This window comes from Scyliorhinus canicula, chromosome 1, assembly GCF_902713615.1.
Source record: "Scyliorhinus canicula chromosome 1, sScyCan1.1, whole genome shotgun sequence".
Classification (NCBI taxonomy): Eukaryota; Metazoa; Chordata; class Chondrichthyes; order Carcharhiniformes; family Scyliorhinidae; genus Scyliorhinus; species Scyliorhinus canicula.
In genome coordinates, this window is record NC_052146.1 from 14,117,139 (window position 1) to 14,359,859 (window position 242,721).

General features: G+C 48.3%; 2 protein-coding genes across 5 annotated transcripts; one reads left to right on the forward strand and one right to left on the reverse strand.

The window, feature by feature from the left end:
• Positions 1-420: 420 nt before the first annotated feature.
• On the forward strand, positions 421-56,028 carry LOC119973429 (ubiquitin-conjugating enzyme E2 L3). The gene is made up of 4 exons (XM_038811579.1): positions 421-544; positions 14,372-14,467; positions 36,419-36,605; positions 53,777-56,028. The coding sequence occupies exons 1-4, from the start codon at positions 518-520 to the stop codon at positions 53,929-53,931; spliced, it is 465 nt and encodes a 154-aa protein (XP_038667507.1). The 5' UTR covers positions 421-517; the 3' UTR covers positions 53,932-56,028.
• A 4,234-nt stretch (positions 56,029-60,262) lies between these two features.
• On the reverse strand, positions 60,263-191,918 carry ydjc (YdjC chitooligosaccharide deacetylase homolog). 4 transcript variants are annotated; one of them, XM_038811794.1, is made up of 6 exons: positions 191,616-191,918; positions 135,316-135,494; positions 125,243-125,402; positions 89,696-89,795; positions 83,010-83,187; positions 60,263-61,618 (listed from the first exon to the last, which is right to left on the reverse strand). In XM_038811794.1, exons 2-6 carry the CDS (start codon positions 135,477-135,479, stop codon positions 61,270-61,272), a joined length of 951 nt encoding a protein of 316 aa, XP_038667722.1. In that variant the 5' UTR covers positions 135,480-135,494; positions 191,616-191,918; the 3' UTR covers positions 60,263-61,269. The 4 variants fall into 4 exon arrangements, with proteins under 4 accessions (XP_038667722.1, XP_038667640.1, XP_038667899.1 ...); XM_038811712.1 differs by lacking the exon at positions 191,616-191,918 and adding an exon at positions 150,284-150,591; XM_038811971.1 differs by lacking the exon at positions 191,616-191,918 and adding an exon at positions 150,474-150,587.
• Positions 191,919-242,721: the final 50,803 nt, after the last annotated feature.

Sequence of the window (242,721 nt, forward strand, 5' to 3'; positions counted from 1 at the left end):
CCTCACTCCCCTCAGACCCTCCCCCTCCTCACTCCCTCAGACCCTCCCCCTCCTCACTCCCTCAGACCCTCCCCCTCCTCACTCCCTCAGACCCTCCCCCTCCTCACTCCCTCAGACCCTCCCCCTCCTCACTCCCTCAGACCCTCCCCCTCCTCACTCCCTCAGACCCTCCCCCTCCTCACTCCCTCAGACCCTCCCCCTCCTCACTCCCTCAGACCCTCCCCCTCCCTCAGACCCTCCCCCTCCTCACTCCCTCAGACCCTCCCCCTCCTCACTCCCTCAGACCCTCCCCCTCCTCACTCCCTCAGACCCTCCCCCTCCTCACTCCCTCAGACCCTCCCCCTCCTCACTCCCTCAGACCCTCCCCTCCTCACTCCTCAGACCCTCCCCCTCCTCAGACCCTCCCCTCCTCACCCCTCCCCCTCCTCACTCCCTCCCGCCCCTGATTGGGGCGCGCGCTGACAGGAAGCGCGGTGGCTGCCGGTGCCGGAGGGGGGGGGAAGTGCGGAGAATCAAGATGGCGGGCAGCAAGCGGCTGATAAAGGTAGAGGCAGGAGAGGCCCGGCGCCCTGCACCCGGCCCGGGAGGAGAGGCGGGAGCAGGGGGAGACGGGGGAAAACAAATCCCTCCTCACCGAGAACGTGGGTGGTGGGGGGAATAACGGTGCGGGGGAGGGTTGGAGCCGCCGAGGGAAGGCCGCGGCCGGGCGCCGCGGGTGGGGTAGTCCAGTGGAGAAGGCCGCGGCGGGAGAAGGCCGGGGAAGACCGAGGCCGGAGATTAAATACAAACAGCCGCGTTAGACAATAAAAACCGCGGCTAAAACTACCGAATACCGCCGAGGGCCCGGGGAGGAGGAGGGGGCCGCCTCTCGCCCCTCCCCCCGCCAACTGAAGCCGCCGCCTGCTTATATTCAACCGGACCCCCGGTGTGAGGAGGGGGGGGCATCTGAAGAGTTTTATTTTCTCCCTTTACCCCCACCCCCTTTTTTTTTACAGGGCTGCGGGAGAGGCGGGCTGGGCCCCGGGCCTGTTCCGCCGCCTCACTTCCTCCCCCAGGGCTGGATTTATCTCCCACTCCACTTGGATATGGTCCCCCCCCCCCCCCCCCCCCCGTTATACACAGGCTCAAATTGGGGGGAAATCTCCCCCCCCCCCCCCCCCCCAGCGCACGCTGCGGCTCGGTACTTGGTGGAGGGGGTGGTGGGGGGCAAGGAGAGAGACTTGAAACGTGCTCTGCTTTGACTCAGCAGTTTCCTGTCTCGCTGCATCCAGGGGACAAGATGTCTCTTTTTCTTCTTCTTTGAAACACCTACCTCCTTGTCTCTCTCTCTCGTTTCCCCACCCCCCCCACAAAGTTACAAATTTGGATTTTGAGTCGAATTTTTGCAGTAGAAGGCGGGGTGGGGGAAGACCATGAGGCCAACGCATTGATCTGCAAACGTTAATAGCAGTTTCCATCAAGGGCACGGTGCACCCACCCCCACACACAGTTCAAAATGGAACTCCTTCACATTTTTTCCCTCCATCCAATCTTTTGCTGTTCATTTACGCTTTCTGTGCCTGATTTCACATTGAACCCACTACTCTAACTTGACACTACCTGGTTGCGCTGCGCATTTTGTCTCACGTTTTCTGTCTGGTTTAGGAGATTCATGAACTGACCCCCCCCCCCCGCGTCATGGAATCATAGAATTTACAGTGCAGAAGGAGACCATTCAGCCCATCGAGTCTGCAACGGCCCTTGGAAAGGACACCCTACTCAAGCCCACACCTCCACCCTAACACTAACCCCTCCTAACTTTTGGACTTTAGGTAATTGAGCATGGTCAATTCACCGAACCTGCACTTCTTCGGACTGTGGGAGGAAACCGGAGCACACGAGGAAACCCACGCAGACAGACACTGGGAGAAAGTGCAAACTCCACACAGACAGTCGCCCAAGGCCGGAATTTAACCCGGGTCCCTGGTACTCTGTAGATAGTGCTGCACATTTTGCACAGTGGTTTTCCGCAACTTGCAGTGCAATGCGCTGTGTGAAAAAGTAATATTCTCCATTCTTGCATGCGGGAACTGTTAAAATTACGGGGGGGGGGGGGGGGAGGAGTTGCGAAATGTTGGATCCTTAAAAACTAATCCAAAACGAAAACTGCCTTTCTGTCATGTGAAACCTGTCTATTCATTCTGAAGATGTGTGTCGCAGACAGGGGAGGGCCATATGTTTTTATTGTCTATCTCCAGTTCCCTGAAGAGGCTGTCGTCTTGGACACTGCTGTTTTGGATGAGTTTTGATGTAACTCGCGTGTTAGGCCATTTCAGATGGCAAGGAGTTGAAAATCAGTTATTGCTTAAAACACTCGACGGGTCATGCAGCATCACGTCAGAGTGCAGCTTTATTTCCCAAAATCATGTTAGTCAACCATTTGCGTTTTTGAGACTTGAGGTGTCATGGCCACTGTTGCTGACACAAGCATTTTATCTCCAGATTTAAAAAAACAGAATTCTGAATCTCATTTGCCATGGTCTAAAATTTTAAAAACTCCAATTATGGGGTGATTTGGCATAGCCAATCCACCTACCCGGCGCATCTTTGGGGTTGTGGGGTGGGACATGGGGAGCATGTATAAACTCCACATGGACATTGACCCGGGGTTGGGACAAACCTGGGTCCATGGTGCCGTGAGGCAATAGTGCTAACCACTGCACCACCAAGCCCCCCCCCCCCCCCCCCAAACTCATCATAATACTTTGTCACTCCAGTATTATTTGATGATTTTCTCATGCTCTGTATATTTAAACAATATATACGCCAGCTCTGTTTGCAAATTAAAATAAATAATAATTTGCGGGATGTGGGCGTCGCCAGCATTTATTGCCCATCTCTAGTTGCCCTTCAGAAGGTGGTGGCGAGTTGCCTTGAACCACTGCAGACCTTGAGGTGCTGGTACACCCACTGTGGTGTTAGGGAGTTCCAGGATGTTCATGTTTCTATCTATAATAAACATGCTTCTTATATCCTACATGCATGTATGCCTGAAGAGATTTGTATTCACACGCACATGCATTGTCACGTAAGTAAAATGGTGCTGCAACATTTTAATCTGTTTTGAATCCTATTGTCATATCCTGTTTGTAACAAAATGGGGAATATGTTATAGTGGGGGGGCGTTAAAATGTAATCTGTCACCTAAGCATTAATTTCAAACAGTTTTTTATCTTTCATTTGTTAAACTGAACTCGGTACGTTTTGTTCAGCTTTCAAATCTTGAGTCATTTCATCGTCAAGGTGACACGACATGTTGCTCAGTTTACCCCTCCTAATGTCATAATTGTTTGACTCAGTGTCTCATGATTAGGCTGACTTTTTGGACTATGACACTACAATAACAATTAAATATTTCTCAGAAAAGTGGAACACAGAGATACATGAATGATTATAGATTAGAAATATTCTAAAGTTTGTGGGCAGGTTTTAATCTCCATCTTGCTGTTTTTTTTAAATGGTCTACTCCACATATTTCTATAAGAAAACATTTCTAATAAGTCAAACTTTTTTTAACCTACAAGTTTAAGAACTGTAGTTGCAGATTAGCTTGCTTTTCTTTTCGTGATGTAGATTACTATTGATAACATTCTCAAAATGGATGTCATTACGAGAGCACACTGCTATCGGTTTAATATCAATTTAGTAAATTCTACCAAAGCATTGTGTGGACTTGGATTAAATTAGTTTCTATGCATGTGCTATTTTAACTACTCTTTGAATGAAATGCAGAACATTGTAGGGAATTAAATCTATTGATACTAAAATATTTAATATTAAAAATGGGTATTCTAATCAACTATCTGAATTCTCCCTTTTTACCCGAGCAGGGTACCCGAAATGGGTATTCTAATCAACTATCTGAATTCTCCCTTTTTACCCGAACAGGGGCCGGAATATGGCGACTAGGGGCTTTTCACAGTAACTTCATTGCAGTGTTAATATAAGCCGACCTGTGACAATAAAGATTATTATTATTTAGCTAAGTGTTTTGAATCAATTTAAGAATGTTGGATAAATTTGGAAATGGGGCCTTAAAAAAACACTTCACAACTGGAATTTAAAAAGTTACAATCTGTTTGGCATTGTAATAAATTCCAGATCTGCCGTAATTTCAAACGTTTACTTTTACATAAAGCAGTTTTTCACTGTGACTGGCCTCCTCGTGAAATTATCGAATGATTATCGTATGGTTTCAAAAACGCTGAATATTTGTTTTTGCAGAGAGCCAGCACAAACACTACAGGTCAATTGGCCTCCTTCTGTGCAGTGACTGTTTATGTTCTCTGGAATTGTGTCTTTGTGGCCATTCTACACATAAACTCAAATAGGGAATATTGTCAAGGTTGACGGTATGGCGGGGGGGAATGAATCACAGATGAGTCCTATTTTTGTTTGATGTCTACATCAAACGGGGGCACGGTAGCACAGTGGTTAGCACAGTTGCTTACAGCTCCAAGGTCCCACGTTTGATTCCTTGCTTGGGTCACTGTCTGTGTGGAGTCTGTACTTTCTCCCTATGTCTCCGTGGGTTTCCTCCGGGTGCTCCGGTTTCCTCCCACAGTCCAAAAATGTACAGGTTAAGTGGGTTGGCCATGCTAAATTGCCCGTAGTGTTCAAAAAATGTTAGTGGGTTACGGGGATAGGGTGGGGGTGTGGGCTTAGTAGGGTGCTCTTAAAAGGACCGGTGCAGACTTGACGAGCTGAATGGCCTCCTGCACTGTAAATTCTGAGATTCTACGTGTCCTTACTCTTGAGGATCTGAAGCAACAACCCAAGTGCATTTTTTAAAAGTATTTTTATTAAGGTTTTTCAGAATTTTTCGTAATAAAACAGTAGTAGCCATAATAACAAAACAAACTAGAGTGAACATTAACATAGTGCAAAAAGAGAATATACAATAACAATTAAATAGACATTACCCCACGCGACCCAGTCTTCCCACACCATCCCAATGAAGCACTCGCCCCCCCCCCCCCAACGGATTGCTGCTGCTGCTGACAATTTTATTTCCCCCGAGAAAGTTGACGCCACCTCCGAGAGAACCCTAGCGTAGACCCTCTTAAGGCAAACTTTATTTTCTCGAGGCTGAGAAACCCAGCTATGTCGGTAACCCAAGTCTCTACACTCGGGGGTTTCGAGTCCCTCCACATTGATAAAATCTGTCTCCAGGCTACTAGGGAGGCAAAGGCCAAGATGTCGGCCTCTTTCGCCCCCTGAACTCCCGGGTCTTCTGACACTCCAAAGATCGCTATCTCTGGACATGGCACCACCCGTGTGTTAAGCACCTTGGACATTGCCCTCGCGAACCCTTGCCAGAACACTCTGAGCTCCGGGCGTGCCCAAAACATGTTGACGTGGTTTGCAGGGCTGTCCTTGCACCTCAGACAACTGTCTTCTACCCCAAAAAACATGCTCATTCTCGCTGCCGTCACGTGTGCCCGGTGGACCACCTTAAATTGAATTAGACTGAGCCTGGCACATGATGAGGGGGAATTAACCCTGCCCAGGACCTCTGCCCACAGACTCGCTTCCAACTCCTCACCTAGCTCCTCCTCCCACTTGCCCTTGAGCTCCTCCACCGGGGTTTCCTCCGCCTCCTGTAGTTCCTGGTAGATATCCCGCACCCTCCCCTCCCCCACCCAGGTGCCGGAGACCATCCTGTCCTGTATCCTCAGTGGCGGCAGCGTCAGAAAGGCCACTACCTGTTTTTTCAGGAAGGCTCGGACTTGCAGATATTTAAAGGCGTTTCCTGGCGGCAGATTAAATTTCTCCTCTCGCACCTTCAAACTGGGAAAGCTTCCGTCTATGAACAGATCTCCCATCCTTCTGATGCCTGCCCTTTGCCAGCTCTGGAACCCACCATCCATCCTACCCGGGACAAACCTGTGATTGTTGCATATCGGGGTCCAGACCGACGCTCCCTCCACCCTCTTGAACCCAAGTGCATTGTGATCAATTATTTTTTGTTTTTGTTTTATAAATTTAGATTAGCCAATTATTTTTTCCAATTAAGGGGCAATTTAGCGTGGCCAATCCACCTATTCTGCACATTTTTGGGTTGTGGGGGCGAAACCCACGCAGACACGGGGAGAATGTGCAAACTCCACACGGACAGTGACCCAGAGCCGGGATCGAACCTGGGACCTCAGCGCCGTGAGGCGGTTGTGCTAACCACTAGGCCACCGTGCTGCCCCGCATTGTGATCAATTATAGTGCCCATTCTGGCACAGCAACTGAATCCATCTAAATCAACATAGACTGGGAATCAAAGCAGGAACCTGCTGGTGTGGGGTATCCTCACTGACGTTATCAATGGAGCTGAGAAATATGGAATTGACAAAGATTTAATACTCTGTGTTTAGAGAAATCACCTTAATTAAACCATGCCAGAATATATAACATTTTTACAGTGGCTCTCGTAGTGATGATTGCACTTTGTGCAAAGCATAGATGACAAATGTTGTGAATTACTACAGAAGCTGAGTAAGTCATTAAAGGTCACACAATTTTGTCACCGTGATCAGATATGTGCTAACGGTGCTGTAACTTCTTTCCAATTTTAATTATATAAAGTTCTGAGTGAAGTGAAAAATGCATGGATTACTGGGGTAGATATCTTCACAAAACCGACAATCCATGAGAACTGCTTAGTCAACCACTCCGCTACCAAGGACCAACTAAAAATACAATCGCCAAGAGTAATGAGGATAAGATAGTTGAAATGCCTGTCAGATGGTTATCGGAATGAAATGTACTAAGCGGAATAGCTTTTGAGAAAGTATTGGACCAATTTACCCAAACATTTTAATCATAACTTGTCAAAAATAATTTTTTTCCATTTATTGAATGTCAAAGTTACTTTGTAATGAAGAAAGGACAGATCAGCATTTGCACGGTGCAGTTTGTGAACTCTTGCACGCACAATCTTGTGTTAAAAATACAGGGTTAGAATTCAGTGAACAGGAAGTTTGCAGCAGGTTGTTTTGTGCTATTTCTTGGTGCTACACCCTTTCCTCTTGTTCATCTCCATGGCATAGACATCACGTCATTTCTGTCTGTCTGAATGAAGTGGTGCATAGCCCCCAATGAATGCTCTTCCCACTCTTACATCATTACCTCTGTCGACTCCCAGTCTCTTGTTACTGATATGCAGGCTATATTCACTTCTGATATATTTCCAATCTTTGCTTGTCTGGCATCAGATCCTGAATGCTGAGAAGATCAAAGCCAGTATCTTTAGTCTTCACTACAAGCACCACTCCTTTGATACTGTCATTTTCTCTGGCCACCTTTCATAGAACAGCACAGAACAGGCCCTTCGGCCCTCGATGTTGTGCCGAGCTTTGTCCGAAACCAAGATCAAGCTATCCCACTCCCTGTCATTGTGGTGTACTCCATGTGCCTATCCAATAACCGCTTGAAAGTTCCTAAAGTGTCCGACTCCACTATCGCAGCAGGCAGTCCATTCCACACCCTAACCACTCTGAGTAAAGAACCTACCTCGGACATCCTTCCTATATCTCCCACCCTAAACCTTTATAGTTATAGTTATGCCCCCTTGTAACAGCTAAATGGCATCTTATGGCTTACTTTTGATCTTGAACTGAACTTTAAATCCCCCATCCTGTCTGTCACCAAGATCATTATTTCTACTGCCAAAAATCTTGTTCATTCTTTGTCACTTCCAGAACTGACTGTTCCAATGCCTTCCTTGCTGATCACCCAACCTCCTCATTAAAGCACATAATAATCTTTATTAGTTTCACAAGTAGGCTTACATTAACACTGCAATGAAGTTACTGTGAGAATCTCCTCGTCGCTATACTCTGGCGCCTGTGCGGGTACACTGAGGGAGAATTCAGAATGTCCAATTCACGTAAAAAGCACGTCTTTCGGGACTTGGATTGCAGGTAGTGTCTTGAGATGGATAGAAAGCTGGTTAGCAAACAGGAAGCAAAAAGTTGGAATAAATGTTTTTATTTTATCTGATTGGCAGGCAATGACTAGTGGGGTACCACAGGGATCTGTGCTAGGACCCAAACTGTTCACATTATATATTATTGATTCGGACGAAAGAACTAAATGCGTCACCTCCAAATTTGCAGATGTTACAAAGTTGAATGGGAGGGTGAGCTGTGAGGAGGATGCAGAGATGCTTCAGTGGGATTTGGATAGATTGAGTGATTGGGCACATAACAGCAGATGCAATGTGGATAAATGTGAGTTTATCTGCTTCGGTAGCAAAAATAGGAAGGTAGATTATTATTATTTTAAAAATAAATTTAGAGTACCCAATTCTTTTTTTCTAATTAAGGGGCAACCAATCCACCCAGACTGCATATCTTTTTGGGTTGTGGGGGCGAAACCCACGCAAACACAGGGAGAATATGCAAATTCCACACGGACAGTGACCCAGAGCCGGATTGAACCTGGGACCTCGGCGGCGTGAGGCAGCGGGGCTAACCCACTGCGCCACCGTGCTGCCCAGGTAGATTATTACTTGAATGGGTGTAAATTAAGAGAGGTGGATACTCAGCGAGACCTTGGTGTACTCGAGCATCAGTCGCTAATAGCGCACAGGTACAGCAGGCAGTAAAGAAGGCAAATGGTATATTTACCTTTATAGTGAGAGGATTTGAGTATAGGAATAGAGATATTTTACTGCAGTTGTAGAAGGCATTGGTGAGGCCACACCTAGAGTATTGTGTGCAGTTTTGGTGTCTATCTGAGGAAGGATGTTCTTGCTTTGGAGGAAGTGCAATGAAGGTTTGCTAGGCTGATTCCTGGGATGGCGGGACTGCCATATGAGGAGAGACATGGCGGCTAGGATTATATTCATTGGAGTTTAAAAGAGTGAGGGGGGATCTCATAGAAACTTAAAAGATTCTAACAGGCCAGGCGGCAGAGTAGCGCAGTGGTTAGCACTGTTGCTTCACAGCTCCAGGGTCCTAGGTTCGAGTCCTGGCTTGGGCCACTCTGTGCGGAGTCTGCACGTTCTCCCCGTGTCTGCGTGGGTTTCCTCTGTGTGCTCCGTTTACCTCCCACAGTCCAAAGATGTGCAGGTTAGGTGGATTGGCCATGCTAAATTGCCTTTAGTGTCCAAAAAGGTTAGATGGGGTTACTAGGTTTGCAGGGATGGGATGGGGGTGAGAGCTTAAGTAAGGTGCTCTTTTCTAGAGCTTGTGTGGACTCGATGGACTGAATAGCCAACTTTGCACACTGTAAATTCTAAGATTCAATGACAGGGTAGATTCAGAAAGAATTTTCCCGAGCGTGGGGGCGCCCAGAACTCGGGGTCATAGTTTGAGGATAAGGGGTAAACATTTTAGGATTGAGGTGAGGAGAAACTTCTTCACCGAGAGTGGTGAATCTGTGGAATTCACTACTACAGAAAGTAATTAAGGCCAGAACGTGTTTAATTTCAAAAGGAGTTACATTTAGCTCTGGTGGCTAAAGGGAACAAGGGATGTGGTGGGAAGGTGGGATCAGGGTATTGAACATGCTGATCAGCCATGAACATAATGAATGGCGGAGCAGACTTGAAGGGCTGAATGGCCTCCCATTTTCTATTTATTTTTCTATGCATTTCACAAACTCGTACTGTGTCCCTGTCCTGCAGAAAGTTTTGTTTGTCCATCATTCCTCACTCATTGATGCCCTATTCCTTAATGCACCAAACTTTAAATAACTGGTGTTGCTCCACCACCCACGTTCTGCAGTTCCCCCTCTATTTTAAACCTCCATGAAGGCTCCACTCTTCTAGTTTAGGCCTTCTATTAATCGTCTCGGGTCCTTTAATTCTATCGTTTGTACGTAAGAAATCACATAAATCCTTGCGTTTAATGACTCTGTGGAAGTGTCTTGGAATGTCAATGGCCAGATGGAGATTTGATCCTGGACTTAAATGTTTTTTGTGCATTCACAGTGCTAGCAAAATTAAAAATTCAGATTTTAGTGCACAGGTCTAATTTGCATAGCACGGTGTGTCATCTGTTTAAAGTAAGCTCTATATTTGACAGTTAACATTGAAAAAGATGCCATTTAAACTTATTGTGACATTTGCAGACTGTCTGCAATTTGTATGCCTATTTAGATCTCATTTGCTTATGAAGTTTACTTTCCCAAAGTGTTGTAAGCAAAATACACAGCTGTAGAACCTGAATTGAAACTCATGGTGACCATTGAGCACTTTTCTTTTCTTTAAAAAAAAAGAAATTAGTGTACCCAATTAATTTTTTCCAATTAGGGGGCAATTTAGTGTGGCCAATCCACCTCGGCTGCACATCTTTGGGTTGTGGGGGCGAAGCCCACGCAAACACGGGGAGAATGTGCAAACTCCACACGGGTAGTGACCCAGAGCCGGGATCGAACCTGGGACCTCGGCGCCATGAGGCAGCAGTGCTAACCACTGTGCCGCCATGCTGCCCATTGTACAGTTGTGACATCACTTAGATGTTTGATTAGAAATATGGTCCCATAGACAATCTGTCATTTTATATGTCTGGCCTGACTGTTTAAACAATTCTGTCAAATTCCAGATGTGATTTTTAAATTATTATTACTTTGATGGATGTGGGCATTGCTGGCTAGGCCAGTATTCATTGCCCATCCCTAATTGCCGTTAAGGCAATGGCTAGCTGCCTTTTTGAACTGCTGCAGACCATGTGGTGTAGGTACACCCACAGTACTGCTAGGGAGGCAGTTCTAGGATTTTGACCCAGCAACATTGCAGAAATTTATATTGGGTTGTGTTCTTGCACATGAGCATTTGGATGAAGTTTGCTCGGAAATTTCAATGGGTATCCAATCATAGAGACATTACACTGCAAAAGATCGATCAATTCCATACCAGCCTCCTGCAGAACAATCATTTTGGCCCCATTCTCCTGCTGTATCCCATAGCCCTGCAAGTTTACATTCATAGAATCATAGTATTTACAGTGCAGGAGGAGGCCATTTGGCCCATTGAGTCTGCACCGGCTCTGGGAAAGAGCATCCTACTTAAGCCCACGCCTCCACCCTAACCCAGTAGCCCAACCTAACCTCTTGGATGCTAAGGGGCAATTTAGCATGACCAATTCACCTAACCTGCACATCTTTGGACTGTGGGAGGAAACCGTAGCACCCGGAGGAAACCCACGCAGGCACTGGGAAGAAGTGCAAACTCCACACATACAGTAAGAAGTCTGACAACATCAAGTTAAAGTCCAACAGGTTTGTTTCAAATCATTAGCTTTCGGAGTACAGCTCCTTCATCAGGCGAGTCCTGATGAAGGAGCTGTGTTCCGCAAGCTAGTGATTTGAAATAAACCTGTTGGAATTGAACCTGATGTTGTCAGACTTCTTACTGTGCCCACCCCAGTCCAATGCCGGCATCTCCATATCACGGCTACCATCCACACATATAGCCACCTGAGGCCAGAATTGAACCTGTGACCCTGGAGCTGTGAGGCAGCAGTGCTAACCTCTGCGGCATTCCACTGTTCCTCAGTTTACTTTTGAAATTGCTCCATCTCCTTTGATTCCACAACCCTTATGGGCAGAGAGTTTCAGGTCATTCCTAGGTAAAAAGAAAAAAAAGTTCTTCACATACCACCTGCATCTCTTGCCCGAAGCCTTAAATATGTCTTTCCTAGAACTTGTATTATTGGCTGATAGAAACGGCTTTTCTTTATCTATCTTAGCTAAAGATGTCATAGTCTTGTACACCTCTATCATCACCACTCAATCTCCTTTGCTCCAAGGAGAACAACCTCAACTACTCCAACCTAACCTTGTAGCTAAACTCCTTCCTCCTTGAAACCATTTTGGCAAATGTCCTCTGCACCCTCTTGAGGATTGTCGCTGTTCTTCTGTACCTGCTTGAGGATACTCGCATCCTTTTTCGAAAAGGGCTTAAATCTATTTTCCTCAGCAGCCCCCCCCCCCCCCCCCCCACACACACACACACACACCCTCCCCACCCCCCTTGATCAACTTTCCTCATAGTCCGTCACACCTGTTCATAGCACAGTCCTGCCAATGGATGGAATACCTCTTTTATGATTTCTCAAAGCTTTATCTAGCATTGGGTTGGTAGTGGAAATCAGGTAGTGAAGGACTGATCTACTTATAAAGTAGAAAGTGTTTCCCTCGCTTCAACATCTCAGTGCCGGACTTGTTGTTTATTTACATATTTGATGAGGTTCAAAGTTCTTGCATTTGGCACACCCAAGTAAACTGTTCACTCGACATTAAGTCAACCTCCCAGAGAACAATTAAGTTGTGATGGGAGAAATTGTTTAAGCGCTATGCATATCCAAATAGCAGATTTTAACGTTGTTCCTTCACAGCAACTTCAGAGCCATTGTTGAGGAACATTGATAACAAAATCACTAAGAAATTCAGAAAAGATGGATAATGGCAAAAGTTCATGAAGGATTTTAATGGATAAAAGCACCACGCTCAAGACAAAAATAAACAATGGTTTGACTGTTGGTCTGTTGGGAATAGAGAGGAAAATGAATAACACTAATATTCTTATGGATGGTGGGCAGGGGTCAAGGCTAGACTCGGCAGTGATGCATGTGAAGTTACATTGGCTGCAAACAAGTGTTTTCAAGCTCCCATAAAGAATGGATATGTGAAAAAGTAATGCAGTTCTGTTCCATCCTTATATAGTACTGCAAGCTGACCATCATTAATCCACCACTTTAGTAAAAATAAGGTTAAAAGAACAAGATTTTTAACACTTATTTTATATAGAAAAAAAAGTTTTTCTTGTCACAAATTTAAGTTACAAACTCATGCTTCTGAAGAAACCTATTGCATGCAATCCACCTAGCTTCTAGCTGCCATTTGAACAATTTCAGTTTTTACCTCTATTACCATACGGTATCTCGTGATCATTCTGGTTATTAATCTGCATAAAGAATTTTTTCTGGTATCAGTCTTCACCTTGTGTTTAAATAGTCTCTTTTGTTTTGCTCCGTCGTTTAACTTGAAATAATATCATGGATTTACCTTTTGTATCCCATTTTGTAACTTTTCCAACTCCTGTGAGGTAGTCTTTCAAGAGTCTGAATTTTTTTAACCTTGTAACTGAAAGCTCTGATTCTATAGATCAGCTTTATCTTTCTCTGCACTGTTTCCTGGATGTGGACATATTTTTTGTGCCTTAGAACTGAACACTGTTCATGATGCAGCCTGGGAGCAGAATGCGACCTAATCATAAAAGCAAATTACTGCGGATGCTGGAATCTGAAACCAACAAGAGAAAATGCTGGGAAATCTCAGCAGGTCTGGCACCATCTGTAGGGAGAGAAAATAGCTAACGTTTTGAGTCCAGGTGACCTGGTGTCAAAGTTGGCATCTAATCATGGCTTCTTTGGGGTGGCGCAGTGGTTAGCACAGCTGCCTACGGTGCTGAGACCCCGGGTTTGATCCCAGACCTGGGTCACTGTGGAGTTTGCACATTCTCCCCGTGTCTATGTGGGTTGAAAAAAAAATTGGGTACTTTAAATTTACTAAAAAAAATTTTAAAAAGTGTTTGTCTTTTTCCATTATTTTAATTTACTTTATGTTCATGTACAATTGTAGAGAAATTAGATGTAAGAAGTTGCAAAAAAAGCCTGTGTTAATCACTGTCTTAATTCACGTACTTGTGGAATTCAAGTATTATTTTTGTAGTTCTAATGGGAATATGAAAATATTCCTTTTGGTAACATTAGCAATGAATGATTATTGTTGATTTTGAATACTTGTGGTATTCAATTAAACAAAGTTATTTTTGTAACAACTCTGCTCGGTAAGATGGCTCCTGAAATATTTCTGAACATTTTTTATTCGTTCATGGGATGTGGGCGTCGCTGGCTGGGCCAGCAATTGTTGCCCATCCCTGAGGGCATTTAAGAGTCAACCACATTGCTGTGGGTCTGGAGTCACATGTAGGCCAGACCAGGTAAGGACAACAGATTTCCTCCCTTAAAGGTCATTAGTGAACCAGATGTTTTTTTTACGACAATCGACAATAGCTTCATGGTCATCATTCGACCTCCAAGATAATTCCAGATTTTTAAAATTGCATTCAAATTTCACCATCTGCCATGATGAGCTTCGAACCCATGTCCCCAGAGCATTACCATGGGTCTCTGCGTTATTAGATCAGTGACAATACCACTGCCTCCCCCACTACGTTGTGATTGTCAGAGGGTATAGGCGCAGGCTGGTAGGGCCGAAGTGCCTGTTCCTGTGCTGTAATTTTCTTTGTTCTTTTTGACAAGGGACTAACAATATTCAGATTTTGCTGTAGCACTGTTCTCAGTATTTCTACCTGTTTTGTTTTACGCAGGAACTTGGCGAAATCCGCTCATCTGGAATGAAGAATTTCCGTAACATCCTCGTGGATGACACAAATGTATTCTATTGGCAAGGACTTATTGTTCCTGTAAGTAGGCTGTTCATTGTACAATAATACCGTTTAATAATTGAACATTATTTGGTTTGTTCTTTGCTTTTGAATCTTATCCACAGTTAATTTGAAAACAGTGTTGTAATGCAAAGAGCGATTTGTTAGCATCCAGAAATTGAACACCCACTAGTAACTGGTCAATGTTGCCATTTTTTTCCTAAAAAGTGGGTTTGCTGGAATTTAAAAGAAAATCTTTTTGCTAATTTGTTTACTGCATTTGAGCGGAATAATGGGATCATTATATGACTGCCAGTATATCAAGGCAGTATAATGCCAAGAGGTGTGAACTGGCCCTGTGTTGCATTTCACAGTTACTAGTCTGAAACCTACCCAAGAAGAGCAGCTAGTTCTATTTCAGAACCACAAAGTGACTGCAGTGGACCAGCTTAGTCCCACTATTTGTTGCACACGGATTATGCATTCCAATGTTCTGTAATGTTTCAGTGATGGAATGCTCCAACCTCAATAATCCACATGATATAGTTTGAAAGGTATTTAGATTGGCAGATACACAGTTGAGGCCGAGGCCTCAAATAGCCATGGGCTTGTGATTTAAAGGAAACCATGGTTATAATTTGTTCAGTTAAGGTGGGCTGAAAATTAGCTGCATTTGAAAAATCTATATAAATGATTTGCCATCCGTGGAATTGTTGTATAGAGTAGTGACTTTCAGTAGTTCTAAGTATTTATTAATCATATGTCGTTTGGTTTCATAAAGTGTGAACGGTATTATTTATCATTGGGAAAAATATGTTGGGTATTCTATTTTGGTATGCCATCTAACCATTGCAATGTGCCAAGAATTGCTTAGGTTTATATACCTATCCACTTTCAAGTTTTCCCATTTTTTTTCTTAATTTCTCTCCTAATTGTGATAGTTTGTATGATGTGATTTTTATGGTATTAACGGTTAAACCCGTGTACGGTTAAACTCGTGATCCCGCTTACTGTTTGAATATTGGCAGTCTGTTCAACTCTAGACCTGTTCTTGTCATCCAGCACTTATCATCCTGCATTATTATTGAGTAGGAATCACTGGGGTTCCTGGCTACTTTAAGTTAGAATCTTGGTGATGGCCAGGACTAACTTTGAATAATGCCATAGGATTACTAATCTAAGCGACCGAGGCTGGTCCCAGTCAAAGGGAGTGCGGTCACGTTAGTGTACAAAGTCAGGTTTTGCTTTGTTCAAAAGCAGAACCGTCGACCTCAATGCAAGAGTGCAAGCGGGTAATATTTTCCCTTTCCCTCTTTCTCTTCCCCTCCACTCACCTCACCTTTGGGGAACATCACATTAACAAATTGGAGCAGGAGGAGCATTTGGCTCCTCGGACCATTTCAACGATTCATTAAGATCATGCCTGATATTTTATTTCAACTTTTCTACCCTGTCACTATAATGCTTGATTGGTGTCCAGAAAATCTCTGTCTCAGTCTTGAATATGTTCAGCGCTGTGAGACCAATGTAGCTGACTTTTAATTACCCTCGGATGAGCAAGCCACTCAGTCCTAGGGCAAACGGAGATGGGCAATAAATGCTGGCTCCGCCTATGACCGAATAAAATTATTGAAACTTAACTATAATTGTCCAATGTTTTCCACCAAAAATCCATTTCTCCTGCGATAACTATTCCATAACAATTATGTTAATACTTCAACGTATTGTAATTTTTGGTTGTATAAATATCTGAAATATTCACAATGCAAACAGTGAATCAAAGCCTTTAAGGATGGTATTTGTCAAATTAAAAGCTGCATGCAAACTTGCCCAAATTATTTTTTGAGTGAATGTGCAAGTACTTAATTTTTTGTTCAAGGACTGAAATCTAAATGAGACCAAATACAATAATGTTGGTTGACTCCGATAGGAAGCACTATTCTCTGAATTATCTTCTCTTAGTTTTCAATTTCATTAAAACTTGCCAGGACTATTCTATTCCTGGGAGTGTTTGCAGTTTGCTTTAGTGCATTTAATACTTGCGAAACAATGCAGGTAAAATGCTGCAAAGTTGGGTTACTCCACTCTCATCCACATAACTGGAATTTTCCACCTTGTGCCAATTGAAGCCTTGAAAAGAAAATTGGATAGTTACCTGGAGAGAAGATTTGCAGGGCCACGGGAATAGTGTGGGGAGGTGGACTGGTGCACTGTGCTTGCAGAAAGTAACATGGACATGTAAAATATTTAAAAAATTCATTTACGGGATGTGGGCGTCGCTGGTTAGGCCAGCATTTATTGCAATTTGAGGGGCAATTTAGCGTGGCCAATCCACCTACCCCGCACATCTTTGGGTTGTGCGGGCAAGACCCACGCAGACACGGGGAGAATGTGCAAGCGCCACACGGAGAGTGACCCAGTGCCGGGATCCAACCTGGGTCCTTGGTGCTGTGAGTCAGCAGTGCTAACCACTGTGCCATTGTGCTGCCCTAGTCTGTTTAAGATTTTTGGTACTTGGAATGGTAACTGCCATGGTGAGTTTTATCCCTGCCACAGGTCTCACTAAATCTTTGAAGTATCATTAACAATAGTTCTTGGCAGTCCTGTTCTCCAGTGCATTATGATTTGTGAAGCCTGAGGTAAGTATTATTAGTTATTGGGCACTTTTGCCAATTAATTAGACATTGGTAAACTGTTATAGACATAGAGCTCTTGGGTTTTACTGTTGAGGTGTTGAGGTCCTCTTCATTAGAAAGTACTGTATTTTACCCGCCTGCCTTGCTGTACGCCACTGCATCCCACTAAAGCTTTAGTGGTAGCCCTTCCATTTGCAGCATCGACCATATGTATGCAAAGTGATGAATAGTGACAGAAAATGCTCAGTTCTACAAAACCAGCAGAATAAGCTGACTCGGAGTAAAATAACATGCTAACATGACCAGTATGCTGAACAGGACTGTGCATGGCTTCAATTCGTTACCTGCTTCCGGCAGTTCCAGCTAGTCTGAACTGCTTCAGGAATCTGCAGTAATGCTGCCTTTATTGCAGCTGACTTTGTTGTCCAGGACATGTTAATGCCCCCTGCCTCCATGAAGCAGAAACATAAGAGAATATGAAGTAGAAGCAGGAGAATGCTCTTGCTCCCCTCAAGCCTGTTCTACCATTTGGTTAAATCATGGTTGATCTGATTGCGGACTTGATTTTACTTTTTGTCTAGTTGGTATAACCTCGGATTCCCTTGAATCAAGAATTTATCTAGCTCAACCTTAAAACTGTTTAATGACCCTGTCTCCACTGCTCTCTGGGAAAGGGAAATCGACAGACTAATGCCCCATAGAAATAAATTCTCCAATCTCCATCTTAAAGGGAGACCCCTCACTTTTAAACTCACCCCTTGTTCTGGTGCTTTCCATAAGAGGAAATATCCTCTCAGCATCCACCCTGTCAAGCCACCCCGGGATCTTAAATGTTTGAATCAGATCACCACTCATTCTTCTAATCTTCATTGGTACAGGCTCGACCTGTCCGATCTTTCTTCATAAGATAACCCCATCATCCCAGAAATCAGTAATGCCAACCTTCTCTGAACTGCGAATGCAATTGTATCCTTCATTAATGTGGAGATTCTGGCGTTGGACTGGGTGGACACTAAGAAGTCTTACAACACCAGGTTAAAGTCAAACCGGTTTATTTGGAATCACTAGCTTTCGGAGCGCGGCTCCTTCATCAGGTGAGTGACTCGCCTGATGCAGGTGCTGTGCTCCAAAAGCTAGTGATTCCAAGTAAACCTGTTGGAGTTTAACCTGGTGTTGTAAGAATCCTTCATTAAGTAAGGTGACTAGGGGGCGGCATGTGGTGCAGTGGTTAGCACTGGGACTACAGCGCTGAGGACCCTGGTTTGAATCTCGTCCCTGGGTCACTGTCCGTGTGGAGTTTGCACATTCTCTCCGTGTCTGTGTGGGTTTCACCCCCAATACCCAAAGATGTGCAGGTTAGGTGGATTGGCCACACCAAATTGCCCCTTAATTGGAAAAAAAATAATTGAGTACTCTAATTTATTTTTAAAAATGTAAGGTGACCAAAACTGTATACAGTATACCAAGTGTGGTCTTTAGCAATGTCCTGTAGAGCGTCCCTATTTTTATGTTCTATTCCCCTTACAATAAACAAAAACATTCCATTTGCCTTCCTAATCACTTGTTATACCTGCATACAAACCTTTTGTGATTCATGTACCAGATCACCCAGATCCTTCTGTTTCGCTGAGTTCTGTGATCTCTCCATGTAAATAATATGCTGTTTTTCTATTTTTCCTGCCAAAGTGGACAAGTTTTGCATTTTCCCACATTATACTCCAAGCCAATTTTTTCCCTACTTGCTTAACCTATTTCTATTCCTCTGCAGAATCCTTGTGTCACAACTTATCTTCCTATCTATCTTTGTGTCATTCATCCAAGTCATTGATATAGATTATAAATAGTTGAGGCCCCAGCACTGATCCCTTTGGCACTCCACAAGTTATAGCTGGCTAACATGAAAATGACAGATTTATCCCTACTCCCTCCTGGTAGCTAACCAATTTTATTTCCATGCTAATCTTACCCCCGACATCATGAACTCTTATTTTGTGTGGTAACCTTTGATGTGGCACCTTGTCGGATGAAATTGGAAATCGAAGTAAACCACATCTACAGGTTTCCCTTTATCCACATTAATTATTTTCCCAAAAAACTGTAAAGTCAAACACGATTTCTCTTTCACAAAACCATCTTTACTCTGCTTGATTGCATTAAGATTTTGCCCTTTTAAAAAGAATTGTAGCACTTTCCCTGTGACAGATGGTTTGGCTAATTGGCCTGTAGTTTCCTGCTTTCTGGCTCTATCCTTTGTTAAATAGTCACATTTGCTATTTTCCAATCTGAAGGGACTTTGCCAGAATCAAAGTAGTTTTGGAAAATTACAATCAATGCATCTTCTTTCTGAACAGCCACTTCTTTAAGACCTAGCATGCAGGCCAGCAGATCCTGAGGATTTGTCAGCCTTCAGTTCTGATAGTTTTCGCAGTACCCCGCTCCCTGGTAATTCTGATTGTAAGTTCTCCTCTCCCTTTCACTTCTTGATTTCAAAGTATTTCTGGGACGTTATTTGTGACTTCAGTGAAGGCACACGCAAAAAAACTATCAGATTGGAAACTTTTACACCACACTGTTCTTCCGCTTTTCCTAGGCTACTCGGAGCCTTGAGCCTGCTGCACCATTCGAAAGGATCTCGGCTGATCTCATTGTGGCCTTGAGTTGCTAGTGTCTCCCATAACACTTGACTCCCATGTCAATCAAAAACTATCTAACTCGGCCTTGAATATATTCAATGCCCCAGCCTCCACTGCTCACTGGGGAAGAGAATTCTGCAGACTAAAGAAATTCCTCCTCATCCCCATCTTAAAGAACATCCTCAAAGACCTTCAATAAACGTCCCTTGCACAAAACCCTGTTGACTCTGCCGGATGGCATAATAATTTTCTAAATGTCCTGTTCCGATTCAGGAGTGGAGTCTAGCATTTTCTCAAATACATATGCTAGACTAACGGTCTACTTTTTATTTCCCTCCTTGAACAGTGGCATAACACTTGCAGTTTTCTGATCTGCAAGGACCTTTCCAAAATCTAGGGAATTTTGGAAGATTACAACCAATGCATCCATTGTTTCTGCAGCCATTTTAAGACGCTACCATGCAGCCCATCAACGGCAGGCCAACTTGGTATCCTTTAGTCTCATTAGAGAAGCTAATGATCACGATTGTTTTAAGTTTTAAGGGGCAGCACGGTAGCATGGTGGTTAGCATAAATGCTTCACAGCTCCAGGGTCCCAGGTTCGATTCCAGGCTGGGTCACTGTCTGTGCGGAGTCTGCACGTCCTCCCCGTGTGTGTGTGGGTTTCCTCCGGGTGCTCCGGTTTCCTCCCACAGTCCAAAGATGTGCGGGTTAGGTGGATTGGCCATGCTAAATTGCCCGTAGTGTCCTAAAAAGTAAGGTTAAGGGGGGGTTTGTTGGGTTACGGGTATAGGGTGGATACGTGGGTTTGAGTAGGGTGATCATGGCTCGGCACAACATCGAGGGCCGAAGGGCCTGTTCTGTGCTGTACTGTTCTATGTTCCTGTCTATCCATTTTGCCCTCTGCCTTTCCATTATTGCAACTTCTACTGTCAAGACAAATACTAAACATTGTTCGAAGTTTCTGTTGTTTCCTTTGATCCCATATTAATTCCCCAGTGTCATCCTTCAAGGAGCCAGCATTCACTGTGTCTACTCTTTTCCTCTTTATATGTATGTATGTATGTTGAAGGTTTTATTGTCATCTTTATATTTGTTAGTTTTGTTTCTCATTCCAATTTCTCTTTTAGTCTTTACTGGTTTCTAAAGGTTTCCCCAATCTTCTGGCCTACCAATAATCTTTGCAGCATTGTACGTTTTTTTTCTTTCATTGATACTATTAGAACATAGAACATAGAACAGTACAGCACAGAACAGGCCCTTCGGCCCTCAATGTTGTGCCGAGCAATGATCACCCTACTCAAACCCACGTATCCACCCTATACCCGTAACCCAACAACCCCCCCCCCCCGCCCCCCCCCCCCCCCCCCCCTTAACCTTACTTTTAAGGACACTACGGGCAATTTAGAATGGCCAATCCACCTAACCCGCACATCTTTGGACTGTGGGAGGAAACCGGAGCACCCGGAGGAAACCCACGCACACACGGGGAGGACGTGCAGACTCCGTACAGACAGTGACCCAGCCGGGAATCGAACCTGGGACCCTGGAGCTGTGAAGCATTTATGCTAACCACCATGCTACCGTGCTGCCCCATTCTTATGGTTAATCCTTTTCCTAGGTTCTTTATTTCTTTAATAAGTATAAATAATGTTTTACGAACACTATAAAAGCTAAATAGCGTTTGCGCTTAGGCATTTTTGTTGCGATTAACCCCAGATGATTCTCTTTCCCCCCCCCCAACTCTACTGAGATATTTACACTCCTATAAACCACACTCAAAGTCAGGTCCTTCAACTTTTCACGAAGAGACTCTCACTTAGAAATGGCTGCCTGATAATTCTGCCTGGGTTTGAGGGAGCTCATGAAGTTTTTGTAGCAAGTGTAATTTAATGATGTGGAGCTTTTGGCGCTTTCAAGTTGAAACTTGCAATGATGCGATGTATGCTTTTCATATGATTGACAGCCTTGCGTCTTACCTTGGTTATCTGCTAGATCAATGATGTGCCTCCCAATAAATGTGGGCATTCAAGATGAATGATGCAGGCAGAAAGTCGCATTGAGATGCAAAAGTGTGTTTCAAGCTTGCATGTTGCTGTTTCATGCACTTTGGTTAGCTGATCAATTATTTTATGGACACAAACTAAAATGTGTGCAGTATAAAATATTTTACTGTGATTGGAAGTATTAACTGCATTTGTCTGAATGGGAGAAACCCATCACAGATTTTGAAATTTCAAGGCTAGAAATTTACTGGCTCGGCAAATACTTGGAGAGTTTGCAGGTCAATAGTGATTTCTTTAATGTTACAGACTATCATGTCCCAAGTGTGAGATTTTTTTTTGGAGGCTTAGTATGGACCAACTACAAGACCAGCTGTTTCAGTAACCGATCAGTCTTTAATACTGTTTGCAATCACCGATCCCTTTTCAAATTTAAAACAGGGCTGATAAGTAGTGTTGGCTGTAGGACTAGCTAGTTACTGCACCAGTAGCAAATTTCTTTCACTATGAAGTGGATGAAGCAAAACTGATTAAAATTGTACCAAACTCGGTTTGTTTCTCACTGGACCGACGGAGATTGAGGGGCGACCTGATAGAAGTCTACAAGATTATGAGGGGCATGGGCAGAGTGGATAGTCGGAAGCTTTTTCCCAAGGTGGAAGAGTCAATTACTAGGAAACAGGTTTAAGGTGCGAGGGGCAAAGTTAAGAGGAGATGTGTGAGGGTAGTGGCTGCCTGGAACTCGCTGCGGGATATTGTGATGAAACCAGGTACGATAGTGATGTTTAAGAGGCGTCTTGACATATACATAAATAGGTTGGGAATGGAGAGATACGGATCCCAGAACTGTGGACGGTTTTAGGTTATACGGGCAGCATGGTCGGCGCAGGCTTGGAGGGCCAAAGGGCCTGTTCCTGTGCTGTACTTCTCTTTGTTCTTTGTTGTTCTATTAAAGGGGAGGCTGGGTGGGACTTGTATATTTTGGAAGGAAAGCGGCCCTGTGACTTTTCACCATATCCTGTCATACTCCCTTGCATAGCATCCACACCCCGACACACACACTAAAACTAAGGTTGTGTTTCAAGTCCCACTCCAGAGACTTGAGCACAAATATCTCGGTGGACACTTCATTGCTATACTCGGAGAGCTACACTGTTGGACGTGCTGTATTTGAAATGAGATGTTAATCTGAGGCTCCATTTCTCTCAAAGGGACACAAGATTTGTGGTGCTGTTTCAAAGAGGAGCATAAGAATTTATTCCGAGTCTTGCCAACATTTATCTCTTGATCATCATTATCACGAAACTTACTGTGCACAAATTGGCTCCTGTGCTTGTTGCAAATGACTGTACTCCGAAAGTACAATGGCTTAAATGTTTGGGCCATCTTGATGATGTGAAAGGTGCCATATCACTTCAAGTCTGTCTTGCCCCATTGTAACAGGGATGATTACCTTATGAAAAATGCCAGTTTCCTAGCCACGCGATTAAACCAATAAGGAACCGCGTGCTTCAAAACACACGTCTGTAATCTTTCAGTTATGCAGTTATGATTGTGGGAAATACCCTTTGCATTTCAGTTCGTGGAACTTGTTCAGAACAAATGTTAAATCACAAGAACCAGTCTGAGTACTTGTAGCTGTAACTGGAAAATTCCTAGGTTTGAAAGAGGCAAGTCCAAAGGGAATGCTTTCAATCATGTTTGCTTTTATGTGACTAAATTTAGGTCGATTTATTCTTATTGGCTTAATCAGTGAACTCTAATCAGTGAACTCTAAACCTGCAATAATTATGCTTTTTAGATTTTGATGTTTAATTAGTCATATTTGGGGTGATAATTTTCCATTTTGTTTGAACTTTCAAGTTCACTTAAAGGGAAAAATGTATCCCAGCCCTTCGCTTTGATCTTTTGGTGACGATCCTAACTTCATGCTTTCAACTGACTTGCTTGAAATAGATTTTCCCAATTTACTTGACCACCATAACATCACATAGAAATTGCAATATGGGACATGGAAACATAGACCGTTATGTGTTTTATAAATGCAAGTCTGTCGGACTGCCGTTATTGTCTACATGGCACTACTTTTAGCCCCATGTGTCCATTCTGTTCTTGTATCCTATTATCCTCCAATTCCTTCACCTTGCCTGTTCTTTAATTGCTTACTTGGCTTTACATCAGACACTAGCTCTGGTACTGCGCTCCACAGCCCCACCATCCTCTGAGTGTTGCTCCTGCTCTTTTCCATTAATTCTCTTGGCTTTAATAATATGTGCCCTTATTTACACACTTGAAACCAATGGAAACTGTTTCTCTATCTGTTCCGCCTCTTAACGTTTTTCAACATTTATGTCAAATAATTCTTTTTATCTCCGATAATATAGAGCGCTGCTCTCACAGCTCTTAACCTTCTATTCTATTGAATGAATTCCAGTTTCTTAAATGTTGGCTCAAAATTAGTCTCTCATTCCTGGTTTCATCCGGTAGCACAGTGTTTAGCACTGTTGCCTCACAGTGCCAGGGACTCGGGTTCGATTCCCAGCTTGGGTCACTATCTCTGCGAAGTCTGCAAGTTCTCACTGTGTCTGTGTGGGTTTCCTCCGGGTGCTCCGGTTTCTTCCTCCAAGTCCCGAAAGACATGCTTGTTAGGTGAATTGAACATTCTGAATTGCCCCTCCGTGTACCCGAACAGGCGCCGAGAGTGGCGACTTAGGGATTTTCACTGCAATGTTATTATTATTAATAATCTTGGTCAATGTTTTCTGCAAGCTCTCAAGAACATTCACATCCTTCCTAAAATAGATCACCCAACGTTGAATGCGTTGTTCTGTGACCGAAGCAATGAGTTGTGTAGATTTAGATATCAATACCATTTTTTGAACTCTATCCCACAATCTATAAATTCTTGAATCCTACTTTTTTCAACTTCTCTCTCCTTTTATAGGTTAGGTTAATGTATCTGGTCACTTAAGTGTCTTTTTTCCCATAAGTTTTACCGTTCAGTTTATTCGGGTGTTTCTGAAATGTATCAGCTCATGTTTCCATGCTGCTGTGCCAAACTATTGATCTGTCTGTTTTCCATAAGTCATGGTTTCCATAGAAAAGTTAACCACCGTCTCTTACTTGCTGTGTGCAGACTTTGACATACGGCACAGGCAGCCTTAAGTTCTGAAATTCCCTTCTGAAACCCCTCTGCCTCTCTCCTTTTCAGATCTCCCTGAAACAGGATTTTGGTCACTCGTGTAAATATCTTTTGTGACATGCTTTCCAAGCTGATAAGTCTGTAGTTTCTTGGGTTATCCGTTGCCCATTTCTTGAACAACGGCATCACGTTTGTACTTCCTCCAGTCCCCCAGTGCTAATCCTGTGTGCCGAAAGACCTGGAAAATTTCTGTCAACGGCTTCGCTATATGTTTCCTTGCCTTTCTCAGCAATCTAGGATGCATCACATCTGGGTCTAGCGCTTTTTCTACCTGGAGTGCTGACAGTCTTTTTGACACCTCTTCTTCATCTATCACTATATGGTTCAGTTGCTCAACACCCACATATGAATAGTGTGGGTTTTTTTTCAAGAATAGTTTCCATAAACTTGTCTTGTCTGAGTAATTCTCCACAACCTGACAAGTAAATAGTAAGATACGTAACCAAATTGGCTATGTGTATCCCCTCTAAATTCTTAAAAAATAATATCCTGTTGCAGTCAACTGAGGAGCGAATAGGGAAGTAATTTCACCCCTTCTCACCTGTGGTAACAGTATTGTTGCCGTTTTGAAAGTTTTCCAATGCTTTACCACTGTTTTCTTTCAGAGTTGCAAGAACTAGTTCCCCTTTTAGCATTTTTAAATAGTCCTGTGCGATGTAACGCTTTTAGCTTTTCTGAAGTTATCAACAGATCTAACAACATGCAGAATTGGCACTTATAATCTGGCCACTGAGACAAAAAAGAACTGTTATTTTTATGCAATTTAAGTGACTTAAAAACAAAGGTTCTTTTTACCAAATACAAAATGGTGGACATTGCATCTCTGAGAAACGAGGTGTGTTGCTTAGTTTGCAATTAGTCATGATTCCCTTTGGGGAGGCTGAGAGTTGAATTGTTAATATATGAAGCCACAGATGTGTGGCTTCCAGCTGTGGTCCTATGTCAACTCAATGTGGTTGGAATGCAGGTTAATTCAACTGTTAAAATTATTATTCCATTATCAAAGTGTGAAGGTTGTTTACATTTTGTTTGCCTGACTTTGAATGAGTGACCTTGCTTCAAAGGTCAGAGGGACGAACCCTCATTCTGGCTGTTAGTTTACTTTTCTGGCCCTTTTTAATAATGACATGGTAAATATGGGCTTTAATTGTTGAACAGCACTGACCAGGTACTATTTTGAAACTTAGTGCAGCATCTATTACTCGTGCATTATTGTTTGCTGCTAAATGTCCATCGGGTTCAATTTTTCCATACAAGGAAGGATTGGGCATCTAACATAGCTAACTGGAAGCCTGCATAGAATCATGGAATGGTTACAGCACAGATTTGTGTTTGTGCTGGCTCTCTGCAAGAGCAGCTCAGCTATTCCCACGCTCCTGCCCTTCCCGTTGCCCTATAATGTTTTTTTTCCATGGGTGCTTGGGTGCAACTGCTCGGTTCAAGACCACAAGAAACTTCAGGGAGTCGTGAACACAGCCCAGTCCATCACACAAACCTACCTCCCATCCATGGACTCCATCTACACCTCCCACTACCTGGGGAAAGCGGGCAGCATAATCAAAGACCCCTTCCACCCGGCTTACTCCCTCTTCCAACTTCTTCCATCGGGTAGGAGATACAGAAGTCTGAGAACACACACGAACAGACTCAAAAACAACTTCTTCCCCGCTGTTACCAGACTCCTAAACGACACTTATGGACTGACCTCATTAACACTACACCCCTGTATGCTTCACCCGATGCCGTTGTTATCTAGTTACATTGTGTACCCTGTGTTGCCCTATTTTATTTTGTTTTTAAAAAATAAATTTAGAGTACCCAATTATTTTTTTTTCAAATTAAGGGGCAATTTAGTGTGGCCAATCCACCTACCCTGCACATTTTTGGGTTGTGGGGGCAAAACCCATGCAGACACGGGGAGAATGTGCAAACTCCACACGGACAGTGACCCAGAGCCGGAATCGAACTGGGACCTCGACGCCATGAGGCAGCAGGACTAACCCACTGCGTGCCGTGCTGCCCCTGTGTCGCCCTATTATGTATTTTCTTTTATGTCCTTTTCTTTTCATGTACTTAGATCCATTGAGTTGCTTGCAGAAAAATGCTTTCCACTGTCAAGTATGGTAGACGTGACAATAAACAAATCCAATCCAATTACCTAATACCCTTCTGAAAGCCCCAATTGAATTTGCCTTCACCACACACTCAGGCAATGCATTCAACACCCTAACCACTCGCTGTGTGAAAGAGCGTTACCGTACGTTATTGTTGGATTTTACAATTCATCCTAACTCGGTGTTCTCTGGAGCTTGATCAGTTTCTCTATACCTAATCTAACTAAACTAATCATGAATTTAAACACATTGCTGAAAGATATGAAGGGGTGCTGTTTGCCAGTGCAGGAATTCTTTGCGTATAACTGCCTCATAATTGTCAAACTTGCACTGTTGGGGTGAATGCAACAATTTGCATTTATATAAGCACTTTTATGTAAGGCATTGATCACAATGGGCTTCGAGGAACTGTCTATCCGGTATGCTACCGAAAAGTGATATTCAGATGTTATATTTTTGACCTGCACCGATGCTGGGTCACGCCACAACAGATTCGGGCATAATTCTCTTGCAGCTGTTTAATCTGAAATCAAGGCAAGTCAATTGCTCAAGTAGTGAAACCAAAGAGAAAATGCTGGAGAAACTCAGCAGGTCTGGCAGCATCTGTAGGGAGAGAAAAGAGCTAACGTTTAGAGTCCAGATGACCCTTTTGTCAAAGCTAAAAGACATAGAAAGTTGGAAATATTTAAACTGCGGCATGAGAGAATGAAAGATGAGTCCTAGCCGCAGAAACCAAGGGGACGGAGTGCTAATGGCCACAGAGACCAAGGGGAAAGAGTGTTAATGGCAGTCCCCAGAGCGAACAAAAGGTGTGAAAGGCCAAACAGCAGAGAAACTAACATCAGACGGTAAACTATGAGAGATGTAGATGTGAGGGGAGGGGAAAGGGAAGCAAAGCGGAGAAAAGGTAAGGAAAGGGGGATAAGATAAGAAAGAAATAGTAAAAGACAGTTAAAATGAGATGAAAACAAAGGGGTCAAGGTGGTATATACCCCATTCCTTACCTTCTCTCCCCTTTCCTTCCCCTCTCCCCACATCTACACCTGTCACCGTTTACCCTCTGATAGTTTCTCAGCACCTTTCTTTCACTGATCCAGTGGGACTGCGCATTCGCTGCTACCTATCCCAACACCCAACTGACTAGTACCATGCTACTCCAAACATTGAGTGTGTCTGAAGACATTTTTAGGGAAAAAGTCAAATGATATTGATTGGTCAAGTTCTGTTTTGTTTTATTGGTTAGTGACAGAGTTGCTCAATACCTCAATACAAAGTTGAGTGAACGGAAAAAGGCCTTTGAAATGAGAAGTATGAGACAAACCAGCTGTCCTGCCAGTTTTATGACATTTCCATTGCACCTACCTGGTGGTGTTTCAGTGAGTTGACACAATAAGACTGTAATACCAAGTGACACATATGTACTATCAGGACCAATGATTTATGCTGACCAACCGAGTCAAGTTATGTCTTTCGACATGTTGCTGATGGGAAAATTCCACTGTGAAAATTAAATGATGAGGGAGAGAAAATAAAAATGTGTTGGAAAGCTATACAAACTGGAGTTCAGCAGATTCTGGTCTACTGTCAGGTGCTGTAGAGTACAGCTAAATATGTTGCGATGTTCTGCATCAGAAGTAGCACCAGATTGTTACAGTTCATGCATGACCAGCAGTAGAGAGCAACGTAACATGGCAGGAGGAAATAATTAGTGTTCTGAACAGGTAGAGGCTGCATGGTTAATCTTTTTAACCCATTACGGTTTACAAGTTACGTTGCTCAGTGTTGCTTTCAAGCAAACTTGAAAGGTAGTTGCTATTCTCTCTCTTCACCTGCCCCCTTTCTCTCCCTGCCTCTGTCACCCACTTCTACCTCTGTCTCTACTTTGCTGCAAACGTGTGCTTTTCTGTCCTTTTTTTTACCTTTGTTAAACAGATGGAGGGGAAGTAAGCCAGCAATGACTCTTGCTACATTTGCCTTTGCGGGGCTCCGACCATATTGGGGATCAGACAGACACCTGGGGGGAGGGGGGCAAAAACCCAGCTTGAGCTTCAGGCATGCTTCGAGGGCCAGATCGGCAGCAGGTACGAGGGAGGAGTCCACCCAAGACCACAAGCAATTTCATGTTGTGGGGGGCGGATCTGAGCAGAGTTGCAGCCATTGTAAGCATGGGGTTGGTGGGGGGGGGGGGGGGGGGGGGGGGGGGGGGATTATGCGTTGTCAGGATCTGACCAGGGCAACAATAGAAAGCAATGAAAGGGGGTCAGGACCGCAACCGCCATGCCAGAAATCTTAACAGTGGACTCTTGATGGCCACTTCTAGATTTCTGCGTTAAACCACATGTGCATGGTTAAACCAGAAGATGCTGTCCATTTCACAGTAATGGCTATGAATGCTGCTGGTTTTTCTTTTAAAACTAAATCTCCGTCAGTGATTAAATATATAAGTAAATAGATGGTCTAAATGCATCCATGCTGTAATTTTGTTTATTCATTTCTGAAATATGCGAGAAAGGACAGTCTCTGTTCTGTCAACTTAGCATTCATTGTGACATTAAAGGAGGATGTACGGCATATAATGCTGGGCCTAGGTGATGGCACCATCACGTTTGCCTTGCTTGGAATCATGCGCTAAAAATACTTTTTGGCTGACTTCCAGTTCCTTCCAGTTGCTTCTAATGCCAGTTGGAGTAAATATTCACATGCGATTGATAACCGTAAAGCAGATGTGGCTGTGACAGACTGAAGGCTCGTCTGGTTTCATTCTGCAGAGATTTTCGCACTGGTTCACTGTGACAGCTGACAGAATTTACCTTCTGTGGCTATGGGGAAATTGGATGGCTTGTAAGTGTGGCCAATCACTGCTGAAGATGGGCATCCAAATCTGTGTAAATCATAGAACATAGAGCATTACAGCGCAGTACGGGCCCTTCGGCCCTCGATGTTGCGCCGACCTGTGAAACCATCTGAAGCCTATCTGACCTACACTATTCCATTTTCATCCATATGTCTATCCAGTGACCACTTAAATGCCCTTAAAGTTGGCAAGTCTACTACTGTTGCAGGCAGGGCGTTCCACACCCCTACTACTCTGAGTAAAGAAACTGCCTCTGACATCTGTCCTATATCTACCACCCCTCAATTTAAAGCTATGTCACCTCGTGTTGGTCATCACCATCAGAGGAAAAAGACTCTCACTGTCCACCCTATCTAACCCTCTGACTATCTTATATGTCTCTATTAAGTCACCACTCAGCCTTCTCCTCTCTAACGAAAACAACCTCAAGTCCCTGAGCCTTTCCTCGTAAGACCTTCCCTCCATACCAGGCAACATCCTAGTAAATCTCCTCTGAACCCTTTCCAAAGCTTCCACATCCTTCCTATAATGTGGTGACCAGAACTGCACGCAGTACTCCAGGTCTGGCCGCACCAGAGTTTTGTACAGCTGCAGCATGACCTCGTGGCTCCGAAACTCAGTCCCCCTACTGATAAAGGCTAGCACACCATATGCCTTCTTAACAGCCCTATTAACCTGGGTGGCAACTTTCAGGGATTTATGTACCTGGATGCCGAGATCTCTCTTCATCTACACTACCAAGAATCTTGCCAATAGCCCAGTACTCTGCATTCCTGTTACTCCTTCCAAAGTGAACCACCTAACACTTGTCTGCATTAAACTCCATCTGCCACCTCTCAGCCCAGCTCTGCAGCTTATCCATGTCCCTCTAACCTATAACATCCTTCAGCACTATCCACAACTTCACCGACCTTCGTGTCATCTGCAAATTTACTAACCCATCCTTCTACACCCTCTTCCAGGTCATTTATAAAAATGACAAACAGCAGTGGCCCCAAAACAGATCCTTGCGGTATACCACTAGCAACTGAACTCCATGATGAACATTTGCCATCAACCACCACCCTCTGTCTTCTTTCAGCTAGCCAATTACTGATCCAAACCGCTAAATCACCTTCAATCCCATACTTCCGTATTTTCTGCAATAGCCTACCGTGGGGAACCTTATCAAACGCCTTACTGAAATCCATATACACCACATGAACCGCTTTACCCTCATCCACCTGTTTGGTCGTCTTCTCAAAAAACTCAATAAGGTTTGTGAGGCATGACCTACCCTTCACAAAACCGTGTTGACTATCGCTAATCAACTTGTTCTTTTCAAGATGATTATAAACCCTATCTCTTATAACCGTTTCCAACATTTTACCCACATCAACCCCACTTGGGTAGGAACCTCCTTAATTATGCAGCATAGATGCAAATAATGGTCCTTAATAGGCCTGTCTGTTTTCTTGATGTTCAATTTTAAGTTACTTCCAACAGAACTTCCATCAATGAAAAGCAGACATTTAAAGAAGCAATTTAAAATCCCAGTTTAAGAGAAGCAATGCATTTTTTTGAAAAAGACTTGCATTTGCATAGCTCTTTGCATGACCACAGGGCTTCACAAAGCATTTATGACACCAATTAAGTACTTTTGAGTCAACACAGCGGCCAATTTGTGCACTGCAAGCTTCCACAAACTGCAATGAGATAATGGGCAGATAATCTGTTCTAGTGGTGTTAATTGAGGGATAAATACTTCAAAACGGGATTGGATCTTTTACATCCATCTAAGAAACCAAATGATGCCTTAGTTTAGCAGTTTGAGTGTCCACCTAGGTTTTGTGCACATTGGAGTAGGAGTTTGTGTGTGTATAATAACTTTTATTCTGTATGAATAATGTGGTTTTATTCATTTACGGGATGTGGGAGTGCTGGCTATCACAGAATTTATTGCCTATCCCTAATTGCCCTTGAACTGAGTGGCTAGCTCGGCCATTTCAGAGGCTGTTTTAAGAGTCAGTCACATTGCTGTGGGTACGGAGTCTGTTGGGAGGTCAGACCGGGTGAGGACAATATTGAACCAGATGGGTTTTTACGACAATCGGCAATGCTCAGTCACAATTAGACTTTTAATTCCAGATTTTTGTTGAATTGGGATTTTACCATCTGCTATGGTGGGATTCAAACCCAGGTCTCCAGTTCTTTCCCTGGGCCTCTGGATTATGAGTCCAATGACTGCCACTATACGACTACCTCCCCATGTAAAATGAATTGTATGATTTGAAGTGCATTCCTTTACTGTTTGCATTTTTGTTGGAAATGTAATGTGCAGAAGTTTATCTTTTTTTGCCACTTAAATGTCTTTTTGAAATATAAACAGAAAATGCTGACTTGATAGGTCATCAAACTGAAACATAGCGTCTCCCTGAAACATACCATCTCCCTCTCCACAGATGCTGCCTCACCTGAGTTTTTGCAGCATGTTCAGTTTTATTTCCAATATCTGGAGTGTTCTGCATTTCGGTTCATGTATTTTTGTGTTGTTTCTTGACAATCAATGGGATTGATTGTACACTGATCCTGACCATGCACAAACTATTTGTAAGATTCTTGATCAGCATGAACATGTAAGTGGGGGTCTGCCACGTGCCTCCCACAATGCTAAATATGTTTTGCTCTGTACCATTGTGCTGAACAGTGTGCTAAACCAGCCCCTGTAGATAGTAGTAGTCGTGGGCTTGGAAGGTGCTGCCTAAGGAACCTTGCTGAGGTCCTGCAGTGCATCTTTTAGATGGTACACATGTCTGCCACTGTCGTCAGCTGTGAAGGGTTTGAATATTTGTGGATGGAGGAGCAATCAAGTGGGCTGGTTTGTCCTGGTTGGTATCAAGCTTCTTGAGAGTTGTTGGAGCTGCACTCAAATAGGTTAAGTGGAGAGTATTCCATTACACTCCTGATTTGTGCCTTGTAGATGGTGGACAGACTTTTGGGGTGGGGGGGGGGGGGTTTAGTGCCCTAGGATTCCTACCCTTTGATCTGCCCTGGTAGCCACAGTATTAATGTGGCTAGCCCAGATTAGTTTCTGATCAATGGTAACACCAGGATGTTGATTGTGGGGGACTCAGCGATGGTAATGCCATTGAATGTCATGGGGTGATAGTTAGATCCTCTTCTGTAGGTGAAGGTCTTTGCCTGGCACTTGCGTGGCGTGAATGTAACTTGCCACTTGTCAGCCAAAGCTTGGACATTGTCCAGGTCTTGCTGCATTTGGACATGGACTGCTTCATTATCTGAGGAGTCGTGAATGGTGCTGAAATATTGTGCAGTCATCCGCAAACATCATGACTTCTGACCTTATGATGGAAGGGAGGTCATTGATGAAGCAACTGAAGATGGTTGTGCTGAGGACACGACCTTGAGGAACTCCTGCAGTGATGTCCTGGGACTGAGAGGATTGACCTCCAACCACCACAACCAGCTTCCTTTGTGCCAGCTATGACACTAACCAGCGGAGAGTTTTCCCCTGATTCCCATTGACTCTAGTTTAGCTAGGGTTCCCATACCGGCCTCCCCAAACAGGCGGCGGAATGTGGCGACTAGGGGCTTTTCACAGTAACTTAAATGAAGCCTACCTGTGACAATAAGCAATTGTTATTATTGATGCCGTACTCAGTCAAATGCTGCCTGATGTCAATGGCAGTCACTCTCACCTTGCCTCTGGCATTCAGCTTTTAAAAAAAATATTTTTTATTCTCCTTTCAGAGTAGGTGGATTGGCCACACTAAATTGCCCCTTAATTGGAAAAAATAATTGGGTAATCTAAATTTATAAAACAAAACTCTACAAACCCCTTTTGACAGCACCTTCCAACCTGATGAAGGGCAAGAGTAGCAGATGCATGGAAACACCACCACTTGCAAGCAATATCAATCTTGAATTGAAACTACACTGTTTCTTCACTGTGTAGTTAAAATCCTGGCACACTCTAACAGCACTTTAATTGTATCTAAACCATATGGCCTACGGCAATTCAAGGCTGTGACTCACCACCACCATTTCAAGGACATTAGGGACAGACAATAAATGCTGGCCTGGTTAGTATGCTTGCATGAATGAATTAATAAAAAATAACAACAGCACTGGACTGGTGTAACAAATTGAATTATTGCAGGTGGGGTGAGGACGCAGGTGAAGGGTGGAGACACAAGTGCATTCTTCCAGGGCTTGCTTCGTATAAAACTGATGAGCAATCTTTGCGGCACGGTAGCACAGTGGTTAACACTGCTGTTTCACGGTGCCAGGGTTTGATTTGACCCTGGACCGTGCCCAGGTTTGATTCCTGGCTTGGGTCACTGTCTGTGCGGAGTCTGCATGTTCTTCCCGTGTCTACATGGTTTTCCTCTGGGTGCTCCGGTTTCCTCCCACAAGTCTCGAAAGACGTGCTGTTAGGTGAATTGGACATTCTGAATTCTCCCTCTGTGTACCCAAACAGGCGCCGGAATGTGGCGACTAGGGGCTTTTCACAGTAACTTCATTGCAGTGTTGGTGTAAGCCTACTTGTGACAATAAAGATCATTATTATTATTGGCTGACCAGATGAGGTGTCCAGCCTGTTGCTTTTGTCTTGTAGGCCTTTCCCCTCCGGCTGTTTCTCTGCACTCAATATCAATTTCAACCAAACAACTTGTGTTGCTATCGTGTACCTACAATGGTCCTGGGCCATTTTAACTATTTAATTTTTCAAGCATTTGAGCGTGCATGATGTGCCACACCCTTACGAGTGTTAATACAGTCCCCAACCCTGAGTGATATGCCCCAGGGCGCTGAGCTTCCTCCTTATTTACTCAGAAGCCCTGACGCCCGCTAGTGCAGACCACTGCCTAGTTGCATGAAGAATAAAAAAGCTTCTCTTTTATGTTTTGGTATTTCTTTGAGAATTTCTTTGCCATATTGTAGCCAGTTTAAATTCTTTATTGCTTGTTGATGGGGATTAATTGCTGTCCATGTGTCTCCGCATGTATCGTATGTTCTTCTGTTTGCAGGACAATTACTGCTAAACATATACAGTTAACAGCTGGTAAATCTACCCAGATGGAAGACATTCGGTTGGGGTGGATTATCTGGGCTTTAATTGTTTACATATGCTTGTGGCCTCTGATCATCCTCCCTGGGGATGCATGTAAGCAAGACTTTGACGCCCTAGTTTATGTTCTGAAGCGATGTGGCGTGTTCAACCGGGTGTTCCCTTGAAATCTGTGATCCACTGTTTGTGCAGTTGTGAAGCCTTTTTAGGCCTGGCTTTGTTTCAGTGAAGACTTCAAAATGAAGTAGGTGTATATCTGCGGCGGGTAACTGACTCTTTAGTATATTTCTCTCCCATAAGGTAGTGAATCAGGTGTTCGATCATTCTGTGGGAACCTCAACTTGCATTAAACCTCTTCATTAAATTTGATCTTGGAATCAAGACCAGTTTGCGTAAAGTTTGTTAACTGGTCCATCTCTTTTTCCTTAATTTGTTTCAGGCTGAGATATTCTCAGATGACTTGAAGGTAGATGTTGAGAGGATGTTTCCGTTGGCTGGAGTATCTGGCAGTAGAGCCCATGGTCTCAGAATGAGGGGTTGACCATTTAGTACAGATGAGAAATGTCTTCATTCTATGTAATTCTCTACTCCAGAGGATTGTGGATTTTTAGTTGATATGTATATTCAAGATAGATTAGATTTTTGGACACCCTTTCCAAGTGAATTGTGCGAGTATCTGGTTGGCCTGAGAAAGTTCAGGTGGATGATATCAGCTATGATCTTATTGAAGGGTGGAGTAGGCTTGAGCCTACACCACCTGTTGCTTATGTTCTTGTCCAGTTTGATAAATGTTTCCATCATTTGGAGAGATTGATACTTCGCTGGTTAAAGGGGGTTAACTCTTTGCTCTGCAGTTGTATCTCGGGATTACTTTCTACATTAAGTAATGTTTAATTTCTTAGAGGTTGGGTTCCCTTAGTTTTCCCATGGGGTACACAGGACATAATTACCTGGAGCATGTTCAGATTGGAACAATCTGTTGGCTTGAACACTGCTGTATTAAAGATGATGGAAGTGGTGAATTGGTACGCATGCTTATCTCCATTCTAATTTCTTCATCTGAAGAATTTCCTCATCCTCTGCACGGTACGTATTTTGTAACAGAGGGTGAGAATTAATTTATCCACACAATCATCGGGTCCCATGAGAGGGGAAAAAAAAAAGCTAAATGGGTTTGAGTTCTACGGTAGTGATAGAACAAAAAAAAGTTTCGGCAACTCATAGTTTTCATATTTTAACCATGCAAATAAGATTATTAGAAATTGTTTTACCTGGAATAAATCATTATCATGCTGGCAACAAGAAAGACCATAGACATTTGTAGAACAAAATCTTGCTTTGTACAGTACACCTAGATTGGGTCTTCACTTCAGATCTGCTGTTTGTAAAGGCGAGATATGTATTGTGGATATTACGTCTAAGTGCCATTTTTCAATGATTTTGCTAAGCATATTAAAATCTTTTTCTCCTGTTTTAGGATAACCCTCCATATGACAAAGGGGCTTTCAGGATTGAAATAAGCTTTCCATCAGAATATCCTTTCAAACCACCTAAAATTACTTTCAAGACAAAGATCTATCATCCCAACATTGATGAAAAAGGACAAGTTTGTCTCCCGGTCATTAGTGCTGAAAACTGGAAACCAGCAACCAAAACTGACCAAGGTGAGTGGGGGATTAGCAGGGGAAATTGAAATCTGTTTTAGAACCGCACAACTTCCTTCTTATCTTTGTGTAATTCCAGTTATAAATGCCGTATGTTTGCCGGTGCTGTGGAGTATGCTAGCAACTTAGTTTCTTAGTTACATTTGACAAAGTTGTACACAACAGTGTACACACCCACACTGCTCTATTTACAGTTAAATGGATTATATGTCGAATGGTGTTTGGGCTAGTTGATGAGATTCAAACTGCGATTCATGGACCCTCCACCGATTTACCAGTTTTATGTCCACAAATCTGAAAACTGACCTTGGTCTGCAATATTTCGGCAACATCATTTTGCCCCTCTCAAGTGCCTTACCCATTTATGTACAGATTCATCGAAGCATTGCTGGTGCCAGTTCTGCTCTAGTTTGTCCACTTAGAGGTGTTGAATTGTCTTTTAATTTCACCTGTCCATCTTGCAAAGAAACATTTCTCTCGAGTTATATTAAACTGGTGGCATTTGTGAAATGCCACCGGTTTACATGTTTTCCTGTACTTGGTTCTTCAGAGAACTGAATTTGCTTTCCCAAAGGCAGATTGAGAAAAAAATGTTATATATTAATGTTTATTTGTTGACATTGTTCTGATGAAACGGCAGCATTGAAAAGTGGTAATAAGCTTCACTTTATTCTTTTAAAACTAGCTGAGGTAAATCTTAAACTTCCCTTCCAACATAAGTGTGTTGAAGAAGGGGCAGCACGGTAGCATAGTGGTTAGCACAATTGCTTCACAGCTTCAGAGTCCCAGGTTCAATTCCCGGCTTCGATCACTGTCTGTGCGGAGTCTGCACGTTCTCCCCGTGTCTGCGTGGGTTTCCTCCGGGTGCTCTGGTTTCCTTCCACAATCCAAAGATGTGCAGGTTAGGTGGATTAGCCATGCTAAATTGCCCTTTGTGTCCAAAATTGCCCTTAGTGTTGGGTGGGGTAAAAGGGTTATGGGGATGGGGTGGAGGTGTGGGCTTGGGTGGGGTGCTCTTCCCAAGAGCCGGTGCAGATTCGATGGGCCAAATGGCCCCCTTCTGAACTGTAAATTCTATGTTTGAAGTGGAATGGGGACATTGTTTGAAACAGCTGTAGGAGTGTTAGAAACAAGAAGCCATTTACAACATGTACTGGATATTTAAACCTATATTGCTCTAATTTGGTACGTTCAAAATTCGAGTGATAGCAAGAAGAAAATGCCAAGCTTACAAGAACTTCCCAGATTCTGTTACTTTTGTTAAAAAAGAAAATTTTAAATATTGAAGACAAATCTAATGTAGCAAATGTAGATAAAGTACCTTGTATCAAATATTTAGTAATTCGCTCCCTTGATAGAGACCTTAGAAGATCGAACATTACAGCGCAGTACAGGCCCTTCGGCCCTCGATGTTGCGCCAACCTGTGAAACCCCTCCAAAGCCCATCTACACTATTCCCTTATTGTCCATATACCTATCCAATGACCATTTGAATGTGTTTAGTGTTGGCGAGTCCACTACTGTTGCAGGCAGGGCATTCCACGCCCTTACTACTCTCTGAGTAAAGAACCTACCTCTGACATCTGTCCTATATCTATCTCCCCTCAATTTAAAGCTATGTCCCCTCATGCTGGACATCACCATCCGAGGAAAAAGGCACTCAATGTCCACCCTGTCTAATCCTCTGATCATCTTGTATGCCTCAATTAAGTCACCTCTTAACCTTCTTCTCTCTAACGAAAACAGCCTCAAGTCCCTCATCCTTTCCTCGTAAGATCTTCACTCCATACCAGGCAACATCCTTGTAAATCTCCTCTGTACCCTTTCCAATGCTTCCACATCCTTCCTATAATGCGGCGACCAGAACTGCACGCAATATTCCAAATGCGGCCGCACCAGAGTTTTGTACAGCTGCAACATGACCTCATGGCTCCAAAACTCAATCCCTCTACCAATAAAAGCTAACACACCGTACGCCTTCTTAACAACCCTCTCAACCTGGGTGGCAACTTTCAGGGATCTATGGACATGGACACCGAGATCTCTCTGCTCATCCACACTACCAAGAATCTTACCATTAGCCCAGTACTCAGTCTTCCTGTTATTCCTTCCAAAATGAATCACCTCACACTTTTTTCTGCATTAAACTCCATTTGCCACCTCTCAGCCCACCTCTGCAGCTTATCTATGTCCCTCTGTAACTTGTAACATCCTTCTGCAGTGTCCACAACTCCACCGACTTTAGTGTCATCTGCAAATTTACTCACCCATCCTTCTATGCCCTCCTCCAGGTCATTTATAAAAATGACAAACAGCAGCGGCCCCAAAACAGATCCTTGTGGTACACCACTAGTAACTGGCCACCAGTCTGAACATTTCCCATCAACCACCACCCTTTGTCTTCTTCCAGCTAGCCAATTTCTGATCCAAACTGCTAAATCACCCTGAATCCCATGCCTCCGTATTTTCTGCAATAGCCTACCGTGGGGAACCTTATCAAACACTTTACTGAAAGTAAACACCACATCAGCTGCTTTACCTTCATCTACCTGTTTGGTCACCTTCTCAAAAAACTCTAAGGTTTGTGAGGCGCGACCTACCCGTCACAAAACTATGTTGACTATCTCTAATCAAATTATTCCTTTCCAGATGTTTATACATCCTATCTCTTATAAACCTTTCCAAGACTTTGCCCACAACAGAAGTAAGGCTCACTGGTCTATAGTTACCGGGGTTATCTCTGCTCCCCTTCTTGAACAAGGGGACAATATTTGCTATCCTCCAGTCTTCTGGCACTATTCCTGAAGACAAAGATGCCTTAAAGATCAAAGCCAACGGTTCAGCAATCTCCTCCCTAGCTTCCCAGAGAATCCTAGGATAAATCCCATCCAGCCCAGGGGACTTATCTATTTTAACACTTTCCAGAATCGCTAACACCTCCTCCTTATGTACCTCAAGCCCTTCTAGTCTAGTAGCCTTAATCTCAGTATTCTAGATAACATTGTCTTTTTCCTGTGTGAATACGGACGAAAAATACTAATTTAGCACCCCTCCTATCTCCTCGGACTCCACGCACAACTTCCCACTACTATCCTTAACTGGCCCTACTCTTACCCTAGTCATTCTTTTATTCCTGACATATCTATAGAAAGCTTTAGGATTATCCTTGATCCTACCTGCCAAAGACTTCTCATGTCCCCTCCTGGCTCTTCTTGGCTCTCTCTTTAGAGCCTTCCTAGCTAACTTGTAACTCTCAAGCGCCCTAACTGAACCATCACGTCTTATCATGACATACACCACCTCCTTCCTCTTGACAAGTGTTTCAACTGCTTTAGTAAACCATGGTTCCCTCGCTCGACCACTTCCTCCCTGCCTAACAGGTACATACTTATCAAGGACACCGTTGCAACACTAACATTATGATTAATTGTTGGGAGCTAATTCTTGGTGTTTCTAGCCTGGACCCTTGCTCATTGGGCAACAGTGAGCTCACCTTCTGTTTCCATCTGTTAAAGTTTAAAAAAAAAAAAAAAATTTTGCGTACCCAATTCATTTTTTCCAATTAAGGGACATCTTAGTGCGGCCAATCCACCTACCCTGCACATCTTTTGGGTTGTGGGGTGAATCCCTATGCAAACACTGGGAGAATGTGCAAACTCCACACGGACAGTGACCCAGAACCGGGATCGAAGCTGGGACCTCTGCGCCGTGAGGTAGCAGTGCTAACCACTGTGCCACCGTGCTGCCCTCCATCTGTTAAAGTTGATTACTCCATTATAGCCAGCTTGTCCACCATTTTCTGCTATGTACCTAGATGGGCCAGGCTCCAACAGGGAGGCTATTTCCTTTAGTCGTTAATGTTTATCTTTATCTTGTTCCCCCCCCCCCCCCCCCCGATGAACAATTCCTCAAACCTGGTCATGAACAGTCCTGACCGTGTCCCAAAGCCCTCTGCTGATTCCCTCAATTCAAACTTAATCTTCAGCAGGAGAAAGTCATACAGGTCCCCCAGCCAGGCCGCCACCTCCACCACCTGGATCCTCCTCTGCCAGTGTCAGGTGTAACGTATCTGATCTCCTAAAGTTCTCCCTTACCACCACCTCCAACTTTTAAAACAAAAAAAAATTTTTTTTTTATTCTCCTCCTTTGTCACATTTTCTGCCAAATTTGCAGCCACCAACAATAAACAATAAGCAGTAACGAATATAATGTCAATCCCCATTTCAATAACAACAATCCCATCCTCCCACCAATCCCCCAAACAACTGCCCGCATGTTAACATAAACAAATAACAAAAAGGAATCAGGAATCACCCAGTCACCATTAACACACACCGCCCCCCTCCCCCAAACATTCCCACATCCCCCTCCCCAACTAATGTTTGATGTTATCCAATTCTTGAAAGTGCATAATGAATAACACCCATGAATTGTAGAACCCCTCCATCCTTCCCCTCAGTTCACACTTAACCTTCTCAAGCGTCAAGAATTCCAGCAGGCCCCCCCGCCATACCAGAGCACAGGGTGGAGAGGTTGCTCCATCCTAACAGGATCCGCCTTCGGGCGATCAATGAGGTGAAGGCTACAACATCTGCCTCCGCACCCGTTTCCAACCCCGGTTGGTCCGACACCCCGAATATGGCCTCCCGAGTTCCCAGGTCCAGTTTCAACATCCTCCACCAACTTTGTTATGTTTCATTTGTACATCATCGCTTACTCCCCCGTCACCTGAACCCCTAAATGCCTAAACCTGTCCCATGCAATCCTAAATGACAACACCCCAAATTGGATCCCCAACCCGCCTCGTTCACCGAAAACACCTCACTCTTTCCGACATTCAGCTTATAGCTAGAGAAGGTCCCGAACCTCTCTAGTATGCCCATAATTCTCCCCATATTCTCCAGTGGGTCTGATACGAACAACAGCAGGTTGTCTGCGTACAGCGACACCGGGTGTTCCCTTCTCCCCCCATACAATCTCATGCCACTCTACTGACTCCCTAAGGGCCATCGCAAAAAGCTCTATCACCAGTGCAAACAACAGTGGACACTCCCTGCCTCGTTTCCATGTACAGCTCGAAACTCCGTGAACTCATCTAGTTTGTCCATAAGCTCACCACTGGGGCCACGTACAGCAGAGGTGCACAAATCTTCCCAGAACTTTGAAGAATGTTCTGCTGACAAGGGAGGGACTTGGGTCAAGGGACAGAGAGGAGGTTGGGGACGGAGGCTGTCTGGGGGCGGGCCAGTGGAGGCATGGAGCATGGGCGGGGAGGAGAAGAATGTTCTGCTGACAAGGGAGGGACTTGGGTCAAGGGACAGAGAGGAGGTTGGGGACGGAGGCTGTCTGGGGGCGGGCCAGTGGAGGCATGGAGCATGGGCGGGGAGGAGAAGAATGTTCTGCTGACAAGGGAGGGACTTGGGTCAAGGGACAGAGAGGAGGTTGGGGACGGAGGCTGTCTGGGGGCGGGCCAGTGGAGGCATGGAGCATGGGCGGGGAGGAGAAGAATGTTCTGCTGACAAGGGAGGGACTTGGGTCAAGGGACAGAGAGGAGGTTGGGGACGGAGGCTGTCTGGGGGCGGGCCAGTGGAGGCATGGAGCATGGGCGGGGAGGAGAAGAATGTTCTGCTGACAAGGGAGGGACTTGGGTCAAGGGACAGAGAGGAGGTTGGGGGCGGAGGCTGCCTGGGGGCGGGCCAGTGGAGGCATGGAGCATGGGCTGGAGGTGGGCCCAAAAGAGGGGATGGCTGATCGGCGAAGGGGCGGGGGCAATGAGCCCCCCCAACTAAGCTGATCACCTAGAATGTTCGAGGGTTAAATGGGCCAGTCAAGTGGGCACGTGTGTTCGTGCATCTCAGGGGACTGAAAGCGGATGGGGTAATGTTGTAGGAGGCGCACCTTAGAGTAGCTGACCAGATTAGATTGAGGAAAGGTTGGGTGAGTCAGGTCTTTCACTCGGGACTGGATTCAAAGACTAAAGGGGTCGCGATCCTGATCAAGAAGCTGGTGGTGTTTGAGGCGGGTAGAACAGTCTCGGATGTGGGAGGTTGGCACATTATGGTCAGTGGGAAACTGAAGGGGATGCAGGTGGTATTAGTAAATGTATATGCGCCAAATTGGGATGTTGTGGAGTTTATAAAGAGGAATCTGGGGAAGATACCGGATCTGGACTCGCACAGGTTGGTCATGGGAGGGGACTTCAACACAGTTATTGTCTCTGGTTTGGACCGGTCAAGCTCAAAAACGGACAGGGTGCCAGCAATGGCAAAAGAACTAAAAGGGTTCATGGAAGCAGATGAGGAGGGGGAGGGGGGGGGGGGGGGGGGGGGGGGGGGGATGGATCCATGGAGATTTGGGCAGCCGAGGGTGAAGGAGTTCTACTCACATGCATAAAGTGTACTCCCGGATTGATTTCTTCATTTTGAGCAGGGCCTTACTGGCGGGTGGTGGACACGGGCTACTTGGCGATCACAATCTCAGACCATGCACCGCACTAGGTTGACCTACAGCTTAGTAAAGACTAATCAGCGCCCGCACTGGAGGTTAGATGTGGGACTTTTGGCTAATGAAGGGATGTGCGAGCGGCTGAGGAACTGTATTCAGAACTACCTGCAGGTCAACGACACGGGGGAAATTTCAGCACCGATGGTCTGGGAAGCACTGAAGGCAGTGGTCAGAGGGGAGCTGATCTCGATACGGGCCCATAGGGAGATAGTGGACAGGGCAGAAACGGACTGACTGGTTAAAGGGATACTAAAGATCGATAGGAGGTATGCGGAGACCCCAGTGGCAGGGCTTTTAAGGAAACGGCAGAGGCTACAGGCGGAGTTCGGCTTGTTAACAGGGAGGGCGGTAGAGCAGCTGAGAAAGGAGAGGGGGACGATCTAGTAGTATGGAGAGAAGGCCAGCAGAATGCTTGCACAGCAACTTAGAAAGAGGGTGGCAGCCTGGGAGATAGGGAAAGTAAATGACGGAGATGGGAACCTGGTTGGAGATTCAGCAGGGATGAATAAGGCATTTAGGGATTTCTACAGTAGGCTGTATAGGTCGGAACCCCCTACGGGGCTGGATGGGATGAGGCACTTCTTGGGGAAGCTGAATTTCCCAAAGGTGGAAGGGGAGCTGGTAGAAGGGCTGGGGTCCCCGATCGGTTTGGAAGAGATAGTGGAGGGTCTGAAGGCCATGCAGGCGGATAAAGCCCTGGGGTCGGACGGGTACCCAGTGGAGTGTTATAAAAGGTTCTCTGGAATATGGGGGCCGGTGTTGATGAGGATGTTCAATGAGGCAAGGGAAAGAGGGGTGCTGCCCCTGACGATGTCACAGGCCACGATTTCGCTGATTTTGAAGCGGGACAAAAACCCGGAGCTGTGTCGGTCCCACAGGCCGATATCCCTGTTGAATGTGGACGCCAAACTGCTGGCCAAAATGTTGTCCTCCAGGATTGAGGATTGTGTTCGGTACATTATTGGGGAGGACCAGACAATGTTTGTTAAAGGTAGGCAGTTGGTGATCAACGTGTTTCACTGTCTCCCCATCTTTATTCCGAGGTCCTTTTTTAAATGGGTCAACAAAGTGATCTCTGGCTTTGTTTGGGCGGGCAAGACCCCGCGGGTAAGGAAGGTAATGCTTGAGCGGAGTCAGGGAGAGGGCGGGCTGGCACTGCCAAACTTTAGTAACTATTACTGGGCGGCGAATATAGCCATGATCAGGAAGTGGGTGGTGGGGAGGGGTCAGCATGGGAGCGTATGGAGGCGGCTTCATGCAAGGACACCAGTTTTGGGGCGTTGGTAACTGCGCCTCTGCCGTTCCCACGGGCACGGTACTCCACCAGGCCTGTGGTCGTGGCAGCCCTGAGAGTCTGGGGCAATGGAGGAGATATGTGGGAGCAGAGGGAGCATCGGTCTGGTCTCCAATCTGAAATAATCACCGGTTTGCCCGGGGAAATGTGGATGGGGGGGTTCTCGATATGGCGGAGAGCAGGGATTGAGAGGATGGGGGATATGTTTCTAGAAGGGAACTTTCCGAGTAGGAGGGTGCTGGTGGAGAAGTTTGGGTTGGCAAGGGGAAACAAATTTGGGTATCTGCAAGTGCGGGACTTCCTACGTAAACAGGTGTCAACCTTCCCGCTCCTACTGCTGAGGGGAATTCAGGACAGGGTAGTTTCCAGAGGGTGGGCAGGAGAAGGGAGCATCTCGGACATTTTCAAGAACCTATGGGGTCAGAGGAGATGCAGACTGAGGAGCTGAAGCGCAAGTGGGAGGAGGAGCTGGTAGGAGAGATAGCAGATGGTCTATGAGCAGACGCGTTGAGTAGAGTCAATGTGTCCACAACATGTGCCAGGCTCAGCCTGATACAATTTAAGGTAGTTCACCGGGCTCACATGACAGTGGCCCGGATGAGCAGATTCTTTTAAAAAAAAAATTAGAGTACCCAATTTATTTTTTTCGTTTAAGGGGCAATTTAGCGTGGCCAATCCACTGAGCTTGCACATCTTTAGGTTGTGGGAGTGAAACCCACGCAAACACGGGGAGAATGTGCAAACTCCACGGACAGTGACCCAGAGCCGGGATCGAACCTGGGACCTCGGCGCCCTGAGGTGGCGATTTTCGGAGTGTCCGAAGACCTGGGAATCCAGGAGGAGAAAGGGGCAGACGTTCTGGCCTTTGCTTCCCTGGTAGCCCGGAGTCGGATTCTATTAGCTTGGTGGGACGCAAAGCCTCCGAAGGCTATCGGACATGGCTAGCTTTCTCTGTTTGGAGAAAATCAAGTTCGCCTTGAGAGGGTCAATGTTAGGGTCTGCCCGGAGATGGCAACCGTTCGTCAACTTCTTTGTGGAAAATTAATCGTCAGCACACGGGGGGGGGGGGGGGGGGGGGGGGGGGGGGGGGGGGGGGGGGGGGCTGTAGTTTAGCTTGGAGTAGGGGGTAATAAAGGTGGGACCTGTAAGGGAGGGAGACGGCTTTTGCACTATGTTTATAGTTTCATGTACATCGTTTATTGTGTTGTCGTTATAATACCAAAAAAAAAAACCCTTAATAAAATGTTTATTTAAAAAAAAGTTAATTCTGGAGTAGACCTTGTACGTGAGCGGGTGGGGTGGTTAGTACCCTGACCCCCCCCCCCCCCCCCCCCCCCCCCCCCCCCCCCCCCCCGGCTCCCAAATCATTTTCTTAATCTAACCTGATCCTTCACCTGGAGGTGCGTCTCTCGCAGAAAGACTACCCTTGCCTTCAAGCTCCTCAAATGCGCGAAGACCCGGGACCTCTTCACCGGCCCGTTCAGCCCCTGTACATTCCATGTTACGAAACGTAGCTGAGGCATGCACCTCCATCCTCCTCTGCTGACTGCCATCCTCCCCTTCCAATTCTGCCCCCTTTAATTTCACCCTAGTGGGCAGCACGGTAGCACAGTGGGTGGGCAGCATGGTCGTTTCACAGCTCCATGGTCCCAGGTTTGATTCCCTGCTGGGTCACTGTCTGTGCAGAGTCTGCATGTTCTCCCCGCGTCTGCGTGGGTTTCCTCCCGGGTGCTCCAGTTTCCTCCCACAGTACAAAGATGTGTAGGTTAGGTGGATTGGCCATGCTAAATTGCCTTTAGTGCTAAAAAGGTTAGGTGGGGGTTACAGGGATAGGGTGGAGGCGTGGTCTTCGGTAGGGCGCTCTTTCCAAGGGCCAGTGCAGACTCGATGGGCGGAGTGGCCTCCTTCTGCACTGTAAATAGCACAGTGGGCTAAACAGCTGGCTTATAATGCAGAATAAGGCCAGCAGCGTGGGTTCAATTCCTGTACCGGCCTCCCCGAACAGGTGCCGGAATGTGACGACTAGGGGCTTTTCACAGTAACTTCATTGAAGCCTGTTTGTGACAATAAGTGATTATTCTTATTATTAAATTCTATGATTCTAAACGGGGCTGATCCTCCTACTACAGCACTGCCATGTCGTCCCTTACCTGCCAGAGTGGCAGCCTCTTGCCAAAGGCCCCTCCTATCTACCCCCGCCCAAATCTTCTCCTTGGTGTATACAAATGGCTCCCTGTTGACCCCATCCTCTCCCCACGCAAAGACACATCCAAAACCACAGGTCACCTCCAAAAAAGAATAACTAACCCAGGTTTGGGGGGGCGGGAGGCAGTTGCACACTTACAGACTTATTGCCCCTCAACAAACAGTCACAGCAACAAAGCAACCCTAACTGAGAAGAACCCCACCCCCACCCTCCGGCCCCCACACTACCCACACCTTGCAAACTCTGTTGTTCCAGCTCCTCTGTCTCCCATCAATGTTCAGTTCTCCCCCAGTTTATGGTCTCTAATAAAGTCTCTTTTAAAGTCATTGGCCTCCTCTGGGGTTTCAAAATAGTACTCTCAGCCTTCAGAAGTCACCCACAGTTTGGTCGGCTGCAGCACCCCAAATCTGATCTGCCTTCAGTATAGAACTGCTTTGGCTTTGTTGCTCCACTCCAGTGTCCTGATAGATTCGGACCATGTTCCCCTCCCATTTGAAGTTCCGCTTCTCCTTTGCCCAACACAGGATCTTCTCCACAAACCTATTGAGCCTCAAATCACCACCAGTGGTTGCTCGTTTGGGATCTGTGCATCCTGTCCAGCACCCCATTTGCCAGCTTCCTTGAGACGTATCTCGTGGCACTCGTGCCTGCCACACCTCGGGCAGGCCAACGATACGCAGGTTCTTCCTTCTGGATCTATTCTCCTGCTCCTCGATCTTTTCCCTTGGTGTCTTGCAAAACTCCCCCAGGACCTTCACCTCTGCCTCCATTTTACCACCCGATCACTGTGGTCGGACATCACGGTCTCCCCCTCCCAGATCTGCGAGCCATGTGCCGCCAGGCACTTCTTGGCTCTCTACATCGATCCTTTCAAGGATGCTACCGCTTGCTTGATGGCCTTCAACAGGCCTTCCTACATCTCCTTTTGCTGCTGGCAGAACTCCTCTCTGATGAATGCCATCTGCTGCTCCATCTGGGGGTTTTCCAACTTGCGACGATCCTTTCCCGCTGCGCCACAGGTCTCCTCCAATTCCTTGGCCAGTCTATAATCTTCTGCCGGGCCTGATAACCAACTGACATGCGACTCCAAGGGGGATCTTCTCCACACCTTCAGCTGCACTTTCCTGTCAGAAATCCCCCACTTTCAGGTAAAAAGAGCTCAAATCAACGCCTTCGAGCTGGAGCTTCTCTGTGTGCAACCACTCACTCCATAGCCACCACCGCAAGTCCAAATGTAGCCATTTCCGTAGACAAGTTCATAAATTTTAAATATTGCATAGAGTTGATGACACAAGAGAAACTATTCAGCCCAACTGTCTGTGCTGGCATTTGTGCTCCACATGAGCCTCTTACCACACTCGCATTGAAACCCCATCAGAATATCCTCTTCTATTCTCCCTCTTGCCTTTATCAAGCTTCTCCTTAAATGGATTTGTGCTATTTGCCTCATCTGTGCCACCTGCTTGCAAACTCCATATTCTCACTGCTCAGGGTAAATGAATACATCCTGAATCTTTTATTGGATTTATTACTAACTACCTTGTGTTTTTAGTTCCTGGTTTTAGACTCCCCTGAAATGAAAACACCCCGATGTTTACTGGTCAAACCCCATCATACTTTCCAATTAAGGGGTAATTTAGCGAGGCTAATCTACCTACCCTGCACATCTTTGGGTTGTGGGGGTGAAACCCACACCAACACGGGGAGAATGTGCAAACTCCACACAGACAGTGACCCAGAGGCGGGATCGAACCTGGGACCTCAGCGCCGTGAGGCTGCAGTGTTAACCACTGTGCAACTGTACTGCCCCAAACCCTTCATAATCAAAGACCTCAATCAGATTACCCTCCTGCCTTTTAGGTAGTTAGAACTTATTGGTTCTGATATATCTGAAAATCTTATTGTACCTTCTCGAGTGTGTCTCTATTTTTTTTTAATATGGAGACCAGAACATTTTAAGGCTATTTTCAAGTTCAGAGTACCTTTCTCATTGTATCCGATTCCCATTCTATTCTTTAAAGAAATTTACTTCATTTGTATTTTTATCACCATATTAAGTTTCATTGCTATTTTTAATGTTTTGCCAATGTGTGCTCATTAATCCTGTATCCCATTTAGGCACATTTTCCAAAGAGTATGTGGTCACCTCTTAAAATGCACAGACTGTCACTAATAATGAAATTCACCTCTGAGAGCTTGCTCTGGATGGACGTTACGTGTTTTTATTTTCAGCAGGCAGTTCAAATGTTTCCTGTCCCTTCAGAAGATTGTTAATACTCCCCGTGGCAGACTCATTGAAACAAACTAAAAAGTTAAACAGTTAGAAGCAACTGTAAAAGCTGGAAATTGAATCCATTCAATTGCAGTAGTAGGGAGAAAGTTTGCAAACGCGATAAACCAGTCAAACTGGATCCTTTTGAAATTTTCTCAACAGAACTTGGGGTGAAATAAATACTTGTCAGAGAGGTTTGTTTCTTGGAGAGCAAATGGCATAGAACCCTTTTCAGGACTTGTATTGGCAAAAGTTTTGTTTCCAACTCTCTCTATCTTGTCAACCTAATGTTATGATCACTGATCCATAAATGTTCCACTTTCAAGTTGTTTGCCTGTCCCAATCATTACCCAATATCAACTTCTATATGACGGCGAAATGGTAGCTGAGCACTGGGAGACAGTTTAAGTTAGACATTTATGTTTTAGATTGGCAGAGGGATTAGTGATTTAAGATGTTGGTGTTGGGTTCCTACTTCAACGTGTCAAGTGGTCTGGTTACCTGGGCGTAATTACTGCTTTGAGAGGAACAGAAGCAAGCAATCAAGCTGACTAGCTATCTGTGATCTCATGTTGCAAACAAAGTTTGTGCGAGTTGGTATTGTTGTCTTTGGCAAAGAAACATTGCTGTGACCTAGTTGGAAGTTTTCAATGTGATGAAGGGGACTAACGCAACTTTATCTGGACAAATTGTTCATTGTGGTCAAGTTCAAATACCAGGCAGCACAATTTAGAAATTGGCCTTTAAGAATAAGGAAGTCGTCGTGTGGATCATCTTTTACATAGTGAACAAGTCCATTGAAGCAAAGAGTAAATGGGTTCCAGGTGCAACCAGTGTATTTCTGGAGAGAGAAAGGACTGAGGTAGTATAAGGGAGGTTGTGCTTAGTTGTGCTGCAATACTAGGGTAGCACTTCTTGCAAGTGTTCAGTGTTAAGTGTCAGCTGACTGAATTAAAATGAACAAGTTGGCTTGAAACAGACTAACAAAATTCAAATGACCCAGTTTTAGGTCTCTGCAGTCTTGGTAATAATGAATAAAACATTTTTAATAAAATGTTTAAGAAAAAAGTCACGACCTCATTTAGGATTCAAAATGTTGACTGAAGAGTCCCATTACCCACCAATTGAACTACCTGGACTGGGTCAGAACTCCCTGCACATTGCCGTCAACACACTAGCACTCAAAAATCTTACATCCGTTTATTTTGTTTATTTTCCTGGTCTTTTGAGTTATTCTGCGTTATCGTGGTGTTCTGTGTGGTGGAGTTGACCCCTCTGGATTCAAGCCTCAATGTGTTTTTAGCTGCAGAGCTGAATGGATGTGCGTCATGAAGTGTTGGTTCACGCTCAGTTCCTCATTAAACGGTCTCAAATCGAGATGACAGGGGCGAGGCAAATATTTCATCTCGTCGCCAACTGGTAAGGCATCAGGAATGGCTACACCAGCGCTGGCTGCCACAGTGTGGTTCAAGAGTGCACGCGCAGCTGCTCCTGACACCTTGCTGGTTGGGGGTCAGGAGTTAATGTACATAGAACAGTACAGCACAGAACAGGCCCTTCGGCCCTCGATGTTGTGCCAAGCAATGATCACCCTACTCAAACCCACGTATCCACCCTATACCCGTAACCCAACAACCCCCCTTAACCTTTTTAGGACACTACAGGCAATTTAGCATGGCCAATCCACCTAACCCGCACATCTTTGGACTGTGGGAGGAAACCGGAGCACCCGGAGGAAACCCACGCACACACGGGGAGGACATGCAGACTCCGCACAGACAGTGACCCAGCCGGGAATCGAACCTGGGACCCTGGAGCTGTGAAGCATTTATGCTAACCACCATGCTACCGTGCTGCCCCATGTAGAAAGAGCTTGTTGGACCCCTCCCCTTGTGTTGGTGTCAGACTGCCTGTTCAATATTTTTCTAATTAGATATTAAAAAGATCAAAATCATCACACGCCACAAGCACTTTGTGACTGATTCCATCTCCCCCCCCCCCCCCCAAAAAGCCCGGTTGAATTAGACTGTTGGAAGCTTCAACATTCTACTTGACTTGGAGCTGCGCTTCCCACTGTAAACCCACAAGCACTTTCTACTTCCACTTCTGTAACACCATCCAACTTTGTTCCACCTTCACTCAGCCCATGTGCTGAGATTCTCTTCCATGTCTTCTAGCTCCCGAACTCAACCGCTCATCCACAACTCTGCCCACACCCCATTGAACATCAGGTGATCCTCTCCCCTCTTGTGCATTTATCTACATAATCACCCAATCCTTCATGCCTCATTGAAAATGCCTATTCCCTGGTTTGCATTTGTCCATTGTGTTTATAATCTACATCTCTGCAACTCTTGAGAATTCTACAACTTTGGCCTCTTGTGTAACCTCACCCCATTTCCCCCCTATAATGTTTGTGTCCTGACAGCTATGCTGTGGAAGACAGTCTCAACTTTTCCATTGTCCTTTTTAAAAAAAAAAAATACTCATTACCCCTCCTAATCTTGACTGTCAGTTTCTGTCTGATTACTGTTCAATGATCCGCCTTGGAACATCTTTTCCTGTTAAAGGCACCATGTGCACCATTAGCAATTTGCATTTATTTAGCACCTTCAACATGGGATGGTATTCTAAGACACTTCACTGGAGTATTAGCAAACAGAACTTGGTGTCAAAGCACAAGGACATATTAAGACATGTGGAACTTCATAAAGGAGGAGAAATCATTGAATCCCCACGGTGCAGAAGGAGGCCATTCGGCCCATTGAAAGGCACTCTACCGAGGCCCCCACCCTATCCCACCTAACCTGCACATATTTGGACTGTGGGAGGAAACCTGTGCGCCCGGAGGAAACTCTCACAGACACGGAAATATGCAAATTCCACACAGACAGTCACCCAAGGCCAGAATTAGAATTGTAGAATCTCAACAGCGCAGAAGGAGGCCATTTGGCCTATCGAGTTTGCATCAACCATTTGAAAGACCACCCGATACAGGCCCAATCCCCACTCTATCCCTGCAACCCCACCTAACTGTTGGACACTAATGGGCAATTTATCATGGCCAATCCACATAACCTGCACATCTTTGGACTGTGGGAGGAAACCGGAGCACCCAGAGGAAATCCACACATGCACGGAGAAAATGTGCAAACTCCACACAGACAGTCAGCTGAGATTGAAATCGAATCCGTGTCTCTGGCACTGTGAGAAAGAGAAGAGGCTTTGGGAAGGAATTAGAGCCCAGGGCCTAGATAGTTGAAGGCATGGTTTATTCTTTCTTGGGATGTGGACGTCACTGGCAAGACTAGCATTCACTGCCCACCCCTAATTTCCCCTTGAATTAAGTGTCTCAAACAAGAACAAAGTAAAATACAGCACAGGAACAGGCCCTATGGCTCTCCAAGCCTGCGCCGATCACGTGTCCTATCTAGACCAATCGCCTGTATCCTTCTATACACCGTCTGTTCATGTACCTATCCAGATAGATCGCTAACATATCTGCCTCAACCACCTCACTTGGCAGTGCATTCCAGGCCACCATCACCCTCTGTATAAAAATACTTCCCCCACACAGCTCCACTGAACCTTTTCCCCTCACCTTGAACTTGTGCCCACTTGTAATTGTCATTTCCGCCCTGGGAAAAAGCCTCCAACTGTTCACCCTATCTGTACCCCTGATAATTTTATAAACTTCTATCAGGTCACCCCTCGGCCTCCATCTCTCTAGGGAGAACAATCCCTCTTAACTTGACCATTTCAGAGGACAGATAAGAGTCAACCACTTTGCTGTGTGCCTGGAGTCACATGTAGACCAGACCAGAGAAGAATGGCAGATTTCCTTCCCCAAAGGGACATTGGTGAACCAGATGGATTTTTACAAAAATTTGGGCATTAGATGTTTTAATTCCAGATTTTTATTGAATTCAAATTCCACCATCTGTGTTGGAATAGTGAATAAAAATCTGGGATGCTCAAGAGGCCAGAGTTGGAGGAATGCAGAGATCTCAAGAGGGTTGTGAGGCAGGAGAAGGTTGAAGAGATGGCGAGCGGTGAAATGATGGGCAATTTGAAAACAAGATTGAGAATTCTCTGTTGTTAGAATCAGGCATGTTTGAGGTAAAACTAGGTCTTTTCCTGTCACCCAAAATTGTTTTGTACATCTATAAACCGGCGGTTTTACATTTCAGAAATAAGCCTCATAAATAACAGATGTTGTTGAATTGGTAGAGCCTTCCAACAGCTGTAATCTCAGCCAGCACTGGGATACAGCCCAGAGAATTCTGTTCCTGGACTTAACATGGGCCAATTGAGCTCAAATTTTAATTCTACCCTCCGAATCGTGTGGCTTTTATTTTTGACGCTCGACCAGGGCTGCTTGCATTGTAGCTCATAGAACATAATTGGGCTGAGGCTATTGTTTGCATAATTCTGTTGGTCCCTAAAGTTTGGAAGACAGGTAAGTGTGTCTGTATTTATTCTACCTCTGTGAAAAAGCTGCACATGTTGCAGCCTGAGAGTAAGCACCCTTTAAGTCTGGAGTTGTGGTGAATATTGACAGAACAAACTGGGAAGCTGATTTTTTTTTTGGTAGATGTAACAACTTGTTTCTGGACTTCCCAGGCAAAGGTGTTTTTTTTCTATTCGATCATGGGATATGAGCGTAATTGGCAAGGCAATATTTATTGCCAATCCCTAACTGCCTTTGAGAAGGTAGTGATGAGCCACTGGTCATGAATACGAGGACCTGGATCTTGATTAGTGATGTGTCTCAATAGTCTTTTCCCCCCCCATTCGCTCGCCTGCAATTTATAGCACCATCATTGTTTTCAATTTCACAATGTTTTATAATTGGTCTTGATGCTAAACTCGATTTTGTTTTGCTTTGTTTTCAGTTATCCAGTCACTCATTGCACTTGTGAATGACCCACAGCCCGAGCATCCTCTAAGAGCTGACCTAGCTGAAGAATACTCTAAGGACCGTAAAAAATTCTTTAAGAATGCTGAAGAGTTTACAAAGAAATATGCGGAAAAGCGACCAGTGGACTAAGACTTCTGTCACGCTGCCTTTCTGATTCCAGATTCTGGGCAGTACATTTGAAACACACCATCCAGCAGGACTCTGATGAACACGTACAAGTGTCACCTTTGGTGTTTACTTGTGGCTGTCACTAACTTTCTACAGTTTTCATATAATCAGAAATGGTTTAGATAATGACTGTTCAGATGGGATTAAAACTTTAAATAAGACAGTCTAGTTCTGCTTTCTAGTTTAAAAACACAATCACTGCTTTAGCAAACAACTTTTCTCTCACAATTCCATGAGTTCTATTAACAGATGGTATTCTACCCTCGAGCTCAACAAGTAGGTTGCATTTCTTTTTCAGCCCCACCCCCCCCAAAACCCCTTGAGCTCAACAAGTAGGTTGCATTTTTTTTCAACCCCCCCCCCCCATGTCTCTTTATTTTCTCATTTTTACAGTTACCTTTCCAAACTTGTGTCGTAGTGGAAAATGACAAAATCCTGAAGGAGATCGGTGAATGTTGAAGTAATTTGTTTTGCTCTTCTCTTGATGTTGCACAGTTTTGTGGGAAACCTGGCTGCAAGCAGACCTGGCCTACAATGTGCTTACAGCATTGGAAGGGGAAAGATGCTAATGTTGCTGGGGGAGGAAAAAACAGCAGCTTGTTCCCATGTAATTTAGCTTGTGTTGCGATACGGTGATGTTGACAAAATAGGAAGCCCATGGTTTTGCATGTGATTAAATGTTACCAGCGGATTGATTTTTTTTTATAAAAGTTTTTTTTCTTGTATTCCCTTTCCTTAGTTACCTCTGAATGAACTGATTTGTAGAAGAGACATACCGATTGCATTGTTTGTCCGGCTGTGACCCTAAGCGCTCTTGTTATTTTCACAGGCCCCCAGTCCCATGCAAACAAGTTCAAGGTAGTTCAAGGAAATTCAAAAATGGGAATTGATGGTCGCATTTTAAACCAGTATCAAGTTTGTTTGGAGCTGTTTATGGGTTAGATGGTCTGTTCTAATCGTACAGGAATTCAAATTAGCAATAGGAATTTAAGATTAATGAAGTGATTGCATGAGCAGATCGATCCACCTATATTCTCCTTCTGGCTACTGTTCAAAGCTTTGTGCAGTGACTCTGACCTTCTTTCTCCCTTTCCCTTATGATTTATTTTACTAATTTAATTTAATGAGATTAAGGAACTTCTTGCGCTCCTGTGGAATAGATCCTGCGCATTCTGCTTCAGTAGTTTAGATACGATGGTTACCTCACAGTAGCATTTGTAGAAATGGTTGGATTTTCTTTAACTTGCATCCAGCTTGGCTATTTTTCAAAGGTTTTGAGCCAAACCAACATGCTGCTTTTATGCAAATTTACATTGGCTAATTCAGCTTCTGGAAAGTGTTCACGTTTAGCTCATTCAATAGACAGCCAAAAGAAAAAGTAACTGACATCAGAGCTTTGTTATACGAGTAAAGATCCGGGATGTTTAATTTCAGGGCATTGTCACACTTGAGCGTAGTCAATCACCATTAAATTAAGGAACGGGATGAGTTGGAAATGTCTGTCTGTCCAGTCTTCGACAACCTGACTATTGGCGAAGCTACTGCTGGTACAATGTCTAATTAGAGCAGTGTTGCCCAAAGAAAGTGTTCACATGCTAATTATCCTGGATGTTTTTTTTTCTTATCCATATTTCCATGTTTTAATATAGGAAAGAATAGAAAATAGAATGGAATTTGAGCATTAAGATAAAGGTATTTGGAAGAGTATTTACACTGCTGAAATGTCAGTTGATTGAGGTTAGTCAAAATACATATTTTGGGCTATATTTTAACCATTTAAGTGGATTATTTATTAGCTCTGAAATTGTATCCTATTTTGACTCGTGTACATTTTACCACTGTTAATCTACAGTACTGTCTGTAAAACGGGAACAACTACCCTTTCTTTAAATTTAAGTACCCAAAATCATTTTTTTAAGCAGTCAACATTAAAATTAGTCTGGATAAAGCTTAATTGTCTCAATTGGGTTTGTAAAGAAAATTGTGAATGATGCTGGATTTGACAAACTTCCAGGCACTTTGGGATTCAAATAAAACTTCATGCAGTGTATTACTGGACATCTGAGCACTCTTTCTCTCATTTCTCACTTTCCCATGCCCAACCATGCAGTTTTTTTTCATCCTTTTTTGTTTATAGGTCTACATTCTTACAAAGAAGCAAAGCCATTCAGGTAATCCTATTTGGATCATGTTAAAGCTGACCTGGTTCAAGATAAAACAAGTGATGCTATGTGCTTAGGACTGTTATGAAGTATCAGAATGTGCAAAAACCTGTATACTTCTGAACCAGGTCAGCCTGTCACCTCCTGCAAAACCTTTTATGATACAGATAATGTGCCCTGTCGTCAAGCCATCTGAAGTAAACAAGTGGCAAAAGAGCATAGAAACAATTTCTTTTGGTGTGGGAGCATATTAGAATAGTGTTTGGGCGGCATGGTGGCTCAGTGGTTAGCACTGCTGCCTCACAGCGCAAGGCACCTGGGTTGGGGTGACTGTCCGTGTGGAGTTTGCACGTTCTCCCCATGTCTGTGGGTTTCCACGGAGTGCTCCGGTTTCCTCCTACAGTCCAAAGATGTGCAGGTTAGGTGGATCGCCTATGCTTGAAAAAAAAAAGTGCCCTTGGTGTCCAAAGATGTGTAGGTTAACGGGGGTTATGGGGATAGAGTGGGGGAGTGGGCCTCGGTGGAGTGCTCTTTTGGAGGGCTGGTACAGACTCGATGGCTGATGAATAATCATCATCTGCACTGTGGTGATTCTATGGAAAAGGGATAGGATTTTAAGTCTGATGTTAACGTTTTTTGTTTTATTCTAGATAAAATGAAAATGCATACATTTTGGATTATTCTTTTAGGACTATTGTAGTAACTATATAGAAAAATTAGATTTATGCCAATTGCAAATAACTGGTGTGGCTTTAACTGGTAACATTTTCACTTTGCACTAACTCTCATTACTTGTAGTGAATCTAGTGTTCAGCATCCACAGGATAGGAGCAATTTCTTTTGGTGTCTCCATGGGCAGCAGAGTTGCAGCCAGGCAGGAACCTAATCATAGGGTAATTCCCTGGCTGGAAATTGATCTGCAGGTGCCAGTCTCCGGTCAATAGCTTGGGTGTAAATACATTCCTTGACTACTAGTATCGGTGGATACATGAATAGGGAGGAAATGGAAGGGTGTGGACCGTGTATGGTCAGAAAGTTTTTTTTAAAAAAAAGGTTAGGGTGTTGCTCGTTATGCTTTCCCTTAATTTGCTCTGTTTTAATTACCTTTGCTCAAGAGTCGGCAGGTATCTTTCTGATACCACCACAGGGTTCAAAGCCAAGTACTGATCAATGACTCAATACACCAGTTAGTAAGTTTGAAATCAATACACATTTATTATACACAGTCAATTATTACTCATGCATAAACTCTACTCACTAAACTACAACTTCTACTAAAAGCCTATACTTAGCTTCGAGTGGCCCACCCAGCCAGAGGAACAATGGCCGTTGTCCGGTTCTGATACTGCTGACTTCGAACTGGTACGGAATAGTAGCTAGGAGCGTCAATCTCATAGCGTGTGTTGACCTTAGACTTACTTGGCTGGTGCTTGGCGGGCCTCTCGGTGCTGAGAGCCAAAACCAAGGTGAGAGTTCTTCCAAGAGCTTCCAAGAGAGCAAACTGAACTTGGGGACTCTGTTTTATACCCCAAGGGGTTTCGTGCCCATTTGGGAGGACCCCGGACTTGGTCCCAATTAATTGGACCATGTCCCAATCGTTCCTATTGATTTTCTCCAATACAGGAGTTCCTTGATCATTGGGCAGGCCCTATATTGTCGTTGGCCTGCCTTTGTTTTAGCTCCCACTGGTGCCGGGGAGTCTGTCCAGGTCTCGATTGTTTCAATGTTTCTTTTTGTCCCTGGAGATAGCTCATTAATATGTTAATGGCTATTGGTTTCAGTTCTGTCTGGGTTCTGCAAGTCCTAATACACAGGAAACCTTGCACCTGCATGTTTTCTCTAGTGCTGTCCATTTTTCCCTGCACTCCTTGCGAGTGTCCATTTTGAATCGGGACGTGGCCACCCCAGGTGGCTACAAGGGCACCACGATCAGTACAGGCTTGGAGGGTTGAAGCGCCTGTTCCTGTGTTGCACTTTCCTTCTTTCAATTTAATTAATTTCCAGCATACTGCATTTTAATAAATGTTTTAAAAAGTTGCCTCGTTTTGCTTTTCAAATAGACTAGATTTTCTTTCTCACTTGACAGCCTCTCATCATTGACTTACTGTTCCCGTCTATAAATGATGCTATCTATGTTTACTGGATTTGACTTCATTCTTAGTGAAGCACTGAGTCATACAGACCCAGGTCAATTTCTGTTCTGCTTGGGTTATCACTGGTGGTTAGCACTGTTGCCTCACAGCAATAGAGACACTGGTACAATTCCGACCTCCAGTGACTGGAGTCTGCACATTCTCCTCATGTCTGCGTGGGTTTCCTCCTACAGTCCAAAGATGTGCAGGGGTTAGGTGGATTGGCCATGCTAAATTGCCCTAAGTATTTATTTAAGACCTAAGTAGAGTGCTCTTTTGGAAAATCGGTGGTGCAGTGGTTAGCACTGCTGTCTCACGGCGTTGAGGACCTGGGTTTGATCCCAGCCCCAAGTCACTGTCTATGTGGAGTTTGCACATTCTCCCCGTGTCCGCATGGGCCTCACCCCCACAACCCTAAAAGATGTGCAGTGTAGGTGAATTGGCCATGCTAAATTACCCCTTAATTGGGGGGGAAAAAATTGGTACTCTTAAATTTAAAAAAAAGAATGGCCCCTTTCTGCACTATAGGGATTCTGTGGGTTGACATGACCTCGGGCAGACAACTCTGATGTTGAAACTGGTCTTCGTGTCCCTTGGCTAAAGAGGAGAGTTGTGTACCTGGCTTCCGGGCCCAGTTTCTAGCAGCGATGCTGCCTTAAAAAGCTGCAATTTATGTAAATGTTGGGTGAGAATCCAGAGTTTGGCTGTGATGTCTTTCACCATAAAAATTATCTGGTGAAACATTTCGGTGTTTTCACACGGTGAAGCACCAGGGAGCGGTTGGTGATTGTGGACTTGCAGGTCCAGTAAATTAAAGGGGAGGAAACCCCATAATACAAACCCAACTTTGCCTGTCTTGATATTCTGGGGAAGTTCTTTTCAGTGTGACTTCACTGTTTTGGAGCTGGCCGTCACGGTAATGATTCTGTGGCTAGAATATTTACCAGTAATTGTTGCTGATTGTTACTTTAGATATTGTGCAACTTTTCATGTAGCCTTCACTTTTATGAGCACCATCTTACAGCACCACTCGATAAACCCTTTTCAGTAAACTTGATAATCAAGCAAATTCGCATATCAAAGGAAAATCTGGAGATCTAAACTAAAACCAGAGCACAGCATAACAGCAAAGGCATTGTATGCTTCAGGGGTGCATTCTTCATTAAAGATAACTACATTTGAAATGTAATTTAACATGCAAATTTGCAGCATTAGTAAGATTTTAATCTGGGAAGAATGATTCTGCTTTTTTACCTCGGCACTTACCAGTACAATGCACCTTGTTTGGTACTTTCATTGAATTAAGCTTTGTTATATTGAAGTTATAGTTGTGAAAATGTTATTATTTGTGCAACCTGATGTGCACTGAGGTTTTTTTTTAAAAGGAGACGACAGCTATGCAAAAGCGAAATAATATGGTGCTGGAAATCTGAAAGTTAAACAGAGTATGTTGGAAATACGCAGCAGGTGTGGCAGAGTGAAAGGAGAGTTAACGTTTCAAGTCCATTGTGACTCTTCAGGACTTGAGTCAAATTGGACTCAAAACTTTAACTCCCGTTTCTCTATCCACAGATGCTGTTGGGGTTTTAAATCCGCTGTCTGGGAGGGTGGTGGAGATGGATTCCATGAGAGGTTTCAACAGAGCTGGATATATATTTGTAGTGATGAATTTAGAGATGATGCGGAGATGCTGGTGTTGGACTGGGGTGAGCACAGTAAGAAGCCTTACAACGTCAGGTTAAAGTCCAACATGTTTGTTTTGAATCACAAGCTTGCGGAGCGCAGCTCCTTCAACAGGTGAGTGATGAATTTAGAGGGCTGGGGTGGCAAAACTGTTCCTGGAGGCAATTCACCTGTAGGCAGAAATGGGTAGCAAATACATATCGGAAGACATTAAACCAGAAGAACCTGGGTAATGCTGCTCATAGTACAAACCTACTCATCTTCCTTCTGTACTTCCTCGTTTCCAGGTGTTAATACCATAGATTCGTTGCAACATTTAATATGAACCAAATTATTTTATTTGCCAATTCCATGAAATTTCATTTGAAATTTTTATAACGTACAACAGCACCCAGTCTCGTTTCAGTCAAAACGCGTACATAAAGCAGTTTTAAAAAAAAACAATATGCTGGAGTGCAACCATTTTTAAAAAAGTAATTAAGCAGCCTTGTAGACCCAAGATACTCAGCAGTCCACTTCATAGTTGTGAAATAACCTCATGGTCAGCATTAAGTGTAGTGTTTCAGGAGGTCATTGCCATTGGGAGCCTCCCACCCAAGAATGACTTCTAAGATGGGATAATACAGTAGTTTGCATCAAGAGACTTGCTCTAGTTAATGCAGGTGCATACTGTAAACAAATATTCAATTGAATAATTTCAGACACCAGTTTTTTTATTTCTAACCTAACGCTTATAGACCACTTATTTTAATCATTGAGCAATGATTTTTTTAACCATGTCTTCATATTGAGTTTCAAGTTATTGCACAATTGTTTCCTAATTTTCTATGTACAGTACCTGTTTTAAATAAGTGTAGATATTTAGTGCTTTCTAAATACAAGCTTCTGAGGTCTCATCAACTTTGGTTCCCTTTTGATTCTGTGGATGGAATGCTTTGAAATATTCGGAACACCGCCTCACCTAATTTCTATTTCCAAGGAAGATTAACATCGAATAAATAATTCCATTGAAGACCGTATAAAGTGTTTAAGAACTGGCACTGACATCTGCTCTGATTGGGACTCGAGGTAATCAAAGGGGTTTTGTCAGTGGTTACATTTCAATTCCATTAAAGATTATGCATTTTTCTGCATGATCAGTGAAATATTGGATTATTTCCAATTCCATTTCTCTAATGACCGTGTATTTTTGTGTGATGCCATGTTAATTAATTTGCAAGGATTTCTGGCAGACACTGTCTCACCATATACTCTGATAATTTCAACGCTATATTCTTCTTTCCCCTCCCTCTGAAGCATCGCTTTGCTACCCATTCTTTCCATTATAAGTCTTTAAAAGAACACAGTTGTATATTTTTATCCTCATAATATTTTAGTAGCTTTGACTCCTTGAGGGTTTGCAGTTCATGAAATCTGTCTGCAGACATTGAAAACTCATCGGGTCCTTCACCACATCCTCCCTCCTCGGGAAAGCTGCAATAACCAGGGTGCACCATTAGTTCCATTGTCAATATTGCATCACCTTGCAGTGATCGGAACTTTTTCCCACAGGAGATGTCCAAATGTTGCTTTACTTTCTTCGTGGCGATGGCATTCTCGATAACTCTCTGGATGTTTGAAACGGACATGTTTTCCCCCATTGTCGTTAGACCGATGTAGATATCTGTCCACCTGAGTAATAAGATTTAAAGCAGTCATCAGTGCGATGAAATGTAAAACTTGTCATGTTTGCAAATGGAATAGCGCCCATTGATAGCAGTGAAGATGAGATGGGGGAAGACTTGCAGCCAAGCAAGTGTTTCGCAAAATGGTCCCTCAGTTGGTCACCCCAGAAACTGACACGCAATTAGATTTACAGCAGACATGCAGATCGTTTAGACAATGTGCCCCAGTCCTAGCAGCAGAAATAGTTTTTAACTCTGTTATCTAAATATCTTAACCTTCAACCAAATCATCCCAGGGAACAGAATCCTAGTGTATTTAACCTTGCCATGAAGCTTCACCCTTGAAGTCCAGATAGTATTCTATTACATCCCACGCTGCACTCCCTGTAAGGCCAATATATTCTTCCTGAGGTGTGATGCTAGAACTGCTCTCAGTTCGTCAGGTGTGGTCTAACCAGGACTTTGTATAGTTGTATAGAATACTTCCAGACCCTTGTATTCTAGTCCTGGAGATATAAAGGCCTGCATTCCAATAGCCACCTTCTATATTCTCACCACATCCTTCTGTTCATTTCTCCTGCCTGTGTTACTTCTGAATTTCCTGTTAGTGATTATCTGGTGGATAAAGTCTAAACTAGGAGCCTTACAAGTGGGAACATATTTTCCACATGTGCCCTATTTAAACCTCCTCATGAAATAATTCTATCAAGTCATTCTTTGGGATTCCCCTTTCTAGAGAAGAGCCCTAAGGTTGTTCAAATTTTCCCGAAGGGTGTAAACCTCTGTGCACTGTATAAGTCTAGTTAATTGTCTATTTGCACTTTCTCTATTGAGTCCATGAGACCAAAACTGTGCAGCTCCCAAGTGTGTTTGGCGCAAGATTCTATAGCTGCTTAATATGTTCCTCTCCGTTCCATTATTCCAAAAATGCATTCACGTCAGTGCCTTGTTTGCTTTTATGGTTTCATTTATTTACGTCACCTGTCAAGTTAGTATTTGGGGTTTCGCCTCTCGGATTGCAACGGATAAGCTGAAAAGAAGCTGCTGCATCAGTCATTTCCAAGCTTGTCCTTCACTATAACAGTGATTCCTGTAAGGCGTTAAATATGCCAGGCAGCTTGTACAGTCAACAACCCGGCCCTGTTTGGAAGGAGGATTTGTAGCTAACGAGTTAATAAAGCCTTTACTCTCAAATGAGGTGGCTTAAATCTCTGTGCCCATTCTAGTTGACTAATGAATTAATCTAAAAAGGAAACTTGCAAAGCAATTGAAAATACAGACCGCACCAGACCAGCTGGCCTATTGAGCTTGTCCCAAACATGTAGCATGGAACTGGAACATTGTGACTGATGTGAGCACTGCCGAAATCATGGGTTAGAAAGGGAGTGTTTTTCTCAGAATATGAATGGGCTATGAATGATATTGCTTTAATGGGCAGTTTGCAGAGATTATGTAACTTCAGTTTCCCAGTGTGTATAGTTTATCATCCAGCCAGAATTTGAACTGTGGTGTTTTGCTCATTCCCATACTATTCTGAATATGTACATAATGAATCAGACTTGAGTTACACAAAGGCAGCAAGTGTCAAACGTAACGCCCATGTGCTCTGAAGAGGTGGAACATTTGGAGTAAACTGGGTTAGAAGGTTCTAAAGATGACTGCTAACAAAAATTAATGCAGAAACCAAATACAGCAGCTGCTGGAAATCTGAAATGGAAACAAAATCCTGAGTGCACTCAACAGATCTGGCACAGGCAGCACGGTGGCAGGGGTTAGCACTGCTGCCTCATGGCGCCAAGGACCTGGGTTCGATACCGGCTCTGGGTCACTGTCCGTGTGGAATTTGCACATTCTTCCCGTGGGTGTCGCCCCCACAACCCAAAGATGTGCAGGCTAGGTGGATTGGCACCGCAAAATTGCCCCTTAATTGGTAAAAATGAAATGGGTACTCTAAATTTATATTTAAAAAAAAACAGACCAGGGTAGCAGAAGTGGATAGCACTGTGGCTTCACAGCGCCAGGGTCCGAGGTTCAATTCCCCACTGGGTCACTGTGCGGAGTCTGCATGTTCTCCCTGTGTGTGCGTGGGTTTCCTCCAGGTGCTCCGGTTTCCTTCCACAGTCCAAAGACGTGCGGTTAGGTGGATTGGCCATGATAAATTGCCTTTAGTGACTTAAAAAGGTTAGGAGAGGTTATTGGGTTACGGGCATAGGGTGGAAGTGAGGGCTTAAGTGAGTCGGTGCAGACTCGATGGGCCGAATGGCGGCCTCCTGCGCTGTTTGTTCTATGATCTGGCAAAGCCCAGGGCGAGAGGAACAGAGTTAAAGTTTCAGGTCGATAACCTTTCTGACGCTGCCAGATCTGTTGATTACAAAAGGTTAAGTGGTGCACTTTACTGACTTGGAACTATATCTCCATTCCTTCATTGTTGTGGGATCAAAGTCCTGGAACTCCCTTTCTAACAACACTGGGAGTGCCTACACTAGATGGGCAGCAATGGTTCCAGAGGCAGCTTGCTGCCACCTTCCCAGGTCATTGAGGAGATGAGCAATAAACCACATCCATGAAAGAAAATACCGTGCCAAAAGAAATGTTAAGTAACTTGATCTTGAAGTCTGCTTTGAAAGCAACAATCTTTGGATAATTGATCCAAATGACAGCAGTTTGTAAAGGTGTGGCATGATCCCAAGATGAGTTAGGTTTGAACCCGGGATATGCGCAAAGGATCAGGTCTAAAACTTGGCAAATAAATGGAGGTTAGGTGTTATATAAATAGTGAAAATACAAGGACTTGGATAATGTTTTCCCTCAAAATTTCATTGTGCGTGTCCAGTTTTTCTAAGGCTTGGGATCTTTAAATTTATGTTGCGCCTGTACAAACATTTGACAGAATAAGGCTTGTGTAGTATCATCCAGGCTGCGTGCTCAGCTAAACATTGGTTTGGAAACTATTGCACATTAGATCTGAGCTACTGAGCAGGGCAGCACGGTAGCATTGTGGATAGCACTATGGCTTCACAGCTCCAGGGTCCCAGGTTCGATTCCGGCTTGGGTCACTGTCTGTGCGGAGTCTGCACATCCTCCCTGTGTGTGCGTAGGTTTTCTCCGGGTCCTCCGGTTTCCTCCCACAGTCCAAAGGTGTGTAGGTTAGGTGGATTGGCCATGATAAATTGCCCTTAGTGTACAAAATTGCCCTTAGTGTTGGGTGGGGTTACTGGGATAGGGGGAGGTGTTGACCTTGGGTAGTGTGCTCTTTCCAAGAGCCGGTGCAGACTCGATGGGCCAAATGGCCTCCTTCTGCACTGTAAATTCTATGAATACTTGCAGTGAACCAGCGTGTTCCACACCAGAGACTTCAGCACAAACATTTTTAGGTTAACGGTGTCTAGCAGTACTGAAATGCCGGCTTTCAAAATTGAGGTGCCATCTGTCCTTAAGTGGACACAAAAAGATTTCATTATACTATTTTAAAGAGCAGGGGAATTATACCTGTTGTCCTGATCAATATTTATCCTCAGTCAGCCTCACCAAACTGGTCATTACAATGAGGCCTCACTTTGTGACTTCACAATATGGTTTCATTTTAAAGGTCTGTGTTCCCAATGTGTGTTGCCATTTTCATGTTGATTGTGTGCATCATCAGTGGAGTTGCATGTGTCATCACTGTTAACAGAGCAATGGAAAGTTTGTCTGCAATTTCGGGAGTGGAGTTGGTTTGGGAGATTCCCAGATCAGCATAGAGTAAGTGAATGGAAATCTGCAACACAAATCTCTGGAGATTTGGTCAAGCACTGGAAACCCATTCAAAGGTTATAAGAACTAGGAACAGGAGTAGGCCATCTGGCCCCTCGAGCCTGCTCTGCCATTCAATGAGATCATGGCTGATCTTTTTATGGGTTGAACAGAACAAGATGGGACCACCTGGCACTGACCTGGGCACCGGAAGTCATAACAGCACAGCCCTGTCGACCCTGCATCTTTACTGCTCTTGGCGTTCGTGTCAAAATTGCAAGAGCTGTCGCACAGACTAGTCAAGTAATGTTCTAACTCATAATATACACCAGTATATAATGGTGCAGACACATACTGATGGACATACACAGGGACCAATCAACATGCACAAACACTGCAGCCAATCACCAGTTAGAATATACACACTATAAAGGCAGAGGGCATCACGGTTCCCTCATTCTGGATGCTGCCTCTCAGAAGCACAAGAGCTCATCAAGTTTAGTACAGACTCGCACCACGTGCTGAGAGATTCAACTGGTTCGGAGAGGCACAGGTCTCTAGTTAAACTAGCATCGTTTAAACCCACAGTACTCATATGTCGATTATTTTATAGTTAATAAAATAGAGTTGAACCTTCAGTGTTGGTGGCATATGTTAACTTTGCACGTCTACATTGTCCAACACTTCATGGTACCAGTAGTTGAGGGATGTTAGTACTTCTGAGACCTACCTACCAGGGATCAGCCTTCCGCCAGTCTCACGCCATCCTGCAGAATGGACACGTTCGCCTGCCGCTGCCCCTCCGCATTGCCGGGAACCTGGGCTCCAATTGGAAGATTTTTAAACAGCGCTTCCAGCTGTACCTCGAGGCCACGGACCTGGACGCTGCCTTGGACGCACGGAAGATTGCTCTCTTCCTCTCCACAGCCGGGGACCATGCCCTCCACATCTTCAACTCACTCACCTTCGCTGATGGGGAGGATAAATCGAAGTTCAAGACAGTCCTCTTAGCTGATGGGGAGGATAAATCGAAGTTCAAGACAGTCCTCTTAAAGTCGACAGCCACTGCGAGGTCGAGGTAAACGAGAGCTTCGAGCGATACATATTTCAACAGCGCCTACAGGGTAAGGATGAACCTTTCCAGTCCTTTATCACCCACCTCCGTGTCCTTGCGCAGTCCTGCAACTACAGGTCCACCTCTGACTCCATGATCCGTGACCAGATCGTTTTTGGTGTGCAGTCTGAGCCCCTGCGCCAGCAGCTAGCTACTTAAAGTAAAACAGCTCACCCTGTCCACGGCCATCGAGACCTGCATGCTCCATGAACACGCATCCACGCGATACTCCCGCATCCAGGCCGCTGAAACGGCGCGGCAAGCTCCCCACGAGGCAGAACGGGTCCAAATTATAAAGTCTCTCCTGGGTCTGGGCGATGGTGGCCATTTTGCGGACTCCTGCGCTGGCATGCAACGAACGTGGTGATGTCGAGGACCGTTCTGATCAGGCGCGCACCTCGCAATGAACGTGCTGCGCAACTGCGTGTGGCAACTGTGGCTCCGCCCACTTAAAGCGGCAATGTCCCGCGAGGATCCGACGCTGTCTGCAGTGTGGCAAACCTGGCCACTACGCTGCGCTACGCAGGTCCGCCCTGCCTGCTACTTTTAGGAGGTCCACCCAGCCCCGCAGAGGTGTCAGGGCCATTCAGCCCACTATCAACGAACCTGTTCCAGACCTCTCTCCCAACTTTGCCTGCGATGACCCACAGGCCCCATTCCAAGTTGGTATCATAACCACGAACAGGATGTCTCCTATGCGCAGCACCAAACCCATCCAAATTCACAGCATCGATCCGGATGATGAGTGGTGTGCCACCCTTACGGTCAACCGGTCCCCTGTCAGGTTCCGCCTGGACACTGGCGCCTCCGCCAATCTCATTGCGTCATCTGACCGTCGCATCCTCTGTGTCCAGCCTGCCATCTGCATTCCAACTACTTGACTACAGTGGGAATGCCATCGCTGCCAGTGGATCCTGCCAACCCGAGGTGACACACCGTGCTTGCACAACGGTTCTCTCTTTTGAAATCGTTGCCGCCTCAAAAGCCACCTTGCTTGGTGTGCAGGCATGTAAGCTGTTCCGTTTAGTGCAGAGGGTTCACTCTCTCTCCCAGCGACGTGTCTGCATCTTCTGACACAGACGTCAGGGCGCAACTTGACTCCATCATCCAGCACTATCACGACATCTTCGAGGGCATGGGCACGCTCCCGTATACATACAAGATTCTACTCAAGCCCAATGCCACGCCTGTGGTACACGCCCCTCGCAGAGTCCCAGCGCCCCTTAAGGACCGCCTCAAGCAACAGCTCCAGGACCAAGGGGTTATATCCAGAGTCACGGAACCGACTGACTGGGTAAGCTCCATGGTCTGCGTGAAGAAACCGTCCGGCGAGCTAAGGATCTGCATAGATCTTAAGGATCTTAATCGGAACATCATGCGGGAGCACGACCCGATTCCAAAACGTGAGGAACTCACATGCGAAATGGCCCACGCCAAACACTTCACAAAACCCGACGCCTCAAAGGGCTTCTGGCAAATTCAGCTGGATGAGTCGAGCAGAAAGCTGTGCACATTCAACACGTCCTTTGGCAGATACTGCTACAACCGAATGCCATTCAGCATCATCTCAGCGTCCGAAGTTTTCCATCGAATAATGGAACAGATGATGGAGGGAATCGACGGCGTCCGGGTATACGTCGACGACATTATAATCTGGTCCACCACCCTGCAGGAACACTTCAGCCGACTCAAGCGCGTCAAGATTAGTACAAATTCGCACCACGTGTTGAGAAATTCAACTGGTTCGGACAGGCGCAGGTCTCTAGTTAAACTAGCATCGTTTAAACCAGGGGTGGGCAAACTTTTCCGTGCAAGGGCCACATTCAGAAATTCACAATTTTAAAGAGCCGCATAGTATATTAAGTAAAATAATTACTTCACCCGGTCATGATTCTGGGCGCCTCATATAGAGCATAGAAAAGTACAGCACAGAACAGGCCCTTCGGCCCTCGATGTTGTGCCGAGCAATGATCACCCTACTCAAGTCAACGTATCCACCCTATACCAGTAAGTAACCCAACAGCCCCCCCCCCATTTTTTTTTTAATGACTTGGTGGGCCGCATGAAGACCTTTGGCGGGCCGCATGCGGCCCGCGGGCCGTAGTTTGCCCACCCCTGGTTTAAACCCACAGTTCTCGTATGTTGATTAGCTTATAGTTACTTAATAAAATAGAGTTGAACCTTCTTCAGTGTTGGTGGCATATGTTAACTTCACAAGTCTGCATTGTCCAATACTTCACTAACATAGTCACCATTCGTGGAAACATACAATGTCCCTAAACACCACAATCACCATAATAAAAACAGAAAATATTGGAACAAAGCAGCATCTGTAGATAGAAGAACAGAGTTAACGTTTTGAGTCCATATGATTTCCTCAAGAGTTGAAGAGGGAGAAACATGATTGATTTTATACTGAGTGGATGGAGAAAAAAGATCTGGAAGTGGTGTGAACTAGGAGCGATTGGAAAAAGAGTAGAGTACAAAATAAAACAACTTCATGGCAGTGTTAAAGACTGACTGCTGATCGTAGCGTGGAGATAAATATAGTAGAATGTGTTAATAGAACAAAGGAAGAACAAGTGACTGGCCCAGCGGGGGAACAAAATAATCTGCATTAAAAAACACAGGACCATCACCATCTTTGGGTATGTCCCTTCCCACCAAACAGATCTATCAGATTGGAAATACAAGGATAGACGGTCAGGAGAGGGGTGCCCTGGTAGTTCTCAACATTGACTCAGGACCCCATGAAGTCTCATGGTATCAGTACAAACATGGACAAGGAAACGTCCTGCTGATTTCTATGTACCGACCCCTACCCCCCCCCCCCCCCCCCCCCCATGGTTGATGAATCAGTACTCCATGTTTAACACCACTGAGGAAGCACTGAGAGTAGTAGGGTGAAGAATGTACCGAGGGTGGGAGACTTCACCCCCCCATCGCCATGAGTGGCTTAATAGCATCGCTTCAGACCAAGCTCTAAAAGACAAATGGAGCAAGAGGCGAGGCAACTAACAAGTGGGGGAAAAAAACCAACCTGACCTCAACTTCACCAGTCTATCTGTCACAGGTACATCTAACAATGACGCTATTGGTAGGAGTGACCACCGCACAATCCTTGAGGAGATAAAGTCCCAAATTTCCTCCTTTATGTGTGGCGCTACCATTGTGCTATATGGGATAACAGATCTTGCGACTCAAGACGGGTCCATGAGGTGAGGGCTATCAGCAGAACTGTATATAACCCTAATCTGTGACCTCATGGCCTGGCATATTTCCTACCATCAAGCTGGGGGATCAACCCTGGTTCAATGAAGAGTAAGATGATTTACAACACCAGGTTGAAGTCCAACAGGTTTATTTGGAATCACTTTCAGAGCGTCGCTTCCTCATCAGGTGAGACTCACCCGATGAAGGAGCTATGCTCCGAAAGCTAGTGATTCCAAATAACCCTGTTGGACTTCAACCTGGTATTGTAAAACTTCTTACTGAGTCCACCCCAGTCCAACGCCGGCATCTCCACATCATGGCTATCAATGAAGAAGGCAAGCCAGGAACAGCATCAGACATGCCTAAAAATGAGGTGTCAACCTGGAGTAGCTACAATCAGGATTACTTGTGTGCTAAACAGCATAAGCAGGAGATAAGAGCTAAGCGATTCCACAACCATCAGACCCAAGCTCTGCAATCCTGCCACATCCAGCCGTAAATGGTGGTGAACAATTAAAAATCTCACTGGAGGTGGCGGCTCCCCCAATATCCCCATCCTGCCCAGGCATGTCCTGTACACAAACCCCAACCTTGAAAATGACTGTGCAATCAATCTACTCTCGATCATCAGTAAAGTGATGGGAGGAGTCACTGACACTGCTATCAAGCAGCACTTACTCAGAAATCACCTGAGTTTGAGTTCCACCACAGCTCCTGACCTCATTACAGTCTTAGTCCATACGTGGACAAAGGAACTGAACCGCAGAGGTGAAGGGAGGTGAGAATAACACTTCTTGACATCAGGGCCTCAGTCGACAAAAGTCCGGCATCAAGGAGCCCTAGCAAAACTGGAATCAATGGGAATCAGGGAAAAGTGTTCCACCGGTTAGCACAAAGGATGGTGGTTGTTGGAGGCCATTCACCTCAGTCCCAGGATATCACTGCAGGAGTCAGCTTCAATGACATTCCCTTTATCATAAGGTCAGAAATGGGGGTGTTCACTGATGATTGCCTAATGTTCATCACCATTCATGACTCCTCAGATACTGAAGTAATCTGTGCCGATATGCAAAACCTGGACAACATTCATGCTGGGGCTGACAAGTGGCAAGTAACATTAACACTGGAGAAGTGGCAATCATGGCCATCTCAAATAACAAAGTTATCTCCCCATGACATTCAATAGCATTACTATCGCTGAACCCCCCACTATCGACATCCTGGGGGTTAGCACTGATCAGAATCAGAACTGGAACAGCCATGCACATACTGTGACTACAAGAGCAGGTCACAGTGAGTAACCTGCCTCCTGCCTCTCCACAGCCGTCTATCACCTGCAAGGCACAAGTCAGGAGTGTGATGGAACACTCTCCACTTGCCTGGATGAGTGCAGCTCCAACAACACTCAAGAAGCTCAACATCATCCAGGACAAAACAGCTCACTTGATTGCTCCTCCTTTCACAAACTCACTCCAGCACTGACGAACAGTGGAAGCCGTGTGTACCATCTACAAGATGCACCGCAGGAATTCATCAAGGCTCCTTGGGCAGCACCTTCCAAACCTACGATCACTACCATCTGTAAGGACAAGGGCATCAGATACATGGGAACACCGCCACCTGGAAGTTCCCGTCCAAGTCACTGATCATCCTGGCTGGGACCTATATCATCATTCTTTCACTGACACTGAATCCAAATCCTGGAATTCCCTCCCAAACAGCACTGTGGGTTCAAGGGGGCGGCTCATCACCACCTTCTCGGGGCAATTGGGGATTTGCTTGCCAGCGACACCCACGTCCCGTGAAAGAATAAAAGAGAAAGTGCTTGGGTAGCAGCGGCGTGCAGAGGTCTGGTGATGCCCGGGGCAAATCTTGATTATATGCCCCCAAAGACTCAAGTATAAGGCCTAATATACTGAGAAATATTATGAGAAAGGAAAACATTTTGAATATATAAACACAGATGAAACATGAAATAAACGCTTTAAACATAGAACAGTACAGCACAGAACAGGCCCTTCGGCCCTCAATGTTGTGCTGAGCCATGATCACCCTACTCAAACCCACGTATCCACCCTATACCCGTAACCCAACAACCCCCCCCCTTAACCTTACTTTTATTAGGACACTACGGGCAATTTAGCATGGCCAATCCACCTAACCCGCACATCTTTGGACTGTGGGAGGAAACCGGAGCACCCGGAGGAAACCCACGCACACAGGGGGAGGACGTGCAGACTCCACACAGACAGTGACCCAGCCGGGAATCGAACCTGGGACCCTGGAGCTGTGAAGCATTTATGCTAACCACCATGCTACCCTGATTTATTCGATTTTAATATTAATCAATCAAATTTATTAAGTTCTTTTCCCCAAATGATACCTCCTGTCACAAAACACCTGAACTACTTCATTTTTTACATCAGCTGTGAGAAATTCTTTTTCAATGCTTATTAAAGCCAGGTTGGTCAGTCGCTCCTGTGACATAGAAGACCTCAGATATGTTTTTATTAATTTCAGTTTTGAAAATGACCTTTCACAGCTTGCGACTGAAAATGCAATTGTAAGCAGTAATCTGTATGAAACACACAGCGTCGGAAAGACATCCCTCCCATACTGCAGTAAAGACTCCAGAGCATCTTTAGGATCAGGGGGAACTCTAGTCCCTCCAGCTCGAAGGAGCATCACAAAATCAATAATTTCGTCATATAACTGAATTGCAACCACATCATTGTCATAATAATTTGCAAAGTCTGAACATTCCTTTTTTAATTTCTCTCTTTCTTGTTCATCTCCACTGATAATTTTGTGCAATTTATATCATAGACTTGCAAATTAGTGGTATCTGTATTCAAATATTAGCATGTTAAGGAATAAATGTCTCCTATTCCGAGATTAAATGCCATAGCAGTCCTCTGATCATCCAGGCTTCACTCTTACTACATCCCACGTAAATATTTCATTAAATATCACCAAAAAACCTATAAAAAACGTAGTTGCACCCGTTCTAGAGCTATTCACTGACCTCTTTATCTTTGCCATCTCTAAGGTATAGGACGGCTGCCTGAGGTTAAATTGCGCTGTAAGTTAGTCAATTTCCCCTTAGCGCTGGAATTCTAGGGATATTGTTCTCTTCTTCAGTCATTTTGCTTTGCAACACGGTAGCATAGTGGTTAGCATCAATGCTTCACAGCTCCAGGGTCCCAGGTTTGGTTCCCAGCTGGGTCACTGTCTGTGCGGAGTCTGCACGTCCTCCTCGTGTGTGCGTGGGTTTCCTCCGGGTGCTCCGGTTTCCTCCCACAGTCCAAAGATGTGCGGGTTAGGTGGATTGGCCATACTAAATTGCCCGTAGTGTCCTAAAAAGTAAGGTTAAGGGGGAGTTGTTGGGTTACGAGTATAGGGTGTATACGTGAGTTTGAGTAGGGTGATCATTGCTCGGCACAACATCGAGGGCCGAAGGGCCTGCTCTGTGCTGTACTGTTCTAAATCTAAATCAATGGGTGAGATGTTATGTCTCAAAAGTTGCGCCTCCCTCCTCTGCAACCCCCATGGAGAAGGATATGAGCAGAACGTCATGGAAATACTGTTATGACCCTTGTGGAAACAACTACAAACAACCCAACTAAGACCAATATACAAGACTTCACTTTTATATTAGCAATCACACCAAAATCAACGTAAATTAAACATGAATTAACAGGAAAATTGCAATAATATGACCGATAAATTACACATAGCAGATACAAAGACATATCTCACACATTTCGGTCAGCTCATTCAGCACGTATCGCTTTCATTTCAGCCACAATATCCTTCAAAACGTTGAACTTCTTCAAATCAAATTCCATCTTCATTTCTCTAAAGCTTTAGCACCAAGTCTCATCAAACTACTTCACCCAATTTCCACAAATATAATTTTCACAGTCAACACATTTCCAGATCCCTTCTTCTTCACAAAACCCTGGTCATGTGGGGCCTGTTTGTGCACTATGCCAGTGCATAAAGGGTCCCCAAATCCAGATATAAAAGCTCTGTTCAAGATCCGAGCTCCAGCAGCTTGCAGTCAAGTCTCTGAGAATCTCCCCTGCACCCTGCTGACCCTGGGCTTTAAGTATAAAGGGTAAGAGGGCAAAAGTTAAGAGGCCATGATGAATTTTTATAAAATACTGGTTCTGTCCCAAATGGGTGCCCCTGGCCCAAATGTCAAATTCTGGGCACGACAGTTTAAAAGTTGACAGCTACAGAGAGGGTGCAGAGAAGAGTTTTAAAATAGATCAAATAAATAAAATAAATAAATGAATAAATAAAACTCACCCATGGTGGCAATGCCGTCCATTCTGGAAAATTCGCGCCCTTTCTGCTCCCTCTCCAGCCTCTGCAGTGCGCAGGCGCGCTCGGGCCGACCGTGGTGCGCAGGCGCGCTCGGGCCGACCGCGGTGCGCAGGCGCGCTCGGGCCGACCGCGGACCGCGGTGCGCAGGCGCGCTCGGGCCGACCGCGGTGCGCAGGCGCGCTCGGGCCGACCGCGGCGACCGCGGTGCGCAGGCGCGCTCGGGCCGACCGCGGTGCGCAGGCGTGCTCGGGCCGACCGCGGTGCTGCCCCCATCCAGTCGCTGCCCGGGGCCAGCGCCCCGTCGGCCCCCCCCTCTGCACGCCGCTGTTGGGTAGCCATCTCTGACAAAGAACTCAATGTTCTCGTCAAGAAATACTGGGGAAGGAAATCATTGGCGCAAGCAAAAACAGTGTGCAGAGATAACAGGAGATGTGAAAGTGTAACACAGTGGTCCAGAATTGAAAGGTTACTAAGAGTTTAAAAAAAAAATGCATTTCACTGTAGGAATGGAAGAGCCCCAGAAGAAAGCACTTGGGGGGCATAAGGTTCTGAACCTTGCAGAGGAAAATATGGCAGAGACTTTCTGTGGAGTTCCGAGAAAGGGTCAGAGGGCCAGACTGGGGGATCTCTCCTCAGTTTCTAATCATAGAATAATTAAGCTAGAGCATGGAGATAAGACATTCGGTCAACCATTTCCTGTGTTTGCTCTTTGAAATAGCTATCCAACCACAGACTGTCCCAATCCCCTGTCCTTTCCCCATTATCCTACAATGTTTTCCCTTCAATTTGTACTGTATTTCTTTCATACTTAAGGATTTATTTTATTTTGCGAGTTACATCAGCTTGAAACGCACAGGCTGCAGACTTCTGTCAGCGGCCATGGAGTGAGTGGTTGCACACAGGGGAGCTCTGGCTCGAAGGCGTTGGTTTGGGCACTTTATACCCATTAGAGGAGAGGTTCCGGCAAAAAGGTGGTGCGGAAGGTGTAGAAGGAGAGGTTCTCCCCAAGACTGGCATGTCTTACTGGCTACCAAGCCCGACAGAAAACAGTTAAAGACCAGGCTAAGGAATTGGATGGGAACTGTGGTGCAGCAATAATTGCGTGAATGGCGCAGGGGAGAAAAAGGGTCGCCGTTGACACAGGCGTCGATTACGCTAATCCTGAAGCAAGGGAAAGGATCTGCTGGAGTGTGGGTTGAACAGATTCATTTTGTTGTTGATTGCGGACGTGAAAGTACTGGCTAAATTGTTGGCGGGGAGGATGGCAGACTCCTATTTATTGACTACAGCTCAGCCTTCAACACCATCATTCCTACGAAACTCATCTCCAAACTCCGTGGCCTTGTCCTCAGCTCCTTCCTCTGCGACTGGATCCTGAACTTTCTAACCCACAGGCCACAATCAGTAAAGATAGGCAACAACACCTCCTCCACGATCATCCTCAACACCGGTGCCCCACATGGCTGTGTCCTCAGCCCTCTACTATACTCCTTATACACCTATGACTGTGTGGCCAAATTCCCCATCAACTCGATTTTCAAATTTGCTGATGACACCACCATAGTGGGTCGGATTTCAAACAATGACGAGACAGAGTATAGGAATGAGATAGAGAATCTGGTGAACTTGTGCAATGACAATAATCTCTCCCTCAATGTCAACAAAACGAAGGAGATTGTTATCGACTTCAGAAAGCATAGTGGAGAACATGCCCCTGTCTCCATCAATGGGAACGAAGTAGAAAGGGTCGAGAGCTTCAAGTTTTTAGGTGTACAGATTACCAACAGCCTGTCGTGGTCCCCCATGCCGACACTATAGTTAAGAAAGCCCACCAACGACTACTTTTTCAGAAAGAAATTTGGCATGTCAGCTATGACCTCACCAACTTCTACAGATGCACCATAGAAAGCATTCTTTCTGGTTGTATCACAGCTTGGTGTGGAGCCTGCTCTGCCCAAGACCGCAGGAAACTACAAAAGGCCGTGAATGTAGCCCAGTCCATCACGCAAACCAGCCTCCCATCCATTGACTCTTATCTATAATTCCCACTGCCTCAGAAAGGCAGCCAGCATAATTAAGGACCACGCACCCCGGACATACTCTCTTCCACCTTCTTCAGTCAGGAAAAAGATACCAAAGTTTGAGGTCACATATCACCCGACTCAAGAACAGCTTCTTCCCTACTGCCATCAGACTTTTGAATGGACCTACCTCGTATTAAGTTGATCTTTTCTCTACACCTTGCTATAACTAACATTATATTCTGCAGTCTCTCCTTCCTTCCCTATGTTCGGTATGCATTGTTTCTACAGCATGCAAGAAACAATACTTTTCACTGTATACTAATACATGTGAGAATAATAAATCAAATCAAATGGAGGGATGTGTGCCAGGGGTTGTCGCTGAGGATCAAACGGGTTCTGCTAAGGACCGACAGCTCTCTAGCAATATCAGGTGGCTATTAAATGTGGTTATAACTCCGTCAGGGGGTTGCGTGCTGGAGGTATGGATGCAGAGAAGGCCTTCGATTGGGTGGAGTGGATGTGCTTATTATACGTGGATGACCTGTTGCGGTCTGTATCGGACCCGCTGGAGAATATGGGCAGGACCATGGGACTATTGGAGAAGTTAGGGGCCCTCTCTGGGTATAGGCCGAATGTCGGAAAGAACGAGGTGTTTCTGGTGAATGCGGCGGGGTGGGAGGGGCCAACTTGAAGGAGTTGCCGTTCAAGGTAGCGAGGGAAAGGTTAGGTATTTGGGAGATTCAGGTGAAGAGGGAATGGGCTGCGATGCACAGGTGGAATTTGACAACGTTAGCGGGGGTCAGGATCAAGAAATGGGAGGAGGAGGTTGGGTGGGTGGGTGGGGGGGGGGTGAAATAGGCTGGGGACTGAGGCTTATGGACGAATTGTTCGTCATGGGGGAAGGAGGGGATCAAATGGGGAAAATTGCCCAAACTGGACTGATTTTGTCGAGTGTGTATTATATTTGTTGCTGTTTTATACATCTTTGGCACAAAGTACATTTTTTAAAAATGCACAGGCTGCACATAAGGTTCAGTATTTCAACTTGTACATATTTTTCCAGGCAAAATATGTCCGACAGAACCCAACTCCAGTTTTAAAATGGATTCCGATGGGAACACATTGTTCACGTTGTTTCACTTAAGTTTGCAATTTTCAGGAATGTAATTATAATAATCATTGTCTCAGGTAGGCTGACGTTAACACTGCAATGAAGTTTCTGTGAAAATCCCCTAGTCGCCACGTTCTGATGCCTGTTCGGGTACACTGAGGGAGAATTCACCTAACAGCACGTCTTTCGGGACTTCTCCGGGAGGAAACCGGAGCAGCCGGAGGCAACCCACGCAGACACGGGGAGAACGTGCAGACTCCGTACAGGCAGTGACCCAAGCTGGAAATCGAACCCGGGAACCTGGTGCTATGAAGCAACTGTGCTACCCTGCCACCCCCTTTAATTAAAACTTCAAGAGAGGACTTAGTGCATCACATTGCTGTTTGCAAGGCCTTGCTGTACACAATTTGGTTGATGTGTTTTTCCTAACATTACAAAAGGTGCTGCGCACTGTATGCAGTTTTGGTCTCCTTATCCAAGAAAGGATATACTTGGCAGAGAGGGAGTGCAGTGAAGGTTCACTGGACTGATTCCTGGGATGGCAGGGTTATGGTATGAGGAGAGATTGGGTCAAGTGGGTCTGTATTCACTGGAATTTAGAAGAGTGCGAGGTGGTCTTATTGAAACTTACGACAGGGCTGGACAGATTGGATGCAGATATGTTGTTTCCTCTCGAACAAGGAGCCCCAGCCTCAGGATATGGGGTCGGCCACTTAGGACTGAGATGAGAAATTTCCTCACTCAGAGTGGTAAACCGGTGGAATTCTCTACCACGGACGCTGTGCAGGCCAAGCCACTGAATATATTTAAGAAAGACGGTCACCTCAGCACTTCGCTTTACCGCAAGCCCACGGATAGCCTCATGATGCTCCACTTCTTCAGCTTCCACCCTAAACACATTAAAGAAGCCATCCCCAATGGACAAGCCCTCCGTATACACAGGATCTGATCAGACGTAGAGGAGCGTAACAGACATCTCCAGACGCTGAAAGATGCCCTCGTACGAACGGGATATGGCGCTCGACTCATTGATCGACAGTTCCAACGCGCCACAGCAAAAAACCGCACCGACCTCCTCAGAAGACAAACACGGGAGAAACTACGACATCTTCTTCGCAGCCTTCAACACGTCATCAGTGAAGACGAACATCTTGCCACAGTCATCCCCACACCTTGCCTTCAAACAACCGCGCAACCTCAAACAAACCATTGTTTGCAGCAAACTACCCAGCCTTCAGAACAGCGACCACGACACCACACAACCCTGCCAGAGCAACCTCTGCAAAACGGGCCAGATGATCGACATGGGTACCACTATTACACGTGAGAACACCACCCACCAGGTACGTGGTACATACTCGTTCGTCTCGGCCAACGTTGTCTACCTCATACGCTGCAGGAAAGGATGTCCCAAAGCTTGGTACATTGGCGAGACTATGCAGACGCCGCAACAACGAATGAACAGACATCGCGCTACAATCGCCAGTCAGGAATGTTCTCGTCCAGTCAGGGAACACTTCAGCAGTCAAGGGCATTCAGCATCTGTTCTTCGGGTAAGCGTTCTCCAAGGCGGCCTTCAGGACACACGACAATGCAGAATCGCAGAGCAGAAACTTATAGCCAAGTTCCGCACACATGATTATGGCCTCAACCGGGACCTTGGATTCATGTCGCATTGCATTCATCCCCCACCATCTGGCCTGGGCTTGCAAGATCCTACCAACTGTCCTGGCTTGAGACAATTCCCACCTCTTTAACCTGGGGTTACCACTCTCTCTGGCTTTGTAAAGACTTATTTACCTGCAAATGCTCGCATTCAAAGTATCGTCTTGCATCTTTGACTTTGTCTATATAAATGTTTCTGGAACCTACCTCTCGATTCACCTGAGGAAGGAGCAGCGCTCCTAAAGTTAGTGATTTGAAACAAACCTGTTGGACTTTAACCTGGTGTTGTAAGACTTCTTACTATATTTAAGAAGGAAATAGATTTCCGAACTTTAAAGCTGTCAAGGGATATGGGGTGAGCGTGAGAGTATGCCGCTGAGATAGAGGATTAGCCATGAACATATTGAGTGGCTGAGGAGGTTCAAAGGGCCGAGTGGCCTACTCCTGCTCCTATTTCTACATTTCTACGTTACACTTCAAAAGTACCTCATTGGCTATAAAGCAGTTGTGAAAGGTTCTCGATAAATGCAAGTTTAAAATTTTTTTATAAATCTGTTATTATTGTTGAGTGTCCTTATACTTCACACATTTTGCATTGGATGATGAGATCCAATCTCACCAATTAAAGACTGCAGTGTTCTCTGAACACACACAGAACTCAATGGCATAGAAAGCAAAAAGAGACTTTCTTCACGGCAAATATAAACAGAAAATGTTCGAAATACTCAGCAGGTCAGGCAGCTATTGTGGAGAGAAGAAAAACGTGTTAATTAGAGTTAATGTTTGAGGACTCGACATTGACTTCAACAACTTTAGACTTCATCAAGCGCTTTTAAAAAAAAGATCCCACACACTTATTTTCCCAATGCGATAACCCTCCCTTCCCCCTCCCCGCCCCCCCCCCCCACCACACCTGGCCGTCTGCTGTTTGTTCTGAAGGTTGTTACATCCTGTTGCAATCTCTCCCAGCCACACTTTAATATCCAACACATTCTTCCTCTCTTTAGTTCTGATGAAGAGCCAAAGGACTCAAAATGTTAACTCGGTTTCTCTGCCGATAAATGCTGCCAGACTGGCTGAGTTTTTCCAGCACTCTTCTTGAGCCAAAAGGTAATGTTGCAATTCCAGTATTAATGGCCATCTTGAGGCAGAGGACATAACATAGAACATACAGTGCAGAAGGAGGCCATTCAGCCCATCAAGTCAGCACCAGGCCACTTAAGCCCTCACTTCCACCCTATCTCCGCAACCCAATAACCCTTCCTAACCTTTTTGGTCACTGAGGGCAATTTATCATAGCCAATCCACCTAACCTGCACGTCTTTGGACTGTGGGAGGAAACCGGAGCACCCGGAGAAAACCCACGTAGACACAGGGACTCCACACAGACAGTGACCCAGCGGGGAATCGAACCCGGGACCCTGGCGCTGTGAAGCCACAGTGCTATCCACTTGTTCTACTGTGCTGCCCAACAGAGGCTTGTGCTGGACATGGCAAAGCAATGAGATACCCAATTCTTTGTAACTTCTGCAACTGGTTTATCTTTCCAAGATAAACGATTTGTGCGGGACAGACGGGGTGTGTACATTATCCTTCTTGTAATTAATGCAGGCTTCCATTGACTCATTAGTACAAGAGGGGGCTGGTTTAGCTCAGTGAGCTGGACGACCGGTTGGTGATGCTGAGCGAGGCCAGCAGCGCGGGTTCAATTACCGTACCGGCTGAGGTTATTCATGAAGGCCCCGCCTTCTCAGCCTTGCCCCTTGCTTCAGGTGTGGGGCTCAGAAGAGGAAAGCCGTCTACGGTCATCTGGGTGACTACTTTGGTTCAACAGGGTGCGAGGAATCATTGGAAATGTTTCATGGTATGAAACATTTTCTAGCCCATTTCTGCAGCTCAAAGCACAGACTTATTTGCACTCGTCCAAATGTTCCTTTCTGATGAATTATCATAGAATTTACAGTGCAGTAGGAGACCATTCAGCCCATCAAGTCTGCACCGGCTCTTGGAAAGAGCACCCTACCCAAGGTCAACACCTCCACCCTATCCCCATAACCCAGCAACCCACCCAACACTAAGGGCAATTTTGGACACTAAGGGCAATTTAGCATGGCCAATCCACCTAACCTGCACATCTTTGGACTGTGGGAGGAAACCGGAGCATCCGGAAGAAATCCACGCACACACGCGGGGAGAATGTGCAGACTCCGCACAGACAGTGACCCGGCGGGGAATCGAACCTGGATGCCCTGGAGCTGTGAAGCAATTGTGCTATCCGTAATGCTACCATGCTGCCCGAATGTCATGACAATTATAATTATTAAATCTTCCAAAAGGCATCAACAACTGTCATGCAGATAATGTGATGTTTGACAGTTTGAAATCACATGATATCGGAGATTCCTTTGATAGTTAAAGGTTTTTGTTCTTTCAGCACTAGGAAGTGCTGAGGGCTTTCGCCAAGGGTGGTATCCTGACCGGTGCAGGCTTGGAGGGCCGAAGGGCCTGTTCCTGTGCTGTATTTTGTTCTTTGTTCTAGGCTGTCAGAAAGAGTGACGTGCCAAATGGCCCCTACTTCACGGCAAGCTCTTGAAATACTCTCAGAGACTCAGGGACAGATCAGTCACTTTATGATGAGGTGTCTCTGCTTAAGATGCAGAATTAAAGTTTTATCATTGGCTTGAGTGTTCTTGCACTAAATACCTCCAGTGTCCATGCATAGGGTTCACATGATTGAGTTCTGGTGCTGGTTTGCATCAGAATATGTGAAGATTTTAAAGAAGAAATGTTGGAGTGAATGCACACATCTCTGCCAAGACTATCTCTTGTGTCAACTGAACATTTTAACATTTGGATTTTTGTTGGGGCAATGGGATTACAGGTTACCAACCAAGGCAGGTAGACGGAGCTAAGGTACTGAGCAGCTTTGATTGAAGTGAAAGCTGGAACCGACTCATAGGCCTGAGCGGCCCGACTGCTGTTTCTACGTTCACTTGAATGGTCCCTGGATGAGAGGGTTCGCTGAGGCTGGGTTAACTGGGTCTGTGTTCCCTGGCATTTAGACAATTCTGAGAGGTGGAAACTAGAGGGGTTATTTTCCCTGGCTGTGAAATCTCGAACACGGAGGGGCATGGTCTAAGGATAGGGGGCCAACGACCGAACGGAGGGGAAATTTCTTCAATCTAAGGTTTGTGAATCTTTGCAATTTTCTACCCGGTGGATTGTGGATTGCCACCCATTGAATATTCAAACTGAGATAAACGTTTGGTGCTGCCATTAACGGGCACGCCAGAATGATTCCCACTGGCTCTCGGAACGCCAGGCAAGGCCGCTTAGAAATTCCTTTTGCCAAGATCAGGGTTTTTGTGCAATTCCAGTGGCACATAGAACATTAAAAAAAAAGAGGATCGGGGTTTGCGCCGGACCCCAGAGGGGCGGGGCCTAATCTCTCGGACAGGTCCCGCACCACAGATGGGGGGTGCCCTATTTAAAGGGCGCCCTGATGTCAGAATGTTTCCCTTCACTGTAGGGTGGGTACTAACTCCTTTGCCACCCCTCAGAGTGCACGCCACCAGGCAGGCCCTGATCTGCAGGACTTGCACCAATTCACGCCAGCGGGACCCCTGGCCGCTGGAAGGGGGGGGGGGGGGGGGGGGGGCTACTGGAACATCCCTGGAGGGTGGTGAACAGGGGACCTGTTTGTAAATGAGATTCAAATGAGGGATAATGACCTATTTGCACATTCCTGCCTGGAACCTAATGGGCCAAATGGTCTACTCCTAGCATGTACCCAAGGCAAAGCCAAACTAACGCAGGAGCTTCATCAGTTGAAAACTGGCCCCTGATGGCGCAGGAAACAGACAACAGGAGGATTAAAACAAAACTTGCTGTACCAATCAATTTTCATGTGATTTCTGGAAAATGTTAGAATTGTTTCCCCTTCCGTTTGTATCAGATAATCTATGTAGAGGACGAAACAAAAACAGGGATAATTCTGCATTAGCCGGGGGTTGAGAGGTGGTGAATGAGCCATATCTGTCTGCGGACTGAAAAGGTGGGTGAAAGATGTACTCGGGGAGGGAAAGTGGTGAAGGTGGCGGTGAAATGGGCCTAAAACAATTTTAATTTGAGAATGACGAAAGTTGTAATGTCTTACACCTGCTTCCAGTGTAGGTTTGCTATCTGAATAAGCTGCCTTGCCATTTACCTGATTCCATGTCTTCGAAACACATCTATTGAATTGAATGCATCTTTTTCCACCTGTAGGTAAAAGTCCATTAGCTGCTGTCCTATCCAATCACAGTCATGCAGACCTGGTTCCATGGGAACGCGAGTGTACTTGATCCCAAAATCTGACAGCACTTGTGCAAATATATCTCGAATACCTGCATACCAGAAAATAAAAAGCACACAAATAGTTCCTTTAATTTTCATCCAGCATCTTATCAAGGGTCTCCACAACATTCCTAATTAGATATTGTCATTTGGGATCTCTAATTTTAAGTTCAAAGTTCAATCCTGCTAAGTACCTTCATTAAAAAAGATATTTAACATCACAGTTATTCCAATTTTATGAAAGTTTGTATTGGCGATATGATTCCTGAGCACAATCAACCAAGACCTGCTTTAAAAGGTGGGTCTTGCACATCTACGTGTGAAACAGGTTGTGCCATGCCACCACTCTACTGGGGCAACATGAGTGGTATTCGCCACAAACGGGATGTTGGGGTCAAACCAAAAAGAGGTTCTGCCTGTCCCACAATGTGATATATGAACTGCTGTGCCAGTGTGACGTGCATGTAGGCCGCCGTAAGTCTCAAAACATGGTGGATCGCATCAAACAGCGCGTCCCAGCCACTGATCGCAATGGGAAAGGGACAGACTGCTCCCAACAGCTCATGCTTGCAAAACTCAAAACACAGTGTCCAAGAATAGATGTGATTCTGCAATTGGACAATGTTTGCTAAATAATCCTCAGTGTGTCAAGAATTATGCTGACAAACCAATTTAAGATCGTCAGTCAGGCTCGCAGTGTGGTGCATCCGCATCTACAGGAAGCCACATATATTAACGCAGTAAGAAGTCTTAAAACACCAGGTTAAAGTCCAACAGGTTTGTTTCAAACACTAGCTTTCGGAGCACTGCTCCTTCCTCTGGTGAATGAAGAGGTATGTTCCAGAAACATATATATAGACAAAGTCAGAGATGCCAGACAATGCTTAGAATGCGAGCATTTGCAGGTAATTAAATCTTTACAGATCCAGAGATAGGGGTAACCCCAGGTTAAAGAGGTGTGAATTGTCTCAAGCCAGGACAGTTGGTAGGATTTCGGAAGTCCAGGCCAGATGGTGGGGGATGAATGTATAGCGACATGAATCCCAGGTCCCGATTGAGGCCGCACTCATGTGTGCGGAACTTGGCTATAAGTTTCTGCTCAGTGATTCTGCGTTGTCGCTCGTCCTGAAGAACGCTTATCCTCGGAGAACGCTTACCCGGAGATCAGAGGCTGAATGCTGAAGTGTTCCCCGACTGGAAGGGAATATTCCTGCCTGGTGATTGTCGCACGATGTCCGTTCATTCGTTGTTGCAGCGTCTGCATGGTCTCGTCAATGTACCACGCTTCGGGACATCCTTTCCTGCAGCGTATGAGGTAGACAACATTGGCCGAGTTGCACGAGTATGTACCGCGTACCTGCTGGGTGATGTTCTCACGTGTAATGGTGGTATCCATGCCGATGATCTGGCACTTCTTGCAGAGATTGCCATGGCAGGGTTGTGTGGTGTTGTGGTCTCCGTTCTGAAGGCTGGGTAATTTGCTGCAAACAATGGTTTGTTTGAGGTTGCGCACACATGAGTGCAGCCTCAACCGGGACCTGGAATTCATGTCGCATTACATTCATCCCCCACCATCTGGCCTGGGCTTGCACAATTCTACCAACTGTCCTGGCTTGAGACAATTCACACCTCTTTAACCTGGGGTTACCCCTATCTCTGGATCTGTAAAGATTTAATTACCTGCAAATGCTCACATTCTAAGCATTGTCTATATAAATGTTTCTGGAACATACCTCTTCATTCACCTGAGGAAGGAGCAGCACTCCGAAAGCTAGTGTTTGAAACAAACCTGTTGGGCTTTAACCTGGTGTTGTAAGACTTCTTACTGTGCTCACCCCAGTCCAACACCGGCATCTCCACATCATATATTAATGTACAGGGACTTGTTCTTTGTAGACAGAAAGAACCCGTACACACATTGCACCTGTTCAGCTAAACAAAATACGTGACAACTATTCGCTGACTCAGTCCTCAAGGCAATGCTTTGACTAATCATAAGACCATAAGACAAAGGAGCAAAATTAGGTCATTCGGCCCATCGAGTCTGCTCCGCACTTCAATCATGGCTGATATTTTTCTCATCCCCATTCTCCTGCCTTTTCCCCATATCCCCCGATCTCCTTATTAATCAAAAACCTATCTATCTCACCCTCTGGCTGAAGAAATTCCTCCTCATCTCTGTTTGAAAGAATTGTCCCTCTAGTCTGAGATGGTGTCGTCTGGTTCTAGTTTTTCCTACAAGTGGAAATATCCTCTCCACGTCCACTCTATCCAGGCCTCGCAGTGTCCTGCAAGTTTCAATAACATCCCCCCTCATCCTTCTAAACTCCAATGAGTACAGACCCAGAGTCCTCAACCGTTCTTCATACGACAAGCTGTTCATTCCAGGGATCATTCTTGTGAACCTGTTCTGGACCCTTTCTAAGGCCAGCACATCCTTCCTTTGATACAGGGCCCAAAAGATCAGGGTCAAGCTGTCTGGTTTAAGTTTCAAGCAAAGCTTGACAATTAACTGTCAGTTACCATTAACTGTTGCATTTTCCATGGCAACACCTATCACAGTCTCCTTGCCAACTACTTACCACTCTCTTCTCATACAGTGGGCGTGATTCAGTGATCCCATTACATTCAGTGCAGATCTGGGCACAACAGGTGAATTACGCGAGAGCCCCAATTTGGGCTCCGCGCCAGGGGAGGAAGAATTCAGAATGTCCAGTTCATCTAACAGGCACGTCTTTCGGGACTTGTGGGAGGAAACCAGAGCACCGGGAGGAAACCCACAGACATGGGGAGAACGTGCAGACTCTGCACAGACAGTGACCCAAGCAGGTCACTAGGACCTTGGCGCTGTGAAGCAACAGTGCCAACCCTGCACATCTTTGTTTTGCGGGGGTGAGACCCACGCAGACATGTGAAGAACGTGCAAACTCCACACAGTGACCCAGGGCCGGGATTGAACCCGGGTGCACGGTGCATGAGGCAGCAGTGCTACCCCACTGTGGCACCATTCCGCCCGGCCTTCGAGTCTGTTTAATGCAGGAGAGCTGCTGCATCGTCCCATCGTTTTAACATATATATTGAACAAAACTTCAGCTGCTCGAGAAGTGGAGCTCCTTGCACATCCAAGCGTGCCGGGCAATGCATGGTACAGTTCCCATTACGACATTTCTGGAAAAGGTATCATTCTGAACCCAGAAGCTATCACTCAATCCTAAATTTGGATTTGAACCATTATTTGAGGGGTTGAGAAACATTTTCCCACATCCGGTTTTCCAACAGCCTTGAAATGAAAAATGAAAATCGCTTATTGTCACGAGTAGGCTTCAATGAAGTTACTGTGAAAAGCCCCTAGTCGCCACATTCCGGCGCCTGTTCGGGGAGGCTGGTACGGGAATCGAACCGTGCTGCTGGCCTGCTTTAAAAGCCAGCGATTTTAAATCGCCACCGAGTGAGCTAAACCAGCCCCTTAGAACATAGAACAGTACAGCACAGAACAGGCCCTTCGGCCCTCAATGTTGTGCCGAGCCATGATCACCCTACTCAAACCCACGAATCCACCTTATATCCGTAACCCAACAACCCCCCCTTATCCTTACTTTTATTAGGACACTACGGGCAATTTAGCATGGCCAATCCACCTAACCCGCACATCTTTGGACTGTGGGAGGAAACCGGAGCACCCGGAGGAAACCCACGCACACAGGGGGAGGACGTGCAGACTCCACACAGACAGTGACCCAGCCGGGAATCAAACCTGGGACCCTGGAGCTGTGAAGCATTTATGCTAACCACCATGCTACCCTGCTGCCCCTTCAACACACAATGGGAATTTGAGGCATTTCCTCACACGGTACCCTCTTGCACTCCACAGAGGAGAATCAGTACCTTCCTACTGATGGACAACCATCGCTTAACAGGATGTACGTAACTACCTTCCTACACTACTGTGAAATCGAGACTAGTTGTACCCCCTTTTTCTAATGAAAATAAGGTAAAAGTGGTTCAGTTTAGCGGGGGGGGGGCAATCTTCTGGTTTAGCTCACTGTGCTAAATCGCTGGCTTTTAAAGCAGGCCAGCAGCATGGTTCGATTCCCGTACCAGCCTCCCCGGACTGGCGCCGGAATGTGGCGACTAGGGGCTTTTCACAGTAACTTCATTGAAGCCTACTCGTGACAATAAGCGATTTTCATTTCATTTCTGTGCTGGACTGTCTAGGACAAAAACGGAATCAGCTCTGCTCTGTCCAGGGTTACCAGGTCTGCACGTAGTCTACATGTGGCCGTACCAAGTGCTCGTAAAGGAACCGCTAAAGATAGTCAAGAAAAAAGTGACGTTTAAAAAAAAAAGTAGTCATCACGTGGAGCTGGAAACATCAGGGTCCGATCTACTGCTTGTAACCCCCACAATCCTACTGTACTCACCTTAGTTCCCTGGTTAGTCACTCACTTCCATAGATTCCCTACAGTGCAGAAGGAGGCCATTCGGCCCATGGAGTCTGCAACGGCCCCGTGACAGAGCACCCCACCTAGGCCCACTCACCTGCCCTATTCCTGTAACAATAATAATCGTTGTCACAAGTAGGCTTACATTAACACTGCAACAAAGTTACTGTGAAAATCCCCAGCCGCCACATTCCGGCGCCTGTTCGGGTACACAGAGGGAGAATTCAGAATGTTCAAATTACCTAACAGCACGTCTTTCGGGACTTGTGGGAGGAAACCGGAGCACCCGGAGGAAAACCTAACCTGCTCATCTTTGGACACTAAGGGCAATTTAGCCTGGCCAATCCACCTAACCACATCTTTAGACTGTGGGAGGAAACCGGAGAATCTGGAGGAAGCCCACGCAGAGAGAAAGTGAAAACTCCGCACAGACAGTCACCCGAGGCAGGAATTGAACCGGGATTGCTGGCGCTGTGAGGGAGCAGCGCTAACCACTGTGCCAGCGTGCCGTCTGCCTAAATGATGCCCCGTAACTGGCAGGTACAGTACCGGTACTGTCTCAACATGGCTGGCAGATCATGGTTCTGTCACTGATATATTGGGTGCGTACAGCACGTTCTGCGTGGGATTGCACTGCAACTAGGACACAGCTGAATTTAGGGCAGTGTTTATTTTTATGAATATTATCTCCATTGCTCTCTCTTCTGTCATATCTATGAACTGCTTTACCATTACTGATATCAACGCCAATTTGCTACATGTCATTACCTAGAACTATATAGCTTCCTGAAAAATATGCTTCAGGTTGATCAGTGTGTTATTGAAGGAAATTGATTGCTGTCCATTACATTCAGAGAGTCATGGCAAGCGGCTAATCAGGACCTGCCTTGCACATCGACCTGACAGGAGGAACAGATTTTATAAACGCATGGATGTACAATTGCGGGCTCTTGTCGCTGTGATTTTCTGTCCGTTTTAATGGATGAAAATCATTGTGGGAGTGAGCACTTTTTACTTTCATAAAGTACCCAGTTATTTTTTTTCCAAGGGGCAATTTAGCGTGGCCAATCCACCTACCCTGCACATCTTTGGGTTGTAGGGGTGAGACCCACGCAGACACGGGGAGGATGTACAAACGCCACACGGACAGTGACCCAGGGCCGGGATCGAACCCGGTCCTCGGTGCCGTGAGGCAGCAGTGCTAACCATTGGGCCGCCGTGCCGTCCCTGTGGGAGTGAGCATTTGCTGAGGTGCGTTCCCACTGATGCCGCAGTTTTGTTACGTTAGCTCTATGGTGCCACATGTCCTTTCTAGCTCAGCAGTGTCCGCATTTTGCTCGTTGGGGACATCATGGGATCAGTGCCAGTAATTCATTTTGCTCAGACACCTTTGGCATTTACCAAATATTTCAGAGCTTGGATTGAGATGTTTAAGGGTCGACGTTAAACCGGTGTTGGCAAGCACTTGGAAAAGGGAACTGAAACTAATCCATGGGCCCATAGCAGTCTTCGTCTCTGCTGATCAGAAATTCCTGATGTAAAGTATTTTTAAGGCAAATGCCTCCTGGACACGAGCCTTAATGCCTTAGTTGAAGGTGATTAATTATATCCTTACTTTTAAGACCATAAGACATTGGAGAAGAATTAGGCCACTCGGCCCATCGAGTCTGCTGCGCCATTCAATCATGCCTGATATTTTCTCATCCCCATTCTCCTGCCTTCTCCCAAAAAACCATTATCCCCTTATTGATCAAGAACCTATCTAACTCTGTCTTAAAGACACTCAATGATTTGGCCTCCACAGCCTTCTGCGGTAAAGTGTTCCACAGATTCACCACCCTCTGGCTGAAGAAATTCCTCCTCATCTCAGTTTTAAAGGATCGTCCCTTTAGTCTGTGGTTGTGTCCTCTGGTTTTAGTTTTTCCTACAAATCTTCTCCACATCCACTCTATCCAGGCCTCGCAGTATCCTGCAAGTTTCAATAAGATCCCCCCTCGTCCTTCTAAACTCCAACGAGTACAGACCCAGAGTCCTCAACCGTTCCTCATACGACAAGTTCTTCATTCCATTTTTTTGTTAACCCGTGTTTAAAAAAAACCTTTCCATTCGTTCTTACCTGGTAGGACATGAACATGCTGATGTCCATCCATATGATGAGGTAAATGTCCTGTCAATTCACAAAACAGATCTACTTGTCCTCTCAGCTCCTGATCTACCTGGCAAGTAGAATTGTAAGAAAGCAGTTAGGAATAAACCTGATTACTCTGGTACAACATTCATTAGATTGAATTCTAATGGAAAACACAGGGCACATGATACAGAAACTTGGGATATGCAAGTAGACTACTCAAAGAACAAAGAAAATTACAGCACAGGAACAGGCCCTTCGGCCCTCCCAGCCTGCGCCGATCCAGATCCTTTATCTAAACCTGGTGCCTATTTTCCAAGGTCTACTTCCCTCTGTTCCCGCCCATTCATATACCTGTCTAGATGCTTCTTAAATGATGCTATCGTGCCCGCCTCTACCACCTCCGCTGGTAAAGCATTCCAGGCACCCACCACCCTCTGCGTTAAAAACTTTCCACGCACATCTCCCTTAAACTTTCCCCCTCTCACCTTGAAATCGTGACCCCTTGTAACTGACACCCCCACTCTTGGGAAAAGCCTGTTGCTGTCCACCTTGTCCATACCTCTCATAATTTTGTGGACCTCAATCAGGTCCCCCCTCAACCTCCGTCTTTCCGACGAAAACAATCCTAATCTACTCAACCTTTCTTCATAGCTAGCACCCTCCATACCAGGCAACATCCTGGCGAACCTCCTCTGCAGCCTCTCCAAGGCATCCACATCCTTCTGGTAATGTGGCGACCAGAACTGCACGCAGTATTCCAAATGTGGCCGAACCAAAGTCCGATACAACTGTAACATGGCCTGCCAAATCTTGTACTCAATACCCCGTCCGATGAAGGCAAGCATGCTGTATGCCTTCTTGACCACTCTATCAACCTGCGTTGCCATCTTCAGGGTACAATGGACCTGAACTCCCAGATCTCTCTGCACATCAATTTTCCCCAAGACCCTTCCATTGACCATATAGTCTGCTCTTGAATTTGATCTTCCAAAATGCATCACCTCGCATTTGCCTGGATTGAACTCCATCTGCCATTTCTCTGCCCAACTCTCCAATCTATCTATATTTTTTATGTATTCTCTGACAGTCCTCCTCGCTATCTGCAACTCCACCAATCTTAGTATCATCTGCAAACTTGCTAATCAGACCACCTATACCTTCCTCCAGGTCATTTATGTAGATCACAAACAACAGTGGTCCGAGCATGGATCCCTGTGGAACACCACTAGTCACCCTTCTCCATTTTGAGACACTCCCTTCCACCACTACTCTCTGTCTCCTGTTGCTCAGCCAGTTCTTTATCCATCTAGCTAGTACACCCTGAACCCCATACGACTTCACTTTTTCCATCAACCTACCATGGGAAACCTTATCAAACGCCTTACTAAAGTCCATGTATACAACATCTACAGCCCTTCCCTCATCAATTAACTTTGTCACTTCCTCAAAGAATTCTATTAGGTTTGTAAGACATGACCTTCCCTGCACAAAACCATGCTGCCTATCACTGATAAGTCTATTTTCTTCCAGATGTGAATAGATCCTATCGCTCAGTATCTTCTCCAACAGTTTGCCTACCACTGACGTCAAGCTCACAGGTCTATAATTCCCTGGATTATCCCTGCTACCCTTCTTAAACAAAGGGACAACATTAGCAATTCTCCAGTCCTCCGGACCTCACCCGTGCTCAAGGATGCTACAAAGATATCTGTTAAGGCCCCAGCTATTTCGACCCTCGCTTCCCTCAGTAACCTGGGATAGATCCCATCCGGTCCTGGGGACTTGTCCACATTAATGTCTTTTAGAATACCCAAAACTTCCCCCTTCCGTATGACAACTTGACCGAGAGTATTTAAACATCTATCCCTAGCCTCAACATCCGTCTTGTCCCTCTCCTTTGTGAATACCGATGCAAAGTACTCATTAAGAATCTCACCCATTTCCTCTGAATCCACGCATAAATTCCCTCTTTTGTCTTTAAGTGGGCCAATCCTTTCTCTAGTTACCTTCTTGCTCCTTACATACGAATAAAATGCTTTGGGATTTTCCTTAACTCTGTTAGCCAAAGATATTTCATGACCCCTTTTAGCCCTCTTTATTGCGCGTTTGAGAATCGTCCTACTTTCCCGATATTCCTCCAAAGCTTCATCAGTTTTGAGTTGCCTCGATCCTATGTATGCTTCCTTTTTCATTTTAGCTAGTCTCACAATTTCACCCGTCATCCATGGTTCCCTAACCTTGTCATTTCTACCTTTCATTTTCACAGGAACATGTCTGTCCTGCACTCTAATCAACCTTTCCTTAAAAGACTTCCACATTTCAAATGTGGATTTACCCTTAAACAGCTGCTCCCAATCCACATTCCCTAGCTCCTGCCGAATTTTGTTATACTCTGCCTTTCCCCAATTTAGTACTCTTCCTTTCGGACCCCTCTTGTCCTTGTCCATGAGTATTCTAAAACTTACGGAATTGTGATCGCTATTCCCAAAGTAATCACCGACTGAAACATCAACCACCTGACCGGGATCATTCCCCAATACCAGGTCCAGTATGGCCCCTTCCCGAGTTGGACTATTTACATACTGCTCTAAAAAACTCTCCTGAATGCTCCTTACAAATTCTGCTCCATCTACGCCTCCAACACTACACAAATCCCATTCTCTGTTGGGGAAGTTAAAATCTCCCATCACAAACACCCTATTGCTACTACATTTTTCTATAATCTGACTGCATATTTGTACCTCTACTTCATGCTCGCTTTTGGGAGGCCTGTAGTAAAGTCCGAACAATGTTACTGCACCCTTCCTATTTCTCAGCTCCACCCATATTGCCTCAGTGCTCGAATCCTCCATCATGCCTTCCTTAATCACGATGTGGAGATGCCGGCGTTGGACTGGGGTGAGCACAGTAAGAAGTCTTACAACACCAGGTTAAAGTCCAACAGGTTTGTTTCAAACACGAGCTTTCGGAGCACGGCTCCTTCTTCAGGTGAATGGAAAGGCTTGTTCCAGCTGGTGTTGTAAGACTTCTTACTGTGCCCTTCCTTAATCACAGCTGTGATATCATCTCTGATGAGTAATGCAACTCCTCCACCCCTTCTTCCTCCCTCTCTATCCCTCCTGAAGCATCTATACCCTGGGATATTCAGTTGCCAGTCCTGCCCTTCCCTCAACCAAGTCTCAGTAATACCAATAGCATCATATTCCCAGGTACTGATCCAAGCTCTAAGTTCATCTGCCTTACCTGCTACACTTCTCGCATTAAAACAAATGCACCTCAGACCACCTTTGCGTTCATCATCTCTTCCCTGTCTACTCTTCCCCTTAGTCACATTGAGTTTATTGTCTTGTACCTTACTGGCTTTAGTTGCTGCTTCTTTACTGCCATCCCCTGCCACATTAGTTTAAAACCTCCCCAACAGTGTTAGAAAAAGCACCCCCTGGGACATTGGTTCCAGTCCTGCCCAGGTGCAGACCATCCGGTTTGTAATGGTCCCACCACCCCCAGAACCGGTTCCAATGTCCCAAAAATATGAACCCCTCCCTCCTGCCTATATGCACCACGACAACTGGCTGTTCACCCGCCCCCTTCAGTATGTCCTGCAGCCGATCGAAGACATCCCTGACCCGAGCACCCGGGAGGCAACATACCATTCGGGAGTCTCGTTTTCGACTACAGAAACGCCTGTCTACTCCCCTTACAATTGAATCCCCTATGACTATAGCCCTGCCAGTCTTTTTCCCGCCCTTCTGTGCAGCAGAGCTAGCCACGGTGCCATGAGCCTGGCTACTACTGCCTTCCCCTGGTGAGCCATCTCCCCCAACAGTATCCAAAACGGTATACCTGTTTTGGAGGGAGATGACCGCAGGGGACACCTGCACTGCCTTCCTGCTCTTTCTCTGCCTTTTGATCAGCCATTCCCTGTCTCCGTCACCAATCCTAATCTGCGGTGTGACCAACTCACTGAACGTGCTATCCACGACCTCCTCAGCATCGCGGATGCTCCAAAGTGAGTCCATCCGCATCTCCAGAGCCGTCATGCGGTCTAACAGGAGCTGCAGCTGGACACACTTCCCGCACATGAAGGAGACAGGGGCATCGACCGCGTTCCTGAACTCCCACATTGCGCACGAGGAGCATAACACTCTGATAACACTTTTTTTCAAAAGTTTTTTTTCCAATTAAGGGGCAATGTAACGTGGCCAATTCACCTACCCTGCACACGCTTGGGTTGTGGGGGTCAGACCCATGCAGACACAGGGAGAATGCAAATTCCACCCGGCAGTGACCCAGGGCCAGGATTGAACCCAGGCACTCGGCGCCGTGAGGCAGCAGTGCTAACCACTACGCCACCCTCTTCGATAACATTTTCAAGGGAAAAGCCCTGCCTAGTGGTTTCGGTGGATGTTAAAGATCCTTCTCCACTACAATGAACAGCAAGGCATTCTCCAGGTTGACATTCTTCCGGTTCTCTCCACACGACCTACAAGAAAAGCATGCTTGAGCAGTAACCCACCCTGACCACCCCCCCCCCCCCCCCCCCCAGCTTAAATATTAACTTTTTCCACTAGTGGCAGCAGTGTGTAACATCCACAAGGTGCACTGCTGCAATTCAGCAAGGCTTCTCCCAATAGCAACCCTCAAATCTAAGGCTTCCATCATTTATATGGAAGCGCGCATGGGAACACTGCCACTTGTTAGTTCCCCTCCAATGTCACCATTCCTTCATTGCAACTGGGTTAAGATTGTGGAACTCCGTACCCCACAGCGCTATGCGAGTCTCGTCGCTGTTTGGGTTGCAGGGGTTGAAGAACGGGGCTCACAACAACCTCAAGGGCGAGAAATGCCGGCCTGGCCAAAGATGTCCAAGTTCTTTGAACACGCAAAAATCAACATTTGGCCAACTAACAGTCACTAACAACTTCAAAGTAACGGCTGGTAAAGCACTTTTGAGATGCTTCAGAGAGACAATGGTGCAGATCGAGCAGTTGTAATGAGAGTAAATGCATCAGCATTCACCACCATTTACAACCGTGAAATGTGACAGCAACCTCTGGCATCCGCACTTGTGCATTTAAACACGGAAATCGAGACATGCCATCAGTGATTCCTTGCTCCTCCTCAGGATGTCATGTTGAAGTCCTGACAGATGGGAAACAATTGGAAATCACTGAATTGATGTGAAGTTGCACTTTTGAAATGCTTTACTCTCGCTGTTTGAAACCCTTGAAAAAGTGGAGCCTTCTTGAATGGGTTTATTAGTGGACTATTAAATCACCATCTCTGCTACAGAACCCCTCCGACCCTGAAAAATTAATTTTGTATTTGGAGGGTGTCAAATTTGTCCATTCCTTGATGCAAATTCCATGGTTTTTTAAAAAAAAGTGTGTTTATGATATTTTAGCTTCTATCGTCATCTTATGTGCCTGTCCCAGTCTCTATTTTTATTCCTGTGCAAATATAAAAAGTGAACGATTAGACATGCCCATTACTTTGTGTCTTGCTGCCTGGCAGAATTCTTTCATGTGATTGGCCGCTTAGCCTGCTTGATGACGGAGAAGCCCGAAAGGCATCTCCAGAATTAAGTTAACGCCAGGAAATGAGAAATCCACATTACGGAGCTTGCCGAGCCTTTGTGGGCAACTTTCCTAGACATCAGTGAATGCGGACACTACACCACAGACCATGATATAAACGCTCGTCTAGTTTTATCCGACAGGAACTTTCAAGTGAATTAACGTTCGCACCAAGTCGGATGCAGATCATATTCCACAGCTCCTATATTTCTGTCATTCATTGGGGAGAGTTTAGCTGTTCATTTCAATGGTTTGTCACGTTCACGTGTCACAGAATCCCATTTGTCTATTCCATAGATTTTGTCAGCAGTTTAAAAGAAACAAAATGAAAGCAGGCATTTCGTACCTGAAGTTTACAAAAGCAAAATTCTGCAGATGCTGGAAATCTGAAGTAAACACAGAAAACGCTGGACATACTCAGCAGGCCAGGCAGCCTTTGTAAAGACACTGTATAAGGCAATGTCCCTCATCCAGCAATAATTAACCTTATTCTCTGTTTATTTAATAGCATCTCGACTTTATGATCATAAGAACAGTGGGCATGATCTAACCAAATGGGAAGAGAGTCCCGTAACGAGCGCGTTTAGCCCGGGTGTTTCCCGGCCCTTGCAGCGCCGAGAAAGACCACGCAACCCACCGGGATTCTGGTTCTATTTGGGGCATCAGTGTAGAATGCCCCACTGAGACCGCACTTCGTACCGTTCGCTGCACTGAGGAGCTCCACTCGCTGCAACTCCTCAATGCAGGAGGAGATCGGGACACCATTTCTAAATGGTGTCCTGATCTCTCGCCAACCTGAGGTGACCCCTGAACCCTGCCAAAGCCCCAATTCACCTGTAAGGGGGTCCTCGGGGGCCGGTCCGCACTCCACCTGTTTTGGGCCAGGGTTTAGAGAACCCCAAAGTGTATCATGGAGTTCACCTAACCCCCAACTTTTAATAGATCATAGGTCATAGAATTTACAGTGCAGAAGGAGGCCATTCGGCTCATCGAGTCTGCACCGGCTCTTGGAAAGAGCAGCCTACCCAAGGTCAACACCTCCACCCTATCCCCATAACCCAGTAACCCCACCCAACACTAAGGGCAATTTTGGACACTAAGGGCAATTTATCATGGCCAATCCACCTAACCTGCACATCTTTGGACTGTGGGAGGAAACCGGAGCATCCAGTGGAAACCCACGCACACACGGGGAGGATGTGCAGACTCTACACAGACAGTGACCCAAGCCGGAATCGAACCTGGGACCCTGGAGCTGTGAAGCGATTGTGCTATCAAAGCACATGGCCCACTCTACAGGTGTGGTAAAGCAGAAATGGAAAAGTATTTTTTTAAAGCAGAACAATGTTTACTCTACGAACTCAGTTAACCTTTTTAAAACATACAGTGAACATCTTAGCAACCATTAATTCAAATACAACCCCCAAAGAATACGACACTAAGTAATCCTTGAAGGTTTAGCTCACAGGGCTAATCGCTGGCTTTTAAAGCAGGCCAGCAGCACAGTTCGATTCCCGTACCAGCCTCCCTGGACAGGCGCCAGAATGTGGTGACTAAGGGCTTTTCACAGTAACTTCATTGAAGCCTACTCGTGACAATAAGCGATTTTCATTTCATTTTTCATTTTCATAAGACTTGAAACAACTTTTACCAGAAGCACATCAGGTTAAAGTCACTACTGTTATTAGTTTTAAATCACCAGGATCGATTTACAGTCTTTAGGTTACAGAGAGGGATTCATACACCTTCTGGCTGTGACTGCAGCTATCCAGCACTGAAAACAAAACTAAAGCCCACCCTGCAGCAAACAGCCTAAACCGAAAGTAAAAAGCTGACAGAAAGCCCAGCTCCACCCACTTTCTGACATCACTGCAGTAATAAACACCAATTTCTTAAAGGTACTCTCACTACAGATATTTATATACATACCCATTTATACATACCCATTTCTTAAAGGTACTCTCAATACAGATATTTACATACAAACCCATTTGTAAGCGCCAAATTCTTAAAGGTACTCTCACATGCCACACTCCACCTGCACAGGGCATCCCTGGGCCCCATCGCAGGGAAAATGCCAACTTGGCACAGCCAGCTTGGGTACCTTGGCACTGCCAGGATGGCACCCAGGTGGCACTGTCGGGGTGCTAGTACCAAGGTGGCACCAGCAGTGCCAGGTTGCTACCCTGGCCAGAGGGCAAGCACCTGGGGGGCCTCCGATCCCCTGCGAGACCTCCCATCAGTGCCGTTCCGTCTGGTCCCTGCTTGTGAAGACCAGCACTGAATGACGCTCGCCCGAGATCTCCGAGGCAAAGGGGTTAGATCCCAAATTCGCGGGTAGATCGGAAGAGTGCATATTAGAGCGTGACTAGCTGTCTCCCTCTTATATGCAGATTTGCAAAATAGTGATCGAATTGCGAGGCGTGGCAAGCTGGGTAGACCTCGGAAGAGGAGTCTCCCGGCATCTATCAGCCGCGCTGCCTTGCGGGCGCATCGCAGTGGGTAGAATGTACCTTCCTGATCACTCTTTTTGCAGAACCCTACATGTTATATAAGGGCTCTTATGAAACCACGTAGCACATCAGAAGTATGAAGAAACCAGGGCAATTATTTGAAATGTACAGACAAAAACTCTCCAGCAACAGAAATACCAGAGGCATAGAGTCTGCAACTTATTAACAAACTATATAGGAGCATGGTGTGGTTTTAGAGGAACTTGGTTTCACCTTACTGATGGAATAATATAATCTTTTGTTTTACTGTCCTGCTCCCCTCCTTATAAAGTAGGGCATCGTTTAAAATGACTGTAAAAGCACGGTTCCCGTCTAGCTTGCACGATTGACAATCCAGACTTCCCACTTCATCATTATAAAATCATACGGAGCCAGCTCAGCTCATTGTACCTGGGCCAGCTTTTTTGAAAGAGCTACTCAATTAGTTCCACTCCCCTGCTTTCTCTCCAACCTCTCGTAAGTATTTCCTTTCCAAGGATATGTTTAATTCCCTTTTGGAAGTTACCATTGTACCTGCTGCCAATGCCTGAAAACTACTCACTCGGTTTAAATAAAAGAACCTCATACCCCTTTGGATTTTTTTATTTGTCAACTTCAAATTCATCTCCTCTTGTTCCTGACCCTCCTTCCAGTGGAAACACATCTGAGTTATGTATTCCAAAGCCTTTCCAAAGCAGTTTTAAAAGAATTGTAGGTTGGTAGGTATTGCAAGGTGAATTCCTCTTGATCTTGAGCCTGGGAATTTGAAGCCACTTCCCATTAATTAATCCCAGGAATTTGAAACAGATCCAATCAGGTGAAATCTCATCCGTTCTCAAAAGCTCTGATTACATTATTCTCGTGTTCGGTTAATTTTGCCGCTAATTAAGGGCTTAAAGCACTAACTCTGCATCTGGCCTTCAAAAGAAACAAAATTATTCTATTTATTTTTTCCCCAAGTTCATTGGCTGCAGTTAACTACAACTCTATGATACTCACTTCAATTTCTTCCTCGCTACTGAGAGATTCAAGTTGGAGGAACAAGCCAGGACATAATAATCTTCATTATTGTCACAAGTAGGCTTACATTAACACTGCAGTGAAGTTACTGTGAAAAGCCCCTAGTCGCCACATTCCGGCGCCTGTTCGCGTACACTGAGGGAGAAATCAGAATGTCCAGTTCACCTAACAGCACGTCTTTCGGGGCTTGCGGGAGGAAACCGGAAGGGAACCCACGCAGACACGGGGAGAACGTGCAGACTCCGCACAGTGACCCAAGCCGGGGATCGAACCTGGGACTCTGGCGCTGTGACGCAGTGATAACCACTGTGCTACCGTGCCGTGGAGAAACCTCTTCATGCAACTGCTCTTGAATATTGAGAAAATGTATGCTTTGAAATGACTCGATAACCGGAGTTCTAAATTATTCATGTAAACTTTTCAGCTTTTAAAAAATTCATTCTTCGGGCTGTGGGTGTTGCCCATCCCTAATTGCCCTCAAACTGAGTGGCTTGCGAGGCTATTTCAGAGGGGCAGCAAACAGTGAACCACCATTGTTGTGGGTCTGGAGTCACATCTCGACCAGACAGGGATGGCAGATTTCCTTCCCGAAAGGAAGTTAGCTCTGTAGAATAGATCAGACAGAAGTTAAACTTCATCCGGGTTCTTAACACACTCTTTAAAATATTGATTCATAGGAGGCGGACGTTGCTGACACGGCCACGATTTATTGCCCATCCCAAACTGCCCTCAAGAAGGTGGTGGTGGTGGTGATGGAGTTATTACGTGTAAATAAAACATTGTGGACTGCATTTAAAAAAAAGTGTGTGGGAAGGATCACACCTGGCCACGTGGGAAAATGGAGAACATAAATTATTGAAAGGCAGATGAAGCACGTATTCGGTTTCCAAACATGACAACTATTTATTGACTGCAGTACTTCATATTTGAACAATTTTAATGATACCTGGACAGAGGATAAGCCCTTTCTCACAAATGTGATAAAATGCAAGTGATTTCCAGTGCTGGGTCGGCACGGTAGCACAGTGGTTAGAACTGTTGCTTCACAGCTCCAGGGTCCCGGGTTAGATTCCCGGCTTGGGTCACTGTCGGTGTGGAGTCTGCACGTTCTCCCCGTGTGTGTGTGGGTTTCCTCCGGGCGCTCCAGTTTCCTCCCACAGTCCAAAGATGTGCAGGTTAGGTGGATTGGGCGTGCTGTGTCTAAAAAGGTTAGGTGGGGTTACTGGGTTACAGGGATAGGGTGTAGGTGAAAATGGAATTAAATGAAAATCACTTATTGTCACGAGTAGGCTTCAATGAAGTTACTGTGAAAAGCCCCTAGTCGCCACATTCCGGTGCCTGTTCGGGGAGCTGTTACGGGAATCGAACCGTGCTGCTGGCCTGCTTTCAAAGCCAGCAATTTAGCCCTGTGCTAAACAGTGGGCTTAAGTAAGAGTGCTCTTTCCAAAGACCGGTGCAGACTCAATGGGCCGACTGGCTTCCTTCTGCACTGTAAATTCTGTGATAATAATCTTTATTAGTGTCACAAGTAGGCTTACATTAACACTACAAGTAAGTTACTGTGAAAAGCCCCTAGTCGCCACATTCCGGCTCCTGTTCAGGTACACTGAGAGAGAATTCAGAATGTCCAATTCACCCAACAGCACGTCTTTCAAGATTTATGGGAGGAAACCGGAGCACCCGGAGGAAACCCACGCAGACACGGGGAGAACGTGCAGACTCCGCACAGACAGTGACCGAGTGGGGAATCAAACCTGGGATCCTGGAGCTGTGAAGCAACAGTGCTAACCAATGTGCTACCGTGCCGCTCAGTGGTGGGCAACCTACTGCCCGGGGGGGGGCACGTGCAGCCCATCTACGTTCCGAGTGTGGCACGCAAGATATTTTGTTGGCCGTTGCATAGGGTTGCCACATTCTGCTGATTTCTGTTAGTATCGTTTTTTTCCCCCTACCGGTGTGACTGAAATGATTTGAACGTAAAGTGAGGGCGAGTGAAATGACGTGTGTGCTGATCGCTCACAACACTGACTGTGAGAGCCGTGCACTCTCTCTCTGTCCAAACTGTAAATATTTAATTTTGTTTTTAACCATTTGAAGTTGATGACAGTTCTATGAATATATAAATGATTAAATGTTTTCTATGACGTATTAAATATTAGGCATGTATTAAATGTATTTAATCTGATCCATGGGGTCATGGTTAGTGAACAAGCCTGATTTCAATCTTGCAGCCCACGGAGCTGAAGGAGGGGCACTCACTCGCCCGGGTTGCCCATCACTGCTCTTTTGGTTTTGATTTCTGAATCTAGTCCACTAGGTGGCAGAGAGCTGCACACAGTGACGGGCTGGTTGTACAGTGTATGTGCAATAGTCTCTGTCGGCCACTGGAGCACAAAGAGAGACACAAAGGTTTTAATGGTTTAATGCAGGAGGTTCTTTTCCCCCCAATCTCCTTCTGGAGCTTCAGGTCCAACGCTTGCTGCATCTTTCCGAGACCAAAAAAAAGGCACATTTTTACAATTAATACTTCTGTGAAAACGAGGACCACATATTGCAAATATGCACCCATCCCTGCACTCCCCCACCCGCCCCCCCCACCCACCGCACCCCCCCAACCCGCCCCCCCCACCCCACCCACCGCACCCCCCCAACCCGGCCCCACCCACCGCACCCCCCCAACCCGGCCCCACCCCCCCAACCCGGCCCCACCCCCCCAACCCGGCCCCACCCCCCCACCCACCGCACCCCCCCAACCCGGCCCCACCCCCCCACCCAACCTCCCCAGGCATTTTAGCTAGTCAATTAAAGGAATTAAATCAAATTCACTGTACGTCACCTCTATGCAGTGAGAAAAGCCTATGTTTGGAAGTTTTTATCTCGCTGGATAAAATGTGACATTGACAGCCGGACCAATTAGAATGGAGTTGGGGACTGAACGGATTCAGGGACAACAGGGAATAGAATATCGGGCAATAAACAACCTCCAGCAGCTGATACTGGCTTTTCAAATAAAAACACTGCGCGGGATTCTCCGCGAACCGGCGGGGCCGGCCACTCCGGTGCCAAGGAGTGGCGTGACCCACTCTGGCGTCGGGCCGCCCCGAAGGTACAGAATCCTCCGCACCTTTAGGGGCTAGGCAGGGCCGGCCCAAGGTACCGGCAACTCGGGCAGTTGCCCAGGGCGCCATGTGCTAGGGGGCACCAGAGACTCAGGTCCCGCGTATGCGCAGTTGGGCCGGTGCCAACCAGCGCATGCGCGGTGGCCGCCCTCCCCAGGGCGGCCCCCTCCAACCCCCCCCCTCCGTCCCCCCCTACCCGTCCCCCCCCCTCCGTCCTCCCCTACCCCCCCCCCTCCGTCCGCCCCCCCCCCCCCCCCGCCCGAAGGGCGCCGAAGTTCAGCTTGCCCGGGGCGCCAGCAACCCTAGGGCCGGCGCTGGGGCTAGGCCGGAGTGTTTGGCGGCACGCCAGCGGCACTGATGGGCTTGGCGCCACGCCAACTGGCGCCAGAGGGCCTCCGCCGGCCAGTGCGAGTTGGCGCATGTGTGGGAGCACTGGCATGTGCTGGTAACATTCCAGCGCATGCGCAGGGGGGGTTCATCTCCGTACCGGCCATGACAGAGGTTGACAGCGGCTGGTGTGGAAGGATAGAGTGCCCCCATGGCACAGGCACGCCCGCGGATCGGTGGGCCCTGATCGTGGGCCAGGCCTCTGTGGGAGCACCCCCCGGGTCCAGATCCCCCAGCTCCACCCTGAGGACTCTGCATGCCGCCAGTGGAGCTAGGCCCCGCCGGTAAGGACCTGTTGTGATTTACGCTGGCGGGACCCGCCGAAAGCGGGCGGCTGCTCGGCCCATCGCGGGCTGGAGAATCGCCGGGGGGGGGGGGGGGGGGGTGATGCCAGCAGCCGCCGATCGGCGCGGTGCGATTCCTGCCCCCGCCAAAACCCCGGCGCTGGAGAATTCGGCAGCTGGCGGGGGCGGGATTCACGCTGTTCTCCGGCGATTCTCTAAACCTGCGGGGGGGGTCGGAGAATCCCGCCCACTATTCCCATCTATCTGGCAACAAAAAGATGCCACACGTTTTAAAAACCTGACACAACGGCCCGTTCCTATGTGGCACCTTTAGTTCTCAAGACTCTTGAACAGAGTCACGTTAAGGAGGAATTAGGTCAGATGACAAAGGAGGAAAGAGAGGTGAAGAGTTGGAGACATTTAGGACTTCCAGCGCTGAGGGCCACAGCCGCTGAAGGAATGGTTACCAATGGGAAAGCAATTTATGTCAGGGATGCTCGATAGGCTGGGATTAGAAGAGGGCGCCCCAGAGGATCCTAGGGTCAGAGGAGAATACCGAGATAGTGAAGGGTGAGACCAAGGGTTTTGGCGGGAGAGAAAAAGAGGAATTTGGGAACAGAGGGTAGGGGTTTAAATTGGAGCGCTGCTTAAAAAAGGGAAGATAAGCCAGCGAACACAGTGATGATGTCTGAATTGGGACTTGGTGTGAGTTGTAATAATTATTTTTATTGTCACAAGTAGCCTAACATTAACACTGCAACGAAGTTACTGTGAAAAGCCCCTAGTCGCTGCATTCCGGCGCCTGTTCGGGTACACGGAGGGAGAATTCAGAATGTCCAATTCACCCAAGAGCATGTCTTTTGGGACTTGTGGGAGGAAACTGGAGCACCCGGAGGAAACCAACGCCGACACGGGGAGAATGTGCAGACTCACCACAGACAGTGACTCAAGCTGGGAATTGAACCGGGGACCCTGGCGCTGTGAAGCAACAGTGCTAACCACTGTGCTGCTGTGTTAGGTCATGGACAGCAGAGTTTTGGTTGACTTCAAGTTTACAGTGGGTCGCATGCGGGCAGTGGGCCAGGAGTGCATTAGAATAGTCAAGTCAGGGCAGCACGGTAGCCTAGTGGTTAGCACAACCGCCTCACGGCGCCGAGGTCCCAGGTTCGATCCCGGCTCTGGGTCACTGTCCGTGTGGAGTTTGCACATTCTCCCCGTGTCTGCGTGGGTTTCGCCCCCACAACCCAAAAATGTGCAGAGTAGGTGGATTGGCCGCGCTAAATTGCCCCTTAATAGAAAAAAATAATTGGGTAATCTAAATTAAAAAAAAAAAAAAGAATAGTCAAGTCTAGAGGTCATTAAGACGAAGTTGAGAGCTTCAGGAGTGAAGAGCAGACTGATGGCTCGGGGCAATTTTACCCAGGTGGAAATAGGTAGCCTCAGTAACAAGGCAGACATATGGTTGAAAGCTGATCTGAGTGTCAAATATGGCACAGGGATTATGAACAGAGTCTGGTTCCGACTCACAGTTGCCATGGATGGAGTCGGTAGCGAAGGAGCGGTGATTGTGGCAGGGGCGAAAGGCAATGACTCTATCTTCCCAATATTTAACTGGAGGACATTTCTGCTCACACGTATTCGGGATAAGCTTTCTGATAATTTAAAGATGTTGAGGGGACAGAGAGCTGGTGGTGTGCTGAAGCTGTATATAAATTAAACTTTCTAGAATCATAGTTTTAAAGTAGTTATATGCCCTGTAGCAACAAGCTTGATTGAAATGGCAATGCTAATGCATCCGGATATTTCAGAAACCACCATCTTTCTTGTATGTGGACATAATATTCATGAGGCACATTAATGGTACATCCTGTGGGACAGACTACTTTCAGCAAACGTACAGCATTCTACATATTGTAAACACACTGAATACAGGTGTTGGATTTCACGGTCACGTTTATTCCCTAATTCTTAGTCTCCAGAATTAAGTTACATTCAACAGCTAAGGTGTGGTCATAAAGTCATTGCTGTACAGAAGGAGCCCACTTGAACCCTCAAAATGGTCTTCGAACAAATGAACCTTGACAATAATAGCAACTGTAAAGTTCGGACTCTCTGGGTCCCTACAATATAAAATCAGACATTCGCTGTAGTATTCTGCACATTATTGCTCCACTCTCCTCTCGTGTTGTTGCTCTTTTTCCTGTATTTCCCGCTGAGGCAACAGCAAAACAGAGTTCACCGGCTCCGACTCCTCCAACACCATGTGCTCCCACGTGATCCTTCTCAAATCTATGAGCCAACTTGTCCTCTTCAATACCTCCCCTCCCCCACTTCACCAATAACCTCATCATGTTTCTCCTCCTCTAATTTGAGTACCCCTAGCTCAATACAAACAAAGCTGACCTGACTGAGGAGTGCCAATTGGAATATGCTGCTGGTTTCAGCCCCTTCTGACAGCAAGGTTTCCCACATCATTGCAAAACGTGAATAGACCTTCCAAGAGTGATCAACAAATATCTGCCAAAAGGAAATAGGAAGAGTAGGCCATTTGGCCCCTCAAGTCTGCTATGCCACTCAACCAGCTCATGGCTGATCTACCGCGATGCCATTTTCCCACGCTATCCCCATATTCCACGAGGTCTTTAATATCTAGAAATTGATCTCTGGAACATGCTCAATGACGGAGCCTCCACAGCTACTGGGGATAGAGAATTCCAAAGATTTACCACCTTTGAGTGAAGAAATCCCTTCATCCTTTCCTGGTCTGGCCGACATGCGACTCCAGACCCACAGCAACACGGTTGACTCTTAAATGTCTAGCAAGCCACTGGTATGAAGAAAACGAAAGGAATGAACGGTTGAGGATTCTGGGTCTGTATTTGTTGGAGTTTAGAAGGATGAGGGGGGATCTTATTGGAACTTGCAGGATACTGCGAGGACTGGATAGAGTGGACGTGGAGAGGATGTTTCCACTTATAGGAAAAACTAGAGGACACCATCTCAGATTAAAGGGACGATCCTTTAAAACAGAGATGAGGAATTTCTTCAGCCAGAGGGTGGTGAATCGGTGGAACTATTTGCCGCAGAAGGCTGTGGAGGCCAAATCACTGAGTGTCTTTAAGACAGAGATAGATAGGTTCTTGATCAATAAGGGGATCAGGGGTTATGGGGAGAAGGCAGGAGAATGGGGAATGAGAAAAATATCAGCCGTGATTGAATGGCGGAGCAGGCTCGATGGGCCGAGCGGCCTAATTCTGCTCCTATGTCTTATGGTCTAAATCGGACTGACCACCCACGTCAAACTAGGCACTGGAAACAACAATGACGAACCCAGTCCTGTGGACCCTGCAAAGTCCTCCTTACTAACATCTGGGTGCTTGTGCCAAAATTGGGAGGGCTGTCTTATAGATTGGTCAAGCAACAGCCTAACATAGTCATACTCACAGAATCCATCACCAATCCTGAGTAAGTATATACAAGGCCAAATGGTACAAACACTCATTTTGTGTTAGAGAAACAGGGTACCCTCCCCTCAGTACCAATGTACGGCGGGGGGGGGGGGGGGGGATACTCTGATTATTAAAACACTTCACAACACATTTCTACAAAAAACAAATGGTACAAGCACTAAACTTTGCGCTGGAGAGACCAAATACCCTTGCCTCTGTACCAACAGAAGGGAAAGGCTGGGGGGGGGGGGGGGGGGGGGAGAGGGGAAAGGAGGGTGGTAGGGAGGGAGTCGGGGTGTTGGTGGGGGGGGGGGGCAATAAAGCACTGCCTAAACTATCTAAGGAGGCAGAAAAATAAAAGAACATTCAATTATGATGTGGCAGATTTCGGGAGGCCCCCCAGAGGGGGATAAGGGGCGACACAGTGTCACGCTAAATTGCCCCTTAATTGGAAAAGAAATTGGACACTTTAAATTAAAAAACAATTTTAAAAATCTTTAAATAAATAATAATTCCCAGCCTCAGCTGAGCAGCTGGACGCTCGGATTGACCTCAGGGCTCCTGGACTTGGGAGGAAAGGAAGCGTTGGTAAGAATTCCCACTCCTGATTGGAATCCTGAACATTGAACAAGAACAAAATTAGGTTCTGTGGTGATGCCCCAGCGTGCCAACAGCATTCAGGGTGAGGGAACAGAGGGATTCCGCCACCCAAACATGGAGAGGGAGAGAGCAGGAAACTCTCCATTCATGCAAACCCGTAGCTGCAATTTAATCTCAGCAACTCCCACACATTCATATGATTCGTCCTCTAAACCTTGCACCTGGCCTGGTTTCCATGGGCGGCGATCACACTCTGGCACTTTGCCATGTGCGCATACTGAAGGCAAAAGCAGAGCCAGTGTGTTTTGGTAGGTAAAGCAGCGGTTGGCATCGAAAGCTGTAACTGATTTGCATGCCACAGCTTTAAGCTGGCTTTATCGACAAGAGATCGGGCAAGTTCTTCCCGGTACAGACACAGTGTGAGTGAGAGTGAGTTTGTTAACCATGTGCAAGACTGGGGGAAGCACTGCCCCCAACCTTGTCATCATAGGGCAGGCAGTTCAGCTCACCCAAGCAGTCAGGATCTTCATCTAATGTTCTGAATAGAGGATTAAATCGCGGAGCAGGATTGTACAGAACTGTTAGCTGGTCCATTCACCATAAAACAAAAAGATGCACTTCAAATGGAGCGAACTAATCCAATCATCTGGGCGGCATGGTAGCACAGTGGTTAGCACTGTTGCTTCACAGCGCCAGGAACACGGGTTCGCTTCCCGGCTTGGGTCACTGTCTGTCTGTGCGGAGTCTGCACTTTTCTCCCCGTGTCTGCGTGGGTTTCCTCCCACAAGCCCTGAAAGACGTGAATTGGACATTCTGAATTCTCCCTCTGTGTACCCGAACAGGTCCTGGCTTGTTCCTTTGAAACTCTCCGTAGAGAGGGAGAAATTGAAGTGAGTATCGTAGAGTTGTAGTTAACTGCAGCCCAATGAACTTGGGGAAAAATAAATAGCAGAATTACATTTCTTCAAAGGCGATATGTAGATTTAGTGCTTTACACCCTCCGCAACAAATTAGTGGCAAGATTAATAGAACACGCGAATAGGAGGAGTGCTTTTTAGGTAAATTAGACAGTCTGAATTCTCCCCTTTGTGTACCCAAACAGGCACCGGAATGTGGCGACTAGGGGCTTTTCACAGTAACTTCATTGCAGTGTTCATGTAAGCCTACTTGTGACAATAATAACGATTATACAATTTTAAAATTTCTCAATTTCTTTTGAAAGTCGGAAGCATCCTCAAGCTATTCAAAACAACAAGCAAACAATCAGGTCGGAATGAAGAAATACTTTATGCAACAGTAGCTTGCATTTATGTAGCAAATAAATCATCCCAAAGTGCTTCATAGCAGAATAAATGCCTGAACCAGTGAAACAAATATGATGGGGGGAAGGGTGCATTGGACAGTGTTGTGTAGGGGGGGATAGTGTATAGTGTTGTATAGGAGGGGATAGTGTATAGTGTTGTATAGGAGGGGATAGTGTATAGTGTTGTATAGGAGGGGATAGTGTATAGTGTTGTATAGGAGGGGATAGTGTATAGTGTTGTATAGGAGGGGATAGTGTATAGTGTTGTATAGGAGGGGATAGTGTATAGTGTTGTATAGGAGGGGATAGTGTATAGTGTTGTATAGGAGGGGATAGTGTATAGTGTTGTATAGGAGGGGATAGTGTATAGTGTTGTATAGGAGGGGATGTTGTATAGGAGGGGATAGTGTATAGTGTTGTATAGGAGGGGATAGTGTATAGTGTTGTATAGGAGGGGATAGTGTATAGTGTTGTATAGGAGGGGATAGTGTATAGTGTTGTATAGGAGGGGATAGTGTATAGTGTTGTATAGGAGGGGATAGTGTATAGTGTTGTATAGGAGGGGATAGTGTATAGTGTTGTATAGGAGGGGATAGTGTATAGTGTTGTATAGGAGGGGATAGTGTATAGTGTTGTATAGGAGGGGATAGTGTATAGTGTTGTATAGGAGGGGATTATATCGGCAGGGACCAGCAAGGCCATGAGCGGTTATAAACATGCACAGAAATTTCACAGGGTACGTTTCATCATATGATCCAGACTATTTACTCAATGGTAGCCGAGGTAAATGAAAGGATTAATATTCCCACACTGACGTCTCAGATGCTTACAAGACAGACAATGAAAAGCTAGGAATATTTGACCGGCGAAGCATCAGGGAGGACCGATGCAAACAGGAGATGCGCACGGTGATTTCAGTCACAGAATCCCTACAGTGTAGAATGAGGCCATTCGGCCCATCGAGTCTGCATCGACTCTCCGAAAGAGTACCCCGCCTAGGCCCAAGTCCCCACTCTATCCCCGTAACCCAGAAACCCCACTTAACCTTTTGGACACTAAGGGTCACTTTAGCGCGGCCAATCCACCGAACCTGCGCATCTTTTGGACTGGAGGAGGAAACGGGAGCACCCAGAGGAAACCCACGCAGACATGGGGAGAACGTGCAGACTCCGCACAGACCCTGACCGAGGCCGCATAAAAATTGCGTCTCACTTGGATGTGGGACAAAAGATTGGGCCAAGGACAGCGTTATGGGAAACTGCAGAAGTAAATACAGGTGGCGTTTCGGAAAATTTAAAATCAACCCCTCTGGTGTTATGGGAAAAATGTCATACTATTTAGAAACGTTATTGGGAAATCCAAACACAGCCTCATGGTGCAACTGTGCTGTGGCCAGTAGAAACCGGATTAGATATTGATAATCCACTGCAGAGGAGCCGCAAATCTTAAACGATGGATCAAGTGAGGGAAAGTAGATGCGCCTATTTTATGGGATGGTAACTGGAGTACAGGCTGGCGCTTGGCTGCTTTGTGCGTGTCAAGCTTTGCGAGAGAAAAAAAGTTAAAGGGAGGGAGCTTGTGAGAATTTTGAGATGTTTTCTCAACATTTCTATTGCAGCCAGCTGGTCACAACTAGACTAGAGAAGATCAGTCTGTGAGATAGAGGTCATTAGGTAAGGCTTCTACTGTTCTGAATAAAATGGTTCCACCTGTAGTATTTGGCACTGGACTATTAAGAATCTGAACACCAAAATACAAGAACACATATACGGCACAACAAAAAACAAGAAATGGGACAATGAAAAAATAATTTTACCCAAAGACAGGAAATACAATAGATGCCAAAAACAACGTGAGCCTACCGGTTAAAATAAAGTCATAAATGTTGGGGCTGATACAACTGAAGCATATAGAGCACACCTCACAAGGGCGAGGATGAGCCGGCTCTTTGAGGGGGTTGAAGATGTGTACGGCCATATTAGGGGTGTCGGACCAGCCGGGGTTGGAAACGGGCGCGGAGGCAGATGTTGTAGCCTTCGCCTCGCTGATCGCCCGAAGGCGGATCTTGTGAGGTAGATCAACCTCTCCACCCTGTGCCCTGGCGTGGCGGGGGGACCTGCTGGAATTCTTGACGCCATATACCCCTTCCCCCATATACCCCATCCCCCATATACCCCCTTCCCCCATCTCCCCCTGCCCGTTCCCCCCTATCCCCCCTATGCCCCCCTTCCCCCATCCAGGGCCGGCTCAAGGCACCGGCAACTCGGGCAGTCGCCCGGGGCGCCATGTGCTAGGGGGCGCCAGAGACTCGGGTCCCGCGCATGCGCAGTTGGGCCGGTGCCAACCAGCGCATGCGTGGTGGCCGCCCTCCCCCGCGGTGGCCGCCCTCCCCCGCGGGTCCGCCCCCCTCTCGGGTCCCCCCGCCCCCCCCGCGGGTCCGCCCCCCCCTCTCGGGTTTGTCCCCCCCTCTTGGGTCCGCCCCCCCTCGGGTCCGCCCCCCCTCGGGTCCGCCACCCCCGCACCCCCCTCGGGGCCGCCCCCCCCCCCCCCCCCCCCCCCCCCCCCAAGGGCGCCGAAGTTCAGCTTGCCCGGGGCGCCAGCAACCCTAGGGCCGGCGCTGCATGGGGCCTCACGGTAGCATGGTGGTTAGCATCAATGCTTCACAGCTCCAGGGTCCCAGGTTCGATTCCCGGCTGGGTCACTGTCTGTGTGGAGTCTGCACGTCCTCCCCGTGTGTGCGTGGGTTTCCTCCGGGTGCTCCGGTTTCCTCCCACAGTCCAAAGATGTGCGGGTTAGGTGGATTGGCCATGCTAAATTGCCCGTAGTGTAAAGGTTAATGGGGGGATTGTTGGGTTAGGGGTATGTGGGTTTAAGTGGGGTGATCATTGCTCGGCACAACATCGAGGGCCGAAGGGTCTGTTCTGTGCTGTACTGTTCTATGTTCTATGTTCTATATACCCCTACCCCCATAGAACATAACAGCGCAGTACAGGCCCTTCGGCCCTCGATGTTGCGCTGACCTGTGAAACCACTCTATAGCCTATCTACACTATTCCCTTATCATCCATATGTTTATCCAATGACCATTTGAATGCGTTTAGTGTTGGCGAGTCCACTACTGTTGCAGGCAGGGCATTCCACGCCCTTACTACTCTCGAAGTAAAGAACCTACCTCTGACATCTGTCCTATATCTATCTCCCCTCAATTTAAAACTATGTCCCCTCGTGCTAGACATCACCATCCGAGGAAAAAGGCTCTCACTGTCCACCCTATCTAATCCTCTGATCATCTTGTATGCCTCAATTAAGTCACCTCTTAACCTTCTTCTCTCTAATGAAAACAGTCTCAAGTCCCTCAGCCTTCCCTCAGGGGCTGATTTAGCTCATTGGGCTAAATCGCTGGCTTTTAAAGCAGGCCAGCAGCACGGTTCGATTCCCGTATCAGCCTCCCCGGACAGGCGCCGGAATGTGGCGACTAGGGGCTTTTCACTGTAACTTCATTGAAGCCTACTCGTGAAAATAAGCGATTTTCATTTTTTCATTTCATTTCATAAGATCTTTCCTCCATACCAGACAACATCCTGGCAAATCTCCTCTGCACCCTTTCCAATGCTTCCACATCCTTCCTATAATGCGGCGACCAGAATTGCACGTAATACTCCAAATGCGGCCGCACCAGGGTTTTGTACAGCTGCAATATGACCTCATGGCTCCAAAACTCAACCCCTCTACCAATAAAAGCTAACACACTGTACGCCTTCTTAACAACCCTCTCAACCTGGGTGGCAACTTTCAGGGATCTATGGACATGGACACCGAGATCTCTCTGCTCATCCACACTACCAAGAATCTTACCATTAGCCCAGTACTCTGTCTTCCTGTTATTCCTTCCAAAATGAATCACCTCACACTTTTCTGCATTAAACTCCATTTGCCACGTCTGCAGCTTATCTATGTCCCTCTGTACCATCCTTCCGCACTGCCCACAACTCCATCGACTTTAGTGTCATCTGCAAATTTACTCACCCATCCTTCTATGCCCTCCTCCAGGTCATTTATAAAAATGACAAGCAGCAGTGCCCCCAAAACAGATCCTTGTGGTACACCACTAGTAACTGGACTCCAGGCTGAACATTTCCCATCAACCACCACCCTTTGTCTTCTTCCAGCTAGCCAATTTCTGATCCAAACTGCTAAATCACCCCAAATCCCATGCCTCCGTATTTTCTGCAATAGCCTACCGTGGGAACCTTATCAAACGCTTTACTGAAATCCATATACACCATATCAACTGCTTTACCCTCATCCACCTGTTTGGTCACCTTCTCAAAGAACTCAATAAGGTTTGTGAGGCACGACCTACCCTTCACAAAACCGTGTTGACTATCTCTAATCAAATTATTCCTTTCCAGATGATTATACATCCTACCTCTTATAAACCTTTCCAAGACTTTGCCCACAACAGAAGTAAGGCTCACTGGTCTATAGTTACCGGGGTTGTCTCTACTCCCCTTCTTGAACAAGGGGACAACATTTTCTATCCTCCAGTCTTCTGGCACTATTCCTGTTGACAATGATGACATAAAGATCAAAGCCAAAGGCTGAGCAATCTCCTCCCTTGCTTCCCAGAGAATCCTAGGATAAATCCCATCCGGCCCAGTGAACTTATCTATTTTCATACTTTCCAGAACTGCTAACACCACCTCCTTATGAACCTCAAGCCCTTCTAGTCTGGTAGCCGGTATCTCAGTATTCTCCTCGACAACTTTGTCTTTTTCCTGTGTGAATACTGACGAAAAATATTCATTTAGTACCTCTCCTATCTCCTCGGACTCCACGTATTACTTCACACTACTGTCCTTGACTGGCCCTACTCTTACCCTAGTCATTCTTTTATTCCTGACATATCTATAGAAAGCTTGAGGGTTATCCTTGATCCTAACTGCCAAAGACTTCTCATGTCCCCTCCTGGCTCTTCTTAGCTCTCTCTTAGGTCCTTCCTAGCTAACTTGTAACTCTCGAGCGCCCTAACCGTGGGCAGCACGGTAGCATAGTGGTTAGCATAAATGCTTCACAGCTCCAGGGTCCCAGGTTCAGTTCCCGGCTGGGTCACTGTCTGTGCGGAGTCTGCACGTCCTCCCCGTGTGTGCGTGGGTTTCCTCCGGGTGCTCCGGTTTCCTCCCACAGTCCAAAGATGTGCGGGTTAGGTGGATTGGCCATGCTAAATTGCCCGTAGTGTCCTAAAAAGTAAGGTTACGGGGGGTGGGCGTTGTTGGGTTACGGGTATAGGGTGGATAAGTGGGTTTGAGTAGGGTGATCATTGCTCGGCACAACATCGAGGGCCGAAGGGCCTGTTCTGTGCTGTACTGTTCTATGTTCTAACTGAACCTTCACGTCTCATCTTAACATAAGCCTCCTTCTTCCTCTTGACAAGTGTTTCAACTACTTTTGTAAACCATGGTTCCCTCGCCCGACTACTTTCTCCCTGCCTGACAGGTACATACTTATCAAGGACACGCAGTAGCTGTTCCTTGAACAAGCACCACATTTCAATTATGGGGCTGGGGCCCGTTCCAGATTCCCCTGTAGGGGAGGTGCCGGAACACTGTGACTCCTCGGACTCCCCCCACTTCCGTCTCAGTTGCATCTGGTGGGCAACGGGCAGGACAGGCTGGCAGCTCGCCATCCCAGTTGCCCGAGCCGCAGCCTGGCCCATCTAGGCCAGGCCGCCCCAAAAAACGGCCGCCATAGGGGTCCTTAATCACAGGGCAGGAATCACAGGAGTCCACCTCCAGTTCTGCTGTACCGTCTGGGGACCCACCTAGACATAGTCGAAGGGACCATAAGGCCAAAGAAATTAGACACCGAGTGAGTTGGCATGTGTGCAGGGCACAGATTAGTTCTGGGTCTAGGGCACAGATTAGTTCTGGGTCTAGGGCACATGTGCGAACTGTTTGCTATTAAAAGCATTTTCAGAACTTCCGGTTGCAGCTACGCGGAGCTAAGCCGCACGTTCGGCGGCTCCCGCTATCATCGGACTTTTGGTCTCTTTTTAGGGCCCGTAACAGCGCTTGACGGACTTTTCCCAGTGTGGGAAGGCAACAGCAACAATTCCCTACTGGTGGATGGACTGGACCAGGAGCGGGGCGATAAAAAGAATCGACACTGGAGCAGAGAAAGATGCGAGGGAGGAAGAACAAGATGGCGGCGGGCGGGGAACCGGCAGCGCGGACGCAGGAGCTGCTCCACCGCTGATTTAGAGAGCTCAAGGCTGAGCTGCTGGAACCGCTAATGACCTCATTTGACAAGCTCCTGGCGACCCAGACGGCCCACGGGGCGGAGATCCGTGAGATCCGGCAAAAGGCCTCGGAGAACGAGGGTAAAATCCTAGGCCTGGCGGTGAAGGTGGAGGCGCACGCGGCGCTCCACAAGAAATGGCAGGCGAGGTTCGAGGAAATGGAGATCCGCTCGCGGAGGAAGAATCTGCGGATCCTGGGCCTCCCGGAGGGGCTGGAAGGATCAGACCTGGCGGCCTATGTGGTCACGATGCTGAACTCGCTGATGGGAGCGGGGTCCTTCCAAGGGCCCTTGGAGCTGGAGGGGGCCCATCGGGTGCTGGTGAGGAAGCCCGAGCCCAGCGAGCCGGTTCGTCGATCGAGAATGTGTGCTCAGGTGGGCCAAGAAGGAGCGGAGCAGCAGGTGGGAGAATGCGGAGGTCCGAATCTACCAGGACGGGAGTGCGGAGGTGGCGAAGGAAAGGCCGGTTATAACCGGTCGAAAGCAGTGCTGCCCAGGAGAGGGGTAAAGTTTGAACTGTTACAGCCGGCGCGCCTTTGGGTCACCCATAAAGACCGTGATTATTATTTTGACTCCCCGGAGGAGGCCTGGGCCTTTGTTCAGGCCGAAAAGCTGGACTCAGACTGAGGGTCGGGGATTGTTGGTTTTGTGTTAGTGTTTTGTGTTTTTTCTTCCTTGTTCCTTTGTTTCTTGGGGAGTTTGTGGGATGTTTTGTAGGCCCGTCGGACGGGCTCGGGGAAGGTGGGGTGGTGGTGTTGGTGTTGGGTTGGGAGGGGCTGAAGGCCGGTGAAGGTGGACAGGGCCTTGGGGGAGGGTAGGGTGGCCTGGGGAGTTTGGGTCTGGGAAGGGAGCTGCGCCAGAGGGGGCGGGGCCGGCCGAGCGGGTGGCGCGGGCTTTTTTCCCCCGTGCAATGGGCTGAGGGCCGGGGCTAAAGTTGGATGTGCGGGTTTCTTCCCGCGCTGGGGCCGGAGAGGGAGGGGACTGTGACCGTGGGTGGGCAGGGAGGGGAGGAGCAGTGTTACACTGGGGGGTCGTTGGCGTGGCGGGAGCAGCCCAGTTCAGCAGGAGTCAGCTGACTTACGGGAGTACAATGAGAGGAGCAACGCAGCTGGGGGGCGGGGGTACCGGGTTGCTGCTGGAAGGGCCGAAGGGGAACTGAGGCCTTTAGGAGGGGTTGGGACGAGGATTTGCCACTGTGGGGAATGGGTCGTGCGGGAGACGTGGGCACGTGGCTGACCTAGGAAGAGCTATGGCTGATCGGGGGGGGGGGGGGGGGGGGGGGGAAATAGCCCCCCGATTCGGCTGGTCACCTGGAATGTAAGGGGTCTGAATGGACCGGTCAAGCGGGCCCGGGTGGTCGCACATCTGAAGGGGCTGAGGGCGGATGTGGCCATGCTCCAGGAGACACACCTTAGGGTGATGGATCAGGCAAGGTTGAGAAAGGGGTGGGTTGGGCAAGTGTTCCATTCGGGGTTAGATGCGAAGAACCGGGGTCGGCGATTTTGGTGGGGAAGAGAGTGTCGTTTGTGGCATCGGGTGTGGTGGCATTTAGCTGTGGCATATATGTGATGGTAAGCGGTAAGCTCCAGGGGGAGCAGGTGGTGCTGGTCAATGTGTACGCCCCGAACTGTGACGATGCGGGCTTTATGCGGCGTATGCTGGGCTGGATTCCTGACCTTGAGACAGGGGGTTTAATAATGGGAGGGGATTTTAACACAGTGCTAGACCCAGCACTCGACCGCTCTAGGTCCAGGACGGGTAGGAGTCCAGCGGCGGCCGGTGCTGAGGGGATTCATGGACCAGATGGGAGGGGTGGATCCTTGGAGATTCATAAGGTTTTAGGGAATTCTCGTTCTTCTCCCATGTCCACAAGGCTTACTCCTGGATTGACTTTTTTGTTTTGAGCAGGGCGTTGATTTAGAGGGTGGAAGGTGCAGAATATCGGCGATAGCCATTTCAGACCACGCTCTGCATTGGGTAGACCTTGAGTTGGGGGAGCAGGGGGACCAACGGCCGATGTGGCGGTTAGAGGTGGGGCTGCTGTCGGACGAGGAGGTGTGCGGGCGGGTCCGGAGGTGTATAGAAGGGTACCTAGAAATTAACAATAACGGGGAGGTGCAGGTGGGGGTGGTCTGGGAGGCGCTGAAGGCGGTGGTTAGGGGGGAGCTGATCTCCATCAGGGCACATAGGGAGAGGGGGGAGAAGAGAGAGAGGGAGAGGCTGGTGGAAGAGATGGTGAGGGTGGACATGAGATACGCGGAGGTCCCGGAGGAAGGGCTGCTGAGGAAGCGTCGTAGCCTCCAAGCAGAGTTCGATCTATGGACCACCCGGAAGGCAGAGGCGCAGTGGAGGAGGGCGCAGGGGGCGGTATATGAGTATCGGGAAAAGGCGAGTTGGATGCTGGCGCACCAGCTCCGGAAGCGGGAGGCGGCTAGGGAGATAGGGGGAGTTAGGGATGGAGGAGGGAGTCTGGTACAAAGTGCGAGGGGTAGGACTTTTTATGAGGAACTATACCGGTCAGCGCCCCCAGTGGAGGAGGGAGGGATAGATCACTTTCTGGGCAAGCTAAGGTTTCCGAGAGTGGAGGAGGAGCAGGTGGGGGGCTTGGGGGCACCAGTTGGACTGGAGGAGCTGGTTAACGCGATGGGGAGCATGCAGACAGGGAAGGCGCCGGGGCCTGATGGGTTCCCGGGTGAATTCTATAAGAAGTTTTCGCTGCTAGTGAGGATCTTTAATGAGGCAAGGGAGGGGGGGGGGGGGGGGGGCTTTGCCCCCGACGATGTCTGGGGTGCTGATCTCACTGATCCTGAAGCGGGATAAGGATCCCCTTCAGTGGGTCATATAGACCGATTTCGCTCCTCAACTTGGATGCGAAATGCTGGCCAAGATATTGGCCAGGAGCGTGGAGGAATTTGTGCCGCAGGTCATACACAAGGATCAAACGGGTTTGTAAAGGGGAGGCAGTTGAATGTTAACGTACGGAGGCTTCTGAATGCCATAATGATGCCGGCAGTGGATGGAGAGGCAGAGATAATGGCAGCAATGGATGCGGAGAAGGCCTTTGATAGGGTGGAGTGGGGATACCTTTGGGAGGTGTTGTAGAGGTTCGGGTTTGGACAGGGATTTATTAAGTGGGTGAGGCTGCTGTAAGAAGCCCCGGTGACGAGTGTGGTTACGAATGGGAGGAGGTCGGAGAATTTTCGACTGTACCGGGGGACGAGGCAGGAGTGCCCCGTCTCCACTGCTGTTTGCGCTGGCGATCGAACCCCTGGCCATGGCGCTGAGGGAGTCGAGGAACTGGATGAGCATAGTGGGCGGGGGGGGGGGGGGGGGGGGGAGAGAGCATCGGCTGTCGTTATACGCGGATGATCTATTGTTGTACGTGGCAGACCTGGTGGGGGGGATGCCGGAGGTGATGAGGATTCTTGGGGAGTTCGGGGACTTCTCCGGGTATAAGCTCAACGTGAGGGATGAGTGAGCTGTTCGTAGTACATCCGGGGGATCAGGAGAGAGGGATTGGGGAGCTCCCGCTGAAAAAGGCGGAGAGGAGTTTCAGGTACCTGGGGGTCCAGATAGCCAGGAGCTGGGGGGCCCTGCACAGGCTCAACTTTACGAAGCTGGTGGAGCAGATGGAGGAGGAGTTTAGGAGGTGGGATGTGTTGTCACTCTCCCTAGCGGGCAGGGTCCAGTCTGTCAAAATGACGGTCCTCCCGAGGTTTTTGTTCCTCTTCCAGTGCCTCCCTATCATGATTCCCAAGGCTTTCTTCAGGCGGGTCAATAGGAGTATTATGGGGTTTGTGTGAGCACAGAAGACCCCAAGGGTGAGGAGGGTGTTCCTGGAGCGGGGTAGGGATGTAGGGGGGGGTTGGCGTTGCCCAACCTATGTGGGTACTACTGGGCCGCCAACATGGCAATGATACGTAGGTGGGTGATGGAGGGTTTTTGAGCTGCACAGGGCAGATATTAGGCGGTTGGGGGACCTCTTCCTCAACGGGAAGTTTGCGAGCCTGGGTGCGCTGGAGGGGAGGTTCGGCACCCCCCCGGGGAACACCTTCAGATACATGCAGGTAAGGGCGTTTGTTAGGCGGCAGGTGGCGGAGTTTCCACTGTTGCCGCCGCGGGGGGGTTCAGGACAGGGTGCTCTCGGGGACGTGGGTCAGTTGGGGGAGGATCTCAGCAATCTACCAAGTGATGCAGGAGGGGGAGGAGGCCTCGGTGGAGGAGCTGAAAGAGAAGTGGGAGGAGGAGCTGGGAGAGGAGATCGATGCGGGGACGTGGGCGGATGCCCTGGGGAGGGTGAATTCCTCCTCCTCCTGCGCGAGGCTTAGCTTAATTCAATTAAAGGTGCTGCATAGGGCGCACATGACTGGGACCAGGCTGAACCGATTCTTTGGGGGAGAGGACAGGTGTGGCAGATGTTCTGGGAGCCCAGCAAATCACACCCACATGTTCTGGGCGTGTCCTGCGTTGGAGGGCTTTTGGATGGGCGTCGCGGAGACGCTGTCAAGGGTGGTTGGTTCCAGGGTTGAGCTGGGCTGGGACCTCGCAATATTTGGGGTGGCAGCGGAGCCGGGAGTGCAGGAGGCGAAAGAGGCCGGTATTCTGGCCTTTGCATCCCTGGTAGCCCGGCGCAGGATTCTTTTGCAGTGGAAGGATGCGAGGCCCCCGGGCGTGGAATCCTGGATCAACGACATGGCTGGGTTTATCAAACTGGAGAGGGTCAAGTTTGCCTTAAGGGGTACGGTGCAAGGGTTCTTCCGGCGGTGGCAGCCGTTTCTAGACCTTCTGGCGGAGCATTAGGGGGTGGTCAACTTCAGCAGCAACCCGGGTTTGGGGGGGGGGGGGGGTTGTTTTTTCCTTTATTGGGTATGTGTATTTGTTCTCATGTTAATTATTTTTGTTAATTTATTGCTTCTGTATTGGGGCGGGGGGGGGGGTACTGTTATTTCTCTTTTTCTTCTGTTGTTGAAAATTTGAATAAATATTATTTTTTTAAAAAGCATTTTCACACCTACAGAAGCTGCCTTTGTGCTCTGTCCGATGCGTACGGAAGTGTGGTGTGAGGTGAGCACCAGTGTGTGTGTGTGAGAGAGGTGATAGAACCTCCGCCTCAGGTGAGTGTGCCCCCCCCACCCCCCCCGGACAGACGACGGGACCGTGGATGGTCCGGGTGGAGGGTGGTACTGTGGCCATGAGTCAGGCATTGTCCAACGATGTAGAGCCCAGAGCTCATCGCAGAGCGGGTTGTCACCACCCTCCATGGCCTCCAATAGACACGCTTCCATCGGCGACCGTGTGAGCCCAGCCCGTTGTGCCACAGGTGGATGTGCAATGGAGGGGTGGTGTGCATGCGGGTGGGGTGAGGGTGGTTGGTGTTGGTGGGTGGGTGAGCGTGGGGTGAGGGTGGTTGGTGTTGGGTGGGTAGGGTGGTTGGGCGAGGGTGGTTGGTGTTGGGCGGGCGGGGTGAGGGTGGGCGGGGCGAGGGTGGTTGGTGTTGGGCGGGCAGGGTGGTTAGTGTTGGGTGGGCGGGGTGAGGGTGGTTGGTGTTGAGTGGCGGAGTGAGGGTGGTTGGTGTTGGGTGGGCGGGGTGAGGGTGGGCAGTGTTGGGTGGGCGGGGTGAGCGTGGTTGGTGTTGGGTGGGCGGGGTGAGGGTGGTTGGTGTTGGGTGGGCGGGGTGAGGGTGGGTGGGGCGAGGGTGGTTGGTGTTGGGCGGGCAGGGTGGTTGGTGTTGGGCGGGCAGGGTGGTTAGTGTTGGGTGGGCGGGGTGAGGGTGGTTGGTGTTGAGTGGCGGGGTGAGGGTGGTTGGTGTTGAGTGGCGGGGTGAGGGTGGTTGGTGTTGGGTGGGCGGGGTGAGGGTGGTTGGTGTTGAGTGGCGGGGTGAGGGTGGTTGGTGTTGGGTGGGCGGGGTGAGGGTGGTTGGTGTTGAGTGGCGGGGTGAGGGTGGTTGGTGTTGGGTGGGCGGGGTGAGGGTGGGCAGTGTTGGGTGGGCGGGGTGAGGGTGGGCGGGGCGAGGGTGGTTGGTGTTGGGCGGGCAGGGTGGTTAGTGTTGGGTGGGCGGGGTGAGGGTGGTTGGTGTTGAGTGGCGGGGTGAGGGTGGTTGGTGTTGGGTGGGCGGGGTGAGGGTGGGCAGTGTTGGGTGGGCGGGGTGAGCGTGGTTGGTGTTGGGTGGGCGGGGTGAGGGTGGTTGGGTGGGCAGGGTGAGGGTGGGTGGGGCGAGGGTGGTTGGTGTTGGGCGGGCAGGGTGGTTAGTGTTGGGTGGGCGGGGCGAGGGTGGTTAGTGTTGGGCAGGCAGGGTGAGGGTGGTTGGTGTTGGGTGGGCGGGGTGAGGGTGGTTAGTGTTGGGTGGTTGGTGTTGAGTGGGTGGGGTGAGGGTGGTTGGTGTTGAGTGGGCGGGGTGAGGGTGGTTGGTGTTGAGTGGGCGGGGTGAGGGTGGTTGGTGTTGGGTGGGCGGGGGGGTGAGGGTGGTTAGTGTTGGGTGGTTGGTGTTGAGTGGGCGGGGTGAGGGTGGTTGGTGTTGGGCAGGCAAGGTGAGGGTGGTTGGTGTTGGGTGGGTGGGGGTGAGGGTGGTTGGTGTTGGGCGGGCAGGGTGAGGGTGGTTAGTGTTGGGTGGGCGGGGCGAGGGTGGTTGGTGTTGGGCAGGCAAGGTGAGGGTGGTTGGTGTTGAGTGGGTGGGGTGAGGTTGGTGTTGGGTGGTTGGTGTTGGGTGGGCGGGGTGAGGGTGGTTGGTGTTGGGTGGGTGGGGGTGAGGGTGGTTGGTGTTGGGTGGGCGGGGCGAGGGTGGTTGGTGTTGGGCAGGCAAGGTGAGGGTGGTTGGTGTTGAGTGGGTGGGGTGAGGTTGGTGTTGGGTGGTTGGTGTTGGGTGGGCGGGGTGAGGGTGGTTGGTGTTGGGTGGGCGGGGTGAGGGTGGTTAGTGTTGGGTGGGCGGGGCGAGGGTGGTTGGTGTTGGGCAGGCAGGGTGAGGGTGGTTGGTGTTGGGTGGTTGGTGTTGAGTGGGCGGGGTGAGGGTGGTTGGTGTTGGGTGGGCGGGGGGGTGAGGGTGGTTAGTGTTGGGTGGTTGGTGTTGAGTGGGCGGGGTGAAGGTGGTTGGTGTTGGGTGGGCGGGGCGAGGGTGGTTAGTGTTGGGTGGGCGGGGTGAGGGTGGTTGGTGTTGAGCGGGCAGGGTGAGGGTGGTTGGTGTTGAGTGGGTGGGGTGAGGGTGGTTGGTGTTGGGTGGGTGGGGTGAGGGTGGTTTGTGTTGGGTGGGCAGGATTTACGCCGCCCCCCTGGGGATTCTCCGACCCGCCGGGGGGGGTCGGAGAATCCCGCCCCTTGATCGAGATCACAGTTTTTAACCAGCCCTTTCTCATTTGATATTTACAATATTTACACTTTCACATGGAGCATGCTTCTTCTGGACCAGCCTAATGTCATTGCCATAGGATCATCGGGGTCGGTTCTCTATTGCCTGACGCCGGTATCGGGTTTCCTCATTGGGAGTAGAATGGAGTGTCGGGCGAGAAAGGGGTTGGCGCCGGGCACCAAACGGGTTCCGATGCTCCGATCTCCTGCTGGAGGCAGCAGCGGGCAGACTCACGCCGGTGGGAAGGTGTAAATCAGAGATTGCATCTCCGGCTGGTTAACAGGCTGTAAGTACAAGGGGGTCAGTGCAGTCTATTGGGAAGCCTCCCCCCACTCCCCTCCCCCTACACCATGGCTCACCCCTCCACAGCACGCACCCGCAAGGGTGGCCTTCCTCCTTTTCACAGCAGAAAGCAATTAGCTGCTTTTGATGTGGTGAGGAGAAGTCAATTATAGCAAGGGTTTTTTTTTAATAAATGTTTTTTATTGGGTTTTAGAACAAAGTATATTTACCGTTATGTACACAGAATAAAATATAGATTATATATAAATATATATAGCAGAGAAGGGAACACGCACAAAAAACAAACAAAAAAATTAGAATAAAATAACTGGTAGTGACTTATACGCTCGCTCAACAACAGCAACTCTGTACAATTGGCAATATTATTTTTAACACATAAGTAGGCATCTGTTTGTGGGGGGGGGGTAGTTTGTGGGGCAGTACATATACATTTGGGTGCCGGAGAAAAAATTACAGAACAATTACAGAGGGCAATACGTGAATGGGTCTGGTGTTGGTGTTGTCACTTGCTTCTCTCGGACAGTTTTCACTGCCGTTGTCGTCTCGCGAGCAAGGGTATTTATAAGCATTGCGGTTAGCATCAAAGCAGGGTAGTCGAGATGCATTCAAGCGTGAAGGGAAAGACAGATCAACAATCCATCAAGCACCTGCCTCTGGAGTAATTAAACTGTCAATCATTGGCGAGCGCAGTGCATTGCTGTTTGAATTTAAACAGAAGATTAGAATTTCATAGGCTGTCAAGTGATTTTAAACCCTTTGAAGTGTACTTGGCTTTTCAGGAAGCTTTTGACACTTGTATCAGCTGCTGTTTTAAAAACGTTTGGCTGAAGCAGCAGATGTTAGGGAAAGGTAAGTGAAAATGCAGTGATTTTTGCACACAGCTCCCTGGACTGCTCTTCAGCTTTCAGGTGGGTGGGGGAAGGCGGCCTGCTGGGAGGTGGAGGTTGGGCGTGCGTTCGCAGGATTTATGTTGTGGAGGAGAGGGGGCCCACTGCCAGAACTTGGTACCAGGCCGCTCGCTCAAAATGGCGGCCTGAAAGCAGGATTCCAATGGAATCTGTCGAGTTCCTCATGCATACATTAGCATGGTAAAGGAGAGCAAATGCAACTGGGCGGCGCTACCTGCGCTAGTAGAGATGCGTACTGATTCTCCGCTGGCGGGATCACAGTGTGCAGAATGGAGAATCCAGCCCAGATTTCTACTGCACAGAAAGGCCCTTTGGCCCATCGTATCTCTGTCGCAAATAAAAACCCAAACCGTTCTAATCCAAAGTTCCAGCACTTGGTCCGTAGCCTTGGATGCTGTGGCGTTTCAAACCCTTATCTAAAAGCTTCTTAAATGCTGTGAGGGTTCTGCCTAAACCATCCTTTCAGGCAGCGAGTTCCAGATTCCCACCACCCTCTGGGTGAAAACGTTTTCCTCAAATCCCCTCTAAATCTCCGGTCTCTCACCCTAAATTGCCCCCTGGTTATTGACACTACACTAAGGGAAAAGCTTCTTCCTTCCTATGCTATCTATATCCCTCATACGTTTGCATTTCACAATGATCGGCGCTGTGGCTCAGATGGTTAAAGCGCCTGTCTTGTAAACAGCAGATGCCGAGTTCGAATCCCAGCACTGCCCTATCATACCTTTCACTCAAAGCAACTTGCTGGAGAAAAATTCTCCCATCTATGGGCAGCACGGTAGCACAGTGGTTAGCACGGTCGCTTCACAGCTCCACGGTCCCAGGTTCGATTCCCGGCTTGGGTTAATGTCTGTGCGGAGTTTGCATGTTCTCCCTGTGTCTGCGTGGGTTTCCTCCAGGTGCTCCGGTTTCCTCCCACAAGTCCCAAAAGACGTGCAGGTTAGGTGGTTTCGACATACTAAATTGCCCTTAGTGTCCAAAAAAGGTTAGGTGGCGGGTTACTGGGTTATGGGGATAAAGTGGAGGTGTGGGCTTAAATGGGGTTAAGGACTGGTGCAGACTCGATGGGCTGAATGGCCTCCTTCTACACTGTAAATTCTATGACACTATGAATCAGGTTCCCCCTCAGCCTTCTCTGCTCTAAGGCATACAGCCCCAGCCTAACCAGTCTCTCTTCTTGGCTGAGACGTGTCACATTCTTCCTATAGTGTGGTGAACTGCACACGGTAATATAGCTGTGGGCTAACCAGCGTTTTATACACCTCCCTGCTCTTATAGTCTATGCCTCGGCTAATAAGGGAAAGTATCTCACCTCATTAGGGGCTGGTTTAGCTCACCAGGCTAAATAGCTGGCTTTGAAAGCAGACCAAGCAGGCCAGCAGCACGGTTCGATTCCCGTACCAGCCTCCCCGGACAGGCGCCGGAATGTGGCGACTAGGGGCTTTTCACAGTAACTTCATTGAAGCCTACTCGTGACAATAAGCGATTTTCATTTAATTTTCATTTCATTTCATTTTTTCATTTTCATCAATCTGTCCAGCTGCCTTCAGAGATCTATGGACATGAATCCCAAGGTCCCTTCGGTCCTCTGCACGTTCTAACGTCCTATCATTCATTGTGTATTCCCTTGCCTCGTTAGTCGTCCCAAAATGCATTTCCTCACACTTTTCAGTGTTAAATTCCAGTTCCCACTGTTCTGCCCATCGAACCAATCCATCTACATTGTCCTGTGATCGGAAGCTTTCCTCTTTGCTATTGACCACACCACCAATTTTCACATCATTGCGAATTTACTGGGGTGGGGTAAGGATGGCAGGATTTTTCTTTTTAAAAGGACATAAGTGAACTAGACGGGTTTTTATGACAATCGTCAATGGTCAACATGGCGGCACGGCAGTACAGTGGTTAACACTGTCGCTTCACAGCGTCAGGGACCCGGATTCAATTCTGGCCTGAGGTGACTGTGTGCGGAGTCTGCATGTTCTCCCTGTGTCTGCGTGGGTTTCGTCCGTCGCTCCAGTTTCCTCCCACAGTCCAAAAATGTGCAGGTTAGGTGGATTGGCCAATGCTAGAATTGCCCTTAAGTGTCCAAACAAAAAAGGTTGGGTGGGGTTACCGGGTTATGGGGATAGGGTGGAGGTGTGGGCTTAAGTGGGGTGCTCTTTCCAAGGGCCGCTGCAGACCTGACGGGCCGAATGGCCTCCTTCTGCACTGTAAATTCTATGATTCTATTAGACTTTGAATTTAATTCCAGACTTTTATCGGATTCAAATTTCAACATCTCCCATGGGAATCGTGGGATTCAAATCCAGGTCCCCAGAGCAATATGCTGGATCTCTGGATCACTAGTCCAGTAATAATACCACTACACCTCACCGTGGATGCAGAGAGCGAAAACACGCACATATTTGAAATTGGTCCCATGCGCCAACAGGTTTCCATTATCAAGGTGTACCTCAGACATGTTGATATGGCCACTCTTCAGTGCTTCCCTAATTCCCATCTTTCCATGGAAAAAGCCATCCTTGTTGACAAGGGAAGAACTCATTCGGAGTTGCTCACAGACAGGCAAACCCTCAGAAAGGTTCGCATGAAGACCAAGAGGAACTTTGTTTCTGTTTGAGAAAGAGAGAGAGAACTTTATTTGATTAGATGCCATTAATTGGCCACTTAAGGGTCTCAACTAGCCCAGGGGCAGGTGAGAAGTCTGACACCTATCCCACCATCGGTAAAATTCCAGCGAATGCAGGTGGGCAACAAGCACGACACCCCCACCCCACCATGCCAGCCGATTTTAGGACTGCCCCTCCCCCTTCCATCCGGGCGTAATATTACGGCCATTCCCTCTCAAGTAATAAAAACGCCTTCATAAGACATAGGACCAGAGGTAGGCCGTTGGTCCATTGAGTCTGCTCCACCATTCAATGAGATCATGGCTGATCTGATCTGATAATCCGCAATTTCACTTTCCTGCCTTATCTCCATTATCCCGAATTCCCTTACCAATTAAAAATCTGTCTATCTCAGCCTTGACGTATTTAATAACTAGCCTCTCTGCAGGACAGAATTCCACAGGTTCACTATTCTCCGAGAGAAGAAATTCCTCCTGATCTCCATCTTAAATGGGCGACCCCTTACTCTTAGATTACACCCTCTGATCCTCGACTCTCCCACAAGTGGAAACATCTTCTCAGCATCTACCCTGTCGAGCCCCTGAGAGTTCTCAATGTTTCAATGAGTACAAGCCCAACCTATTCAACTTCTCCTCATACGAAAATCCTACCATACTGGGTATCAACCGAATGAAGCTTCTCTTGACTGTCTCTGATGCCTCAGGCAAGGGGAACAAAACTGTGCACACAACACAACGTTCATTAATGTTCATTTTAGTTTATTGTACTAACCAACATGAGGGACTTTATTCCAATTTCAAAAATCATGCCAAATTTTATCATAGATTTGTCTTTGTGTCTTCTTGTCATGTCGGTATGTAATCCACACCATTGCTGCATCAAATAGCTACAGGTCAGTCCTGTAAGTCCCAGCTTCAGGATATTCTGGTTGCACTTTCTAGCGAGTCATGTGTGCATCATTTAAAATGCCATCGTTCCCATTACAAACATTCAGCCCCTCGAACCTGTCCCGCCAATTTAATGAGATCGTGGCTGATTAATCTTGACAATGCACAAGCTTTTGTTTAAATTTAATATTGTCAGGACCTACAACCTGAACCATATCCAGTGTCCTTGGCCATTTCTTGATATGACGTGGAGTGAATTAATTGGCTGCACACCAGCTGTGATGGCGGAGGCTTCAGCAGGAAGCGGGGATGGGTCATCCACCTGATACTCCATGTGCACACTTCAGCCGTGTGTTTGGCACTCAAGATGCTGGGTTCCACCATCATCGAGAATAGCGACCTTCATGGAGCCCCCATTTCCATTTCTTGCTTAATTCTCCACCACTGCGTATGACCGCAGAGCTTTGATCTGATCTATTGATCGTAGGCATGTTTAGCTCTGCTATCGTACGCTGCCTCTGTTGTTTGTATCATGCATGTCACTCTGCGTGTGGTATTACCAGATTGGCACCTTATTTTTAAATATGCCAGGTGCTACTCCAGGTATGGCCTCCTACAAGTCACCTAATAAGCACATCTTTTGCGACTGCTCAGTGTGAAGACAAAACTTTGTTTCCACAAGGACTGGGTATTAGTCACTCCTACCAATACTGCCCTGGATAGATGCATCTACAACAAGTAAATTAGTGAGGAGAAGGACGAGTAGGTTTTCCCTGGCACTGGTTCTCAAGAGCACCTGTTGTAAGTTGTCTTTACTTTTGAGAAATAGCAATTTGACCATGAATGTTATTCTACTAAGCAAATAAAGGGACTAGCTGAATAAACTTGTTTGCACTATAATAACTCAAATATCACGAAGGCGCTGCTGCCTCATAGTGCCAGAGACCTGGGTTTGATTCTGACCTTGCATGACTGCCTGAGTGGAGTTTGCACGTTCTTCCCGTGTCTACGTGGGTTTCCTTCAGGTGATTATGAGGGACATGGACAGGATGGATAGGGAACAGCTATTCCCCTTAGTTGAAGGGTCATTTGTGAGGGGAAGTTCAAGGTGAGAGGCGAGAGGTTCATGGGGGGGGAGGGGGGGGGGGGGGGGGAGGATTTGAGGAAAAACTTTACTCAGAGGGTGGTGATGGTCTGGAACACACTGCCTGGGAGGGTGGTAGAGGCGGGATGCCTCACATCATTTAAAAAGTACCTGGATGAGCACTTGGCACGTCTCAACATTCAAGGCAACAGGCCAAGTGCTGGCAAATGGGATTAGGATTGGCAGATCAGGTGCCTTTCGTGCGGCGGTGCAGATTCTTTCTGCCCTGTATTTTTCCGTGATTCTGATCCTGTGCTCCGGTTTCCTCCCACAGTCCAAAGCTGCGCAGGTTAGATGGATTAGCCATGATAAAAAAATTGCCCCTTACAGCCCAGTGACGTGCAGGTTAGGTGGATCGGCCGTGCTAAATTGCCACTTAGTTACCAGGGGTGTGCAGCCGAGGTGGGGTTACAGGGATAGGGTGGGGAGTGGGCCTAGGTAGGGTGCTCTTTCAGAGGGTCGGTGCAGACTCGATGGGCCAAATGACCTCTTTCTACATTGTAGGGATTCTACGGACTCAGTGAACCGACAACTTTTATTTAAAATCAATTTGATCAGCAAGGCTATTTTTCTGTACAACAAACAACACAAAAATTAAATCAATTTTGGTTAACATTCATCATTGACAAACTAAACTTTATAAGTCAAATGCCCTGCATCCATATTAACCTCGTTTCGAATTCACACTCAACTAAAAGTAACTAATCCCCTCATTGTAACGTTGTTTGGTCACAAGTTTATACACAGGACTGATTATAGAGTCGAACAAAAACCGTTTCTAATTTGATCATTGTTGAAATTAAAAACGGACATCTTACATAGTAACTGGCTGAGGAAAGTCAATCCGCTCATCTCAATTCAAGTCATCCGTACCACATACACCTCAGGCTGAACCTTGGGTGCGGATAGGAAATTGGCCGGTGGGCAGGGACCGATACGTACTTATTACAATTGTTATGTCAGAGCGAGGGGAAGTTGAGTGAAGTGTCCCAGGCCACAATGTCAGGGCCACTCTTGGATTCAGAATAACAAGACAAAGCGATCAGATTTGTTAGTAACACCAAAGTGGGAGCATGACCAGAAGGAGCTCGGAAATGGCAAAATATTCAGGACCCCAGAACAATAGTCGATGATAGTCAAGGCAGAGAAGCGTAGCTTGTTGAACAGGAAAGAAAATGGATGAAGCTGAAGCCTTTTGGTGGCAAAAGGTGTGACTTGTATTGAACTGCATTTTTTTCTGTTTGAAACTAACTAGTGGGACTCATCTTAGTTTAGCTGAGGGTGGTGAATCTGTGGAACTCTTTGCCGCAGAAAGGCTGTGGAGGCCAAATCACTGAGTGTCTTTAAGACAGCGATAGATAGGTTCTTGATTAATAAGGGGATCAGGGGTTATAGGGAGAAGGCAGGAGAATGGGGGTGAGAGAATATCAGCCAGGATTGAATGGCTGAGCAGACTCGATGTGCTGAGTGGCCTAATTCCGTTCCTATGTCTTACGGTCTTATGGGTGTCGTTCCTGGCGCCAGTCCGGAATTTACTTCTTACGACCATGAACATGTGCCGACAACTGACCCTTGCGGCTCTGCACTGTCTCTAGAATCATAGAATTTACAGTGCAGGAGGAGGCCATTCGACCCATCGAGTCTGCACCGGCTCTTGGAAAGAGCACCTTACTCAAGCCCATGCCTCCACTCCGTAACCCAGTAACTCCACTTAATCTTTTTGAACACTAAGGGCAATTTATCATGGCCAATCCACCTAACCTGCACATCTTTGGACTAGGAGGAAACCGGAGCACCCGGAGGAAACCCACGCAGACACAGAGAGCGCGTGCAGACTCCGCACAGACAGTGACCCAAGCTGGGAATTGAACCTGGAGCTGTGAAGTAACTGTGCTAACCACTGTGCTACTATGCTGTCGTAGTGCAAGAATGCCCCTATGCAATCAAACTGGCTGCAGTCTGGACAGATGGACTGAGATGAGTACATTGGCCTTCCTTGTCCATAGTTGTCCTGTGGTTTTACCTAGATGTCCATTTTCAATTGCAGAGCTGACCAGCTCAGAAGCAATGCTGTGTTGAAGCCTAGAGTATATAAGGCGGCATGGAAGCATAGTGGTTAGCACTGCTGCTTCACAGCACCTGGGTCCCAGGTTCGATTCCCGGCTTGGGTCACTGTCTTGTGCAGAGTCATAGAATTTACAGTCCAGAAGGAAGCCATTCGGCCCATCGAGTCTGCACCGGACCGTACAAAGATCACCCTACTGAAGCCCACGTATCGCCCTGTCCCCATAACCCAGTAACCCCCACGTAACATTTTTTGGACACTAAGGGCAATTTAGCATGGCCAAGCCACCTGACCTGCACATCTTTGGACTGTGGGAGGAAACCGGAGCACCCGGAGGAAACCCACGCAGACACGGAGAGAACGTGCAGACATGACCCAAGCCGGGAATCAAACCTGGGACCCTGGAGCTGTGAAGCAACTGTGCTAACCACCGGGCTACCGTGCATCCCACGGAGTCTGCACGTTCCCCCCGTGTCTGCGTGGGTTTCCTCCGGGTGCTCCGGTTTCTTCCCACAAGTCCCGAAAGACATACTGTTAGGTGAATTGGACATTCTGAATTCGCCCTCTGTGTACCCGAACAGGCGCCGGAATGTGCTGACTAGAAGATTTTCACAGTAACTTCATTGCAGCGTTAATGCAAGTCTACTTGCGACAATAATAAAGATTATTATGATCAGCCCTTTTGCACCCTGTGATTAAATGACATTACAATGTAAGGATTACCACCTCTTTAGACGAGAGCAAATCCTGAGCTCAAGGTGGGGGCAGGGCAGAGAGCGAAATCACCCATTCAGTTTCAAAGTTTCACTTATCAATGATGAATGTCAACTTAGATATTAATAACTCAAGTTGAACACAGCACGCAAAAATAGAAATCAGGAAAAAAAAATCTTGCTAATCAAAATGGTATAAAAGCAAAATAGGGCAGCTGCTGGAAATTTGAGACAAGGACATCGGACACTGGGAAACACTCAGCAGGTCTGACAGCGCCTGTGGAGAGAAAGGGAGTTCATGGTTCAGGTGAATTGACTGATGCAAGATCATCGCCCCAAAATATTCACTTTGCTAGTTTGCTGCTGCTGCCGGACCTGCTGAGCAGTTCCAGCAATTTCTGGTTTTATTTACGATCAAATTAGTACTGCCTTGGTTGTATTTGTCGATTTGCATTTGCTGACTATTAAGTGAAATGAAATGAAATGAAAATCACTTATTGTCACGAGTAGGCTTCAATGAAGTTACTGTGAAAAGCCCCTAGTCGCCACATTCCGGCGCCTGTCCGGGGAGGCTGGTACGGGAATCGAACCGTGCTGCTGGCCTGCTTGGTCTGCTTTATAAGCCAGCGATTTAGCCTTGTCAGCTAAACCAGCCCCTTCTGAAGACGACTAGATTTCTTATTGTTCCACCCACAGTATTTCTGCATCATTCATGAACTGTGTGGACCGGGTTTTCCGCCGAGTTGGACCCCCTCTTTAAAATGATGGGAGAAACCACCATTCCCAAGAGTGATTCCATTTCTTCCGGATGTGATTTGATTCGATTTATTATTGTCACATGTATTGGTATACAGTGAAAAGCATTGTTTCTTGCATGCTGTACAAATAATGCATACCGCACACAGGGAAGGAAGGAGAGACTGCAGAATATAATGTTACAGTTATAGCTAGGGTGTAGAGAAAAGATCAACTTAATATGAGGTTGGTCCATTCAAAAGTTTGATGGCAGTGGGGAAGAAGCTGTTCTCGAGTCGGTTGGTACGTGACCTCAAACTTTGGTATCTTTTTCCTGACGGAAGAAGGTGGAAGAGAGTACGTCCGGGATGCGTGGGGAGGGAAGAGGTGGAGGCACGAGTCACACAGGCGGGAAACCCAGATTCAGCAGCGTCATTCAAAATTAATGCTGAACTCGAACAGACCTCACTTTCTTTTTCCAAGCATCTTAAACCACAATGTCAGAGTCACAAATTCAGGCAGGAGGAGAAAACATTCTTGAAAAGGCAGATAAGGACAATTAAGTGTCTTAGTCTCAAGGTATTTAAATACCCAGCTGTTTAATGATGAAGAAAACTAGGCTGCAGCTGTTAGAGTAACTGCTGGGACGCATTGATTGGCAGATCACCTGCCACTTCTGAGCTACTTCTGATTACGCGCTCTCTCTCCTGGTTTGAGGGTCATCTGCAAATCTGATCACGCGGCAGTGAGTTTCTGAATCGAAAAGTGACACCGAGACATGGGGGCACTCCATTCAACTTCCCATCACTCTGACAAAGCAGTTTGAATAAAAACTCACTGCTCCCTGTCCATCAACCAATCTCTTATCCATACCCAGGATTTGCCGTGGATCTCTACAACTTTGGATTTGACGGTGTGAAACCTTTGACAAGTCAAAAGTAAACCATGTCATAAAAGAGCTTTGGATATCACTTCCTCAAAGAGGTTTCAGGCGTTGGTCTGATACGGTGATGATCTGAATCCACTGATTTGCGTGGGAAATGTAAATAAAAACCACAACATGTCATCACATCTTATGGGATGGCTTCCAACACTTCACATACAAATGAAGCATTTGGAAAGGCAGTGGCTATTAGCAAAGGCGAGACCAGATGCCACAAACAACAATCAGATGGATTTTCAGGTCATCTGAGTGGTGCCTTGGTACCTTTTCAGTCCTCATTTAAGTGTCCTATTCATTCTGCAAAAAAGTTCTACTAGATTGTGAAGTCAAAACATTGCATAAAATCTAAAATGGCAGGAGTTAGAGGCTGATTTTGAGTCAGAGATTGCGCATTCTATAATTCCAAACTTCAAAGCTGTGAAAGAGCACTAGCCAATTTGGTTGTATATCACTTCTGGGGAACAAAAATGATCAGGCATAGTGTGCGTACATTTTTGTTTTACTGCGGATATATATTTACTGAACAATACACATGGTGTGCAGTCGGTGTACAGACATGGTGTACAGTATAAACTGGATGGGTTACACCTGGGTAGAACTGGGACTGATGTCCTGGGGGAGTATTTGCTCGTGGCTGGGGAGGGTTTAAACTAAAGAAGGTAGGGGGATGGGAACCTTTGCAAGGAGACAGAGGAGGGGCAAACAAGGACAAAAACAAAAGACAGAAAGGGGAATAAGAAATGTGATGAGGCAGAGAAACCAAGGGCCAGATTGAAACGGGGCATAGCAAAAAATATTGGGAGCGGGTTAACTAACGTTAAAAGGACAAGATTAAAGGCTTTGTGCCTTCACATATGGAGCATTCGCAATAAAACGGAGACATGGCTGCAAGGTGACCAGGAATGTTCAGAACTTGGTACGGCCGCACTTGGAATATTGCGCACAATTCTTGTCACCACACGACCAGAAGGATGTGGAGGCTTTGGAGACGGTGCAGAGGAGGTTTACCAGGATGTTGCCTGGTCTGGAGGGTGTTAGCTATGTGGAGAGGCTGAATAGATTCAGACTGTTTTTATTAGAAATGTGGAGGTTGAGGGGTGAACCGATAGAGGTCTACATGATTATGAGGGGCATGGATAGAGTGGATGGGCAGGCACTCTTTCCCAGGATGGAGGGGTGAGTCACCAGGGGGCATAGGTTTAAGGTCCGTGGGGCAAGGCTTAGAGGAGATGTGCGAGACAGGTTTTTTTACACGGAGGGTGGTGAGTACCTGGAACGTGTTTCCAGGGGAGGTGTGGAAGCAGATACATTAACCGTGTTCAGAAGGCATCTTGACAAATACATGGATAGGATGGGGATAGAGGGATCCCCATAGAGGATAGAGGGCACAAGGTAGTGCTGAAAGTTTTGGCAAAGTTGGTATCATGACTGGTACAGCCTTGGAGGGCCGAAGGGCCTGTTCCTGTGCTGTATTCTTTGAATGGGAACTGAACATCCAGGAGTATTCAGTATTTAGAATCATATAGAATCAAATCATAGAATTTACAGTGTAAAAGGAGGCCATTCAGCCCATCAAGTCTGCACTGGCTCTTGGAAAGAACACCCTACCCAAGTCCACACCTCCACCCTAAATTAAATGAAAATCGCTTATTGTCACGAGTAGGCTTCAATGAAGTTACTGTGAAAAGCCCCTAGTCGCCACATTCCAGCGCCTGTCCGGGGAGGCTGGTACGGGAATCGAACCGTGCTGCTGGCCTGCTTGGTCTGCTTTAAAAGCCAGCGATTTAGCCTGGTGAGCTAAACCAGCCCCTGGTGAGCTAAACCATCCTATCCCCATAACCCAGTAACCCCACCCAACGCTACGGGCAATTTTGGACACTAAGGGCAATTTATCATGGCAAATCCACCTCACCTGCATATCTTTGGGCTGTGGGAGGAAACTGGAGCACCCGGGAGGAAACCCACGCAGACACGGGGAGGATGTGCAGACTCCACACAGACAGTGACCCAAGCCGGGAATCGAACCTGGGATCCTGGAGCTGTGAAGCAATTGTGCTTACCACTATGCTACCGTGCTGCCCACTTTAGGAAGGACAGACAAAACAGGAAAAGGCGGTGGAGTTGCATTGCTGGCTACAGAGGAAATTATCGCAATAGTATTAGCTCCGACCGTGTGGAATCTGTATGGATAGAGCTGAGAAACAACAAGGGCAGAAACCATTTGTGGATGTTGTATACAGACCATTGGGAATGGCATTAAACAAGAAATTAGAGACACATGTGAACATAGAACATACAGTGCAGAAGGAGGCCATTCGGCCCATCGAGTCTGCACCGACCCACTTAATCCCTCACTTCCACCCTATCCCCGTAATTCAATAACCCCTCCTAACCTTTCCGGTCACAAAGGGCAATATATTATGGCCAATCCACCTAACCTGAACGTCTTTGGACTGTGGGAGGAATCCGGAGCACCCGGAGGAAACCCACACAGACGGGGAGAACGTGCAGACTCCGCACAGACAGTGACCCAGCAGGGAATTGAACCTAGGACCAAGCCACAGTGCTATCCACTTGTGCCACCGTGCTGCCCTGCATCAACAGAAGGTGCATAGCTTAGCTCTAATACTGGATCCACTCTCCTTGATTCAGTGTGGGGGAGCACTCTTGCCGCTGAGCCAGAAGGTTGAGAGTTCCAGTCCCACCCCAGAGTTTTAAGTACATAATCTAGGCTGCCACTTCGGCCGCAAGGGAGCGCGGAGTTGCTGGAGATGCCGGGCGGGATTCTCTCACCCCGACACCGGCGGGCAACGTAGTGGGCGGGGCAGGGAAATTCGGAGAACTGTTGGAAGTCAGCGGCTCTCCAAATGTTCCAGCCCCGCCCATGGCGATGGCCGCTGGTGGCAGGTCTAGCAGATCCCGGCCTCGTCTATTCAGATGAAGCATTAAATGGAGGCTCTGTTTGTTCTCTTGTGAAAGATCTCAAGATATTAGTCGAAGACAACCTGGGGGGGGGGTGGGGGGGGGGGGGGGGGGGTGGGTGGCCTCCTGCTTTCTTGGCCAACATTGTAACTCACAAACATCACCAAAACAAAGGAACGAGTCCTTTTTCTTATTGTGGGACCATTCTACCTGCAAACTGGCTGCTGGGTTTACCTACAGAACGATAATCAATACTTCAGAAACATTCTATTGGCTGTAAAGAACTTTGGGACACACTGAAATTGTGACAGTCGTGACACAAAGCCAAGCCTTTTCTTCGCTTCTTGTGGCTTTCACCAACTTCCACCCTCCCTCTCTTTTAACGAGTAGTTTCCTTCTGCCTGACTGAATTGCCAGGCATATTTAGTTACACACGAAAATAATTTTAATTCACCAGAAGAGAGAGTGTCAAAAGAGCGGACCCACCTTGTTGCCAACGTGGCAGCCTCTTTAGCCGCAGTACCATTTACCAACAAGGAAACATTGGAAATTGCTCTCGCATTGAAGCATTCCATAATACCTCGATTCCTCCTTAAACAGTATCCAAAATCATCGCCAGTCACTATTAACCTCACTGTGGGCTGCGGCATTCTCAAGCGTCAAGGCTAGAGAGAGAAAAGGAGCAGAAAGCAAAGTGTAAGGGTTAACACAAGGCAGTGTTGCAGGCACCATACTGCCCTCCAAGTCAGCCTTAAATGCTAACAAGGGGTAACCATGTCACTTTATTTGTTGCAGTACAGATCAATAGCAATTAGAGCTGCAATAGATTTGGACCTGTTGTAAAATAACAAATATGCGGACACAAGAATGCTACCCAAACCTTTCTTTGGTATGTAAAATAATGCATAAATAAATAAGGTGCCAAAGATTCTGATTTTCCTCAAAACTATTCCTTTATTTTCAGCTGCTCCACTTGAGCATTCTTTCATTGTGCGTGATTAAAATCAGTCAGATTTTTAGTTAATATGGCAGGGCAGAACCTTGTTATGTTCTGTTGGTGCCAATTTCTGTCTATCTGCACTTCTGTGAAACGGCTAACAGCTCACTGTGTTCTGAGGTGCTACACAAATCATAGTATGGCCATTTGGTCCCTCGAGTCTGCACCGGCCCTTGGAAAGAGCACCCTATCCCCGTAACCCAGTAAACCCATCTAACCTTTTGGACACCAAGGGGCAATTGATCATAGGTCGATCCACGTATCGTGCACATCTTTGGACTGTGGGAGGAAACCGGAACACCCGAAGGAAATCCACGCAGACACGGGGAGGAAGTGCAAACTCCGCACAGAATCACCCGGGGCCGGAATTGAACCCGGGTCCCTGGAGCTGTGCGGCAGCAGTGCTAACCGCTGTGTAACCCCAAATGCAGGTTGGATGTGGCTGTAACCTTTGTTTATATGTTCAGTGCGTGGTCCAGAGACCATGCAGTAACCAGAGAAGACCATTTGTACTAGAGCGGGCGATACCTGGTGGGAAATCGGGAGGAATAAGATCAATAAAATCAATGGGAATATTGAAAATGGCAGATTGGAGGTGGCAGGCAGCCATCTCCCCAAATTCCTTAATTTTAAAAAAATGGAATGATTCTTTACTTGCAATAAAATTACATTTTTAAAAACTGGATCAAAGAAATAGCTTTGACAAGAAATGCCAGTTGGTGATGACAGTGGATGAATGTTAAATGTATTCTTAGCATATTCTCCTGGCTGCCAGATTAAACCAGATGGTTCAGTGACCTGCTTGATATCGAGCTGAGATTCAACCTCCAACCCTGGTCTATTGCCAAAATTGCTTAATGCCATTTCAGCAATATTGACGGCCCACACCATAAGGCTGAGGCAATCGTTCATATCTATGACGCCTCAGAAGTTTAATTTCTCCCATGCGCTCTTTACCAATCTATCCAGTTCCACCCAGTACAGACCCCAACTCCTCCAGGACTCCATGGTCTCTGTGCAGCATTGGATAAAGCCCAGCACAGCCATCACCACCCTCCTTGCCAACCTGCCCCTCAGATCTTCACAGCTCCAGGGTCCCAGGTTCGATTCCCGGCTTGGGTTACAGTCTGCGCGGAGTCTGCACGCTCTCTCCGTGTCTGCGTGGGTTTCCTCCGGGTGCTTGGGTTTCCTCCCACAGATGTGCAGGTTAGGTGAATTGGACATGCTAAATTGCCCTTAGTGTCCAAAAAAAAAGTTAGTTAAGGCTACGGGGATAGGGTGGAGGCGTGGGCTTTGGTAGGGTGCTCTTTCCAAGGGCCGGTGCAGACTCGATGGGCTGAATGGCCTCCTTCTGCACTGTAAATTCTATGATTCTATGAAAACCTTAAATCTTTGAACGTCTGCACAATTTAGTTTGTACCGACTTGAAAATACAATCCCTCATCGCTACTTCTTCTACCAACACACAGCCTCTGCTCTTCCCGTCAGGTTTAAAGTATGTTTCCCCATGACCAGATTCTGCCCCTAAACACTTCATAATTTCAATTGGTCTTCTCCTTTTCACCAGCGGACAGCAAGGGAAGATCATCTTTATGGTCAAAATGTCTCTGCTGTTCTTCCACAGTAAATGTTACCCAGCAGATGCAGAAGTACCATTGTTGAGGACAGAGCGAGGTTTCGGAAATCAAATGCCTGACCAGTTGCAGACAGGTAAGCTTGAAATTAAACTGTGCAAATCTCGGAAATCAGGAACAGGAGGAGGCCAATTAGCCCTTTGAATCTGTTCTGCCAGGGCGGCACGTGGCAGTGGTTAGCACTGCTGGCTATGGCGCAGAGGACCCGGGTTTGACCCCGACCCTGGGTCACTGTCCGTGTGGCGTTTGCACTTTCTCCCCGTGTCTGCGTGGGTTTCACCCCCACAACCCAAAAAGATGTGCAGGGTAGGTGGATTGGCCGCGCTAAATTGCTCCTTAATTGGAAAAAAAATAATAATTGGGTACTCTAAATTTATTTTTTTAAAGTATCTGTTCTGCCGTTCAATGACCATGTCTTTGTCCCAAATCCCTTCATACACTTTAGCTAACAAAAATCTATCCATCCCCAGTTTTAATATCAGTAACTGATCTAGCATCAAGTGTGTGTGTGTGTCTGTATGTGTATATGTGTGTGTGTGTGCACACGTGTGTGTGGTGTGTCTAATTTGACTCCTGAATGGTCTGGCTCTAATCGTTACTCTATGCCCCGTGGTCGTAGACTTCGAACCAACAGAAAACGTTCCTGCCAATCTAGCCTACCTGTGCAACACCCTTAATATCTTGATAACTTTGACCAAATTAACCTTTGATCTTGCCTTGTAGCATCACTGAAATAAATTAGCGCAGCACTCCCTCCAAGCGTGGTATAGATAATATTAATGGAAAAAAGTTAGGCGACTCAACACAAAGTCATAAGAGGTTTTACAGCATGAAAACAGGCCCTTCGGCCCAACATGTCCATGCCTCCCAATTTTTACCACTAAGCTAGTCCCCATTGCCCCCATTTGGCCCATATCCCTCTATACCCATCTTTCCCATACAACTGTCTAAATACTTTTTCAACATTGTACCCGGCTCTACCCCTGCCTCTGGCAGCTCATTCCAGACACTCACCCCCCGGTGTGTGAAAAAATTGACAGTTTGGACCCTTTTGTACCTCTCCCCCTCTCACTTTAAGCCTATACCTTTTAGTTTTAGACTCCCCTTCCTTTGGGTAAAGATGTTGACTATCTACCTTATCTACGCCCCTCATTATTTTATAGACCTCTGTAAATAAGCCTCCTACAATCCAGCGGAAAAAAGTCCCAGTCTATCCAGCCTCTCCTTATAACTCCATCAAAGAACAAAGAAAATTACAGCACAGGAACAGGCCCTTCGGCCCTCCCAGCCTGCGCCAATCCAGATCCTTTATCAAACCTGTTGCCTATTTTCCAAGGTCTACTTCCCTCTGTTCCCCACCCGTTCATATATCTGTCCAGATGCATCTTAAATGATGCTATCGTACCCGCCTCTACCACCTCCGCTGGCAAAGCATTCCAGGCACCCACCACCCTCTGCGTAAAAAACTTTCCACGCACATCTCCCTTAAACTTTCCCCCTCTCACCTTGAAATCGTGACCCCTTGTAATTGACACCCCCACTCTTGGAAAAAGCTTGTTGCTATCCACCCTGTCCATACCTCTGATAATTTTGTAGACCTCAATCAGGTCTCCCCTCAACCTCCGTCTTTCCAATGAAAACAATCCTAATGTACTCAACCTTTCTTCATAGCTAGCACCCTCCATACCAGGCAACATCCTGGTGAACCTCCTCTGCACCCTCTCTAAAGCATCCATATCCTTCTGGTAATGTGGTGACCAGAACTGCACTCAGTATTCCAAATGTGGCCTAACCAAAGTCTGATACAACTGTAACGTGACCTGCCGACTCTTGTACTCAATACCTCGTCCGATGAAGGCAAGCATGCTGTATGCCTTCTTGACCACTCTATCGACCTGAGTTGCCACCTTCAGGGTACAATGGACCTGAACTCCCAGATCTCTCTGTACATCAAATTTCCCCTGGACTCTTCCATTGCCCGTATAATTCGCTCTTGAGTTAGATCTTCCAAAATGCATCACCTCGCATTTGCCTGGATTGAACTCCATCTGCCATTTCTCTGCCCAACTCTCCAATCTCTCTATATTTTGCTGTATTCTCTGACAGTCCGCCTCGCTATCTGCAACTCCACCAATCTTAGTATCATCTGCAAACTTGCTCATCAGACCACTTATACCTTCGTCCAGATCATTTATGTATGATCAGTTCCATTTGAATACCATTTGATAGAATTGGAGTGAAAGGATTGTTGCCTAGACTCTTTAGTGCCACGGGAAATGTAGGGCATTTTGATCCCAGTTGATTTTGAAGTTACACCAGCTAAAACTAGTTTTGCAGTTTAGCCAATAAGCTGTCAAACACGATTATTGACACTCTTCAATGCCAGGTCTCAATGTTTGACTTGAAAGATCAATAACAAAGTAACTTGTGACACCGCTCGGAGCCGCTAGAACAGGGAGACCAGGCTTTGGTTCAGAGCCTTGTCACAAATGACTGCCGATGACACATTTCCTCAGCATTGCAGAGTGAGTCAGCCTGGATTTAATGCTTAATACCTGGGCTGAGGCTTGACCCCATAACTCTATAATTAAAAAACAAAAAAATTGCTGTCCCACATTTCTGTTCAAAGCACTACTGCGTTCTGACCTAAATGAGGCACAATAAGCTGAGGCCGACTTTTAGCACTTAAAAAAAAACTCTATAAAACCCTTCAGACTTAACGTGATGCGAAAGTGTAAAGTACTACTTCTGCAAGGAAAGATGATGATTACTGGCATAATAGCATATTACTACGAGTCTGGTCAGAGGTCCAGAACTCCCATTTCAAGTGTACAATGCCAAATATGCAAGTCTTTCTTTGCATGTTATGATTCCCAGTTGATGTTATAACTGGATGGGAAGATCCCAGCATGGAACCCTGGCTCAAAAAAGACCAAAACTTTTTTGATAAAACGCACACGAAAAAGAGTCACAAGGCCACTAATTTAGTTTTAACAAGAGAAAAAACATTTATTGAACATGAAAAAATTAGGATAATAATACAATGTGCATTTACTCCACCCCCCTTAGTTTAACAATTAGACAAAGGTTTACGGATGAGCATGGATTACAAAGCATATCTTAATCTACAATGGTCTCATGAACACCAAGTCCTTATTAAGCACACAGGATGACTGTGGGCAAATACACTCTCCACTCTGAGCCCGAGGTGAATGGCTCCTCAGAACCACCCCCCCTCCCCCTCCCTGCCCAGATGGTTGTCAAGTGAGAGTTTCCCAAACCCACTCCCAAAAACACAATTTTAAAATCTTCCCTCATAAATATGTTTTCCCCGAGTGGTTTGCATTCCGAGATCCAGTCCAGGTTTACCAAATGACATTTTTAAACAAAGCTTCCACCCCACTTTTAATAGCAAACCCAATGCAGGATTTTACACCCACCTCTTGAGGATTTCTTTGTCTTGATTGCTCACAATTACTTTAACTCTCGATTCCCAGACAGGATTAAAACAACATCAAACAAACCTATCATCTATCTCTGACGTCTGCTGTCCTACGCTAAATGTAGTTTACAATTGTCTCTTAACTCAGAACACTTTGTTTACTCTTCCTTGAATTTTTCCAAACAATACCTTAGACTCTGTTTTCTTAACTCCAGGTGTCTTTAATCTCTATCCCAATTCCCTGGTTATCTGGATTGTCGGCCGGATTCTCCCTGTGGAAGCGAATTGCTCCTAATTTGCACTGGAATCCCAATATCAGGCTGCCATTTTGAAATGGCTGCCCGATACCAAGGACCTGCTGCTGGCCTGCCTTTCCTCCACATTGCAAATCCTGCCCCCCCCCCCCCCCTCTGCTGACATGCAACGACACCCCCCTCCCCAGCATGGAAATTGCTGGATTACCCCGCCCCCCCCCCCATGACTTTCCATCAGACCCCCATATCAGAGAGCCCCCCCCCCCCCCCGCCCCAATCACTCACCCCTGCCTGGAAGCTAAAAAACAGTCCAGATGGGGGTGCCTGATTGGGTGGGGGCGAGGTCTCCAATGAGAGGCGGGCGGAGGGGCAGAATGGAGGGGGCCCTCCAATGGACTTTGGGGGATTTGTTAAATACCTGCCCCCTGGCCCACCATGAGGTCCACTGTGTCAGGGTCATGCAAATACTTGTGCCAATCCACATCTGCATGAATTTCAGCCGAATAGGCCAGGAGCATGGGAGATGTGGAAAATCAGAGGTCCATCCCGTTAATAGGATGCATATGGGTTCAAATGGTCCATTTTCAACCTCAGGAACCTCAATCCAGTCACTTGCAGAGGACCCGAGCATCGCAATAATAGAATCAGTGGCTTTCCCTACGCGAGATTCTCCTTCACATCGGGAACTCCGCTATCAGCGGCGGAGAATCTCAGCCTTGTCCCTTAGGAAGCTTGCATCTTTACAACTCCCTTTTCTTGTCCAGTTTCTCCTGTTAAGAGTTGAGGGCTGTTCACTCCCCACTGCCCCCCAAATTCAGCAAAAGCCAAAAACCTCCAAAGATGTGCAGGTTATATATGGATTGGCTATGCTCAATTGCTCCTAGGTGGGACTAGGGGGCTAAGGTGGGGGATTGTGCCTAGTTTGGGTGTTCTTTCAGAGGGTCGGTGCAGACCCGATGGGCCAAATGGCCTCCTTCTGCACTGTAAGGATTCTATAAAAGCTTCTCTACCTTACAAGGCCGCAGTTGCTAAGGAACACCCACATGCTTACGCCTTTTATTCATTCGTCATGCCGTAGCACACTCTAATCACAGTAAAATCACAACCCGACACATACAAACACCTTTGTCCAACATGAATCTGACTATAGGTTTTATCCTTCCAGGCACAGGAACATTAAATTAAACCCACTTAAAGTTATACCAATACAAATATAAATCCCTTAAAAGATAATGCCCCCCAGTTCTGGCCTCCTGGTTAGTTTCTCTGCTCCTCCCCCAAAGCCTCATTAAGATCGCCCTTTAACCTTCTAGGCGAAAGCAAAGAGGGTTTTCTGCAGTCATTACCCAAGGGAGCCAGAATCTCATGGGTTGGAGCTTCATAGCAGGAGAGGGGCACATATTCCATTGCAGGACTGAGAGGGTGCAGCATTGTCAGAAGAGCCCTCCTTCAATGAGGTATTAAACCAAGAAAGGCCCTGTTAGCTCATGTACTATTTTCAATGGCACTATTTGAGCAGGGAGCTCTCCCAGTGTCCTATACTATTCTCTTGACCAACACAAAATAAAAATTGATTAACTTGTCATTGATGTTATTTTTTGCGGTGCGCAGCGAGGGAGAAATTTGCATTTGGAGCATTGCTTCCAACTGCCCCATGCAGGCTCTGCCGATTGTCCAGGGGCAGGCAGCAATGTGGGTCAAACAGGCAGTGACTTATAGTGCCTGGGGACATCAATACAAGTCTAGAAGTGGCTCTCCGTGAATGTGTTTCTTTGCCATCACTGTGTGCAAACTGGAGACGGTGTTCGGCTACATGCATCAGGAGGTAATTTGCTGGCTGCGATATGAAAGGCAAGTGTGAAATTTATAGCCCACGACAAAACACACTCGCAGAACAGTTAGCACTACTGCCTCACAGAGCCAGGGAACCGGATTCAATTCCGGCCTCAGGTGACTGTGGAGTTTGCACATTCTCCCCGTGTCTACATGGGTTTCCTCCGGTTTCCTCCCACAGTCCAAAGACAGGCAGGTTAGGTGGATTGGCCACGTTAAATTGCCCCTCGGTGGGATTACGGGGATAGAGTGGATTGGATTGGGCCTTCAGAGGGTCGGTGCAGACTTGATGGGCCAAGTGACCTCCTTCCGCACCGTCGGGATTCTATGATTCAAGGTTTTAAAGCTGCACTCCGCCGTCATCAGCACTAGACCAGCGTTACACTAACTGCAATGGCACTTTTTATTTTACTTGCCCAAGATTGTAAAGAAAGTGTCACTTTGAAACAAAGTTCTACATATTTTTTTTTTAAACCTGTAATTTAAAATGAATGGATTATCCTCAGTCTTGCCATAATCCAATGGTACGAACTTTTGAAGTTATTCATTGACATTAAATTGACACATATGAACAGATAGTGATGGCAACACAAAAACAATGGAACACCATGTATTTTTTTCCATCACAAATCAAGATTTTTAGTTGGTTAGGTCCTGCGCTGAGGGAATTGCTGTATGTCTTAGAACATAGAACATTACAGCGCAGTACAGGCCCTTCGGCCCTCGATGTTGCGCCGACCTGTGAAACCACTCTAAAGCCCATCTACACTATTCCCTTATCGTCCATATGCCTATCCAATGACCATTTGAATGCCCTTAGTGTTGGCGAGTCCACTACTGTTGCAGGCAGGGCATTCCACGCCCTTACTACTCTCCGAGTAAAGAACCTACCTCTGACATCTGTCCTATATCTATCTCCCCTCAATTTAAAGTTATGTTCCCTCGTGCTAGACATCACCATCCGAGGAAAAAGCCTCTCACTGTCCACCCTGTCTAATCCTCTGATCATCTTGTATGCCTCAATTAAGTCACCTCTTAACCTTCTTCTCTCTAACGAAAACAGCCTCAAGTCCCTCAGCCTTCCCTCATAAGATCTTCCCTCCATACCAGGCAACATCCTGGTAAATCTCCTCTGCACCCTTGTCTTGTTATGGGTCAGGGTTTAAGAGAACCCCAAAGTGTATCATGGAGTTCACCTGACCCACAACTTTCAATAGATTGTGGTATGGGGAGCACATGGCCCACTCTACAGGTGTGGTACAGCAGAAATGGAAAAGTATTTTTTAAAGCAAAACAATGTTTATTCTATGAACTCAAGCTAACCTTTTTAAAACATAGTGAACATCTTAGCAACCATTAATTCAAATACAACCCCCAAAGAATGCAACACTAAGTAATCCTTTAAGCTTTCCGTTTATCATCCATGAGACTTAAAACACCTTTTACCAGAAGCACATCAGGTTAAAGTCACTACTCTTATTAGTTTTAAATCACAAAATTTACATTGATTTACAGTCTTTAGATTACAGAGAGAGAGACTCTAATACACATTCTGGCTGTGACTAAACTAAAAAACGAAACTAAAACACACCCTGCAGCAAACAGCCTAAAATGAAAGTAAAAAGCTGACAGACAACCCAGCTCCACCCACTCTCTGACATCACTGCTGTAATATGAGCAGCCAAACATTTCTTAAAGCGACATTCTTATGACAGTCTTAGCATTGAGGGAAAGAGTGGCAGTGTAAGCGAGCTAAACCACTCCTGTAATGATCTGGCGTGGGCTCAGAGGGCAGAATTAGCTCCTCCTTTGCTATGATTCTAAATAGTTATCAGGGTTGTTTCCATAAATTAAAAGGTAGTTGATCAGAGTGTCTTTCCTGTGGAATGGTTCTTCCATATCTGGACTGAAAAATTATACAATTACCGTCCTAATTCACCTCCAGTCTGTAATATTTCAGAAGAATACGTTTTAAATTGCTTGTCAGAGAATATTTGGTTTTAAGTAGGATCGCAGAATTCCTACAGTGCAGCAGAGGCCAATCAGCCAATCGAGTCTGTACTGACCCGTTGAAAAAGAGGTCCACTTTCTCTGTAACCCCATAACTCCACCTAACCTGCACATCTTTGGACTGTGGGAGGAAACCGGAGCACCCGGAGGAAACCCCCCCCCCCCCCCCCTCCTCTCCCTCGCCAACCCAGGTTTCAGCACTGGGCACCTCCTTCCTGGGTCCAGACTTGCTGGGAGTGGGGGTCTGAGCCTCCCGCTGGCCTGGAGGCCTGATTGGAGCCAAGGATGACTCCTCGGTCATCGATCCTGGGGGTGGGATTGGGGCGGAGCCGGGGAATGGCTGGCGGGTCCGTGCCGCCCACCTTCGGGGGATTCGGTCTTGGACGGTGACTGCATGGAGGAGGACGGCTGCTCGGTGGATGAGCTGGAGTCAATCTACAGCCAGGCACTGGACTCCCTTGCGGACCCCATCGAATCGCTCCTCGTTTCCCCCGAGGAACTCCGAGTCCAGCTGGTTCTCGACTGTTGGTTGGACCTGGCTCTGTTGGTCCGGTCTGCCCGTGCCTAGGGCAAAGGAGCGTAAGAGAACCGGAATGTGTAGTGCCAGCTGAATGGCTTTGTCACTGGGCTCCTGAAGGAGTGGAAAAGGATAGCCGCCACCCCTCCCCTCCAAGCACTGAAGTGGTGATGGTGATTGGCGCACAGTACTTGTGACATGAAGGTGACCAGAGCCAACCTCAACATTAACGGCAGCGCGGGAGCACAGCGCAGGAGCCAGAACGTACCTGTCCCTCCACTTGGTGGATGCCGGACAACATTTCCAATGTGTCCACTTCCGGAAGAACTGGAATCGGAGCGGCCACAACCGACCACCTTTATCTTTCGAAGGCGTGCGTGTCCCGCGTTCCATCAGCGTCCATGCAGGAGATGCCGTGTTCAGCCCACCGACTGGTGTGGGCGGAGCTCACGCCATCTTGCCCTCGGGCAGAGTCCGGTACTGGCACTTTAGCAACCTTTTGCTGGAGGATCAATATTCCTGGACTCATTTCGTCGGGTCTGTGCTGGCTGGAGAAGAAAATGGGGAGGCTTTCCCTCCTCGAGGGTCTGCCAAGATGTGGGCAAGACTCGCGTCTGTGTCTTCTGTCAGGGGTCTGCAAGTGGGTCAACAAAGAGGCGGAGATCCAGGGTCGAGTAGCTGGAGAAGGTGCCCGACCTGGAGTCGCGTCTCGGTCAGCCCAAAGAGGAACCGGCCCTTCCGGGTGGTGCACGAAGAGAAAGGCGAGCTGAGGAGTCTGCAACTCAGGTCCCGCGGCACGAACGTGAGGCAACGGATCTGGTTCCTTAAGGAGCTGGACCCCGGCTCGCCCATCTTTTACTCATTGCAAAATAGGCACTGGGTCCATCAGCAACTCCTTACGCTGCTGCTCGACGGTGGATCCCTCGTCTCAGATCCAGAGGGCATCAGGGCCCATGCCCGGAGATTCTACAGTACTCTTTTCTCTCAGGATCCCCCCAGCGAGGATGCTCGCAGAGTGTTTGTGGGAGGGCCTACCGCAGGTCGGCCCAGAGGACGCCAGAGAGCTTTACGTCCTCATTAGCCTGGGGCAGCTGACCGGCGCCCTCAACAGCCTCTCCAGGGGCAAGATCCCGGGGCTGGACGTGTTGACCGTGGAGTTCTTCAGGACGTCCTTGGGAGTGTCTACGTGGGGTCCTGGGGGAAGGTATCGTGACTGGGCCTCCATTACCCTGCTGCTCAAGAAGGGGGATCTCTGCTTGTTAAAAAACTGGCACCTGGTCTCCCTCCTCAGGTCGGACTACAAAATCTTCGCCACGGTAATGTTTTCCCGTTTTGGCGCATATTAGACCACATGATACACCCTGATCAGTCCTACATGGCCAGACCATTTTTGATAATATTCGACCTGATCCACCATCATTCACAAGGGCTGATCTGTCAAGCGCCTTCTTGTCTCTGGACCAGGAGAAGGCGTTCGACAGGGTGGATCATGGATATCTGTTCGGAACAATGCGGGCATTCGGGGTCGGGACAGACTGTGGCGCCTGATCCAAACTCAGAGTGTCTCATTAAAGTTATTGGATCCCTGACGGTGCATCTTTGCTTTGAGAGAGTCTCTTTATGGGGTGATCAAGGTGATTTTTGATGCTCGATATTTCTTACAATATCTGTCCACCAATAGGGTCTAGGTTCGCCCATGCCCACTCGGCACCTCTCGTTTCTTACTCTTCCTTCCGTTACATCCAGGTGTAGCCCCTGGATCCACAGCTGAGCTCGAGGTGCCAAGCTGACTTCCATGTCCTGTTGATGGAGATGACCTTGATGGGCGTCCCCTGAAAGAGGTCCTGGCCTGCTTTCAGGCAGTACGGGTGTGGCAGTGTTGCCCTTCTCAGTGTGTGCGGTTGGAGGTGTGTCACTCACAGGGAGGAAGGTGTCAGGTGGCCTGGACACCCCCAGGGTCTCCTGGGTGGAAGGGCCCCAAGCTGTGCTCCTGCCAATCCATTTCCCTCTCGGGGCCTCAGGGCTCCTCTATGCGCTAGAGGGGCAGCTGGAGTGAGAGCCCAGTAAAAGCCTCGCCGTCCTCTGGCACAGACACTCGTGGATTCCCACTACTGCCTGCACCGCGGAGCTGAAGGCCTGCACCGCGGAGCCGAAGGCCTGCGCCGCGGAGCCCAAGGCCTGCGCCGCGGAGCCCAAGGCCTGCGCCGCGGAGCCCAAGGCCTGCACCGCGGAGCCCAAGGCCTGCGCCGCGGAGCCCAAGGCCTGCGCCGCGGAGCCCAAGGCCTGCGCCGCGGAGCCCAAGGCCTGCGCCGCGGAGCCCAAGGCCTGCGCCGCGGAGCCCAAGGCCTGCGCCGCGGAGCCCAAGGCCTGCGCCGCGGAGCCCAAGGCCTGCGCCGCGGAGCCCAAGGCCTGCGCCGCGGAGCCCAAGGCCTGCGCCGCGGAGCCCAAGGCCTGCGCCGCGGAGCCCAAGGCCTGCGCCGCGGAGCCCAAGGCCTGCACCGCGGAGCCCAAGGCCTGCACCGCGGAGCCCAAGGCCTGCACCGCGGAGCCCAAGGCCTGCGCCGCGGAGCCGAAGGCCTGCACCGCGGAGCCCAAGGCCTGCACCGCGGAGCTGAAGGCCTGCACCGCGGAGCCCAAGGCCTGCACCGCAGAGCTGAAGGCCTGCACCCCGGAGCCCAAGGCCTGCGCCGCGGAGCCCAAGGCCTGCACCGCGGAGCCCAAGGCCTGCAGCGCGGAGCCGAAGGCCTGCTCCGCGGAGCTCATGCCCTCAGCCATGGAGGTCGGGAGCGGACATCCTCTGCCATGAAGTGCACGTCCTCCATCAAAGTCTCCATCGCGAACACCAGCCTCGTAGTGTTAGCCTCATTGCGTCGGATTAATGGCACCATCTCCTTGGACTGAAGGCGATGGGACTCCTTCAGTCAGCCTTACAGTCCAGGGAGGGAGGCTGTCATCTCTTCCTGATGCTCGCAATTCTGCCTTTGCAGCTCTAGATGTGACCGGACCCAGGGGCACGTCATCGGCCAAGGGGAAGCAGAGTCATAGATGATTAGGGAGGCCATTCGACCCATCGAGTCTGCACTGGCCTTACAAACAGCACTCTACTCAAACCCACTTATCTACCCTATCTCCGTAACCCAGTAACCCCCAATTAACCTTTTTGGACACTAAGGGCAATTTATCATGTCCAATCCACCTAACCTGCACGTCTTTGGACTGTGGGAGGAAACCGGAGCCCCCGGAGGAAACCCACGCAGACATGGGGAGAATATGCAGACTCCACGCAGACAGTGACCCATGCCGGGAATCGAACCTGGGACTCTGGAGCTGCGAAGCAACTGTGCTAACCACTATGCTACCGTGCTGCCCCATCCTGGGCTCTGGCACCTTTCTGGAGTGCCGGATCCCTGTGACGTCCCTGCCTCTACCTGGTGTGGATCAGGTAATGAGGTGGTCACCAGTGAGTGACCCAGAAGGCTGCCTACTCCTTAATCCCACTGAGGTGAGAGGATCTGTGCTGGTGAAGGGTGCGGGTGACAGGTGCTGTAACCCCGTGAAATGGGTGGGAGTGGAATGGACGTGTGAGGGCTGTGTTGAGGGGTACTGAGGGAGACCTGAAGAGGCAGACTTACTCTGGTTGCACAAAGAGGTTCATTCATCTTCTTACGACACTGCAGCCCTGTCCTCTTTTGGAGTGAGCTGGTGCTCACAATCACGTGTGGCCGCTGCCTCCCGGGCAGGGTTGGTCACTCTGTTGGATGGATGTCTGCCCGATCGCGGGTGGAGACTTTCCGCCTCTCCTCAACCCCATCGAGTGATCGGTCACGGGCTCCCTCTATAAAACGTGGTGCCGTCCTTCTGGCAGACACCCCCCCCCTGATTACAGTGAACGGGTTGTAGCGGGACGAGCAAGTCATGACGAGCGTGGCGTGGTTCACGTGGAGAAAATAAATGTTGTTAAAGAGGCTGGATATACAGTGGGTTTTCCCGCCTGTGCCAATGGCGGGATTATCTCCCGTTTTCTCACTGGAACCGACACTGAAAAAAGTTGGCAAGGTTCCGCCCATTAGTTATGAACCAAGATCCATGACACGATTGCAAATTAATCATTGACTTTAGAACTCTAGGTCTTTGAATTAACCATCTGGAGGATGATAGTGTATTGCTAGCGGCGATAAGAATCATAGCCTGGATCCGGCTTCTGAACCACATATCAATAGGTTACACATGTTTGAAAAGCAGCACCATAATGTAATTTAAGCAGTATTATAGTCTCCAGCAGTCCAGCCCAACACATTCAATAACCTGGTAATTTTTGTTCAGACCACTGGTTCCAACTAGTCTACGCTCTCCGACGCCTCATTACGTTCCAGAGGACAATACAAATTAGGAGCCGCCCTTCGAGTCTGCTACCCCATTCAGTGAGAACATTGTCGATCGGATTGCAACCTGAACCCCACATCCCTGCCGATCCCCGAAAACCATTCACCCCCTCACTTACCCCCTTTTTGACCAACGATCTGTCTCGCTCTGCCTGGGAAACATCCAGACTCGGCTTCCACTGCCTTTTGGCGAAGAGGGTTTCCGAGACTCACGATCCTCTGAGAAAAGATTTCTCATCACCTCGGTCTTAAACGAGCGACCCCTTAATTTTCAAACAGTGATCCCTAGTTCTAGATTCACCGTCAAAAGGAAACATCCTCTCCACATCCACCCTGTCAATACCCCACCCGGGATTTTCAAGGTTTCAATCAAGTCGCCTCTTACCGTTCTAAACTCCAGCGGGTACAAACCGAATCTCTCCACATCCACTCCTCTTAGGACACCCCACACATTCCTGGTATCATTCTAGTAAACCTCCTGGACTGGGTACTACAGTGATTCCTTTCCTAACAGGAACTCAATATCATTAAAAAAAAAAAACCACACACATCTCTACATTTCACAATTCATTTGCCTTCTTGCCGAGAAAGTTACACCAACATTCTTGGGAGTCCAAATTCCAAAATCAGCCAGAGAGCATTCCCCATGAACTCCCTGCACTACCGTCCTCAACTTTGCTGCCTTGAAAGGTCAGGAGCAACTTTAAATATCCCCTCCTCACATTTATAATGCACACCACAAGCTTGATTTCTCAATATGTTGTTTGCGGTGTTGCAACCATCCTCTGATTCTTTCTTGGCTGTCTATCAGCAAGTGTGACTCAGTAGGCAGCACTCCCGCAGCGTCAGAGGGGTTGATCATTCCAGTCCCATTCCAGACGCACATAAACTTGGGCTGACACTTGAAATGAAAAATGAAAATCGCTTATTGTCACAAGTAGGCTTCAATGAAGTTACTGTGAACAGCCCCTAGTCGCCACATTCCGGCGCCTGTCCGGGGAGGCTGGTACGGGAATCGAACCGTGCTGCTGGCCTGCCTTGGTCTGCTTTAAAAGCTGACGATTTAGCCCGGTGTGCTAAACCACCCACTTCAGTGCCCGTACCGAGTGAATGGCGCACAGTGACAGGTGCTGTCTTTTTGAATTAGTCGATAAATCGAGGACCCGACAGCTGGTTGTGAAAACCCCCACGGCGTTGCTTCAGAGGAGAATGATCACTCTTGTCCTGGCCAATATTCAACCCCCAAAATCAACATCACAAAAATAAAATATCTGGTCATTATCACATTGAGTGCAAATGCGACATCATGTTTTTGAAATTAAAACAGTGACGACACTCCCAGTCCTTCATTGGCGGCAAAGTATTTGGGACATTGGAGTTAATGAAAGATGTGTTTGCGAAAGGCGCTACAGTATACAACGGCATTGCAAGGGAATTATGCTTGGCATTCGATTGTGCTAAATGTTTTAATAGTCAAAGACATTATGTTCAATTCTCGTCGTGTGTAATCATGTTGACATTCCATTTTGCAAATACTGAGGCCACAAAGTGTCCTCACGGTGGGTAACCGAGGGGGTGGTCCAACCCTTTACCGCAGCTATATTCACGGCCGGGTATCGCTTCCGTGCCCATTGGGTACCACAGGGATGGGAGGGGGATGCCTTATTGACCCTTATAATCACATATTAGTTTGATGGTGGAAGTTGAATTTGTGATGTGTTTTTAAGGCAGCGTCCCTTTAAGGGGCTGCCCCTTTTACATTATCCCTCAGTGTTTTTGATTTAGTCTAATTGGTGTCACACAAAATAGTTCAGTCCCAACCATGAAACAGAAGAGTGTCCTTATGATGATTAGTTGCACGCACATTAAACTGCTCATGTCTGTATAACAAATCTAGGACCTGGTGTGAGGTTACAAATGCTAAAACAGGATTACAAACCTTTAGAGTGCAATTAAGATCAGGAATAAATAAGAAACTTCTTCTGGCGTATAGGGGCTGGTTTAACACAGGGCTAAATCGCTGGCTTTGAAAGCAGACAAAGGCAGGCCAGCAGCACGGTTCAATTCCCGCACCAGCCTCCCCGAACAGGTGCCGGAATGTGGCGACTAGGGGCTTTTCACAGTAACTTCGTTTGAAGCCTACTTGTGACAATAAGCAATTTTCATTTCATTTCATTTCAACTATGTGGATCCTTGCTTGAGTCGCAACCCTCGGATAGCTCGGACTAAATTAATTTCATCGATTGGCCATAACTTTCTTAAGAGTGGCAATCTCAAGGGGCAGCACGGCGGCCTAGTGGTTAGCACAGCTGCCTCACGGCGCCGAGGTCCCAGGTTCGATCCCGGCTCTGGGTCACTGTCCGTGTGGAGTTTGCACATTCTCCCCGTGTCTGCGTGGGTTTCGCCCCCACAACCCAAAGATGTGCAGGGCAGGTGGATTGGCCGCACTAACTTGCCCCTTAATTGGAAAAAATAATTGGGTATTCTAAATTTATGAAAAAAACAAGAGTGGCAATTTCAGGCGGATTTCCACTCACGACAAATTTACCCACGTTGTTATTCCAAAGCCCCCATCCCGCCAAACCTTCCTCAGGCTGGGTGACACAGTAGCAGCGAAGCACACCCCGCTGCATTGGGGTCGAGCAACTGGGGCCGAGAGAGGAAAGTCTTGACCCATTTTTACGGCAAATAGCTTCCGTAAAGGAGGTAGAAAATAACTTAACGGGAGAAGTGGACAGTCGGGTTGGACTGGGAGGGGGAGGGTCAGTCCAGAGTCCAGGTGTGTGGGGGGGGGGGGGGGGGGGGGGGGGGGGGGTCCTGTGCAAGGATGGGTCTCTTTACCTAGTTACTGTGGAGTCAGAGTAACCATCAGGGTAAAACTGGCAGAACCATCTAAAGTTAGCGATTTATGAATCGCTCGTGCTGGATGGTTCCCAGCCCAGCGCAGTTGTCCGGAGGAAGTTAGCATTTGCGGGCAATTGCCAAGTAACCCCTTACATAGGATCGTCCTCGAGGGATTCCCCAGCACATCATTGCGGTAACCCCGAAATGCGACGCTGAGGAACCAGGAAATCATGTGCCAAGTAAAATATTACATCATCCCTGGGAAAGCCCAGGACTAATTTGATCACATTAAATGCAAATTAAAATCACACCGAGGCCCAGGTGCTGGACACTATATAAAAGCAGAGAACAAGAACATCACAAAAGGACAGTCTTGCAGCAACGAAAAACTACAAGCAAGATCACATGACATCTCCTCGTGTGCTCTGCTGACCATAATGAAAAATGCTTGCCGTGAGCTGCAAACTACTGCCTGGTTTGTTAAGTTTTAGGCTTAATAAATTCTGCTGAATTGAACTAAATTCACTTTCTTTTTTGTCTCATCCCCGAAACTTGTCTAAAATATACAATTTGGCTACCACGGCAGGGCAAGACGAAACCCACGCAAACATGAGAACGTGCAGACTTCGCACACACACAGTGTCCCAAGCCGGGAATCGAACCTGGGACCCTGGCGCTGTGAAGCAACAGTGCAAGCCACTGTGCCGACGTAAGTCGGAGAATGTTTTGGCCTCGCAACAAAGGATCTCGGTGTCATAAATCTGGCCAGATTTCACGTTAGGAAGGGAAGCCCCAATGTGGTGCAGAGAGTCAGTGCAAGACATGCCGGTAATTGAAGACGTTGGACTGAACTCAGCAGCATGTCGTATGGTATCGCACGATGGGGTGTCATGGTGACGTAGTGGTTAGCACTGCTGCGCTGAGGACCCGGGTTCGATCCCGACCCCAGGTCATTGTCCGTGTGGTTTTCACATTCTCTTCCTGTTTGCATGGGTTTCACCCCCACAACCCAAAGATGTGCAGGCTAGGTGGATTGGCCACGCTAAATTGTCCATTAATTGGAAAAAAAATAATTGGGTACTTTAAATTTTTAGAAAAAGGTATCGAATGATATCACAACAACCAGAGGGGAAAATCAGATAAGTTACCTGATCACGGGGATTCAGGAGCTATTAGTGGGACGCTTCACCAATTGCAAGCACATGGCCCCTGCCAGCAGAAGCCGTGATCATCCAGCAACAGATGATGTCTCAAAGTCCCACGGTGGAGAAGGCCCTTTCCTTCCGGTCTATGGAGCGTTCCACAGTGCTCAAAGAGATGATGTGTTCATCAGACAGAGGATCAGAAGATTGATCATATGAAATAAGGCGAAAGAATAATTGAAGCAAGACCATTTCAACCTCTGCTCGAGTGGCTGGCTGGCTCACAACAGAGAACAGAAAGCCATGTAAAAGAGAAATGAATTGATCCAGGGTGGTCTTAATGAGAAGCAAAAAGGAAGAAAAGGCTGAGATAGACAATGAAGCTCTGAAAGCACCTGGTAAATAATATACCAAAGGCAAGAGAGAAACTTCCAATTCTGAATATCAATGACTCTCTTTCCTTGTAATTCATGCGTGAAGATACGAGTCATACTGTTCTGCCCACGCAAGTAAAAGAATTTTAAAATCTGTCGTCCTTTTACATTTGTGGTTTAAAACATAAGAACATAAGAACTAGGAGCAGGAGTAGGCCATCTGGCCCCTCGAGCCTGCTCCGCCATTCAATGAGATCATAGCTGATTTTTGTTTTTTAAATTTAGATTACCCAATTATTTTTTCCAATTAAGGGGCAATTTAGCGTGGCCAATCCAACTACCCTGCACATTTTTGGGTTGTGGGGGCGAAACCCACGTAGACACGGGGAGAATGTGCAAACTCCACACGGACAGTGACCCAGAGCCGGGATCGAACCTGGGACCACAGCGCCGTGAGGCGGTTGTGCTAACCACTAGGCCACCGTGCTGCCCATAGCTGATCTTTTGTGGACTCAGCTCCACTTTCCAGCCCGAACACCATAACCCTTAATCCCTTTTTTCTTCAAAAAACTATCTATCTTTATCTTAAAAACATTTAATGAAGGAGCCTCTACTGCTTCACTGGGCAAGGAATTCCATAGATTCACAACCCTTTGGGTGAAGAAGTTCCTCCTAAACTCAGTCCTAAATCTACTTCCCCTTATTTTGAGGCTATGCTCCCTAGTTCTGCTTTCACCCGCCAGTGGAAACAACCTGCCCACATCTATCCTATCTATTCCCTTCATAATTTTATATGTTGCTATAAGATCCCCCCTCATCCTTCTAAATTCCAATGAGTACAGTCCCATTCTACTCAACCTCTCCTCATAATCCAACCCCTTCAGCTCTGGGATTAACATAGTGAATCTCCTCTGCACACCCTCCAGTGCCAGTACGTCATTTCTCAAGGAGACCAAAACTGAACACAATACTCCAGGTGTGGCCTCACTAACACCTTATACAATTGCAGCATAACCTCCCTAGTCTTAAACTCCATCCCTCTAGTAATGAAGGACAAAACTCCATTTGCCTTCTTAATCATCTGTTGCACCTGTAAACCAACTTTTGTGACTCATGCACTAGCACACCCAGGTCTCTCTGCACAGCAGCATGTTTTAATATTTTATTATTTAAATAATAATCCCGTTTGCTGTTACTCCTACCAAAATGGATAACCTTACATTTGTCAACATTGTATTCCATCTGCCAGATCCTAGCCCATTCACTTAACCTATCCAAATCCCTCTCCAGTCTTCCAGTATCCTCTGCACTTTTCGCTTTACCACTCATCTTAGTGTCATCTGCAAACTTGGACACATTGCCCTTGGTCCCCAACTCCAAATCATTTATGTAAATTGTGAACAATTGTGGGCCCAACACTGATCCCTGAGGGACACCACTAGCTACTGATTGCCAACCAGAGAAACACCCATTAATCCCCACTCTTTGCTTTCTATTACTTAACCAATCTTCTAGCCATGCTACTACTTTACCCTTAATGCCATGCATCTTTATCTTATGCAGCAACTTTTTGTGTGGCACCTTGTCAAAGGCTTTCTGGAAATCCAGATATACCACATCCATTGGCTCCCCGTTATCTACCGCACTGGTAATGTCCTCAAAAATTTCCACTAAATTTGTTAGGCACGACCTGCCCTTTATGAACTCATGCTGCGTCTGCCCAATGGGACAATTTCTATCCAGATGCCTCGCTGTTTCTTCCTTGATGATAGATTCCAGCATCTACTCTACTACCGAAGTTAAGCTCACTGGCCTATAATTACCCGCTCTCTGCCTACCTCCTTTTTTAAACAGTGGTTTGTTCTCGGTGTAGGTATTAGTAGGTTTTGTTGTCTGCCAGGTACAAGGTGTTCGAAGTATGTATGTATAATACTCGGGAAATCAGGAACCAATGATGGGCTCAAAAAGCGAAAGGAGCTGCAACTCCTCACCGATAAGCATGATACCCGGGGTTGCTTCAGTGCCACTAAGGATTGGACCCAATACCCTAGGCACCAACTGATGTGGTATAAGGACAGGACCCTTTTGAAAGTCAGAGAAAATATTAGCCTTTGATGGAGAGAACATCAAAGAACTCCTCAAGTGTGATACAATCATTGATGAGGATGCGTTTGGAGAAATCCCCCAACTCCCCATCAAAGATGGTTTGGACTCCCAGCATGGAAAAGCTGCAGGAGTGGATGGGATTCCAGCGGAGATTTTCCAAGAGGAGAAGAGGTCACCCGTCATCTCCATCAGCTGTTCCGGAAAATCCGGGACAGAGAAGAACTCCCTGCCAACCTCCGGGATGCTGAAGAGACAAGGTGAACCCTGGGAGACTATCGAGGAAGCTCCCTAGTCTCCATAACCGGGAAGATCATTGCACCGAAACCTCGCGGGTTACCTTCTCCCAGTCTCTGAAGAAATCCTTCTGGAAAGCCGGTGTGACTTCCGACCAAACCGTGGCAACCGTTTGCCTGGCAACTTCAAGAGAAATGCCAGGAGCCACATCAACCCCTCAGCACGGTCTTCATTGATCTGACCAAAGCTTTTGATTCAAGTCAATCGGGAAGTGCTGTGGAAGACCCTGCCAAAGGCTGGCTGTTCAGAGAAATTAATCAACATCCTCCGACTCCTCCACGACAAGATGTCATCGACAATCGTCACCGAGAAAAATAAATCAGAAAACAGCGGGGTCAAGATTGGTGTCGAGTAGGGATGTGTCGTCACCCCCACCCTCCACCTTCATCGTCTCCATCCTTCACCTTATCAAGAACAAGCTTCCCAATGGAGTGGGCATTGACTACAGGATGGACGGAAAACTGATTGTGCTGCCCCCCCCCCCCGAGCAAGATCCTGTCTCTCCTCCATCAAGATCAATGAAGAAACCCTCCCAAACTTGAAACAGTTCCCTACCTAGGGAGCCACCTCTCATCTGAGGCTGTCATCGATGCCGAGATCCAACGTCTTATCCAATCCACGAGCGCCAACTATGGACACCCGAGGATGAGGATCTTTTACGCCTGTGACATCCGTGCTGACGCCAAGATCCTCGTGTACAAGAACGTCCTCCAAACTCTTCCATACGGCTCGGAACCTGGGACCAGCTACAGACACCACCTCAAGGCCCTGGAGAGGTACAATCAACGCTGTCGGAGATGGATTCGCCACATCAGCTGGGTGGACAGGCGAACTAACATCAGCGCCCTTGAACAAGCCAAGAGCACCCACACCGAGGCCATGATGATCCAAAACCAACTCCGCTGGGCCAGCCATGCACATAAGATGCCAGATTTCCCCAAAGCAAATCTTCTTTTCCCAACTGAAGGAAGGCTCACGGACAAAAAAAGTGCTACAAAGACACACTTTCTTCAGGAAATGCAACATAGATGTCAACGCCTGGGAGACCCTTGCTCAGGAGATACCTATTGGAGGAACCTCCTGATTGAAGGGACGCCTTTCTTCGCAGATGGGAAAAGGAGCCCGAGAAAGGAAGACCAGCGGTCTAGACTCCAAGGACCAATCCCACCTCCCCAGAAACACCGGCCGATTGTCTGATCAGAGATACATGTCTAGGACTGGTTTCCTCCCTGACACAAGGCCTCGCAGAACCCATGACCAGTTACACAGAGCTTCTTAGGTGGGCAATCATAGAACATAGAACAGTACAGCACAGAACAGGCCCTTCGGCCCTCGATGTTGTGCCGAGCAATAATCACCCCACTCAAACCCACGTATCCACCCAATACCCGTAACCCAACAACCCCCCCCCCCCCCCCCCAACCTTACTTTTTAGGACACTATGGGCAATTTAGCATGGCCAATCCACCTAACCCGCACATCTTTGGACTGTGGGAGGAAACCGGAGCACCCGGAGGAAACCCACGCACACACGGGGAGGACGTGCAGACTCCGTACAGACAGTGACCCAGCCGGGAATCGAACCTGGGACCCTGGAGCTGTGAAGCATTTATGCTAACCACCATGCTACCGTGCTGCCCCTTACTTATGTGCTTATCTCAATTTTAAGAAAGTTAAGCTTTTCAAAGTTGCAATGCAAGCTGTGGAAAGCATTGCCCTCTAACCCTTCTGGTGTAAGAATGTTGAAGGGCTTTGTGTAACTGTGGGAGTTAACCCAGTCCTTAGTGTTATTAGAGTCAGTTTGTAAAGTGCCTGAATAAAGATAAGGAGAAAAAAAAGGACATGATTTATCTTTTGTTGTTTAAACCATGTGCGACCATGTTCTGTGATTAGTTAACAAGTGTCGGTTTGAACTATACTGGGAGAAGTACCAAGGTTAACTAACCTGTTGGGTTGTGAAAGTTAAAATTTCACTGGTGGGCCAAGATAATATTCTGGTCACCACGGCAAAGCCTGGGAATTTTCCATTCTGCGAATAACATTCACTCCTATATGAATTTGCGGTTTTGAAATGTTTAATGTACGATAAGAATCGGGGACATTTAAAAGGTGATTCGGTTGCATTAAAAACAAAGTCAGAAGTTTGGAAACAGGTGGTGTTTATGGAAATGTATTATCCAGGTTTCCGTGCATAGGTTTATGGCTTATGTATTTAAGCCTCTGTGAATACCGATGGCCCAGGCGTTTTGTGCACTGAAAAAAAAAATGAAAATCGCTTATTGTCACGAGTAAGCTTCAAATGAAGTTACTGTGTAAAGCCCCTAGTCGCCACATTCCGGCGCCTGTTCGGGGAGGCTGGTACGGGAATCGAACCGTGCTGCTGGCCTGCTTGGCCTGCTTTAAAAGCCAGCGATTTAGCCCTGTGCTAAACCAGCCCCTTGAAGCACAGAGTGGTGACCATTTGGACTAAAGGCTTTGCGCCTGAGGCTATCTTCCGAGACGGAGGGTGGAACTCTCCCATCCCGCCCGGGTCGTGTTTGGTGGCAGGCGGAAGCGGAGAACCTCGCAGGAGCTGAAGCGTTGGAGATCTCGGACTCTCAAGGCGCAATTCTGCGGGTCCATTAGCCACAGTCACTCACCCCATAACGGCCGCAAAATATGGCCAAAGACGAGATTTGTGCCAGTGAGATTTCCGATTGCAATCTTCACAGGCCCTCCCCAATCAAGTGATCTGGTTTACACCCGGGAAGGCCAGGAACCGGATTGGAATTAATTTGAATCCATTTTAATATCCTGAAGACACGCGGGCGCGAATCACCACCGATTTTTAAAATCGGGAACTTGGTGCCCTGACCTCGGAGGGAAGAAGGTGCTGAGCACCAACCCCCGCCACCCCACCCCCCCTCTCCACCTTGTACCAGGGTGTACAAGGGGACAGATCCCACTGGCCAGCTCCAGGGGGGGGGGGTTGGTTCAAAGGTATTTGGGACCTTACCCGGGATGGGGTTCACGTTTTGAGTTAGTTGTCCTGAAGCCTGCAGGCCGCGTTGTCAGGAAATGAAAATGAGTTCTGATTTACTCAGCTGTTAGCGGCATAGGGAATGGGATGTCTGTGGGTGGGGGTCTCATGAGGGGTGGGGGGGAGGAGTAGGAGATGTGATGAGACTGAGGGAGGCCGGCTTAAGGGGCTGGTGGGATGGGACCCAGCCGGTGATGGGGAGGGGGGGGCGCGGGGGCAAGTATTTAAAATTCATGGAGCGGCTGTCCAGGAGTCTGAAGTGCAAAGGCCGGACAGCAATGAGGTCACAGGATCATGCAGCCTGAGTCATAACGGTGCCTCTTCGTCTTGCCTATCCCTGATTCGGAGAGTAACGGTGCCCTCTAATATTCCTGCCACTCATGCTCGTCAAACTAATTGGCCATCATGAATAACCCTGACAACGTCAGCTGGTGAGGTTTCAAGGATAAAAGGTCAGGTGCGGGGGATCGAGCGGGAATTGTCGACCCCGGCACCTGCCATGGAGCATCCATTAGTCCTTAAGGTCTACATAAGCATCCGTTGACTGTGACCATGAGCAATGGGCCACCATTGAAGCAGCTTGTCAGAACCCCCAGTGATACTTATATTAAGAGAGGGGAGAAGAAGATGGGAGGCTACAAGCGACTCTGAAGAGGCAATCCCACAGAGCAGGGCAGGCCTAGCGATTAAGTGGCAAGGGTACCAGACATCTGGGAAGGAGCGCTAGTCGCAAGGTGTCGGATTGGCTGTTTCCAGGACTGGGAGGACAAAGTGTGAGGGGGGAGGATCGGGAGATAACCAGCTTGGACGACATCCAACTGTGTCTCTCGATCTCTCATCCCTCGCAGCTTTCTGAGAGATATCGGAATGGAGTCAGTGGAGTTGGCAATTCTGCTCATTACAATGGAGGAGCACAGACTCCAGCAGGAACCAACAGCCACACCCAGGAAAAAACCAGCGGCAGGAGGCCGGGGAACGGCAGAGGCCGGGGAGCCGCAGGGCAGTCACAAGGGCCGGGCGCAGCTCAAACCGACCAGGGGGTTTGCAGGCGAAGAGGTAGACAGAGGGTTTTTACAGGACCCTCTGAGCAGCATGGTAGCACAAGTGGATAGCACTGTGGCTTCACAGCGCCAGGGTCAGAGTTTCGATTCCCCGCTGGATCACGGTCTGTGCGGAGTCTGCACGTTCTCCCCGTGTCTACGTGGGTTTCCTCCGGGTGCTCCGGTTTCCTCCCACAGTCCAAAGACGTGCAGGTTAGGTGGATTGGCCGTGACAAATTGCCCTTAGTGACCAAGAAGGTTAGGAGGGGTTATTGGGTTACGGGGATAGGGTGGAAGTGAGGGCTTAAGTGGGTCGGTGCAGACCCGATGGGCCGAATGGCCTCCTTCTGCACTGTATGTTCTATGTTCTATGACCCAGGTGTCCTTCGTTGGGCTCTCGGATAACATGTGCCACAGGAGACTCCGCCTCACGAGGGACACAGTGCGGCACCCATGCGGCATTCTTGCCAACCTGGCGTCACATGGTGGAGGGGAGCATCCACTGCCTTTGGCCTTGAAGATCACGGCAGCGCTCCATGTCTATGCCATGGGATCATAGAATCACTATCGGGCAGAAGGCGGCCATTCGGCGCATCAAGTCTGCACTGACTCTCCGAAAGAGCGCCCCATCCGCGCCCCATCCCCGTAACCCCACCCAGCCTGTACACCTTTGGACACTCAAGGACAATTTATCATGGCCAATCCACCTAACCTGCGCATCTTTGGAGAGTGGGAGGAAACCTACACAGACACAGAGAGAACCGACAAACTCCACACGGACAAGGCTGGAATTCAACCCTGTTCCCTGGCCCTGTGAAGCGGTTGTGCTAACCACAATGCTAACTTTTGCAAGAGGGATTAAAAAGTCCCGAATACTATTTCTAAACACCGTCTAGATCTGAACCAGGAAAAGGTGAAAAAAAAAAAATTTGTGCTTCCCCCCCCCCCCTAATTCTTTCACAGGATCGCAGGACTGATGGCGAGTTGGCCATTCAACCCTTTGTTGGCATGTGGGCATCGCTGGCAGGGTTGGCATTTCCCGTTCCCAAGTTTCCCTCGAGAACTTGGAGACTGGAGGGGGAAAAAAAGTATTATTCTATAAATTATCTCATCTGAACTCTAATGGAAGAGCTCAATGTTGACAGGGAAGGGCAGAAAACAAAATCCCCCCCATACAAAAAAACAACAAAACAACCTCGACATAGCTTCACACAAACATGTACTTCAATCTCCACATTTTGGAACGAGTCGAGGCTTTGGAGAGAGTACAGAAAAGGTTTACCAGGATGTTGCCTGGTATGGAGGGTATTAGCTATGAGCAAATTGGGTCTGTTCTCCCTAGAGAGACGGAGGCTGAGGGGTGACCTGATAGAAGTTTATAAAATTATGAGGGGTACAGACAGGGTGAACAGTTGGAGGCTTTTTCCCAGGGCGGAATTGACAATTACAAGGGGGCACAAGTTCAAGGTGAGGAGGTGAAAAGGTTCAGTGGAGATGTGCGGGGGAAGTATTATTTACACAGAGGGTGGTGGTGGCCTGGAATGCACTGCCAAGTGAGGTGGTTGAGGCGGATACGTTAGCGACCTTTAAGACTTATCAGGATAGGCACATGAACAGACGGGGTATAGAAGGATACAGGTGGTTGGTCTAACAGGACACTGATTGGCACAGGCTTGGAGGGCCGAAGGGCCTGTTCCTGTGCGATATCGTTCTTTGTTCTGAGTGTAAAGCGTCACATTGCACAATGAGAAGTATAAAGGGATGGCAGACCGGAATGTTCCGTGTAAATGCTGCAGGTGTGCGGCAGCAGGGAAACACATCAATGATTACGCAGCACATGCTATGAAACAGTCCCATATGGTGAAAAAGGTTCCACGTAATTCCTGTTCAAATTTGGTTTCACCAGCGAGTACACATTTCCTTCGACTTTCCCAGAGTTCTGGAATGATGATGCAATATCCCGACGGTAATTAAGGGAACATAAATGAGTCACCTTCAGGATTTGCAAAGCCGTTTAGTCCAACTGTGTTGTATATTGTGTTGATAAAGATTCCACTTCCCCTTCTCAAAGTCCATGCAAACCAAATATTTAGCAGTCTATTTATGTGCCACGAGTCTATTTGCAAATACCAAGAAAACACAGCAATGCAAGAATCAACAGTAGCAATAGCTTTAGGATTATGGAATTCCACAACTAAAGCCTCTCAACCCTTCTATCATCTATTGGGGAGTCTTTTACAAAAGGCCCAACTACACACTCACTGAACAATATAGTGTCAGAAAGGAGGCCAGATTAATCTAACTGCAGCATTACAACAACAGTGAGTACACGTCAAAAGGTACTCCAGTAGCTGCTAAAGTGCTTTGGGGCATCCTCTGGCCATGGAAGTTGCTATATAAATGCAAGTCCTTCTTTTAACTATGTTAGCAGCAATAAGACTGAGTTTAGGAGGAACTTCTTCACCCAAAGGGTTGTGAATCTATGGAATTCCTTGCCCAGTGAAGCAGTTGAGGTTCCTTCATTAAACGTTTTTAAGGTAAAGATAGATAGTTTTTTGAAGAATAAAGGGATTAAGGGTGTTCGGGCCGGAAAGTGGAGCTGAGTCCACAAAAGATCAGCCATGATCTCATTGAATGGCGGAGCAGGCTTGAGGGGCCAGATGGCCTACTCCTGCTCCTAGTTCTTATGTTCTTATGTTCTAAGTCACTTCTTGCGGTTAACCAGAGGGCCAGGCTGATTCTCTGGGACACGGGTTCAATACTATCTTTAGGTCGAACCAGTTAATCTAAAATTAAGCAAAGGCACAAATCTCGAGAGCTGCCCCTTAAAAAGGGGACACAGCATCAAACAAGAACAAACTGCAAAATAAACTTTAAAACATTCAACTCAAACTCAAATGTGTGAGTAATGGGGTCAATAAAACACCCCAGTCCCCGCGGTAATCGCCGGGCATGGAGGGCGGGACAGAGGTTCTAATCCCACCATGGAAGCTGGTAGTAATATTGGAGTTCAATTGATAAACCTGGAATTGAAAGCCAGTCTCAGTAATGGACCACAAAACTATTATTGATTGTTGTGAAAACCCATTTGATTCACTAATGCCCTCAATTACCTTAGGGAAGGATATCTGCCATTCATACATGGTCCGGCCTACACGTGGGCTCCAGAGCCACAGCTCTCGATTTTTAACTGCCCTCCAGCTCAAGACCGTGTCTCACCACCAATGTCTCAAAAGGGACTGAGGAATGGACAACAAATCCTGGCCTGGCCTCATTCGAAGAAATAATAATTTAAAAATTGATTTTTAATGTGCTGGGACTTCAGGAAAAGGCCCAGTGAGGTAGAGGAGTGACCATAGCTTTCAGATAAGTGGCGGGGGGGGGGGGGGGGGGGGGGGGGGGGTTTCATACAAGCCACAGTCCAGCCGCAGTGAGGGCTTTTTTTTTGTGCGTCGCCATGATTGCCAACCTTTCATGGATTGGCCTAGAGTCTCCAGGAATTGACAACCAATCAATCTCCAGGAAAACTCTGGGAGCAAACCCAGAAAAAAAAAATCATATTGCACATACTTTTCATTCTCTTCAAACACCTTAGGGCAGCACGGTAGCATTGTGGTTAGCACAACTGCTTCACAGTTCCATGGTCCCAGGTTCGATTCCCGGCTTGGGTCACTGTCTGTGCGGAGTCTGCACGTTCTCCCCGTGTCTGCGTGGGTTTCCTCCGGGTGCTCCGGTTTCCTCCCACAGTCACAAAGATGTGCAGGTTAGGTGGATTGGCCATGCTAAATTACCCTTCGTGTCCAAAATTACCCTTAGTGTTGGGTGGGGTTACTGAGTTATAGGGATAGGGTGGAGGTGTTGACCTTGGGTGGGGTGTGGGGTGCTCTTTCGAAGAACCGGTGCAGACTCGATGGGCCGAATGGCCTCCTTCTGCACTGTAATTTCAACAATCTGTAACGTTGGGCGGGAATCTCCGTGAACTGGCGAGGTGGGCCGCACCGGCACCGAGGAGTGGCGTGAACCATTCCAGGGTCGGGCCGCCCCGAATGTGCGGAATCCTCCGCAACATCAGGGGCGAGGCCAGCGGCGGAGTGTTTGGCGCCACGCCAATCGGCGCCGAAAAGCCTCCGCCGGCCGGCGCGATTTGTCGCATGCGCGGGAGCGTGCTCTGGCGTGATCCCAGCGTGTGCGCAGGGAGGGGGTTCTTCTCCGCACTGTCCATGGCGGACCGTTACAGCGGCCGATGCGGAGGGAAAGGGTGCCCCCACGGCACAGGCCCACCCGCGGATCGGTGGGCACCATGGGGGCGCGGGCGCGCCCCCCCCCCCGAGGACTCTGCAGGCCGCTCACAGACCCAGGTCTCGCCGGTACAGACCTTGGTTTGATTTAAGCCGGCGGGACCGGCCTAAAATGGGCGGCCGCTCAGCCTATCGCGGGCCGGAGAATCGCCGGGGGACAGCTGCTGCTAGTGGCTGCCAACCGTGCAGCGCAATTCCCACCCCCGCCAAAACCACGGCGCCGGAGAATCCGGCATCTGGTGCCAGTGCGGTGGGGCGGGATTCACGCCGCCCCCAGGCGATTCTCCGACCCAGCCGGGGTGGTGGGGGGGGGGGGGGGGGGGCGGAGAATCCCACCCCTTTTGTCTACCAGACAGTTTGACCAGGTTCAAAGAGCTGGGGGGAGGTATTGGGGTGGGAGGTTGAAGACACTATTAGGATCCCAGGTAGACCTCAATGTTTTCTAGGACCTAGTTAGGGGCTAGTAACTCTGGGTACAATCTAATGGCCGTACCAGGCATGACTCTGAGCCGGTTAGATCGCCGGAGAGGATGTGATCGGGAGCCACACCAGGTGCCGGTCAGTTTCCGATTTAACCGGCCCGCTCCCGTTGGAGGGATCCGGATCCCAGCTTGGTGAGAAACCAGGAAATCATCAATTAAGGCCAATCTCCATGCCATTAACCAGAAGACCCCCTTTCTAAAGGCCGCCCATGATCTAACTGGCTCCCCAGTGAGTGGTCACACGGGCCACCTATTTAAAAACGTGAAGCAAGCGCAATGGCTGCTGTGGGGATCGAAGGACGTGAGTAGCCATCTTGGAAAACAGGCAGTCAGCTAGGGAGAGCTGGGGACCATTGTCGTCTCCCTGTAGGGTGGCTCCAGGTCCGCCTCCAGAGCTCCCTCCTCCCAGTCGGTGCCCGTTGGGCCTGGGGGTCACCTTGGGATAGAGGAGCTGCCGGATTGAGCTCCAGAGGCCCCCGTGTCATCTGGCACTGTCAGCCCTGGCGCCCCCCCCCCCCCAACCCAACCATTGTCTGCACCATGATGTCAATGTCCTCAGCAATGTCCTCAGGCCAAGCCCGGCAGTGCCTTGACAAAGTCCACCTGTCGTCTGGGACATGCCCCGCAGTACCCCACCAATACCCATCGGAGACGGAGACATGTTCCGCAGTACCCCAGTGATACCCATCGGAGACTGGGACATGCCCCGCAGTACCCCACCAATACCCATCGGAGACGGAGACATGTTCCGCAGTACCCCAGTGATACCCATCGGAGACATGTTCCTCTGTACTCTGGCAATACCCATCCGAGACTGGGACACGCCCCGCAGTACCCCAGTGATACCCATCCGAGACTGGGACATGCTCTGCAGTATCCCGCCAATAGCCATCGGAGACATGTTCCGCAGTACCCCAGCAATACCCATCGGAGACATGTTCCTCTGTACTCTGGCAATACCCATCCGAGACTGGGACACGCCCCGCAGTACCCCAGTGATACCCATCCGAGACTGGGACATGCTCTGCAGTATCCCAGTAATACCCATCGGAGACTGGGACATGCCCCGCAGTACCCCAGTAATACCCATCGGAGACTGGGACATGCTCCGCAGTACCCCAGCAATACCCATCGGAGACTGGGACACGCCCCGCAGTACCCCAGCAATACCCATCGGAGACTGGGACACGCTCCGCAGTACCCCGGCAATACCCATCGGAGACTGGGACATGCTCCGCAGTACCCCGGCAATACCCATCGGAGACTGGGACACGCTCCGCAGTACCCCAGTAATACCCATCGGAGACTGGGACACTCCCCGCAGTTCCCCAGTAATACCCATCGGAGACTGGGACACGCCCCGCAGTACCCCAGTAATACCTATCGGAGACTGGAACATGCCCCCAGTACCCCAGTAATACCCATCGGAGACTGGGACATGCCCCGCAGTACCCCAGTAATACCCATCGGAGACTGGGACACGCTCCTCAGTACCCCACCAATACCCATCGGAGACGGAGACATGTTCCGCAGTACCCCGGCAATACCCATCGGAGACTGGGACACGCTCCGCAGTACCCCGGCAATACCCATCGGAGACTGGGACACGCCCCGCAGTACCCCGGCAGTACCCATCGGAGACTGGGACACGCCCCGCAGTACCCCAGCAATACCCATCGGAGACTGGGACATGTTCCGCGGTACCCCAGTAATACCCATCGGAGACTGGGACACGCCCCGCAGTACCCCAGTAATACCCATCGGAGACTGGGACACGCCCCGCAGTACCCCAGCAATACCCATCGGAGACTGGGACATGTTCCGCGGTACCCCAGTAATACCCATCGGAGACTGGGACACGCCCCGCAGTACCCCAGCAATACCCATCGGAGGCTGGGACATGCTCCGCAGTACCCCAGTAATACCCATCGGAGACTGGGACACGCCCCGCAGTACCCCAGTAATACCCATCAGAGACTGGGACACGCCCCGCAGTACCCCAGTAATACCCATCGGAGACTGGGACATCCTCCGCAGTACCCCGGCAATACCCATCGGAGACTGGGATACGCCCCGCAGTACCCCAGCAATACCCATCGGAGACTGGGACACGCCCCGCAGTACCCCAGTAATACCCATCGGAGACTAGGACATGCCCCGCAGTACCCCGGCAATACCCATCGGAGACTGGGACACGCTCCGCAGTACCCCAGTAATACCAATCGGAGACTGGGACATGCTCCGCAGTACCCCAGTAATACCTATCGGAGACTGGGACACGCTCCGCAGTACCCCAGTAATACCCATCGGAGACTGGGACATGCCCCGCAGTACCCCAGCAATACCCATCGGAGGCTGGGACATGCTCCGCAGTACCCCAGTAATACCCATCGGAGACTGGGACACGCCCCGCAGTACCCCAGTAATACCCATCAGAGACTGGGACACGCCCCGCAGTACCCCAGTAATACCCATCGGAGACTGGGACACGTCCCGCAGTACCCCGGCAATACCCATCGGAGACTGGGACACGCCCCGCAGTACCCCAGTAATACCCATCGGAGACTGGGACACGCCCCGCAGTACCCCAGTAATACCCATCGGAGACTGGGACACGCCCCGCAGTACCCCGGCAATACCCATCGGAGACTGGGACACGCCCCGCAGTACCCCAGCAATACCCATCGGAGACTGGGACACGCCCCGCAGTACCCCAGCAATACCCATCGGAGACTGGGACATGCTCTGCAGTACCCCAGCAATACCCATCGGAGACTGGGACACGCCCCGCAGTACCCCGGCAATACCCATCGGAGACTGGGACACGCCCCGCAGTACCCCAGCAATACCCATCGGAGACTGGGACACGCCCCGCAGTACCCCAGTAATACCCATCAGAGACTGGGACACGCCCCGCAGTACCCCGGCAATACCCATCGGAGACTGGGACACGCCCCGCAGTACGCCAGTAATACCCATCGGAGACTGGGACACGCCCCGCAGTACCCCGGCAATACCCATCGGAGACTGGCACACGCCCCGCAGTACCCCAGTAATACCCATCGGAGACTGGGACACGCCCCGCAGTACCCCAGTAATACCCATCGGAGACTGGGACACGCCCCGCAGTACCCCGGCAATACCCATCGGAGACTGGGACATGCCCCGCAGTACCCCGGCAATACCCATCGGAGACTGGGACACGCCCCGCAGTACCCCAGCAATACCCATCGGAGACTGGGACACGCCCCGCAGTACCCCAGCAATACCCATCGGAGACTGGGACATGCTCTGCAGTACCCCAGCAATACCCATCGGAGACTAGGACACGCCCCGCAGTACCCCGGCAATACCCATCGGAGACTGGGACACGCTCAGCAGTACCCCGGCAATACCCATCGGAGACTGGGATACGCCCCGCAGTACCCCAGTAATACCCATCGGAGACTGGGACACGCCCCGCAGTACCCCAGTGATACCCATCGGAGACTGGGACACGCTCAGCAGTACCCCGGCAATACCCATCGGAGACTGGGATACGCCCCGCAGTACCCCAGTAATACCCATCGGAGACTGGGACACGCCCCGCAGTACCCCAGTAATACCCATCGGAGACTGGGACACGCTCCGCAGTACCCCAGTAATACCCATCGGAGACTGGGACACGCCCTGCAGTACCCCAGTAATACCCATCGGAGACTGGGACACACCCCGCAGTACCCCGGCAATACCCATCGGACACTGGGACACGCCCCGCAGTACCCCAGTAATACCCATCGGAGACTGGGACACGCTCCGCAGTACCCCAGTAATACCCATCGGAGACTGGGACACGTCCCGCAGTACCCCAGTAATACCCATCGGAGACTGGGACATGCCCCGCAGTACCCCGGCAATACCCATCGGAGACTGGGACACGCTCCGCAGTACCCCAGTAATACCCATCGGAGACTGGGACACGCTCCGCAGTACCCCAGTAATACCCATCGGAGACTGGGACACGCTCCGCAGTACCCCAGTAATACCCATCGGAGACTGGGACACGTCCCGCAGTACCCCAGTAATACCCATCGGAGACTGGGACACGTCCCGCAGTACCCCAGTAATACCCATCGGAGACTGGGACACGCTCCGCAGTACCCCAGTAATACCCATCGGAGACTGGGACACGTCCCGCAGTACCCCAGTAATACCCATCGGAGACTGGGACACGTCCCGCAGTACCCCAGTAATACCCATCGGAGACTGGGACATGCCCCGCAGTACCCCGGCAATACCCATCGGAGACTGGGACACGCCCCGCAGTACCCCAGTAATACCCATCGGAGACTGGGACACGCCCCGCAGTACCCCGACAATACCCATCGGAGACTGGGACACGCCCCGCAGTACCTCGGCAATACCCATCGGAGACTGGGACACGCCCCGTAGTACCCCAGTAATACCCATCGGAGACATGCTCCGCAGTACCCCGGCAATACCCATCGGAGACTGGGACGCTCCCCGCAGTACCCCAGTAATACCCATCAGACATGCTCTGCAGCACCTCATCGAGGTCACCCCGGATGGCTCCTGCGGGCGAATGGACATGTGGTCAGTGAGAGAGGGAAGGATTATTATGTCTGGCATGAACAACACATGTGTGCCAGGTCAGCTGGGTGGGGGCTGGTGGATACCCATCTCTGCGGCGCAGGTCAATCTCGCGTCAGTGACAGACCTGTCCTCAGCCACCCTTGCGACGTCCAGCACACAGTCCTCAGAGTGGGCGAGGACTCTGTGTCTGGCACCCTGCTGCCTGTCTGGGATTTTGCCCATCTGTTGTGATACATTGTCTCCTGCGGTGACAGAGAGAGGGCATTGTGAGCCACAAACATCGCGGGGAGGCTGCAGAGAGGGGGGGGGGGTCATGGCAGGGGACAGGCGGGTGCCAGGGATACCGGGGTGTACTGGGATTCCGGCATGGCATGGTGTTGGGGTGGTGGCAACCACATGGCCGTCTGGGGGGGGTGGGGGTGGAGGGTAGGGAGTACCGGTCCAGGGGCCGATGTCACTCACCTGTGCGGCCTAGTGGAGGTAGTTTAGTTTCTTACGGCACTGGGTGGCGGGGTCCTCCTGGGTGACACTCCTCGAGCTGACGGTCGTTGCTACTGGCTGCCCTGCAGCTGACCCTCAGACCCTCTCGGGGAGAAACAGGGTATCCCATCTGGACTTGACCCCATCCATCAGTCTGGCCAGGTCGGCATCTCCGAATTGTGGAGCTGGACTGTGCGGTGGCCAGGCTGCGTGTTGTCTTGGGTTTCCTCTGCGGGATCGGTTTACGAGCTGCTCCCTCTCGTTAGCGGCAAAACAGCTGGTGGGACATCATTAAGGTCCCTAATTAACGTTAGATACCAGTAACGGCCACGCTGGGTCAGCCGTCGGGAAACACCGGCTGTACCTGCCCGCTACCGCGCTTAGAAACCTTTCCGTTAGATCGCGCCCTCTGACGTTAACGTTAAGGTGGATGAAATTCGAAACCCCGGTTATTTACGAAGAGAATAAAACCACAAGATTCCACAATTTCAAACAGACTGAATTATTTTTACTATTTAAAAGTCAGCAAAGCAGTCAACACCATTTATCTCGTACTCCAATATCCAGAATTAGCACAAGGCAAACAGGCAAACCTACGGTGAACACATTACAAACTGCACGTTAAATGGCAGACACGGCCAATATCAGCAGCCCACCCACATGGCAGCGCGTCACCAAGTTGTGCATGAGGAATTGATTGAGTTCTCTCAGCAGCAGCTCCTATTTGCCTGAAGACCTTGCTGCTTCTCGTTTGGCCCTCAAGCAGTTGTCAGGCAACGTGGCCCAGTGGTAACGCACCACTCAGATTGCTCAATCTCTTCTCCCAAGACCACACCCCCATCCCAGGATCTAATCACAGCGAGATCCCAGCCTCCTGGCTGCTCAGCGCAGAACCCCCCCCCCCCCCCGCAACTTTGGGTGGGCTTCCCTTTGCCCCGACTGTCAGCGTCCAGGAGCTGATATTGCTGCCCAGACATCTGGGAGCCCAATCACACCAGCAGCACAGAACCAGCAACCTTCTCCTGCCTCCTCCACTCCAGACTAACCTGGGCAATGACTGCTCACCACCAACGGCTGTTCACTCTGCTCCTTGATCCTAACGGACCGGTTAGGTTTCCCAACAGGGTCAGCCTCTGTTCTTAGGCAGGGTTTAATGCATCAACCCTTGGGGGCTGGTTTACACAGTGGGCTAAACAGCTGGCTAGTAATGCAGAACAAGCCCAGCAGCGCAGGTTCAATTCCTGTACCAGCCTCCACGAACAGGCGCCGGAATGTGGCGACTAGGGGCTCTTCACAGTAACTTCATTGAAGCCTACTTGTGACGATAAGCAATTATTATTATTGTAACATGTTAAATGTACCGAATGCACCAATTTACAACCTAGGTCACTCCCACAATGGCTGCAACCAAAAGACACAGCCAAAAAAAAAATCCAAAATATCGATTCCTTCACGACAGGTCGTACGATGACACGTTCAGTAATTTAGATCCAGAGTTGGCCGCACAAGGGGGCCCAGAGGACTAACCGGGTCAGGGAAAGAAGCCACGAGCCTCTGTGCTTCTCCTGTTCCTGGGCCCCGAGAGCCCCTCCCCACCCTTTAACCCTCATCCGAAATTGTCCATGTTATTTTTTTCCCAGCCTCAGGATTCACCAATCAAATTCACCAAACAGTCACAGATTGGTGAATATTGTCTGGTTTACATGCACAATGCCGAGAGTGGCAATGTAAATTTGTGTGCGCCCTATAAAGTGGCATAGTGGTATTGTCGCTGGACTAGTAACCCAAAGGCCCAGAGTCATACTCTGGGGGCCCGGGTTCAAATCCCACCACTGCAGATGGTGAAATTTGAATTCAATACAAAAAATGGAATTTGAAGTCTAAAGATGAACATGAACATGAAACTATTGTCGATTGTCGTAAAAACCCATTTGCCTCACTAATGTCCTTTAGGGAAGGAAATCTGTCATCCTTACCTGGTCTGACCTACATGTGACTCCAGACCCATGGGAATGTGGTTGACTCTTAAATACCCTCAGGAATGAGCAATGAATGCTGGCCCAGCCAGCAACGCCCACATCCCGTGAATTAATTTTTTAAAAACATGGCTATTAAACAAACCAGAGAGAGTACAAATCGATGTCATGGCTTCTGGTTTTCAGAAGTTCGAAATAGTCACACTTTGTGACTCAGAATACCAGAGGTTCTTACAACTCTCCAGGTGGCAGTGCAGCAATTAATGTGGTACCCCCAGAGCTATATTCACATATTTGGGGCATCACGGTGTTGGAACCAACAATTCTATGGACACGTGCTTGTAGGATTAGAATAGCGGTTTTAATATACTCACAACAGAGCCAGCCTGTTCGCCGTTGAACTTTCGGTGAACTGGCCGGCTGACCATGTGGCACTGATCTTTATACAGCAGCTTCCGGGGGAGGAGTCCTGGGCAGAGCCAAGGGAGAAGCCCCGTACAACTCGAGCATTCCCAGAGCTACTCCCCCTGGAGGACAGGTAGTGCAACTGCACTTACAATATAGACACATGTATATACAGATTATAATCCGGTGTGAATCACATTCACCACACACGGTAGCACAGTGGTTAGCACTGTTGCTTCACAGCTCCAGGGTCCCAGCTTCGATTCCCGGCTTGGGCCACTGTCTGTGTGGAGTCTGCACGTTCTCCCCTTGTCTGCGTGGGTTTCCCCCCCACTACCCAAAGAAGTGCAGGGTAGGTGGATTGAACATGTTAAATTGCCCCTTAATTAGAAAAAATGAATTCGGTACTCTAAATTTTAAAAAAATAAGTATGGTGCTCTTTTCTAAGAGCCGGTGCAGACTGGATGGGCTGAATGGCCTCCTTCTGCACTGTAAATTCTATGATTCTATGATAACAATCAGTTCCTAACTATTTACGAATTATAACTTCCACTTACTTTTTAAAACAAAGTTTCTACATCAATATAACTGTTCCGATCATTAGTTAGATGCTTATGTAATTAGGCTGGAGACCTATAGTTTGCTAGTTTTCTCTTTCATGTTGGTAACGTGTCTCCTCTCGAGTTAAAGCAGTGGGCTGCAGACAGTCTTTGGCCGATCAGTGCTCCTTCTCAAACTCTGCATTATGATTCTGTAGCACAAGTGTTTTTCTAACTTTTTACCAGGTGACCTGCGTTTACAGAATGGCCGACCCTCGCGACCCACGCCACATTCACAATAGATTCTCCATAGTTACTTTCAAAAACATCACACTCATTGTTGGCACTTCTGTATTATTAAATGTGAAAATCGTAAATTGAGCTGCTGTTGCACCTTAAACGACAGCTCCACCCTGACACATTGCTAAAGGGTGTAACTGAGGATTATTTGATGATTTTATATCTTCACACCCATCGTTAGCATTTGGAGAATTGCGTGCGAGCGCTGGAAAGATTAACAGACTCAATATTGCGCAGTTTTAACAACGCCACGTTCACGCGTTCAAAACCTAACACGACCTAGGATAGCAAATTAAACTTAAAATTTCCACTTCAGAAACAGGAGCCCAGCTGCTGAACTAAAAACACGGTCAGACAGAATGTTACTGGACGCCTGTCAGTACCGTTTCATAGAATTATAGAATTTACAGTGCAGAAGGAGGCTATTCGGCCCATCGAGTCTGCACCGGCTCTTGGAAAGAGCACCCTACCCAAAGTTAACACCTCCACCCTATCCCCATAACCCAGTAACCCCACCCAACACTAAGGGCAATTTTGATCACTAAGGGCAATTTATCATGGCCAATCCACCTAACCTGCACATCTTTGGACTGTGGGAGGAAACCGGAGCACCCGGAGGAAACCCACGCACACACGGGGAGGATGTGCAGACTCCGCACAGACAGTGACCCAAGCCGGAATCGAACCTGGGACCCTGGAGCTGTGAAGCGATTGTGCCAACCACAAAGATACCGTGCTTCCCAGGTAAATATCTAACAGACTGAAAACATGCTTAAAAATACAATGTTGGGCACAACTTAGCTGACCAATATGCAAAACGTGCAGAGACATTCCATTCCATACACCTGCAACATTTTACCGGCTCCTGTATACATGAATGTAGTTTCGTGGCCAGCTAATGCCATCCTTGGCGAATAATTCAAACCCCGATAAAGGTAGAACCAAAAGTCCTTGCGGTGCAGGAACCGATTCAGCTGATGGAGTCCATGTGGCCACACGGCAGAGACTGATGCCTGGGGGCGAGGACCTGGGAGGAGAAGGTGGACAGCGGCGGGAGAGGTGATAAAAAAAAGAACCGTTATTGAAGGACAAGAGCCACGGTGTGTGGAGAGACAATTCGGAGATGGAGTGGACATAGGAGTTTGTAGGGATGGAGGAGGCTGTACATCCAGGTTAACTGAGAGAATGGTAAAGGACGCAAGAGCAGCACAGTCGCATAGTGGTTAGCATAGTTGCTTCACATTTCCAGGGTCCCAGGTTCGATTCCCGGCTTGGGTCACTGTCTGTGCGGAGTCTGCGCGTTCTCCCAGAGTGTGCGTGGGTTTCCTCCGGGTGCTCCGGTTTCCTCCCACAGTCCAAAGATGTGCAGGTTAGGTGGATTGGCCATGATAAATTGCCCTTCGTGTCCAAAACGGTTAAGTGGGGTTATTGGGTTACGGGGATAGGGTGAGGTGTGGGCTTGTGTAGGGTGCTCTTTCCAAGAGCCGGTGCAGACTCGATGGGCCAAATGGCCTCCTTCAGCACTGAAATTCTATGATTCTATGATGTAATCACAGTTAGTGACAGACTGAACACAAGAAATAATACAGATCCCGACGCTGAACACAATAGCAGGATATGCCACCCAAAGAGAATCTTACAGGTCAGTGGCTGCAAACGGCTCCAACCACACTGTGGCCTAGAGAGGCAGGGAAGTCCATGTCACTGGCTTCTACATCAGCCTCATGTGGTCATACATTGTACTGCAGTGAGAATTTCCCCAGAGAGAAAACGGGGAAAAAAAACACCATTCTGCGACCCACCCGCGGGTCCCGATCCCGAAAATCACTGCTGTAGCATAGAAATTTCTCTTCCGACCAAGGAGGTGTGTTTCGCCGGTTTTTCAGCTTCCTGATGTGCCCACTCCGCTTGGCTCCTTACCCTCCCATTCACCAGCAATTCTCAACGCATCGGGAGTAAGTTACTCTCCGACACCGTGCTACAGTGTTAAGCTGCAGTTGGTTAATTTTCTATTTGAACTCAGCATTCTTTCCTTAGACTTTCCTGTTTGAAGGCCATTCTGTTGAAGGTTTAACCAAAAAGTTTTAGGATCTCCCACTTGGGTGGGTTCTGTTCTTTAAAAATAAATTTAGAGTGCCCAATTTTTTCCAATTAAGGAGCAATTTAGCGTGGCCAATCCACCTATCCTGCACATCTTTTTGGGTTGTGGGGGTGAAACCCACGCAGACACGGGGAGAATGTGCAAACTCCACACGGACAGCGACCCAGGGCCGGGATTCGAACCCAGGTCCTCAGTGCCGTAGGCAGCAATGCTAACCACTGCGCCACCGTGCTGCCCTGGGTGGGTTCTTGACGGCTACCCATACAGCTTGCTGCTCCTTACGCTTCTCTGCAGCTTGCCCTGGCATGTTCTGCTGAAGCCACTGGCTTTATTATCTAGCTCTACCTTTACATCTTGCACGTGCTGCCATTTCTGGAAGTCTTTTTTTTTATATAAACACAAGTTTCCTGAACTTTCCAAATGAAATGAAATGAAAATCGCTTATTGTCACGAGTAGGCTTCAAATGAAGTTACTGTGAAAAGCCCCTAGTCGCCACATTCCGGCACCTGTTTGGGGAGGCTGATACGGGAATTGAACCGTGCTGCTGGCCCGCCTTGGTCTGCTTTCAAAGCCAGCGATTTAGCCCTGTGCTAAACTAGCCCCTGCAAATTAGCTCCTCTCTCCCTTTTTGTCCAGAGCTCTCGGTTCCTTCAACATCGTCACGAGAAATTCAACACCCAACTCATTTGACTGTGGTATCTCCCATAATAATGGAATATTACCCAATCTGTAGGCTCTGGCAGACACTTGCCTTTCTTCTAATTCTCGAGCTCCCCTTCAAGTTCTATGTGTATTATATATAGACAAGATAAATCATTGCTTTCTCGCTGGATCAATAGTGACGGGATAGTCGAAATCTTCAAAAGTATCCAACCATTTCACCAAAACACTCTCTGATACAAATGTATCCATCTTCTGGGCTACTGAATGGGTGGGGGGGGGGGGGTTGCTACCTTGTGGCACCTCCTGGTTTACTGCAGATAATCTGAAGCTCCTTCAGAACTGCACAACCCCAGGATGCAGCACCCTCTCGGTTTCAGTGGTTAGAGTATACGCCTGCTCCCAGCGGTCAAATACCAGTTTCCCCCTGTGCCATTAGCGTGACGTTGCTAATTTCAGACCATCTTTCCTTTGGGGGACCATATTCTTTCAGATTTTCAGGAAAGAATGTTCCGGTATAGACTTGGTGAGATGATGTTACTCCAAGCCCTGGTATCAAGCATCGGCTTCAGATTTATGCTTCTGGGCTTATTTCTCACCCACTTCCTGATCTGATCAGAGTTTGAATTTCCTTTCTTTGCTAATTGTCCCATTCAGCCATTTCATTTAGTTGTATGGTTCCTGCACCAATTGCGTTCTTGAACTCTAAGTCATCTTTCAGGGCAAGAAGCTCTTGGTTTCGCCCTGTTGCTGTCTCCGATAACTCATTCACCAGGTTTTTTCTTCTGCACGTCTTTTCCCAGTGATTGGTCTTAATAATAGTCATCTTTATTATTGTCACAAGTAGGCTTACATTAACACTGCAATGGAATTACCGTGAAAATCCCCTAGTTGCCACATTCCGGCGCCTGTTCGGGTACACAGAGGGCGAATTCAGAATGTCCAATTCACCGAACAGCACGTCTTTCGGGACTTGTGGGAGGAAACCGGAGCACCCGGACGAAACCCACGCAGAGACGGGGAGAAAGTGCAGACTCCGCACGGACAGTTACCCAAGCGGGAATCGAAGCCGGGACCCTGTGAAGCATCAGTGCTAACCACTGTGCTACCATGCCGCCTCTTCTCCCAAGCTCTGCAGTTAGACCCATTTGCAAAACATTTCCCCCTGTCTGCGTTGCTACTTCATTGTATCAACCGTGTTGCCTTTCTCTTTTCTTAACTCTATCGCCAGCATTCGGGTAGCCAGCGTCTTCATCTGTCTACTCGTGGCTTCACGTGCTCTGGCGGTGATGGGAGTGTGAGCTTGTTCTTTCCAATCAAATCTTTTTGTACTTCGTAGTGCGCAGAACCCCAACTGGGCAGCCCATCGGCCCATCGTCCGTTTCCCTGGACGTACATTTTATGGCTGAATTTTTCAATCCTTGTTGAGAAATTCATCCTGCGGTTGTGCAGGGCAGCACGGTAGCACAAGTGGATAGCACTGTGGCTTCACAGCGCCAGGGTCCCAGGTTCGATTCCCCGCTGGGTCACTGTCTGTGCGGAGTGTGCACGTTCTCCCCGTATTTGTGTGGGTTTCCTCCCACAGTCCAAAGACGTGCAGGTTAGGTGGATTGGCCATGATAAATTGCCCTTGTTGACCAAAAAGGTTAGGAGTGGTTATCGGGTTACAGGGAGAGGGTGGAAGTGAGGGCTTAAGTGGGTCGGTGCAGACTCGATGGGCCGAATGGCCTCCTTCTGCATTGTATGTTCTATGTTAAATTGTCAACAAGCTCACTGTCCGACCTCAGCTTTTGAAATTCATAACAGTGGAACCAATGATTTGACTTTGGCTGGAGATGTGTTCTGAATTTATCATCATTTTGTCTGGGATTTAATGTCATCCTTACTCTTCTACCTCCCAGCTACTAAACAAACTTAACTCTTTCTCTCCAGGTCCCACAAAAAGGATGTAGCTGACTCCTTCCCCTTATCTATCTGCTTTTAAAAGCCACTGAATGTCATGCTGCATGTTTGTTTAACTATCTCAAATGCATCTACGCTGTCATTAGCTGTGTGTTCATCATTTCCTTTCACCCACAATTCACTACATTTGTCTCTCTCTCTCTCTCTCCCTGGTACTAATTTTGGTTGATTTTTTTTCCCTAAACCCAATTTAGCATTAAATCCATTTGAAACATTCATGTCTTGCCCCCCAGACACCCCTTGCCACCATCTTATGTCTCCTGGTTCTCAAAATCTCACAAAATAATCACATTTTTAGAACCAAATAGTGGAGACTCATCGATTTAGCTGATTTGGCAGAGTGGGCTAGACAGCTGGTTTGTAATGCAGAACAAGGCCATCAGCGCGGGTTCTATTCCCATACCAGCCACCCGAACAGGGGCCGGAATGTTTTTCGCAGTAACTTCATACTTGTGACAATAAAAAATTATTGGGCAGCACGGTTGCTTCACAGCTTCACAGGTTCGATTCCCGGCTTGGGTCACTGTCTGTGCGGAGTTTGCCCGTTCTCCCAGTGTCTGCGTGAGTTTCCTCCGGGTGCTCCGGTTTCCTCCCACAGTCCAAAGATGTGCAGGTTAGGTGGACTGGCTATGTTAAATTGCCCTTAAGTGTCCAAAAAGGTTGGGTTAGGTGGGGTAACTTAGGGTGGAGGTGTGGGTTTCAGGGGGGTGCTCTTTCTGAGAGCCGGTGCAGACTCGATGGGCTGAATGGCCTCCTTCTGCACTGTAAATTCTATGATTGCATTTCTTTCAGTTCTCCATGCTCAGCACCTGACTGTGGGGCAGTTGTAAATATGGCATTTCAGATGTACTACCATGTGACCTTTACGTCCTAACTGTTTATGAACAATGTTGTAATGAAAAATGAAATGAAATGAAAATCGCTTAATGTCACGAGTAGACTTCAATGAAGTTACTGTGAAAAGCCCCTAGTTGCCACATTCCGGCGCCTGTTCGGGGAGGCTGTTACTGGAATCGAACCGTGCTGCTGGCCTGCCTTGGTCTGCTTTAAAAGCCAGCGATTTAACCCAGTGTGCTAAACAGCCCCTTTTAGTGGGCCTTTTAATGTGCCCTTTTAAGGGATTGCAGCATGACATCACTAGGAGCGAAGTGTGCCCTGCAATCCCGTTTTTGGGCATGGGTTCCAGCAGCAGAGGTGGCTCGCCATTGGCTGCCAGTGGGATGCTCAGATTCCGTCGACGTCAATGGCGTTCTGCGGGCCTCGCTTGCTCTGCTTTCAGCTGGACTGGCAGATCCCATTGGCAGTAAGAGTTGGAAAATACCACCCTACGTTTCACTTTACAGAAGAGCTTACAGTCCACAGCTCTGCTGCTGGTGCCTTCAGGCTTTATACCCATGTATATGCCTCAGCCTGGCAGCAAGATTAAGGACAGGGTAATGAACAGTCTTTACATGGCATGTTGGGCCAGACTGCAGTGACGTTGAAGTACTGGAGAGTGTTGAGAATATAGTGTGCGGACTACGCAAAAGTAGTCTTTAAGACACAGTGTTCAAATAAAGAGTGATGTGGAGATGCCGGTGTTGGACTGGGGGGAGCATAGTAAGAAGTCTTACAACACCAGGTTAAAGCTTTCGGAGCACTGCTCCTTCCTCAGGTGAATGGAGAGGTATGATCCAGAAACATTTATATAGACAAAGTCAGAGATGCTGGACAATGCTTGGAATGCGAGCATTTGCAGGTCATCAAATCATTCCAGATCCAGAGAGAGGGGGAGGGATAATCATGGCCGCATGAGTGCGGCCTCAACCGGGATCTTGGATTCACGTCGCATTACATCCACCCCCCCACCATCTGGACTCAACTTGCAAAATCCTACCAACTGTTCTGGCTTGAGACAATTCACACCTCTTTAACCTGTGATTATCCCTCTCTCTGGATCTGTAACGATTTGATTACCTGCAAATGCTCACATTCCAAGCATTGTCCGGCATCTCTGACTTTGTCTATGTAAATGTTTCTGGAACATACCTCTCCATTCACCTGAGGAAGGAGCAGCGCTCCGAAAGCTCGGTGTTTGAAACAAACCTGTTGGACTTTAACCTGGTGTTTGTAAGACTTCTTACAAATAAAGAGTGGGTAACATGGACAGATCTTTCACGGGGAGACTGCTGCCCACAGCTAGTCAGTTCAGGAGGGTCAGTTCAGGGGAGTGGGACAGCATATCGAGAATGCCAGTGTGGGCGTGGGCTGGGCTGATAGCGAGCGAGTGAGAGTCAAACAGCTTAGAAAGTACCTAAAACAGAACCATCATAAAAATCGGGCCAGAGAAAGTTGTGATTGTAATGGATAGCTTTGGAGTTGTTGGTGTACAAGAAATTGAATAAATAAGGAGGGTTGAAGGGATATTGCCAGAATGTCCACAAAACACCCCAATTCAAATTGCAATGCAGCTGTCCTAATATCCGAATTCAGAATTGTCAACAGTGACACTGAGTGTGTGTGAACCAGAGAAGCAGGCTGTAAAAACGTGCCTAGCAGGGGAATGAAGGTCCCCACAGACTCAACACACCAGGAATAACAGCAGATCAGCTAAAGGGTCCCCAAAATATATGGATTACACTCGAAGACCAGTTCAGCGGGAGGTTAAACTTCTGTATCCATTGAATAGGGGCTGGTTTAGCACAGTGGGCTAAGACAGCTGGCTTGTAATGCAGAACAAGACCAGCAGCGCGGGTTCAATTCCTGTTCCAGCCTCCCCGAACAGGCGGTGATACGAGGTGACTAGGGGCTTTTCACAGTAACTTCATTGAAGCCTACTTGTGACAATAAGTGATTATTATATACACAGTAGACAGAGTACATTGACAAATGGTACATCGACAAACAGTGAACATAGAACATAGAACAGTACAGCACAGAACAGGCCCTTCGGCCCCCAATGTTGTGCCGAGCCATGATCACCCTACTCAAACCCACGTATCCACCCTATACCTGTAACCCAACAACCCCCCCTTAACCGTACTTTTATTAGTACGGGCAATTTTACTTTATTTATACGGGCAATTTAGCATGGCCAATCCACCTCACCCACACATCTTTGGACTGTGGGAGGAAACCGGAGCACCCGGAGGAACCCCACGCACACAGGGGGAGGACGTGCAGACTCCACACAGACAGTGACCCAGCCGGGAATCGAACCTGGGACTCTGGAGCTGTGAAGCATTTATGCTAACCACCATGCTACCCTGCTGCCCCTAACAGTGGTTGATTACAATGTGGAACAAAGGGCCAAACAAAGCAAATACATGAGCAAGAGCAGCATAGGGCGCCGTGAATAGTGTTTTTACGGGGAACAGATCAGTCCGAGGGGGAGTGGTTGAGGAGTCTTGGAGCTGTGGGGAAGAAGCTGTTCCTATGTCTGGATGTGCGAGTCTTCAGACTTCTGTACCTTCTGCCTGATGGAAGGGTCTGGAAGAGGGCAAAGCCTGGGTGGGAGGGGTCTGTGATAATGCCGTCTGCTTTACTGAGGCAGCAGGAGGTGTAGACAGAATCAATGAGAGGGTGGCAAGCTTGTGTGATGCGTTGGGCTGAGTTCACCACATTCTGCAGTTCCTTGCGATCTTGGGCCGAGCAGGTGCCATACCACTCTAAGGAAACTGTACGCAGACTTATGGGCAGCCTCCAAACACGAAGTTGGTCTCACTAATGTCCCTCCTGTTGTTATTAGAATCAAACCTGATATGCCCTTACCCTCTATTTCACAGTACCCTTTGCGCCCCGAGGCTGAAGAAGGAGTCTCAGTTATGATTCAATCGTTCCTTCAACAGGGAATTCTGATACCATGCCAATCGCCCTGTAACACCCCGATTCTTCCAGTTCCTAAGATAGGAAGACCATCCGAATGGCGTTTAGTCCAAGACCTCTGGCTTATTAATCAGATAGTTGAACCCTTACATCCTATTGTCCCAAATCCAGCGATAATCCTTAGCAATGTCCCACCGGAATTGACTATTTTTACCCTTGTTGATTTGCAACATGCCTTTTTTGCGATACCCCTCGCCCCTGAATCACAGTATTTGTTTGCCTTTACATTTAAGGGGACGCAATACACTTGGACTCGACTTCCACAGGGCTTCATTCATTCTCCAACCCTTTTCTCACAGGCATTGCACTCCCAGTTAGCGACATTAGCGCCTCCTGGTGGCTCCACCATCATTCAATATGTTGATGACTTACTCCTTGCCAGCCCTGATTTCATCGCTAACCAGTGTGACACTATTTACCTGCTCATCCGTCTCCATTTATGGGGATATGTGATCCCGCCCGCTAAAGTTCATAAAGGCCAACGACAAGTCAAATTTTTGGATGTCCTAATAAGTGCTACTGATCGCTCCCTTACTCAAGAACGCATTACTCCTATACTGCAGACCCCATTTCCTACATCACCCAAGCAGGTGCGAGCCTTTTTAGGATTAGTGAACTTTTGCAGACAATGGATTCCGAATGTTACTGTACATACTAAAGAATTAACTCCGTACTCCTCTCAAAATGCTCCTCTTAAGTTTGAACTACCTGATTCAGCAAAGCAATCTTTTATTACTCTGAAAAACGCCCCGGCTACCGCCCCAGCACTAGGACGACCTATATATGACAGACCTTTTCAGCTGTACGTTAATGTTCTTGATAAATGTGCCACTGGTGTTCTTACACAAGAACACGGTGACTGGCGTCGCCCGGTCGCCTACTATTCTACTAAATTAGATCCTGTAGCTTGTGGTCTACCTCCCTGCACCCAAATTCTTACTGCTGTCCATTTGTTAGCACAGGCAGCCTCTAATCTAACCCTTCACCAACCAGTACAAGTGCATACTTCACATTCTATCGTGGCTCTCCTAACGTCTCAGCAAACCCAGCATCTGACTCAAGCGCGATTGAGCCGCTATGAGGTTTCACTATTGCAAAACCCCTACCTCTCGTTTCATTATTGTTCAACCTTAAATCCTGCTGTGTTCCTCGAACAGCCCCCCGATAAACTTGGGGACCCACCACACGATTGTTTACTTCGGAATCACTTCCTTACCGCACCTCGCCCGGATTTAACAGACAGGCCTATTGATAATCCAGATCTAATATTTTATGTTGATGGCAGTTCTTCCATTTCCCCATTCGGCATCCCACAGTCGGGATATGCTGCGGTAACCGACACTGACGTGCAAGAAGCAGCAGCCTTCCTGACCCCTGTCTCTGCACAAAAAGCCGAGCTATTCGCCCTTACTCAAGCATGTATTTTGGCCACAGACAAAAGTACTAATGTTTACATTGATTCTAGGTATGCCTTTGGCGTGACCCCATGATTTTGGCCGCCTCTGGCAACAGCGAGGTTTTCTCACCTCTGTGGGAATTCCCATTCAAAATGCACTTTGGGTAAAAAATCTCCTCGATGCTATTCAGCTTCCCCGTCAATTGGCAGTTATTAAATGCGTTGCGCACACGAAGGGTGACACTCCTGTTCAATTAGGAAATGCCCGTGCTGATTCAGCTGCTAAAACTGCAGCTTCATCAACCTCTTTAATTTTTCCCAGTGGGGCTAATCAGGCTCTAAACCAGGTACCTACATTACGGACGAAGGGCATGCCAGAGATAGCTGAAGTTCGAAATTTGCAGAGGGACGCCTCTGATTCTGAGCAAACACTATGGAAGTCAATGAGGTGTTCGCACTCCTTGACACGAGACCTCTGGCTGACTCCAGTTGGTCAAGTTTGTATTCCGAATTCTTTATTGCCGTTACTTGTTGATTATTTGCATTCTTGTACCCATCTTGGCAAGGAGGGAGTGGTACAGCTACCCCTAAAAACTTGGTGGCACCCAGATTTGAATACAGCAGCGCAAACACGGCTGGATCGATGCGTCATTTGCATGAAACATAATAAGGGTAAAGGTATTAAAAAGGGAACCACCCCCTTGCCAGATGATCCTTTTGCTTGTATACAGCTTGATTTTATTGAATTGCCAAAAGCACAGTGTTATAAATATTGTTTAGTAATAATCGATGTGTTTAGTAAATGGATTGAAGCCTTCCCCACCACTAATTGTATGGCACATACAGTAGTGAAGTTGTTGTTAACGGAAGTCATTCCTCGTTTTGCGGTACCCAAAATGGTGAGCTCAGACAATGGACCACATTTTGTAGCTCGGATCAATACCGAATTGTGCAAAGCCCTTGTAATTAAACAGCAACTGCACTGCGCGTATCACCTGCAGGCAGCAGGAATTCTGGAAAGAGCCAACGGGACTTTAAAAGAAAAATTATCTAAATTAACTGAAGAAACTGGGTTAAATTGGCTAAAAGTATTACCCTTGGCACTGTTTCACATGCGAGTGACTCCCCATTCACGGACCGGACTGTCAGCTGCAGAGATAGTCTATGGTCGGCCAATGAGGACTCCCTGGGATGCCCATGAAAAACCCCTAGAGGGAGTAGACCTCCATGTGATGGGGGAACAAATGCAGAACTATTTGAATCAATTAACACTTTCTTTGAAGTTTCTTCACTCACAGGTACATCTACCAGTAATGACAGGGACAGCCGTCCCTCGATATCCAGTGGTCAAACCCAGAGACCTCGTGTTGGTAAAAAACTGGGACAGAAAGAAACTAGGACAACGCTGGAGCGGACCCTTCCTCGTATTACTGACGACGCCAACTTTGGTCAAACTTGAAGGACGTTCAAGTTGGATACATCTATCCGATTGCAAGAAGATAGTCCCCAACCCAGACGAGAACACAGGATGAAGATCTTCAGTATAATTTTTGGACTTTCTGGACTACTTAGCCTTAATGGCCACTCGGTAGTAAAAAAAGACGAACTAAACGAGACCTGCCTTCCCATACCTATTCACATATGTCATATCTTTACGCCGAAAAATTGAATATTAGCAAGTGTTGGGTTTGTACCCATATCCCCGTCCATTCGAGGGAAGGAATACCTTTCCAATCCCTCCCCTTTCATACCGCAGAGACAGTTGAATGGATTTTACGACAAAATCAAACAGGCACCAGGAGAGATAGGGGGGATATGAAAATATGGAGATCTGCTGGCTATGACATGACTAAATTTTCAGCTTCGTATCAACCTACCTATAATCATGCCTTAACTCCACCCTCCCTCACTGTCCACTCGTATAATGTTCAAGGTCCCATATGTTTTAATAAAATCAGGGAAAGGAAAGTTAATGGGGCAAAGTAGGTGCAACCTACCAATATAATCCCCTGGATGACATCAGCTGATGATTTTACAGCCTGCAATGGAACCTATTTCATATGCGGCACTAAAGCATATCCGTGTCTCCCCATTAATTGGACAGGGTCCTGCTTTTTGGGATATGTCATACCCCAAATGCATCACCGACCCACCCTTAAGCACTCCCCCTCGCGAGCAAAAAGAACAAATTCTAAAATGGAACAATTCTTTATGATGGCCTTTCCCTTGTACGGAACGGGCAAGGCTTCCAACGAACTGATCTACATGGCCTCAGCATTGGAACATCTGGCAAACGTAACGGCAAGAGAAGCCAGGGACACTGGACAGGCACTGGCCGAGGTCTCAGCTGAGCTAGTGGCTGTCCGGACCGTGGCATTACAGAATCGACTGGCTTTGGATTATCTGTTAGCCTCGCAGGGAGGAACGTGCGCTATCATAGGCCAAGAGTGCTGTACTTACATTCCAGATGGCTCTGAAAATATCACTAACCTGGCCGACCATATTAAGAAACAGGCTGCTCAAATTCAAGAAATTGGCAGTGAATTTCACGACTATAACCCGCCGGGTTGGCTAGGGTGGTTGGGTCATGGATTATTTGACTGGATCTTTAAGGCCTTTATTCTACTGCTACTAATGCTACTAGGGATAGGATTGCTTTCCTGCTTGTGAAAATGCATTTTCAAACGAATCATGGATATACCTATTTAGCTAGTTGTCATAGAACATAGAACATAGAACAGTACAGCACAGAACAGGCCCTTCGGCCCTCAATGTTGTGCCGAGCCATGATCACCCTACTCAAACCCACGTATCCACCCTATACCCATAACCCAACAACCCCCCCCTTAACCTTACTTTTATTAGGACACTACGGGCAATTTAGCATGGCCAATCCACCTAACCCGCACATCTTTGGACTGTGGGAGGAAACCGGAGCACCCGGAGGAAACCCACGCACACAGGGGGAGGACGTGCAGACTCCACACAGACAGTGACCCAGCCGGGAATCGAACCTGGGACCCTGGAGCTGTGAAGCATTTATGCTAACCACCATGCTACCCTGCTGCCATGATATGACAAAAGGGGGGAGTGTGGTATTGTGTGAAGCAAATAATGGCATGATGGGAAAACTAGTCAAGTCTTCTTGGTACAATTGAATTTAACCTAAGACACAGATACAAAATACAAAATGTTCGTCATGAACTTAGAAGCAGTCTCAATAAATAACAAGCTGAACAACTGTATCTTCCTGTTCGTAAACAAGTTTGTCCAGTTCTTAAAACAAAGACAAGATAATGATATGAGACTCCAGTCCCCTAAAGGTGACGCCATTGTAACGATTATTACTTATGTTTTACTTTCGATCAAATTCCTGACCAAGTTGTATTCATGTTATCTTGATCCTATAATGTATAAGAATCGCCTTCTTTTCTGTAATATCGCAGACTTGGGACGGACTCAGCAGTTTGTGTTTGACTGCCTTCCGGCTTCAAAAGTCTCAGCCATTTACTGCTAGCAGTCAGTTCTAATTCGGAAATAAAGTTCAGTTTTGCTTACCTAATGAATCATGTTTGTATTTCTCTATCACAGTCAAGACGCGGGGAAAATATAAAATACAACAGAAGGTGTAGCCTCCGCATGCATCAAGGAAATTCCCCGATCAACAATCCTGCAAGGCAGGTGGCAGAAAGGGCCGGTGGTAGCGGTAAGCTGATGCAGCAACAAGTGCCATGCACTGATCCAAACAGACCATCCACAATAGGTACCTTCAAGCAAGAGTGGATGTCCTTTATCCCATCAGAAACATATACATGACGTGACTGACAAACCAGAAAATGACGATTATGTTCACGGCAAGATGAGCTGCAACCACAGGTCTCACACCATAAATCTTGTGGAAAACACAAGATACCATCTCACCGACCAAATTGTTGCCAAGGTTCAAATGATCTGCCCAAAGGAAGTTGGTAATTACTCGTCATCTTGGGCAAGTTGGACAGAGGGGCAAGTGGCAACATGCCACCCCTGCGAATTCTAAAGGACATGTATACACAAACATGGAAGGCCGTGGCAAAACTTCCTGTTATGAAACTCTCAGGTGTACAACAGTTCACAGATTCCATAGTCCTGGAGTGCAAGTACAGTCAATTCTCCAGGTGTCACAGATATTCTACATCTTACAGACTAAAGACCCAGTGATGACAAGCCTACCAGCATACCATGATCTCACACTAGTCACAATCCACGGAATTTATGAAACATCACATGGCAGGTCAGCTTCAGAAAAGACCCCTATCACCTCAGTCCACCACCTAACCTCAAAATATCCGGAATGTTTCAAAAACATTGGCTGTTTCAAGGGCGCTGCAACATTACACTTGCTGGAGAATGCAGGTCCACTCATTGATCTGGTACATTTTGCACAATACAAGGCCAGCAGTGATAAGAAGAAAGCATGAAAGATTTCACACTACATAAGCTGTGGAAAACCATCACTGAAGGATGGCCTGATTTAATGCAGCGTGTCCATGAACACGCAGAAAGTTTTGGTCTGACCCGGGTGAACTAGGCATCTCCTTAGGAATCAGTTTTAAAGGCAGGCGGGTCATTATACCAGAATCTTCGCGACATGATATTCTTCAACAACTTCATCGCTCACACATGGACGTAGATTGGACGAGAAGACTTGCGAGAGAGACAGGCACCTATTGGCCAGTTCTGAACAATGACATTGAAGTTGTTGTCAATTAGTGCGAAGCATGTCAACAGCATACGCCAAATGAGCACAAAGAACTACTGATTCCACTTGAAGTTTCTATCCAACCTTAGTCTAAAAATTGCATCTGACCTCTTTCATATCCATAGCGCTGACTTCATCATCATTGGCGACTATTTCACCAAGTACACCAATGTTCAACAATTGTACACTACACTGAGCACAACTTCAGAGTGCACTCCTGATGCTATTTACACTTTATTTGGTGTGCCTACAGATAAAGTTCCACAAATTATCAGTGAGCCATTTCAGGATATGCGAGAAAAATGGAATATTGATCATACTATTTCTTCGCCTCATAGAATTACTACAGTGAAGGAGGCCATTTGGCCCATCGAGTCTGCACCGACTCTTCAAATAAGCACTCTACCCATGTCCACTCCCCTGTCCACCTTGCCCTATCCCCGTAACCTAACCTTGCACATCTCTGAACACTAAGGGGCAATTTAGCATGGCCAATCGAAATGAAATCCACCCAAACTGCACATCTTTGGACTGTGGGGAAAAAATGGGGCACCTGGAGGGAACCCACGCAGAACCGGGAAGAGCGGACAAACTCCACACAGTCACCCAAGACCGAAATTGAACCCAGGTCCCAGGTGCTGTGAGGCAGCAGTGCTAACCACTGTGCCACCCATAGATCCAACAGCCTCAGCTGAATGAATGATTCACATGGTGAAATCCCTAATTCTCAAATGTAGACTGGCCACGCAAAATCTACACATTGCAATGTTACATCTGAGAGGCAGCATCTTAGGGGAGCAGGGGAGCACAGTGGTTAGCACTGTGGCTTCACAGGGCCAGGGTCTCAGGTTCGATTCCTGGTTGGGTCACTGTCTGTGCGGAGTCTGCACGTTCTCCCCGTGTCTGCGTGGGTTTCCTCCGGGCGCTCCGGTTTCCTCCCACAAGTCCCGAAAGACGTGTTGTTAGGTTTAGGTAATTTGGATATTCTGAATTCTCCCTCTGTGTACCCCAACAGGCGCTGGAGTGTAGTGATGAGGGGCTTTTCACAGTAACTGCATTGCAATGTAAGCCTACTTGTGACAATAAAGATTATTATCGTAGAGAGCGACACCTTCTGTCGACGATAGAGCTCATGTTTGGCAGACTGGTGTGTGCCAAGAAACCTATATAGAATTGCCACGTTTACAGCTGGGGAAACAGATTTGCATCCAGGATCCCACAGAAGGTACGTGGCAGCCGACAGAGGCAACAAGGGGTTTTTCAGAACCAAACTCCTATGAAGTCATTACACCAAAAGGTCAAATGGTGAGGCATAACGGAGGTCAAGTCAGATCCATTCCAGCTCCTAAGCCACCGTACAGTTCTATTGCATCGAGGGTTAGCTCCCAAATGCAACCCGGGACCGCTTGCAAGAATCCTCAGTGAGCAAACAAGGTTACCATTACAAAATCTGGGCATACCAGCAGGATACCATTCTGCTTATGATTCACTGGGCCTACGCACTTGTATAATGTTAACTAAACATGAATTGTAAATAGTTACGCTTCCTTGAAAGGGTGGGTGCATCTTGAAAAAGAGTTTTGCTGTAATATGTATTTAAGGGATTACAGCAGGACATCGGGGGGGCGGGGGGGGGGGGGGGGAAGCAAGTCATGTGATCCAGTAATAGTTTCACTTTTGTTTCCAAGAAGAGCACACAGCTGATGTCTTCACCCATTCATATCGGTTCCCACATGTGTATCCTAATAAATGAACCTACAAATGGTTTACACAATCCTTATGAATGAGTGGTGCCTTTAGGTCATTATGAAAACCACAACAAATAATGTAACAATGTATCAAATGTAATGCAAAATCAATACATTGAATGAAATGCAAACAGCACCCTGGAGGTAATAAGAACCAATTGCAGGATACACATCCTACTGCAGACCTTTTGTCATCAATTTGATGAAGCAGGTATTTAATTTCTGGCCAACATTAGAAAACCATGATTATCTATATTCCCAAGCGTTGGGAAAGGGTGGGGGGTTTGGGCAAATATGCATGTCAACTCTGTGTTGACAACTCCCACCCCACCAATTTGGAGCCCAGAATTTATTTTTCCACTTCCACCAAAAAATTAAAACTCATTAACGGCCTTTATCATCAATGTATCAAAGAGCCCTTACAGTGCTAGACCATCGGGTTTGCACTGACTCTCTGAAAGAGCACCCTACCTGGGCCCACTCACGTGCCCTACCCCTGTAACCCCACATATCCACATCTTTGAACACTAAGGGGCGATTTATCATGGCCAATCCACCTAACCTGCACTTCTTCGGACTGTGGGAGGAAACCGGAGCACCTGGAGGAAACCCACATAGATACGGGGGGGAAAGTGCAGACTCCACACAGACACTGACCCAAGACCGGAATTGAACCCGGGTCCCTGGCGCTGCGAGGCAACAATGCTAACCACTGTGCCACCCTATGTACTACTTCAGAAAAAATGTTTGATTCAAGTACATGTATTTCTGCTGCTTGCGTTAGAGTTAAATGCAAACCAGGATATGCGATCATTACAAGGTATCAAGGTAAAGCATTGCAACGCACCTGCACAGATCTGGAGGAAGAAAATCCTTCCTCTTGTAAAAGAGTGTTAATTTCTATAATAATTAACAAGTCACCCATGGTATCACATCCTTGTTCAAAATCATGGTTTCCCTCAATTCGGTTACTAATGTTGGGTGTTTTGGGGGGAGGGGGGGGGGGAGAATGGGTATTGGTCCTTGAAAGAGGAATATGAGCTTCTAATATAAAGACCCACACATACACAAAATTGCACAACGTAAAATAGCCACGTTGCTCCCCCCCCCCCCCCCCCCCACCCACATTGCACAAGTCAGCCCTAAACTGCTGCCTTTTGAAACAACCAGGTCAATATCAAAGTGTCTGTGCCCGAGGAGCTGATGTGGGGTTTTCTTCCTGAGAAAGTTTTAAACAGTGCTAGGTGTCCCAGTGCCAAGCTCCTATCTGTGTCCCAGACTGCGAGCCCTGGGGATTGACTTTTGGGGAAGTCACTGTAACATTCTTGTAAAATTGGAACGCTGTGAGTTACCTGGTCAGTTTCAAACGCTGCTCTTGATGCTCGGCCGCTGTGGAGCGCACTGGGCTCGGATGATTATGGGGGGAGGGTTGAATAAGAAACCTTATCGGTATTTACATCGGCCAAAAAAAAAACCCGAGGAAGTAGGAGCCTTTGCTCCTTTAAATAGCTCTCCAGTGAAACGCCGCCAGCCCGGGAGGATGTTACGTCCTTTCCACAGACATCAGGCTAAGAGGCCAATGCAGTTTGTTTAAGAAAAAAAACCCACATCCGTGTTGGGGGCAACTTCATTCAGATCCAATTCCCGTCCGCGACTGCCGCCCGCCGCAGCGTCAGCTCCCTGGGCCATAGTGAAGATTACCAGCCCCCCCCCCCCCCCCCCTTTCTGAGCAGCTATCTCGGTGCACAGCAAGAGGCCAGGTCCCGCTGCAATCCCACCCTCTGAAGAAGGGAAACCCGGCGGGGGGGGGGGGGGGGGGTCACTGGCCGCTAAAATTAGGCGCAAAACCAAACAAACAAAAAGGGACGAGGGAATTTCAGACGTCAGCAGCGTAAAATTCCGCTCTCTCTCTCTCTCTCTCGCTGGTTTCAATCCTGCGGGAATGAAACTGGCCACGCCCCTCCCTCCCTGTCAAAATAATGATGTGGAGATGCCGTAAGAAGTCTCCCAACACCAGGTTAAAGTCCAACAGGTCTATTTGAAATCATAAACTCTGGGAGCGCTGCCCCTGCATCAGATGAAGTGGAGGCAGGTTCACAATCGCAGCAAAAATAATGAACAGGGATTTGCTGTTGCACCCCTTCCACTCCCGTCTTCGACCTGAACTTCTTCCCCTTTTGTGTGCGTCATGCACAGGTACCTCGAACACATTCAAAACACAGAAGACAGTGCGTCAACTCAGCTGGTCTGGCAGCATCTGGGGAGAGAGAAATAGAGTTAAAGTTTCGAGTCCCAAATCACTCTTCACACATACTGACTCGGAAGGTTAACTCTGTTTCTCTGTCTACAGGTGCTGCCTGAACAAAGAAAAGTACAGCACAGGAACAGGCCATTCGGCCCTCCAAGCCAGCACCGACCATACTGCCCGTCCAACCTAAAACCCCCAACCCTTCTGGGGTCCGTATCCCTCTATTCCAATCCCATTCATATATTTCTCAAGCTGCCCCTTAAACGTCACTATAGTCCCTGCTCCCACTATTTCCCCGGCAGCGAGTTCCAGGCTCCCACTACCCTCGGTGTAGAAAAACACATCTCTGCTAAACCTTGCCCCTCGCACCTTAAACCTATGCCCCCTAGTAATTGACCCCTCTACCGTGGGGAAAAGCCTCTGACTATCTAAGCCGGAATCGAATCTGGGACCCTGGAGCTGTGAAGCGATTGTGCTATCCACAATGCTACCGTGCTGCCCCCGGTTCTGGATTAGCTTCTGGTCGATAAACAGCATGTATATTACCCATTGCATAGAACCCCATTCATAGAATCCCTACCATGCAGAAGGAGGCCATTCGCCCCACCAAGGTTGCACCGACCCTCCGAAAGAGCACCGTAGGCCCAATCCCCTCACCCTGGCCCCTGGACGCCAAGGGGAAAATTTAGCATGGACGATTCACCCAACCTGCACACCTTTGGACTGTGGGAGGAAACCGGAGCACCCGGGGGAAACCCACGCAGACACGGGGAGAATGTGCAGACTCCGTACAGACAGTGACCTGAGGTTGGAATCGAACCAGGGTCCTCGGAGCTGTGAGGCAGCAGTGCTACCCACTATGCTACCGTGCCGCCCAGGTGCATGGTGCTGTTTGCTCACATTGCAGCCTGTCATATGGGCTTGCAGCTCATTACCATCCACCTTGTGAGGTTGCGACTTAGATGCCGGAGACCCAGAAATGTGCAGAAAGAACGGCCTTCTGTGATAAAAATTACTTCAACACTCGATGGCGTCATTGAAAAATTCAACTTAGATATTCAATTTCTTGTGAGCAAACCCTCCCATTGGACTTGAATGATGAAGCAGGTACTTTCCAGAACTTTCCACTCTTTACATCAATCTTCAGTTCTCCTGATCACGTTGGATTAAACTGAGAAAAGATGGAGCCATTCCGAATGCAACCGATGAAACATCACTGATGGTCTGTTCTTTCAAAACAATTTAGATCTGGTCTGAAAAATTTTTTAAACGAAAACTCTGTTTTATTGTATTTAGTGGCCACAGAGGAGCCCACAGGAGGGGCGTAAAGCAACTGACTTATTGTAAAGTAACAATTTTTACACGATACACTTCAGATCCCAGCTGGGACTATACTGCTCATAGGAAGGTCGGAACATAGGAATTAGGAGCATTGGTACTCAATTCAGCCCTCCGAACCTGCTCCATTATTCAATCAGATCATGACTGATCTCTTCCTGGTCTTAGCCACCTCCCTTCCCATTCCACATATCCCTTTAACCCGTTTTTAAAAATCAGAAATATGTCTATCTCCTTCTTGAAACTGTTTAATGACCCAGACTCCACCGCACTATGGGGCAGCGAGTTCCACTAATTCACCACCCTCTGCGAGAAGTAGTTCCTCCTCATCTCAGTTTTAAATCTGCCCCTTCTCTCCTGCATAGGATCATAGAATGGAATTTGCAGTGCAGAAGGAGGCCATTCGGCCCAGCGAATATGCACCGGCCCTTGGAAAGGGCACCCTACCCAAGCCCACACCTGCACCCTATCTCAGTAACCCAGTAACCCCTGCGACCGCTCGTTCTAGATTGCCCCAAAAGGGGGAACTTTTGGTCTACATTTACTTTATCAATCCCTTTTAGTGTTTTATATACCTCAATCAGATCCCCTCTCATCCTTCTAAACTCAAACTCCCATTCGGGCTGAGCTTTTACACACAAAGCCCATTACTCAGCTGACGGGGGCCCCTCACTGGGAGGCTAATTGATCCGACCCCGTAGGTCCTGTGCGGGTTATAACACTGTCTTTCATAGATTACAACATCCCGCAGGTAATATTGATAAATTCTGATTTATTCTCGGGTGCTGAGTGTAGCAGTGATGTGAGATTGGTGGAAAAAAGAAAATGTAAGGTAGATAGATCAAAAGATTTAATTTTTCTAGATTTTAGACCATAAGGCCAGAAGACATAAGAGCAGAATTAGGCCACTCGGCCCATCGAGTCTGCTCCGCCATTCAATCATAGCTGATATTTTCTCATCCCCATTCTCCTGCTTCCTCCCCATAACCCCCGATTCTTTTATTGATCAAGGACATATCTCTGTCTTATAGACACTCAGTGATTCGGCCTCCACAACCTTCTGCGGCAAAGAGTTCCACAGATTCACCACCCTCTGGCTGAAGAAATTCCTCCTCATCTCTGTTTTAAAGGATCGTCCCTTTAAGATTGTGTCCTCTGGTTCTAGTTTTTTATACAAGTGGAAACATCCTCTCCACATCCACTCTATCCAGGCCTCGCAGTATCCTGTAAGTTTCAATAAGATCCGCCCTCGTCCTTCTAAACTCCAACGAGCACAGACCCAAAATCCTCAACTGTTCCTCATACGACAAGTTCTTCATTCCAGGGATCATTCATGTGAACCTCCTCTGGACCCTTTCCAAGGCCAGCACATCCTTCATTAGATACAGGGCCTAAAACTGCTCACAATACTCTAAATGGGGTCTGACCAGGGCCTTATACAGCCTCAGAAGTACATCCCTGGTCTTGTATTCTTGCCCTCTCGACATGAATGCTAACATTGCATTTGCCTTCCTAACTACTGACTGAGACTGCACGTTAACTTTAAGAGAATCTTGAACAAGGACTCCCAAGTCCCTTTGTGCTTCTGATTTCCTAAGCACTTCCCCATTTAGAATATAGTCTATACCTCCATTCCTCCTTCCAGTGTGCATAACCTCACACTTTTCCACATTGTATTCCATCTGCCACTTCTTTGCCCACTCACCTAGCCTATCCAAGTCCTTCTGAAGCCTGCCTGCTTCCTCAATACTACCTGGCCCTAGGGTTTGACCCAGGCGGCACGGTAGCACAGTGGTTAGCACTGTTGCTTCACAACACCAGGGTCCCGTGTTCGATTCCCGGCTTGGGTCACTGTCTATGAGGAGTCTGCACATTCTCCCCGTGTCTGCGTGGGTTTCATTCGGGAGCTCCGGTTTCCCCCACAAGTCCCGAATGACGTGCTGTTAGGTAAATTGGACATTCTGAATTCACCCTCCGTGTACCCAAACAGGCGTCGGAATGTGGTGATTAGGGAATTTTCACAGTAACTTCATTGCAGTGTTAATGTAAGCCTACTTGTGACAATAATAAAGATTATTATTTACAATACGCGGGGAAAGTGGTTGTTTAAATACCTGTACGTGTATCGGTTAAACTGCAGCATTTTCTGCACAAAGGATTGCATCATGGGTTGTATCGTGCCTGACTTGTATCAATGTAAATGGTGCAGCGTTGATTGGAAAGATTTACATGGGGGCAGCACGGTGGTGCAGTGGTTAGCACTGCTGCCACATGGCACCGAGGACCCAGGTCCAATCCCAGCCCCAGGTCAATGTCCCTGTGGAGTTTGCACATTCTCCCCGTGCCTGCGCGGGTCTCACCCCCACAACCCAGAGATGTGCCAGGTAGGTGGATTAGCCACGCTAAATTGCCCCTTAATTGGAAAAAATATTTTAAAAATAAGCATCTTAACAAAAATTTACATGTTGCAGGCTGACTATTGTGATAGTCATATGAGATGCTGTGAATTATTCACTGCAATTGTGTCTCATTACCAAATGCACAACAGGTGCCTGGAAAACACAACATAAAAATGGGTGAAGAGAGTATAGTTAATGGAAAAATAAATTGAACATGGATTTCCGAGCATGAAAAGGTTTCAGCTAACATATTGCAAAATGTATTCAAGAACGTAAATGCTACTGTGAAGGTGATTGCAACAATACGATTGGAATATGTGACATATATGCCGGTTAATTGATGTGTACGTCTGTTACAACCCTACAGGAGGCCCAGGAACCTGCAACCTCAGAGGCCCTGTGACCTTGCCTATTTCTGCAGATGTGGGCGACGGGGCTACCCAGTGGCGTGCAGAGGTCTGGTGATGCCCGGGGCAAATCTTGATTATATGCCCCAAAGACTCAAGTCTAAGGCCTAATATACTGAGAAATATTATGGGAAAGGAAAACATTTTGAATATATAAACACAGATGAAACATGAAATAAACACTTTATTCGATTTTAATATTAATCAATCAAATTTAGAACATAGAACATAGAACAGTACAGCACAGAACAGGCCCTTCGGCCCTCAATGTTGTGCCGAGCCATGATCACCCTACTCAAACCTACTAGGACACTACGGGCAATTTAGCATGGCCAATCCACCTAACCCGCACATCTTTGGACTGTGGGAGGAAACCGGAGCACCCGGAGGAAACCCGCGCACACAGGGGGAAGACGTGCAGACTCCACACAGACAGTGACCCAGCCGGGAATCGAACCTGGGACCCTGGAGCTGTGAAGCATTTATGCTAACCACCATGCTACCCTGCTGCCCCCTAAATTTATTAAGTTCTTTTCCCCAAATGATACCTCCTGTCACAAAACACCTGAACTACTTCACTTTTTACATCAGCTGTGAGAAATTCTTTTTCAATGCTTACTAAAGCCAGGTTGGTCAGTCGCTCCTGTGACATAGAAGACCTCAGATATGTTTTTATTAATTTCAGTTTTGAAAATGACCTTTCACAGCTTGCGACTGAAAATGCGATTGTAAGCAGTAATCTGTATGAAACACACAGCGTCGGAAAGACATCCCTCCCATACTGCAGTAAAGACTCCAGAGCATCTTTAGGATCAGGGGGAACTCTATTCCCTCCAGCTCGAAGGAGCATCACAAAATCAATAATTTTGTCATATAACTGAATTGCAACCACATCATTGTCATAATAATTTGCAAAGTCTGAACATTTCTTTTTTAATTTCTCTCTTTCTTGTTCATCTTCAATCACTACTGAATTCAAGTTCAGAAGAAAAGAAAATCGGTCACTGAGTCTTTGAAGACGGACACTGCGGTCTTCAATTTCAGTTTTTAATCTGTTCACAATCTCTACCATTACTCTATTCATTTCTTCTTGTGCCGTCAGTCCACTATCTCTTGCTGACTCTCCAGGCATTCTTCTTCTTCTCCTTGTTCGTGCAATTGGTATTCCCCAATTTTCACAATATTCATTGGCTAAATCTATTGCATTGTGGATAATTTCGTCATTCTTCAAATTCAAGATATGAATAAGTCCTCTCAGATCACAAGAAGCTTCATGGAACCCCATTTTCGGATCCTGCAAACGTTTTGAGACTTTCTCCACTGATGATAAAACTGAGTACCAAAAATTTAATAAAGCTATAAACGGGAACTGTTGAATAGAGTTAAGTAGCGATCCTACATCAGATTTAGTTTCCCTTGAAAATTCTCTTTCCAGCAGGTGTTGAAGGCTTGCAATAACGTTGTCACACTCTTCGTGGATTACTTGCACAGCATTATGGCTGGAACTCCATCTTGTGTCACACTGTCTTTTCACAGTCCGAGTGACAAATGATTTTAACACTTCCCAACGAGAAGTAGATGAAGAAAAAAAAGTAAAGAGTTTTTCTAGAATGCCAAAAAATGTAACAACAACAGGTTGCACCTCACTTGCATGGACACAGGCCAAATTGAGGCTGTGGTTCTCGCAGTTCACAAACACAGCTTTTGGGTTAACTTCAAGAATTTTTTGTTGAACACCTCCTCTCACTCCAGCCATAACTGCTGCGTTATCATATGCTTGACCACGACAGTCATTCATGGAAATTTTGTCTTCTTCCAATTTTTCCTGAATTTTATTTACCAGGCTGACTGCATCTTTCTTGTTGACTTGAAAAAATCCCAGAAATGTCTCCTTTATTTCTACTTTTCTGTTTTCATCAATATGAACGTAACGCAGAATTTCAGAAACCTGATCTTCATGGGCAATATCTGGAGTTGAATCCAGCATTATGCTAAAATATTTTGCGTCCTTAATTTCGGAAATTATATTTGTCTTGACAGTTTCACCAAGAAGATTGATTATTTCGTTTTGAATTCTGTTGGATAAGTAGGTGACACTTTTTGGTTTCTCTTTCCCACTCTGCAAGTATTTTGCTAAGATGTCATCATATTTGGCCAAAAGTCTGATTGTTGCTAGAAAGTTTCCTGTATTTTCACTGACTGTCTCCCCTGGCTCTGATAACCCAGATATTCCTTCTCCTCGATGTCCACGATAGGCCAGATTCTGTTTTGCCAGAAAGGATATAACCTCGACAATCCGTTCAGTTATAGCTTTCCATCTTTTCTTTTCAGCAGACATTTGCTGTTGAAGTTCAGCATCTATCGTAGTTGAATGATGGAGTCGAACTACGAGGTTCAGGTATTCCCTCATGTGAGCTCTATGAGAAGGGCTTTTCTCATGATCAGGTATTCTTGGATTTAATTTTATCCAAGTGGAGAAACCGTCTTCCTTTCCAAAGTTTGACACAGACGACAAATACTCGGTTGTACACGAAATGTTCTTAACATTTCATTTTCTATCTCAAAAAAATGGGAAGAAAATGGTAAACAATCGGTCAGTTGCAGACGGATAAACCATATGTCATTTCTTTGTTCCTTCGTATCAAATTATTTCACACTGATTCTCCACTGATAATTTTGTGCAATTTATATCATAGACTTGCAAATTAGTGGTATCTGTATTCGAATATTAGCATGTTAAGGAATAAATGTCTCCTATTCCGAGATTAAATGCCATAGCAGTCCTCTGATCATCCAGGCTTCACTCTTACTACATCCCACATAAATATTTCATTAAATATCACCAAAAAACCTATAAAAACGTAGTTGCACCCGTTCTAGAGCTATTCACTGACCTCTTTATCTTTGCCATCTCTAAGGTATAGGACGGCTGCCTGAGGTTAAATTGCGCTGTAAGTTAGTCAATTTCCCCTTAGCGCTGGGATTCTAGGGATATTGTTCTCTTCTTCAGTATTTTGCTTTGCAGCAATGGGTGAGATGTTATGTCTCAAAAGTTGTGCCTCCCTCCTCTGCAACCCCCATGGATAAGGATAAGAGCAGCAACGTCATGGAAATACTGTTATGACCCTTGTGGAAACAACTACAAACAACCCAACTAAGACCAATATACAAGACTTCACTTTTATATTAGCAATCACACCAAAATCAACGTAAATTAAACATGAATTAACAGGTAAATTGCAATAATATGACCGATAAATTACACATAGCAGATACAAAGACATATCTCACACATTTCTCAGTCAGCCCATTCAGCACGTATCGCATTCATTTCAGCCACAATATCCTTCAAAACGTTGAACTTCTTCAAATCAAATTCCATCTTCATTTCTCTAAAGCTTTAGCACCAAGTCTCATCAAACACCGGCATTACTTCACCCAATTTCCACAAATATAATTTTCACAGTCAACACATTTCCAGATCCCTTCTTCTTCACAAAACCCTGGTCATGTGTGACCTGCTTTTGCACTATGCCAGTGCATAAAGGGTCCCCAAATCCAGATATAAAAGCTCTGTTCAAGATCTGAGCTCCAGCAGCTTGCAGTCAAGTCTCTGAGAATCTCCCATTTATAGGACCCTGGGCTTTAAGTATAAAGGGTAAGAGGGCAAAAGTTAAGAGGCCACGATGAATCTTTATAAAATACTGGTTCTGTCCCAAATGGGTGCCCCTGGCCCAAATGTCAAATTCTGGGCACGACAGTTTAGTAAGTTGACAGCTACAGAGAGGGTGCAGCAAAGAGTTTTAAAATAGATCAAAAGATAAAGATAAAGAATAAATAAAACTCACCCATGGTGGCATTGCCGTCGATTCTGGAGAATTCGCGCCCTTTCTGTTCCCTCTCCAGCCGCCGAGTGCAAAGCCGCCTCTTCACCAGCGGCGACTGCGGTGCGCAGGCGCGCTCCACCCGACCGCGGTACGCAGGCGCGATCCACCCGACCGCGGTACGCAGGCGTGCTCCACCCGACCGCGGTGCGCAGGCGCGCTCCGGCCGACCGCGGTGCGCAGGTGCGCTCCGGCCGACCGCGGTGCGCAGGCGCGCTCCGGCCGACCGCGGTGAGCAGGCGCGATCCATGCTCTGCACGCCACTGCCCCCATCCAATGGCTGCCCGGGGCCAGCGCACCGTCGCCCCCCCCTCTGCACGCCGCTGCGGGCTACCCCCCGCCCCCCACTCCCCTTTTTACTAAGACTGCTGGGATATAAATACCCCAGCCCGGGTGTGAGTCAGGCAAGAGAGAACCTCGGAGTGGGAGGTGTAAATAGTAAGGAGAACAAATTTGAACTTTTCTACAGTCATCGCTTCCGAGTGGTCGCTTGCCTGAGACTTTGCAACAGCCCAACTCAAACAGCGAGTGGCTGGCGGTCCTCCAGCACCTCCCACTGCTGCTGGTGATGTCCAGATTGGCCATCCGGGCATCGGAGAGACCATCAGCATAGTTGTCCCTGGAGATGTGTACGTTTGTGTTTGGTTTTTGTGGGTTTAGTTTACTTTCTTTTGGCGGCAGGGGGTTGGGGGGGGGGGGGGGTGGTGGATGGGGGTTGGGGGTGGGGGGAGCAGTTTCAGCAAAGGATCCAGCCTCTCCTCCTTTGGAATTTGGACACTCTTCCATGATTGGTCTGTTCCTGGGCTTTGTTCTTTGATTGTTTGTATTCCTTTGATGAGGCTTCGTCGCCCTGGATATTTTGAGGTGAGCTTTAAGAATGTCCCAGCATCTGCCACGCCGGTGCTCAGCTCTGTACACTGCCTCCTACTGGCCAGCTGTCACCTACAGGAGGACCAGAGGGTTGGCAGGGATCATGGAAACAGAACATGAGCTTGCTGACCCCAGAAAACATTGAGGGTCTCAAAAGAGATTACAAAGTTTGGAGAACCTTGAAACTTCTCTTTGAGTCCCTGAAGCGATCAAGGTGAACACCAAGAGGTTCTTTAACCACGAAGGATAGAAATAAATAGAGGGGAATGTCCTGATTCCAGCAAAGCCTGCAGAATCTGCTGAGGGCTGAAGTCAATGGGGGTCAATATCACGGAAGATCTCCGAGTGGTAAGGAGCCAGGAAGCCTCGCTATTTGCCTCAGAGGCACCCAACCCTGAGTCTGCTCGTGGAGCAGGGTGAGATGTGCTTGCATTTCTTCTTCGAAAAGGTTCACAGAGGGAGAGCTCTGTGTTCAACAACCTGAAGGAAGAAAATCGTAACATCATCACACTCTGACATTTTGAGGATCAACAAGTCCTTTTAGGCCGGTTTGTATCACCTGAAGGCCACGGACAGCCCAGCCCCCCAGTCCTTCCTGTCCTGTATTATCACAGAGGTCTTTGACAACAGTACATGGGAGAATCTGGACAAATTGTTAACTCTGGATGATCTGACTAATGGGCTCGAATTCTCGGAGAAGAGTAAACCTCCCAGAAGCAGTGGTTTAGGGACTGAGTTGTGTTCAGCTCTGTGGGGCTGGATCAGCCCAGACCTGCAGGAAGTGTATGGAATATGCTCCTGGCTGGGAGCATGTCAGAATCCACAAGGAAAGGCATCGTCATCCTCATTTACAAGGGGGAAGGGAGGAAATTAGAAATTGGTGAGCCATCTCATTGCTGAATGTGGACTACAAAATAATAATGATGATAATCTTTATTATTTTCACAAGTAGGGTTACATTAACGCTGCAATGGAGTTACTGTGAAAATCCCCTAGCCGTCACATTCCGGCGCCTGTTCGGGTACACATAGGGAGAATTCAGAATGTCCAAAATACCTAACAGCACGTCTTTCGGGACTTGTGGGAGGAAACCGGAGCACCCGGAGGAAACCCGCACAGAAACGGGGAGAACATGCAGACTCCGCACAGATAGTGACCCAAGCCGGGAATCGAACCTGAGACCCTGGAGCTGTGAAGCATCAGTGCTACCTTGCTGCCCCAGTAGTAAATATTCTGAATAATTACTTCTTAAATATTCCTAAAAGAAAACCTGAGTGATGAGCCTTCCCAAACAGAGAAACTATGAGTAAATGAGATAGAATTAATAAAGAGACTAAAAGGGCATTGGGCTGCCATTTGTACAATTGTTGCTATCGCAGTGTGTGTTTAACACGAATGGGGTGGATAAATAACTTTGAGCCGACTTTGTTTAATCAAATAGTGTTTATTCACACTCACACAATGTTACAGTTAATCAATCACCCCATCCAACACAATTTATTTCACAGAATACTAAAGTTCATACCAAACCTTAACATATCTTTAGAGTGACTAGCAAGTCCCTCGACAGGCCTTTATCTCTATTCAACTCCTGTAGTCCTCGATCTTCGGTCCTCGATCTGGTCTTATACTCTACCTCTGCTCTTCCTCCTGTCAGGGGCGTGATGGTCCTCCTCGCGGTGGCCAGTGAAGATCACCTTTGTTTCGTTGCTGTTGCGTGTCGCTGCAGAGAGAGCAATTCTAAGGTGGCGCAGCATCTTTTAACCTTATTGGTTTTGTGTTTCTTTGGGCAGTCTCTGGGCCCTTACCAATCAATTGATCAGGGTTTGATCACCCTGATCGATCAAGTCCAATCAGGGGCTGCCACATTGATTTCTGGGTGTGCACTCACCGGCCATGTCTGTAGGTGTTAGGGACACGTAGGCCCTTCCAAATAAGGAATATAGGTGCCCTTGTGTCTGGTAGACATTCGTCATTAACAGCATGATTCCGTTGTGCCTGCGATGGCCTGGAGATGGCCTTATTCCTGTGTATTGCGGTGTCCAGGCTGCAGCTTACCCCTCAATGTTTATTTAAACTTCAGCCTGCTTGTCCTTAAGCGTGGCCAATTATCCCAGCATCCTCTGCAGGATGCCATCTTCCACAGCACCAAACACTCATGCAGCTCGCAAGAGCACTAAGGAATGAAAATAGAATGAAAATCGCTTATTGTAGTAGGCTTCAAATGAAGTTACTGTGAAAAACCCCTAGTCGCCACATTCCGGCGCCTGTTCGGGGAGGCTGGTACGGGAATTGAACCCGCGCTGCTGGCCTTGTTCTGCTTTACAAGCCAGCTGTTTAGCCCACTGTGCTAAACCAGCCCCTTCTGGAGAAGATAATACTGGTCGCAAGCACTAGTAAGATTGCTTTGGACAAATGGTACTATTTAAGTCTAACTTATACAAACAAGATAACTTGTCAGAACTGATGGTCTTTGCTTCAGTTCCAACTGTTGAGGTTTAGCATCAGCAGACTATCGAACATCTATAATCACGTTGTAAGAGCATCACACAGTGGAAACCCCAAATTTCTTCCTGCTGCTGTTTCACCTCAAATAATGTACTTTCCCACTAGTACCATCAACAGCACAAAATATCCAGCATTTTCTGCTTTTACTTCAGATTTCCAGCAACCGCAGTATATTGCTTTTTTTTTTAAACTAATTTTGGTTGGACTGGACGTACCACAGAGTGAAGTCGGACAGGCCTCAGGCTCTCTCTGGCTGAAAATGATGCCAGTCTGCTGAAGACAATGAGTTTGGGGAACTCATATCTATTACTGTACCTCGGTACACGTGACAATAAACAAATCCAATCCAATCCAATCCTCTACAGTCAAAGTGATAGTAAATTTAAAATGAGTTTTCTGGATCTCAAGGAGATGCTAAGTATGGGAAGAACCTCTAACGAATGTTCAGAAGTCTACTAGAAAATAAAACTCTTTGCAACGGAATCAGCTCCACCCTTGGTGTGGAACGAGTGGCATCCCTTCACTGCAGTGTTGGGTCTGTAAGGGTATTACTGGAATAAAAGGGAGAGTGGCAGTTTGAAATCTTTCCAACCTTTTTGATGTCCGGTGTAACATAGTTAATGTTTGATGTGTTGGGTAAGCTGGGTCTGCGAGGAGTGAGAGAGACAGGCTTCCAACTGCAGCAGTGAGAGAGACAGGCTTCCAACACTTGAAGAAATGCAACTTGATTTTAGAACATAGAACATAGAACAGTACAGCACAGAACAGGCCCTTCGGCCCTCGATGTTGTGCCGAGCAATGATCACCCTACTTAAACCCATGTAACCCGTATACCCGTAACCCAACAATCCCCCCATTAACCTTACACTACGGGCAATTTAGCATGGCCAATCCACCTAACCCGCACATCTTTGGACTGTGGGAGGAAACCGGAGCACCCGGAGGAAACCCACGCACACACGGGGAGGACGTGCAGACTCCACACAGACAGTGACCCAGCCGGGAATCGAACCTGGGACCCTGGAGCTGTGAAGCATTGATGCTAACCACCATGCTACCGTGAGGCCCCAAACTTGATTTTATTGAACTCTGAACTATCAAACATGCTTTAACTGTGGGTTGACACTATGCTGACTTGACTGGAGACCTGAGGCTAACCTGACCAGACTAACTGACTACCACATGGTGTTTGTTCTAGTTGCTGCTCACAAGCTCTGACTGTCTCAGAGGCTGGATCCCGAGAGAGCGGGAAAACTGGTGCCCTCTGGCTTTATCGTGGTCGTGTCCTGTCTGGTGATTGGCTGCTGTGTTCTACGTGTTCACTGGTCATCCTGTGTGTCAATCACTGCCTGTCTGCACTCCATCATATACATGGCTGTATATTATGACAATGTTCACTGTTTAATAAATGTTTTATCTTTTTGTTAAAAAGTCACTTTTGTTGAGGCACTCTCAATTACGACACGAAAGTTAGATCAGTAATCAAAGGCTTTAATAAGCAGTGAACAATGGCAACCTCCATGAGAAGTGTGCTCGCAAAATGGAGTCTCATCTTAAGTACTGTTTCCCAGGGGGCGTAGCCAGAGGCGGAGTCCCCCAGGGTTCCAAGCCTCTTAAAGGGGCAATGTATTCCGATCATCACAAGCCTCTTAAAGGGGCAAGGTATTCCGATCATCACACAAACCATTCTGGGAGCTGACATGCCCAGTGATAACATCAGCTGGGATCATAACAGGAAGGACTTGGCACAGTGGGAGTGTAAAGGAAGTTCATCAGATTAATTCCTGGGACGGCGTGATTGTTTTATGAGGAGAGAACAAAGAACAAAGAACAATACAGCAGAGGAACAGGCCCTTCGGCCCTCCAAGCCTGTACCGGTCATGATACCGACCTTGGCCAAAACCCTCAGCCGTATCCCTCTATACCCGTCCTATCCATGTGTTTCTCAAGATGCCTTTTGAACGCCTTTAATGTATCGGCTTCCACAACCTCTCCTGGCAACGCGTTCCAGGCACTCACCACCCTCTGTGCAAAAAACCTGCCTCGCACATCTCCTCTAAACTTTTCCCCACGGACCTTAAACCTATGCCCCCTGGTGACTAACCCCTCCACCCTGGGAAAGAGTGCCTGTCCATCCACTCTATCCATGTGTTCACGACTCGCCGTCAGCGGCCTACGGAATCACTCACCGAATTCCTAAGAGAACTTAATAATTTGTCCAATGACTGTAATTACCAAGCGGTTACCGTGGCTGAACACAGGAAATTGGCGGTACGCGATGTTTTGTAGCGGGCCTCAGGTCTAACTATGTGTGCCAACGACTGCTGGAAAAGGGGGCCCAGGACTTAGAAACGACCGTGGAAGCTGCTACCACGATGGAGGTCTCCTTCCGCAGCCTTAACTCGTTCCCCGCGGACCCCGCGACCCCATCATGGGCCCCCGACCAGCGACTCCCCCAGGCCTGTGCTACGCGGCCGCCCAGCCACCATGCTGCCCCAGCTAGCCACTATGCTGCCCCAGCCAGCCACTATGCTGCCCCAGCCAGCCACTATGCTGCCCCAGCCAGCCACAATGCTGCTCCAGCCAGCCATTATGCTGCTCCAGCCAGCCACCATGCTGCTCCGGCCAGCCACTATGCTGCTCCAGCCAGCCACTATGCTGCCCCAGCTAGCTGTCCCAGCCAGCCACTATGCTGCCCCAGCCAGCCACTATGCTGTCCCAGCCAGCCACTATGCTGCTCCAGCCAGCCACCATGCTGTCCCAGCCAGCCACTATGCTGCCCCAGCCAGCCACTATGCTGCCCCAGCCAGCCACTATGCTGCTCCAGCCAGCCACTATGCTGCTCCAGCCAGCCACCATGCTGCCCCAGCCAGCCACTATGCTGCTCCAGCCAGCCACTATGCTGCTCCAGCCAGCCACTATGCTGCTCCAGCCTGCCATTTCTGCGGCCAGAACCAGCACCCGCGGCAGCACTGCCCGACCCGCAACGCGACCTGCAGCAGCTGCGGGCGAAAAGGGCATTACGCAAGAGTGTGCATCACAAAAAAGGCCCCAGCTTCCAACTCCCCAGCAACTCGCAGTAATCGCTCCCCTCACCCGCAGGCCCGCCGGGCCCGAAATGCTGCAGCCTATGCCCCGACTCCGCCCCCTCCAGCCACGTGCGATCCATGGGGGCCGCCATCTTGAAAAACCTCCACCACGCGGCCGGCCATGTGCGACTCATGGGGGCCGCCATCTTGGATGCCCAATTCCTTGCCGCCCGCCACGTGCGATCCACGGGCCCGATCGGCATCTCCGTGCTTGGACAACTCAGCGGAGGAATTCGAATTAGACTATGAGCTCAGAGGGCAGTCATCACGGGGCCACTCCAGCACAGCTGATCGAGCCGCCGACTACCCGCAACTCAGCGCGGTCACCCTGGACCAATCACGACCAAAGAATCTACGAAACTCGATGGCAGAGTCCATATCAACGGGTACAAAACGCCATGCCTCTTCGACTCCGGGAGCACAGAGAGCTTCATACATCCAGACCTGGTAAGACGCTGTTCGCTCCCCATTTTCCCCGCGCAGCAAACTATCGCGCTCGCTTCAGGCTCCCACTCGGTCCAGATCCAGGGGCGCACCGCAGCGACACTCACAATCCGAGGCGCTAACTGCTCGAAGTTCAAACTCTACGTTTTGCCCGAACTCTGCGCGCCACTCTTTATTAGGCCTAGACTTCCAATGCAACCTCAAGTGCCTCACCCTCAGCTTCGGAGGGCCCCTGCCCCCACTCACGATCTGCAGCCTCGCTACGCTGCGAATTCCCCCCCCTCCTCTCTTCGCCAATCTCACTAAGGACTGTAAACCCGTAGCCACTCGTAGCAGGCGGTATAGCCTGCAGGATAGGGTATTTGTCAGAGCAGAGGTCCGAAGGCTACTCAGTGAGGGGGTTATAGAGGCCAGCAATAGTCCCTGGAGAGCTCAGGTGGTGGTCATTAAGACTGGGGAAAAATTCCATATGGTGGTCGACTACAGTCAGACTATAAATAGATTTACGCTCCTCGACGCGTATCCCCTCCCCAGGATTGCAGACATGGTAAATCAGATCGCCCAGTACCGGCTCTTTTCCACGGTGGATCTGAAGTCTGCATACCACCAGCTCCCAATCCGCCCGGAGGACCGCCACTACACGGCATTCGAGGCCGATGGCCGCCTCTTCCATTTCCTCCGGGTCCCTTTCGGCGTCACTAATGGGTTCTCGGTGTTCCAACGAGCAATGGACCGAATGGTGGACCAGTACAGGCTGCGGGCCACGTTTCCGTACTTGGACAATGTCACCATCTGCGGCTATGACCAGCAGGACCACGACGCCAACCTCCACCGTTTTCTCCAGATGGCACAGAATCTGAACCTCACGTACAACAAGGAGAAATGCATTTTCCGCACTTCCAGACTCGCCATCCTCGGCTATGTCGTGGAAAACGGAGTCCTGGGCCCCGACCCGGACCGTATGCCAATCTCCCTCCCCCTCATTGTCCCAAGGCCCTCAAACGGTGCTTGGGATTGTTTTCCTACTACGCCCAGTGGGTCCCTCAATATGCGGACAAAGCCCACCCACTCTTTAGGACCACACGATTTCCCCTGTCAGCCGAGGCACGCCAGGCCTTCGACGGCATCAAGGAGGACATCGCCAAAGCGGCTTTGCGGGCGGTGGGTGAATCCACCCCATTCCAGGTAGAGAGCGACGCCTCAGAGGTAGCTCTTGCAGCCACGTTAAATCAGGCAGGGAGACCAGTTGCATTTTTCTCCCGTACCCTCTCCGCTTCAGAACTCCGACACTCTTCAGTCGAGAAAGAAACACAAGCCATTGTGGAGGCTATCCGTCACTGGAGGCACTACCTCGCAGGTAGGAGGTTCACCCTCATCACCGACCAAAGATCGGTCGCCTTCATGTTCGACAACTCGCAAAGGGGCAAAATAAAAAACGATAAAATTCTGAGGTGGAGGATCGAACTCTCCACCTGCAATTACGATATCAAATATCGACCCGGGAAGATCAACGAGCCTCCGGATGCCCTATCCCGCGGGACATGCACCAGCGTGCAGATCGACCGATTAAAAAGCATCCACAATGACCTCTGCCACCCGGGGGTCACCCGGCTCGCCCACTACATCAGGGCCCGAAACCTGCCTTTCTCCAACGAGGAGGTAAAAGGCGTCACCAGGGACTGCCCGATCTGTGCGGAGTGCAAACCGCACTTCTATAGACCAGACAGGGCCCACCTGGTCAAGGCTTCTAGGCCCTTTGCACGCCTCGCGATTGATTTCAAAGGGCCACTCCCCTCAACTAACAAGAACGTTTACTTCTTAAACGTCGTAGACGAGTTCTCCCGTTTCCCATTCGCTATCCCGTGCCCCGACATGACCTCCCACACAGTCATTAGGGCCCTGCATAGCATCTTCACCCTGTTTGGTTTCCCCAGCTACGTACACAGCGACCGGGGTTCATCCTTCATGAGCGACGAGCTGCATCAGTACCTGCTCGACAAGGGCATTGCCTCGAGCAGGACTACCAGCTACACCCCCAGGGGGAACGGGCAGGTGGAGAGGGAGAACACGACGGTCTGGAAGGCCGTCCTACTGACCCTCCGGTCTAGAAAGCTCCAAGTCTCCCAGTGGCAGGAAGTCCTCCCAGACGCGCTCCACGCTATTAGGTCCCTTTTGTGTACGGCAACCAACCAGACCCCTCACGAGAGGCTCTTCATTTTTTCCAGGATACTACCACGGGGGTCTCACTTCCGGCATGGCTGAGGACACCGGGCCCCGTACTTCTGAGGAAACACGTCAGGGCGCACAAAACCGACCCCCTTGTTGAGAAGGTGCGTCTGCTCCACTCCAACCCCCAGTACGCATTTGTCGAGTTCCCTGACAGCCCTCAGGACACTGTATCCCTCCGGGATCTGGCACCCGCCGGATCCAGTGCCCCCCTCTACCCCCACAGAAGGACCTCGCACCCTACACCCCATGCTGCCACCCCCTGGCGCTCCCGAGCCCACGAGCTCGCTCCACCAGTTCCGCGCCCCCGCGCCGGCCAGCCCCCAGCACCCCCAGTCCCCGGTCAAACCAGGAGAGTATGAAGCTCGGATACAACCCTCCCTGGGGTCCCCCATCGTACCCCAGCACACTACACCCATCCAGCCACCGCAAGAGGCAGCAACCCCGGTGCTCCGCAGATCTCAGAGGACAATTCGACCGCCGGACAGACTGACTTTATAGACTAGATCACCACCCCCGCCGGACTTGATATTTTTGCAGGGGGTGAATGTGGTGAATGTAATATAGATGTATATATGTTAATTCACACTGTCTTTGTAAGCGCAGTAGCGCTATCCTACCATGAGGGGGAGTAGCGCTGGGAGCACTCAGGAACTTGTACTGGGCTCCACCCTTGGCTCCGCCCATGACTCCTCCCCCTAGTGCAGCTGTATAAATACCCGTGTCCAGAGTCAGCCTGAGTCACTACGAGTTCATAGACAGGTAACAGGCTGGCTCTGAAGTAAGTCGATTAAAGCCTAGATTCACATCGGAAACACGTGTCTGGTGAATTGATGGTTCCATCAGATGGTGAGTGGTAAGCTGCAGGGGGAGCGGGTGGTGTTCGTGAATGTTTACGCCCCAAATTGGGACGATGCGGTGTTTATGCGGCGTATGTTGGGCCACATTCCGGACCTGGAGGTGGGGGGCCTGATCATGGGGGGGCACCATTGGATCGATCCAAGTCCCGGATGGGTAGGAGGCCGGCGGTGGCCAAGGTGTTGAGGGGATTTATGGACCAGATGGGGGGGGGTGGATCCCTGGAGGTTTGCGAGGCCAGGGGCCAGGGAGTACTTGTTTTTCTCCCACGTGCATAAGGCCTATTCGAGGATTGATTTTTTTTTGTCCTGAGCAGGGGGCTGGTTTCGAGGGTGGAGGATGTTGAATACTCTGCCATTGCCATTTCAGATCATGCCCCGCACTGGGTGGACCTCGGGCTGGTGGAGGAGAGGGACCAACGTCCGCTCTGGCGCTTGGAGGTGGGGCTGCTGGCAGACGAGGAGGTGGCCGAGAGGGTTCGGGGTGTATTGAGAGGTACCTTGAGGCCAACGACAACGGGGAGGTCCGAGTGGGGACGGTCTGGGAGGCATTGAAGACGGTGACTAGAGGGGAGTTGATTTCCAACCGAACCCATAGGGATAGGGGGGAGCAGAGGGAGAGGGAGAGACTGATAGGGGAGATGGTGAGGGTGGATAGGAGATATGCGGAGGCTCCAGAGGAGGGATTGCTGGGGGAGAGGCGTAGCCTTCAGGCCAGGTTCGACCTATTGACTACCAGAAAGGTGGAAGCTCAGTGGAGGAAAGCACAGGGAGCGGTGTATGAATATGGGGAGAAGGCGAGCAGGATGCTGGCGCACCAGCTCCGGAAGCGAGACGCGGCCAGGGAGATTGGGGGAGTGATGGATAAGGCTAGGAAGGTGGTGCGGAGGGGGGTAGATGTTAATGGGGTCTTCAGGGACTTCTATGGGGAACTGTACCGGCCTGAACCCCCGGTGGAGGGGGGTGGAATGGGGCGCTTCTTGGACAAGCTGAGATTCCCGAGGGTGGAGGAGGGACAGGTGGAGGGACTGGGGGTGCCGATTGAGCTGGAGGAGCTGGTTAAAGGGATAGGGAGCATGCATTCGGGAGGGCGCCGGGGCCGGATGGGTTTCCGGCGGAATTCTATAAAAGGTATTTGGACCTGTTGGGCCCCCTGTTGGTCCGGACCTTTAACGAGGCAAGGGAGGGCGGGGCTTTGCCCCCAACTATGTCACGGGCGCTGATCTCCTTGATCCTGAAGCGGGACAAGGACCCTCTGCAGTGCGGGTCATATAGGCCGATCTCGCTGCTAAATGTAGACGCCAAGCTGCTGGCCAAGATCCTAGCCACAAGAATAGAGGATTGTGTGCCGGGGGTCATTCATGAGGACCAGACGGGGTTTATGAAGGGAAGACAGTTGAATACAAACATACAAAGGCTCCTCAACGTTATTATGATGCCGGCTGTGGAATGGGAGGCGGAGATAGTGGTGGCATTAGATGTGGAGAAGGCCTTTGATAGGGTTGAGTGGGAGTATCTGTCGGAGGTGTTGGAGAGGTTTGGGTTTGGGGAGGGGTTTATCCGTTGGGTGAGGCTGCTCTATGAGGCCCCGATGGCGAGTGTAGCCACGAATAGGAGGAGGTCGGAGTACTTTCGGCTGTACAGTGGGACGAGACAGGGGTGTCCCCTGTCCCCCTTGCTCTTCGCGTTGGCAATTGAGCCCCTGGCCATGGCGTTGAGGGGTCAGGGAACTGGGGGGGCCTGGTGCGGGGTGGGGAGGAGCATCGAGTGTCGCTTTATGCGGACGACCTGTTGCTGTATGTGGCGGACCCGGTGGGGGGGGATGCCGGAGGTGATGAGGATTCTTAGTGAATTCGGGGGTTTCTCTAGGTATAAGTTGAACCTGGGCAAGAGCGAGTTGTTCGTGGTGCACCCGGGGGATCAGGAGGAGGGGATGGTGGGCTCCCACTGAAGCAGGCAGGGAAGAGCTTCAGGTACCTAGGGGTCCAGGTGGCTGGGAGCTGGGGGGGCCCTGCACAAGCTCAACCTCACAAGGTTGGTGGAGCAGATGGAGGAGGAGTTTAAGAGGTGGGATATGTTACCGCTGTCACTGGCGGGGAGGGTGTAGTCCGTTAAGATGACGGTGCTCCCGAGGTTTTTGTTCCTGTTCCAGTGCCTCCCCATCCTTATCCCGAAGGCCTTTTTTAGGAGGGTCAACAGGAGTATTACGGGATTTGTGTGGGTGCATGGGACTCCGAGGGTGGGAGGAGTGTCCCTGGAACAGGGCAGGGATAGGGGGGGGCTGGCGTTGCCCAACCTCTGTGGGTACTATTGGGCTGCCAACGCAGCGATGGTGCGTAAGTGGGTAATGGACGGGGAAGGGGCAGCATGGAAGAGGATGGAGATGGCATCCTGTGTGGACACAAGCCTGGAGGCGCTGGTAACGACGCTGTTGCCGCTCCCTCCAACGAGGTATACCACGAGTCCGGTGGTGGCGGCTACCCTCAAAATTTGTGGGCATGTGGCGGGTGTTATCTCTTTCCCTTTTGTTGTTTGGGTGTTTTTTTGTTTTTGTTTTGTTTGCAGTTGCTTTTGAAGTTGGGTGGGTGTTGTTCTTGGGTTTTTACTGCGGTTGTTCTGTTGTGATGTTTATATTTTGTAAAAATCTTAATAAAAATTATTTTAAAAAAAAAAGAAGGCATACGGCATGCTTGCCTTCATTGGTCGGGGCGTTGAGTATAAAAATTGGCAAGTCATGTTGCAGCTTAGTTAGGCCACACTTGGTGTTCAATTCTGGTCGCCACACTATCAGAAGGATGTGGAGGCTTTAGAGAGGGTGCAGAAGAGATTTACCAGGATGTTGCCTGGTATCATAGAATTTAGAGTGCAGAAGGAGGTCATTCGGCCCATCGAGTCTGCACCGGCTCCCAGAAAGAGCACCCTACCCAAGGTCAACACCTCCACCCTATCCCCATAACCCAGTAACCCCATCCCACACTAAGGGCAATTTTGAACACTAAGGGCAATTTATCATGGCCAATCCACCTAACCCGTACATCTTTGGACTGTGGGAGGAAACCGGAGCACCCGGAGGAAACCCACGCACACACGGGGAGTATGGAGGGCATTAGCTATGAGGAAAGGGTGAACGAACTGGAACGACGGAGGTTGAGGGGCGACCTGATAGAGATCTACAAAATGATATGGAACATAGACAGAGTGAATAGTCAGAGACTTTTTCCCAGGGTAGAGGGGTCAATTACTAAGAGGCATAGGTTTAAGGTGTGTAGCCATCTAAAATGGACACCAGTATACAAAATGGAGAACTGCAAAGACTGCAGGGAAAAACGGACAGTAAAGAGCAAACAGCTTGCAGAAGCTTGCAACAGTGAGACACTCGTAAAAACCGGTTTCCCCACAGCTGCAGAGTCCAGGCAGCGATGTTAATGGGAAAACGATCTGCATACTAATGAGGTGATACCGGGACAGTCCCAGATACAATAGATACATTTAAGTATCGATTGATACTTTTCTATAGCTACCCAGCCAGGATGGCGCCAGAGAAACCAGAACAATGAGCCCTAGGAACCGCCCCAGCCATCGAGAAACGACCCCAGGATAGGGGGGTTCGAATCATATCGATTTGTTCTTTGTAGTGGCAGAGCAGATTCAAGTGGACCAATTGGTCCTTTTGCTTATGATTTTATGAACCTGTGACTGTCTATTCATTTTGAACCCATAGAACCATAAAATTCCTATGGTGCAGAAGGAGGCCATTCGGCCCATTGGGAGCACCCCACTTAGGCCAACCTCCCCCCACCCCCTGCCCATCCCCGTAGCCCCACTTAACCCCACTAAAGGGGCTGGTTTAGCTCACTCAGCTAAATCGCTGGCTTTTAAAGCAGACCAAGCAGGCCAGCAGCACGGTTCGATGCCCGTACCAGCCTCCCCGGACAGGCGCCGGAATGTGGCGACTAGGGGCTTTTCACAGTAACTTCATTGAAGCCTACTCATGACAATAAGCGATTTTCATTTCATTTCATTTCATTAACCTGCACATCTTTGTACAATAAGGGACAATTTAGCATTATCTATCCACCTAACCTGCACATCTTTGGACCGTGGGAGGAAACCGGAGCACCCGGAGGAACCCCACGCAGACACGGGTAGGGAATGAGATTGGAGGAGGACAGATGACAACAATGGGGAGCACAAATATGAAACACAGCATTCAAGATGTTAAATTAATAAAAAGGAAAGGCTATTATCTTTTTGTACTGGTGTCTGACCTGATGTAATGGGCCCTGAGGGTCTGAAAGCCAGAAAATGTATCAGAGGTTACACCAGAGAAACGGGACATTTGTATCTGTGTTGGGTTTTAACTTCCATTCAAGTATAAGTGAAACTGGGGCGGCACGGTGACGCAGTGGTTAGCACTGCTGCCTCATGGCACCATGGATCCGGGTTTGATCCCAGCCCCAGATCGCTCTCCACGTGGAGTTTGCACATTCTCCCCATGTCTGCGTGGGTCTCACTCCCACAGCCCAAAGGTGTGCAGGGTAGGTGGGTTGGCCGCACTAAATTGCCCCTTCATTGGAAAAATTAAGAAAAACATGTTTTTTTTGTAATTGAAACTGATGTACCTTCCAGTACTGGGAGTGAACATGACAAAATTAGGCAATAGATTTCAAGGAGTGTTTAAATTAGGGATTCCCAACGGTTCAAGTAATTTATTGTCACTGATGAGGTGTTGTTGAGTAATATGACAAGGGGAATTCACTGGCGAGTGTAAGCCTCAGAGGTCTATCATTCCATCTTGTCAATTACTCTAGCGTGCACTGTTTGTTCCATAGCCCTGAATACTGCGCTACTCTGGGATACGAGACGTAATTTAAAAGATTCAGAAACATTTCTCTTTGTATCTGAGTCCCAGACCGAGCATTCTTTCTCATTTCCTCCTCTGCTAATACCCGCAGCCTGAATAAACCCGTTGGAGTAGGACACAGTGTTATGTTCTGTCTTATGGCCGTGGTAAAGATGCACACAGAACATCTAGTTCTTTGATGAGTAAGATAGTCAATTAACAAAAAGGAACTACTTCTAATGCGACCGTCCTCCAGTACGACTTACTACCGACTGCCGATCTGTGGAGTCACATGATGGACCACCGTCCCCCACCTGCTGGTCGGAGGTTGTGCACCCAATTCTATACATTACTATGCATACGCATATCACCACAAACAGGACAGAAACAGAGTGGTGTCACTTTCATTCACAGTTGGTGTGTCTATTAGTGGCCCTGTGGAGATAAATTACAGTAGAAAATTGTATTGACCAGGCTGCTGCAAAAACTGAATCCACCCCAAAATGCGCTGAATACTTCTCCCCACTTCTAATGTTGTCCGGAATTCTCAGGCCGTTGGGATTCTCTTTTCCAGCAGGTAGCGCACTCGCTCCCATGGGATTCCTGGCGACGCAGGCTGGCTTCAATGGGAAATTCCATTGACAAGCGGCGGGAAGAGAAAATTCTACCGCCAGCGAATGGCGCGGCCCCGGGAAGCACGTAGCTGGGGGGGGGCGGGAATCCTGCCCTTTGACCTTTGTCACCTCTGATTGGCTGACCTTGTACATTTGCGAGAGACACGGGCTAGCACTAGGGGGGGGGGGGCAGTGTTTCACCATTAGGGGCCACCCTTTTAGGACAGTGATGAGGAGAATTATTTTCTCTCAGACGGCCGTGCGCCTTTGGAACTGTCTGCCTCAGAAGCCGGCAGAGGCGGGGTCACTGAAGATGTTTAAAGCCATGACCTTATTGGATGGCGGAGCACATTTGACGGGCCGAATGGGCTACTTCTGATCCTATTTCGAAGGCTTGTATGTTTGTATAATAGTCAGCACTGTTATAATGTTGGAGGAAATTCGTTGCCAGCTCTCACGTGCAAACTTCCCAACTATTGAACAGGTGGGACGGGATTCACTGCCCCCCCCCCTCCCCCCCCTCCTCCCTGGGCCGGTAGAATCGCTGGGGGGGGCGGCTTGAATCACGCCCCTGCTGGCTGCTGAATTTCCCGGCACCGGGATTTTGGCGGGGGCGGGAATCGCGCTGCGCCAATCAGCGGCCGCTGGCAGCGGCCCCCCAGGCGATTCTCCCGCCCATGATGGGCCGAGCGGCCGCCCGTTTTAGGCTGGTCCCGCCGGCATAAATTAGACCTGGTACTTACTGGTGGGACCTGGCTCTGCGGGCGGCCTCCGGGGTCCTCGGGGGGGGGGGGGGGGGGGGGGGGAGTCACGGGGGGGGGGGGGGATTTGGCTCCGGGTGTGCCCCCACGGTGGCCTGGCCCGCGATCGGGGCCCACCGATCCGCGGGCGGGCCTGTGCCGTGGGGGCACTCTTTCCCTCAGCACCGACTGCTGTCAAACTCCGCCATGGCTGGTGTGGAGACGACCCCCCCCCCCCAACGCATGCGCTGGGATGACGTTAGCACAGGCTGGCGCACCCGCGCATGGGCCAACTTGCGCCGGCCGGCGGAGGCCCTTCGGCCGCGTTTGGCGCGGCGCAAAGCCCCTTCCGCACTGGTTGGCATGGCGCCACCCCCTCCGGCACCGGCCTAGCCCCTGAAGGTGCAGAGGATTCGCACCGATGCCGTAGTGGTTCATGCCTGGTAGGGGAGAATCCACCCGTGATCTTTGGGCTGGCGTCAGCCAGTCTTACCTTGAATGTGGTGATATTAAAGTGAGCCATCAAGATGGAAACCTCTGGAGTGGCAATGGCTTTCCTACACATCCTTGCAGCGGCGGTTGACTGCGATATAGTAGTAACTTTCTGGGTGTGTTTTAATTAAGTAAAAACCAGAGTCCGTTCTGGGTGGGATAACTGCCGGGGGCGACCCCGCTATTTATTGGTACTTTTTTGCTATTTCGGCCGCCAGCAGGGAACCCCCCCCCCTTGAGGCCGCACTTAGCGTAATTTACTGCACTGACAGGAGCTCCTCAGTTCAGGAAGAGATCCGGGCGCATTTTTAAACGGTGCCCCGATCTCTCGTGCCCCCCCCCCCGCCCCGACGTGACCCCCTGAACTCCTCCAACGTCCCAGCACATCTATAAGGGGGTCCTTGGGGCCCGCCAGCACCCACCTCACACAGGAAGGGCACCCCCATGCCCAATCCTCAGCACAGGAAAAATGCCACCTTGGGACCATGATTTGGTTTGGCGGCCATCTTGTGTGGTCCTGCTCGCTGTATAATTTAAGCGTCCTTTGCGTAATCTCTATTCGTAGAAATGTCTGACTCCAGATTGAGGGGGAGTGGGAGACCCCCAGTTTGCTTGGACACCTGGAATGTTAGTGGTTTAAATGGCCCAGTCAAAAGGTTGAGAGCGTTTGCTTATCCTAAGAGTTTAAACTTCGATCTGGTGTTTTTACAAGAGAACCGTTTGCGGGTGAGGTCACAGACCAGGCTGAGGAAAGGATGGGTAGGACAGGTCTTTCATTTAGGTTTCAATGGTAGGGCCAGGAATGCGGCAATGTCAATTCATAAACGGGTTCAATTCTCTGCCTCTAAGATTTTGGCCGACCCCAATGGCAGACATTATTGCCTGTGGTCGCTGGTGGGCACCCCGGTGGTAATGGTTAATATTTACACCCCAAATTGGGACCATATAAATTTTATTAATACTCTGCTGGCTTCCCTTCCCGATTTAGACTCGCATCAGCTTATTTTGCGGGGGGAGGGGGGGATCTAAACTGTGTTTAGGGCAGCATGGTAGCATAGGGGTTAGCACAGTTGCTGCACAGCTCCAGAGTCCCAGGTTCGATTCACGGCTTGGGTCACAATCTGCGTGGAGTCTGCGCGTTCTCCCCGTGTCTGCGTGGGTTGCCTCCTGTTTCCTCCCACAGTCCAAAGATGTGCAGGTTAGGTGGATTGGCCATGTCTAATTGCCCTGAGTATCCAAAAAGGTTAGATGGGGTTACTGGGTTACGGGTGTGGTCTTAAGTGGGGTGCTATTTCCAAGAGCCGGTGCAGACTCGATGGGCCGACTGGCCTCCTTCTGCACTGTAAAGTCTATGATTCTAAATTGGATTGTTCCAAGCCCAGGTCTTTGACCCCATTGGGGATGGCCAGAGTTTTGTTATCTTTCATGGAGGCGATGTGGAGGGGGGGGGGGGGGGGGGGGGGGAGAAGGGGGGGGGGGGAGGTGGAGGTTGACGGGATAGATCCTTGGGGGGGGGGGGGGAGGTTGTCGGGATAGATCCTTGGGGGGGGGAGGTTGACGGGGTAGATCCTGGGGGGGGGGGGGGGGAGGTGGAGGTTGACGGGGTAGATCCTTGGGGGGGGGAAGGTTGACGGGGTAGATCCTTGGGGGAGGTGGAGGTTGACGGGGTAGATCCTTGGGGGGGGAGGTTGACGGGGTAGATCCTTGGGGGGTGGGTTGACGGGGTAGATACTTGGGGGGAGGTTGACGAGGTAGATCCTTGGGGGGGGGAGGTTGACGGGGTAGATCCTGGGGTGGTGGATGTTGACGGGGTAGATACTTGGGGGGGGGAGGTTGACGGGGTAGATCCTTGGGGGGGTGGAGGTTGACGGGGTAGATCCTGGGGGGGTGGAGGTTGACGGGGTAGATACTTGGGGGGGCGGGAGGTTGACAGGGTAGATCCTTGGGGGGGGGGGGGGAGGTTGACAGGGTAGATCCTTGGGGGGGGAGGAGGTTGACGGGGTAGATCCTTGGGGGGGGCGGGAGGTTGACAGGGTAGATCCTTGGGGGGGAGAGGTTGACGGGGTAGATCCTTGCCACTTTTTGCATCCACGTGATACACGTTTTCTGATTTTCTTGCGTGTCCATCAGGTATATTTGTGGGTTGATTTTTTTGATGGTGGATAACCCTTTCCGTCCCTCAGCAATATTCAGCGATTGTTATTTCAGACCATGCCCCACACTTTGTTGATTTGGTGCTAGAATTTGGCCCCACCCAATGCCCGCCATGGAGGTTTGAAACATCACTACCAGCAGGTAGGAAATTTTGTGAGTGCATGACCATTGTCATAAATGTAATAAAACTGAGTCAAACCCTCCTTCTACGTTGTTGGAGGCCCTTAAGGTGGTCCTCAAGGGTGAAATTATCTCCCATAAAGTGCATTTGGTGAGGGCGGCAAGGGTGGAATAGCAGAGGCTGGTGGACTCCATTCTGGAGGTGGACCATCATTGCTCAATTGACTCTACCCCGGAGTTGCTGGCAAGTAGGAAAAAGCTGCAAACACACTCCGAACTATTGTCAACGGGCAGGGTGGTGAGCCAGTTGCGACGCACAAGGGACATGCTTTATGAATATGGGGATGAGGCCAGTTGTCTTTTGGCTCACCCTGCTTAAGTGGCCAGAAGACCATACAGATACACAACTCGAGGGGTGACCTTGCTTCGCCCATTCTCAGGTCAATGCGGCTTTTCAATAGATCAGACTCTCTGGTCGGTGGGTCAGTCATGTCTGACTTTTTGGACAGCCTATTCATCCCTACGGTGGGGGTGGCGGGAGTGCTGAGTTCAAATCCCCGTTAAGTCCTGGTGAAATTATAAAACACATCAGTTTGATGCAGCTGGCAAAGCCCCTGGTCTGGATGGTTTTCCGGTTGAATTCTATAAGAAATTCTCAGAGCAACTGGTACCTTTAATTCTGGACATGTTTAATGACTCCTTATCCTGCAGTTCTTTGTCCTCCACCCTCGCACAGGCCTCTATCTTCTTGATTGTTAAGAAGGACAAAGATCCAACAGAGTGTTGCTCGTGCTGGCCTATCTCACTCTTGAACGCGGATGTCAAATTACTTACCAAGGACTGAACTGGACACGACAAGGAAGAAATGGGAGGAGGACTTGGGGTTTTAAATAGGCTGGGGATTCTGGAGCGAAGCACTGCACAGGTCAACTCTATCTCCACATGTGCGAGGCTCAACCTGACGCAGCTAAAAGTGGTAAGTAGAGCCCACTTGACCAGAACCTGAATGAGCAGGTTCTTCCCGGAGGTGGAGGATAGATGTGAACGGTGCCAAGGAGGCCTGGCCAACCACGCCCACATGTTCTGGTCTTGCCCTCGACCTTTTTGGACATATAGGGCCATATCCTTTGTACGGAACCTGCTCCATTGAGTGAGGTGAGGTGGAATGGGAGGGTGAATTGGGTCCCACTCTTAATGGTGAGGTTTATGGAGTGAGGCCCTTCACAGGGTCAACTCCACATCTTCATATGCTCGGCTAATTCAATTCAGGGTTGTGCCCAGGACGCATCTGACCAAGGTTAAGGGGGGGGGGGTTGTTGGGTTACGGGTAAAGGGTGGATACATGGGTTTGAGTAGGGTGATCATGGCTCGGCACAACATTGAGGGCCGAAGGGCCTGTTCTGTGCTGTACTGTTCTATGTAAGGCGAGGATGAGTGGATTCTTCTCTGGGGTGGAGGATAAATGTGACCGTTGCTCTCATGGGGGACGGCTAACCACATCAGACGTTCCGATCATGTCCCAAGCTGCTAAGCCTCAGGGCCTTTCCTTAACACCATGTCAGAGATACTCTGTGTAGATTTGGATCCATATCCACTGGTGGCCATATTTGGGGTGGCAAAGCCGCCAGTACTTCAGACTGGGGTGACGGCGGATGTCCTCGTCTTCGCCTCGTTGATAGCCAGGTGATGAATTCTGCTTGGGTGGAGGTCTCCTCCTTCGCCTCGTGCCTCGGCTTGGCTGGGTGACCTTGTGCCTTTTCTGCAGCTGGAGAAGGTTAAGTTCACCATTAGAGGGTCGGTAGAAGGGTTCTACCCAAGCTGGCAGCTATTAATATACTTTTTTAAGGAGCTTGTCACCGTCAGCTGTTCGGGGGGTTCAGTTTAGTTTTTGTGTTAACGTTAATGTGTGTCTTTGCGTTTTTGTTTCTTTCTTCTCTTGGGTATTTCTGTTTGATTGTTCAGGGTGGTTTTGCTTAACAAGAAAAATTCTTAACAAACATGTTTTTAAAAAAAAGGATTGTGGGGGCACCTTGGTGGGATCCAGGTTGTGACGCCTCGTGGGGTCTTGTGAGATTTAACAGACTTGTCGCATCCCGAGTCAGGCGGAACGAGGACGGTATATCGCGCCCATATTTAGAGACGGACCCAAGCAGTTTGAGGCAAGAAGCCAATGGGAATGGAGAGACCTCCCTCCACACCCCATCACCCCTTGATTTCTGCTGAGTTAACGGAGGCAAATGTCTTTAAATTTCATCTCCCCCCCCCCCCCCCCCCCCCCCCCCCCGCCTCTGCTCCTGCAATGTGTTAAAAATTAACACAGCAGTTCCCGAATTCCTCCACAATCTGTCCACCGTCGGCTCATCGGCTGACACCAATCTGTTTCGGGATGCAGTCTTTATTTATCATTTAGTTTCTGGTGCACATCTGCTGTTTTGTTATAAAATGTACGCATTTATCAAGCTGCCAGTTGAACAATTATGGTGCCATAACCCTGTGGGACCTGCAGGCATTTCTTTATTCAATAAACACAACAAAAAGATTTCACAGCCATTTGTCATTTTCCTCCCTTTACTACTCCTCTCTCCACCGATTGATTCCCATCGATGAAGACTCAGTGAGTGCCTGACGCCCTCTGGTGCCTCACATAGGAATTGTACAATGAATGCCAGGAGGATTTGACTGGAGGAGAAAGGCCAAGTCCGATACACTCGCCCGATTGTGCTCAGCACAGCTGTGTGGCGAGGAAATGACCAGCAGCAGGAACCCTGGCTGATGTTCCCCTTTCTCACTTGGGATGTTGAAGCCAAATGAGATGTGCCCCAGCTGGCGTTGACTAATAGCACAGATCAGGGAAACGGGCGTACCTGTGTCCTCCCTTGCCTGTGGGTAAATCTACACTAAAGTTTGGATAATCTCCAAACTATTGGGATCAGAAGAATCTCAAAGTTATGTGAACACATAACTTCTTGCTAGGTGCCAGTCGTGGGTCAGTGATAGCGCTCTTTCCATCTGAGCCAGAGGGTATTGATCCAAGTTGCAATTTGGATGTTGAGCACTAAAACCAGGTTGACACCTGGTGCAGTACTGAAGGGGTGCTGTACTGTTGGAAGTGCTGTCTTTTGGATCAAGTGCTGTAAGAATACGGGCATTTGGCTCTGAGTCTTTCATTCAAACAGCTACTTTGCAGAATGTTATTGCTCTCAGTTGACAGGCGCTGAGTGATGATTGATGACCATGCGTAAAGCTGAGTTGCCTGTGTCACTGAGACGATATAGCAAATGGGACGTCTGCGATATCATGTGAATGTCGCTCTTCGAAGACAATCAAGGGAGTCCTCTAAATGCCCTGGGCAATATTTCTTCTTTAATCAAGAATGATAAATGTTATATTACTGGGTCTGGTAATACGTATCGTTACCAGTTGCTGTTGATGCCGATGGTCTGATGGTGTGATCCTGAAGAAACTGCGAGTCTTTAACTTAAAGCAAACCAATTTATTAAAGCAACGATTGATTACATCTGAGTTCGACACTGTACAGAACTATCTCTAGAAATCAAGTAATTAAATATGATTGTATTAACTGATTCACAACTATAAATACTAACTATACTGAGAGCACTCCTGGGTTGAAAGAGACCAAGATCCTCTGGGAGCTGATACTTATAGTGGGATCTAGTGGTGCCCTCTAGTGGTGGTGTTACAGCTATAATTACCCCTTTAGCTATTTATACGTATACATATTATTACAGTAAAAATAATAGAACATCTCATTATTATTGCTGGAAGGTTGCTGTTCGCAAATTGTCTGCCATGTTTCCTACACTACAACAGTAACTACACTCAAAAGTACTTCATTGGCTGTAAAGCACTTGAAGGAACGCGAAGGCTGTGAGCTTGAATGTCCACCGAGTGGCAGCGACAGCTGGATTGTCCCTTTGGATGGGTGCTGGGGGTGTTGGAGTATGCCTGTACCATAATTAACCACAAGCTGGAAATAGTTTGAATTCTACAAACGTTCCCCGTTGCCGGAATAAGGTTGGAACAATTCGAAGTTTGTGATTTAAATTGAATTTCCGGATGGTTCCACGTGGGGGGGCAATTGCCCATCAGACCTTTGCACTTTCTGGGCAATTGCCTTGCAGTCCTTAGCCCAGCCCAGTCATTTTCAAAGTCAGAGTTGCGACCCGCGGGTAGGTCACGGGCAGGCGTCGGGAGGGTTGTGGGGCCATTGGTTGCGCCGTTCCCGATCATGGGAAGAAGAGTCCAATGGCCTTGAGGACCAAGCAGGCTCATCTGTCGCATTAAAGGTAAGCGAAAACGGTGGGAGTGAAGTTCGTCCGGCGTGGGTCGCGAAGGTCGGCCAGTGTGGGTCGGGAAGGTCGACCTGTGTGGGTCACAAAGGTTGGCCGGCGTGGGTCGCGAAGGTCGGCCGGTGTGGGTCGCAAAGGTCGGATGTTGTGGGTCACAAAGGTCGGCCAGCGTGGGTCGCGAAGGTCGGCCGGTGTGGGTCGCGAAGGTCGGCCGGTGTGGGTCGCGAAGGTTGGCCGCTGTGGGTCGCGAAGGTTGGCCGCTGTGGGTCGCGAAGGTCGGCCAGCGTGGGTCACAAAGGTCGGCCGGTGTGGGTCGCGGAGGATGGTAGGTTGGTTAAAAATGGATCCCGGGCAAAAAGTTTGATAAGCCCTGCCCCAGCTTATCTTTGGTTTACACCCCCAGTTACACTGCCCAGAGGTTCTGGCTGCAAACTATATCTTTATTTTTCTGGTTTAACCAAGTTCACCCGACTTGTTTGAACTGTGATTTGCTGGGTTTTTTGAAATTGAGTGACAAGAACATAAGAACTTACACATGGGTCTATGGATTTAGAGCAGGAGCCGCCTGTTTCATCCCTCGAACCTGCAACTCCATTCAACATAAACGTGGCTGTTCAAATTCCACATTCCACCTACCCTCAATAACCAAGAATCCATCAACCAATTCTTTTAAAATATTCATTGACCCTGCCTCCACAAAGACTCACAACCTCCTGAGGTAAAACATTTTTTATCATCTCTGATTTAAATGGAGGACTCCTTGGGTGGGATTCTCTGATCGCTGACGCTGAAATCGCATTCGACGATCGGCGGGAGAATCCATTTTGACGCCGAAATCGGGGGCGGCACCATTTTTGCAAAGCTTCGCCCCTTCAAAAATGGCGTGCTACGCCACACGCCATTGGGACGGCCTCAGGACGTCACCTGAGGCCCTCCCCCGATGCTCCGCCCCCCACGATGGGCCGACTTCCCGGCGGCGCGGAACACTTATGCTATTTATTTTCGGCGCCAGTACGTGCCGGCTGCGGACTGAGTCCAGTGTCGCCACAGGCGGAGAGGGAGCCGTGCCACTGGCCGGGGGGGGGGGGTCTTCGGTGATGGCTGAGGGGACTGGTGGAGGGTGGTCCGGGGGTGGTAAGGGTGGGGTTACTGGGGGACAGTATTTGGCAGGCTGGGTCCGCGTGCGGGCTGTTTTTAGTGTGGCAGCCGGGAGCTTTACCCGGCGTGGCTGCTCGCCCCCCCCCAACGGTCCCGGAATCTATGCAGCTGTTGCGCGACTTTCTCTGGCGTAAAACATCACTGTTCCCACGCCGGCGTCAGCACCTAGTCTGGATATTGGAGAATCCAGTATTTAAACTGGTCCTAGTAGGCTGGATTCTCCGGTATTCCAGCAGTGTGATCTTCGGGCGGCACATTCGCTGGCAGCGGAGTTCTGTAATCCTGCTGCTTGTCAATGGGATTTCCCATCGAAGATACGCCACGCCTCCGGGAAACCTGCAGGCGGGGGTGCTCCGCCGCCAGGAAAAGCGAATGCTGACGGCCGGAGATTTCCACCCAGTCGTTCCCACATGGAGAAATATAATTTAAGCATCCACCCTGTCAAGTCCCCTCAGGATTTTAGATGTTTCAGTAAGATCACCTCTCAATCTTCTAAGCTCCAATAGATACCGGCCCAGACTGCCCAACCTTTCCTGGTAGGATAGTCCACCTTCACAGGTGGCAGTCGAGTGAAGCTTCTTTGAACTGCTTCTGAAGCAATTATTTCCTTTCTTCAATACGCAGACCGAGCTGAACACAATACACCAGATGTGGTCTCACCAACTCCGTATAAAACTGCAGCGAAGCATCTCTCTTTCAATCCGAAAACAGAGAAAGCTGGAAAACCTCCGCAGGTCCGGCAGCATCCGTAGGGAGAAGAAACAGAATTAATGCTTTGAGTCCGCATGGCCCTTCTTCAGAACTAAAAAGAGGGAAAAATGTGATTATATATGAGAGGGGGTGGAACAGCTGGAACAGCGATTAGCGCGAGCTGGGACAGAACTCAACAAAGATATCGCAAAATGTAAGGGCAGGTGACCAACTCTGTAAATCCAACTCCCTCCTTCGGCAGGAGCTGGGGAATGTGGATTGGGAGCAGCTGTTTCAAGGTAAATCCACATTTGATATGTGGGAGGCTTTTAAAGAGAGGTTGATTAGAATGCAGGGACAGACGTGTCCCTGTGAAAGTGAGGGATAGAAATGGCAAGATTAGGGAACCATGGATGACAGGTGAAATTGTGAGATGCGCTAAGAGGAAAAAGGAAGCATACATAAGGTCTAGGCGACTGAAGACAGACGGAGCTTTGGAAGAGTATCGGGAATGTACGACCAATCTGAACTGAGGAATCAAGGGGGCTAAAGGGGGGTCATGAAATATATTTAGCAAACAGGGTTAAGGAAAGTCCCAAAGCCTTTTATTCATATATATGGACCAAGAGGGTAACTAGAGAAAGGGTTGGCCCACTCAAGGACAAAGGAGGAAAGTTATGCGTGGAGTCAGAGAAAATGGGTGAGATTCTTAACGAGTACTTTGCATCGGTATTCACCGAGGAGAGGGACATGACGGATGTTGAGGTTAGGGATAGATGTTTGATTACTCCAGGTCAAGTCGGCATAAGGAGGCAGGATGTGTTGGGTATTCTAAAAGGCATTAAGGTGGACAAGTCCCCAGGTCCGGATGGGATTTATCCCAGGTTACTGAGGGAAGTGAGAGAGGAAATAGTTGGGGCCTTAAGAGATATCTTTGCAGCATCCTTGAACACGGGTGAGGTTCCAGAGGACTGGAGAATTGCTAATGTTGTCCCCTTGTTTAAGAAGGGTACCAGGGATAATCCAGGTAATTATAGACCGGAGAGCCTGACGTCAGTGATAGGGAAGCTGCTGGAGAAGATACTGAGGGATAGGATCTATTCCCATTTGGAAGAAAATGGGCTTATCAGTGATAGGCAGCATGGTTTTGTGTAGGGAAGGTCATGTCTTACCAACTTAATAGAATTCTTTGAGGAAGTGACAAAGTTGATTGATGAGGGAAGGGCTTAGATGTCATACACATGGGGCGCGATTCTCCGCTCCCGGGAAAAATCGGGAGGGCCATCGTGAACTCGGCCGAGTTTCACGACGGCCTTGGAGGCCGCTCCTCGCCCCCTATTCTCCCCTCCCGGTGGGGCTAGGAGCGGCACTCCGTAACTCCCGGCTGTGGGGGCATCGTGCAGAGAATGTCACGGCTGGCGTGCCTAATGACATCAGCCGCGCATGCGCAGATTGGCCGGTTCCAACCAGCGCATGCGCGGATAACGTCACCACGCAGATGGCACGAACCCGCACATGCGCGATGGCCGTCTTTCCCCTCAGCCACCCGGCAAGACGTGGCGGCTTGATCTTGCCGGGCAGCGGAGGGGAAATAGTGCGTCCAATTTGGACGCTGGCCCGACAATCGATGAGCACCAATCGCGGGCCTGTCCCCTCCCGAGCACAGTCGTGGTGCTCTTGTCCCAATCGGCCCCCTAGAAGCCCCAAATGGGCATCCGGCACCCGTTTCACGACGGCAGTGACCAGGTGTGGTTGCCGCCGTGTTGAAACAGCCGCGAACGGCCGGCCGCTCGGCCCATCTTCCGAGCCCGGGGGGGGGGGGGGGGAATCACGGGGGGCGCCAGGGGGGCATGAATTTTGTCGGGGGGCCCTCCCGCGATTCTCCCAAGCGACGTTGGGAGCGGAGAATCGTGCCCATGGACTTCAGTAAGGCATTTGATAAGGTTCCCCATGGTAGGCTGATGGAGAAAGTGAAGTCTCATGGGGTCCAGGGTGTACTAGCTGGATGGATAAAGAATTAGCTGGGCAACAGGAGACAGAGAGTAGTTGTGGAAGGGAGATTCTCAAAATGGAGAACTGTGACCAGTGGTTTTCCACAGGGATCCGTGCTGGTTCCACTGTTGTTTGTGATCTACATAAATGATTTGGAGGAAGGTATAGTTTGGTCTGATTAGCAAGTTTGAAGATGACACTCAGATTGGTGGAGTAGCAGATACAGTAGTGAAGGGACTGTCAGAGAATACAGCAAAATATAGATAGATTGGAGAGTTGGGCGGAGAAATGGCAGATGGAGTTCGATCCGGGAAAATGCAAGGTAATGCATTTTGGAAGATCCAATTCAAGAGCGAACTATACGGTAAATGATAAAGCTCTGGGGAAAATTGATGTACAAAGAGATTTGGGTGTTCAGGTCCATTGTACCCTGAAGGTGGCAACGCAGGTGGATAGAGTGGTCAAGAAGGCATACAGCATGCTTGCCTTCATCCGACGGGGTATTGAGTACAAGAGTCGGCAGGTCATGTCACAGTTGTATCGGACTTTGGTTAGGCCACATTTGGAATACTGCGTGCAGTTCTGGTTGCCACATTACCAGAAGGATGTGGATGCTTTGGAGAGGGTGCAGAGGAGGTTCACCAGGATGTTGCCTGGTATGGAGGGCGCTAGCTATGAAGAGATGTTGAGTATATGAGGATTATTTTCATTAGAAAGACGGAGGTTGAGGAGGGGACCTCATTGAGGTCCACAAAATCATGAGAGGTATAGACAGGGTGGATAGCAAGAAGCTTTTTCCCAGAGTGGGGGACGCAATCACTAGGGGTCACGAGTTCAAGGTGAGAGGGGAAACGTTTAAGGGAGATATGCGTGGAAAGTTCTTTACGCAGAGGGTGGTGGGTGCCTGGAACGCATTGCCGGCGGAGGTGGTAGAGGCGGGCACGATAGCGTTGTTTAAGATGCATCTAGACAGATACATAAATGGGCAGGGAGCAGAGGGATAGAAAATAGGCGACAGGTTTAGATAGAGGATCTGGATCGGCGCAGGCTTGGAGGGCCGAAGGGCCTGTTCCTGTGCTGTAATTTTTCTTTGTTCTTATTTGTTCTTTGTGACAGGTGGTCCAGTGGGGCAGGGGAGGGCAAGGGAGGGTTTTTGCGTAGGGACAAGAAAATATTTGGGATATTAAAAAAAGGGTATTGCTGGAGGACAAAGGTCACATTCTAAAGTTGTTGAACTCACTGCCAGGGTCCCAGGTTCGATTCCCGGCTGGGTCACTGTCTGTGTGGAGTCTGCACATTCTCCCTGCGTCTGCGTGGGTTTCCTCCGGGTGCTCCGGTTTCCTCCCACAGTCCAAAGATGTGCAGGTTAGGTGGGTTGGCCATGATAAATTGCCCTTAGTGACCAAAAAGGTTGGGCGGGGTTATTGGGTTACGGGTGGAAGTGAGGGCTTAAGTGGGTCGGTGCAGACTCGATGGGCCGAATGGCCTCCTTCTGCACTGTATGTTCGATGTTCAGTGTTGAATCCTGAGGGCTGTAACGTGCCTAATCGGAGGATGGGGTGCGGCTCCTCCAGTTTGCGTTGGGCTTCGCTGGGACATCGCAGCAGGCCAAGGATGGACATGTGGGATTAGAGCAAGGTGCTGAGTTAAAATGGCAAGCGACAGGAAGGTCGAAGGTCATGCTTGTGGGCTGAGCGAAGGTGCTGCGCAAAGCGGTCACCCAGGCTGCGTTTAGTCTCCCCAATGTAGCGGAGACAGCGTTTCCTGTTCTGTAATCCCTATTTTGATTTTCCGTTCAACCTTGCGACAAGCGACAACAAAGAACCGTGTTATCAAAACAGAAATCAATCTCTATGGATCCCAGTTTGTTTGCTTGTAATCAACAATGTACAAGGATGTAGAAATCCTGCCTGATTAAGGTGTTACATTACTGAATGAACCATACGAGTGTCAACTTAGTTTCAATCTTCCGTAATAAAGAAACGTCTTCTTGAAACCAAATCAATTTCAAAGACACCGTGTTTATCATGCTTGTGTCCCCAACCCAAAGAAGATCGGTTATTAGCTGGCAGGAGATAGCAAGGGCTAGTTTGTTTTTGCTGTAGGATCCAATCTCTGCTGGAGGCGAGCCGACACGAGATTGCCACTTACCGATGTGCTTGAAAACTGAGCCTTGCAGAAATTGGCAGGTCACCTAAATTAGGAGCTCCAGGTGTTGTAAAAGCTCTCATTGTAATTCCCCCCCCATCTGGGGTGGAGAACGAACGTGCCTGTGCCAAGTTACTGATCTACTTGGTGTCACTTGTCCTGTTTCCCGCGCAGCTCTGAAAAGGCATGATATGTCCCTAAGTCTTCTGTTTTTTCACCCCCAGACTGATTTTCTTAAAAAGGTCAATGATGCACACGCAGCAAAACCTGTCGTCTGATGTTTTGACGTCTTGGAAAATATGATGACCTAATAATTCTGTCATATTACCCCAGGTGTGCTTTACCCTAACTTCATTGATTCCTTAAATCATGCATCAGATCATTGTCCTTTTAATCTGGCTAGGCAAAAGACGCAGTCTTTACTTTTATCTCTGGCAAGTGCAGGGATTCTATGCGATATAGGTTTGGGCAGCCTAAATCTAGTTCTTCGTGGATTTGATCCAGTGCAGAAAGATACCCTTTATTTGGCACAACATCAGTGTCACTTTCAGGGAAGATGGCTGATGTGAGAGACGGACATGTTTGGCTGCTATTTTCATCTCGGTCTTTAAGCACATTTTCTAAACAGAATAACCAGGGGCAGGATTCTATTCCACCAATCGCCGGTAGCAGAGTTCCCGATGTGGCGGAGATTCCAGTTGGGGGGGGGGGGGGGGGGGGGGCAAGAAATGGGATTGTGCTGGGTGCCCATCACAGTGAGATCCACTAGAAACCCTCCCCCATTACAGAGAGCCCTGCCTGGAATTCCCCCCATTACAGAGAGCCCTGCCTGGAATTCCCCCCATTACAGAGACCCCTGCCTGGAATTCCCCCCATTACAGAGACGCCTGCCTGGAATTCCCCCCATTACAGAGAGCCCTGCCTGGAATTCCCCCCATTACAGAGAGCCCTGCCTGGAATTCCCCCCATTACAGAGACCCCTGCCTGGAATTCCCCCCATTACAGAGACCCCTGTCTGGAATTCCCCTCCCCCCCCCCCCCCCCATTACAGAGACCCCTGTCTAGAATTCCCCCCATTACAGAGACCCATGCCTGGATTTCCCCCCCCCCCCCCCATTACAGAGACCCCTGCCTGGATTTCCCCCCCCCCCCATTACAGAGACCCCTGTCTGGAATTCCCCCCATGAGAGAGACCCCTGCCTGGAATTCCCCCCATTACAGAGACCCCTGCCTGGAATTCCCCCCATTACAGAGACCCCTGCCTGGAATTCCCCCCATTACAGAGACCCCTGCCTGGAATTCCCCCCATTACAGAGACCCCTATCTGGAATTCCCCCCATTACAGAGACCTCTGCCTGGAATTCCCCCCATTACAGAGACCCCTGCCTGGAATTCCCCCCATTACAGAGGCCCCTGCCTGGAATTCCCCCCATTACAGAGACCCCTGCCTGGAATTCCCCCCATTACAGAGACCCCTGCCTGGAATTCCCCCCATTACAGAGACCCCTGCCTGGAATTCCCCCCATTACAGAGACCCCTGCCTGGAATTCCCCCCATTACAGAGACCCCTGCCTGGAATTCCCCCCATTACAGAGACCCCTATCGGGAATTCCCCCCATTACAGAGACCCCTGCCTGGAATTCCCCCCATTACAGAGACCCCTGCCTGGAATTACCCCCATTACAGAGACCCCTGCCTGGAATTCCCCCCATTACAGAGACCCCTGCCTGGAAGCGAGGGAGCAGTCCAGTCAGCGATAGTGAAAATAATCACTGCTTTATAACTCACCTGTGCAATATACCTGCTGGCTCAGTTAGAGGAAGCCACAGCTGCAAATTCCTAGAAAGAGAAAAGCAGTCACTCAGGCTTAAACCCCCTCAGATCTTCGATCTGCAAGGTTTTGGTTTAGCACACTGGGCTAAATCACTGGCTTTTAAAGCAGACCAAGGCAGTCCAGCAGCACGGTTCAATTCCCGTACCAGCCTCCCCGAACAGGCGCCGGAATGTGGTGTCTAGGGGCTTTCCACAGTGACTTAATTGAAGCCTACTTGTGTCAATAAGTGATTTTCATTTCAGTTCATTTCATTTTTCATTCATAGCTATGTGAAATTGATTTCACTAGGCTGCGATGGACAGCTTCCACCCACACCCAGCTATCTGGACTGTTTAATCTCATCTCCCTTCATGCTTGAGTGCTTTCTGCAGTGAAAAAGAGTAAGTGAGAGCACTTAACTGTCTTTGATGTGGTCCAAGAGCTGTCAATCATAGCTATATGTTTATAAACATTGCCTTTAGTTTCAGAGCTGACTACTTGAAATCCCCTCAGGCAGGGGTCGCTCTTAAGGGCTTTCAGGCATGGGTCTCTATAATGGGAGCTTCCAGGCAGAGGTCTTTGTAATGGGGGTGCCTCTGGTAGGGGTTGCTCTTATGGGGGCTCTCTGGTGAGGGGTTGATGGGAGGGGTCAGGCTACCCTGTACTGTGGGGTCAGGGGTATGACCCAGAAACTCCTGTGGTGGGGCGGAGAGCATAATTGCGTTGGGGGGGGGGGTGTGGGGGGGGGGGGGTGGGCAACTGCTGGGCCTCACTACTGGGCCTGCTTGTGGGATTCATGAAGGAATCTCTCGCAATCCCCGACATTCACAAATGTTATTGGCAAAAGACAGGGAATCACCTCTGGATTCTCCTTCCCAGCTCGAACACAAACCAGTGGCGATTCATCTCTGGCGGGAGAACATAGTCTCCCAAACGGAGAACCCTGCCCCAGAGCTTTAATGTAACTGGACAAGGCAACTCTTCCAACTATAGATTTTCATCTTCATGTTTAAATCTTTTCATGACCTGTGCTCTATTCCCAAAGGCTTCTCCAGCTCTACACCCATCTGAAACCTCTGCACTCCTCCAATTCTGGCTTCTTTGCTTCCCTGATTTGCTCCACCATTGGCGGCTATACCTTCAGCCGCTCAAACCCCAAACTCTAGAATTCCCTCCCTAAACCTCTCTGCCTCTTTACCTCTCTCCCCATCTTTAAGACTCTCCTTAATCTCTTCGATCAGGCTTTGGCCATCCAAAGTCCGGGTCAGAAGTCCCACCTCGAGACTTCCGGTGGCGGCCCTGGAGTAAATGGTCGCACATTCAGCAGCTCTCAACTTTAGTGTTTTTTTCAATGGTGTTTCTCAACATAAGTTGATTGAAGGGAGAGGAACAGGAGGTGACCCTCAATTTATGGAATCGTCTCCAAATAAGAGTCGAGAAAGAAGAAACCAAAAGATGAGTGAGGTCATCGAGCTCAATAGCAACGAGACAAAGCGTGTCCACGCCAGCTCACTGGTTGATGGAGCAATGGGTCGAGTACCTGGAGGAGATGATCGCCCGGCATCGTAAGGAGTCTACAGAAGACGTAACCCAGATGATAGCCTCGATTAAGGAGGTGGTTAAACTGGTGGAGGAGAAAATGACGACCCAGGGACAGGAGATTCTAAAGTTGCAGGAGCTGGCGACTGAACGAGAGGAGGAGTCCACTGCAATGACTTTGGAAATTAGCATACTACAAGACAGCCAGAAATGACTGCTAGATAAAGTAGAAGACTTGGAGAACCAGTCTCACAGGCAAAATATCTGAATCGTCGGGCTGCCCGGGGGAAAGGAGGGATCAGATGCGAGTACGTATGTGGGGAAGATGTTGCAGGAGATGGTCGGGGCCGATGTGTTTGACAAGCCGCTGGAGGTGGACCGGGCAAATAGGGTGCTCGTACGTAAGCCCCAGAGTAGTGAGTCCCTGAGGGCCATGGTGATGAGGCTACATCGATTCCTCGACAAGGAACGTATCATGAAGTGGGCCAGGCAGACGAAACGATGCATGTGGGAAGAATCAGAGATCCGGGTGCACCAAGACTGGGGACCAGAACTCGCAAAGAGGAGAACAAGTTTCAACAAAGTTAAGGTGGCCCTGTTTGAGAAAGACATTAAATTCGGACTGTTATACCCGATGCTTCTTTGGGTGACCTACAAGAACCGGGAGCTGTACTTCAATTCTCCGGAAGAGGTGGCTACTTTTATGAAAGACAATAATCTGGCTTAAGGACTTTTAAATTCTAACTGTGGTGGGCTGATTTTGGGGTGGCGGGGAGGTGGGAAAAATGGTTCCGTGTTTTGCTTTGTCTTGTTTAAAATTTCAGTCTTTTAATCCTGGAGTTAGGTTGCGATGTTCGGGAAGAAAAGGTATTTTATTTTAAAATATATATTTTACTCTCTTTTCTTTCCTCTCGTCTTATGCAATTTGATTTTGATTTATTGCTTTATGTGCTGGATCACAGAGGGAAGAACTATAAAGTTGCAACGGGGTGTGTTATTTTGGGAAGGGACAGGGTGGCGGCGGGGGCGGGGCGGGGAGAAAAATAGTTCTGTGTTTTGCTTTGTCTTGTTTAAAATTTCGGACTTTTAATTCTGTGAGTTAAGTTGAGATGTTCGGGAAGAAAAGGGTTTTGGTGTTTTCTTTTTATTTCTTTTTGCTCTTCTTGTGTAATTTGATTTTGATTTATTGCTTTATGTACTGGATTACAGAGGGAAGAACTTTTAAGATGAGAGGGGGTGTTTTAGTTTCTGCAAGAAAGATGGTTGATTCTTGCATGCATAATTTTGCTTAAGCTGCTTGAAGCTTCTTCTATTGTGTTTGATTCTCTTTGAAGGTGATGGGACTGATAAGAATCGGTCAAAGGGGGAGGGATAGAACCTGACAATCTGGTTTAACCACTTTTAAACTCAAACTGCGGTGGTCTGAGTTTGGGGGAAGGGACGGGGTGGAGGGGAGGTGAGAATAATGGTTCTATGTTCTGTTCCGTCTTGTTTAAAATTTGAGTCTTTTTACTTCTGTGAGTTAAGTCGCGATGTTTGGGTAGAAAGGGGTTCTTTTTCTCTTCCTTGTCTTCTTGTGTAATTTGATTTTGATTTATTGTTTTATGTACAAGACTTTAAGTTGCCTCAGGGTGTTTTCCTTTCTGTTAGCAAGATGGTTGATTCTTGCAGGGATAATTTTGCTAAAGCTGCTTGAAGCTTCTTCTATTGTGTTTGATTCTCTTTGAAGGTGATGGAACTGATAAGATAATTTTGGGATTGTTGTTAGTGTGTTGAGTGCTTGTGTTATTGCTCCAGAGGGTGGGAGATGCTGAGATAGCTGGATAGCTGGTTCACGGGAGCAAAGTGGGGGGAGAGCTGAGGAAAGACGAAGTGGGGGGGGGAGGGGGTGCAGGAGGAGGGGTACTGCTGATGGGTAAGGGACAGTTAGGAGACTGGAGATGGAGATCAGATGGCGGTCGCTGCCGAGGGGCGGATCAGGTGAGGTGCGGATCACGGGCTAGGAGCTGGCCTAGGAAAGGTCATGGTTGACCAACAGGGCCGACCAGACTGATTACATGGAATGTTCGTGGACTGAACGGGCCGGTTAAGAGCGCTCGTGTGTTCGCACACCTGAGTCAGTTAAAAGCGGATGTGACTATGTTACAGCAGACACACTTGAAGCTGGGAGACTAAATTAGATTAAAGAAGGGTTGGGTCGGGCAAGTATTGGCTATCCTGATTAATAAAAGGGTGACATTCGAGGTGGGGAGGAATGAGGTAGACCCGGGAGGCAGACTTATTATGGTTAGCGGGAAGCTAGAGGGAATGGCAGTGGTGATGGTGAATATATATGCCCCAAACTGGGATGATGTCACATTTATCAGGAAGGTGCTGGGAAAGATCCCAGACCTTGACTCACAGGGCTGATCGTGGGGGGTGACTTTAATACGATCCTGGACCCGAGGTTGGACCAGTCGAGTGCTAGGTCGGGGAAGCTATCAGCAATGGCAAAGGAACTGCGGGGGTTCATGGAGCGCATGGGAGGGGTGGATCCGTGGAGATTTGAGAGACCAAGGAGCAGGGAATATTCATTCTACTCCCACGTGCATAAGGTGCACTCCAGGATAGATTTCTTCATGCTAGATAAAACACTGCTAGCAGGGGTTGAGGACACTGAGTACTCAGCTATTGTGGTGTCAGATCATGCATCATATTGGATAGACCTACGGGCAGAGACAGGAATATACCAGCGCCCGCAGTGGAGACTAGATACAGGGCTGTTAGCGGATGAGGAGATCTGTGAGCGAGTGAGAGGGGACATTCTGGGGTACAGAAAATTCAATGACACGTGATTCAGACATCACAAACATCTCGCTCTTTCCCATAGTTAAATTAGAGCCTGAAAATTGCCCAAATTCTCCTGATACCTCCATGATTTTGGTCATTCCCCCCCCCCCCCCCCCCCCCCCCCAACCGGGTCCATGATACAAAGCAGCAAATCGTCCGCATAGAGAGAGACCCTGTGCAGGGAAGGAGGCTGAAGGAGCTACCTTTTAAAGTGGTTGGGAAGAGTTTTAGGTATCTGGGGATTCAAGTGGCCAAGGATTGGGGGCAGCTTCACAAGTTAAATTTGGGCAAAGCAGTGGATCAAATGAGAAGGGATTTTTGTAGATGGGACATGCTCCCACTGACGCTGGCGGGGAGGGTTCAGGCGGTGAAGATGACGGTCCTTCCGAGACTGCTTTTCTTTTTTCAGTGTCTCCCGATTTTTTTCAGAAGTATGAATGTGGCGATATTGAGGTTTATTTTTTTTTTAAAAATTTTAAAACACATTTTATTCCAACTTGTATCAAAGTAGGTTTCAGCAAATAAACACCCTGGAAAACATTCTTTCCAACAATCAACTATACAGTTTGTACAGATTTTTCTCCTTTTTCAACCCCCCTCCCCATCACCCACCCCCCCACCTCTCTGCGACGAACAGCTCCTCAAACACGGTCACAAACATCCCCCACCTTTTCTCAAACCCCCCTGCAGAGCCCCTTAACTCATACTTTATCTTCTCCAACTGTAGGAAGTCGTACAGGTCACCCAACCAGGCTGCTACCCCCCGGTGGCGATGCCGACCGCCACTCCAGCAACATTCGGCACCATGCAATCGGAGAGGCGAAGGCCAAGACATCGGCCTTCCTCCTCTCCATGAGCTCCGGCTTCTCTGAAACCCCAAATATCGCCACCAAAGGGTCCGGGTCCACTCCCTCCTCCACTCTCCTGGCTAAGACCACGAACACTCCCGACCAGAATCTTCCCAATTTTTCACAACCCAAAACATGCGCGCATGATTCGCTGGCCCCCGCCCACACCTCTCACATCTGCTACCCCCTGAAAGAACCCACTCATTCTCGCCCGAGTCATATGCACCCTGTGCACCACCTTAAACTGTATCAGGCTCATCCTTGCACACGAGGAGGTCCCGTTTACCCTACGCAGTGCCTCACTCCATACTCCCCAATTGATCTCCATTCCCAACTCCGCTTCCCATTTCTCCTTGATCTTCACCACCCGCTCGCCTTCCTGCTCCCCCAGCCACTTATATATAGATATCGAGGTCTATATGGGAGGCTAAAACCCAGAGAGTAAAGAGGACACTCCTGGAATGGGCCCCAGGGAAGGGGGATTGGCAGCGGGCAGGGATTGAGAGGTTTGGGGATCTATTCATCCAGGAGGGCTTCCCGACCTTGGAGACATTAGAGGAGGAGATTGATTTGCCGGGTGGGAATGGGTTTTGGTATCTTCAAGTTTGGGACTTTGTACGGAGGCAGGTCCCAAGCTTTCTTTGCCTCCCCCTGAGGGGACTGCAGGATAAAGTGTTGTCAAAACCACGGGTTGGAGGTTGGAAGGTTTCGGACATATAAAGAACATAGAACATACAGTGCAGAAGGAGGCCATTCGGCCCATCGAGTCTGCGCCAACCCACTTAAGCCCTCACTTCCACCCTATCCCCGTAACGCAATAACCCTTTCTAACCTTTCTTTGGTCACCAAGGGCAATTTAGCATGGCCAATCCACCTAATCTGCACATTTTTGGACTGTGGGAGGAAACCGGAGCACCCGGAGGAAACCCACGCAGACACGGGGAGAACCGGCAGACTCCGCACATACAGTGACCCAGCGGGGAATCAAACCTGGGACTCTGGCGCTGTGAAGCCACAGTGCTAGCCACTTGTGCTACCATGCTGCCCACGGTAGCACAAGTGGGCAGCACATTTTAAATGTTGTCTGGCCAATTCACCTGGTCTATTTAATCGTTCCCTAAAATTTGACACGTAATCCAATAGTGTAACTTACGATTTCTCACTCACCAATTTTTCCTTAATCAATTTAAGTGGTCCTCTTACCTCATGACCAAAAAATTAGTTCAAAAGGACTGAATTTGGTTGACTCATTAGCTGCATCCCTAATTTCAAACAGTACGAATGGAATCCCTTTAGGGGGCTGGTTTAGCTCACCAGGCTAAATCGCTGGCTTTTAAAGCAGACCAAACAGGCCAGCAGCACGGTTTGATTCCCGTACCAGCCTCCCCGGACAGGCGCCGGAATGTGGCGACTAGGGGGTTTTCACAGTAACTTCATTGAAGCCTACTCGTGACAATAAGCGATTTTCATTTCTTTATCCCAATCCTCTGGATAATCTTGTCAATAAGCCCTGAACATTGTGGGAATTGTTAGAGTGGGAAGGGGCCCCTATCAGAGAGGTGAAGAGGAGTTGGGAGGGGAGCTGGAACTGAATTGTGGGAAAAAACCTTGAAAAGGGTAAATGCCTCCTCATCCTGTGCTAGACTCCGCTTGATTCAGTTCAAGGTAGTCCACAGGGCCCGACGGATCTTGCTGAGATGGAGGGACTCAGAGCTCCCGAAGTCAGGAGTGTGGGTCAGTGATATGGTAGGGTTTCTCAGTCTGGAGTAAATCAAGTTTGCTCTAAGAAGGGTCAACACAGGGATTTGCCCAGAGTTGGCAGCCGTTCATCGATTTCTTTAACAAAAACGTTAACTTCAGCAGTAAGGGAGGGAAACGGAAAAAGGGGGGGGGGGGGGGGGGTGGAGAGGAAAATAGGAGGCATGGTAATGTTAAATAAGGACAGGGAATTTAGTATCTGGGTAATTGGGGATAGGGAGGGGGAAGTGGGGTACGTGGTTTATTGTGTGTTGTTATTTTAGGGGGTATTTTGCACATCGACCCGCACGGTTGTTTTAGAAATGTCAATATGTTAAATTGTGAAAATTACAAAGGCTTCAATAAAGTCCTGCCTCGAGCCAATCAATGCTCTACTAGTCAGCCAACATCCACTCCGACCCTTTGGGTATCAGGGTAGGAAACATGCCCTTTGATACTGACGTCAAAGTAAAATATTGAAGATGCCTGAAATCCGGAACAAAATTAGCTCAGGTGGTTGGCCAGCTGGTTCGAGATACAGAGAGAGGTCAGCAGCGTGGGTTCAATTCCCATACCAGCTGAGGTTATTCATGAAATCCTCGTCTTCTCAACCTTGCCCCTTGCCTGAAGCGTGGTGATCCTCAGGTTAAATCGCCACCAGTCAGCTTTTTACTGGCTCAAAAGGGAAAGCAGTCTACGGTCCTCTGGGACTATGCTGATTTTTGGTAGCACAGTAGTTCTCACAGTTGCTTCACAGTCCCAGGGTCCCGGGTTCAATTCCCGGCTTGGGTCACAGTCTGTGCGGAGTCTGCACGTTCTCCCCGTGTATGCGTGGGTTTCCTCCGGGTGCTCCGGTTTCCTCCCCATAGTCCAAAGATGTGCAGGTTAGGTGGATTGGCCATGCTAAACTGCCCTTAGTGTCCAAAAAGTTTAGGTGGGGTTGCTGGGTTACAGGGATAGGGTGGAGGTTTGGGCTGCTCTTTCCAAGGGTCGGTGCAGACTCAATGGGTCGAATGGCCTCCTTCTGCACTGTAAATTCGACGTCTATGCCCACACTTAATCTTTTTGCTCCTCCACATTTATTCCGAACTGAAATTCATGATGCTAGCGCTGAATGTAACGAGTGAAAAGAAAGAGTCCATTTTATTTTACAAAGACATCGCTCGTCTTAGTGAAGACAAACATTAAATCCAAGTGAAAAAAATTACATTTCCACTACGGCCGCTGAGGGCTGAGAATGGCTTTTGCCCTCTTTCTAAACTATTGCGTCGAACAGGACTTGAAATACCCTGAGAGTTCTCCAGCTTCCCGTGAGAATGAGAGTGGTGCCAGGCAAGTAGCTTGGACCTGGTTATGCTAAACCCTCATCATTTCTGTCTGCTCCTTACAAGAGGGCCACTAAAGTAATGGAGCAGGGTTTCCATAAGCCGGGACTTTCCAATGCTGTCGGTGGAAGGGGACCCAGCAGAGTATCATTTGACCAGTTACCACAAGGGTACACATGGGACCAGGCCTGTTGGCTGCATGCTTTTTTGGAACTGCAGTCGGAGTTGAGAAGACCAATTTATCTTTGTACGCTGTTCACTCCAAACATAATAACATCATCTTTATTATTGTCATTACAATAACACTGCAAAGAAGCTTGTGTGAAAAGCCCGTAGTCGCCACTGGTCGGGAACACAGAGGGAGAATTCGGAATGTCCAATTCCCGTAACAGCCTCCCCGAACAGGCGCCGGAATGTGGCGACTAGGGGCTTTTCACAGTAACTTCATTTGAAGCCTACTCGTGACAATAAGCGATTTTCATTTCATTCACCAAACCAGCACGTCTTTCAGGACTTGTGGGAGGAAACCGGAGCACCCGCAGGAAACCCACGCAGGCACGGGAGAACGTGCAGACTCCGCACAGACAGTGACCTGATGTGACCATCAATTCACTCGGAACACGATTGGAAGTAAACTGTGGTGTTAATAGTCTTACAACTGAGCCTGCCTGCGACCAGAAGAACTGAGGGCAGGCTCACACGGCTGCAGCACTTTATATTTCCGGTAGTGGGAGGGGCCATGGGTGGAGCCAAGGGCGGAGCCGAGGGTGGAGCCCTGTACAAGCTCCTCATCTCCCCCTATGGGCAGAGCCGCGCAACGGCTCACAGACAGAGCCCACAAGGACATAATACTATACAATACAATACAGTGTGAATTACATTCACCACATTCACACCCTGTAAAAATATCAAGTCCGGCGGGGGTGACGGGTCTACAAGTTGAGCCGGTCCGGTGGCCGAGTCGTCCTTTGGGATCGGTGGAGCACCGGGGTTGCAGCCTCTTCGGGTGGCTGGGTGGTGACGGTCGGTGTGGGTATGAGGGAGGACTCCGGGGGTGTTTCGGTCCGAGCTTTGTTCCTGACCGGTGCGACGGGCGAAGGGGGGCGCAGGAAACCTATAGGCGCGGGGGCGCAGAGCGTGGGCAGGGAACCTATAGGCGCGGGGGCGCAAGGCGTGGGGGGGTCGGGTGGGGTGTAGTGTGAGGGGTACCTCGGCAGTGGTGGTGGTGATGGTGGTGGATCCTGCCGGCGCCAGGTCCTGGAGGGAAACGGTGTCCTGACGGCCGTCGGGGTATTCAATAAAGGCATAGTGTGGGTTTGAATGTAACAGTAGTACCCTTTCTACTAGTGGGTCCGTTTTGTGTGTCCGGACGTGCTTCCGGAGGAGAACCGGGCCTGGTGTCCTCAACCAAGATGGAAGCGAAGCCCCCATGGTAGGGCCCCTAGGGAAAACAAATAGCCGTTCGTGAGGGGTCTGGTTGGTGGCCGTACACAGGAGGGACCTAATTGCATGGAGCGCGTCGGGGAGGACCTCCTGTCAGTGGGAGGTCGGGAGATTCCTGGACCGTAGGGTCAGTAGGATGGTCTTCCAGACCGTCGCGTTCTCCCTCTCCACCTGCCCGTTCCCCCTGGGGTTGTAGCTGGTAGTCCTGCTTGAGACGATGCCCTTGTCGAGCAGGTACTGATGCAGCTCGTCGCTCATGAAGGACGAACCCCTGTCGCTGTGTACGTAGCTGGGGAAACCGAACAGGGTGAAGACACTGTGCAGGGCTCTGATGACTGTGTGGGAGGTCATATCGGAGCACGGGATAGCAAAGGGGAAGCGGGAGAATTCGTCTATGACGTTGAGGAAGTACACATTTTGGTTGGTCGAGGGGAGGGGCCCTTTGAAATCGATGCTCAGGCGTTCAAAGGGCTGGGATGCCTTTACCAGGGGGCCTTGTCTAGTCTATAGAAGTGCAGTTTGCACTCTGCACAGATCCGGCAATCCCTGGTGATGGCTTTTACCTCCTCGGTGGAGAAAGGCAGATTTCAGGCTTTGACGTAGTGGGCGAGCCGGGTGACCCCCGGGTGGCAGAGGTCGTTGCGGATAGCCTTCAGGCTGTCGTTTTGCGCGCTGGCGCATGTGCCGTGGGACAGGGCATCTGGGGGCTCATTGAGCTTCCCCGGTTGATATATGATGTCATAATTATAGGTGGAGAGTTCGATCCTCCACCGCAAGATTTTATCGTTTTTTATTTTGACCCTTTGCGAGTTGTCGAACATGAAGGCAACCCTTTGGTCGGTGATGAGGGTAAACCTCCTACCTGCGAGGTAGTGCCTCCAGTGCCGTACGGCTTCCACAATGGCTTGAGCTTCTTTTTCGACTGAGGAGTGTCGAAGTTCCGAAGCGGAGAGGGTTCGGGAGAAGAAGGCGACTGGTCTCCCTGCCTGATTCAGAGTGGCGGCGAGAGCGACCTCTGAGGCGTTGCTCTCCACCTGAAAGGGGACGGATTCATCCACCGCCCGCATAATACCCCCTTTGTCTTTTTTTCAATATATTTAGAGTACCCAAAACATTTTTTTCCAATTAACAGGCAACTTAGCACCTACCCTGCGCATCTTTGGGTTGTGGGGGCGAAACCCACGCAAACACATATGCAAACTCCACACGGACAGTGACTCAGAGCCAGGATCAATCCTGGGAGCTCGGTGCTGTAAGGCAGCAATGCTAACCATCGTGCCACCGAGCTGCCCTGTACCCCCCCTAATAATAATTGCTTATTGTCATGAGTAGGCTTCAATGAAGTTACTGTGAAAAGCCCCGAGTCGCAACATTCCGGCGCCTGTTCGGGGAG

Coding starts and splice junctions, on each gene's coding strand:
- LOC119973429 (XM_038811579.1), top strand. CDS start 518: ATGGCGGGCAGCAAGCGGCTGATAAAG. Junction 545..14,371: donor GCAGCAAGCGGCTGATAAAG/GTAGAGGCAGGA, acceptor TGTTTTACGCAG/GAACTTGGCGAAATCCGCTC. Junction 14,468..36,418: donor GGCAAGGACTTATTGTTCCT/GTAAGTAGGCTG, acceptor CTCCTGTTTTAG/GATAACCCTCCATATGACAA.
- ydjc (XM_038811794.1), bottom strand. CDS start 135,479: ATGCCGCAGCCCACAGTGAGGTTAATAGTGACTGGCGATGATTTTGGA. Junction 125,403..135,315: donor GCTGCCACGTTGGCAACAAG/GTGGGTCCGCTC, acceptor TTTCTCAAACAG/AAACAAAGTTCCTCTTGGTC. Junction 83,188..89,695: donor GCATGTTCATGTCCTACCAG/GTAAGAACGAAT, acceptor TCTGGTATGCAG/GTATTCGAGATATATTTGCA.